This window comes from Dipodomys merriami, unplaced genomic scaffold (genome assembly GCF_024711535.1).
Source record: "Dipodomys merriami isolate MVZ:Mamm:240054 unplaced genomic scaffold, mDipMer1.0.p SCAF_446, whole genome shotgun sequence".
Lineage (NCBI taxonomy): Eukaryota > Metazoa > Chordata > Mammalia > Rodentia > Heteromyidae > Dipodomys > Dipodomys merriami.
In genome coordinates this window covers 690001-893656 of record NW_027206009.1, presented here as the reverse complement: position 1 = coordinate 893656, position 203656 = coordinate 690001, and the positions used below count along the sequence as shown (strand labels likewise).

The 203656-nt window shown below is 56.0% G+C and overlaps 4 protein-coding genes and 1 long non-coding RNA gene across 13 annotated transcripts; 3 read left to right on the top strand and 2 right to left on the bottom strand.

Moving 5' to 3' along the window:
• Window positions 1–2265: 2265 nt before the first annotated feature.
• LOC138808197 (serine/threonine-protein kinase 32B-like) lies at window positions 2266–21018 on the top strand. Its single transcript, XM_069994167.1, has 7 exons — window positions 2266–2416; window positions 3607–3710; window positions 7999–8115; window positions 10464–10589; window positions 14272–14403; window positions 17208–17272; window positions 19314–21018. Exons 1-7 carry the CDS (start codon window positions 2266–2268, stop codon window positions 19450–19452), a joined length of 834 nt encoding a protein of 277 aa, XP_069850268.1. The 3' UTR covers window positions 19453–21018.
• An 11531-nt stretch (window positions 21019–32549) lies between these two features.
• Window positions 32550–87525, bottom strand: LOC138808189 (limbin-like). Of its 3 annotated transcripts, none has more exons than XM_069994156.1 (22): window positions 87479–87525; window positions 85433–85487; window positions 84404–84570; window positions 83556–83624; window positions 82493–82679; window positions 79896–80005; window positions 77832–77885; window positions 70124–70258; window positions 68342–68481; window positions 67072–67396; window positions 62953–63192; window positions 62075–62250; window positions 59321–59480; window positions 57524–57978; window positions 54867–55071; window positions 53855–53971; window positions 42953–43180; window positions 38106–38299; window positions 36552–36639; window positions 35916–36097; window positions 34756–34857; window positions 32550–33187 (listed from the first exon to the last, which is right to left on the bottom strand). In XM_069994156.1, the coding sequence occupies exons 3-22, from the start codon at window positions 84551–84553 to the stop codon at window positions 32911–32913; spliced, it is 3594 nt and encodes a 1197-aa protein (XP_069850257.1). In that variant the 5' UTR covers window positions 84554–84570; window positions 85433–85487; window positions 87479–87525; the 3' UTR covers window positions 32550–32910. The 3 variants fall into 3 exon arrangements, with proteins under 3 accessions (XP_069850257.1, XP_069850258.1, XP_069850255.1); XM_069994157.1 differs by having other exon boundaries at window positions 84404–84567; XM_069994154.1 differs by lacking the exon at window positions 87479–87525 and adding an exon at window positions 86002–86038.
• A 150-nt stretch (window positions 87526–87675) lies between these two features.
• On the top strand, window positions 87676–120805 carry LOC138808190 (evC complex member EVC-like). 5 transcript variants are annotated; one of them, XM_069994161.1, is made up of 21 exons: window positions 87676–87733; window positions 90777–90899; window positions 94803–94886; window positions 95945–96174; window positions 97241–97325; window positions 98903–99001; window positions 100633–100770; window positions 102143–102301; window positions 105226–105442; window positions 105918–106066; window positions 106948–107046; window positions 107968–108180; window positions 108816–108925; window positions 110174–110384; window positions 111372–111578; window positions 114778–114922; window positions 116870–116978; window positions 117521–117647; window positions 118654–118747; window positions 119283–119394; window positions 119773–120805. In XM_069994161.1, exons 1-21 carry the CDS (start codon window positions 87728–87730, stop codon window positions 119852–119854), a joined length of 2799 nt encoding a protein of 932 aa, XP_069850262.1. In that variant the 5' UTR covers window positions 87676–87727; the 3' UTR covers window positions 119855–120805. The 5 variants fall into 5 exon arrangements, with proteins under 5 accessions (XP_069850262.1, XP_069850260.1, XP_069850259.1 ...); XM_069994159.1 differs by lacking the exon at window positions 87676–87733 and adding an exon at window positions 88307–88477 and having other exon boundaries at window positions 107968–108039; XM_069994158.1 differs by lacking the exon at window positions 87676–87733 and adding an exon at window positions 88307–88477.
• A 626-nt stretch (window positions 120806–121431) lies between these two features.
• On the bottom strand, window positions 121432–162711 carry LOC138808188 (dihydropyrimidinase-related protein 1). 2 transcript variants are annotated; one of them, XM_069994152.1, is made up of 14 exons: window positions 162331–162711; window positions 142075–142163; window positions 140711–140895; window positions 138507–138671; window positions 136507–136568; window positions 134521–134601; window positions 131651–131719; window positions 130158–130278; window positions 129026–129182; window positions 128383–128524; window positions 127462–127632; window positions 125332–125511; window positions 123788–123953; window positions 121432–122438 (listed from the first exon to the last, which is right to left on the bottom strand). In XM_069994152.1, the coding sequence occupies exons 1-14, from the start codon at window positions 162709–162711 to the stop codon at window positions 122347–122349; spliced, it is 2061 nt and encodes a 686-aa protein (XP_069850253.1). In that variant the 3' UTR covers window positions 121432–122346. The 2 variants fall into 2 exon arrangements, with proteins under 2 accessions (XP_069850253.1, XP_069850254.1); XM_069994153.1 differs by lacking the exon at window positions 162331–162711 and adding an exon at window positions 159237–159388.
• A 25741-nt stretch (window positions 162712–188452) lies between these two features.
• On the top strand, window positions 188453–194022 carry LOC138808195 (uncharacterized). 2 transcript variants are annotated; one of them, XR_011366437.1, is made up of 3 exons: window positions 188453–188628; window positions 193302–193470; window positions 193731–194022. It is a non-coding gene; the product is annotated as an uncharacterized lncRNA (long non-coding RNA). The 2 variants fall into 2 exon arrangements; XR_011366438.1 differs by having other exon boundaries at window positions 188453–188679.
• Window positions 194023–203656: the final 9634 nt, after the last annotated feature.

Genomic DNA, 203656 nt, shown 5'->3' with positions numbered 1-203656 from the left:
TCGCTCATGTATTTTGATGCTCTGTTGTAAGGCATGAGCGTATTATGGGTTGTTGCGTCTACTTAGTAAGTTGGCTAGTTTATTGTTACCCCACTTATATCTTGTTCTGAAGTTCCTCCATCTGACACAACCATTCCTTGGTATCCACAAAGATCCGCTCAGGTGCCTCCCGTAGTTCCCCACCACTGGGAATACCAAAATCCATGGGTTACCAAATTCCTTGTAGAAAATGGAGCACTACTTACATATGACCTTCACATTTCCTCTTAACCTCTAAGTCATCCTTGTACAATGGAAAGGTTAATGAACTGGGCGCCTGGTGGTTCACGCCTGCAATCCTAGCTACTCAGGAGACAGATATGAGGATCACCGTTCAAAGCCAGCCTGGGAAGGAAAGTCTGTGACACTCTTTATCTCCAATAAACCACTAGAATAGCCAAAGTGGCACTGTGGCTCAAGTGATAGAGTAATCGCCTTGAGCTAAAGAGCTGAGGGACAGTGCCCAGGCCCAGCGTTCAAGCCCCACGACTGACAAAAAAAAAAAAAAAAAGGTTAATGAACTACATGTATCTGGGAAATAGTAGTAAGAAAAGCACCTGTAGATGTTTAATATATGTGCAAAATTATCTTCTGATATTTCCCGCCTGTTAGTTGAATCATGAATGCAGTATTGCTCAGTATAAAAGATGCCATGTGCTAGGTGCCGTGATTCCTGTAATCCTAGCTACTCAGGAGGCTGGGATGTGAGGATCATGGGTCAAAGCCAGTCTGGGCAGGAAAGTCCCCAAGACTCTAATCTCCAGTTAACCACCAGAAAATACAAAGTGGCACCATGGCTCAAAGTGATAGGGCGCTAGCCAAGAGCAAAAGAGTCTCAGCATCCAGGCCCTGAGGTCAAGCCTCATGACTGACTTAAAAAAAAAGTCGTGCACTTCAGGGAAATGGAAATATGTTTATAAAGATCTGCGTGCTGAGGGCAAAAAGCAAAAGGAAGCTGGTTTGACCTAACAAAAAGGAGGGGGAGCTTAAGAAATGGGAGGGGCCAGACCATGCAGGACCTATGTGTCACACCACAGCCTTTGCTTTCTATAGCGAGCTCAGTGGGAGATTTAAACGGTACTGATTGTCTTGGAGAAATAGAGCCTCCAGGACCCTTTAGACTGTAGCCCTGCAGGTGGAACTCCTCTAATCCAAAAACCAGAAGCCCCCAAACCCCCAAAATTGGAGTGCTGATAGATACTACAGATGAAAGATTCTACACCGGACTGGTTTGACAGAATGCAGTCACAACAAGGGCCACTAGAAGTATTGTGTAACATTACCTTTTGCTTGTGTGTCTGTGGTGCACGTGAACTACAAGTGAATTTTGTGTTGAGACTTGGATCCTATCCCCAAGCTGTCTCATTATTTATATGCAAATATTTCAAAGTGAAAACATCCAAAATCCAAAACAGTTCTGGCCCAGAGCCGTTAGGATTGGAGAGCCTCCACTTACATAGAAGTGAACTTCTCAGTCAGCATGAAATGCAATTTTATTTAGCTTCTCACATTAACCGTGTGAAAATATGCCTATTCTATCCCTATGCTTCAAGTTAGAATATTACTAGCCAAGAAAATTTATTTCTCAGTCTACTAGTTGAATCTGACACATTTAACACAAGGCAGTTTTTTGGTACTGGATCATGGTTTATGTCTACACCTTAACAAAGCCTTCCTACTACTCATTAGCCAATTAAACTCCTCCTCTCCTTCCTCTTCCCCGGTATATGATGGAGTCCTGTTGGTCAACACCTGAGACATTTCTTACACTGTAATAAAACCAGTTTTCTGTCCTCTTTCTTCTATTAGAAACCCCAGAAAGGGAGAGATTATTAGACCCAGGCTGTAGTTTAATTTTATCTCAAGTTAATATGTAAGTATGTGACACCTGTGTTTATCAGGCAAGCTAGGAGCCAAAAAAAAAGTAAATTACCCGCAAGGAATCCATGGAGGTGGAAAAGCTGCTACTTATGTCTTCTTTCCACAGCTTCCTGGTTCACTTTAAGGCGGGGAATCGTGGCAGGGCTCTGGGATCATTCGGGTTTGTGTATAACATGTAACATGGCTGGGTTTTCACGCAGGCATTCATTTCATTACTCATTTAATAATGAATTGACGTACACCAGCTCACCTCAGATGAGCACTTGCTTTGTGCTATCAGAACAAAATAGTCACATTTTATCTCATCATGACGAAGGGAGAGGCATCCTGTGGCTGACTCCAGAAATGACGTTCTACCCACGGACAAACAGCCAGCCACGGTATCCGCCTCATTGCCAGTTCAGTGCATTCGGCTGCTCCTTGTGGGCCAGCTTTCTGCTGATCCCGAGGACATGGGACCGGCTTCGTCATGCTCTGCCTCGGAGAGCACAGTCCAGTGAGGAAGACAGGCATAAACTCCTCTTATCAAAGCACAGCGAGAGCATTGCTTCAAGGAAAGATGGGCGCAGGTTTGGAGAGAATCTAGAATATGTTTTCATACAGTGGGTTCCAAGCGGGGAGGGAACCAGTGCGAAGGCAAAAAAGAAAAAGAATAAACTTGATAAATATGGATGAATATTCCTCCAGGAAGAGTGAAAATTACCCTGGGTCTTGAAGTATGTGTGGAAGTGCAGCAAATGCCACCTAATGCATAGGCACACACACACACACACGCACACGCATGCATGCACATGCACGCACACACGCAAGCACGCACACATAGTGAAGGCTGGAGGACGTGCCTTCATTGCTTTTCTGGAAGGCCAATTGTGTGATGCCCTGATGCCTTTTAGAACAAAACTCACTTCCCACTTAAAACCTGCACAGGAATCATTGTTCTGTTGCTCAGTAGCATGGCTAGTGGGAGGAAATGCTGAACTTCCTCCACCAGTGGGCCAGGCTGAAGATTTAGCCAAAGGTTCCATGGTGTTTCTGCCTCTCAGGCAGACATCACCAAGTTACACCAGCTCTCCGGCGTGGGGGAGGAGGTACTTAATGCACCGTTGTGGCCGTTGTGTATGACACTCCACGCAAGGGGAAGATGCATGGTAGTACCGACCCCAGGCAACATCGCCCGCTCATGGTTTCTAGGATAGAGGATGGGTTTGATGTCAAAAATTTTAGAGTCTCTCACCCCAGTTCCACAGGTCTAGTGTGTGACTTGGGCCCCTTGTAGTAGTGTCTGCATCTGGAAAACTAATTTCCATGAACTAAGTAGTTTGGAACAGCGGAGATACATTCCCTCACAGTTCTGAAAGGTGGGCGTCCAGTAGCAAGGTGCAGGCGGGACGGCTGTATTCTTGTAAGCATGGTCCCTCATTTGCATGAGGAGCTGTGCTGTGATTGGTGCAAACCCACTTCTTCATTTGCATGAAAAGCTGCTGTGGGGGGTGCAGGAATCCTTGCCATTTCTCTTTCTATATAGATAGAAGGCTAATCTTCAAATGATTGTACAAGAAGGTTACTATGTAACATGTCCCTGGCTGTGCGGCCCAGAAAGGCTGCATTCATCCTCCTGTGTCCCCTACCTAAGGAGTAGTGGCCATGAGCTGTTTCCAACAATAATGTTCTGTCTTGTTTTCACAGCTCCAGAGGTCTTCCAGGTCTATGTGGATGGAGGTCCTGGCTACTCATACCCGGTCGACTGGTGGTCCCTGGGCATCACAGCCTATGAGCTACTGCGGGGCTGGGTAAGATATGTGGGGACTGGAGAGCCCAAGGAATGAGGCTTCAGCAGTGCCAAGCCGCCGGGGGCTGGGGGGGGGGGGCGTGTAGCAGCAGGGAGCTGGGAAGGAGTAATGGCTGAAGCTCCCGGTACCACCACAAAGGGCCCCCAGAAAGCTGCAGACCAGATGCTCCCTCGCCTAATGGGGAAAGGGATTCGCAGAGCAGAGGAGGCTCACAGTGAAGTGCTCCTGTGGTCAGCACCAGGTCAAATGCAAAGTGCCTTGGCCTACTGGTTTTTCTCTCGACCCTGTTTGAACACCTAGTGCATCAGAACTCAGTTCTCCAGCTCAATTTTGGGTTGTTTCAGTGATGATTGCACGTCTTTATCTTGTTTTGGTTTTCTTTCATAGTTTCCTTAAAAAAATGGCTGAGCTGGATACTGGTGGCTCATGCCTGTAATCCTAGCTACTCAAGAGACTGAGATCTGAGTATCATGGTTCCAAGACAGCCCGGGCAGGAAACTCCATGACACTTTTATCTCCAATAAACTACACACAAAAAAAACCAGAAGTGGCACTGTGGCTAAGAGGTAGAGTGCCTGCCTTGAGCAAAAGCACAGAGACAGCACCCAGGCCCAGAGTTCAAGCCCCAGGACCAGAAAAAAAAAATGGACTGAGACATATTTATATTTAATTTACATGGAATATGTGAAAGTAACTAATGGAACAATTTGGAAACTGATTTTTTAAAAAAACAGATTATTTTGGTAGATAATATGATTGAAAGTAATGTTGAGCCAGGCAGCAGTTGTTCATGCCTCTAATGCTGGCTACTCAAGGGGCTGAGATCTTAGGATCAAGGTTGGAAGCTTGCTCAAGCAGAAAAGTGCATGAGGCACTTAACTCCAATTAACCAGCAAAAGGCCAACAGTAGAGCTGTGGCTCAAGTGGTAGAGTATCAGCCATGAACAAAAAACCACGCAAGAGCACAAGACCTTGAGTTCACACCTAGTACCAGCACACACACACACACACACACACACACACACACACACACACACACACACACACACACACACACACACACACACACACACACACACACACACACACACACACACCACAAATTAGAAAACAAAACCGTTGAGGGGTGTTTCTTCACACAAATGTGGCTGGAAGGTGATGTCCCCTCTGCCCGTTCCGTGCTTTCTCGCTTGCATGGTAGGGAGAGGAACACACTGCAAGTCCATTCTGTGGAGTTAAATTAGAGGTCCCTGTGCTCTGGACTTGTCTTAGGGCCCAGCACAGAGCCCAGTGGGCATCCTGTGCACGCTTCCTGCCGTGTTGACCTTGTGATCCTTTGCATGTGTGATTTTCATGGAAGTAGAAGGTGCTCTCCTTGGGGACAGGCCGGACCTTAATCCTTGTGGGTTCTCTGTTGCATCCTGATAATAGGATAAAAGAATGTTGAGTAAAAATGAATGAATGAATGAACAGTTGCTAAGCTCTGGACGTGCAAATACAAACATCTCTAGTTTAGACAACCGTTCCCTGCTCTTCATTTCACTTATTTCCTTGGAACACCACACCCAGCTCACATGGGAATTTTAGAATGCAAAGAAAATATGAGCTTGTTCGCTTTCTTGGGCACTGAATGGAAGCATGTTGCTGTCAGCTTTTTGGTTCAGCTGCTATGCACCGTCTGAGGAGGAGCGAGGGTCTGAGACCCTGTGTGAGCCTACACAGGTGGCCACCATAGACAGAGGCACCTTCTGAATTGTTCGGGGATTTGGTAGTGTTTCTCAGACCCAGGGCCCTGCAGAAATAATCAGACAGTTGCAGAGAGAAAAGTGTTCTCCGTCTTTGGAATTTTAAACCACCAGAAGAATTGTTCCTCACATTCTTTCTGCTCTGTGTTAGGATTTTGAGTAAAGGGATTTGGGAGGAAACGACAGTGCTGTGAGGCAGAGCCCTTTCCTCTCCACTCGCCCTGTCTCTCAGGAAGCAGGCGTGTTTTGTAGACGGAGTTTCCTGGAATAGAGACACACGTGCACTTCATGCTGAGTACCCAATGTCCTGCTGTAAAAATTACTTTTACCAATGGTACACTCAATTATCCTACCTTCTAAATGCCTCCTGGCTTTGGAGTCAACATGTCCCGAAGCCAATGAGCAAGCATCAGTAGAACCCGTTGCCACCGGAGGAGGGATCAGTAGGTCATTGATGGTTAATAGTTGGCTTTATTCTTGTGAGGGGACTTGGGTCTCCACCACCCAGACAGGTGAGGGCCGAGCCTGGAGCCTGGAGCCTGGAGCCTGAAGATTATCTCCTCATGGTGTTTGGAGTATAATTCCAAATGTATTGAATGCACTGGATTCCAACATGTGTTACTTTTCACAGTTATCACTTTTTTTGCCAGTACTGGGGCTTGAACTCACAGCCCATGCATTGCTCCTTAGCTTTTTCACTAAAGGCTGGCCCTCTACCACTTGAGCCATAGCTTCACATCTGGCTTTCTTGGTAGTTTCTTGAAAATGGGAGTCTCATAGACTCAAACTATGATCCTCAATTCTGAGCCTCCTGAAGAGTTAGGATTGGAGGAGGTGTGAGCCACTGGCATCTGACTCAGTCTTCTCTCTGTTTAGTGCTACCACTCTAGTTCTCTGCAGAAGTGGAGAGAATTAGAGGCAGGAGAAGAGTCAGTCACTCATTGGGAGGTCTGAGAGAAAAACAGAATGACAAGAAAGAAACAGACACTTAAATGCCATTAACAAGAAAAGTCTTTGCATTGATCCTGGCAATAGGCGCTGTTTGGTGGACATGTCAGAGGGCTGTGAAGATGTCTTATGAGCAGGCATCCTCTGCAGGCCCTCAGGTGAAACAGGGGTGCTTCTCTGCTAGGGAACGAGCCCAGCCAGGACTCGGGAGCCTGCGTCCCCTTCGATGGGCGCCGTCACACCTGCGGGGCTCCCGGGCACCGTGAGGCAGAGCTGCTGAGCATGTCGCAGGAATCTGGGCGTCATCGGGCTCAGAGCCGGCGTCCAGGGGCTTCGGTGGGAGGGCGTACTGGTCCCTCCTGTGTCCCGGGGCTTTGCTCAGTGACGGAGGCTGCTTGGATGATGGTGGCCCAGTTCCCCCGTTCTGAAGAGCCCCTGGCGCGGTGGAGGAGCTAGCTGGCAGGCCGCTCGCAGCCCTGTTGATGAGCCGCGTCCACAGCAACTCCATTCCCGAGAATTGCCGATGAATTCAAGCGTCTCCAAGACCAGCTGGCTGCCGCCCCAACTCAGGCTTGGGAAGTGGGTGCCCCCCTCCCCAGGGCCTTTGGCCCCACCAGACCTGAGACTGTCTTGGCGCACAAAGCCAGGTGACCACAGTCCAGAAAGGCTGCTGGTCTGGGGTGTGGCTTAGGACACAAATCTGCTGGAAGGTGGAAGAGAAGAGGAGGCTTCCTGCTGTACCAGGTCCAGCACCAAGCGAGGGCTCAGGCGCAAGGCCCTCTTGCAGGGGCCGGTGGCCGGGACAGGTGGAGGCCAAGCTGCTCCTCCTCCTTCGCTCCACCACCGCAGCCAGGCCGGCTCAAGACCTGATCGGCCAGGACAAAGGGAGACGGTGGCCAAGGTCTCAAAGTGTCCCTGGGCGCCCAGTGGCTGGCCAGCTCCCAGGTGTCCATGCTGCCTCTGCCATGTGTAAGCCAGATGCCTCACAGCCACCCAACCCCTCCTGACCTGCAGCCCCGCCCCACCACGCCCATCCCACACCGTGCCCGGGGCCCAAGCCCCCCCCCCCCCCCCCCCCCGCACAAGACAGGATTCCGTGCTGTGCACTGAAGGGAGGCGGTGCCATCTGCTGTCTGCAGTCTTACGGGGCTGGGAACTGGGGTTTCAACTCAAGTCCTTGCACTTGCTAGGCAAACACTGTACTCCTTGAGCCACGCCTCCAGTCCTTTTTGCTCAGACTATAGTGACTCTGGTCAGAACTTGCTTTATGCCCAGGCAGACCGGGACCACGAGCCTATGTCCTGTGTACCTGAGAAGAAAGGCATGCGTCACTGTGCCCAGCTATTGGTTGAGATGGGGTTTCTCAAGCTTTGTGTCTGGGATAGCCTCAAACTGCAATCCTCCCAGTCTCTGCCTCCTTAGTAGTTAGGATTACAGACGTGAGCCACCGGCTCATTATATAATCAGAAACCATGAGGGTGATGACTTCCTGGTGATTCTCTCACTCTTGTTCTGTCTCTCTGTCTCTGTCTCTCCATCTCTCTCTGTCTCTGTCTCTGTCTCTCACCGCCTTGGGCTGTTGCCCTTTGTTACAGCGGCCCTATGAAATCCACTCGGCCACGCCCATCGATGAAATCCTGAACATGTTCAAAGTGGAGCGCGTCCACTACTCCTCCACCTGGTGCAAGGGCATGGTGGCCCTGCTGAAGAAGGTAAGGGGCTGCCCTGCCCACCAGGGAGCATGCCGGGACACAGGCACACCGCCACCAGGGGGCATGCTGGGACACACACACACACACACACACACACAGGCACACCGCCACCAGGGGGCATGCTGGGACACACACAGGCACACCGCCAGCAGGGGGCATACGGGGACACACACAGGCACACCGCCAGCAGGGGGCATACGGGGACACACACAGGCACACCGCCAGCAGGGGGCATGCTGGGACACACACAGGCACATCGCCACCAGGGGGCATGCCGGGCAGCACGGGTTGGGAACGGAAACGCTTGGCCACCAGACTGGCCAGTCAGCTGGCGTCCAATGCCAGTGATGGCGCTACCAGGGGGCCACATGCAAATCACGAAGCCAGGTGCAAGAGAGTCGGGGGGAGCAGGCTTCAGCTCCTCTCACTCCACTACAAGCTCCACAGATAGAAATAGTCGATGCCCAGCTCCCAGCCCAGGGAGCTGGAAGGAGTCGGACACGTCCTGTGTCTGGTGGAATCAACACTGGTTCCTGCCCGGTAGCAGCATCCCGTTCCCGGGCGACCTCCACCCGGGATCTGCTGAGTCGTGCAGCGGGGTGGGTCCAGCAGCCTGTGTGGCCGTGGTCACCGGGGCTGCCCGCAGCCTGGCACTGCAGGACAGCCGAGGGCTCCCGGAGGCTTGCTCCGAGGGAGGGAGGCAGAGTGGTCACTTACAAGAATGGTCATTCCAGAGCAGCATGGGTTTGAGCTCCAGCTGCCTGGGCCCTGGGTGGTCCTCTGAGAAGGAGGCCAGTCATTCTCTCCACACCAGACATGGGGAAAGCAAAGGCATTCCGCCATGCCTCCTTGCTGTGGAAGGGCAGAGGCAGGGCTAGAACCCACGCCCTGCTAACGGCAGGTCCAGGTTCCAACAACGCCAGAATGATGTGGGGAACGGTAGGCTCTCCACCGCCTGGCTGGGACAAGTCAGTGCTCTGACTGATTGCCACAAGCATCTGGGGGCTGCGGCTGCTGCCGCCTCCCGCTGATTCCCCACGAGTCAGAACGTGTGTCCATTGTGCTCAGTGTGCTTTGAGGACAGCTGTCTTGGCAGTGCTCCCGGACGACACTGAAGGGGGTCTCTCGGAGCCTACACCTGTCACATGGAGGCTCCTCCACCTGAGGAGGTCGCCATAATCGGCAGACACAACTCCTGCCAGGTTGCACCCTGCAGTATACCCTGCGGGATAGGCAGAGCTAACAGCGAAGGGACATGGCCCATGTCGTGCCAGATCCTCGCCAGTCCCTTGATCAGGAGCTGGAAGTGGGGGACAGATGCCCTCACACCTCCTGAACACAGAGCAGCGCTCAGCAGCGACCCATCGCCTGCCTGGGTTCAGATATAGGGGTGAGGCCTCAGCTCCATTGTTAGTGCCACTCATGGTGTGCCTGTAAGGTCCAGCGCTTTGTAAAGAGGATACAAAGGGTTGCTTGCTGGCCCCAACTCTGAAGAGAAGCTTACAAAGGTTCTCTTGGCTACAAATGAGGCCAGACTGCCTCCTGGCTTTCTAGGGGGAACTTCTATTGCACTTCTGATCCTCTGCTGATCAAGTTGGAAGTCTTAAGGCAAAGCCGCCAGTTCCTTCTAATGAATTGGACATCAGGCCGCCTGCAAGAGAAAGGCGCACACAGGCTGAAAAATCTAGTAGAGATTGGAAAGATGGAGGTTTGAGACCAGCCTGGACAAAACAATTAGAGAGAACCTATCTCAACCCGTAGCTGGACGTGGTGGTGAGCAGGTGGCAAGCAGCTACGTGGGTGAGGTGAATAGAGGACCCTCACCCAGGCTGGCCTAGGCAAAGAGTGAGATCCTATTCAAAAAATAACTAAAGCAAAAAGGGCTAGGAGTGTGGCTCAAAAGCAGGAGGCCCTAAGTTCAAACTTCAGTACCACCAAAAAAGTTTTTAAACAAATTAAAAAGCTCAGCCCTCCCTCTCGGCAAGGTTCTACAGCCGGGTGCTGATGGCGGAGTGGCCACACGGGACAGGGGTGCTGATGGCAGAGTGCCCGCACGGGACGGGGTGCTGATGGCAGAGTGCCCGCACGGGACGGGGTGCTGATGGAGTGCCCGCACGGGACGGGGTGCTGATGGAGTGCCCGCATGGGACGGGGTGCTGATGGCAGAGTGCCCGCACGGGATGGGGTGCTGATGGCGGAGTGCCCGCACGGGACGGGGTGCTGATGGAGTGGCCGCACGGGACGGGCGTGGCGTGGACACCTTCACTGTCCCCAGCGAGGCCCCTGCCTTGCTCACTCTGGCTGACCTCAGTGATGCTCATGGAGCTCCTTTTGCCTGCTCGCCGCAGCTCCTGACCAAGGACCCCGAGAGTCGCCTGTCCAGCCTCAGCGACATCCAGAGCTCGCCCTACTTGGCCGACATGAACTGGGATGCTGTGTTCGAGAAGACACTGATGCCGGGTTTCGTGCCCAATGTGAGTCCCGCCGTTTCGGCACTCAGCGTGACCCCGTGACTGCCCGGTGACCGTCCGCCGGCCTCGGTCACGGGAGCAGCCACGGGCTCACTGCGATTCCAGGTGCACTTGGTCTTGACTCCTCAGGTCTGATTTTGCAGGGTTTCCAGGAGGTGCCGAGGCTCCTACCAGTCAGCCCAGGTGCGCCGGGCAGGATGGGAGGCGGGATGGGGAGGGGGGAGTCTCACTGGGGACAATTAAGTGTCCTCGCTGTGTACTGGATTTGCATTTTAGAGGATGCTGGCGGCAGGAGGCTCTTCCAGGGTGCTCAGGAGACAGGTTGGCAGGTGTTGGGGCAGTGTAGTACCTCCTGTAGTCCCTCCCTCTGCGCAGGGGCATGTTTTCCTGAAGGGTGGCACATGGGCCTCTCTGTGACCCGGAGGTGTACCCCCACAAACTGGCCTCAACACAGGGCACATTTGTGAGTCCAGCTTCTCCCATGGCCTGACCTCTGCCCTATAGCACAGCCTGGTGGGCCCCATCTTCTCCTAGCAGCCAGGGGGCTTGACCGACCTACATCCAGTACCACAGAAAGCCTCCTGGACCCTCCCCCTCCCCTGGCCCCAAATGCATGGCAGCTTGTCAACCCTCCACCCGGTATTATTCCTGGATTGTGTGTGAGCAAACATGGCTCTGTGTGAGGGCTGCGGCTGTGTGTGGCTGTGTGGCTCCATCTGTGTGTGGCTGTGTGGCTCCATCTGTGTGTGGCTGTGTGGCTCCGTCTGTGTGTGGCTGTGTGGCTCTGTCTGTGTGTGGCTGTGTGGCTCTGTGTGTGTGGCTGTGTGGCTCTGTCTGTGTGTGGCTGTGTGGCTGTGTGTGTGGCTGTGTGGCTCTGTGTGTGTGTGGCTGTGTGGCTCTGTGTGTGTGGCTGTGTGGCTCTGTGTGTGTGTGGCTGTGTGGCTCTGTGTGTGTGTGGCTCTGTGTGTGTGGCTGTGTGGCTGTGTCTGTGTGTGGCTGTGTGGCTCTGTCTGTGTGTGGCTGTGTGGCTCTGTGTGTGGCTGTGTGGCTCTGTGTGTGGCTGTGTGGCTCTGTGTGTGGCTGTGTGGCTCTGTGTATGTGTGGCTGTGTGGCTCCATCTGTGTGTGGCTGTGTGGCTCTGTGTGTGTGGCTGTGTGGCTCTGTCTGTGTGTGGCTGTGTGGCTCTGTGTGTGGCTGTGTGGCTCTGTGTGTGTGTGGCTGTGTGGCTCCATCTGTGTGTGGCTGTGTGGCTCTGTGTGTGTGGCTGTGTGGCTCTGTGTGTGGCTGTGTGGCTGTGTGTGTGTGGCTGTGTGGCTCCATCTGTGTGTGGCTGTGTGGCTCCATCTGTGTGTGGCTGTGTGGCTCCATCTGTGTGTGGCTGTGTGGCTCTGTGTGTGTGTGGCTGTGTGGCTCTGTGTGTGTGTGGCTGTGTGGCTCTGTGTGTGGCTGTGTGGCTCTGTGTGTGGCTGTGTGGCTCTGTGTGTGTGTGGCTGTGTGGCTCTGTCTGTGTGTGGCTGTGTGGCTCTGTGTGTGGCTGTGTGGCTCTGTGTGTGGCTGTGTGGCTCTGTGTGTGGCTGTGTGGCTCTGTGTGTGTGTAGCTGTGTGGCTCTGTCTGTGTGTGGCTGTGTGGCTCTGTGTGTGTGTAGCTGTGTGGCTCTGTCTGTGTGTGGCTGTGTGGCTCTGTGTGTGTGGCTGTGTGGCTCCATCTGTGTGTGGCTGTGTGGCTCTGTCTGTGTGTGGCTCTGTGTGTGGCTGTGTGGCTCTGTGTGTGGCTGTGTGGCTCTGTGTGTGTGTGGCTGTGTGGCTCTGTGTGTGTGTGGCTGTGTGGCTCTGTGTGTGTGTGGCTGTGTGGCTCTGTGTGTGGCTGTGTGGCTCTGTGTATGTGTGGCTGTGTGGCTCTGTGTGTGTGTGGCTGTGTGGCTGTGTCTGTGTGTGGCTGTGTGGCTCTGTGTGTGTGTGGCTGTGTGGCTCCATCTGTGTGTGGCTGTGTGGCTCTGTGTGTGTGTGGCTGTGTGGCTCTGTGTGTGTGTGGCTGTGTGGCTCTGTGTGTGGCTGTGTGGCTCTGTGTGTAGCTGTGTGGCTCTGTGTGTGTGTGGCTGTGTGGCTCTGTCTGTGTGTGGCTGTGTGGCTCTGTGTGTGGCTGTGTGGCTCTGTGTGTGGCTGTGTGGCTCTGTCTGTGTGTGGCTGTGTGGCTCTGTGTGTGGCTGTGTGGCTCTGTCTGTGTGTGGCTGTGTGGCTCTGTGTGTGGCTGTGTGGCTCTGTCTGTGTGTGGCTGTGTGGCTCTGTGTGTGTGGCTGTGTGGCTCTGTGTGTGTGGCTGTGTGGCTCCATCTGTGTGTGGCTGTGTGGCTATGACAGACAGATGCACTCCAGGGACAAGAATGCTGGCAGGTATGGCAGCTTCAGGGCCACGTCAGCCCCTCTCCGCCACACTCCACTGGCGGGCCAGTGCCAGGTCCAAGCATAGGTGTCACCGTCACCACTGCCCCTGGCACACAGCACACAGGTACCGTGCTGTGCCAGGAGGTGAATGGAGGTGGTGCTGGGAGTCGGGGGCTGGGACGGCAGCAGGGTCTGTATGCCGGCAGCAAGCATTCAGGGCAGGATAAACGTGGGAGGGTCTGACCAGTATCGGGGATGCTTTGAGTCCCTGACTTCTTGAGATGACATTGACACCCCATTATTGTAATGATCAAAAACGCCAAGTGACCCAAGGGACTGAACTGCCCCATTGACAACACCAGGACTGGGGGTCCTGGCTGCTGTGTGGGCCCAAGACTCAGACTGGCTTCGACATCAGTGCTCCTGCATGGCCCTGCACCCCTCCCCCCCCGCCAGGAGGAGGGACAAGCCATGAGGCTCTCAAAGAGCCTGCACATGCCCGAGGAAGTACCCCACACTGACTGAATCCATGAAGACACCACAGGCCCACCCCAGCTCCCAGGGTCCCAGGGTCCCAGGGCTGCCTTTCTTCAGATGCACATTCTAGAAACTCAGTGCACATTCACAGCCTCTGGTCTACAACTGACCAAGCCCAGATGCTCCACGCAGCCTCCCAGACGAACGCACATTCTAACTCAACTTCCTGGGGCCGTGTCTGAGATTCCCTGGGGCTGTGTGCCACGCGCCCTGGAGAATCTAAGGGCCAAGCTGAGGCATGGTGGACGGCCCTGCATGGAGACCGGTGCCTGCCCCGCAGCCTGAGCTGCCAGTCCACAGATGTGGGCTTCACATAGAGAATGGCTCCCGGGGACCTGGGGTCTGAGGCCAGCAGGCAGGGTGGGTAGAACCCCAGCTCTGTAGCAAGGCTGGTGCTGGAGATTACTAGCTCCAACCCACAGGCAGCCAGCACAGAGAGCTGGGTGGACACCGACCAGAATGCTATTTTAAAATTAAATTACTAAAAGTGGTTTTCATAGAAGAAAGTCACGAAAGGGCATTATGATCAAATAATTCGATTGTGTGGGAATGAGAAAGGTAAGGGATAATGAGGGGGCGGGGCCGTGGCTGTCAATCAGTGACATATGCAGGAGAATGTGGTGCTTGCGTCATCTCAGGAAAAGATAGTATCAACCAGTCCCACAGGGTAGTCGATCTTATTGCCTTCGACAAATGACCGAGTGTAGGGAAAGTCAACGACTGGCCGAAGGTAGACAAATGACCTTTTCTTTCCCTCATGCCTTCAGAAAGGGAGATTGAACTGTGATCCCACGTTTGAACTGGAAGAGATGATTCTAGAATCCAAGCCACTTCACAAGAAGAAGAAGAGGCTGGCCAAGCACAGATCCAAAGACAGTACAAAGGAGAGTTGTCCGCTGGTGAGTAGCTCGTGGGAGCTGTGTCCGGGAGGAGAGGAACGAAGCGCTGAGTGAGGCTCCCGTAGACAGCAGGGCGCTCGGTATCTTGGCTGGGCTGTGTGCCCTGGGGTGCCACACTCCAGGGCCCCTCAGCTCCCTTCTACGTAATTGTAATTTCCATGCACACCCATGCACACCCTCTCACACACCTGACATCATCTGCGCATTATTGGCAACACTCTACACAATACAAATTATGCGTACATACCTGTTGCTTAGGGAACAATGACTGGAATCCGTGATAGATGCCTCAGTCCCAGGCCCAACCACAGATACGTGCAGTGGGCGCGAGAAACAATTCCAGCGGGCACTGTGGAGTGGTGTGGCCCTGCGGAGCTTCCTGGATTTTCATTCCTGAATATTCTTGATCCACAGTGGGTGGGGTCAGGGAACATGGAACCCACAGACAGGAAGCGCTGGCAGAAAATGGAGCGCCACCATCATACACACACGGCCTTTCAGCGCACACTCCTGGGCAGGGATGGGCGCGGGAGGCCTGCGCGCCCCTCCTCCGGTGATTGAGGCTCCCCAGCGATAGGCCGCAGGAAGGCTGAGCTGACGTGTCTTATGTGTGGAAGTACCTAACTCTGTGGTCACATAGGGGAAAGGCAGATGAGCTCCTTAGAATTATTTTACTGACACAAACTCTTCATGATATAATTACCCTCCACCAAGTTTTCACACGCTAATTTTTTTTTTTATTTTTGAGTTGAGGTTTTATCATATAAATGGTAGGGAGATATAAACATTCTGAGCATAGTTTGTACTCAAAGTCCTAGCAAATGTTTACTGGCTTACAGTGGGGAGTCATTTAAAATACTGTAAATTGCCATCTCAAAGGATTCAAGATTTGAATTAACTTGTACAACATACCTGACTCTTCATGTAATATATACCTAGAGACTGTGTGAAGCCCTGCCCTCTTTACCAAACTTTAATAAACAAAAGCATTCTTGCCAGTTTTTAAGATGGAATATTTAAGAGAAAGCCTTTTTACTTCATGGCTCAGGATTTTAAGATTCAGTGAATGTTTCCTTTAGAAAAACAAAAACTGTCACAAATGAGCAAGTCATTATTCAAAAGATTAAATGCAGCCATGGGGATTGACTCCCTTTATAGTGTTTCATTTGGGCTGGAGCAAATGAATCAATCCTAATCTCAGTGATTTTTTAAAATGTAAAATTAGTGATTTTTATTTAATACCCTTAAAAATAGCAAATTGGTTTCCTAATAGTAATAAAGTACTAGAAATGAAAACAAAAGAGAAGGAAAAAAGACATAGAAACACACAGAGAACTTGACAGAACAGCTCAATGACAGATAACAAAGAAATGATCTCTTACTAGGCTCAGTCTCCATTTTCACATTCGTTGGCAGCCTCAGCCTCCAGGTGGCAATTCCTCAGAGGGTGGGGACAACAACAACAAAAAACAACAACAACAAAAAACAAGGAAGGTTGAGCTGAGGACCACCAGTGCTGGACCCGTCATCCCGGACCGTCTGTCCTGGAGAGGTCACGCGAAAGGCCAGGACTGCGCTGGGCCTCGCGCAGGCCCCAGTGCCGCGCCTGCTTTCAGCCCTGGGCTAACAGAAAAGTATCGCAGGCTGGGTGGCTTTAATACACATGTATATTTCTCTCACAACTCACAAGTCTGACTTCCAGTTACTGACAGAGCTGTGATGCCCCCAAAGGCAATAGGATTCCAGTGTGTCTGCACTGCCGGAGCCTTATGGATCCGGCTTCAGCTCCGTGGCTCCCATCGCTCCTCCGCCCTCCCCTGCCTCTCACTGGGACTCCATCTTCCTTTGGCCTTCATTAGCTCTAGGGCCCTCGTCAACCCATCGTGGCCTCTTCGTGATTCCACCTGCAAAGACCCTCCTTTGGATGAGCACACATTTATTCACCCTCTGAGCACCAGCACTGAACCCCTTATTAGGATGTGTTAGTTGCATGAAAGAGGTTTCATTAAGATGTCTCCATACATATGCATAATACTTTGGTCAAATTAACCCCTCTACTACTTTCTTACCCATTGTTCAAAGTACTGAAATACTTTGGTACTGATTAGAACTCCCCCCCACCTCATCCCCTCCCACCCCCATCCAGGGACTTAAATTTATCTTGGAGGAGACAATTCAACCCCACACCAGATTCTAAAGTAGATGGAAAAAAATTAAATAGATTAAAAATATTTTTTAATTTCCAGCTGCATTCGTATGAAGGTTAATATTACCTTTGATGTCAAAAGTTCATTGTATTTTTTTCTTAAATTAAAACATCTTCCTAAGTTCTCAAAGCCCCTGGAGCCCAAGCCCCCAAACCCTTGAGTCCTAGCCTGTGTAGTGCAGAAAAACCTGGCCCTGCACCCTGGCCTGTGGATTTGGGGAATACACTTTCTCCCAGCACTAAGCACCCTCTCTGCACAGCCTTCTGGGCCTGTCAGAGGTCATCTGTGGCCCTGCCGGTCCCACGCTGTTTCTCAGGGGACAGATGGTGCAGGATCGTCTTGAATGTTTTCCCGTGCCTGTAAGCAGGCGATGAGCACCTGACTGTTTAGGAAACCAAGCTCAAGAAGGACCCGGGCCCATCCATCCTCGCATGGCTGTCATGTTGGATTCAATGACTTCAGAACTAGACACATCTGTCTCAGCTGCAGGGCCTGTCCCCAGCCCTGGTCCCTGGTTCCCATTTAGATCTGTCGGCCGCCTGCCCTGCTCCTTGGCCTTGCTCAGTCATTTAGACCCCTCTCTGTGCCTCTTGACAGAATGGACACCTGCAGCAGTGTTTGGAGACGGTGCGGAAGGAGTTCATCATCTTCAACAGAGAGAAGTAAGTTCTTCACCTCAGGAAGAGGCTGTCCAGCTCCACCAAGTTCCCCGCCCGGAAGCAGGCCCAGCTCCTCCTTCCCCAGGGAAGCCGCTGGGAGGCTGGGAGGAAGGAGGTCAGGTGCCACTGGATTTGGTCCAGCCTCTGCCCTGTGGCCTCACTTCACCCCTCGGCCTCCCTGCAAATGACCTTGGAGCAGAGAAGCCGGCTCCCAGGGGATGAGGACCGGAGCCCTGGGCTGTGCTTGGCTCTGCCTGGCCACAGGACCCTGAGGCCAGGTGCTTGGCCTTGCTCGACCTCCTGGTCACCACACAAAGTAGAAATCGATTCGTACGGTGCAAAGGTTGTCACAGAGATGCCGATCCTGTGCCCAGTGTGGCAGGATTCTCAGGTGAAAATGTGACTGGTTTTGACCCGGGAAGGGGAGGAGAGGTGCGCAGGCACCCATGTAGCCTGAGCCAGTAGTAAGCAGGACTACCCAGAATCTCTACCAAGGTCTTCTCCAGGCTTAGCCTCTAATCAGCAGAGACAGTGGAGGTCTTTGGCTTGGAGGGTTTGCAGACTTCTGCAGCCTTGGTCCCAGCTGATGCTCTCAAGAAGTTCACAGAGCTGTGGCTGATGTGTCCGGTCTGATGTGTCCCTGTCTGATCTGCTCTGGACTACGCCTTGGGATGCAGGAGCATCAATCGATGGGCTGTATATCGATGGCCCCTTGATTCTACCGAAGTCTGTGTCATTGGTAAACTACCTCAACATCCCTTTTAGCTCTCCAGTAGCCCCGTGGGTAACCAAAGGAGAGAATATGTCCCCCGTGTTTTGCAGGTTGCCTTGTGCAACAGGGAAAGCATTCCACACCCCATTGGAAATAGTGAACGTGAAAACTCCAGGTTTCCAAAATTACAGCCAGCACCTTAGGTTCCCTCCAGTCTTTGGGATTCCGTGGTGCAGCCCACACCTTGACTAGGTAAAGCAAAGCAGGTGAGACCAACTGCACATGCCAGGCTTCGGGAGGCCCTCCTGCAGCCACTGTCCCACTCTGTTCTGCTCGCAGATGTTTTACTTCCTCCTCCTCAGTCAGCGTAACTGAGAAAAACAGGATTCAGATGGCAGCCGTGGCTGGGCTGTGCCACCCAAGCGAGGTGAGGGTGGGCAGTGCCGAGGATATGAGCAGGGTGGGCACGGTGGCTCACGCCTGTCATCCCAGCTACTCAGGAGGCTGAGATCTGAGGATCGCCGTTCAAAGCCCCCAGGCAGGAAAGTCTGTGAGACTCTTATCTACAATAAACCACTAGAAAATCAGAAGTGGCGCTGTGGCTCAAGCGGTAGAGTGCTCGCCTTGAGCTGAAGAGCGCAGGGACAGTGCCCAGGCCGAGTTCAAGCCCCACGACCGACCAAAAAAAACCACAAAAACAAAAAGGAGATGAACAGGTTTCCTGGGACCCCAGCAGCACAAAGCAGGGTGAAGACCTCCCCAAGGCACAGGGAAACGCTGGGGGACTGGCTTCGTGGCAAAAGCAGCAGGAGGAACAGCAGCAGAGCTGAAGGTCAGCTGAAAGGCCGCTTCCAGCTCTGCGCCTCAGTAATTCTGAAGAACTCGAAATCAAGGAATTGCCTGGAAATCAGGACCATGGCACTCGGGCTCAATCAGAGGAAATTGATGCCTGGTGGAGAGACAGACAGATCCTGACATATTCATCCTGGCCAATAAAGGGCTCGGAACACAGCCGAAGCGACAGGACCACGGCGGCGGCTCACTGTCATTTTCTGAGGGCATCAAGAAGCTGTTCTCTGCTGGGCGCTGGGTTGGTGCTTGATATTGATTCCATTTGCTGTGTAGTTAACTCTCTCCTGCCTGGATCCGTAAGCGCGTGCTGACATCCGGATGGAGCGGGCGCCTCGCCTGGGGCCCTGCGAGGGGCTTTGGAGGTTGCGGGTCTCGCATCCGTATTCTCAGTCTCTGTGTCTGCCCCGGTGCCTCGCCCGCGGCCCTGGCTGCACCCGCCCCTCATCGCTAACTAGGTCTGTGCTGTGTGCTTGTTTGCAGGCTCAGGAGGCAGCAGGGGCCGGGCAGCCAAGTCTTGGACCCCGAAGGCCGAGCGGGGAGCCAGGCCCCGAGCAAGCTCCAGGACGGGCACAACAACAACCTCTTCACCCACAGCTGCCCCCGAGGCTGCAGCCACTAAGGCCCGCCCGCAGCCCCCGGCTATGGCTGCGTCCGCGCCCAGCCCACCCAGAGCCCCTCTGTGCCACACACCCGTCTCACCCCTGAAAAGCCGTCAGATGCAGAGCGAGCCGAGGACTCCCGCTGGGAAGCCTGAGTTCTGGTCCCCGCTGCTGACAGGCTGTGTGAACTTGGACCAGTCACACGCTGTCTCTGTGCCTCCGTCTTCTGCATCCATCAAGCTGACTGCCCACCTTACCATTCCAGCGTTGTGAGAACCCACTTGGACAGCACACACGCAAACCCTGCGAATTTAGAAATCGATTATACTTGCAAAAGGGAACTTAACATTGAAGTGCATTGCCATCACCCAAGTCGCAGCCGGGATTGAGCCCAGCCCAGCCGCTGCTTCCACAGTCCTCATGTCAACACTCCTAAGTCCAGAGTTCACCCAAATGTCTCTATCTGTAAACTTCCTGAAAGGTGCAGTGTGCAGATGAGCCTGGTTCCAGGGACACTGGCTCCCAGGGGACCTCTGCATCCCCCGCCCCTCCCCCTCCCCGGGGCTGGGATAGCGGCCTCCTTCCTGTGCAGATGGGCGGGGCATTGGGCACTGGCTTCTCCCACAGATGTTGTCCCAGCCCTAGATGGTCCCTATCAGACTTCCTGGTTTTCCTGTCTGAGAAAGGTGTCACATAGGCTGGCCATCCATTTTGGACAAAGGGTATCTAAAGGTACTGATGGCGGCTTCCTAGTCATACATTAGGAAGGGGGGTGGGTTCCTTAGAAAGTCTGTTCTAGAAGGGAAGTTCACTCAAGAAGCAAACTGCCCTGTGGCCTGGTCAGGGAGAAGCTTTCCCTTGAACTGGAGACACTGAAGCTTAGCTTTGGCTTTGCGCTCAGGTTTGAGGGCAGAATCCAGCTGAGCTGAGCAGCTCGAAGACCTCAGGCCCCTGTGTGCGATTGCTCATGTCTGTTTCCTCAGTTTGAAATAGGAAGACGACCTCTAACCTCTGGGGCTGTCACAGGACAGAGGGCCCGGCCATTGGGCATCCTCACCACCACCATCATCAGACTCCTCTTCCTGCCTGTCGTTATGTGGAGACACTCACCCCTCCCTGTCTCACCAACGGGCACATCTGTCTGCTGCTCATGTTTAGGATTCTCTGGGTTTTCCCTCACGGGGGTATCGATGTCTGGCCGTCCCTGGGGAGTTCAAGTATGTATTTTTTTTTACTTCTCTATTTCCATGTGTCACTGTGGACTTGGTAAGTCAAACCTGGGGGCCATTGGTGTCGTCTCAGATTTCTGAAGAGACATTTTAGCACATGATAAGGTTTTATACTACAAAAAAAAGTCACTTTTCTGCCTTTGAACCAAGGCTGTTTCTAGACTGTGTTGCCTGCGTCAGTCTGTGTGTTCTGTCCCTCCTTGGTCTCCTTTAGTCCCCGTCAGCACTGCCCGGCCCCTCTCACTGTGACTCCGGGCGATTTCTCACCGAGCCCAGCTGATGACTTGGCTTAGGGGATGGGGCCGGCGCTGTCCGAGGGAGACCGGGTTCCCCGCCTCTGTTCAGGTCAGCCTTCCTTGTCCAGAATAAACGGTTTCTTGGCTATGGCTTTGCCTACCTTTGGTCCTCATTCAGGGTTGAGTAGGATTGGCAGTCACATCTCTTTGAGAGAAGGGGGGGTGTCAAACAGAATCAGAAGCACAGAGATGGAGTTTGCCGCTTTCTGACATGATCACAACATACTTGAGACTTGCAAAAAAGTTTTTCTCCTGCCCACAATCAGGCTTTTTTTTTGTTGTTCATGGGGCCTGAACTCAGGGCCTGGGCGCTGTCCCTCAGCTCCAGCTCAAGGCAAGCGTTCTACCCCTTGAGCCACAGCGCCACATCTGGCTTTTTCTGCTTATGTGGCACTGAGGAATCGAACCCATGTCCTCATGCGTGCAAGGCGAGCACTTTACCACTGAGCCACCTTCCACCCCATAACCAGGCTTTTATGCCTGTGTGGAAGCGGTGTGTAATGGCAGGATTTGACCTTGGCTCAGCCAGCCGCATAGCCCATTGGAGAGCCACAACTGGACGTGGGCCAATCAGAAGGGAAATCCTTTCCTTGCGAGAGAAACAGGTGAAGGCTGACGGCAGACAGGCTCCGCCAGGGGAAGTGCACGGGAAACCTTTCTCTGCTAATTACCAAACAGTCAGAGGCCACAGAGGTCCTACTGTCATAAAGACTGAGATCAGGCAAGCGCAGGTTCCCCGCTCCCCTCCCAGCGCGTCCCTGCCCCACACGGCCACCCTCTTTCTCACCTCTGCCCGCCACACCTGTCAACATCAAGAGGAGATGGGTCGGGGCCCAGAGCCTCACACAGGCCCAGACTCTCTGCCTTGCGTTCCTCCACTCCTCCTGGTACTTCCTGGGCACACTAAAGGAAGTGCAGCTTGCACTGAATCCGCTCAGGCGCTGCCTTGGGAGGGTGGGAGCTACAGGGAAATTGATGATCAAAACCGCCATGTGCGGTTGGAGAAAGGAGACCTCGTGGTGGCTCAGGCAGAGGGAGTTTACTAGGAGAAACCATACCCCCACTGCACCAGATGGAGGCGTGCAGAGGGCGGACTTGTGATGGAGAGAGAGTACATAGGGGAGAGAGAGGAGGAGGGGACCTCAAAGCCTGGGACCTCCCACTGCCCCAGGTGAGCCAGTTACCTGGTGACAGCTGCTGGGCGGGGCTACTAGTGCAGGCCCTCCAGTAAACACAAGAACAAACGGAAGGGACCATTCTCCCTGTCCCCAACCCCCCAGCAGGCCTAATAGCTACCACTGCCATCTTGATTTCATGAAGTCAGAAGAGAAGCCATCATTTTCTCTACTCCGTACCTACACTATGCCAGGCACTAAAGGAGGGTGACATAGCTCAGTCCACACACAAACAAAGCAGTGGAGAACTTCCCCTATCCTCTGCCAACGAGGCTTCCTTTTCCTGCGGTTGGGGATGGTGGGACATGCACTCCCCGTGGTGAGTGGCTGAGGAAGGGAGCTCATTCCAGCCATGGTGTTTGGAGCTCGGGCGGGCCTTTAGGAGCTGCTGTGGTTTGGATGAGGTTGTAGACATGCGCATGCACTCCCCCAATCCCCCCTGACAGCCTGGGCCTGCTCCTCTGTTACCCCCGCCCCCCACCTGTGACCTCCACAAATGGAGCCAAAGTCAATCTCTTTTCCTTAAAACTTGCCCAATGTGTAGCGTTGTTCTCAGCAGCAGGAGGCGGATGAACACGCGGTGAGCCTCCCCACCCCCATCTTCTTGCAGGCTTTGTGCTCCTTCCCGGGCGGTGGCCGGTGGGCAGCAGCCCCGGGGTGCGCTCAGCGCCTGGCCTTTGGGTTGGCTCTGGAAACAGAGCGCAGCAGACACCCTGCCTCGCTGGACAGAGCCCCATGCCTACCAACTTCGTCTCAGAAGGGATCCTCTGGGACTCTGCTCTGAATGGGCAGCAGCTCTGGGATTCTGGTGTTTGTGAAGGTTTCTTTTATTTTTCTTTTTAATCTTCCCTGAAAGCAGAAGGGAACGTCAGCGAACGCTGAAGATGACAAGGAAGAAGGCGCCCTCTTCCACAGACAGCTCCCGGCTCCCAGGAACTGATGATGAAGAACAGCACACCAGAGACCAGGGCGGGAGGGGCTCTTGTCCTCCGTGTATGCTTTCCCACTTGGGACTCACGGGCGTGCTGGTGCCTCGCCACATTTCCCGGAGTGCTTGGAAAAGACACAGGACTCAGCCGGAGTCAGTGGTTGGTGCCTATAATCCTACCTACTCAAGAGGCTGAGAGCTGAGGATCACACTTGGAAGCCAGCCTAGGTAGGAAAGTCTGTGAGATTTTGATCTCCAGTTAACCAACAAAAAGAGCTGTGGATCAAGTGGTAGGGCAAAATGACAACAACAAAAAAACCTCAGGGCCAATACACACGCGCACACACACACACACACACAGCACTCATGTAACTTTTCCCATTTAGAGATTAAATCCTGAAATGCAGGGATGTTCAGGGATTTGAGGATGGTCAGGAATGTGTCTGGATTATAGTCTAAGGCATTCTAACTCCTCTGAGCTCGTTGTTGTAACTCAGCTGAGTTCCTCTCTGCGGATTTATAAATACCTCCTGGGTACGATCTCCCACACACTCCACAGCCACTGACCAGGCAAGTCCTAGGAAGGTGGAGAGCTGTACGAAGTAAACACCATAAACAGTGTCAGCTGTTATTCCTCGCTGCTGTTGCCTACTGTGTTGTTGTAGCTCTTTTTGCTGTTGCTACAAAAATATTGTTTATGTTGATGCTGCTCTGGTTACTGCTGTTTTTCAATCATTGGAGAATATGTCATTTCTGTAATCAAATCCACGTAGTTAACCTGGCATATAAATGTGTAAGTAGAAAAAAATTGTTTAACATTTCTAACCTAATATGGCTGTTAATTTCTGTACACCACCAACTCAGCACAGTAAACTAAGATACATTTGCCAAAACTGAAATCACAGCTAAAGTTTCCATAGATTCAAATTATATGCATATACATATGTATGTATGTGTGCATAAAGTTAGTTTCCATAAGTCAGCTAAAGTTTCCATAAACTCAACTTATGTATGCATACATATATATACATGTATGTGGACATATGTTATAGACATTTGTATAAAAAGACCAAAAAACAATATGTCCTTCAATAATGGCTTTCCCAAGTTCTGAACAAAATTTTTCAGACATCCAGAAAACTCTATCCGAAAAGAAAAAGCAAAAAACAGAACTTTATCCAGAAGTTGATGGCTCACACTTGTAATTTCAGCTGCTCAGGAGGTTCAGATCTGAGGACCATGGTTCAGAGCCAGTCCCATGAGACAAATCTTTGAATCTCTTATCTCCTATTAACCAGCAAAAGGCCAGAAGTGGAGGTATGGCTCAAATGGTAGATAGCCAGCCTTATGCAAAAAAGCCAAGCCCCTGAGTTCAAGCCCTAGCCCTGGCAGACACAGAAACAGAAGAGAAAGTAAATAAAGGAAAAAGGAACAGCGAGCAGCAAGGATCGTTAGTGTGTCGCCTTGGAACGATGTGCTCATTAGCTTCTCGGTCACCACCTGGAGAGGAAGTGTTCTAGAGTGACAGCATGGGAACGGCTCTGAATGTAAAGCAGCCGATGTGGGGGGGGTGTCCTGGGGGGCACAGGTGGTTTCTGCCCAGAGGTGTGGACTCTGCTGCCGCAGCTCATTACGCCAGCGCCGCTGATGATGTTCACGCTGCTGGAGGCACTGAGCTATCTTTGCTATCATCATGGCTGCTGCTCTTTTGCTGATTGTTCTTTCTGGGGGTTACAGCGACACTACTGATGATGATGATGATGATGATGATGACACTGTCAGCTTCACTCACTGGCTTCCGGTTTGCAAGCCAAACGTAAAGCCAGGCACAGTTAACTAGCTGCACAACAGAGAATGCAACTCCACGGGGGCTTCTGCAGGGGTGAGTGTCCCCCTGCCCAGCCCCTTCCGGGCTCGCCGCATGGGCCTCCGCCGTCCTTCGGAGCCTGAGCCACTCAGTGCTGCGTCTGCAGGGCACACGGCTGTCTTCCTTCAGCACGGAGGAGGCGGCCACCGCCTGATCTCCTCCTCACCAATGTAAGGACATGAGAGACCCAGGACCCACAAGGCCTGAGTATCTGGTTTGGTGGCCTCTGTGTCCAGGATCAATGTCTGAATATCCTGCTGGTCACCCGCCAGAGACGATGGCCCATTGCCTATTCCCCTGAGAACACTCACCTCAGTTCTACCGTTCCCCCGCTGCCAGGGTGCTGGTCCCCAGCCTCGGCCCTGCCCCTCACTATTGGCAGCCTCTGCAGCCAGCGTCTCTAGAAAGCAAGGTTCCCTGTGCACATGCCTTTCCTCCACACCGAAGCTCTTGGTGTTGCATTGGGGTAGATCCTGTAGGTTGGAACAACAATCCACAGGAGGGAAGGCTCATCTGGGCTCATGGCTTCAGAGGCGTCAGCTCATGGTCATTTGGCTGCTCCGTCTCTGGTGGTGTGAGGCAGAGCATTTCGATGGAGCACCTGGTGGAGCAGAGCGTCTCACCTCATGACAGCCAGGAAGCAGAGAGGGAAAGACGGGAGGGGCCGAGGACAAGCTCTGCCCCAGTGCCCTGCCTCCTCCACCACGCCCCATCTCCTTCGGTTGCTGCCACTGCCAAATAATACCACCAAATTGTGACTTCATCAGTGAATTCATCCATTGATGAGGTCAGAACTCTCGTGAGCCAATCACCTTCCAAGTGCTGCCTTCAGCTGCACTGGAAACCAAGCTCTCAACACCAGTCTTCAGCTCCAAACAGCAACAGCCCTGCTGGGTGTGAAGCCCGCCAGACCTGCCTGGCCTACAAGCCAGTATCACTGGGAAAGCTAGCCACTGACTTCCACTGCCTTGGTCCATTTAGGCCGCTGTCAACCAGACCCACAGAAGTTGGCTGATGTAACAAGCCCTTATTTCTACTGCTCTGAAGACAGGCATCTGGGGTGAGGGTGTGGTTTAGCCAGTCAGGGGCCTTCCCATGGTCAGGTATCCCGGCCTGGTGAGAGCACAGCAGAGATCTTCCGGTTGATTGTCCGCTGTTAAACAGACCACCAATCCATTGTGGGGCTCCCCCTGGCCCTGGCCACCCTATGTGAGCCTAACCACCTCCTGCTGTAGCGTGGATCAGGAATGCCCTCCAAAGCCGCCACTGACACAGGATTGGTCACCAGACTGGTGTCATGGAATATGGCAAGTTTTAGTGGGTGGAGTTAGGGGAGGAAGTTAGGTCACTGGGCGTGCCTCTAGAGGATCATTTGCGGCCTGGCCTTCCTGTTTCTCTCTCTTCTGTTTCCTGGATCCGATGAGGTGAGCAGCCTACTTCTCACAGGCCCAAAAGCAATACGACCAGTAGACCATAGGTTTCAGCCTCCAAATCTGTGAGTCCAAACAGACCTTTCCAGCTTTCTCAGGTGTTCTGTCACAGTAATAGAAAACAGACTTCCCGGTGCCTTCCCATTGGGAGTTAGGGATCTGACATGTAAGTTGTATCTGCATAGCATCAGGAGGGAAACCCCCATGTGTAGAAAGGAGATTCCAAAGACTGGCCAGCCACAGTCATGACAATGCCCACGCCAGCTGCCTCGCACGAGGGCCCTCCACACGATGCTTCTATGTAACAGGTGCTCAGGAACCAGCGGCCTCTCTCCCCTGTAGCCCGACTCCTTATCCCTGTGTTTGTCCACTGTAACCGGAGCTTAAGAGTTCATCATGCAACGTTGAACCTTACACAACCAGTTTCCAGCAGGATGTGTGCAAATATATTTCTAAGCTATTCTTCTCTGAAAGAATATAGGTACTGATAATCTTCCTGTTAGGTCAGTGCCGTGAGCCTGCCATTCAGGGGGTGAGAAGAAGTGCTATGTTGCTTGGTTCCCACCTACCGTGCTCATTTATGCTTTCTAAAAAAATGTATTCAATAATTTAGAAGCAATAAGGGGAAAATTTTTACATAAAATAAAAAACCACTTGTGTGACAAAAACATAAAAATTAACCTGACAAGATGACATTGGGGAAACGTGAAATTTAAATCACAATCATCACAGAGTTATTATCTCTAATACAGAATTTTCCATAGAGTTTCCCAAAATCACAGGAAGAGGCAAAGAGGAAAATGAACTGAGAAACAAATAGATTGTTGGCAGATGAAGCAGAAGTCTTAATGTGACTGGATGAAGTAGCCCTGTGATGAGAGAGGCAAGTAGCAATGACTTTCAGACTCCTAGCCAGGATGCAGCAACATGGACCACATTTACCTTTCCACCTGGAAGACCATTAAAAACAGACAAAGAGTACAAAACATCCGCTTTCTAGACACTGGATATTAGACAGCAAGGGACACTGACAGTGAACACACAACCACACTACCTTCGGCCCTGAGAAACTTCCCAGGTGCTGCTGTGTGGAAGGAACCCAGGAGAGCCCAGTGGGCCACGGTGGGCAGAGATGGGAGGGCACAGCCCTGGAGAGGAAGAATTGTAGAGCGCCGAAGAGGCCAACCACAGCCACTCGGAAGAGATCCATCAGTAACGTGGGGGGAAAGAGAGAAACATTTGAAAGGACTCCAGCGAGGAGTGCTTGCTGCTCACACAGGGCTGGAAGGAGTTACTCCCTAGCTCAGTCTTTATTTCAGTCACTCGACAGAGGTCTCAGATCTAGAGGAATAACAACTGTAGACTAAACATGGCTCCCCCCATTGAATAAATCTTCAAAAGCAAGTTCAAAGTGACCAGTCTTTCCAACTTCTTAACCGTACCTGAGAACAAATCTCATACAATATTCCTTTTGTGTAGGAATATAAAAATATCCCAACAGCAAATAAAATGACTAACATTCAATCAAAGAACCAAGTCCCAGAAATGGTACGGTTACATTTATTGTTTGGTTGGAGTGTAGCTTTGAGTGAGAGTACTTGACCAGCATGTCTCCTGCCTACACTCTGTCCTGTGGAAGAAGTGATATCTGCGAGGGCTGCCTACAGATGACAGAGTATCTTGTTACCCACCTGTGATTCCCCGTACACGTGGGAGGAGAGCTTCAGAACTGAAAACGGCCCTGATGTGGACAACTGACCCTTGACTGGCTCAACCCTCAGTCCACCTACAGCACCAGCCTGTACAGGAGGAACGGCAAGAGACTCTAGCAGTTTTCTTCTAAGTGGTCTGAGGATCTGGCATCATGCCCTGGGCATGTGGGCATGTGGACTGCACCTGCAATCCAGTGATGAGAAACTATATTAACCTCCTCACTCAGTTCCACAGGAAATACTTCAACCAAAAGACTGCAGGTAATTAAGATATCCTGGCCACAGACACACAAATTCCAACATCAAAACAAGAACTAAGATTATGACAGCCTCAAAAGACAAAAATCCATAACAATACACTAATGAAAGTGAAGTGTATAAATCCCAACATTTCAGAAGAATGGTTACAAGAACGATCCACAGAATTAGGGCAACTAACAACTTAGTGACTCTGGATGATAAAAGGAAGGCAATGAGACATATGAAAAAAGAATTGTATGAAGATATAGGAAACCCTGAAAAGAAAATTGAAATTCTGGAAGTGAAAAGCTTAAGTAAAAATTTTGAAAAGCTAAAAGACTGGATCACATAGAAATGAGACTATCAGAGATTGAAGACGATATACCTGAGTTAGAACATTCAAAGAATGATAAGGGGGAAAAAGGAAGTACAAGACCTCTGGAACACTATTAAAAGACCAAACCTATGAATCATGGACATTGAAAAAGGAGAAAATACGCAGGACAAAGAAACAGAAATTTACTATGTAAAATAACAGGAGGCCTTTGTAACACCAAACAACCAGAAGAGAACTTCGTATAGTTAAAATACTAAGTACAATGGGGGCATGGGGAGGGGGAAATGGGAGGGCAGGAATGATAAGGGGAAACAAAAGAGGAGGCAACAATGCTTGATAAGAAATGTACTCTTTACCTTGCTCATGTAATTGTAACTCCTTAGTACACAGAACAATGAAAGACTATTGAACACTAAAGGAGAGAAGCACCAGTCCAATATAAACAAACCTGTCAGTAACAGCAGAGTTCTCAACTAACTATAAAAGCAAGGAAGGCACAGGATAATGGATTTTAAGCTCTAAAAAGAACTGCCAGATTAGTGTACCCAGCAAAGGCATTCTTAAAAATGAGAAGAAATGAAAACATTTCTGATTAACACTAAAGGAATTAATGGTTACCAGACCGACACTGTGAAGACACCTAATAGAATCCTACAAAGAAAAGAGGAAGTAAGCACCAATGAAAGGACAGGAAAAAATAACTTTACTAGATGAATAGATAAGCAAATGAGGATTTAAAAAAATCAAACATTAAAAACAACAAAAATTACGTATCTTTCAACAATAACCCTCAATATAGTCTCAATTCTCCAATCAAAAGACAGTGGTAAATTGGATTAAAAACTAAGACCCAACCATTTGTTACCTACAAGAAACACATTTCACTGGCACAGAAAAAATAAGTTTAACTGGAAGGATAGAAAAGACCTGGGTACCAGTGGCTCATACCTGTAATCCTAGCCACTCAAAAGGCTTGAGAACTGAGGATTGCTCATTGCTCATTGCTCATGCCCAGCCTGGGCATGTAAGTCTATGAGCCTCTTATTTCCAATAAACTACTCAGAAAAATCCAGTAGCAGTGCTGTGGCTCGAGTGGTAGAGTGCTAGCCTTGAACACAAAGAAGCTCAGGGACAGCGCCCAGACCTTCAAACCCAAGGATGGAAAAGTCACTCCAAGTAAATGAAGCCTGAGTGCACAAAGGAATAGCTATACTCATATCTGACCAGATCTCAAGTCAAAATTAGAAGACACAGGTCTCTATAATCAAAAAATTACTATAAACATATATACACAATACCAACAGAATTTCATAAAATAGGCAATAGTGGATGTAAAAAGCAAATAGTATGTGATGTCAGTGCTCCAGCCCTACTGCTAGATAGGTCATACAGGCCAAATATCAAAAAGAGACTTCAGAATTAAATGACAGATCAAATGAACTTAAAAGATCTATAGAATATTCCCCCAACAGCCACGGAACACTCATTCTCAGCAGCTCATGCAACTTTCTCCAAAATAGGTCATATTTTAGGACATGAAGCAAAAACCCCCAAAAAACAAAAACAAAAAAGTGAAACAATTCCATGTGTTATCAGACAAAATGAAATAAAAAATTTTTTTTAAATCAACATCAAGAAAAGCTACAGAAGAATATACAAATACGTGGAGACTGGAAAATACCCTCTTTTGAACAGTGAGCGGAGATCAGAAAATTGCTAGAATCAGGAACACGACAAAGCTTCAGTGACACAGCAAATATAGAGCTGAAATTAAAGCATGAGTTCCAAACAAATAGACCAATGATTCACCTCAAGCTCTTAGAAGAATAAGAACAAGCTAAATTCAAATCACTAGACTGGTTTGTTGAGCCTAGGTGGCCACCTGGGAAACCAAACCATGGCAGACCTCAAAACACATCCAGTTATACCTCCTTGTACCCACCCCTGGTGGTTCCGCATGGAGGCCTGGGGATCATGACGAGAGGTCTGGTGATGAACAAGACATCTGGGGATCTTTTAGCAGGAGCAGATGGAAGAGGACTATCACATGGCTGGCTGGGGTAGGGCCGGCCCAGGGACAGCAGGTTGCTGTGCCCTTAAAGGAGACACCATGATTTGGCTGACATGGGAGAAGGCAAGAGAGGCTCAGATATGGAGGCCGATTCCAGGGAACAATCGGAAGGGTTTGGACACTGGGTTGGGAGCCGAGAAATAGAGCTGCCTACGACCTTGTGAGTGTCACTCAGGAGGGGGAAATTACGTCAGGGTGGGATGTACAGAGGAAGCTGCGGTATTCAGGGCTGAGGCTCCTGTTTTGTACTGTGAGACCCAGGAACTCTAGCCTAGAGACAAGTAAATATCTGGGAGTCCTAAGCATGCAACTGTTCTCAAGTACCCCTGCCACATTCACCCTCATTCCCCGGTTCCCATAGCAAGATTTCCCTGTTGTTTGTCCTGTCCATGTCACAGTTCCTTGTTTTAATTATTGCTATATCTACAGAACTAGCAAGAACTTTCAAAAGACTGAGTACAAAGGCAGTTGCTCCCTGAAGAGGCTTTCTTCAGCTGCTCATGAGTAATGGAGCCCAGACTTGAGCTCCAGTCCTTAGTCCAGCTTCTTCCTGGAGCTAACCTATTGTATACTGGCTACCATGTATGCTAGTTCATTTTTTCATTAACAAAATGCACGAGGCAGGCTCATCTGTAAAGAGAAGAGGTTATTTTGCTCCTGATTCTGGAGGCTCGTAGTGGCCTTGCTGGTACTGGCCCGAGGTGCTGCAGAGCAGCACGTGGTAGGAGACAGCTGGTGGGTGGCCCCAGCAGCCCCTCCTCTTTGGATACCATCCACCAGAACTGAGTCACATGTACCCCACCCCAACAACTACATCTGATCCTAGCCACCTCTCAAAGGTGTCCACCTTCTCAGGACGTGACTTCTCTACCTTCTCAAGAATTTGACTTAGGGGTTAAACAGCTCCATGAGTTTGGGTACAATAACACTAAATACAATGCCTGGGTCAGCCCTCCCTGCAAAGCACCTGCACCCCAGAGGTCCACCGAGATGCAAGAAAACAGCCTCACCCAACTTTGTGGGTATAAAAAAATCTCATCAAATAAGCTTCATTGATTGCATACCCACATTTTACCCAACCTGTATCACACTCATTATTTTCACTCTTCACATCATCGCTGCCTAAAGAATGTACTAGAATACATGATTTACAGAGGAAGAGACTGCCGTCAAGGGGAGGGGGGAGGGAATGACTTGCTCAAAAGTGGTAGAGGCAGGAGCTACCTTGATCTACTCTAAAGATACAGGCATTCCCAACACACTGTGGTGGTGTGTGTGTATGTGTGCACATACATGCATATGTGTTTGTGCATGGATGTGTGTGTGCGATGGGTTTATAAAAGACAGTAGGTAATCTTCCCCAACAAAAGGAGCTATTCTTAGGTTCCAGTCCCAGGTTTTGAACAGCTCAGTCACCTCCCATTGTTCCAGGCTCTTCAGCCTATAGCTGACAATTTTGAGCTATTTTTTTTGAAATCTCGTGTACAATTGGCTTCAACTGTGCACAACTGTAGCGAGACTTTATAAAGTAGGAAATCACCAGGAAGGTCACCAACATGAGTACAGTAGGACAGAGACCTGCAAGGCGACACCACCAACCACTTTACAGTTGTGCAATTGAATTGCATCTTACCAAGGATTCTCATCACCATTTTGTTGCTAGAAAAAAACAAAACCAAAAAATGAGGCCTTAGAAAGGTCAGGTGACTTGCTTAGTGCGAGCACAGCTCTTCTGGTACCTGGTGACAGGAGAACCTCTCAGACATCACAACGGGAAGAGAAAACACAGAAGTAACGCACCACAAATGACGTCCACAGACAGAGAGGGTGAGTTCCATTATGAAGAGCTATGTGCAATATACATTTATTTTTAAAGTTCCCTTTGTAAAAACCATGTGTAACACACATGTCACACACAGACCTGGTGTCACAGAGCAGGGCACTGGGGCATGGTGGGGGCTGGGTCTCCTCAGATCCTTAGTGACGTGGGACACACCCCCGTGTGACACAGAGAAGAGCGGCTTCCAGGAATTCATGAGGCCAGAGGTAATGGCGTCCTTGGGAATGCGTATGTGTGGGCCCCTGTGTCTTCACGTGCAATTCATAGATTCCAAGCAGTTTCAGCATTCACATCCACACACACACATGCACGCACACGCAGGTACTCAGGAGAACATACATATCTTTATCACTTTAGACCCCTCCGGGATGCTCCAAGGCCCTGCTGGCCTTTTTGCTGTTCAAGAAGTTCTTCTTCCTCCTGGTGGGAATGTGCAACGAGAAGTCCGGTTCCTTGGGGTTTCTGAAGAGGAAGAGCTTTTCACCGGTGTTTAATACATCGATGGTTTCGGCCCCCGAGATGGGGATGGGTGCGGGCTCCCCAAGGGGCTCCAGGGGAAGGTGTGGCCAGCTTCCTTTCCCAGAGAACGCCGCCCTCTCTCTGATGGGGAGACACGTCTTCCTCAGTATGCTAAAGACAAGAACAGGAGATCAAGTTCCACACGATGGGCTTATCCTCACCTGCTGTGTCCTGACAGTGAGCCCTTCCTGGCCAGGGCCCATTAGAGGTTGCGTTTCCCCAGCCTGTGGTGGCCAAGCCGCTAGCGTGAGGTCAGCCGTGCCGGGGGCCTAGGCAAAGCTACACCAGGGTCGCAGAGCCTCCGCCCCTCACTGGAAAGAGCTTTTATTTTCTTTTTAAGCATTTGCCAATCTATGACAGTTTTACCCTCACCAGAGCCTCGTGAAACCTGCCATGGAAGTTAGCTAAATGTGTTTGCCATGACAGGTGTGGCAGACTTTGGGAATGTACTGGAACAAGACAGCTGGAATCCCGCCCCTCAGCTGTCCTTGCCTGCCTGGCTGGATGAACCCGGCGGTGGATGCCATCACTGTCTGAGAACCCTGCGCAACTGAAAGACGCGTGTTCTCTCGGCCCAAGCAGTGTAGGACAAGGCTTTGGCCCTAGCGTCCCTCTGGAGGCCCCGGCTCACAGGCGGAAACAGCTTCAAGGCCACCACCACAAAGTCCTGCCTTAGAGCTTGTATGAGCCTGGAAGAGGATGCGGTGCTGTGTGGCACTCCCCACCCGACAGCCACGGTCTCCAGGCAGCTGCAGTGAGCCCGGTGCCCCTCCACATCCATCAGTGCGGCCCAGGCATGTTCTGGGCTTTACCGTTGCACAGCTCCAGTTCAAGTTCCTTTATTTGGGTTGGAATTGGTTTCTTTTGTTCAATAGCCTGGCCTGACTTCTTTGGAGCTGTGTTCCGACATCTGGAACTGGATATGGGGTTGTGCACTGCTGTCAGTGGCTGAGAGCTCTTAATCACGGCCAGTCCATGCAACAACCTCAGTTCCTTGGTGTTAGCACCGAGGAATGACCGAAGGGGCGGGGCTCATGGTCCTTGGACAGCCACTGTTTCCAAAATATGTGGCCCTTATCGGTTTACCTGATGATGGTTTCTTCACCCCCTAAATCTTCTCTGCTAGAGATAATTGGTCAATGGTTTGTAGCAAGCTAAGATCATTGTGACCCTCACTTCCCGCTGGCCTCGGGGTGAGCAAAGATCACAGCCCAAAGAGGCCTGCATCAGAGGGAAATGGGTGGGAAGAGACAGGCCTGGAGGTTCAAGGCAGCCAAGGGGAACTTGGATGGTCCTCGTCTCAGGACCATTTCCACCATTTCCAGCTACACTTGTGCACTTTGAATGTGGCCTCCCCAAGCTTTTGTTTTCTGTCCCCACCTTCTGGAAGGTTCCGTGCAGCAAGAAGTAAAAGGACTTTGGGAACTATCTAGTCAAACAGCCGTAGGGTATTATTCTTTTTGGTAATTATATCCCATTAAAACCCAGCTATTAGCCAAAATAAATACAGTCGTTAAAATGCTATCACCTCCTGATAGCTACAGACTTTTATCTTTACCCTTAAGCCCAAGAAGAAAGGTCCGTGGTCTTCAGGGAAGGGTCATCTATTCCTCTTCATGGTCCCGCCCCCCCACCCCTCCACCAGGCAGCAAGCACCTGGTCCCAGCCCAGTTCCGTACCTCTCCTTCCTCTGGCGGGACCACAGCATCCTTCCCAGGCCTCTGCTCACCAGATCTGCGCGCAGCTTGCGTTCTAAATCCTGCCACCACTCCTGGTGTTTCCTGACAGCAAGAAGAAAGTCTTGTGATTTAAACACGAATAGGCTCTTCCAGTCACTAGGCATCCTAAGACCCCCTACAGGCCAGTCCCTCAGGTGACAAGGGGCTGCCACCAGGAGCCTGGAGGGTGTCACCATGGAGTATCTCGTGGCCCTGCTCGGCAGGGAGTCCTGCTCTCTGCCCTTGTTCCAGGTCGGGGACCACCGGAAGTGACCTGTGATCATCAGAATACTATCTACAGCCGGGAGCCAGCAGCTCACACCTATAATCCTAGGAACGCAGGAGGCAGAGCTCTGAGGGGCTACGGCTCAAAGCAAGCTGGGGCACACAGGTTTCAGAGTCTCTTATTTCCAACTAATGAGCCAAAAGCCAGAAGCGAAGGCAAGGCCAAGTGGTAGAGCACCATGAGGAAGAGTTCAAGCCCACGTGCCAGCACACACAAAAAATACACAAGCTGTGATGTGTACCAGTGAGAGTAAGAAGCGTGATCCTTAAACTGACATGTACAGCAGGAAAGGTGGCCCAAGGGGACAAGAATGGCCCTGGAAGATGGGGAGTTCTCTCATTGCACACACACACACACACACACACACACACACACACCAGATGCACACGTACACCACCATGCACACAGACACACCACGCTCACATATATACCAACCTCACTAACACCACGCACAAAGGCAGCCACAAACCCAGCAGAGAAACACAGTGCAGAGGAAGAAATGCAACCAAATGCCAACAACACCATGGCTGGGTTTGGAACTCCTTTTCCCTTCATGCTTTTTTCCCCAGTGGACATGCTGAACGTATGTAAGGTCCCAGTGAAGCTTTTCTTCCTAAGATCCTAGTTGAAAAATAAACTGGTCACAAAATCAGAGTCTAAAAACAAAAACTCGGCCTCCCAGTCCTGCTTCGTGGGGCCAGCGGAGTGGGATGTGGGACCTGACGACCTGTGAGGGCCCTGGGGTCCCCACAGGAGCTACGCAGGGGCAGTCCCATGACACAGCACTCACCTCCTGCCCAGACTGGCTTCGCTCTCCCCGGCACACGGAACTCACCTCCTCCTGCCCAGATCGGCCTCGTTCTCCACAGTGGGGTCTGAGTGACTCTCGCTGGCCGAGTCCAGCAGGCCCAGCAGCTGCGGCTGGGAGGCGGTGGGCAGCACCAGGCTGAGGAGCCGGCACAGCGTGGCCCCAGGTACCATGGTCATCTTCAAGAGGTAAGATGTCAGTCTCAGCTCCTACAGGAGGGGGACGGGGAGCTCACATCTGCCTCTAGATTTGATAGACGGTCATTTTTTTTTAAATTTATTATATCCTTAGCGCTTCACGTCCTGGGGTGATAAATATTTTATGGGCTCAGCTCAAAAAACATGCTCTGATTCCCAGAGCTGTCAAAAAGACACCTCTGCTTAATACCCTGGCTCCCATAGCTCGCCCTCTCCCTCCAGCCTCCCCGGCTCTCGGTGGTACCCGAGTCACCACCGCAGAAGAGCTCGTCCTTGGAGGGCAGTCCCTTCCTGTCTCCTGCTGTCTCTGTGGGGCCAGGTGACCGCAGGGTCGCAGTCTGCAGAACCTTCCCCTCCCCTCCAGGCTGCGTCTCCCCTCACCACAGCCCGGGAGACGCTGCAGGGCCCGGGAAGCCCAAGTGCCCGCAGGTGGGCACAGACGCAGCAGGGGCCTGCATCCTCTCACCTGGCTGCACAGGGTGGCAAAGGTGTCGTTCTCCATGCTCTCCAGCAAGTCTTCCAGGATGGCACTGTTCTGCTGTTCCTCCCTTACCCTAGAGAAAGGCAAATCCACGCCAGCCCGCGAGCAACTCATTGTTTACGTGGCTCCAGTGTCACAGGTCTAACACACACACACACACACACACACACACACACACACACAAACGGTGGCCTGAGACACTTGCTTTCCTCTCCTAGCCCCACATGGTGTGGCCAAGGGTGACTGCCGGATGAGAAGCCCCGTGGAACCCAAGGAACCTGCTCTTATTATCACCCTGTGGAAGTTCTGCCTTCATCCTCAAGGCCAGGACCAAGACCAACACCTGGGGCCACTTGTCCCCGGTGCAGAGCACTGTCCACGGAGGGCCCTGTTCTGAGCACCAGACCAACACCAACAGGGCCATTCCACAGGAGGCTCCCAGACACCTGGACAGGAAACGGGGCTGGGTTTCGCTCCTCGCTGGCCAATCAAAGCCAGCATCATGGCCCTACCCCCACATTTCATTGGTTCTTTTATAACCCAGTGCTTCTGTGGGAACAACCCCAACCCAAACTCCAGCAGAACACCAGTGAGTATAACACACTCCCCAACTCCCACCGGAATCAAATTAGCACCTTTAAGTATTTCCCCAGGGCCAATGCATTCAATGGAACTGAATTAGACTTTGATGTTGTATTCAGGCAGAAAAGCAAAATCAAACAGATAAAAATCGCCCATAATCTCATCAGCCAGAAATCACACCCATTAAAACTGGGTCTGTTTCCTTCCAATTAATTTGTGAGTGTTTTCAAAAAACGAATCACACTGTGCGCAGCAGACAGTTTCCCGCCCCTCCCTTCCACGTCCCTTTCCACAGTGGGAAACTAGAGAGCTGGAAGAAATTACGTCTTCCCCAGAGTTCTTCATGCCACCACAGCCAAGAGGCTAATTGCGTAAAGTTAATTGTGCGGGAAGGTAAAGAACAAAGAAGGAAGACTGGGGTGTGTCTGTCCCACAATTCTCTAAAAGCAGGATTTTTAATGCTGCACAGTGACTCTGCTCTTCGTTCTGCATGCTAGACTCAACAGTGTTGTGTCAGCCCTGTTTCTTCTGACATATGGTTATATAACACGTGAGCAGGCAGGGAGGCTGGGGGAAGGTGCATGGGACTTCTCTGTGCTATGTTGTGTGTGTGTGTGTGTGTGTGTGTGTGTGTGTGTGTGTGTGTGTGTGTGTGTTGGTATTGGGACCTGAACTCTGGGTTGAAGTGCTGTCCTTTAACTTTTTTGCTCAAGGCTGGCATTTGAGCCCTAACTCCACTTTAGCTTTCTGGTGGTTCGTAAGAGTCTCATGAACTTTCTTGCCTGGGCCGGCTTTGAACCATGATCCCTAGATCTTAGCCTCCTGAGTAGCCAACTTTGATGTTATAATGCAGTGTTGCAAGTACACAAGGTTGTCGGGGAAATGGCCCAGCCCTGGGCTCGACCTGGCAGAGGCGGAAGGGCAGCTGCTGCCCAGGGCGTGGGCCGCCCGGCCTACCTCTGCTGGTGGCGCTCCAGCAGCTTCTGGCCCTTGCTCAGGGCCTGCTGCAGGGTGTCAGCGATCTGCTTTTCAGGCTCCACCTCCCCAGGCTCGCTCAGAAGTCCAGGTCCGTCAGTCCCCCACTGCTGCTGCTGGGCCTCCTCCTGCCTCGCCAGCTGCTCCTCCAGCTTCCTCTCCAGCTCCTGCAGCTCCTGCAGATGTAGGGGTGTGGAGGGGGTGGGGAGAGGTGAGTCCCATTGCTGAGGTCACTGGACTAAAGGACAAAACCTGGCCTTCGCTGGGCGCTTGTAACCCTAGCTACTCAGAAAGCTGAGATCTTAGGACCTCAGTTTAAAGCCAGCCCAGGCAGGAAAGTCTGAGACTCTTATCTCCAATTAACTACCCAAAAACAGAGAAGCAGAGCTATGGCTCAAGTGGTAGAGCACCAACCTTGAGCAAAAAAAGGGATACACACACACACACACACACACACACACACACACACACACTCACACACATACACACACGAAAAGCAAACCAAAAAACCCACACCTGACCTTCATCGTGGTATAGCAGGGAACCTTGCGGCCGCAGGACTAGCCTTACATGGCTCTGTCCAGCTGTTCCAGCCGTGCCTGAGAGCTGTGATGTGCCTCACGCATGCCCACAGGCACGACCCTTGACCTCACGCATGCCCACAGGCACGACCCTTGACCAGCTCTGAGTCTCCTCAGAGTCCGGCTTAGGAAGCTGCTCAGTGCTCACCACACCCTCTAGGCGCCCCTCCTCATGCCAGAGTTAACGCCCACTTTTGATGTTGCTGTCCTCATACAGGATGTGACTGGGGGACATGGGGCCTGGGCCTGTGGCCCACCTCCGGTCATGGTACCCAGAGCTCCCTGCCCTCGCTCAGCACCTGACAGAGGCCTGCCCAGGTATGGTCTGGGCCTGCTGATGCAGTGAGCTCCCAAGGCCAGGGCCAAGTCTCCTGTCAGTGCCATGACTGATGGCTGCCACCTGGCACTGGTGTTCTGTCGGGCATCTGCCTGAATCCGCTGTGCATGGTGCATGCTGGGCTGTAGCAGCTGTGGCCAGGCCCACAGAACCCACGCCACAAGCTCACAGAATTCCTGTACACGGATGGTGCCACGGTGTGCCAGCTCACAGGCTTACTGTACACAGACGGCGCCCACAGTGCACCAACTCATGAGCTTCCTGTACATAGATGGTGCCCACAGTGCGCCAGCTCATGAGCTTCCTGTACACAGATGGAGAAATGCCAGCCCAGTGCTAGCAATTTTGCCAATGAAATGCTGTGGGTTCGGTCAGTCTGGGTGGCACCACGGGTTTAAAGCCGTTCCTGTTGAAATGTGCCCATCCTCGCCACTCCGCTCCCTCACACAATCCCCTGCCCACGCACCAGTCTCCCAAAATGAGTCTCAGTCATTCAAAGAGGGAGGTGCACACGATATCACTTTCTAAGGCATCATTTCTCCCAAAGTAGTTCATTTCACGCTGTATAAAATTCTCCTGAGTGTCTCACAGCTTAAAAGTTCATTTCCAGCAGGAAAGCGGTACGCACAGAATGATCCGGTTACAGAATGAACGTCTACTACACACAGCGAAGCCGGCTGTCTCCCTCCAGAGGCAAAACCAAGGGGAGGGCCACACACCCCTGCCCGGCACTGGCTGAGTAATGGCACCATCCGATTCGCCCCCACTGCCGCCAGTCCAGGACCCAGGGACCCTCCTCTTCCCGACCAAGCACAGATGGCAGGCTTCAGTGTCACTCAAAAGAGCCTTGCAATCCAACGGGGAAGGGAGGATTACATCCCGTTAGGAATCCAAGTCATGGTGGCGTCAGGACACCGGGTGATGGAGGCTGGACCAAGCGTGTGTCTCACATTCCTGGGCTCCTGAGTTTCACTCTGCCTCTGACTCATTTCATGACCTTGGACCTGACCTTCACTCTCAAGGCCTGTGTTCCCCAGAGGGAACTCAGGACAGTAGTCCACCTCCATGCTGACCCCGCAGCCGTGGATTCGGGGAGATTGCGGAGTTGCATGCTGGATGGCATTGCGCTCAACACTTCTTTCTGTAAAGCCCTGGGCTCCCTCCCCTCCCACAGGTTCATCATTTGATGCTGAATGTTAAGGCAACCTTATTGTCTTATAGGCTTCAAGATATTTCTATACTATCTTGGCCATCTTGAGTAATTTCACACTCATTATCCTACATTCTCCTGGTAACTTATGTATGAAAGCCTGTGAAGACCTAATCTGTTATTTTTGTTTCTCCTGGGCCAGTAACTTCCCCGTTCCCCACTGAGAACTCTTATTTGGCTGAATTCAAGCTGTAGAAATCTTGATTTCCCCACTGAGAATACTTATTTTTTCTGGAGAGGATTTGTCCTTTTTTTGGACCAGGACAGTCAATCAACCAACTTGGAACTGTTTTAACTGAACTGATCACCTTTAGCTGAAATGATCATTGAATGGCTGACTCCCATCTAGATTCTTTCTGGGGGGTACCAGAAACGATGGAACCAAATTCACAGGGAGACTTCGTTCCACACTGGGAGCAGGCTGGAGGCAGGCAGGTTCTGCCAGCAGGTGCTGTTCTTGCCTAGGAAAGCAGGTCTGCACATTCATCTCTGGGCCCAGGGCCTGCTGCTCCCCTAACGAGCCAGGGCTCCAGAGCTTCCTTGCTCTGTGAGTTTAGCCCATCGCAGGGCAGCTTTGCTTCCTGGGGAGCTTCAAGATTCAGAAAACCTGAAAGAGCCTGCGTATTTTCATCCATCCATTCCTGGAGGCTTTGCACTAGAATGCCTACCATTCTTATGCAAATTTGTATTGTCTTGTTTTGTTGCAGGTCCTAGACCCTGAACTCAGGGTCTGGGCACTGTCCCTAAGCTTTTGTGCACAGGGCCGGTGCCTTACCACTTGAGCCACAGCTCCACTTCTGGCTCTTTTTGGTAAGTAAATGGAGGTAAGAGTCTCCTGGGCTTTCCTGCCCGGACTGCCTTCAAGCCTCAATCCTCAGATGTCAGCCTCCTGAGTAGCTGGGCTTACAGGTTTGAGTTGTGACCCTGGCCCTACTTGCAGTTTGCAAACAGTTTTCACAGTGCAAGATGTAGAACGTTGATCAAAACCAGCCTCAGATTCTCCAGAGTCTGCTGCCGTTTTTTTAAAGAAAGAACAGGTATCACCCTGATTTTCTGGGTTTAGGGTTTGTATGCATGTATGTGTGTGCACGTGCACATGTGTGCATGCACCAGTCCTGGGGCTTGAACTCAGGTCTGGGCACTGTCACTAAGATTTTGGCTCAAGGCTAGAGATCTACCACTTGAGCCACAGCTCCACTTCCAGCTTTTTTTTTTGGGGGGGGAGGAATCTCATGGGGGGGGAGGTGGGAGGGAAGATATGGCTGGGTGAAAACAAAAGAGGAGGCAACAATGCCCAATAGGAAATGTACTCATTACCTTGTTCATGTAACTGTAACCCCTCTATACAGCATTTTTACAATAAAAAAAAAACTCACACACAAAAAAAGAGCCTTACAAACTTTCCTGCCCAGGCTGGCTTCAAAATGCAATCCTTAGATCTCAGCTTCCTGAGTAGGTGGGATTACAGGCGTGAGCCACCAGCGCCAAGCTGATTTCTGGTTTTGTCATTTATTTTATTTATTTTATTTATTTGTTAGTCGTGGGGCTTGAACTCTGGGTCTGGGCACTGTCCCTCAGTTATTCAGCTCAAGGCAAGCACCCTACCACTTGAGCCACAGCACCACTTCTGGTTTTCTGAGTGGTTTATTGTAGATAAGAGTCTCATGGCCTTTCCTGTCTAGGCAGGCTTTGAACTATGATCCTCAAATCTCAGCCTTCTGAATAGTTAGGATTACAGGTGTGAGCCACCACGCCCGGCTTGGTTTTTGTCATTTATGAGCCATAAAATCTTCACAAAAATGTCTCCTGTCACTCGTTCAAATCTCAATTCGTTCTCCTGGGAGCTGAGTGTAACAGAAACACCTATTTTACAGCACTGCTCGATAATTAACGAGGTGTGACAAAGTGCTTAATTGGAAAGCCACACAAAGTTACAGCTTGTTATTAATCGTGCTTACCTAATAACCTTACAAAGCACGGCTCCGGACTGTGTCAGCAGGGCCAGCTCCTAGATGAGGGCCTGGCCACTCACAGCTTAGGGCCCTCTGCCCACACCAGGGACACACCCGCAACCAACTATTGTAATAACAGAGAAAGTACGTGGCATTGTAAGATCTACACCTAAGGGACCTAAAATAAGTCTCAAACAGTTATTACTATAGCTAGACTGTTCTCAAAAGAACACAACACTTAGGAGCAATGGCAATATTTAGAATTATAAAATGAAATCCAACATGCTTGCATGTAGGATGTGCCTCACTGAAAGATAGTGTGTGTGTGTGTGCGTGTGTGCGTGTGTGTGTGTGTACCTGTACTCAGGGCCTGGACACTGTCCCTTGGCTTTTTCTGCTCAAGACTGGCACTCTACCACTTGAGCTACACCTGCACTTCTGGCTTTTTGATGGAGATGAGAATCTCCTAGACTTTCCTATCCGGGCTGGCTTCAAACCACAATCCTCAGATCTCAGCCTCAGTAGCTAGGATTATAGGCATGAGCCACCATGCCCAGCACCCTGTTGATTTGTGTAACAGCAGGAAAGAGGACACTGCCAATTAAATTATGGCACCCACTGGAAGATGTGCCCTTTGTGGCCATGTGGAAAAGCCCCATGTGGAAAAGCCCCAGGAGCCGCAAGCCAGACTGCACAGTGCCCTCTGTAGGTCCCCTCCCTTGGTCCCCCGCCCTCCGGCCCTCACTCACCAGGCTGTGTGACTCCAGGATCTGGGTGCAGGCTGACTTGGTCAGCGTCTCCGACTCACTCAGCTCTTCCAGCAGCAAGTCCTGGATGCTGAGCAGGGCGGTATAGGCCCACAGGGTCTCGGTGGCCCGTGCTGCTTTCTGGAACTGCAGAGCAACCAGCGATTCCGCGAAGCGAGCTTCCTGGGCCTCCAGCCGCTGCACCCTCTCCCGCAGCAATTCTCCCCGCACCTGCAGGGGGTGGACCCAACCAGACAGCAGGGAGTGAAGCCCCGAAGGAGGGCCAGAGCCTTCCACAATCAGCTCAGGATGCTGCGCGCCAGGTGTGGCTCCGGTGAGCAGAGAGGCCCTGGGACTCCGCAGGGAGCTCCCAAGATGGCGCCTCTCTGGTGTCTGAGGACACCAGGCTTCTGCAGTGAGCTGCATTCATTCCGTCTCCTATCCCGCCCTGTTGCTGTCCTGCTCAAAGCCTTCCTGCCCCACCCCATTCCCTGGGAGATGAAAGGTCCCATCCCCGACCACCCGCCCTGGGACTCCACATGACCACCCGCTGCACTCCCTGCATCATGTCTGCGCCCCCATCCTTGCCTCCCTGGGCCTCCAATTCCCAAGTTGCTGCTTGAAGCCTCCACAGCTCTGTACATCTGTCCCCATGTTCCCAAGCTCCCAGGCCACACCGGCCTCCCTGCCAGCCCTCACGAGACACAGGCTGGCCTGCTGGCAGCATCTTGCAGAGATACTGCTAGCTCAGCCTTTTTTCCAATCTGGAAAACCAGGTGACAGCCCTCCTGACAGGTTCCCATGGTAACTAAAAATAAATGGACGCCAGCCGTGGCATCAGCCTGCAGTCCGCCCTGCGTCCTCCACAGATGAGGGGTAGTCCCATGGGAAGGGGGTGCCAAGAGCCACATCGGATGACTTCTCTACAGGGGCGCTTGGAAGTGGAGCCCCTAACGTGATACACATGTCATACTGTCCCCCAACCAAGACCTCTCCCCATTGTCACTTTTTCACTGCCAATTTACAAAGAGAAATCATAGTTGTATGCTTACAAGCACTAACACATGTAAAGGAACGCAGGATGCACTAAGGGGTAGAGAAGGGAGGAAAGAGGCAGAGGTTCCATGGACCAAACCCTCACAGTGTAACTGAGCAGAAGCAAGAACTCAAGCTCTACTGCCACTAACGAGGGACCCCGGCAGTCACCAAGCCCCCGGACCTGCCCTTCCTCATCTGCAAGTGGTCGATGGCAGCACCGCCAAACACACAGGGCTTGCATCCTGAAGGACAGCTCCCAGGCCTAGGGGAAGTACACAGCCTGCCCCGTGGTGGCCCACACCTGCTGGAAACACACAATGTGCCAAGTTTGGACATTTCTACACATCTGAGCGCCAGGGAGCACCGAGCACCCCCGCGGCAGTCCTAACGCCTGCAGGGTGACCCTCCCAGGCTTCACTCTTCTGGCTTGCACACTGCGGGCACATCTGCACTCTCCAGGAGCTGTCTGGAAATAGAATACCCTGGGATGCACTGGGAGGGTCTGGCTTCTTTTCACTCAGTGCGATTGTTTAATTTTAGGGTCACACTTGGTCATCTTCTGGACTGAGCATTTCCTTCCACTCTCCTTCGCTGGTAGACCAGCTGTCATCTGTGCTGTCACTGCAGAGTTTATACTGAAGCCTGTCTCAGGCTTCCATCACGGACATTACAGCACTGGGCCTGGCTTACTGCCACACCTCCCTTCCTGGTCTTACGTGTTATTCTTGTCATACATTTTAGTTTTTCCATATAAAACTTACCTGCTGTCACGCTTACACTAGTCATTATTGTTTCTGCAGAGCAATCAATTTTTCAAAAATCTGTATTGAGGCGAAATCCACGTGTCATAAAATTACAGCTGTTTTACAGCCAACATTAGTATTCAGACTTGAGAAGCCGAAACTGTCACCACCCCAGGAAATGCACACCCTGTGGAAAACAACCACCTTCTCCCTGTTGCTACAGTTTGACTGATTCTGGATGAGTCACCGGAACTGATGCACTGAATACAACCTCTGGGACCTGATTTTTCTTTTTGACTGAACGTAATGTTTTTTAGTTCAGTCTACTTGTCGTACAACGTAACTGAAATCTTTTTATGGCTGAATAACATCCCTCTGCATGTTCAGTCCATCTGACTTTGAAGAGATTTTTTTTTACAAATAAAATAGTGATGTATTCACTTATGCAATGGCCATTTACAGCCTTCTCTATTGATATAGTTCTGAATTTACATCTGATAAGGGATCTTCTACACAGAAGTTTTTTTATTTTTTTTTCAGTTTGAGTGGAATTCTTACAGCATGGTCTGACAGAACATATCCTACACCTTCATTCTTGAAAGGGACATTTGGGGTGCAGAATTTTAGGAGACAGAACACTCCCAGAGTGAAGACATTTCTCCGCTGTCCTCTCACTGGCATTGTTGTAAACAAGAATGGTGCTGTCCACTTTAGCTGTGTCCCCAATGTATGTCATGTAGTCTCTTCTCTGGTTGAAGACTAAGTTTTTATTTTCACTTCTGTTGTGACAGTAGTGGGGCATGAACTCAAGGTCTGTGCACTGCCACTTAGCTTTTTTGCTCAAGGCTGACACTCTACCACTTGAACCACAGTTCCACTTCCAGCTTTTTGAGGTTAACAGGAGAGAAGAGTCTCACTGACTTTCCTGCCCGGGCTGGCTTTGAACCTTGATCTCAGATCTCAGCCTCCTGAGTGGCTAAGATGACAGGCAAGAACCACCAGTGAGGCCATTTTCTGGGATGTAGTGAAGTTACCTGGACACAAGTCCATCATTTCCGGCCATGTTTTTTTGAGATCCACTAGTTGGAGCTAGAACAGAGTGCAGGGGAGCTCCCTCTTTTGACGCTGAGATGGGGGGTGGGGGTGGGGGGTGTCCCACACTCGGCGGCATTTCCCAGGGCTGCTGGAAGGAGCCTCACTAGCACCATCGTCATCCTGGGCCCTGGGCCTGGGCCGGCTCAGGCACTCACTCCTCTCTCGGTCTCTGGCTGGCCCTGCCTGGCCCCGGGTGGCGGTGTACACGCCTCTCATCCACTTCCCCACCCTCATGAGAACATGGGAGGGAATCCAGCCCATCCGGCCTGGGTTCTCTCTGTAGAGCTCCTTTCATTGCTGTTGTAGTAAGTCCTGGGGCTTGAACTCGGCTCCTGGGCACAGTCCCTGAGCTCTGTCTGCTCAAGGCTAGTGCTCTACCACTTTAAGCCACAGCAACATGAACGGTTTTCTGGTAGTTAATTGTAGATAAGAGTCTCATCGACTTTCCTACCCAGGCTAGCTTCAAACTGTGATCCTCAAGTCTCAGCCTCCTGTGTAGCCAGGACTATAGATGTGAGCCACCGGGACCTGAACAACCTTCTTTACTGGCTCTCTGTCACATGAAGCACCGCTGGCTTAGTTGTCCCGGTCTCTTTGCTCTGTCTCCTCCACTTACACAGTCTGTAGCCTCCTGAGCAGCGCTGCAGATGTAAATGCAAGCCTCCCACTGGGAGGAACCACAAAGCCCTCCGTGTGCGCAGTGAGAACGCAGACAGGAGGATTTTTAGGATCCTCCCAAACCTTTTCTTTACTTCCTTCGGATACTCAATTGGTCAATTCTAACACTGTGAGATGATGTTTCTAGAGAGGGTTTGAATCCTCTAGCTCCTGGGAAATGGCAGGTTTACATTTCTGTGAGGTATTAATGACAAACTTCATTAAAAATTCAAACATCTAAAACAATAAGCGTTCATTTGCTGGAACCACATGCTGCTAAATGCTCTGAACTGGGAAATCCAGACGCCTTGGTTTCTGGTTTTCTCTGAAGCATTTGTTGCCCCAATTTCCTCTAGGCACAGAGATGCCCTCTAAGTTCCCAACAGACACAGCCCTGCCAACCAGCACTCCCAGGACCCCGAGGGGTTCAGAAAATCGCGCCCCTCCTTCTTGCCCAAGTTTGGAAACAAGTATAGCTTAATGCAAGGGACGGAGGGACAGACCTCAAACATCAGCCACACCACCAATGAATCCTGGATTGGAAAATGGGATTCAGACCCACGTCTAAACAAACCAAGTGACGCCACACGGCAGCCTCCCTCCCAGGCCCTCGTGGAACAGAGGAGGCTGCTCCGTCGGCGTCCCGAGAGACAGGAGGGAGCTGAGGTGGACTGAGCTCTTCAGTCTCACCAAGCACCAACACCTTCCTTGGACGGGATGGAGAGAGCCCAGGAGGTCAGAGGTCAGGTCCCTCCACATGGGAAGAAGGGCGGGAGGGGAGAGGGGGCCATGTCACATCAAGAGTTGTGCATCCGCTGGGTGCCGGTGGTTCACGCCTATAATCCTACCTACTCAGGAGGCTGAGATCTGAGGATTGTGGTTCAACACCAGCCCAGGCAGGAAAGTCTGTGAGACTCTAATCTCCAAGTAACCACCAGAAAACCAAAGTGGCACTGTGGCTCAAGCAGAAGAGCGCTCGACATGATCTGAAGAGCGCAGGGACAGTGCCCAGGCCCAGAGTTCAATCCCCACGACCAACCAAAAAAATAAAAATAAAAAGAGAGAGTTGTGCATCATCCAAACACTGGGAGAGAAAGGCCAGCAGGACACACTCTGGGTGTTGGTTCTCATCTGCTGGATGGGTTTAAAGAGTAAGCAGGGCGATGGAGCGTGTGAAGACTCTTCCATCTTTCACGAGGAGAAAGTGGGTGGGTGGAGAAAAAGTGGGCTGGATTAATCCTGGTGAAGAACATGGCTTCAATGGAAACATTTCCCTCCCCTCTTGATAGCCACAGCCTGAAAAATGCCACCTTGCTGCTGACAACACCGAACCATTTCCCCTCACCTCCCTCTCCCTCCCCGCACCACACCCTGCGGCTATAAGAGAGGTAACCTGTGACCTGAGGGCCAGACCCTGACCTGAGGCCTTAAAAATGTCCTTTCCTGAAACTCAAGGTTCCAGCTCTACACAAAAAGCCCCTTCGCCAGCTCCCGTCTGTCCACCCCACCTCTGCCCCCGCTCACTCCTGCTGCCTAGTAAAGAGACCTTAGTATAAGGGAGATGTGCCATTTCTTGTCCAGCTGAACTGAAGAATGACTACCCTTCCAATACACCTGTTGGCCCTTGAGTTCCTCTTTCTGATCTTTTCTTCCTTCAAACTCCTGGTACTTAAAATAATTCGCTACATTTGGTGCTAAAACCTGAAACTCGAAACACAGGACTCAAAATATTTCTTTACAATTGGTTTAAGGAAATAGTTTTGCTAAAGAGACATCATTAGTGCTTCAGTCTTAAAGGCAGGAAATTCGTTTCTATTCTTGGAAAGAGATTACCTCCTACAGTCTCCATAATCCAGTGAAAATACCTCATACAAATGAAGGGCACTGCTTTAGAGTACTCAGCACGGGTTTTGCTGATATACTTTGTTTAAAGTTGGTCTGTTATCTCTTGCATGTGACTTTAAGAACTAGCTGAGTCTCACTTTTTCTTGGAAAAGGGGAACAACAAAACAGCACAGACCACTGAGTACAATGTCCTGCATCTAGACAGCATCTAATAATTAATAACCTGGAGCTGCCTCTATTATTACTTTATTATAATCTTAGTAGTAGCAGTAGTAGTAGTAGTAATTCAATTGAATAACTTTGAATTGCTCAAAAAAAGATTCCCTTCAATGGATGAATGGTTCAAGAAAATGTGGTACATATACACAATGGAATGTTACACATCCATTAGAAGAAAAAACGATTTTTCACCATTTGTAAAGAAATGGAAAGACGGAAAAAATGATATTAAGTGAAGCCAGATTCAGAGAGACAAAGGTTGCAGGGTACCCCTCATCTGGAGTAGCTAGAATGAGCCTATACATCTGCAAGTAAACACACTGGGTGGTATGCAAGTGGTTACACGTGAATTAACTGAAGTAGAATAGAATTCAAACAGTGTGATATTTTTAAAAGACTCCATCAAAGCCTAACAAAATCAGCACCAGGAAATGAGTACATGCAAGGCGGGGGGGGGGGGGGGAGACGTAGGGGAGTGTGGGAGAGCGCCGTTAAGTTCATTGTACATATACCACAAAACTAAGAAAAGTAAGGGAAGGAGCAGGTCAAAGGGGCATTGCTGAAGGGTGACCAGGAAGCATGGTATTCATAAACCGCTTTGTTTAATGGCACCGCCACAGTACAGCTACTTGAGATAATAATTAAAACATAATAATGGGTTGCAACATTGAGTTGTTTTCTCCTGCCTTTTTAAATGGTTGCTTTGTAATCATGTAACATATGCATGCTGTGACAAACATTAACGTGGGCAATTGCTGGTGAAGAGACAGACTGAAAAGAAGCATCTGTTTTCTTTAAGGCCGAAAGAAATGAGGGAGTGAGATGGGAAGCAAAAGTAGTAACAAGCCGGGCGCCGGTGCTCACGCCTGTCATCCCAGCTACCCAGGAGGCTGAGATCTGAGGATCGTGGTTCAAAGCCAGCCTGGGCAGGAAAGTCAATGAGATTTCTTATCACCAACAAAAACCACCGGAAAGGGGCTAGGAAGGTGGCTCAGTGGTAGAGCACTTGCCTTGCATGCATGAGGCCCTGGGTTCGATTCCTCAGCACCACAGAAGCAAAAAGAAAAAAAGCCGGAAGTGGTGCTGTGGCTCAAGTGGTAGAGCGCTAGCCTTGAGCTGAAGAGCTGAGGACAGTGCCCAGGCCCAGAGTTCAGGCCCCATGACCGGACCCAAAAAAAAAAAAAAACCCCACCAGAAAACCAGAGCTGTGGCTCAAGTAGTAGAGTACTCGCCTTGTGCTGGAGCTGAGGGACAGCGTCCACGCTCAGAGTTCAAGCCCCACAACTGACCAAAGAAAAAAAGAAAACAAACAAAAATTTAGCTAAAAAATAAAAACATGAATGAAATATGAGATAAAATGTAGGCTATCTCTCATAAGTAAAGCAAAATGATGGAGGAAAACAGTAAAGAAACAGATATCAACACCTAAGCAACTGCCTTTCTAGAAAGAGAGATTAAAGAAGAGGAGGAATTCTTCACCAAAAACCAGAAAATTTCCTAGTCTGTCAGATGATCTGTCAAGTATGAAGGCAGAAGCAATACATTTCAATCTTAACAAAAGTTCAAAGTATTACTTCTCCCATGTGTCCCTTCCCATCACACAGAAGACGTGGGTTTTTTTAAAAACAAAGAACAAATCCACAGAGAGGGGAGGAAGAGAACCGGCAGCGTGGCTCGATGTCGAGGCAGCGATGGCCACTGGGAACATGCCAGAGGCACAGGCAGCCTCAAAGAGATGGCCAATGGTCTTGCTAGAATTTCTAGTCAACTGTCAAGAAGTGGAATGACATTGGTAAATATAAAGAACATGAACCTTGCAAGAAACTAAAGACAAATGAGAAAGTTGCCGGGCACCAGTGGCTCAGGGCTGTCATCCTAGCTACTCAGAAGGCTGAGACCTGGGGATCACAGTTCGAAGCCAGACCAGGCAGAAAAGTCCTTGTGAGACTCTTATCTCCAACGAACCACTCCCAAACCAGAAGTGGCAATGTGGCTCAAGTGGTAGAGCACTAGTCTTGAGCACAAAGAAGCTCAGGGACAGTATCTAGGTCCTGAGTTCAAGCCCCACAACAGACAAGAAAGAAAAAGAAAGAAAGAAAGAAAAGAAAGAAAAGAAAGAAAGAAAGAAAGAAAGGAAAAAAAAGAGAGAGAAAGGAAGGAAGGAAGGAAGGAGAGAGAGAGAGAAAGAGTGGGAGGAGAGGGAGGGAGAGGGGGAGGGGGAGGGAGAGGGAGGGAAGGGAGGGGAGAGGAAGGGAAGGGAAGGGAGGGGAAGGGGAGGGAAGGAGAGGAAGGGATTTATAAAGATGAAAAGTCACACTTCTTAAATAGATGATATAGGGGAAAAAATTCAAATATAGAAAAGAACTCAAACCATCCAAAGAAACCCAGGTAATCATCTGTGGTTGGAAGGTGGATGTAGGGATTAGAATGAGAAGCCGAGGATCTGCTGGGGATGTGGCTCAGTGGTTAGAGCTCCTGCCCAGCATCAGCAAGGTCCTGGGTTCCATCCCCAGGACAAAAGCAAATAAAGGAATTCTGGGTATTGTTGAGGGAGACGAACAGGCAGAGGCCGCCCCAGGAGATAAGCTAGAGGTACGGCAGGCTTGAGGAGAAGCAGGAGGCTCTCCCTGCCCGCAAGGGGCTTCCCATCCGCCTTCTCTTCCAGCTTTGTTGCAAGGCCAGGCCACCTGCACATGCGCACTTCCTCTCATGCTCCAGTGAGTCAGAGCAGCCTGCGAGCAGCCCCAACCAGTACCAGCCACCGAGCTCATCATGGCGGCGGCTGCGGGAGCACCGCGGGGCGCACGGCTGACAGAGCACAGCCGGAACCAGGGATCCTCCCACGCGGCGGGGTGGCTCGTGAACTCTGCAGGCCCACGCCACAGAAAAGCCGGCAGCCAAGAATGAACAGTGGCTGGGGAGTGGAGATGGGGAGAGGTGTGCTATCCGGACCGAGCAAGATCACTCATACGAGACCAGAAACAATGGCTGCTGGGGGCACACGTGACCCTGTCCTGTTCACCCATCCTCCCGGACTCCTGGAGAATACTGACGAGGAGTTCGTGTGTCGGCTGTCACAACAGCAGGACAAGCGCCAGAAGACGGGCCCATCAAACAGACGTCTGTAGGGCACACAGGCTCGGCCCTGCTGCTTACAGAGACCTGGCCTAGCACGAGCCTGGCCACACTGCTGAGCATCATGAGCTGCCCCACCGCCTCAACACGCAGAGCGGGATTCAGTCTGTGTGAAACATTCAGGTGCTGAAAACAACTGAAATGGTCCCTTCATCCAGGGGGCGTAAATCGCTTCCGGCTACGCATCCTAAGCAGGGCTCTCCTGCCGAGAACAGCAATGAGGGCTGCGCAGAGCGAGGTGGGGAATCTTCAAAAGTGTCGGTGCTAAGAGCAGCAAAAGATGATGAAAGATCGATGATAGATAGATGATAGATGATGACTGATAAGTAGATGATAGATGATTGATAGCTAGATGGGTGGTAGATACATAGATAGATTGATAACCAGATGGGTGGTAAATAATAGATAGACAGATTCACTTCCCAACATGAAAACAGGAGTCACCTCATGTCTGCCTTGTGACTGATGGGCCCAGACACTGAAGCAATGGACTGCCAGTTGGGCACTGCCCTGGAACAGACTCTGTCCTGGGAGAGGGACCCGAGGGGCTGCTCCTTGTGAACCTGCGCCAACAGGGACCTGACCTTCACTTCACAGAAATGAGCCCATTTCTTGATAGGCTTCATGTTTACAAGCAGAAGGAACAGAGATCAAACAAGACACCAGAGCCAGATAGAGAAGATGAGCTACAGTGCCCAGCAGAGGGCCCGACTGGTCCTAAAGGAACACAGCCCCTGGGGTTGTCCACGGGTCTCAGTCCCGCCCACTTTCCCAGAGTTCCTTGAGGCAGCCTCCAGGCTCCTGGTGAGCCAATCAGAAAAGACTTGGCTTTTCTGAAGACAGGCGAGGAACTTGTTAAACTACATAGAAAGTCTCCACAAAGTCCAAAAATGGCCACAATTACTTTTTTCTCCCACTGAGGCAATGAAATTGGAGACCTATGACAAAAGGATAGGTTGTAAGTTTCCATTCCAGGTCACAATGGAGAAAGACAAAGACGGTGTCTCCTGTGCCGGCAGCTCCACCCCAGCTGGAACAGAGTCCAGTGCTTTCAGACATGGAAGACAGACAGCAGGGAACTGGGACGCTCAAGAGAAGGAAGATCCCGGGAGCCCACAGCCAGCTCACTGCAACACAGGGAGGAGGAGCCCAGAACATTCCTCGGGCTCACTGGGCTCACCAACAAAAAGCTGTGTCTTAAGTTCATACAGCAGGGATCTGCACAGAGAGCGCCCGGGCGCAGTGGCGCATGCCTGCAATCCCAGCACTCAGGAGCTGAGCTGCGAGGAGCATGAGTCTGGGTCAGGCCTCAGACGTCTTTAGGGATGGCTTCTTGGAAGAGAGAACACTGGAGGGCAGAGCCGATACTCAGAGGCAGCCGAAGGCCAGGAAGAGAGAGGGACACAGGACGGAGCCCCGAGGGGCATGTGAGGCCCCGACACAACACCGAGCACGAAATGGGGATGAGAAGCAGCGGCTGGCGGCTCACACCGGCCATCCTGACTGACCAGCGGCTGGCGGCTCACACCGGCCATCCTGACTGACCAGGGGGCTGAGAAATGAGGATCTCAGATCACAGCCAGCCTAGGCAGAAAAGTCTGTGAGAGCTCATCTCCTGTTAAGAGGGGAAAAAAAGAGCAGGGGAGCTGTGGCTCAAGTGGTAGATCACCAACCTTGAGTAAAAAAGCTAAGGGAGAAACACTGAGTTCAAAGCCTCAGCATTAGCATGAAAAGAAAAGGAAGGAAAGAAACAGGAAGGAAGGAATGAAGGGAGGGAGGGAGGGAGGGAGGGAGGGAGGGAGGGAGGGAGGGAGGAAGGAAGGAAAGAAGGAAAATAAAGAGGGAGGGACAGAAGGAAGGAAGGAAGGAGGGAAAAAAGGGAGGGAGGGAGAGAGGGCTGCAGAAGTGGTATAGGATGTGCAAGACAGAAAGGGAGCTGGACGGGAGAGGACAGATACAGATGCCTGAGACAGAATCAGGCATGCACATGGCAGCCACCATGGCCCACAGAGGCAGCGCGGGGGGGGGGGGGGGGGGGGGAAGCAGACCTAGGGAGGGGCAGGGGCACAGGGAGAAGGGGGAGTTTCTGGGAGCAGCACGAGGGTGGAGACGGAGCCCAGCCCTGGAGCCAATGGCTGGCAGTCGGCTGAGGCATTGGACACACAGCACTCACCTTCTCTCCCAGGTCTTCGGGGCCCTGCTCCTCAAAGAGGCGGATCTTGTCTTCGATGCATTTCTTCAGAAGGTCTGCCTTGCTTTTGTTCTTAGACCGTGGCTTTCTGGCCTTGGACTGTGGGTAGAGAGGGCAGAGGGCAGGCTGTGTGTGTGAAGAGGGTCACAAGCAATCTGCGCAGCCCAGGGTCTCCCCACCCCCAAGGAAGTGCGCGCATCTCAGACGGCAAAACTGCCTCTGGCCAAGAGGGCAAAAAATGTCTATTTCCCTTGCACAAGCTCAGCTTTGAGGCCTCTCAACAAAGAATGCTGGACGTGGCTTAGAAGAGCACCCAAGGTGGAGCCGAGAGCAGACTAGCAAGCATGTCACAGGGAAGGGGAAAGTTCAAAGCACAGTGTGTGGTGGGAAGAGGAAAGTTCAAAGGCCTCGTCTGCAGTCAGCTTCCCGGGTGACATCTGAGACAGGGCCTGGGATGCTTGGCACTTTGAAGGGCTCCTTGGGCAGCCTGAGGGGAGCAAGGGCAGGGACAGGGCGCAAGGCGGTGGCCTCAGCCAGGGCAGCTGCATGGGGCTGCCTGGGGACAAACTGCACTCTGCCCAGAGGCACACAGCAGGTGCTCAATTAGGCAGTTGTCACTCAGAGCCCCGAGACTCCGTGTGAGACCCCGCGCTTCCCACCCACTTCAGCTGAGACGAGCACCCTTCCTCTCTGCATCACAGGGGCCTGGTATGCCCTGAACGTGCCACTGGCTGTGCCTGCGCCAGTGGGCAGGGGCGGGTGCCGTCTTGGGCACCGTCTCCCCCGTGCTTGGGAAAGAGCGGAGCGTGGTTGTGAGCTGGGGTGGGGCAGCTGTGTTCACATTCCCGACAGCCACTGCGGGAGGTTTGCAGGACACCCAGACGCCAGCATGGCTGGGGGGGGGGGGGAAGCCCAGAGCTGGTGGAGGCTCGGTGCCCCATGGGGCCAGCAGGTGGGGTGGGGGGTCAGCCTGGCCCCCGTGTGTCCCATCTACCTGCAGCTCGGGGGCAGACAGGGCCTGGTCCAGTTTCAGGAACTCTGCTTCTCGCCAGGCTGTCTGAAATCGCTGCTGCAGCACTCGAGCCCGGATTTTGGGCAGGGCCAGGCTTCGATCCATCTGAGCGAAGCTGCTGTGGGCCTCCTGCTGCAGCCTGAACAGCTCCTCCTCGGACACGGCGAAGGCCGCGCCGCGCAGCTTCCTGCCAGGGGAGCGAGAGAAAGCGCCGCGGTGGGCTGGGCCGGTGTGGGCAGGCTGGCCTTCTAAGTCTGTGCAGAAGCAACAGCTCCTCATCCGGGCACTTCGTCCACAAGCATTTCTTGAACACCTAATGTCTGCCACCCTGGGCACAAGCCCACCTTGGAGCTGAGATTTCAGGGCCTGTGTGGTACCCTTCTGGAGAGAGGCTGCCCACCCTCCTGATCTCGACTCTAACCTAGCATCACAGTCTTAGAAAAACACACACGACAACAAAGCCCTGTCCAGCAAAGCCTGATAAATAACATCCTGTGAGCAGGGACCGGCTATGGAGGGCAGAGAATAAGAGCATCACAGTCCTGGCATGTGCTGGCCAGGAAGAGAGACCGTATCTCAAAATTATAGTTTTCTGCTAGCCAGGAGAGGCCCCTTGTTTCCTGCTGGATGGTTCACTCAGCAGTGGCTTTAGAGATGCAGCCGCAAAATGGAGCCAAATGACGGTGAAGAAAACGATCTCACAGTAAGAAACGCCACCAGGCTGCAGCTAAAAGCTGGGAAGAGCCGGCAGCCACTGATGGAGGGGTGCGGCAGGGCTGGACGCAGACCGGGCTCAGCCAAGGCGAACTAGCGGTGGAAGGGGCAGTTCGGATTGGATTTTCACTGGTTCAGGGAGAACTGCTTTGTTTCCCTGGTCACAAAGACTGGGGAAATAAATGAAGCCAGGCTCACAAAAGAGAAAGAAGGGACGGAGCAAGAGGCCACTCAACCCAAATCAAGATGAGGAAGGGACACTGAACCAGCAAGCTGACCACAACCTGCGTAACTTCCCCGAGGAAGGCACCACCCAGCGAACTGAATACACCCCCCCCACCCTGCCCATGAACTTTTTCTTCGTGTTTTGATTCCTCTCATGGTACTGTGTGCTTCCAAAAGCATCCAAAACACCTCAGTTCTGTCATTTGCATTCTACAGGCAAGACAGATGAAGCCCAGAGAGGTTAAGCAACTTCCCTACCCTCAACACAGCAGGCACCACTAGGACTTACACCCGGGCCTTTTGGTCTATGTTGCCTATGTCTCATTCGGCACTGGCTAGTTTCTGAGCTCATGTACTGGCCTCGGTCAAGCAGTGCAAGCCTTGTGGATCTCTGTTGGGTCACTAAGGTCTCTCCTGGGCCAGGCCACTCTGAAGCACGCACTGAAGAACTGGCAGGTATCTGGGAAAGTGACAGGCACCCCTCAGAACAGCCCCACCGCCGTGGCCTCTGGTGTGCCCTGGCATCTTTTCAAAACATCCTGTGCACCAGGTGCCCGTGGCTCATGCTTGTCATCCTGGCTACTCAGGAGGCTGAGATCTGAGGACGGTGGTTCAAAGCCAGCCTGGGCAGGAAAGTCCGTGAGACTCTTACCTCCAATTAACCACCAGAAAACTGTGGCTGTGGCTCAAATGGTAGAGCACTAGCCTTGAGCTGAAGAGCTGAGAAACAGTGCCCAGGCCCAGAGTTCAAGTCCCATGACTCCTCCCCCCCCCCCCCCCCCCGCAAAAACTCCTGTGCAAGCCAAGCACTGTGGCTTACTCCTGCAATCCCAGCTTGTCGAGAGGCTGAGGTTTGGAGGCATGAGGTTCCAGGCCAGCCCAAGCTGAAAAGTCTGCATGACTCCATATCCAATTAACTGGCAAAAAGGAGGGCTAGAGGCATGGCTCGAGTGGTAAAGTGCCATCTGTGAGCCCGGAAGCAAGTGTGAGGCCTCTAAATTCAAGCCCCAGTACACACACACACACACACACACACACACACACACACACACACACGCACACACACACACGTGCACACTCACATGCACACATACACATACGCACACACATGCGCACGCACATGCATACACGCACACATACACATATATACACACTCACGCACATACACACACGCAGATACACACGCGTGCACACACCCACATGCTGCCGCCTGTCCGTTAGTCTCTAGTCAGTGTCGCAGGGTACAGCCAGCAGCATGTGGCCACACGGCTCAGGGTGGGGCCGTGACTAGAGCCAGGGTGACTAGAGTGACGGGGCCAAGCACGGAGAGGCGCACGAGGCCCGTGGGCTGTGCCCTCACCATCTCATGCCTGAACATCAGATGATGTCAGGAGGGCCTGGAACATTCTCCTGCAGGTCCCCTCCCCACGGCTCAGGGTTCGGAGGGGCCAGGCGTATCCCCGGCTCAACCCTGGGCAGCAGGTTCGAGTCCCCGAGAGCTCCGTGTGTTTTCCAGACAAGCAGTGGCAGTGTCCCCAGGTTCCTCACCAGCCGCCTGCCGGGTCGCTGCGATGCTTCCTCGGGGGGCCCTGTGGTGACTGGGAGGCCCTGCTGGCTCTGGGCGCGTGTAACTAAGCCACGCCGCGCCCGGCCGTGCCCCTCTCCCGGCCTCCCTCCTCGGCAGAGGGTGGGCCACTCACGTGAAGACCAAGTGCCCCCAGCGCCGCAGCTCGGCCTGCTCCTGCGTGCAGGCCTCCGGCGTGTCGTGCTGCAGCCTCTGCTTCACGCCCTTCATGCCCTCCTGGCCTCGCTCCCTCTCCTCGGCCTCCAGCTGCGAGGCCCGGGCCTCTGCCTCCCGCCCGTGCTCCTCCAGGATCTGCTGCAGGAAGAGCCAGGGCACGCTGCGCTTGAGCAGCTCCTGCGTCATGGCAGAGCTCTGCAGACGCCGCAGCTCCTCCGTGGCCTTGTCGGACAGCGACAGGGTGAGGGCCTGCAGCTCATCGAGGGCCGCGCGGTCCAGGTGCTCCTGCAGCTCCTCCAGGGCGGCGCCCTGCTCCGCCATCACGCCCCTCCACCTGCGCAGGTACTGGCTGGGGTCCTCCGGGGCTCGGGAGGCCACGCCCAGGCCCATCTGCTCCTTGCGCTGCTCCTTGTGCTGCAGGAGATCGAGAGGGCATTAGTAGTCCCTCAGGGCTCAGCAGGCTCAGCCCCGCGGAAGACACTGGGGGACACAGAAGGAACGGCAGCTCCGATCGCAGCCCTGGCGTCTCTTTCCCCCACAGGAGCCTCAGAGGGAAGGGGAGCCCCTCAGCCTGGCACGCCGCGTGCCCTGGCCGCACTGGTCCAGGCAGCTCCCCTCCAGCTCTGCCCGGCCCTTGTACACTCAGGCCTCGAGGTTTCCCGAGGCTCCCAACCACACAGCACTCCCGGGCCCGAGCGCTCAACCCGAACAAGACACCACTGCCTCGCGGCGTACCGCGGTGTGCACATGGCCTCCGACAGCGTCAAACGCACCCTTGGCCTTTGTCCTCGGGGCTCGCATTGGCTGCAGATGCTCTGCTAAGGCTTCCCGGGCCTCCTCCAGGCCCCCAAAGCGAACTGTGCCTGGTGCCAGGTGACCACGTCTCCTCTGTCAAGGCTGGCAGACAGCGGAGGGGTGTAGAGGAGGATGCAGTTTACTCCCTAAGACAGGTCTGGGCGCCCATTGGAGGTCAGCTGCATACCAGAGATTGCCTTTGACCCGTGTGTGTGTGTGTGTGTGTGTGTGTGTGTGTGTGTGTGTGTGTGTGTGTGTGTGTGTGTGTGTGTGTGTGTGTGTGTGTGTGTGTGTGTGTGTGTGTGTGTGTGTGTGTGTGTGTGTTCCAGTTCTGGGGCTTGAGTTCAAGAGCCAACATGCTGTCCCTTAGCTTTTTCACTCAGGGCTGGCACTCTCCCACTTGAACCAGCACTCCACTTCTGCGTTTTGGGGGGGGAGTGATTTGGGGTTGTTATTTGGAGATAAAAATCTCACAGATTTTCCTGCCTGGGCCAGCTTTAAACTGTGATCTTCAGATCTCAGTCTCCTAAGTATCTATAACTACAGGCGTGGCCACCAGCGCCCAGCTTTCACTGTATTCTTCAGCTCTCTGTGCTTTAGTGCAGTCACTTTTAAATCCAAAAGGAACAAATGATATAATCTCCATAGAGGGCCAGTGAAAAAGCTCAAAGCAGCTAATGCATATACTGCACGCAGTGCTAGTAAGCACTCAGTAAGCGCCAGCATCGTCCTGAGTCACTGGGACCAGACTCCTCTCCTTTGCCCAAGCTGGCGTGAACCGCGACCCTCCGCCGCGTGGAGACAGAGGAGCCCACAGCTCCCCACCAAGTCTCTAGCCGTCAGCCACAGACGCCCCTGGCGATGCCTGCCCCAGTGTCCTCATGTGCTGACAGCAATGGCGGCTGCTGGGCGCCCATGGCCAGGGCCACCGAAGGGGTCACCAGCACAGCGGCCTCCGTACCTTCTGCAACAGCTCTCGCCTTCTCTTAATCATTAACTTTTGGCGGAGCTTTTTCTTTTCCTGCTTCAAGTCATTCTCCAATTTCTGCTTTATAGAAAAGGCTTCTGTCTGGGCCCGTTCCAACAGCAGCTCCATCTGATCGTCATCCAAGTATCCCGCCCTACAGGGAAAAGACACAAAGCGAGTGACCACAGGCTCCACCCACCTCCCAGGTGACTGTGGCCATGCCGAGTATCTCCATATTCGTTCAGTGTGAATCTGAAATCACTTCCTCTTCAGGAGGAGGAGCAACTCAGACATAACTGGAATAGCAGCAAAGTGAGTGGCTGTCTACGGAGATGGACGGAGAAAGCTCAGCCCGGGACAGATGTCTGTCAGGACAAGAGTGCTGAGAGAACGTGACATGGAGAGGGACAGGGAGCAGAGAACTTTCCAAGAGGAGGTGCGGGCTCAGGAGCTGGTGCCAGGAGGAGCGGGCCTGGGAATGGCCCGGTGACAGTCCCGGGGCGTCCTTGACACAGGACATACCCCAACGAGAGAACGTACACAGATGTTCTCCTGCCGGGTCGGCAGGTATCTGAGGAACCCACGCTGACAGGGAACTTCCAGTAAGACTGGCACACCAAATTCAAGAGGTGATCCACGCTGCTGTCAGAGCATGGGAGTTAGAGGGGTGCGTGGCCCTGGAGGGGCGTGGGCCTCTCTTTCCCACTCTGTCGAGTGATTCGATGCCTCCGGACGTGCTTTGATGTGGCAAATGGCTCTCCACAGACACAGCCCCTCACGCTCAAACCACGAGCCAAGTAACCATCCCTAGTTTATCATTTAGCCAGGCTGCCGTGCTGTGCCTCAGCTACGGCAAAGGCCCAAGGTAGCCCAGGGACACAGGCAGCCACCCTAACGCAGCCAGCTCGCTAGGATCCCGAGTAGAACAGAAAGACAGAGGAAGGAGGAGCTGGGCCCTTGCCTCTGGCCTCTCCCATGGGCCCCTGCCCTGGACTGGGATTGGCATCAGGGGTCCCTGGCTTCCCAGGGGAGCTTCTGACTTGGGCTGCTCTGTACCACCGGTTTTCCCAATGGCATAATTCCAGCTCGTGGAGTGCAGACGCTGGGACTTCCAGCCCCTGTGATCACATCATTGCTGGTTTCTCTTGAGTGTCCATATGCCGGCACTGTTGGTTCTGCTTTCCCAGAGTCCTGACTCTCACACGGTGCCGAGTCCCCTCGGTTCCCATCACCACAAGCCCCTGCTCTGTCACCATCCCTGGGCAATGTCCCCAGCCCACACTGCCAGGAGGCTTCCAGAAGGAATAGGTGAAGGAATAGAAACAGGTTCTGGCCAGCCTTTAAAACCAGAATTTTTAAAACAAGAGCACAGCCAATCCTCCCCCGGCAACTGCTCACGGCAGACAGGCAGCTGCTGGCGTCTGCAGGGCAGGGAGCCTTCCTGTGTGTCTGTTCCCTTCGCTTCCGCGCAGGCTAATCAACCTGCAGTGCTGAATTCATTAGCAGCTTGCTTGCTGGCGGGGGGGGGGGGGGGGGGGGGGGGCGGGGGGAGGTGACTGCATAATTTACACCTCACAGAATCCTTCCAGAAGCAACTGTCCTCATAAAATGACCTCCAGCACAGAACTGATTCATACAGCCCCCCGATAGTCTGGCCCGTTCTCTGTAGAGCTCGCAGCCTAAGGAGAACCCAGTTCATCGACTGTAAGTAAGCTGGCTCAGAGAAGGTCAGAGGAGGAACCCGAGCCTCCCTTGGCCCTGCGGTACCCCAGTACTGTGGAGAAAAAACCCAGAGACCTCGACAAGCACCTGTGTTATTTGTACTAAGTGGCAAAGGCAAATGCTAGAGCCAGCGTATGGCAGGGCCATACACCACCCCAGCGTCAGTCCACTGAGCCTCTTTCACGGACTTTTCCACAGAGCATGGCTGGGACCTGGCCGTGGAGTAATCTAGGATAGGCACACACAGGGACACAGCTATCAGCTGAAGACCTGCAGACTGAACCTGGGAGATTAGCAGAGCGCATCTCTGGTGTGTCGTGAGAGGGTGGTTTTCAGAGTGATCACAGCCTATGGGCTCGGAACTGATCCATGCTTCCTCCCTTGAAGGCTCCGGCTTCACAACATGGAGGCATTAATGGGAGGAAATGAAAGGCGGGAGGTATGGCCTGATTGGAGGAAGCAGGTCATTGGGGGTGTGGCCTTGGGGGTCTCCTGTCCTGGCCACTTCCTGGTTCCCCTTCTCTGCTTCCTGACTGTCATGAGTTCAACTGCTCTGCTCCTCCACCATGGTCTGAACCTCTGACCCAAGTAAGTAATTCCTCCCTTTAGGTATGCTTCAGTATGTTGGTCATGGTAATGCGTAAGTAACTCTGGCTGCATACCATCGACAGTTGTCTTGGCTACTGTGTATGGTTTCAAAATCCATACTGCAGAGCTTCTCCACAGCTAGACAATTTATCTTAAGAATGAAGTTCGAGGCAGGCACCCATGCTCACACCTGTAATCCCAGCTACTGGGATCTAAGGATCTAGGTTTAAGGCCAGCCCAGGCGGGAGAATCCATGAGACTCTTATCTCCAATTAACCACCAAAAAGCTGGAGGAGAGCAGTGGCTCAGTGGTAGAGAGACAACCTTGAGCAAAAACCGATAAGGGAAAGCACGCAGCATGCACACACGCAGAGGTCAGCAGCGGTGGTGGGGACGCAGGCAGGGCCGCTCCGCCTCCCGGGGGGGGAGCCTGGTTACCTCTCGTGCCTCTGGATGAGGAGCGTCAGCTGAGCAGCTGCAGCATTCAGGAGGCCTTGCACTCGGGTCTCTGTGGACTGCAGGCTCTGGACCAGGTATTCCCGGTGGCCAAACCTCTTGCTTAGATGGTACCTCTTGGTAGCCTGGAGGAAGTCCATTACCTCCTCTACATTCTCCTATTCAAAAAATTACGTGTTTTTTTAGCCGGGAACTGGTAGCTCACACCTATAATCATACCTATTCAGGAGGCTGAGATCTGAGGATGCCGGTTCAAAGCCAGCCAGGGCTGGAAAATGTGTGATTCTTAGCTCCACTTACTAACCAGAAAAACCAGAAGTGGAGCTGTGGCTCAAAGTGGCAGGGCACAAACCTTGAGCAAAAGTGCTCAGAGACAGCGCCCAGACAGTGTCAGCCCCATGACCACCAATACGTACATACATATATGCATATATATACACACGTATACACACACATTAGGTATCCTTAATTATAATGCCGAGAAATCTTTGTAAATACTTAAAATCCTTTTTCCCTTTTAGAGAGTAGCCCGGAATTAGCCCTGCTCACCTCCACACCACAACGAACACGTCTAAGATGACGAGGTGAACGCCACCACGCCCCTTCACGTCAGAAGAGACTGGGGCTCTGGGAAACCGGGCAATCCGCCCAAGGACCCAGGATGAAGGAGGACATTAGCATCACCCAGGCCCACCTAAGCCCCCGGCCTGTGCTCTGGCCACCCACTGCGCCCCTGTGGAATCCCACCCCCGTATCAGGGGGGAGAGAGTCAGCTCGCTGCTGCCCCACTGAGGTGAGCCACAGTGTGACTGGAGGGAGAGGATTCCCCGAAGCCCGTGGAGAGCCTGAGCGGGACTCACCTGGATTGCAGAATAATCGTGCAGCAGGATTCCAGCCGCCTCTGGCTTCAGTTCCCCTCTGAAAACCGCACTTTTTATCTGGGTGAAGAAGATGCGCTGTAGCTCGTTTCTCTGGAAGACAGCCAGCTGCCTGTGCGCCTGTGCAAAGTCTTCCTCTTGGTCCAGAGCCAGTGACCTCATCAGGTGCTCCTGCTCCAGGCTGTGCAGGCTCCGCAGCAGGCTGCTGCACTCGGCCGCGGACTGTGGAGAGAGCAGGCGGTGTGGGCGACATGCCACACGGAGCACAAAAACGCCTCGCACAGCATGTGTGCAACATGCAGACACGCATGCACACTCAACCCAGGCGTGCACTGCACTGGGCGTGCACATAACACACACACTGTGCAACACACGAGCTCACACACACCCACAAGTGTATGCACACACATGTATGCAGACCCAAAGGCACAGGTGTGTGTGGGTCATGTTTCATACCCAGCCACACAATCACACCTGTGCACATGCACACGCATGCACACGCATGCACGCACACACACACACACACACACCCTCCCACGATTACATGGATGAAGCTGCCTCGCCCTGAGAGATGCTATTGCAGCCTGCCGACCCATCATCTGGTTTTCCAGAATGATCATAATGTGGAAAATTCATAGGGGTGAAATGCTGCAAATCCAACAGCTTTGAAAAAAGCCCCCCTCCCATTTTTTTTTAAAAAAGAAGAAACCTCTTAAGTATGAATGGATTGCACAGATAGGCTCACGGATTATTTCCATCCTCATCTTTGATTCTCAACCTAGCCGAAAAGATAAATAGCAGCATACGCCCTCTAGAGAGCTGACCGTGGCGGTGCAGGTCCAGGGCTGTGTGTGTACCAGGGCCAGGCCAAGCAGTCAGGAAGGTAGAGGGCTGAGCCACAGCGGGCCAGGGCTGGAGAGCCTGCAGGCTACAAGGAAGACTGGAATGTTCCATGTTTTCAGAACAGTGTTGGTCACCAGCTCCCTGCTGCCCAGTTGGCCCAAAATCTGGGCAGGAAAGGGGTGTATTATAATCCAGGGCCTTCCTCCAAGAAATCCAGTAGAGAACACACAGCAGCCCCTACCCTGAGGACAATCAGAGCAGAGCGGGTGAACGAGGCTGGAAGTCAGGGCTTTCTTCCGCCAGCCACCCCGCCAGCTCCATACCCATGTTTAGTTTTCACTGTAACCACCAAGTAAGAACTGGGTCTTTTTAAAAAGCTGGTTCAAGCTGGGTGCCAGTGGCTCACGCCTGCAATTCTAACTACTCAGGAGGATTTTGGTTTCAAAGCCAGCCTGGGCAGGAAGTCCATGAGACTCTTCTCTCAATTAACTACTGGAACTGTGGCTCAAGTGACAGAGCACTAGCCTTGAGCACAAAAGCTCAAGGACAGAGCTCAGGCCCTGAGTTCAAGCCCCAGGACACACACACACACACACACACACACACACACACACACACACACACACGTTAGTCCCAGGCCCAGCTAACCCCTGCCCTCTAGCACTGATAAGACTGAACTCCAGAACATGTGCACACACACTCCAGGCTGCCAGGCACGGAGGTCTTGTGTGAGGGAGGGAAGCCACCAGGCATGAGAAACACTGGGAGTGGTAGGGACTGGGCTAAGGAGGGCAAACCAGTCCTGCCCACATGGGTAACTACAGCCAGCCCACCAAAGGGGGCGCTGTGGAGTACAGCCCCCATGTGGCCACATGGCCGAATCTCCCTGTTCCTTAAGGGAAACGAGAAATCTACATTTTCATGTAGGTTTACATTCTAGCTACTATCAACAAGTACACACTTCTAAAGGAGTACTAAAGTACTGAGTGCTCACCAGCAACTTCCAGCGGAACTTCCCAGTAAAATAGACTTTGGGGGGAAGGAGGGAGTGGTCTGTGGCCAGCTGTCCCAAGCCACGTCATACACCATCAGAAATGTGAAATCCCACTCAGGAAATTATGAGTATGTTAAATTATGTTGCTTGTACTCAATTTAGCAACGGAGGCAGATTGTAAAACCGCCTTACAAAAATAAACCCATCTGAGTGGGTTCAGTGGACGAATTCTCCCGTATAATGAGCCTTTTCCTTTCAGATGCTCATAAGGGAGTCAGGGAGGCTCCAGCAGCCTCCAGGCCTCGCCCAGCCTTCTGTCCTTACAGAGCCCCAAACACTTGGTGCCAACACAGGGCCCACAGGAGAAGCTAGCCTGGGGGTGGCCACAGGAAGCCGGCGGAAGCAAGAGGAGATGGCAGGGCCCTGGGAAAGTCAATGTGTAGATGGAGCAGGGCCTAGATCAATTGAGAGACAACCCCAGAGGTCTGGGGAGCCACAGGAGCTAGATCGAGTGAAGAAGGAGCCGAGGAACGCAGACCTGCCACCATTCTTGATTGGACCTGTGGCCTCCACCAAAGGACACATTTCTGTTACGTGAAGCCACCAGATTCACAGTAATGCATTCTGACAGCCAGAACAAATGCATAAGCGAACACAGAAGTCAAACCTTCCACAGGCCACACGCTACAACAAGAGGGACAGAAGACACGCAAGGCCCCGGCCATGGGGAGCCTCCCTCGTTCTCCCTGCTCAGCTCACGCCTGAGCGAAGTCCCCAGTGCCAACACTGCAACCTAATGCCTATTTGTTCACTGCCAGGGTACCTGCGTGAGCAGCCAAGAGGGACTGGGAAGTGGGATTCAAGATCAAGTTTCCAAGAAGTTGTAGGGCCTCCCCACAACGGCAGGTGCCCCACACGGGTTACACAGGCTCAAGGCCACTGAACAAGCCATTTCTTCCCCAGAGGAAGGCAGCCATGGTGCTACGGGACCCCTGGGGAGACTCTGCTTCTTTCAAGGCAGTGAAGGAGAAGAAACAAGAGCTATTCTAATGTCAGCCAGCCTGCCGAGAGCCTGTGACCAGAGCTCAGAGGGCCACTGTACACCCCTCACGGTGCGCTGTCTGCGGCCCAGGGCCGGTGGCTGCTTTGTCCGCATTGCCCCTCCCAGCCCTTCCTGAGAGGGGGTGTCACTGGACTTAGAAAGGCTAAGGCCACTGGGTGTCAGTGGCTCATGCCTGTAATCCTGGCTACTGAGAGGCTGAGATAGGAGGACTGTGGGTCAAAGTGAACTCAGGCAGGAAAGTGTAAGCCAAAAAAGTGGAACTGTGGCTCAAGTGGTGGAGCACCAGCCTTATGTAAAACAAACAAACAAACAAAAACCCTCAGAGCCCTGAGTTCAAGCCTCAGGACAAGTACCCCCCCAAAAAAAGGCTAAGATTCTGAGGAGCAGATCTAGAGCCCTGCATAGGAATGAACTGTGAGCCCGCAGCTGGCAGCCTGGACAGGAATGCACACACCCTGCCACCACACGCATCTGTGCACCAGCTCCACAAGCAAAGCCTCTCTTCTACTCCCATGACCCGCCCTGCACCACAGACAGAGCTGGGGTACAGCGTGCCTGGCTTCACATGCGTTCAGTGCAGGAGCCTTCAATGATTCAATGTAATTATCCTGAAATGCACTCTGAACTTCTTGAATACCAGAACCATATCTTGTTCAATTCTACCATCAGTGCCCAGACCAGCACTGAGACAGTAAGTAGTCAATAACTGTTCGGTAAATGAATCCTGGATGGATGGATGGATGGATGGATACATGGATACATGGCTAAGATGTATATTTAGGTTTGAAACTGGATGAATATGTGGGTAAATGGGTAGCATGAGTGGATGGATGGAAGGGTAGGTGCGTAGGGTCAGGGGATGGATAAATGATAGACAGGTAAATGGATGTGTGGACAGACAGATAGATGTATGGATAGACTGATGGATGAATGGATGATGGATGGATGGATTTGTGGGCAGGGGGTGATTGGATTTCGGGGTGAGCAGGTAGATGGATGGATGGATGGACAGATAAATGGATGGATGGACAGATAAACGGATGGATGGGTAGATAGGTGGATGGGTGGGTGAATGGATGGATGGGTGGATGGATGGGAGGGATGGACAGATGGATGGATGCATGGACAGACACAGAGGTGGGCGTGTGGATAAAGTATGCCTGAGGCGGGTGAGGTACATGAACCCTTGGAGCTGACTTACCCTCTCACTAACGCGCTTCAGCAGCTCTTCCACCTCCTCCATCGCCACCATCTCCCTCTGATACTGGCTCTCTGTCTTCTTTCTTGCGTCCAGGTCACATTCAGCTGTTAGGGCCAACATCTTCCGATCATACTCCTCCCGAATTTCATTTTCCAGCAGCAGAAACTGTGTTTTGAACGCGGAGCTCAAGGTCCGCTCTGCCTGGGGGCTGAGGTGGCCGCTGCTGGTCAGTGTCTTCAGCAGAAGGACAATGATATCCTTGCTGATTTGGGTTCGGCAAGCCTCCAGGTCTGCATCTGCTCGGTTCAGGGTCGCAATCTCCAATCTGGAGGACACGGGTGAAAAGAACCCCATTACACCGAGCTGCCACCAAACCAAGAGCTCCTTGCGCGTGGACTGTAGGTAAGGACTCCTTCCCTCATCCAGCTTTGCTTCCTTTCCTCCCTCCTTCTCCACCCAGACTCTGAAGGTCAGTCAATGAAACAGTCTGTAAGGTTCCGTGCTAGAACAATAGGGACAAAACACATATAAAGGGGCTGGGAATGTGGCTCAGTGGTAGAGTGCTTGCCTAGCATGCATGAAACCCTAGGTTCAATTCCTCAGGACCATGTAAACAGAAAAAGCTGGAAGTGGTGCTGTGGCTCAAGTGGTAGAGTGCTAGCCTTGAGCCAAAGAAGCTCAAGGATAGTGCCCAGACCTGTGTTCAAGCCCCAGGACTGGACAAAAATAAAAACCACATATAAAACACGATGTTTGCCAAGAAGAAGATGGCCAAGGGGATGTGATTATTTCTGGAGAATTGACTTCATGGTAAATTATCAACCTATGGACATGACAATTAAATAGAACATTGTACCATGGATCAGATCTGGATACAGAAAAAAATCAAATTAAAACAAAAAAAACCCAGGAAATGTGAAAAGGCCTTTACTTAATAGCAACAAATCAACAGTTTGTACAACAACTTACCATACTAACTATGAGATATTAACAATAGGGAGACTTGGTGTGTTGCTGTTCCAATTTTTCTGATAAATCTAAAACTGATCTAAAAGAAAGGTTGACTTGAAAAGCATTTGAAAGAAATTTCACAGGGCCCCAGCATTTCTAACAACTGTGTTAGTGGTGCCATCACCAGACACAGTAACAGCAGCTTGAACTCCAAAACAGATGCATTTGTGGTAGGTGCATTACACTTCTCTAAAGCGAGAAACACATGCACAAGCAAACTGTTTTCCATACAAGTAGGATCCAACTTTAGAAGACTTACTCCTCTAAGGCCTGAAGCATGCTCCCAGGATCCTCAGAGGTCAGGATGTCCACCACCTGGTCATTAAGGGACAGGTCCTCGCTCACACCATCAGCCAAGGCAAACGGCGAGGACTCCATCTTGTTCTCGAGATGCTTATCCTGCAGCAAAGGTGCACAGAGAGAAGGGCCGCGTGGGCTTCACTGGAAACACTATACCCTGGGGACACTTAGGAAAGACAGGCCACCGTACTTCCGAGAGTCACCCATGTCTCATCAAAGAAGGGAATCTAATGCCTTGGCCCTGAACAGGGTGCTATGTGGGTAAAGCAAAGCAGGAGGGAGGAAAAGCCTTTCCTCTCAAGAAGATTCCACTCTGCCACCTTCAGGTAAAGAAAAGCATAACTATCATCCTGGACCTCAGCATCACAGATCTGGCTGGCTTCTAAGCAACATCGCATCACAAAAGAGATGAACAGAAAGCCACTGGAGACAGCCCAGCCCAACTCCGAATGCACACGTGTGATATCCGCTCTGTCCTAAAATCATTCCTTTACCAAAAGGGTGGATCGCTGCGGCTCACGTCCGGGAATTCCTGCCCTCGTGCCAGCTATTGTCTGGGTTCTTTGCTTGTGCCATCTTGAAAGTGTCAAAACAACAGTGCTTTGTGTCCACTTTGGACACAAAGCAGCTGAGGATCAGTGTGCAGAAAGAAGAGCAGAAGAGAGCCGGGCTGGGGCCTGCCCTGGTCGCTGCAGCTGGGCGATGTGTCCCGTTTTACAGGGTACTGCCCCATGGGTGCTTTGTTCTGAGCGCTGTGCACCTCTGCAGGATCTTGAAGCTTGAAATCACTCAAGCTCTGCTCTTCCCCCATAGCTCTGACAGGAAAAGCCTCAGCCTCTGAGGAGTGAATCCCACCCTCTGTCAAAGAAGCAGGGTAGGCCAGGCTCTCCCGATGGCTGGCAGCCTGGGACACTGCACTAGGTCTGAGTGCATGGCCATTTCTCCACCCCTCACATGTGCCTGCCAAGGGGACTGGGCTGACTTCACTTTGAAATGGCAGTGCTCACCAGGCACTGGTAGCTCACGCCTGTCATCCTAGCTACTCAGGAGGCTGAGATCTGAGGATCGGGGTTCAAAGCCAGCCTGGGCAGAAAAGTTTGTGAGACTCTTATCTCCAACAAACCACTGGAAAACTGGAAGTGGAGCTGTGCTCAAAGTGGTAGAGCATTATCCTTGAGCAGATAAACTCAGGGACAGCGCCCAGGTGCTGAGTTCAAGCCCTTTGATCAACCAAAAAAAAAAAAAAAGATGGCAGTGCGCCCCCTCAGGAGTCAGGACAGGCATACAGTGGCTGTCCTCATCCCTCATCTGGAACAGGACCTCCTGCATGTAGACGGAGAGAGGCCCCAGGAGACAGGCCCCAGCCTGGGCTCCGCCCCTCAGCAAGCTGCTCAGGACTCAGTTTCTTCCACACATGGAGAGGGAGGAGGACACAGAGGGCCTTTCCTGGGATTGGGCCTGGGGTGACCCTGAGTCACTGCAATTACAGCCTGCAAATAGCTGAGAGATCTGGAATGTTCCTGACAAGAGAGGAAGGATGAGGGTCTGAGGTGACGGTGTGCTCATGACACTGAAATGTCACACACTGTAGCCCATAACTCGGTATCAGTGTTCTGTGTCCACTGAAATACCATAAATATAATCTACAGAAGAATTATCCAGAAAGAACTAGTGGTAGGGAGGCACCCGGATGAATGCACCGGTCTCTGAACCCTCGGGGTCACCAGGCCGGGAGACTCACCAGGCGCCTGGCCAGCGCGCTTCCCTGCAGACAGCGGCAGCGCACCAGGACAAAGAGCGCAGCCCAGCTCAGCACGAAGGACAGGACGAAGGCGGCCACAAAGCCCGCTGCGTGGAGACCGTGGCTGGGCACAACCTGTGGGGACAACAGCGGGCCGAGGTCACACTGGTCACTCTGCCTGTCCATCCCCGCCCCCAGGGGCAGCAGCAGGCCACGGGCCTCAGCCGGACACACACCATCAGAGACCCATCCCCGTTTGGACCCGGCTCTGCCAGCGACTGTCCGTGTCTGGCTGGCCCTCTCCGAGCCGGGCTTTCCTCTAGTGTCGAAGGAGGAGACGTGTGAAGATCTGCACAGAGCAGAGAAGACAGCAACCGCCGGCACTCCACATCAGAAACGAGCCCGTGCGAGGCAGCCCTGGGCGGTCAAAGCCTGTGCAGGCTCTGTTTCCAGAGAACACGAGGAGATGTGGTGTGGTCTGTGCCCACCCGAGGGGCAGCCGGGATCACGGGGCAGGGGAGGAGGCCGGTGGCAGGGATGTGCGGCTACAGGTGGGTGGCGCCCCTCAGAGCTCCTGAAAGCAAGGACGCGTGCCACCCGGAGCCCCCTGGAGGAAGGACTTACACCCAACTGCAGGCCACCAACCCGGTGATCAGCCAGCAGGTGACAGCCACTCGCTTGCTGTCCCATGACACCCAGTCAGCCGCAGTGGCGGAGCGCTGCAGGACCCTGAGCGCGGCCGTTCGGCCTGGCCAGGGGGAGGGACAGGAGCCCTCGCTGCGCAAACTCCTGCCAGCGGGGCCGAGGCTCTGCAGGCCGCAGCCCAGCCCAGCTTCTCCCACACACTCATCAGGGTCACTGACGGGGTGGGGTCAGAGGTTTGATATCTGGCTGGGCAGTCTCAGCACTGTACTCCTACCCAAGACTGCGATTAACTCTTTTCTGAGCACTGAATACATGAAATCCTCCTTTGTCTCGACAGCTGATTTGGGAGAAGTCAATCTATGTCAACAAGTTCAATAGCAACCACTTCATGTTCAAGGCTGCTAAGGATTCCTATTTCCTGTGCCCCAGGTTAAACCTGCAGGCAGACCAATGAGGCCAGCCCAGCCTTCCAGACTGTCAAGCCGGAGCCTCTGTCTGGATGTTCACTGGAGCCAGGATCAAAGCCAAAAGTCACCTAATACCACACCTCTGCCCAAGCCGCCTCCTGCTGGGAGCCAACGCCTGCTCCACTGCTCACCTCTGGAGTCTTCAATTTTGATTAGCATCAAAAAGAAATACAGATTTCCCTTTCCAGCTGGAAGGAGCCCTGGGAGCCTAGAGCCCTGACTGCACACCTACTGCACAAAAAAAGCGATCAATACACTAGATACATATGATAACGGTGCCTAGAGGTGATTTTAAATACAAGAAAGCAAACAACCACAAAATCTGTTTCTACAGAGAACAAAGGAGGTAGAGGTCAGTGCTGTTTCCACAGTTCTCTCTCCACAAAGGCAACCACTGTTTCCACAGAGTTCTAAAGAGGAATTAAGAGAAATCAATGATTTGACCACCCACAATCTGCCTGTCTATGGCCTGGGTGGCTGTAGTGTGTTGAACTGTCCCCTAAAACATACCCCCAGCCCTTATGACTGTGATCTTATTCAGAATATGGTCTTTTTCGACGACAATCAAGTTACAAGATCTTAGTTCCAGTGATTGTGTCCTCATAAAGAGAGGAAGATGCAAACACTGTAAGACACAGACAAGATGGCCGTGTGAAGGAGGAGAAGTAAAATGAGGCAACCATAGGCCAAAGAAGGCCCAGAAAGCTGGGCAGGGACAGGGAGGTCGGATGATGCTCTAGGTCCTTTGGGGGAACAAGGCCCGCCAACGGGCTGGACCTCCGGCCTCCAGAGCTGTGGGTACATCCACGGCTGGTGTTTTAAGCTTGTGCTACGACCATCACCATCACCATGGTCACCGTCACCACCACCACCAACATTGTCATCACCATTAACTTCATCATCATCACCGCAATCACCGCCATCACCACCATCACTGCCAACACCATCGCCACCACCATCATCATCGTCATCACCATTAACTTCAGCCTCATCAAACCAAGACTGGGTGAGCATTACAGGTGAGCAGAGTACTGTGCTTGGAAAGCAGGAAACGATCTCCTCTCTCCTCCTCCTCTCCATCGCCCCCCACCCCCGTCCCTCCTTCACGCAGGAGAGCAGCACAGCTGTCGGGCCACCGCTCTTTTTTCCCTTCCCACCTCCACCTTCTCTGAATCTCCATCTTGAAAGCTTGCCTTCCATCAGCCAAGCACATGCCCAAGAGAACTGGGAGGGTGGAGGGGCCATGGCAGTCCGTGGGTCAGGATCCGGCTTAACACGTCAACACGGCCACGGGAGGAGGCCGGACTGGTTCTGCAGAGCCCTGCGCCCTCTTCCTTCCTACTCCCACGTTCCTAACGCCAGTGACAGCTGCGTCTAGGCAGAGCTTGGTTCTTGGGATAAGCCCGCCCTGCCCCTACCTCACCTACGGTAGTGTCATGCTAAACCCTTTCCCATTCAAATTTCCCCATGGCCAAAGAAGAATAAGGTCTCGAGGCATCGCTCTCTGGGAAAGACAGCTCCACGGGGTCCCTACCGCTGGTACCATCCTCATCCTCACATTCCCACCAACACCGTCACTGTCGCCATTAGCAACACCATCATCTGCACCCTCTTCATCAGCGTGTCACACCACTATCATCAACATCATCGTCAGCATCACCTGAGCACGGTCAAATTCATCAGAACCACCATCCACACCACCACCATCATTTCCACCACTGACATTAGCATCACCACCACCACCACCATCACCATCATCACCAGCACTAACACCATCGTTACCATTGGCCTCATCAGCACCTTCACCATCACTACCACTATCACCAACATCCTCATGACCACATTGCCATCTCCTCCACCACCACCGTGAACAACACCATGAAGGTCACCGTTATTAGCGATCGCTGCTGTGAACTTCATCACCAACAAAACCACGCCCACCATCCCCGTCATGATCACCGTCCTCTGCCTTGGTCATTAGCCTCGTCACGGTCTCCCTCATCCCAGCACCATCATCTCTACCACAGCCAGCACGAACCGACAGTGAGCACTAGGCGCTGGTCCAAGCGCTCTTCATGGCTTAAACCATTTGAGCCTCACAACAATACAATGAGGAGGAGTCCTGATTCTCTAAATTATAAAGCCAGAGTATTAATTGGCTAAATAAATGGCCTGGATCACAACACAGGTGGTAAGAAGTGGACCAAAGGTTCACACCAGTGGCGTGGGCTGGCTGGTGGCCTTTGTGGCACAGCCAGGGCTTTTCCTCAGGACCTCTGACCCTGCCCTGCCCAAGGATGGAGGGAATCCTGTCATGTCAGCTGGCTCTGCTGCAGGGGACAGCTGGCCTCAGACTGAGTGAGTGAGCCTCCCAGGAGTTTTGAATTCTTTAGTCTCTAGCCAAAAGCCAGTGATACAATCCCTTTAAATAATCCCTAACCATTAACATTTTCATTGAACTTTCCCTTCGGGCCACACTTGAGGCCCCTTTTGATCTTTAAGAGAGCACTTGAAATTCAGAATTCTTGTGTCTGTTTCACATGCATGTAAATGGAAGTCTGCTAGGCTACTACTTGCCTGAAGCTCTCTACTGAACTAAGTCCTGTGACTAGAGGCCTCCAGATCTTTCCCGGTGATTCTCAAACACAGCAATAAGCTTTCCTGACATCCAGCGAGTTCACGAGCCTGCATCTGGGGCTGGAAGGACAGGGGGGCAGACATACTTCAAGGAGCTCAGCATCCCACAAATATAACTATGGTGGTGCCCCTATCCCCCCACTCAGAAAACCAAAGCCAGGACGTACGTGGCCCCTGGCAGGGTAGGATGACATTGGGGCTGACACGGGCAGAGCCTACAGGTACAAGAGAAGCAGCCTAGGCCCCAAAAGACTTTTGAGAGCAAGCCAGGAACTTGTCATGTCTCCTAAGGGCTTGGGAGAATGGCTGTCAGGAGAAAGAAGTGTGGCCGATGAAAAGGACAAGTCTGCTGCCCTGCGACTTCCACCTGGAGACTGGAACTGGGCTCAGGAAGAAGTGACAGGCTGCGGGGCAGGCTGTGCAGCGCAGCAGGAGAGCTGGTCAGAGCTCAGACAACTCCCAGCCAGAGAGGCAGGTTCCTCATCTGCAGAAGGAGGACCGGAATAGTGCCTAGGGTTCCTCGGGAAGTTACAAATCAAAACACCATCCACCCAGAAATCTCTTAGTATGGAACCATCAGTGATTTCTTAGTATGTAATGACTGAAAGCAGGTGTCTTAACCAAAAACCTGTCCCAAGACGTTCCCTCCGCACAATGTAGACCCAAGAAATGGAAAGCAACCAACAAGCTTCCTGAGAAAACAAGCTGTACACCCACACAATGGAATATTACTCAGCCATAAAAAGGAGAGAAACTCTGCCACACGCTACAACGAAGAACTGGAAACCACAGGGCTAAGGGGAAGAAGCGAGGCACAGGGGGACCCCACGCAACCCCGAAAACATGAAATGCCCAGAGACAACAGGCAGGTTAGCGGTCGCCAGGGCTGAGGTGGAAAGGATGGGAGTATTCCTCCTCCTGGGGTGTCCTGGATGAGAATGTTCTGGAACTAGATAAGGGTGCTGGGTGCACAACACAGTGAACACACTCAATGTTAACAATAGATTTTATGTGCAAGTTATCACACACACACACACACACACATCTATGACAGAGGCCTGAAGCACACTGGAATCGTCAGAACACCTGAGCTGGTGGAGGGAAGTGGCATAGAGAACATGGAAGAGACAGCGTCAGCAGATGCAGTGTGTGAGGGCTGGAAGGAGGAGCAAACGATGCCCCTCAAGATGGGAGACTGGAGCTGGTGGAAGCCAACGTAGCACCACAGCCGTCAGACTACACGCTACCGCGCCTGAGAACACCCAGATCAGAGCGGTGAGACCCCGCCGCCCATCACTGTCAGGCCAGAGTCTAATCGGCTCATTGTCTTGGAATTTAAAGAGAGAAAGAGAAGGGTGGCGGAGTGTCTCACCCCCCAGCACCCTCGCTCCCTTCCCTCCCTGCCAGCCTGCCACCCCGCCCCGCCCCGCACGCCGGCTGCAGCAGAGCCTTCGATGAGCTCCAGCCCCACCGTTATGGAGCGCTGCGAGACGAGACAAACACGCCTTTCACAAGGAATGCGTGACACACAGGCCGAGAATCCAACGCCAAGCTACAAAGACATACGAAAAGGCTGTTGGGAGTTTTAACGTCAATTATGTACTAAGTGCGTGCAAAGGCGTGCGCACGAGAAACGAGCTTTGGCAATGGTTCTCTCTCGTGGTGGGAACGCTGTTCCACGGGCAGCTCTGGGGGGGGGGGGCATGGGAAACAGAGCGGGCCAGATATCCAGGGGGCCATTTATTATAATCCTGCCCACCGACTCCCCAAAACACAGAGAAAGTGAGAAGGAAATGCATGACCAGAGACAATGTCCCCTTGGAAGAGACTTTTCATAACTGTGTTGAAATTCTGTGCCTCGAGCTTAAGATGTAAGAAGCAGAGCGTGCAAGGCTTCAGCAAGCCTTTGAGGGGCCGCTGTGAGGTCCCCCAGGGCAGAGCCCTGGACTCAGGGAGTGCTCGGGGTGACCCCAGGCACAGACGACCACAGCTCCTACCACAGCCTGGCAGAGCGTGGATGAGGAACGATTCACGCGGCTCGGTTCCCGACTGCAATGCCCACACCATCAGGACCCTGCCAGTTCCCAGACTGCGCCGGACCTGAGCTACCCAGAGATGAGGGAAGGGGACCAGATCATCTCCAAGCAGAACTCCTCCTCGGAGGTGAGCAAACCTCATGTGTGTCATGGTAACGGGGACTGAGCTGGCCCACCCCACAGAGAACGCTCACTCTCTTCTTGGCCCTCCCTCCCCGTCTCCAATCAGTCCTCAGTGTCCACACGATCTGTATTTCCAGTCACACATTCGGTTCTAAGTATGCACTGTAGTTGGTTTGATTCAGGGGAACGTGGAAATGGTGAGGTTGGGGGACATCTGCATTCCCACCCTGTCTCAAGTCCCATTCCTCAAAATCTCATCCTGGGCGTGAGATCCTAACAGTGCCGCAAGTAGCGACACTGCATCAGGGAGAAGAACCTGACACGATCAACTTCACTGAGCAAAGACGCATGCGGCTCACAGTTTTTGAGCCCTCGGTCCATCACGGCCGGGAGAGCAGGGCAGAAAAGAGTGCACTCTTTCTTCCTATTTCCTGTCCACCGTGAAGTCTCACATCCACATTGGACAGAGCTCCCCAAATGGGTTCCCAGCCCGAGGGTACTGGGCAGGGGCAGCTTGCATGAGACGGGCCTTACTTCCCCCTAAGCCCCGGGAAAGGCCTATGCCATCCACACAGGGGGGCCTGGCACAAAGGAGGGAGGCACAGATATCCACCAGGCGAAGTCCCGCGCCGCTCATTACAATCACGTGCTGACCAGCCACCTCCTCCACAGATGACCATCAGCTCCGTGGAGGGGTGCTCACCAAGGGAGTGTCACCTCAAGGTCAGGCACTGGGAGGGACACAGAACGAACCAGCAGGTCAGTCCTTCCCCTGGAGCTCAGAGAGCCACACACAGATCTGTGCCCTTGTCCCAACCACAGACTTGCTGGAAGCAGCCTCCCGTTCCACGCGGGGTGCCAGGCCTGCGGTCCACCGCAGGGTCTGTGAGCGCAGCCTGGACACAACACTCTGCCACCTTCTTGTTAGGCAGGAAAAGAGGTGACAGACCACAGACACGGCTATCCTGTGATGGCCCACGGTGAGGCTGGGGGCCACAACTGACGCCTGGATCTGAGGTTTCCAGAGCCTTCTGAGACAGGCTGGGTGTTCTCTTTGGATGTCACACAGGCTGAACATCTGCTGTCCTCAAGTCTGGGGCCCTGGTACAGGCCAGGCATTAGGTACCAGAAGGCGGGGGCCCTGTGGGAACCCTGGCTCTTCTCTGAGGAGTTTCTCCATAGACTATCACGGCTCAGGGCCAGGGAATCCATGGGACAGGGTGTTCCCCGGCGAGGGGACTTGGCAGCTTGGGTCTCCACACTCTGCTCATGTCTTTCCACTTTGCTGACTTCACTGGAGTCAATTACAGCTATCATAACCTGCTCCATAAACCCTGTATCTGTATTCTCGCTCTGGAGCACACTGACTGACACACACAGCGGGTGAACCCTCAACGTTATGTGAATGTGTGCATGTGGGCTGTGAACGATCCCACTGAAGAACATGGAAAAGAACTCACGGGCACAGCATAACTCCTGCCTGACCCCCTGATCTGAAGACAACACATCATCACCGACAGCCGCCCCAGACCTGGTGGTAAATGCTGCGGACAGGACGGAGCAAAGAGAGGTGCAGATAGTACTGCGGTGTCCAGGCTACGCATAGCCCATCCAGCCCAGACCGAAGGCCACCTAGGAAACCAGCCAGGCAGCCAGAGAGCCCCCAGGGGCCCGAGACCCTGCAGGGAGCCTCCAGCATCAAGGTCAAGGTAGGTGAGGTCAAGGTAGGTGGCCAACCCCCCACAAGCCGAAGGGAGCATGGCGCGGGAAGGCTGTGTGAGGCAGCAGGGCTTATCTTACCCTTATCTCTTCCTCTGCTATTAGGGTGATGTGGGCTTGGAGCTCTGTTCGGTTCTAGAAAAAGAAAGGAGAAACACTTGAGTCAACCATGGGGTAATATTCTGGCTCCTTCCAAGTCAACGTGGCCGGGCAGGTTGCGAGCCGCTGGCTGAGGTCAGGCGGAGCGTGTGGGGGTCAGGGGGCCGCTTGAAGGCGGGAGGGAGGGGGCAGGCCTGTGGGTGGGACACAAGCGCCAAGTTCCCTGAAGAGTCACGCCGTGAGCCTGCAAGGGACCTGGCTGCTCCCCCCGGCGTGCCAGGCATGTCCCAGCCAGGCACCTGTACTCCGAGCATCTGCCTCCCAGAGGTGTGCAGACTCCCAGGTTCAAGTGCATACTCATTCTGACGCACAGATCCTCGAACCCCAACGCCCCAGGGACTGTTCCCACGCCCTCAATACTGCCCTGCCCAGAAGCACAGGAATGGAAAGCACGAGGGGGGGGCGTGTCACGCTGGTCATGTGGCAGCACCACACGGCATCCACCCCTCTCCCCGGGGAATGCAGCAGCGGAGGAACGGACGGCAGCACAGGGCAGTGGTGGAAGCCAGGCGGCCGGCGTGCACCTGCCCGTCCCTGGTCAGCCTTCTCATGGGGGCCTGGTATAGAACCATCTGGACGCTGGAGCGGGAGGCCCCCTGGTGCACAGACAGCAGGCTGTGCAGCCAGAGCCGTGGTGGGCAGGAGAGCTGGGCTACTCGTTCTAGTTACTACTGGAGGCAGGAGGACTGCCAGGACACAGGTCAGCATCCTTTACCCAAAATGTGTGTGACCAGCAAGCTTCCAGATTTCAGCTTCTTGGAATATTTGCCTATGCCTGTGTGTATCAGCACATAGCTGCAGATGTTTGCATAGATCTTATGGGTGGATGGGACTAAGTCTAAACACCAAATCATTATGACCCTGAGCGTCACTTTATACGGCACTTAAGTGCAACTGCATGCTGACTAGGACTTCTCACACCCAGACAGGTGTGAAACTTTCTACTCATGGTATCATGTTGGTGTCCAACAGATCTCAGAGTCTGCAGCACGGGGGGAGGTCTCGGGCTGGGCTTCCTGTTTGTAGCCTGGTCTTGAAGTCCATGAGCTCAGCAACCTGCCCAACTCCCAAGCCAGTGCTATGACAGATTTCTCCGCCTCCAGTGCTGGTCCGGCTGCTGAGGGAAAGAGGCAAGTCACCTGAAGCAGCAGGCGACCAAAGGAAAGCCTCCACGGACACCAAACTCCTAGGAGTCAAAGTTCAGGAGGGGCAGGCTTTTTGAAGCTGAGTCTTTACGGAGTGGATGACTGTGGAGCAGCCCCTGGGCTTTCTGGCCTGGCATCACGTCTGCTCCGGTGTATTTATGCCCGTGTGTGTCAGAACCTCTGGGATGGCTGCCTGGGGATTAATCCAGGGTCCCATTCTGTGGCATTTTGCGTTGCACAAGTTTATCTAGTGGCTCATCGTACTTGTCATTCTAGCTACTCAGAAGGCTGAGATCTGAGAATCACCATTCAATGCCAGCCTGGGGTAGAAAAGTCCATGAGACTCTGCTCTCCAGTTAATTACCAAAAATCAGAGGTAGAGCTTGGCTCAAGTGGCAGAGCATCAGCCTCAAAAGCTAAGTGACAGTGCCCAGGTCCTGAGTTCAAGCCAATATAGCACTAAGAGAAAAAAACATGTGAAGTCTATCTTCTGAAATAAGGTAACAAGTCACTGAGGCTACTAGCAGGGCAGAGAGGCCATACCCTTATTCCAGTGTGGTATCAGAGAGGGAGGGAGAGGGAGGGAAAGGGAGGAAGAGAAGAAGGAAGAAAGGAAAGAAGGGAGAGAGAAAGGGAAGAAGGGAGGGAGGGAGAAGGGAAGGAGAGAAAGAGGAAAAAAGAAAGAAAAGAGAAAAAATAAGGAAGAAAAAAGGAGGATGTATGGGAAGGAAGGAAGGAGGGAAGAAGGAAAGGAGAGAGGGAAGAAGCAGGGAGGTCAGGACGGCCCTTTGCCCTTACCTCCCTCGGCAGTGACAAGACAAATGAAAGTGGGACTAAATACCGGTGACAGGCTCTGGAAGGTGAGCCATGCAGGAAGACGCAGGCTCTCCCCAGCACCAATGGCTCCTGAGTCCAGTGAGGCGGTGTAGCTGACCAAGTATGAGTCTCCTACTACTCAGAGAGAAACACCGGAGCATTAGGAAAAGGCCCGGCCCCACGCTGATGACCCCACCCCCACGGGACCACGCCCAATCTGACCACGCCCCCACCCAGCCACACCCCATCCCAGCAGTTCACCGAGCACAACCAGGCCTACAGCAAGAAGCCTGGAGATTTCATATACCTGGGTGAGGGGATTCTCGGAGTGGGTAACAGGAGGGTAAGCCACACCTAGCCGCTCCTGGATGCCCAGGCCTGCGCTGGCCCACTACCCCAGACAGGGCTGCCCTCTCCCAGCCCCAACCACCCACAGCGCCCCCCGGGGGGCCCGCCCCCCCCCCCCCCCCCCCCCGCCCCAGGTGGCCTGTAAGCTTGAGGCAGCACAGCAGTCCTGGGATGGGCTGGTTGTTTTAAAAGTCCTGAAATGGTTCACTTAGCTTTGACCAAAGGACAAAAGCGAAGACAAGGAAGGCACGGTGACAAAGAGGTGACGATGGGAATAATCACCGGACCTGCACACACAGCATGGCCACTCCCTGCACTGCAGTACATTAGCTCTCCTGTCCACAAAGAGGAGGAGGGAGGTGGTGGACATGCTTTTCTGTAAGGTACAGGAGGAGAAACTGAGGCCAGGAGAGGTTGACTTACTTAGCAGCCAACTCCTCCCTCTCTGAACCACTATTTTCCTTAAAAGGCCTTGTTTCATATTCGTTTTAACTTTTGGCTGTGGTACTGTGGTTGACGTTCACCTCTGGAGCCTCGTCCCCACCCCTCTGCGCTTTTGTTTTTCAGATAGGCTCTCCTGCTTTTCTCTCAGGCTGACCTACCCTTCCCCCCACCCCCCCCCAGCTCCTGAGTTCCTGGGATTATAACAGGCTTCTACCACCATGACACTGGCTTTAGTGAGAGAAAAGCATCTAATAATAATAGCACCCATGGGAAGTGGCGCTGTAGCTCAAGTGGTAGAGCGCTCGCCTTGAGCTGAAGAGTTGAAGGACAGCGCCCAGGCCCAGAGTTCAAGCCCCACGACCGACCAAAAATAAAAAAAAAAATTAAAAAATAATAGCACCCATGAAGACAAGTTTCTCACCCCCCCCAGTGACTGTTTCCTCATCTGAATGTGAGCTATTGGCCAGGAATAAAGCGAGTCTCCGCCCCTAGCAAAATGGACTGTGTCATGGTAACACCTAGCTCCCAGAATTGGTTCTAATCCCTGCCTAACTAGCCAGTGATGGCTCGCCTCTGGAGGGAACCTGGGCAAGCCAACCCAAGCAGTTTGCAAACCCTCCAGGGTCCAACCAAGGCCCCCAAGACCCATGTGTTCAACGCTTGGGAGGTGGGGGGATACTTAAGGCCCAGACACTGGAGTGAGCCCTCCCAGGGGTCTGTGGGGTCCAGCCCTTTACCTTCCAATTATCTGTTATACACCAAATGGCTTTCTTCCACCACACCTGCTCCAGCCACAATGTGCCACCACCATAGCTCCAGAGCAAAGGAGCCAACCAGTCATAAACTAAAAACATCCACAAAGATAGGCCAAAACGAACCTTTCCTCATAAGTTGATTGCCTCTGGTTTGTTGTTACAGTAACAGAAAGCTGACTAACATACCAGAGAACATGCTTAAACATGGGTGAACACATCTAAACAGCATGTGAGCATGTTTCTTGAGGCTGTCCACCCACTCCTACCTCCGTCCAGTGCAACTCAAAACGAGCTGTCTTTCTTCCCAAGGGATGGGAATTTGAGTCATGAGGTTGGTGGTTGACACCAGGGAAACCCTACCATTCATAAAATAAAAATTGTGCCATGTGCCAGTGGCTCATGCCTATAATCCTAGCTACTCAGGAGGCTGAGATCTGAGGATCGCGGTTCAAAGCCAGCCCAGGCAGAAAAAGTCTGTGAGACTCTTATCTCTAATAAACCACCAGAATACTGGACGTGGCGCTGTGGCTCAAGTGGTAGAGCACCTACCTTGAGCTGAAGAGCTGAGGGACAGCGCCCAGGCCCAGAGTTCAAGCCCCATGACCAACAACAAAAAAGATTGCATCTCTAAGGCAGGAGCCATTGGCTCACATCTGTAATCCCAGCTACCTAGGAGGCTGAGACCTATGATCACCATCCAAAGCCAACCCGGAAAAGAAAAGCCGTGAGACACTTATCTCCAATTAACCAAAAAGCCAGAAGTGGTAGCGTGCTAGCCTTGAGCACAAAAGCTCAGGAACAGCGCCCAAACCTGGGTTCAAGCTCCAGGTCCAACACAAAAGCAAAAAATAAAAACAAAATTTGAATCTACACTTGAAGAAAAACAGAGAGCTCTTTCCTAGAATCTCACTTCTGTCTAAGATAAGAAATAAGATTCTGAGCAGTAACCTGTGAACCGCACTAAGCAGATCCACCATGATGCTTGACCCTGTGACCCTGTGAACAGCTCACACCTCCAGCTCATATCTGAGAACCCCTATTTTTGACATCCCTGATGGGTGAGCGTAGCCGTTACCATGCAGAAACCTCTTCTTGAAAGCCTGGAGTCCATCCCCAGTCTTATTTCCAACTGACTCCCTGATGATGAGACCAGAAATGGAGTCCATGAGTAGCAGATCCGAGAGGTTGGTGGACACAGGTGTCCTGGTGTTGTTCACAATCAGTCGCACATGCAGGGTCTGTGACTCACTGGGCCCCGACACCTAGGACAGGAGGAGAGGGAAGGAGGGCACATTCCCCACGTGAGCACACCGGGTCTCAGAATGCCTGAGATGTTTATCAGGTTCCATCTGAGCTGCAAGCCCTTGGAGGGCCAAGAAGAAACACTGTCGAGAAACTGAGACCCAGACAGCGAATTACTCCTTCAGAAAATCGTGAAGGAAACAAAGATCCCAAGTGCACAACCATAGTCAGGTAGCTCACACCTGTAATCCAGGCTACTCAGAAGGCTGAGATCTGAGGATCACAGTTCAAAGCCAGCCCCAGCAGAAAAGTCTGTAAGATGTTTATCTCCAATCAACTACCAAAAAAAAAAGTCAGAAGTAAAGCTATGACTCAAGTAGTAGAGTGCTGGCCTTGAATGAAAGAGTTAAGGGACAGTGTCCAGGCCCTGAGTTCAAGCCCTAGTAGCAGCAGAAAAAAATAATACTAATAATTCAACTCTTTCCCCCCAAAAGCCCCTAATCCTAGAGTCCCCCAGACATTAGACCTCATTTCTTACACACTTATACACTTGGCAGGAGCAACACAGCCCAAGATTCATCACTATTTTTGTGTGCCAGTCCTGGGGCTTGAACTCAGGGCTGAGCACTGTCTCTGAGCTTGCTTTCTTTTTGTTTTTCCTCAAAACTAACACTCTTCCATTTAAGCCACAGCTCCACTGTTGGACTTTTACTGGTTAGTTGGAGATAAAGAGTTTCACAGACTTTCTTACTGGGTTGGCTTGGGATCTCGATCCTCAGATCTCAGCCTCCTGAGTCACTGGGATTACAGATGTGCGCCGCCCCGCAGACGGGCACATATTCACTCCCATCACTGCTTAATTTCTCTTCAAGTACAGGCCACTCATGGCAACTTACCAGCGCACATTTCTGAAAAGTCACTCCGGTGTCAGAAGGTCCTGGAACCTCACCAGAGGCATGACCATGCTACAGCGAAATACAGAAACCAAGAAAGTGAAACGCGGCATGGTTCACACCTTAATAAGGACACGGTATCAAGTGCTGGGTTACTGTTGTGCTTTGGCGATGCTGGGGGTTGAACTCAAAACTATATGCTTACTCTACCATGTGAGCCACTCCACCAGCTCTCAGTGTTCTGTGGGGGTTTTTTGGTGGGGGAGGCAGTTTGGCTGGTTGTGGGGCTTGAACTCAGAATCTAGACACTGCCCCTGAGCTTTTCTAGCTCAAGGCTAACACTCTTCAACTTGAGCCACATCACCACTTCCAGTTTTCTAGTGGTTAATTGGAGATAAACGTCTGGGCTGGCTTCAAATCACGATCCGAAGCTCTTAGCTCCTAAGCAGCTGGGATTACAGGTATGAGCCACTGGCACCCGGCTGTGTTGGTAATTTTTGATATGGGGTCTCTATCTATGCCCAGGCTGGTCTGGGCTGCCATCCTCCTGTTCCTGCTTCCCAGCATTGCTGGGACGATAGGAGCACACCACTGCCTGAAGCCATCAGTTGAGATAAAGTCTTACAAACACTTATGCCCAGGCTGATATCAAACCACAAGTCTCTACACTGTGTCCCAAGTAGCTGGGACTATAGGCTTGATTCACTCCCTTAAACATGTTTTAAAAGAAAAACTAAGGGACAGTGCTACAAGCAGCACGCACACGCACACACACACACACACGCACACATACACACGCGCGCGCGCGCACACACACACACACACACACACACATACTACTTGTGACTTACCAGGCGCTGGGCTAAAGGAAACTCTCTCTTAACCAAGCTCTTCTGGGGCCACGGCGGCAGGAACACAAAGAAGGAATGGGTCCAGAGCCCAGGGGAGGCGGCAGAAGTCAGGGGTGAGGCGCAGCCTGCAGCTTCCTTGTTGCATTTCATTCTGAGTGGTCCTCCTGCTGCAAGACAGCCAAGCACACACTACGTAATGCAGAAAGGCCCTGAGGCCTGGGGTTAAACTCGAGGCAACACACAGAGCGCACAAGAACCTGGAAATAGTACACTGAGTAAGTGCTTACTCCAACAATGCTTGCATGAATGATGAATGAATGACTTGGTCTCTCTTTGCCAGGAACAAGAGACACTTGTGTGGGTGGGGAAGCCAAGGACTTAGGGGTGTCCCTTGAGGGGGAGCCCTCCTCTGAGTGTGTGCTGGCCACCAATCGACCCACTAGGCATGGGACGTTCCTGGGAATCAGACATTCCGTTCCTGGATCCTACTGGGCCTGCAGCCCACGAATGACAGAGCCAATCAAGTCCCCTTGCTTACAGCTAACGTTTCAGCTCATTTCTGACACCTGGTGTGATGAACAGGGGATGCCTCTAATCACAGAAAAGGTAGAAAAGGTCCAAGTGTGACCTTTTGGAAACAGGAGCTCTGCAGATGTGATTCAACCAGGGGCTGGGTGGGGATTTGGTGGGTGGTCCGGCTGGACGCCGAGTGTCAGGGAGAGACAGACAGGGACAGGACGCTGAAGCTGACTCCAAAGTGGGGGCGGGGCATGACCCGAGCGGTGCAGGGAATACAGCTGGAGACGCTAGAGAGGCCAGGCCACGGCCCTGCCCCGGAGGAGCCCTCCCTGTGGACACCCCGACTCTTGGCCCTGCCCCGGAGGAGCCCACCCTGTGGACACCCCGACCCGGCCTGCAGACTGGAGGGGAACAAATGCGGCTTGTTTAAAGCCAGGAAGTTTGTGAGATTTGTTGCCGCAGCAACAGCACACAAGTGCCCTGGCTGAGGCCCCCAGAAGCAACACTCACCTGCAAACCCCAAACCAGCACCTCCCACGGGCGGCCGGGTCACACAGCACAGGTCCTGGAAGTTCAAGGGCACAAAGAACAGACAACAGAACCCTGAGAAGTGGGCGGCGGCCACTGTCACGGCCAGCTGCCATGGGGACAGCTGCTCCTCTTGCCCAAGCACCCCCACGTAGCCCCAGAAAGTGAGGCACCGAAGCTAACAAAGTCACCCTCAGACACAGAGCTCCTAGGAGGCAGAGCAGAACTCGAACCCTGACCCTGGGCCCAGCTGCCACCACCCCACTGTGCCTGCTCCCCCTGTCCCCAGTCAGATGCGAGCTACAGGCTGCCACATGGTGGGACCCAGCCTCGGGTCCTCCCTCCTCGGTCCTCCTTCCACATCCTCCCTGATCCTCCCTTGTCCTCCCTCCCCGAGCCTCCCTCCTGATGTCCTCCCTCTCCGTCCTCCCTGATCCGGTCCTCCCTCCCCGTCCTCCCTGATCCGGTCCTCCCTCCCCGGCCCGCCGCGCGCACAGCCGGCCCCTTCCCCGCTGCCCCCTCCCGTGGCCCCCGGCCCGCGCCCCGCTCACCCGCGCGCCCCGTCCGGAGGGCGGGTCCGGGGCAGGCGCGGCGCGCTCGGGGGGCGGCTGCGCGCGGCGGGGGCGGCCCGGGCCTTCGCGGGGCCAGCCCGGGGCCCCCAGCGCCAGGGCCGCGGCCAGGACGCCCGCGGCCAGCACCCGCGCGGCGGGGCCGCCGGCGCCCGGGGCGCCCATGGCCCGGGACTCGGCGCTTCCGGACCCGGGCCCGCCCCGCCGCCGCGCATGCTCCGTGCGCGCCGCCGCCCAAAGTTTGCCCAACTCGGAGGCCTGGAGCGGGCGGGGCCCGGGCGCCCCGACGGGCGCGGGGCCGAGGAGGACCCGCGTGGAGGCTCGGGGACGGAGGCCCGACCCAGACTGCACGGGACTCCCTAGATCCCAACTCACCTCCCCCCACCCAGACACTCCCTGGTTCCAGGCGCTGGACCCCAGGTCTTCCCCTTGGGAAAGCGATTAGCAGGGCAGATGTGCGGGACAGGACAGCATGGGGCGGGGGTGAGGGGGCGACAGGAGGGGCGCACAGAAGACGGGCGCGGGGACTCAATTCCTGTTGGGGTTCAACGCCACCCAGGCCCGGCCCAGCAAGGCCGGCCCTAGATTGTGGGGTAACCCTGCGTTCCTGGGGAGCAGCAGAGCCGGCTGTCCTCCTAAACCCGCGGGGCCTGGAGCCCGGGAGGACACCTGCTGCCTCCCCCTCTCCCCATCCCTGCCCCGGCCTCCTTCCTGAGCCCGCTGGGAAGAGGGGTCCGCTCCGTCTCCCAGCGCAGCCTGGCAGCCCTGCTCCCCTCAGGACAGATTTTTCCTGGCCTCAGACTCAATAGTGTCTGAGGGTCAGAGAATCTATCAGCCAATGCCCCCCCCCAGGGGAGGAGCTGCTGCCCCCCGTCCAGGTGTCCTGGGGTCTCGGAGAGCTCCGAGCCCGCCTCACCCGCAGGTTCTCTGCAAAGGCCCCTGAGACCACAGGGAGAGAACGCACTGATTAGACGTCCGAATTCCCCCTGCCGAAAGGGCCTGGGATGTGGGGGTTTCCCACAGGTGATCGCAGGAAGTGCTCAGACCCCACAGACTAACGCTGATTCTCACTACGGAGCCAAGCCGCTCTCCATCTGTGAAAAGCGTTCCTAACAGACACTGAAGCTGCTTCTGCCTGCCATCTCTGCCTCCACATGTCTGCCATTGTTCTGAGCCTTCTCTCCAGTTACTTTTGCAATCACCACAGGGTCCAGGAAGGACAGATGGACCTGTAACATTTTCACGACAAAGGACTAACACCGACCCCGAAGGAACAGCAGAGCCCTGCAGGACAGATTATTCACAAGTGAGGATAATTAGCAGTCATGATCAGGCTGCACCCTGGAACCAGAAGAATCATCTTCTGGGCACCTGACTGCACCCCTCAAGGTGATGCTAGGGGCTTCTCCGGGACCTAGAAGAACCAGAGCTGAGCTAATGACCACTTGCCAGGCCTCACCTGTAACTGGGGCTCTTCAACCACGCCACGCTGCACCCGACCCGAATTCCTCCTCTCCTTAGATCTAATGCTCACGGCCTGTACTCGGGAGACGGGTTAGAGACTGCTGAAGATGTAGTAAAGCCGTCTTCCCCCGGCATAGCCGCATCCCGAACTGCACGGTTCTCGGCCTATTTCCTATTATATTTCTGATCACTTTTACACCACTTTTTTGTCTTGCCTGAATTCTTTGCCTGGAGAGCTGCAAGGATGGAGGTGGGTGGACTTCAGCTTCTTAGCCTCTGGGTGTGAGGCTGGCTCTCCCGGAGCAGCCCGGACACTGCCAGGATGGAGACAAAGATAACAAAGATCACAAGGGAACAAGTTCAGAGGCAAAAGATCTCTGGGCAGGGCTGGGGGGGGGGGGGGCTGGCCGCGGGGCTGGGCACTTCAGGGAGCTTCTTCCTGAAGTGAGGGCCATTTGCATCCTCCACCCACCGCACCCCCGGCCTGGGGAGACAGGGAGTGAGAACTCAAGGTGTCCCCCCGCATCGCCCCCAGAGGCCCCAGGCCAGGCTTACACCGGGACCCCTGGCCTGGAGCCGCCCCTGGAAGGCGCGTCCGGCCGGGCATGCTCAGTGCGCGCAGAGCGGGCCGGGGAGCGGAAGGGGGGCCGCAAAGTTTGGGGCGGGCGGCGCTGGCTCCTCCCTCGGCTCCGGGAGGAGGGAAGGGCCCGGGGGGCGGGGGAGGGCGGGAAGACGACCGCCAGGACCGGAAGGTCGGGAGCGCACGGCCCGGGGCCCCCGGGGCTCGGCGCGGTGGGGCGCGGGTCCGCGGCCGGGCGCCCCGATGGCCCGCGGCGCGGCGGCCTGCGCGGCCGAGGCGCGGCTGCGGCTGGGCCGGGACGCCGTGCGGCCGCTGCCCGCGCTGCTGGTCCCCGCGCTGCTGCTGGGCGCCGCGCTCGGCCTGGGCCTGGGGCTCTGGCTCGGCGGCCGCGCCCGCCGCCCGCGCCCGCGCCAGGTGGGTCCCCGGGCGGGCGGCGTGAACGGGGCGCGCGGGGCGCCCTCCTCTTCCTCCGCGGGGGCCCTGCGCCCCGTGCCCCCGGGGGCGATGGCCTGCCTGGCGCGCGGCCGCCCCGGCCTCCCGGGAGAGTCACGGGCAGAGCCTCGGGGGCTCCGGCCTGGGGCCTCGCACAGGTGTCTGCTGAATGCTACCCTGCCCGCTGATCTTGACACCCCTCCCCGGGCCTCAGTTTCCCCGTCTGCAGGACCAAGTTTGGGTACAGTGCTAGCAGAGGCGCCCGGGCTCCCAGGAGTGGGCAGAGGGGGGCTGCCCAGGAGCCCAGCCCTGCCTCGGATTTTTCCACTCACCAAACCAACTTTTGTTGGGAGCAGGGGCTGGATGGCGTCTGGGTGGGCGGGGGGGTGGGGGGGAGCAGGGGCTGGATGGTGTCTGGGTGGGCAGGGGGAGATCTGGCCGCTGCCAGTTGAAGGAGTCGCAGGGTGAAGCAAAAATTAAAAAGGCCTGAGATGGAGAAAGCCTTTATCCGCCACAGGGCACTGAAGCAACCCCACCCATGTGCCCATTTCGCATACAAGGAAACTGAGGCACGGAATCCAAACAACAGATGTGGATCCCCAAACCACTGTGTTCTGTGAGGACCAGGGTTCTGGGTGGCCCTAGCTCAGGTCAGCCCGGCCTAGTCTGTTCTACGCAGCCGCCCTGTGGGTCGCGGGCGTGCGGGATCCTGGCCGCTCTCACTCTTCAGCGCAGGACGGCGGAGGCTCTGGGGTCCCATCGAGGCAGGACCCCCCACCCCTGTGTGTCTGAACCCTAACACCAGAGCTTGAGTTGGCCATACCTGGCGGAGTGGTCTGCAGAAATCCCATATGGTAGAAGTCAGCCTAGGCTAGCCCCTGAACCAGCCGGTGTGGCTTGGTCACCCCAGTTGGACAGAAATTCAAGTTGGAAAACACTTTCCCTAGAATTTAAAAGGCATTTAAAGAAAACTTTCCTTCTGACTTCCAAAGCTGGTGTTGAGCAATTTGATTCATTCTGAAGCTTGGTGCTCTGCACAGTTTCTTTTCCTTTTGTCCTTCTGGAGCTCCCCCTCCCTCCTTTTGTGGGTCAGTACTGGGGCTTGAACTCAGAGCCTTGACACTCGACTATTTTGAGCTACACTTGCACTTCTGGCTTTTTGGTGGTTAGCTGCAGATGAGAGTCTTATGAACTTTCCTGCCCAAGCCGGCATCAAATTTCAATCCTCAGATCGCAGTCTTCTGAGTAGCTAGGCCTGCAGGTCTGAGCCTCCAGGGTTCTTAAAGACTCTTCTCTCTATCCTTAGTGAGGGACAGCACATCAAGGTGCGTCTTGGTGGCCCTGCTGTTTGTCACTGTGCTGGACGCTGACCAGATCTTTCAGCCTGGGAACTTGTTTGCTTGGTTTCTTAGAGGATTGTTTTATATGTTCTCTTGTTTCTTCCTTTCTCTTTATTTCTTACCATGTTAAGGTTGGTTTGGGCCTCTGAGGGAGGATGGGGAATCAGTTGTGAGGCGTGATCTCGGGGCCTGGGCACTGTCCCTGAGCTCTTTTGCTCAAGGCTTGTGCTCTACCACTTTGAACCACAGCTTCACTTCTAGTTTTCTGGTGGTTCATTGGAGATAAGAGTCTCACAGACTTTCCTGCCTGGGCTGGCTTTGAACACTGATCCTCAGATCTCAGCCTCTTGAGTAGCTATGATGACAGGTGTGAGCCACTTGCACCTGGCTCTGAGGGTTGTATTTTCTTTCCAGTATTCCATCTGTTTTCTTTGTTGTTGATACTACTATCTGGAAGACTTTTCTCAACTTTATACTTGTAAGTGTTTTTTGTTTTTTATTTTATTTTAAATAACAGTGTTCAATTGTGTTCAAGAGTTCTTGCTCCGGAATCCTGTCTGGTTATAACTGCCCTGCTGTTCTTGCTTTGTGAATAGAGGACGTGATAATTGTTGATCGCTTGTTTTACGTCTTCCCTGTTCATGTCTGCTTGCTTGCCTGCCTTTTCCTTCAGTTTGCTTTGCGTTTTGCTCTTTTATGTTAGAATCTGTCCTTGTGTGACTGGTGATTCCTGACCCCACTTGGAAGTGGGGCACATTGCAGGGCAGCTTCTCGGGAAAGTGATCCTGGCCATCTTGAAGAACACATTTCAGACCCCCAGATGGCTGCGGAGGCCAGAGAGGCAGGCCGGGGTGGCCGCTGGCTGGGCCAGTCGTCCGGCGGACTCTTGGAGGGACTCGGGCTGCTGGGCTTCAGGTCCCGTGTCTCCTTTTGTGCTTCAGAAGGACAATGCGCAACGGCTGCTCAAGGACTTGGAGCCGGACGTGCCGAGCCCGCTGGAAGCGAGCACCCCACCCAGGAGACGCAGGAGAGAGGCGCCCTCGCTGAGGATGGAGGGGGCTCTGGTAAGCCTGTGTCTGTGTGTCTTTGGGGCGTGTGTCAGGCATCCCACTGGTGACCCGCGTGTTATGTCTCCAGACCAACACGTTTGTTTCCCCCATAGGCCTGCCAGGTGTTGTTCACATGCAAGCAAATGCACGTGTTCAGCTTCAGGCTGGTGAGTGCGCCAGGTGCACACATCCTGTCAGAGGTGACCCCAGGTCCGGTCATCACCCCGGGCTGGTTTTGAACACGGGATCCTGTGCCTGCGAGAGCGGTGCGGGGAGCCTCTGCTGTTGCCCAGCTGTGGGGCTGTTCATCACCCGCTCTCTGCGGTGCAGATGCACTGCGTGATCGCTCACTGTGTGATCACTTACTGCATGATGGCTCACCGCGTGATCGTGTAGAAACCCAGGTGGCCATTGGCTGACCAAGGGCGAGGGAGATGCAGCATGTCTACACAAAGGAATATTACTTGGGCATAAAAAGAAACAAAGCTAATACACACTGATTATATGCGGATCCTCGGCACTGCCGTTTGAGTTCTGTATAGATGAGTAGATATGCTAAGTATGAGTTCCGTCTGGATGAGTAGTTGTGCTAAGTGATGAATTCTGTGTGGGTAAGTACTTATGCTACGTGATGAACTCTGTAGGGGTGGGTGGTTAACGCTAGGTGAGGAACCTTCTATTACAGGGAATGTTTCGTGGGAGGGTTCCACGGGAAGCATTCCAAACTGGAAAGTTTATGTGGACAGAAAACAGATTCACGGTTGGTGGTCAGGGGTTGGGGTGGGAAAGAGAAGGCAGGTGATTTCTGAAGGCTTTCTTTCCCTCTCTGCCATAATAAGAGTTCTAACTCGGGGCCTTGCAGTAGGTGGCCGCCTCTCTATCACTTGAGCCACACCCCAGTCCTTTTCTCTTTAGTTATTTTGGGGGGCAGGGTCTTGTGTTTTTTGGCCTCAGACTAGAATCTTCCTACCTGTGGTCTCCTGAGCGGCTTGGATGGCAGGCAGGCGCCACCACACCCAGCTTAGTTGCTGAGGTGGGAATCTCACTAACCTTTCCTTCAGACTGGCTTTAAATTAAGATTCCCCCATCTCAGCCTCCAAGGAGCTGAGATTATAGGCATGAGCTAGCACAGCTGGCACAGGGGTTTCTCTTGAATACAACAAAAACGTGTAAAATCCACCCCTGTGAAGGGATTAGAAAACGGTGTGCCAGCCCCAGGCACTGCTATAGGAATTCTGTCCCAACAGAAGTAGTCGGAAGAAAAACAGGAATGCAGTGGCACAGGCCGGGAAGAACTCTGGCCTTGGCATCAGCATCAAAGCCAGGCCTGCTCACGCACGTGTGCTGTCACAGCTCCTTGTCTTTGTGAGCTGTGGTCATGGCTTCCTTCAGTGTTAGCAAGTTGTGTCCCTCCCGGGGGGTCCTCCGTTCCCAAAGTCCCGGAGACTCTGCCAGCATGGCTGACTCCCAACCCCGGGGTTACCAATTCTCAGCTCACCCCGAGCCTCTCCTTGCCTGGTAATGTTTCACCTGCGGCTGCTTCACTCCATCGAGCAAAGGCCTGTCCACAAGCTAATGATTGGCCAGAGGTTAAGGAGCTGCCTGTGTGGGGCTAGCCCCCGCCTTCTGCAGATGCCCTGTGCTCCCCACTGTTTGGGGGTGAGTCCAGCCATGACCCACCCGTCCTCCGGCATGGAAGAGGAGCCCTGGGCTGAGCCCCCGAGGCCTGACTGACTAGGCTGAGCTCTGCTTGAGGAATATGGTTCTGTGGTGAAAACCCACAGGAAGTCCCGAGAGCTCTGAGGGCTGTGGTCAGGGACTCCAGTCTGCAGACCTGCCGGGGTGGGGTTCTGAACCCCATGGAGGCCTTCCTGTCTCTCTGAGAGACACCCCTAGACACACACACACTCTTACACAGCCACCGGTCTTCTGAAGACTGGCGTTGCTTCGGCTGAGGCTTTACCTTGTAAACCCACTCTGTGGTCAGTTTTCTGAATAGCTGTGTTGCCCAGGAAAGGGGCGGGGGAGCAGGATGGGACAGGGAAGATGGTGGTAGTCAGTGGGTCTTGCCAGACAGTGACAGATGTCACTGCCTCCTGTGGTCCTTCATCTCCAGCCTCAGGCCTGTGGCCTGCAAGAGGTCAGGGTGGAAGGGAGACGCGCCCACGGGTGGTGCCCCGCCCAGGCAGGACAGTCCAGCCCCCCTCCCAGGTTCTGTCTCCCCAGTGCTGTCTCCACAGGTCTAAGAGGCTGCACTCACCTTGTCTTAGACTTCCCACAAGGTTACTTTGCTTCCTTTGCTTCCTGTGGGCCTCTAAACCATAGTGGTTTCATTCCCAAGTGCCCTCATTTGCATTTTGACTGACAGGTGGTGCAGCCAATCCTGAAGCGGCCTCCTTCAGTCTTCCTGCTGCTCTTCATCTAGGTCCCTTTGAACCAGAAGCACTTCAGGAGGAAGCTGTGGGTAGAGGGGGAGGGGAGAAGGTGTGTGGGGTGCCCTCAGGTCCCAGGGAAGCCCAGAAGGGGTAAAGATGAGCCATAGAGGAAGCTGCAAGCTGGAACCACTCTCTTCTTCACTGAGCCTCAGTTTCCCCTCTGTGAAATGGGCATGCTCCGGATGAGCATTCCCGGAGAATGAGATCCCATAGGCAAATCTGAGGGCCGAGGCCCCTTGGGGGGTGGGAGGGGAACCACCCTGCCGTTGACCAGGCCTGGGAGGTCAGGTTAGTGGCACTGGGGACTCGGTGGTGATGAGATCCCTCGTGTCTGCCTTGCGTGAGACACAGCAAAGCGACACCCCAGCTTCCCTCCTGAGCACCCCTTCCCTCTGCCTTGCATGGCTCTTATTCTGGTTCTTATTCACTATTGTCATGAAGCAGCCATTCTGGTGTCAACTTCGGCAGACAAACCTGCAGCCAGAAAATCCCAAGTTCAAGGCCCAGTTCCGCTTTGACTAGTGGTGTGGCCTCAGGTGCCCAGCTTGGCCTGTCTGGGAAGCAGAGATTATTGTTCCTGTGGTCAGGTCCTTGGAAGCTCAGCCCACTGCTGGTCTTCCTGCATTCTTGTCATCTAAGACTGGTTTTGTGGTAGAGAGCAGACAAGAACTCATGGTTCCTATTCATGCATTAATTCATCCATTCCTCCATCCGTCCATCCATCCGTCCATCTGTCCAGCCATCTGTCTGTCCATCCATCCATCTCTCCATCCATCTGGACACCTATTCATCTATCAATCTAGCTATTCACTTACTTGTCCATCTGTGTATCTACCCACCTGTCCACCCATTTATCCATCTAGCTATCAGGGTCAATAGGAATGGAGACTAGACTAAAAGATGGCTCAACAACAGCACAGATTTATTCCAGAGAGAACCGGGGGGAGGGGAGGGGTGGCTCCGGCCAAAGCTGTTGGCTCAGGGCTAGGGCACTATAGTGGGTAGAGCTGTCTGTCTAGTGGAGGGTTTACGAAAGTAAATGATAGTGAGGCAGATAGCATGTGAAACGCATCCCACGTGGAGAAAGGTAGGGAGGAGGGTGGGAGTGTCTGTTCAAAGCTCTGCTCCGTTCAAAAGGCAGCCGTAATCCCTGTTGGCCTGCACCAGCCAGGGTTTACACCAGAGAGAGCAAGGCAGGTGTGTTCAGAAAGCCAGGCATCGGTCTGGGGCCTCAAGATAAGGACCCCTGGCTATCTGGACCTGACACCATCCACCCATTTGTTTCTACCTATTCAGGCACTTGATTCACATCTGAATCTGTCCATCCATCTGTCCATCCCTTCAGCCAGGCTCTAATGAGCCTATCACAGCCCCTTCCTGCAGCTGCTCTTCTCCCATTGAAATCTACCCTTTGGAAACTCCTGGCAGTTTGTCCTTCATTTTTCTGAAAGCCTGTCTGCCATTTCTTCTCTGTCCCCTGCAGGAGCAGGAGCTGCCTTTCAACAGCAATATCACCGAGTTTGCGCTGAGGGCCAGAGTGGTGTACCCCATCAATCAGAAGTTCCGGGTGAGAGTTTTCAGTGTATCTTAGAGCTATGATGAATTTGGCAGCGTGTTAGAGATTCACGTGGGAGTGGGGGGACGTGGGGGGATTCGATGTGCCATTTGGGGGCCATTTGAGCGTTCTATGTCAGATCATTTTCTCAGGGGTTACCTCGGGGGTGTGGAATGGAGCAGATTGGGAAAGCCACTCTGTTCTGTGCTGTTGGGGCAGATCTGACTCATGACAGAGCACAAACTAAGAAAGAAGTAGGCCTTTGGGAGGCTGATGGCTCATGCCCATAACCCTAGCTACTCAGTAGGCTGAAGATCACGGTGCAAAGCCAGCCTGGGCAGGAATCGTAGCCTATGAGATGCTTATCTCCAATTAACCATCAAAAAGCTGGAAGTGGATCCGTGGTGCATGTGGTAGAGCACTAACCTTGAACAAAAAAGCTCAGGGACAGTGCCCGTGCCCTGAGTTCAAGCCCCAGGACCAGCACAAAAAGAGCCAGGTGCTGGTGGCTCACGCTTGTACTCCTAGCTGCTCAGGAGGCTGAGGTCTAAGGATTGCAGTTCAAAGCCAGCCTGGGTAGGAAAATCCGTGACACTCTTACCTTCAGTTAACTACCAGAAAACTGGAGGTAGTGCTGTGGCTCAAGTGGTAGAGTGCTAGCCTTGAGCTGAAGAGCTCAGGGACAGCGCCCAGGTCCAGAGTTCAAGCCCCACGACTGCCAAAAAAAGGAAAAAGAAAAAGGAAGGCGGTGGGGAGACTAGACTAGGCTAGACGCGGGCGGCACTGATGCTGGGGTTCTCCATGCAGGGAGCAGCTCCCCGTGCTCCACCCCCATGTGGGCGGAGCTCCTTGTAGGTGCTAGGACCAGTGGGATGTACGGAGGGCTGCCTGGAGGGGGAGGCAGAGGGTCTAGCCTCCTGGGGGCAAGTGCAGGGACTGTGGAGTGGACTGGGGCGTGGCCGTGGTCTTGGGGCGGCGGCTCACGCCCTCAGCGCGCTGTGGTAGAATCACCAGGATGCTGGGCAAGGAGTCCCCGCCCTGAGCCCTGACTGTGCCGCTCTGGGCCTCAGCCTCTGGCCGACGGCTCCTCCAAGCCTTCCCTGCACCAGACCCTGAAGCAGGCGGCGTTACCGCACCAGCCCGCGGAGGCCTCCCCGGCCAGCAGCCTGGGCAGCCTGAGCCAGGCGGAGAAGGGTGACGGCAGCTCCTCGTCTCTGCACTCGGTCACCAGCGATGACAGGGTGCTCAGCCGCGCCCTGCTCCGCGTGGGCAGCTTCCCTGAGGTGCTGGCCAGCGAGAGGTGAGGCGTGCCGCGGGAGGGCGGGGCTCCCACGCTCAGAGCCACCCGTGTTTGAAGGCCGGAACAGAGAAGTTAAGTGACCCAGGAGCAGACAGACAGCAGCCCAGCATCAGAGCTGGAGCAGCAAGCCGTTGGTTGCTCACTGAGCATTGCTGATCACCCTTGACGTTACAGAGTCAGACCAGAGCCCTAAGACGAGGCGATCAGGGACCTCGTGCAACCACTGCCAGGCCTGTGTGCAAGGTCACAGCACTGTGCAGGTGCTGGTGGCAGAGTACTGGGAAGACTCCTCAGTGCTGTGCTGGGTTACTTCCCAAAGCCGGGAGATCCAGCCAGGTTCCCGGAGCACCACTATGCCCCTGGCACCCAGCAGGGGGAGCCTGGCCAGTTTGGTGATCAACAAATACTGATCAGTGAATGAATGAATCCCTGGGGCTATTAGCTTCCTTGGGAGCCAATTCTGCTGTCTCTCCCGTTTCACCAACAAGAAATGGAGACCCAGAGTGGCTGAGTGACTTTCCCAAGCTCACGCAGCCAGTGAGTGATGGAGCCACCTAGCACCACCAAAACCCCTTTTCCCAATAACCAGATTCCCATCCAGAGCACCGCTGAGCCCACAGCAGCGCTAGAGAGAGGGCCTGGCCCCGGCGGCCTCACAGTCCAGGAGTCCAAGGGGTGCTTGACCCAGGGGCTCCGGAGTGGGGAAGGGCCAGGCCTTAAGCCTTGGGCTTGGCAGCCTGAAGGCCAAGCCCTGCCTGGGTGGGGCTGGGCTGGCCCTGGTTTTCAGCCAGGTCGCTGGTCAAGGAAGCGGAGGTTGGCTAGGACATCACCCAGGAAAGACAGGCCCATGGGGGGCTGGGAAGGGCAGGCTCTCCCCCTCCCTGTCTGATGCGGTCCATCTTCACACCCCCCCAGCTGTGTCCCCCACTCACGGCGGGTCCCCGGCATCTCTCTCGTCCCTGGTGGGTATGGGCAATGGGGCAGTGGACACGTAGAAAGCCCACGTGGGGCCTGAGGGGTGTGGCCGTGTTCTGATGTCTCCTGATTGCCTCTCTCCACGGCGCAGCGCGGACACGGACCTGTGTGTCCACAGCCTTCACTTACAGGACTTGATGCGTGTGGACGCGGCGCTGAGGCGGGAGAAGCACGCGGTAGGTGGGGAGGATCGCTTTCCGGTCCTGGTGACCCTGAGATGCCTGGACACAGGCCTGGGTGATGGGGGGGGTGCAGGGCTGTGGGGGAGCGTGGAGGGAGCATGGGGGAGTCCAAGCATGGCGCTCGGGCCGCAGGTCCTGAGGGAGACCAAGTGCAGCCTGAATCCTCTTCGGAGGATTGGCGGCTGGCCTGATGATTATGCCCACTGCTTTTATTGAGTGCCTACTAAGTGCTAGGGGTGTGTGTGTGTGTGTGTGTGTGTGTGTGTGTGTGTGTGTGTGTGTGTGTGTGTGTGTGTGTATTGAGTGCCTACTAAGTGCTAGGGGTGTGTGTGTGCGTGTGTGTGTGTGTATTGAGTGCCTACTAAGTGCTAGGTGTGTGTGTGTGTGTGCGTGTGCATGTGTGTGTGTGTGCATGTGTGTGTGCGTGCGTGTGTGTGTGTGTGTGTGTGTGTGTGTGTGGTGATTCTGGGACTTGGACTCTGGGCGTCACACTCCCTTGGCTTTTTTCACCCAAGGCTGTCACTCTACTACTTGAGCCACTTCTGGCTTTTTGCTAATTAATTAGAGATAAGAATTGTCTGGACTGTTCTGCCTAGGCTAGATTCGAACCTCAATCCTCAGATCTCAGCCTCCTGAGTAGCTACGATTTTAGGCATGATCCACCAGCGCCCAGCTGCTGTGGATAGGAAGTGGACGGTTACAGTTAGTCTTCACCATGATTACCCCTACTTTATGGAGGAGAAGCCGGTGCCCCAAGCTTCACCCCCCGAGAAGACTGAGTGAGCGAGCAGTCTGCTCCCCCTGGTGCACAGTCTGTGACGGTCAGAGAGGAGTAGGGACAGGAAACGGAGGGAAAGAGAGTGACACAGACAGGCAGGCAGACAGATGACCAGAAGGACACCGGACACCGTGGTGATAAACTGCCGGAGAGGCAGACCTGGGGTCGCCTGACCAAGTTCGGCTCAGAACAAGCGCTGCGCTAGATGCCCTCGCTCATGCTGGGATCTGAGACACAGATCTGAGACGCTTCCTCTACCAGCACCCGGCCCAGAGCCACCATACAGGCTGCTGTCCCTGGGGCAGAGTGGGGCTGTTCTCCCAGAGCCCTGTGCTCCCCCAGGGGGGAGGGGGAGGGACCCCAGCCTCCATTCTCAGGTCCTCCCTGCTGGTGAGCAGAATGATCCTGGCTGACTCCACAGAGCAGCCTTTTCTTAGTTCATTTTCCAGGTAGGGTGTTTCACTCATGCCCAGGATGATAGAGAATCAAGATCCTTCCAACTCTCCCGTTCAGCTGGGAATACAGGTATATACCACCACACCTAGCCTGTATGAAGCTTGCCTGGCAAGTACAAGGCCTTGAGTTCAAAACCCTAATAGAGAAAGAGAGTGGGAGAGAGAAAGAGAGGAAGGACGGACGGACAGATGGACGGAAGGAAGGAAATGCAATACATGGTAGGCCACTATCATGATACATGATATGAGGTCTTTTCTTGTAGCAAAAAGTATTTGGGGGGTGGGGTGGACAGACCGTTGGTTACACCTTTCTTTGTTAACTTCCCTTCTGAAAATAGATGTTTATCCAGATTTTAAAAATGTGCCTCGTAGACCTCCTTCCTAAGAAGAAGTTTGATGATGAACTGTGCCAGACGATTCTTTCAAAGCAAGAACGTGTGAGTGTGTAACCTCCCAAGGCAACTTGGAAACAGTTCAATGCAAAAAAGTACGATGTGGCAGCATTTATGTTACAATGAGGTGTAGAAGTATATGTATGTATAAGTGAGTGTAAGAAGAAAATTTGAAGGAAAAAACACAGGCTATTAGGACTCACAGCTACTACATAGTCACAACCCGAGGGTGTTACTCAGTGCAAGGAGCAAGGCTATTTGAAAGGTAAAATGTGTTCAGTGATTGTCACTCACCATCTTGCATTACTTGGACTTGACTCTTTCCAGTGTGGAAAGAACTAGAAAACGGCTCTGGAGAGAACCGCTTCCCACTCTCCCTGTTGGTGTTTGGAGAAGCCTCTCATAGGACCCCAGGTTCCTTCCTGAGTTCCAGACGAGTCCATTGATAGCGTGAAAGAGACAGATGTAGCAATTCCGCTCGCTCCGTTACGGCCGAGGTCGTCTGGAAGGATGTGGCCTAGAGGTGCAGTGGTCACCAATAGCTTTCTTTTTTGTGTTTTCTGTTGTTGTTCAAGGCTAGCGCTCTACCCCTTGAGCCACACCTCTGCTTCCAGCTGGTTAACTGAAGAGAAGAGTCTCTTAAAATTCCCTATCCCAGCCAGCTTCAAACCACAGTCCTCAGATTTCAGCCCCGAGAAGTTAGGATTACGGGAGCCTCCAGCCCCCAGCACCGTTGGCTTTCCAGTACTGAATGCCGGCATTAGCCCAATTCCCTGTGTGGACACCAGCCAGGCTTCCCACATGAACAGGGCCTTTGCTGCCCACACTGCTCTGAGACCACAACAGAGCAATGGCCTTCTGAGAGGGCTGCATCCAGAGATGAAGGGGCGGGGAAACTGTCACCACAGCCACTTCCTGTGCTTGAGCCCACCAACCAAATACATTCTTCCCTCCCTGGTGTGTAGTGTGTATTGTTTCCCTACAGAAACCAGATGAGTAGGGAAGAAACTCGCTCCCAAGCCCACCCCTCACGTGATGATATTTTCCAGGTCTTTACAAGGGTTGAAATACATGATTTGGTTTTCTGTGTTTTTTGTTTGTCTGGTTGGCTGGTTTTGGGTTTGTTTGGGTTTGTTTTGTTTTGTTTTGCCAGTATTGAGGCTTGAACTTAAGAGTTTCCCTCTATGCCTTAACCTTTTTCTCAAGGCTGGTGACCTTACCACTTAAGCCACAGCTCCACTTTTTAGCTTTTATGGTGGTTAATTGGAAAGAAGATTCTCAGGGACTTTCCTGCCCAGGCTGGCTTTGAACTGTGATCCTCAGATCTCAGCCTCCTGAGTAGCTAGGATGACAGGCGTAAGCCACCGCCACCACCAGTTTCACTTTTAATTTCTTTTGAAAGTATATCTATACTGTTTTGGCAGAGGGGATCTATGTTTAATAAGGAAAATAGGATTTTAACATTAAGCTTTAAGCAGGACAATCCTCGCAGCTTTAATTATTGTTAGGAACCAGTTAGTCATATAAAGTGTTTTTCATTTAAAGTACTTGTTCAAAGGGCACTTCAACTAATAATAGTTTTTTATAAAGAAACAGCTGTCTTTTTCTAAAATTTAAGGTACAGTTGAGTTTTTCATTGTTTGCTTCCTTATGTGTGCATGGTCTTTTGTTTTTAGGATTTGGAGGAATTAGAAAAGGGACTTCAGGTCAGCCTGCTGCACACGGGAATGCTGGGTGCTGGGGACTCGGTCTACATCACCCTGGCGGACGTGGAGAAGGAGGAGAGCGAGCGCTCTGAACAGCTCCTGAACAACGTGGGTGCTGGGCTCCTGGCCCCTCCCCAAGAAGGAGCTGGTTCTTGGGCGGGGTTAATGGGATCCCATCATGCCCCGAGCAAGCTTGGGATCCAGAGCCTGAAGGTTAACAGACAGAAAGTGTAGTTGCAGGCTAGGATTCCCAGAGGACTTTTTCCCCCATTTAAACTTTAGATTGCTTTAAAAAGAAAAATGGTTTCTGCTGGTCCTGGGGCTTGCTCTCAGGGCCTGGGCCTGTCCCTGAGCTGCTTCTGCTCAAAAATAGTGCTCTATCACTTGAGCCACAGCCCTACTTCTTCTTCTTTTTTTTTTTTTTTTTTTTGGTGGATAATTGGAGAGAAGAGTCACAGGGACTTTCCTGCCCGGGCTAGCTTTGAACCACAATCCTCAGATCTCAGCTTCCCCAGGCTACTCAAGATTAAGATTAGAACGAACAGGCGTAGTCCTGGCCCACAAATGATGTGAACCAAGTGACAGTTTCTGAAGTGAAAAGGAACATCTCCCCTAGAGGCCCGAGGGCCGCCGGCCTGAGTGTGCGGCCGAGCGTCCCCAGGTCCAGGTCCTGCGCATCTTCATGAGAAGCAGCGTGTGTTCATAGCCGTGCAGACTGCGTAGTGACGGGAGGGCCTCACCAGAGCTAGGAAATGGGGCGTCCGAGGGGCTGAGGGGGCAGCCGAGGGGATGTGGGAGCGTGAAGCCGCGGTTCTCGTGAGAGGAAGGCCGGGCCTCGGCTCACCGCGGCAGCTGGGAGGGTCCGGAGGACTGTGGAGACGCCGCTTCAGAGCGGAGTCAGATGCTGCAGGGCGTGGTGGAGAGGCGCGCTGGGTAAAACGTCCCGGGTGCAGGGTGTGGCTGTGCCTGGCTGTGGGTGAGCAGCGGTGGGGCCGGGGAAGGCTGTGGGCTGAGAGGGCAGAGACAGGCAGAGAGTGGGCTGTGTTCACCTCCTGTCAAGAAGGAAGGTGGCTCCATGGTAGAGCGCCTGCCTCGCATGCATGAGGCCCTGGGTTCAATTCCTCAGCACCACTTAAGCAGAAAAAAAAGCCAGAAGTGGCGCTGTGGCTCAAGTGGTAGAGCACTAGCCTTGAGCTGAAGAGCTGAGGGACAGCGCCCAGGCCCAGAGTTCAGGCCCCACAACCAAATAAAAGAGATCAGGTTCCGGGGTGCTCTGCACAGTTTTCTGGAAAGCCCTCTCTAAACTGATGCCACCACAGAGCGTGGTCGGGCCCAAGATAAACTGGCTGGAGCTGCAGCTGCAGGGTGGTTCAGAAACGGTTCGCACTAGGAAGTGGATCTCAAATCTCAAGTGCACGCGGTGTCGTTTGCTTTAATGAGCGTTCTCCTCTGTCCCTTGCCTCTCGTGTTCATTTCACAGATGGAAGCTTTCTGGAAACAGATGGAAGACATCCAGCACTTTCTTGTGGACCAGTTGAAATGCTCCGGCTCCAAGGCGCGGCAGCTCCTGGCCTCCCTGAGGGAGAGGATGATGACGGCTGAAGGCTTGCTGCGGGACGCCCAGGACCTGCAGGCTCTGGTAAGGCGGGCGGGCGGGAGAGATGGGGGCGTCCTGAGGCCCAGGGTATCAAGACACTCAGGTCACACTCTTCATGTTGTGGATAGGGGTACAGTGCCCCCCAGAAAGCAGTGAATCTGTCATCCACGCATGGGTGGAGGCGCTGGCCCAGAGGGTTCTCAAAGCTGTGCACTGTCATGGGGGGAGCTCTAGAAAGTTCTGATGAGGTGTTGGTGGGCCTCCACCCGGAGGTCAGGCTCAAGCAGGCGGGGATGCAGCCTGGATGCTGAGGCTGTTTTGCTCACAGCGATGGTGAGCAGTGCAGGCGCTGCCCCCTGCCACAGAGAGAGGATTGGTTGGCTCCTCCCACTGCCCTGGGCGTCCCCTGGGGAGATTTTAAAAGGTACCTGTGCCCAGGCACACAGCCCCGCCCTGATTCTGAACTGCCCGCTCCAGTCCTGCTCTCAATGGAGGCCTATAGAATCATTTCGTATGTGAAGGCCCAGACACGTATGCCTTTGGTAGGCTTGACAGCTGCCCTGGGCCTTCTGCCTGTAGCGGTGATTTTATATGACCCACGCACGATGTTAGCGCTACACAAATGGCCCGTGCCTGGCTTGTAAAACTTTGCAGATGGTTCTGATGGGAGCCACAGATGCATCTCTCTGGTGGACAGAAATCTACTTGTGTAACCTTGGGTGTGGGCTCAGCTCAGCTGCTTGGAGCCGGGTGATTCTTAATACCCACAAGTTGCCACAAATGGGCCTGGTAGGTGCTGTAATTCTCCACATTCTTGATAAACCCTGGGGACTGCAGATTCTCCAGGCAGAGGTTCTGGTCTGGACAAGTGGATCTAGAATGATCTAGAATGTATCCAGTAGTATCAGTACCACCCAGGAAAATCCCCAAGATGGGGCCCGAACCCATCAGATCCCATGTCTTCAAACCAAAAGAAAGAGGATGCTGAGAGATGTGGGAATCACTCCTGACGGTTATGGAGCACTGCCCTGGCTCTTAGTCAGTATGCTTGGCATAGGCTCTTAACCCTCATCACCTCTGACCTTCAGGTCAGGTGAGGAAACCCAGGCCCAGCGGCTCTGGTTAGGAACTTGGAAGATACTCACCTGTACTCAGGTGAGATGGCTCCTCGGCCCCTGCACGTCTTTGACCTTCCATCCTTTCCCGGAACCTTCCAGAGCCCTGACAGCCACACCTGTTCTGAGCACCCGTAGGACCAGCATGGCCTTCCCACCATCTTCCTGGTCCTCTGCTTATCCTCTTGCGCCCTCTAGCGGCGGGCGGCTGTCGGGGCTGTAGAACCGGAGGGAGCCAGGCAGGGGCCCACAGCTGTGCGCTCCGGTGGGACTTCCCTGGGGCACTGTCCATCCTCCCCGTTCCCTGCGGCTGGAGCGGAGGCCACACAGCTCAGCAGCAGGGAGGCCCATGGCTGGGCCGGCAACCGCGGTGCAGCCCAGGGCTGCTTCAAGGGCTCTGGAGATTGGACCTTGAGACAAGAGCTTAGGGACAGTGGGGCACAGAGGCCCAGGGACACAGGAACCAGGACTTGGGGGCAAAGCCCAGGAGGGGCTAGGGGTGACAGAGCCCTGTGGGACAAAGTCCCTACATCAGCTGTGCAGACAAGGGGCCAAGAGGACGGGGACAGCAGGAGTGGCAGTGGCCTGGGACAGAGACAGCGGGGGGGGGGAGGCGGGGGAGGGGTGCAGAACTGAGATGAGAGCCCCCCCAGAGGCATTCAGATAATCCCCAGGGAGCTCTGCGCTCCACGGCATCGGGGACCTGTGCCTGTGCCCACCTCCGGTCAGCCTGTCCCGCAGCCCCTCACCTGGTCAGCCTGTCCTGCAGCCTCTCACCCCCCCCCCCCCCCCGCCCATGAGGTCGAGAGGCCATGGAGACATGAGATCTCAACTCCCAGTAGAGGGTGTCACTGTTTTCAGTACTGGGGGATTTAAACTGGAGACCTTGCGTTTGCTAGGCAGGTGCTCTACCACTTGAGTCATGGCTCTAGCTCCTTTTTGCTGGTCCTGGGGCTTGAACTCCACCTGGGCACTGTCCCTGTGTGTCTTTTGCTCAAGGTGAACGTAATACCACTTGAGCCACAGCATCACTTCTGGCTTTTTTGTCTTTTTGGGTAGTTTACTGGAGATAAGAGTCTCAAGGAGTTTCCTGCCCAGGCTGGCTTCAGACCGTGATCCTCAGATCTCAGCCTCCTGAGTAGCTAGGATGACAGGCGTGAGCCACCAGTGCCCTACTCTCCAGCTTCTTTTCGTTTTGTTTTTGAGGTAGAATCTTGTGTTTTACCCAGAGCAGCCTGTGCTGTGACCTCCTGGGGGGTAGGGGGCTTCTTCGTGTCACTGGGGATGCAGGGCCTAGCCTTGGGGCTTCCTAGTATTCGGGATAACAGGCGTGTGCAGCCATTAGTTGAAATGAAGTCTGTGAACTTTTATGCTCACCTCCTGAGTAGCTAGGATTACAGACTTGAACCACCACACCCAGCCTGGGAGTCACTATTCATCCCATTTTCACTCTTGGAAAAAAAGAATCTCTGACATCCCAGGCCTCGGATTCGCTGGGATGGGAAGAGCTGCGACGACCATTGTTGCTCTTGTGTGTTTTCCAGGACTGTGGTGGCCTGGGGGAGGGGCGACGGAGGAGGGGGCAAGCACCTCTCAGTCACGTGCTTCCTGGGCTCCTGTCCCTAAGAGCAGCCTTCCAGGGAGCCCACAGGGGTGCCGAGCACACGGGCTACACCATCCCGCGGGGGGGGGGGGGGGGGAGGCGGTGTTTCTTGTTCCTGACCAGCTGGATAACAGGCACGGAGGCTCGGGCTCCTGGGCTGCGCTCCAAGCGTGGTGTTGGAGCCCAGGGTCTCCCTGAGCCACATGGTCTGTTGATGACCCCAGGCCATGGTTCTGTCTTTCCCTCAGGACATTCTGGAGAGAACGATGGGGCGGGCATACATGGCAAAAATGATGGAGTTCCTGAGGCTGCAGGTCCAGGAGGAGACCAGATGCCGGCTGGCGGCCATCTCCCGCGGCCTGGAGCTGCTGACCGCCCAGGGGAAGCTGTCCGCGGGGCAGAAGGAGGAGCTGCTGGCTCAGCAGCACAAGGCCTTCTGGGAGGAGGCCGGGCGCTTCAGCAGGGGTGAGCTTGCCCTCCCTGGGCCCCAGGCAGAGGGGGGGAGGGGGAGGACCACAGGTGACATGGCGTCACAGGCCAGGACACGGGGTCTTGAGTAGCCAGCCTTCTCCAGGTCAGGATGACTCCAGGGAGCCAGGCTCACCCGGAATTCCGAGGGGACAGAGGAGCAAGGACAGTCCCTGCAGTGCCTAGCCATGAGCCCCCAGCCCCGCGCCCTGCCCACGTGGCACGGCCCTGCCCAGCTGTAGGGCGGTCAAGGGAGAGGCAGGGTCGTCGCGGACAGGGGAGTCACACCTGTCCCCGGGCCCACCCCAAAGGGGGCGGGGCTCCAGTCTGAGAAGGCCCCGCGGCGGGAGCTGGAGAGGAGACAGGCCGCTGGCGTCAGCTGCGCGCGCAGCGCTGGCTTCCTCGCCGGGCACAGCAGGCGCCGTCGGGTCTGCTAGAGTGGCCTCTGCCCTTTGGCTCTTTCCAATCCCAGAGTTCATCCAGCGAGGCAAAGACCTGGCCCAGGCGGCCCAGGCTCGGCAGGCAGAGGAGACGGCAAGACTCACGCAGGCCCAGGAGGACGAACAGAGAAGCTTCCTGGCCAGTGCCCAGCCGACCTCAGACCCAAAGGCGTTCCTCAAGGTGACCGGGCGCCTACTCCACCCCAGGCCGTGGGTGCCGTCAAAACTGACTCCCGCCTTCCCATTGCAGCTGAGGTCCCCACCCAAGCCCGCCTGCCTCTTCTGGGAGCCAGTGCTGACTGGACTTCTGAGGCGGGGAAATCCTAGAGCATGGCGGAGTGCTGCAGCCCCAGGGAAGAGTCATGGGGAGGAAGGGGGGAACATGTCCCTGGTGTCAGGGACAGACCAGCCCTCACCTCACGCCCAGCGCCCAGCCCTTCAAAGAGTACCTGCAGTCCAGGGAGGTGGTGCAGCCAGTGAGTGTCCTGGGCCTTTAGTGGGAGAACAGGGCCCCCTGTGGGTGTGGGTGCCTTGCCAGCGCTTAGGGTCTATTCCTGGGTTCTTTGGGTGCAATGTCCAAAGTCCCAGGTGTGTCCCAAAGCCTGGCACTGGTCCTCTTGGCTCTTTGCGGTCTAGCGCCCCTAGTGGAAGGTCGTAGAGTGGCAACCAGGCAGAGGTCACCACACCCTTTGCTGCCCCGGAGGGAGGCCAGAGCATCGTGGAGGGTCTGGGTACTCTCAGGTCCCTGGTCCACTCCCTGGCCCGCGGTGACCCTGCTGCCCCTCAGCTGGGTCTTCCCAGGCCTGGGTGGGGTCTACAGCCATCTAAGTCAGCGGTGGAGGACTGGTGTCGGGGCCAGGACAGGGAGGCCAAGGCTGGCTGGTGGACCTGTGTGTAACGAAGAAAACCACCTATCCTGCTGCCAGCTTCTGGCTGCAGAAGCCACGGGACGGTTCTGTGCCTCAGTTTCCTCACATACAGGCTAGGGTGACATCTGCACGCGTGAGCAGCCAGGGTGGAGTGGGCTGCGTCTCTCCTGACCCGGTGTCTGTTCTACCGCAGGCGTTTCACGAGGTCCTGGAGAGGCAGCGGCTGAGGCTCAGCGACCTGCAGGAGGAAGAGGACGTCAGGGCCACGGAGGCCATGACTGAGCTCTGCCAGGTACGGGGCCCCCGCTGGGCCCGGAGGCAGGCCTGGCCCCCTGCACCACATCTTAGCTGCAGGTCGCTTCTGTCCATGTGGAAACTGTCAGGTCGGTGTATCCTGTGCCCTTCCAGTCTTACAGATGGCTCGGGGCAGGGGGTGCAGGGGAGCACGCCAGGCCTCCCAGGGCCAGAGCCACTGGAGTGCGGGTGGTGAGCAGGCCACAGGCCTGCCCGTGGCCGTGTGCAGAGCTGCGTGAAAGGGACAGATGGGGACACACAGCGCCTTTTGGCACGGGTTACTTTTAAGGTGAGGCCTCCCTTGGTCCCTGGGCCACGCTGGCTGTGGTCTTCCCGTGCCGCTGAGGGAGGCAGGTGCACCGCGCACTGCTGCGGGGCTTCTCCCACGGCTGGGTGACAGGCGTGCACCATTGCATACAGCCTTCGGGTGAGACAGAATCTAGTGAACGTTCTTTTTGGCCTGGGCTGGCCTTCAAACACGATCCTCCTGATCTCTGCCTCCCAAGTAACTAGGATTACAGGTTTGTGCCACCTCACTCATCCATTTTTCATAATTTAAAGCAGCACATTTTAAGAAAGGGCCTGGGGTGAGGATGCAGGCAACACGATGTTGGGACAGGAGAATAGCAGGGTAGAGCCAGGAGGGCCTGAAGCCTCACTGAGTAATCCCACCAGGATGGGATGTGTTTGCACACGTGTGTGCAGTGCCAGCATGTGCACCTGTGTCTCCATGTGTGTCTGTGTGCATGCTTTGTATCTGTATGTGTGCGCAGGTCAGTGTGTGCTAGCTCATCTGTGTGTGCGCACCTTGTCACTGGAGAGGCCTGTCCCGGCATCTCGTGTGGCGGGAGGGCAGCGGGAAGCCCGGGCCGTGCAGGGTGGGCGGTGACGGGAAGAAGCCACGTGGCTCTCGCTGCAGGAGCTGTACCACGGCATCATGCAAGTCTTCGGGCGGTTTGTGGACGCGCTGTTCCTGCAGACCCTCCCGGAGGTGAGCGGCCTCCCCCGGGCAGAGTGCGAGGCCCTCCAGCAGCAGGTGCGGGAGCAGGCGGCGCGGCAGCTGGGGCAGTCCGACCGACTCCGCCGCCGGCAGTGGGACGTCCTGCGGGGCCTCCTGGAGCAGGACCGGCAGGTGGGGCGCCTCGAGCTGGCCGGGGCCGGGGTGCTGGGAATCTGGGGGGAACCACGGGCCCCATGGAGTGTTGAGATCCCCAGTGCCTCTCCTGGACACCTCCCCCACGTTGTCACTGTCCCAGGGAGAGCCTGGGCCGGGGCGGAGGCAGGGCCAGGACAGCAGTCCAGTGTGCCTCACCCTGAGTCAGGAGAGGCCTCAGAATGGCTGGGGCGACATCTGTCCTGGTGATACAGGACCGCGGGGGAGGGGGCCCCACAGGGAGCAGAAGAGATTGTAACAGAACCAGTTTTTGTTTGCCAGTCCTGGGGCTTGAACTCAAGGCCTGGCTCTGTCCTTGAACCTCTCTGTGCTCAAGGCTAGTGTCTACCATTTGAGCCACAGCACCACTTCCAGTTTTTTCTGTGTATGTGGTACTGAGGAATCGAACCCAGGGCTTCATGCATGCTAGGCGAGCACTCTACCATCAAGCCACATTCCCAGCCCCAGGGAGAAGGTCTCTTCACCAAGAAGGAAAAATGGCACTCACAGAGCAGGCTGGAGAGAACCGCTGCAGGCTGCGCATGTGCCTGCGTCCCTCTCCCGCTGCAGCCTAAGCATGCGTCCACGGCCTCTGTCCCCCTGTCCCGGAGCAGGTGTGGCTGGAGGAGTGCGCGCTGTCCACCGTGCTGCAGGCCCAGCTGCAGGACCACCACGAGAGCACCATCCACGAGGTCCTCCGGCGGCTGGGCGGCCTGTCTGAAGAGTGAGTACCTCATCCCACAGGGAGGAGCTCCGCCCCGTGTGGTGCTCACACTCACCAGCCCGGTGTCCTCAGGAGGTGCCTGGTCCTGCCTCCCTGCAGACCTCACCTACGACAGTTCATCCATTCTCTCCTGTATAAAATGGAGCTGATGACACCTACTCGGTGGACTTGTGTTTCTGGGAAATGTGTGTATGCACACGTGTGTCCGTGTGTGTGTGGGTGTACACGTGTGTGTATTCATTTGTATGTGCATGCATGCCTGTTCACATGCCAGGCCTGGGGCTTGAACTCAGGACCTGGGCACTGTCCATGAACATTTTTGCTTAAGGCTGATGCGCTACTACTTGAGCCACAGCTCCACTTTCAGCTTTTTGCTGGTTAATCGAGAAGAGTCTCATAGACTTTCCTGCCCAGGCTGGCTTTGATTCACGATCCTTAGATGTCAGTCTGCTCAGGCATGAGGCACTAGCACTGGCTCCTCTGTTGAGCTCTGTGTGTCAGTTATTGTGTGCCGAGTTCTAGAACTTTCATTCTTTTGCAGTGTTTCCAGTCATCTGGTGAAATTCCTCATCTTTTCATTTAACTCCTTCAACATGTACACGTATGATCTTAAAAGTTTTTGATTATTCCAGTCCCTGGTACCTTGTGGCTATTTTTTTGTTGCCTCTTTTTTCACTTTACTGATGGTGATGTCCTTGTATCTGTCTGTGTGTCTGGCTGTTTTTATTGACTGTGCGGGATGCCACTGATGAAGAGTTGTAGCGATAGTGTACAACTTTGACGGATGTGGTCCTCCAGTCAGAGTTTATTTTGCTTCCAGCAGGAATGCAGGTTGTGATTAACTCCAGCCACTTGGGAGTGATTTGGGGAGGGCCGATTCCTTATTGCTAGGCCGGAGCCTTGGCCAACTCTCCCCATCTCGGTATCCTGACTACACAGCTCTGTGCAGCCCTCAGCCTTAAGCAAACCGTTTATGTGATGAAACCAGGCGTGGTCCCCTCTGGTTGAGCCAGGGTTTCTCTGCATCACTCACTGCGATGGAAACTCAGGAAGAGCTGGCAATTCTAGTTGGGGATGTATTTGTTCTGCAAGTTACACCTGCAGTTCACGTGGCTGCCCACTGCAGGCGCTGCGTCTGTGCATCTGAACTTGGGCGGGTGTAGCGGGGTGTCACCCAGGCTCTTTGGGGGTGTCTTCCTAGCTCAGTGCAGCGCTGACCCCAGGCCCCTTCCCGCTGACCCCCCCCAGGTCGACACAGAGCATCCTGCAGAGCCACGAGCTGCTGCTGCACTCGGCCCTCCGGCGGCTGGCTCTCCGCAGCTGCGCAGTCGCCACCCTGACGCAGATGAGGCTGTCCGGGAAGAAGAGGCTCCTCCAGGAGCTGCGGGAGCAGCTGGCACTGGAGCAGGGCCTGTCCCAGTGTCTAGACGAGCAGCAGTGGCAGCTGCTCAAAGCCCTGGTAAGGGGTCCACCCACCTATCCCGGCAGGAGTGCCCGCAGCGGGTCTGGCTCCGGCCAAGGTGCTCACAGCCTGTCCGGCTCTGTGGGGCTGTGCGGCCTTTCGGGCTGCGGCGCAAACCACGCAGGCTGTGCTCAGGGCCACCCGGCTTTGAGCTAATGAGCTCTTCAAAGGCCCCGTCTCCAAGCAGTCACGGGGGAAAGTCCCGGGGCTTCAGTGTGTGGATTACGGGGAGACATGACATAGCCCATAACAAATGGGGACCACAGCAGCCCCCATGGGGGTGCACTGTGTAGAAGGGTGTCAATCTGGTGTAGGTGACATACTAAGAAGCATGACAGGAAGTGGAAGGCAAGCTATCGGGACATGGCAGAAAGGCCCTGCTTTCTCTGATGGCTTCACGGGGGCGGGGGGGGGGGCGGGGGGGGATGAGAGGTCGAGTGGGATTTGAACCCATGTGGTCTGGGCCTGTGTCTCATACTTGGAGCCCAGGGCCAGGGGAGCAGCGGTGGCTTCTCATGCCCCCGGGGAGACCCGGCTCGCAGTCTCCTAGCTTTGCCCAGGACCCTGCCCAAGCTCTCCAGCTCCGCCTCCCCTCGCGTTCTACCCCGGGGCCTGTGTCCCTGCCACAGCTTCTGCCGTGTCCCCAGACGGCTCCCAGGTGCAGAGCTGACCTTGAAATCTGGCTCCACTGTGAGTCCTTCAGAAAGTTACTCAAATGCTCTGAGCCTGTATGACCTCATTGATGCTGGGGTTCAAGCCTCGTAGGCCCCACTTTGTGAGCACGGATGGCACTAAGCACACAGTAGGTGCTTAAGACATGTATTTGGGAGGGGGGCGAACAACAGACACCTCAGTTCCTCCCCTGCAGTACTGCTCCTGTTGCCAGACATGCCCAGAGGCCCCGTCCCCCCCCACTTTTCCCTCCCCCCCCAGCCTGGGCTGGCCGGAGCCGCCCTCACTGGGCAGTGTGGCCTTCCACTGCAGGAGGCCCGTGTGCTGGAGGAGGCCACCAGGCTGGAGGACGAGGCCCAGCAGACCCGGCTGCGGCTCCAGCAGCAGCTGCTGACCGAGGCGCAGGAGGCCGGGCAGCTCCTGCAGCAGCACATGCAGCGGGCCATTGGGCAGGCACTGCTGACACATGCGCGGAACGCGGCCAGCAGGAGTCGGGCCAGGGCCAGGGCCGACTGCAAGGTATGTGCACGGACGTGTCCTCCGGGGTGGGCGGGAGGGAGGGAGGGAGGCAGGGACGGATCACCTGGTCCCCAGAGCCGGTGGGGCCCTTCAGGGCCTGTGAGACGGACTCGCCGTGGGTGTCCCAGCCGGCCGCCAGCCTCCGTGGGTCGGCCCTCAGCACACGGCCGCACGTGGCCACGTGCACACCTCCTGTTGGCTGGTGATTCATCACTGTGGTGATGTGGCACGGCGTTGGGTCCAGGGTCACCTGCCCCCTCACAGCCCCTGAGGGAGCGCCTCCCTCCACCCTCTGCACAGATGGGTAAACCGAGCCTTCTGATGCCTGGAGCCAGGTCTTCTGTGCAGCACCCACTGGGGCAGTGCCCAGCCCTAGGGCAGCGAGGCCCACCCCACCCCACGACAGAACTGGAGGAGCAGCCCACGAGGCTGGCACTCCTGGCTGCCTTACAGTCCTGTGGCCAGCAGGCAGCCTGGCGCTCGGGGCCTTTCAGTGCATCCTTGCCTTTAAGTAAACTGAGTCACCTTGCTCATCTGCTCATCTGCACAGCTGAGGCAGGGCACAAGCCTCCTCCTAAATGTCTGACATGTATCTCGGGCCACGCAGTCCCAGGGCCAGGCCTGGTTGGTGACTTGGGAAGGTCTCCTCTGTTCCAGAAATCCCCCCGATCCCACCTGATGTAAATGCTCACAGCAAGAACTCACCAGAGAGAAGCCCCGTGGGTGTAGGCAGTGTAGGAAGACCTCCGTGGCCTCCCCTGACCTCTGGTGACCTTCAAAGGCAGGACAAACACACACATAGAGACACCTAGAAGGGACAAGCGTGTGTGGGAAAGCCTTCGCTCAACCAGACCACCTTGCATATGAAAGAACTCACGCTGGACTGAACAGCTATGGACGCAAGCAATGTGGCCAGAGGGTAGGCCATCTGTCTAGCAATCAGAGACCCTGAACTCCAGCTCCATTACTATTCAAAAGGGTAAAACCTATGGACTATATATTTCTAATTTTTACCCTGATTTTTTTTTTGTGGATTCACTTCCAGTTTTCTGGTGGTTCATTAGAGATAAGTCTCATGGATGTTCCTGCCCTGGCTGGCTTTGAACCACAATCCTCAGATCTCAGCCTCCTGAGTAGTTAGGATGACAGGCGTGAGCCACCAGCACCTGACTCCATGAAAGAAATCTTAAAGCTTGGTGGACCGTGCTGAGAGTCAGCCTTTGTGGGAAGCTGAGGCAGATGGCTACTGCCCATAACTTGACAATCAGCAAGAGTCTGTTTCAAGCAATAGCTCAATAACTGAATCAAAGTGCAAAATGATGCTCATTGCACGAAGGATGATGTATTACACCTCTGAGGCTTCGAGCAGGGGTTGGAGAGTGAATGTTCTCCAGCCACCACACACACAGGCTCTGCCAAGAGCGGCCATATTGTGGCCTCTTATCGTGTGGCCTGGACACCACATGTGAGTGTGGACAGGTGGGCAGCGTGGTGCCCTCATGCAGCCCAGCCAGGAGTCCAGAGGGAGGGAAGAGCAGGAGGAAGAAGGCCTAACACCGGACATTTGCTGAAAGAGATACAAGATGGGCTGTAGGAAAGATGGGAGCCCCATAGCAATGTTTTGGGGTGTGTGTGTCTCCCAGTACTGGAGACAGAACTCAAGAGGCTTGCACTCCTATTAGCTTTTTTGCTCAAGGCTGGTGCTCTACCACATGAGCCGCAGCTCCACCTCTGAATTTTTGCAGGTTAGTTAGAGGTAAGAGTCTCTCAGAGTTTTCTGCCTGGACTGGCTTCGAACTGTGATCCTCAGAGTTTAGCCCCAAGTAGCTAGGATTACAGGCAGGTACCAGTTGCCCAGCACAAACGTATTAATTGATGAGACACCACACCAGCCAATCAGAAACAGGATGCCACCAAGGCTGTGGTCAAGGAAGAGGGCTGTGCAGTGGACATACCCACTTGGGCGATGGACTGCTGAGAAGAGGAAGGACTTCCTGTCCCTGGCAGGGCAAAGGGGAGCTGCTGGCGGGAGTGTGGGGTGGAGTCTGGAGCCCTCCCTGAGGCACAGGGGGAGGATCTGCTGAGATGGCCTGAGGACGCACAGCACCGTTACTGCAGCTTGGCCGCCTGGCGAGGAAGGAAGTTCTTCAGCTCTCAGCGTGGGATACCGAGAGGCCCAGACCGAGGCCTCCACTGGCCCGTCACCTGAGCGCCACCTGTGCAGGGGCGCAGCTGCCCTGGTCCTGACCCCGTGTCACCTGTGCAGGGGCGCAGCCGCCCTGGTCCTGACCCCGTGTCACCTGTGCAGGGGCGCAGCCGGCCTCGTCCTGACCCCGTGTCACCTGTGCAGGGGCGCAGCCGCCCTGGTCCTGACCCCGTGTCACCTGTGCAGGGGCGCAGCCGGCCTCGTCCTGACCCCGTGTCACCTGTGCAGGGGCGCAGCCGGCCTCGTCCTGACCCCGTGTCACCTGTGCAGGGGCGCAGCCGGCCTCGTCCTGACCCCGTGTCACCTGTGCAGGGGCGCAGCCGCCCTGGTCCTGACCCCGTGTCACCTGAGCGTCACCTGTGCAGGGGCGCAGCCGGCCTCGTCCTGACCCCGTGTCACCTGTGCAGGGGCGCAGCCGGCCTCGTCCTGACCCCGTGTCACGTGGGCGGGGGCGCAGCCGGCCTCGTCCTGACCCCGTGTCACGTGGGCAGGGGCGCAGCCGGCCTCGTCCCGACCCGTGTCACGTGGGCAGGGGCGCAGCCGCCCTGGTCCTGACCCCGTGTCACCTGTGCAGGGGCGCAGCCGGCCTCGTCCTGACCCCGTGTCACGTGGGCGGGGGCGCAGCCGCCCTGGTCCTGACCCGTGTCACGTGGGCAGGGGCGCAGCCGCCCTGGTCCTGACCCCGTGTCACCTGTGCAGGGGCGCAGCCGGCCTCGTCCTGACCCCGTGTCACGTGGGCGGGGGCGCAGCCGCCCTGGTCCTGACCCCGTGTCACGTGGGCGGGGGCACAGCCGGCCTCGTCCTGACCCCGTGTCACGTGGGCAGGGGCGCAGCCGGCCTCGTCCTGACCCCGTGTCACGTGGGCAGGGGCGCAGCCGGCCTCGTCCCGACCCGTGTCACGTGGGCGGGGGCGCAGCTGCATCGCAAGGGCGGGGCGCGGCGGCCCCTCACCTGGCCGGGTGGCCTCACCTGGACTCCGGTCGTCCTCCGCAGAGCGCGCTGGCCGAGGCGGTGGCGGAGAGCGTCTACGTGACCGGCGCCGGCGTCGGCCGCCTGGTGCAGGCGCACGAGCAGCGGATCCGGAGGGTCGTGCGGGACCACGAGGAGGGCGTGCTGCAGCGCCTCAAGACCCTGCAAGGTACTGCGCCTGCGCAGAGCGGGGGGGGTGGGGTGGGGGGGGTGCGCCTGCGCAGAGCGGGGGGTGGGGGTGCGCCTGCGCAGAGGTGCGCGGGGGGGGGGGGGGGTCGGTGCGCCTGCGCTAATGCGGGGTCCTGCTGTGGGGGTTCGGTGCGCCTGCGCAGAGCCAGGTTCCAGCCGCAGGCATCAGTGCGCATGCGCGTGTGCAGGCAGGTTCACCTTGGAGAACCTAGTTTGCCTGTTTATTCACCCGCTCTTCCGGGCAAGAAGGGTTTTTGTACGTGGTACGAGGCACGTACCAGACCACACGCACACAGCACGACGGGACTCGGGGGAGACCAGCAGCGGGCCGACAGGGGAGGGTCAGGAAAGGTCATCATCTGAGACCAGGGCCAGCAGGCGACCGCCTGACCCCAGGACAGGTATCCAGTGCCCTGGGGAGGGGAGCACGCATGCCCGTGTCCTCGTTCTTGTGCACGTTCACACCTATGTTCACAGCCATATCTACACACACCCATGACCACAGCCTTGTCTATACACACCCATGAACACAGCCACATCTACACACACCCATGAACACAGCCACGGCTACACACACCCATGAACACAGCCACGGCTACACACACCCATGACCACAGCCACATCTACAGACACCCATGAACACAGCCTTATCTATACACACCCATGAACACAGCCATATCTACACATACCCATGAACACAGCCACAGCTACACACACCCATGAACACAGCCACAGCTACACACACCCATGTTCACAGCCTTGTCTACACACACCCATGATCACAGCCACGGCTACACACACCCATGATCACAGCCACGGCTACACACACCCATGAACACAGCCACATCTACACACACCCATGATCACAGCCTTGTCTACACACACCCATGAACACAGCCACATCTACACACACCCATGATCACAGCCATATCTACACACACCCATGATCACAGCCACGGCTACACACACCCATGATCACAGCCACGGCTACACACATCCATGATCACAGCCACGGCTACACACACCCATGATCACAGCCACGGCTACACACACCCATGACCACAGCCTTGTCTATACACACCCATGAACACAGCCACATCTACACACACCCATGATCACAGCCACGTCTACACACACCCATGAACACACACAGCCTTGTCTACACACACCCATGATCACAGCCACGGCTACACACACCCATGACCACACACAGCCTTGTCTATACACACCCATGACCACAGCCTTGTCTACACACACCCATGACCAAACAGCCTTGTCTACACACACCCATGATCACAGCCACGGCTACACACACCCATGACCAAACAGCCTTGTCTACACACACCCATGACCACACACAGCCTTGTCTACACACACCCATGATCACAGCCTTGTCTACACACACCCATGACCAAACACAGCCTTGTCTGCACACACCCATGACCAAACACAGCCTTGTCTACACACACCCAGGACCACGTCCATGAACACAGCCTTGTCTACACATACCCAGGAACACAGCCTTATCTATAGTACACACCCATGACCATGTCCACACCCATGAACACAGCCTTGCTTACACATACCCATGAACACAGCCTTGTCTACTCATACCCATGACCACACTCACACCCATGCCCACATCCACTTCCACGCCCATGTCCACATCCACATTCACAGCCATGTCCATGTCCACACCAGTGCCCCATCCACACCCATGCACTGGCCGCACCCATGCCCATGTCCATGCCAGCACTTGCCGCCTCTCCGTGCCCTGCATCTCTGTGCGGGCCCCCTTCCTCCCAGGCCACGTGTCTTGGGGAGGCCCGAGTCCCCCTGCCGCCTGCACGGTGTCCCCGCCCCGCCCCAGGCTGACGGCCATTCTCCCACATAAACCGTGACTGCCCTGCTTCTCGGGTCCACGCAGGTGCGCGGCTAGACGGTTACGAGCTGCGGAAGCAGGACGCGGGCGCGCCCCAGGCGGGGAGCTGTGGGGCAGGTGGCGCCCCTGGGGTCTCCCAGACCGTGCAGCAGAGGTAAGCCTCCGCGCCGGGGGCCCTTCTGGGAGCCCTTCTGGGAGCCGATCCTGAACGCTGGGCGGGAGGCGGGTGGGGCAGAGGTGGAGACGGGGTGGATGGGTTTGGATGGTCTATCTGCTGAGCTCCAGAGTGGCTAGGGAAGGGAAAGCGAGTAAGAGAGAGGACAGAGCCCAGGGACAGCACCAGGGCTTGAGTTCAAGCCCAGTGCGCGCGCACACACACGCACACACACACACACACCACACCACACGATACCACTGTGTGCGCAGACACTGCTGCTGAGTCTCCACATAGCCCACTTCTCAGCCTACCCCTCCCCCACTTCCCTGCCCCACGGAAGGTTCGCTGAGCTCCCCCGCCCGCCATGTTTCAGGGTGGGGCAGCCTCGGGCCGGGGCTCGGCTGTGCCCTGTGCACACGCGGCTGCGGTACCCTGCAGTGTGGCCGCAGTCCTCTGAGTGTTCAGCGTGTCCCACCAGCACTCCCCTCCACCCAGCAAGCCCAGGCCCTGGGCCCCCAGCCGTCCCCTCCCCCCTCCAGGATGCTGAGGCGGCAGAAGGCGTTCCTGGCCCAGTTCACGGTGTCCCCGCACAGCCGCCTGGACGCGCAGAGGCGCAAGGCCAGCGCCCTGGACCTTCTGGAAGCCCAGCTGGAGACCCAGCTGCAGGTGCCGCCGTAGCTACCCGGGTGGAAACAGAGGGCGTACTCGTGTTCACGGCCCCCGGGAGGGCCCTGTGTGCCTCCCCGACCCGCAGCCCTGCACTCCCCTGTCCCTGCGAGCTCCTCGGGCTGCGTGTCCGTTGATGCCGCAGCAGCTGCGCCCTTCCCAGAGGCCTGGGGTGTCAGGGCTGTCCTCGCTGGTGGGATCGAGCCTGGCACCTCACCTGCAGCACACAGGAGACTCGGATCTCCTCTGTGTGAGAGCGGATGATGTGGGCAGGCACCGTAGTGCAGGTCTGTAATCCCAGCCATTCAGAAGGTAGAAGTTGGAGGATCCCTGTTCAAGACTAGGCTGAGCGAAGTCAGGGTGAGACTGGATCTGAAAAACAAGCCGTGGAGCAAAAGGGCTGGGGTGTGGGTCGGTTCACAGAGCACTTGCCTAGCAGGCTCCCGAAGCCCTGAGCTCAACCCCTGGCCCTGAGAAAGCCAAACTATGGCTCTAATACAGAGTGGCTTCCCCAGAACAAAAGATGACTCCAGAACAGAGGTGTGAGAGAGCAGGGTGTTATCCTTCACCTTTGACCTTTGACCCTGTGGGGGTGGCACCACACTGTGGTGGCCTTCGGCACTCCCTGTCTGCAGGTTGATTGCAGACAAGTTGCTGAACTGACCAGCAACCAATGGGAAGTTACAGGTGGGGAAACTGAGGCTTGTAGAGGTGACATTATGCCCCCCCCCATCCCACAGTAGGAAGTCTGGGACCCCAGGCCTGTCTGGATAGACTAATAAACGGCAGCCACGTGTTCAGCCCTGTGGAAGTAGGAGGGCCCTGGTCTGGGCCGGGGGCCAGGCCTCCTGCTCAGTTTCTCACGTGTAGACAGGGCTGTTGGCCAGTGAGGGGACCACGGTTCCCCGGCAGCTGCTTTCCCCTGTGCCTCCTGACAGCGTCCACCGAGCCCTGGAGGGGCTCACGGGATGCGAACCCGCAGTTGATCCTGTCATTCACTCACCAGGAAGCAGAGCAGATCTTCACCTCCGAGCTGGCGGCCTTGGCCCGCGTGCCCCTGGCTGAGCACAGGCCGCTCAACAGTAAGCGCGGGGTGCCAGGTGAGTCTCGGCCCGGGTGCCGCAGCGGGAGGCGCTCTGCACGGAGCGCCACAGGTTCGAACCCCAGGCCCACTTCTAACGAGCCGTGTGGCCTTAGGGATTGTCCTGAGCCTCTCTGGGCTGCCCTGCGCTGCCCTTTGGGGAGGTGGGCAGGCTCAGGCAGGACGCTGGGCCCCGGCTCCGCGGCTCTCACCCCAGTTGTAGTCCTGTGTCTGCGGAGACGGGCGGTGTGTCCTCCTCCTCTGCCGGTGGCCCTGTCACTGCACAGGGGCCCCCGCTGGCAGAAGGGAATGATGGGGGATGGGCAGGAGGGCGAGGAGGGGCTGCAGATCTTTGAAGCTGAGATGGATGGTGTCTGGGCTCTGCCTCAGTTTCCCAGGGTCCTGTGTGTTGCTGCCTCAGACACACAGAGACTCCTGACCCGCGAGCGCGTCCTCTCGGGGCCTGTGTCCTCCTCGGTGAGGGGGGCAGAGTCGCAGTGAGGCTGAGCCATTGCCTCAACTCAGCCATGCCCGCACCCGCCTGTCATCCCCAGAGAAGCCGGGGAGGACCAAAAGGAGGAAGACCCCGCCCCAGGAGAGAGGGGACCCGGGGCCGCCCAGCGATGGAGGCCCCGCCTCGGGGGACCGCGCCTCAGCTTCACTCAGGTACAAGGACCCCCCCCCACATACACACACCAACTCCTGACCCACACCGTGCCCACCTTGGGCAGGAGACGGACTCCCGCACCACCAGCTGCTTGCAGCCTGGATGGGCGGTGCACCGCGCGGTCTCCACAGGGGCCGCGTGGCTGTCCCGGTCCAAGTCCCATCAGTAACCCGAGGGTTATTGGCTGTGGTCTCCTGGCTGGGGGCCGGCGGGTCCTCGGTGCCTCCCGCCCCGGTGCCCGCCCGTCCCCTCCCAGCAGAGGGACATGGGCGTTTGCTTCATGACCTTGTTCTGGTGTCCTGTTGCTGCCGGGTCACCCCACGGCCTCCACGGCCCAGCTCTAACCCCTGCCTTTCTTTCTTCTATGTCTTATGCAGCACAAGGCCGGGTCTGCAAGAAGGTGAAGCAGGGGCCAGGGAGGACGCAGGGAAGTTGTTGAAGAAGAGAAGCAACCTGTAGCTCAAGGCCCGGGCCGCGCCCGTCTGCCGTGCGCAGCGCCCCTTGTGGCGGCCTGCGGAGCTGCTCCCGGAGGCGGCCGGTGGTGCCGGGGACTGGGAACGGAGTCAGCAGCCAGCTGCCAGGGACCGGTGCTGGGGCTACCGGGTGCTGCTTCCCCAGGTCTCGTCCTTCCTCCTGAGTGTCCCTTCCCTGGCCCACCCGTGCCCCTGCTGCCAGACCTCGCTGTCCCCAGCTGGAGGTCTCTGGGAACGGCCCTGAGCCCTCTGCTCCTCGCTCCCGGCGGGGACGTGGCACCGCTGGGGTCTCCCCTCACAGGTCCCCCCCTCTCCCCGTGCCCTGGCACCCGTGTCACAGTGCTCCCAGCACGGCCGGCCTGCCAGCACTCAGACCCCATTGGGTGACCTGAGTCCTCTCCCCAGGGGACTTGGGGACACAACACCCAGCCTTTGGGTGTCCCTGGGGACCAGAGCCTTTCCCATGGCCCCAGCCCTACCCCAGAGCCGGCCCAGAGAGCCTTTCCTGATGAAGGATGCGAACATCTAGAAGCTTCCACAGCAGCCCCATGCGGCCCAGCTAAGGCAGGCTTTCCCTGCAGGGGCCCACACCAGGGCCCTCGGCCCCAGCACTGTCACGAGGGAGATGCATGGCTGGTTTGGGATGTAAAACCGCCCACAACGAGATGGGAGTATCTTTTGCATCAGACCAATAGAGCCAGGGGACAGGGACGGGGAGACAGCGTGAGAGCCGTGCGTGGTACAGACTGGCAGCTCGGAGCTCAGGGTGTGTGGCGGTGTGGACGCCTCACCAGCGACACCGTGCGCTCCCTGTGGCTCAGGGACTAGGTTCAAAGGGCACATGGTTCCGTGACCCCTGAAGGCTCCTGGAACCCACCCGTGATCTGGGATGACAGATCACCACACACTCCTGAATAAACCCGTTACTTTGGAGTCACCTCGTGTGGTCCTAGCTACTCTGCATCACAAGGCACTCTGCTTTGCTCAGCAGTGTTGCTCCATCCTGCCCAAGGCCAGGTCTCTGCCGTTACCCAGTGCCCATCAGGGGCATCTTCCACGGACCGCAGTGAGCCTGTGCCCTTTCCAGGCAAAGCCAGAAGCCCAATGCAACGTCAAGTAGACACTGCCAGCACTCTCACAAAACCTCCTTGTGGGCCTGCAGGGCTATGTCCCAGGGCTGGCCCTCAGCGCCCTCTGTGGGCCACTTGGAGCATTTCACATGTCTGTGGCCTCCCATGGAAGTCCGGCTTTATACAGAACTCTGGGAACATGGCCTGTGTGGAGGTCCCTGCGTGGTGGCCTGAGCCCTCTGTGGGTGGCGGGTGTGGTGTAAATGTACAACATGTCCTCCCCCCAGCCACCAGGATTGGCCAGGTCACCCAATACTAGCCTCTCTCCCAAAAACCCACTGGCATCCCCCCTTCATCTTGCCCCCTGTGGGTCTCTGAGTCTGGCCTTGACCTTCCTGGGCTCAGGAGCCTGCCTCTGGTCTTCTGGCTGGGTTGTCGCAGGCTGGGGAAGCGTTTGGCCTTCCCGATGAAAGCACAGTCAGGTGAGCGGGCAGTTTCTTTCTTTTATTTTTTTCACAAGCTTTTGAGTTCAGAAATAAGAGCCACAAACAAATCAGTCATTAAGTAAAAATGGGGTGATTACAAAGGCGAACTGTACAAAACGTTAAAAACCTGGCTGTCCTCCTCGGAGGGGCCAGGACTCCGGTGGCCTGCAGCAGCCGTCAGCCCACCGTCCACAGCCCTAAGTGGGGATGGAAGGAGACCCCCTTTCTGTGTGGGTCTAGGACACACACACACACACAACACGGGAAAGACATCATGGTGAAGTTTCTAGTGCCACAGAGCCCGGGTGTCTGACCCAGGACGCAGATGGCGGCCGTCTGCGGCCCCGTCCAGCGCCTCCCTGCCCTCCTGAGTACTCCCAGCTGGCGGTGGGGAGGGGTGCGGTGGAGGGGGCCTCTTTCTAGTGAAGATGGAGTGGGGCGGGCGGGGTAAACATGGGACTGCTAGTGTGGAAACGGTCCCCAGGGGCTTGAGGTGTTGGCATCGTGTCTTGGCCGTGGGCAGTGTCCTCGGACGCGCGCGGACTCACACACATAACTTAGGGGCATGCATCTCGTACTCTATAACACCTACGGTGCCAAGGAACCACCGCTCAGAGGATCATGGAGCCACTGGAGGCAGAGGTGGAGGGGACAGGAAGGACGGTGTGAAACCCGTGGTTCACAGGGGAATGGAGACACCATGCTCTGAGGTGGAGTTGGCGTGAGCACACACAACGGGCAAAGGACTTCCAAGCAAACACACCACACTAGTACCACTTCTTCCTAAGCAGAAAAGGAGGGGGCATCATTCAACCCCCCTCCCCCATCAGTACCAACTAAAACCGTGGCTTTCAAAAACACAGGAAAAAGGAATGGACATTATTCCCAGAATCCTTCACTCAGTGCATCCGTTCAACCCATGGTCAACCGAGGCTGGTGATGTTGGAGCGGCCACCAGGGGGCGCCACGATGCGATGGCCGGTGCGCCTGGGGTTGTTGTCATCTATCTGGGCACCTGGAGGAGAAGATGCTGCTGCTCATTTGTGGATGTGGTGCCGGCACCATCCTCCAATGCCCACAATGCATCTTCCTCACCATGGTTCCCGGGTTCACCCAGAAAGCCTGCCTGCCCCCCCAGGGACCCCCACTTTCCAGTGTCCCTCAGCCCACGGGGTCTGCTTCCTGCAGCTTTGTGCATAACTTGGCGTTCTCTGTGTGTGTGTGTTGTGTGTGTGTGTGTGTGTGTGTGTGTCTGTGTGTGTGTGTGTGCGTGCACCTGCGCACCAGTCCTGCTTGAACTGGGGGCCTGGGTGCTGTCTCTGAGCTGCTTTTGCTCAAAGCTAGTGCTCGACCAGTTGGGCCACAGAGCCACTTCTGACTTTTTGCAGGTTAATCGGAGATAAGAAAAGGTCTCACAGACTTTTCCTGCCCATGATGGCTTTGAACTGTGATCTTCAGATCCCAGACTCTTGAATAAGAAGGATTACAGGCGTGAGCCACCAGTGCCCAGCCCGCTCTTCGGTGGTAAGTCCCCTAACCTGAGTCCCATCTGCAAACTCCTGAGTGGCCAGCCTGCTCCCCATTCCCCACCCCACCCCTGGTAGCTTTTCTCAGCACAGAACCCAGACTGCTCCATTGGCAGAGAACCCCCAGTTCAAACCAATGAACACATCCTGGCTCTCTGTGCCTTTCCCCACACCACCCAGGACGTCACCTTTCCCGACGGGAACTGGTGAGCGGTGACCTGCTGGCCAACACTGGCCCAGTGCCTTACTGTGTACGGGCTCAGGACAGTTTCACCTTATTTAAAATGATGGCATTTTGAGGCTGTACCAGCCTAGACTCTGCCCTGTGGCTCACAAAGCCCAACTATTCACCATCTATCTATCTGTCCCTCAAGAACATCTGTCCTGCTCTAAGGGCGCATGCCTGCCCTCAGGTGGCCATCTGAGGCATTGCAGGCATGAGACTCGAGCCTTATGGGATTTTGGCTGACACCAAATTTCATGGTTCCTTCCTTGGCTTCCAGTCTAGGGCAATAACCCCACAGTACACAGGTAGGGGAGGCTAAATCAAAATCCATATGACAGAAGTGCTTCGGCCACCAGGGCCTCCGCCGATGACCCGGAAGAATGTTTGCCAGCAAATGGCAGTGGTCCCTGCCTGGTGCTCAGGTCCAGCTCAGCTTCAGGGACACAGGGGTGCAGACCTGCAAGCCGCCGTTAGGAATCAACACGCAGGACTCTGTACTGTGACCCCCGACACGTAGCTGGGACGGGCTCCCTGGGCGCCTCGCCCTCACCCCCTCTGTCTTCTCGGGCCTGAGCGGGGCCTGGGGTGCGGCCCGAGGCGCCTCCCGCCTACCTGATAAGCTGAAGTTGGACTGGTGGAGGTTCCTGATGGGCGGGGGCTGGTGTTTGGAAGGCGAGGATTTGGCAGAAGGGGCGGGCGTTGCGTATTTGGGCGTAGCTGGCACCTCATACACAGGACCGTCATACATGCCCCTGGAAACCCCGTGCAATCCAGAAACCTAGACAGAGGGAGGAAGGGGGTGATCCGTGCTGTGTGTGCACACGCGTGTGCATGGGTGTGCTTCCCAGCAAAGCTATGGATAAGGGGGTGTGGAGGTCTCCTGCACACATGGAAGCATGCAATCCACACACAAGACCTATCACACACACAAACCACTCCTGCACACACTCATAATATGTGCACTGATACATGCACGCACGCATGTGTGCACACACACACAGCTTCTTGAAGGACCCAAATCCAGTCCCTAGTCCAGTGGCTGCACAGGTGCCCTGTCCTCTTCTCCACGTTCTCGCAGAGGACACAGACTTTGGGGTGGTGGAGGTGCTGGAGAGGAACGCTGACTGGGCCTGCAGGCAGAGGCCTCAGGACGCCGCCCGGGCTGGAGCGCAGGCTCCGCCAGGCCGAGGGGGTCAGGCCGGTGCGCTGTCTGTCATCTGCGCTCTCCTCAGCGCCAGGCTCCAGAACCCAGCACCTCCGCCCAGCGTTCCCCTTCTTCCTGTGCACAGCCTGCTCCCCCACCCGTGTCCTCACCACCCACCACCCTGCTTCCGGCTTTCGGCCAAACCCCTTCCCTTGCCCCCAAGCTCAAGCTGACCCGAGGTGGACCTGGCCGGCCTCTCCCTGCCCGGCCTGCTTGCTGTGTGTGTGTGGGGGGTGTCGGCTCTGCTCCTCACAGCCTGAGCCCTGCGCGAGCCGGCGTCAGGCCCGGGCCGGCTGACCCGGTGAAGCCTGCCCAGGGGGAGCCAGTGCCTCTTGGTGGGCGGGGCCCCCTCAAGTCCCACCCCACCCCCACTGCACCTCAGCCCAGGCCTGCGCCCCTTCCAACCCGAGATGGGAAGCTTTGCGCCCCACTGGGTGTCTGACCTGGAGCTGCCGGCCGGGCAGGGGTCTGGACGCGTCTGCATCAGTGGTGTGAACAGCGTGAACACACACAATGGACACACGCAGCCAGGCCTGTGCCCGCCTCTGCCAGGACCTCCCGAGCCAGGGCGGCCATCTCAGAGCAGAAGACAGGGCGGAGCAGGGCCAGGAGCTGGGCAGGCGCCCGTCCACCAGAGGACCGGGGCCAGGGCACCCATCTAGCCCGCCGGCCGGGCCTGAGGGGCCCGAGCAGGTGTGGCCGAGTCTGCCCCGGCTCTGAGCGGGAGGAGACCCCGTGCCCCGGCGTGGGGCAGAGGGGCTCCAGCCAGCCCAGGGCGGCTCGCTGACCACCCTCCACGGCCCTCCTGTGCCCACCGCCATCCAGGTCCCGCAGCCAGCAGCCCGCAGGCCTGTCCCGACACATCTGACCTCTTGGCCAATGAATGGGGGCAGGCAGCTGGGCAGACCCCGAGTCTCTGAGAAAGGGTGCGGGACCCCGCGGCCCCACTCACCTTGTTCCTGATCTTGACGCGCTGGTAAAGGAACTCGGGGAAAGGCTTGCGCGGGATGAAGCGGCCGGCGCCCTTGCTGACGCTGATGTTCCCGTCCTCGAAGACGACCTTGCCCTGGCTGATGACGGCTAGCGGTGAGCCGTGGCACTCCATGCCCTCAAAGATGTTGTACTCCACGGCCTGCGGGCCACGAACCCGGCTTTACTCCACTCAATCCTCGCTCTCCCCGGCACACGCCACGCTGCGCGCAGCGGGCACGCCTGTGCTTGGCCCGAGCGGGTGCTGGGTTTTCTCCTCTGAAAGCTTCCTTTTAAGGACTGGGTAGTATTCCACTGAGTGTTGTAAGGAGCGCCTGTCTCCCTGCGGGCCATCTCCGTGGATACACATGCTACTGCTGTCCCCCGGTACCACCCTCCAATGCTGCGGGTGCTTGATTTACCAGTCCCACCACACTGCCCAACTTCCGCCGAAGACAGGCTGCCTTCGCAAGTCTACAGCGGTCACCTTACCACCCCAGCCGGCCACACCCGCTCTGACCTGGCTGTGGCTAGGCACCATTTGCTTTTCTGGGAGACAGTGACCCAACATGAGGGTCAGATGGCACGATGACTTAACAATTGACTTACAGGAATGCGGAACTGAGAGCTCATTGGTACTGAGCTGCCTAGTGCACAGGGGATTACAGATGATAGTGATATGCAATATGCAACTGCGTGCACACTTCACATAGTTCACATAACATCATTTGGTCAAGCCCCTAACATACAGGGATTGGTTTTTCCTTCTGTGCCGGCACTGGGGCTTGTGCTCAGGGTCCTGGGCTCTCACTTGGCTTTTGTGCTCATGGCTGGTGCTCCACCACTGGAATCACACCTTCACTTCTGGCTTTGTGCTGGTTAATTGGAGTTAAGAGTCTCCTACATTTGGATAACTTCAAATATTGATCCTCAGATCTCAGCCTCCTGAGTAGCTAGGGCTACAGATGTGAGCCACTGGTGTCTGTGTTTGGATTTTCCTTTGGTATGTACTTATCTACACTATACATGGCAAAACTCAGTGTGGTAAATCCACCAATGAGTCGAGACTGCTCTGGGTATCTGCCACAAGAACAGTGTGTCAGCTGGGACATTTTTGTGTCTTCTCTCCTCTTTTTTGGGGAACAGCTTTCTAAGGTCAAAGGCCGGGTCAGAGGTCATGGCCTTCCTCAAAGCACTGCAGCACACCAGAGAACTATTTTCCCAGACGTTCAGACCAGTTGCCTCCCGGGCAGAAGGGAGGAGAGCCATGCCGTACCTATGCTCTCCAGCAGGGGGCAGTGCCCTGGGTTACTGCTGATGCTAACATGAGGAACAACAGGGCACAAAGGCACAGTAGATGGCTGCCAGTCTCATAAAAAGATGCTCCCCAGACCCCTGCAGTGCCCACAGCGCCTGCAGTCCCAGCCACTCAGGAAGCTGGCATCTGAGGATCACGATTCAAACCCAACCCAGGCAGACAAATCATCAAGACTCATCTCCAATTAACCACCAAAGAGCCCGAGGTGGAGCTGTGGCTCAACTGGCCGAGCACCGGCCTTGAGCAAAAAAGCTAAGGGTCAGCACTCAAGCCCTGATTTCAAGCCCCAGTATGGACCCATGGACACACACAGACACGGAGACGCAGACACACACACCAAACTCCCAGTGAATCCCATCCAGTGTGGTAGTGAAAGCAGGCTCTCCGGGGAGCGTCAGGTGGCTAGGAAGGAAGGCGCGGCGGCACACGGGTGGCTGGTGAGCTGCCAGAGCCCTTCACATCTCGGTGTCACAATGCCTGCCTCAGGCCAGACTGCAGCGGCGGAAACCCACCAGCCGTTTTACCCACAAGCCTCTAAAATGATGGCGAAGATGCCGAGAACAGAACCATGAAGGCTGCTGAGACTGCTTCAGGAGGAGAGGCGTGAGGGAGAGCACGGAGGGGCGAGTGTGCCCAGGACACGTCATACGTACGCACACGTCCATATGCACACACGGTGGAGGTGTGCCATGACCCCTGCCTGCCCCAGGTAACTACAGATGCTAACAGCAGGAGAGACAGAAAGACGCGACAAAGCAATCGGGAAGGAAGCTGCGCGTGCAACTGGGGACTCACCGACTTGTGACTCTTGGCCGTTATGGTCTTCACCCGGTCAGGGTCCCAGATGACCACGTCAGCGTCGGAGCCTACCGCAATCCGGCCTTTCCTTGGGTACAGGTTAAAGATCTTGGCTGCGTTGGTGCTGGTGACGGCTACAAACTGGTTCTCATCCATTTTGCCTGTGGCCTGAGGGCAAAGCCAGAGTTTGGGAGGGCACCAGGGCCAGAGCGGGCTGGGGAGAGGCGGGGGGGGGGGCAGGAGGGTTCTGCGCATCCTCCCCTCTCCTGGCTGCACAGGGTAAAGGAACCGCAGCTGGTGATGTTGGCACAAGCCAGGTTCACCGGCCCAAGCTTCACAGGAAGGAAAACCTCCAGCTTAAGCCAGGCGCTGGTGGCTCACGCCTGTAATGTAATCCCAGCTACTCAGGAGGCTGAGATCTGAGGACCATGGTTCAAAGCCAACGTGGGCAGGAAAGTCTGTGAAACTCCAATAAACCACCCAAAAAACCCCCAAAACACCCCAACAACAATAAACCTAGAAGTAGCACTGTGGCTCAAGTGGTAGGGTGTTAGCCTTGAGCAAAAGAAGCCCAGGGACAGTGCTCAGGCCCTAAGTCCAAGCCCCTCCCCACAAAAATCCCTCCAGCTTGAGGTCAGCCGTCACAATGATGTGGAGTTCTCTCAGTCTACCTCACACCTCAGCTGCGAAATGCTCACACACACAGCCATCTCCACAGGAATTAAAACACGGTTCCCAGAGAATGAAGAGCCTGGCACACCGAGGCCCGTGGCACACGCTGCGGCTGCCCTCTCCTGAGAATCCACCTCCGCCGCCAGTAACGAAGACTGAAGAGTCCCGAGTGCAAAATCCACTGGCCGTGATGGGCCAGGAGGGATGTTTCTAGAATGTTCTAGAAAAGAGGCAGGACCAACTCACCACCGCCTTGTCCCAGACGACGGTCATCCGCTCCTCCACGCCGTTGACGCCCTCAGGGATCAGGGTGAAGTTGTCCTTGCCCACGGCCTTCTGTGCAGTGCTGTAGGGACAGTGGCCGCTGCCTGTGACCTGCAGGTCTCCACTGAAAGGGACAAAGACAAGGCGGGCTCAGTGCTGAGGACAGAGAATGCACACCAGGACTTCAGCCAGCAGCCCGGGCGGGGCTGTGTGCCCAGCATGGGGCGGCTTGGAAGCTGGACTCCCCTGGCTCAGGAACCTGCTCTTGACCGCAGGGTCCAGCCGGGCACCGGCCTCCACTCCCAGAACCCCCTCTCGGGCAAAGCCTTCCTCCCTCCGCCTGGCCACTGGGAGGAAGGGACTGAAGCGGCCAGGTGCCAGCCAGCGTCTGCTCCTGGGATGGTTTCCTACGCCCAGCTCACACCAGACACCTTCTGCCCTCTGCAGACTGCGAGGGGCACTGAGAAGGGGCTGTGAGAAGCTGAGGGGGACAGGCCGGGACAGGGGTGGGCGGTGGGGCAGCCAGGATTGGGTCCCAGCTTCTCACCCCCAATCCTGCGTGTGCCAGCCCACCTCCAGCCTCATCATCCCCCCCACCCCCCACCCCCTGTCCTACGGCGCTCACCAGGCCAGCAGGGAGGTCAGGTGATCCGGTGTGGTGGGGTCTGGGCTCAGAGGAGGGGAGGTGATGAACGCCGCCGCCTTGGCCCAGTTCTTGCTCCAGTAGTGCGTGCCGTCCGTCCCCAGGCTGGCCGCAATGGGCTCCCCCAAAACGAGGGGCCCTGGGGAGACAAAGGGCCAGCATGCTTAGCCAGCTGCAGGCAGGACTTTGCTCTGTGGCTACAGCTTCACTGTGGTGTGCCCACCATGATTCAATGCCCCCATGACAGCACTGACCCTGTCCTGACTCCACCCCATGACAGCACTGACCCTGTCCTGACTCCACCCCCCTGCACTGACCCTGTCCTGACTCCACCCCCATGACAGCACTGACCCTGTCCTGACTCCACCCCATGACAGCACTGACCCTGTCCTGACTCCACCCCCCTGCACTGACCCTGTCCTGACTCCACCCCCATGACAGCACTGACCCTGTCCTGACTCCACCCCCATGACAGCACTGACCCTGTCCTGACTCCACCCCCATGACAGCACTGACCCTGTCCTGACTCCACCCCATGACAGCACTGACCCTGTCCTGACTCCACCCCCATGTGACAGCACTGGGCCTGTCCTGACTCCACCCCCATGTGACAGCACTGACCCTGTCCTGACTCCACCCCCATGACAGCACTGACCCTGTCCTGACTCCACCCCATGACAGCACTGACCCTGTCCTGACTCCACCCCCATGTGACAGCACTGACCCTGTCCTGACTCCACCCCCCTGCACTGACCCTGTCCTGACTCCACCCCCATGTGACAGCACTGGGCCTGGCGCTGCTCATAGGCCATCAGCCTGGGTTGAAACCTGGGAGAGGCTCCCAAGCCCACAGAGCTCGTCAGACCACACAGCCTCCACCAAGGCCTCCAGGAAGCCGAGGCTGGGGCTGCACGACAGTGCCTCCTGGCCTCCAACCCAGAGCTGACCCTGCATGGCGCTCTGACCCACGCCACCTGCTCTCCAGCCCGCCAGGCACCGGCCCCAGCCCCTCCCACGCCTCCGCACTGAGTGGGCAGAGACCCCGACTGCTGGAGGCCCATGACCCTAGCCTTTAACCCGAGTGGTTAGAGGCTGGAGCCCAGGGCACCCATACCCTTCTTCCTGGCCAGGGCGATGATGTCTGCTGCACTCTTGCTCATCACCTTGGTGATGTACACAGGGCAGTTGATGCGGCCTGCGATGGTGATCGCCCGGAACACGGCCTCAGCCTCCAGCTGGGGACACAGGAGATGCCAGGTCACAGGGCACGCACAGGGAGGGAAGCCCCACACTCCGAGGCTCCCCTGAACCGCAAACTTCCCTTAACTAAATGCTCCAAAGTGAAATCTACCATAAAGCAGGGAAGTACTGTAAATCTACACTTTAAAAGATAAGCCAGGCACCAGTGGCTACACCTGCAATCCTAGCTACTCAGGAAGCTGAGATCCAAGGATCGAGGTTCAAAGCCAGCCCGGGATGGAAGTCCATGAGACTCTTACTATCTCCAGTTAGCCACCAAAAAGCCAGAAGTGGAGCTGTGTTTTTGTAGAGCACCTGGAGCAAAAAAGCTAAGGGCTCAGGCCCTGAGTTCAAGCCCTAGGACCACACAAAAAGAAAAAGTAAGTGAATCTGATTAAAGGGCTAGGAGACAGAAGTATTCTGCTAGAACATTCCACTGGCCTCCGTGGATGGACTAGGCAGAATACAGGTGGAAGGCTTGTAGGACAGGTGGTCCAGATGTACAAACACCTGCCACACACACACACACACAGCCTGGCGAGCCGCCACGCACCACCTGAGCGGCCTGCTGCCTCCCCTCCGCCCTCCGCCAGCAGGACCCCTGAGGACAGGGGTTTTTGTTGAGCAGACATTCTGGAGTGGTCCTACTGCCTGAGTGACACCAGGTGACAGGGCCCGTGCCCTGGGTCACACAGCATGGTCCCAGCTGACAGACTGACTCCCCACATGGCACAGCACCCCTATCTGGGGTCCAGTGACAGCCGGGCACCAGCCCAGGCCACGGGTCCACGGGGCTCAGTGACTTGTTGGGAAGGAAAGACAGGCATCAACTGGAGGGACAGTGGCTATGGCGTTCATCCTGTTCCACGTCCAGCCAGCCTGCCTTCTTCTGCCCAATACCCTCCCCCCCAAAACACACACCATGCTCCAGGGCTGCCATCCATGTTGAATCCATAAGCACAGAGGCAGGGCTGGCTGGGTCCCGGGCGGGGCTCTCTCCCATCGCCCATGCCCAGACTCCTCGGTGCCAAGGCTTGCCTAGCTTGGACACTGTAGTGTGCACAGGCCTTCCTTGATGTGAGCTTCCTGAACCTTCCACACCCCTGACTCACGGCCGCTAGGGCTGCTGGGAAAGGAGCAGAGTAGCGGCAGGACTGGGGTGGGGCACTGTTCCAAGTGGTAGTGTGCACACTACACAATCCTGGGGTGCTGTGTGTATCAGGGTGCATACTACACAATCCTGGGGTGCTGTGTGTATCAGGGTGCATACTACACAATCCTGGGGTGCTGTGTGCATCGGGGTGCACACCACACAGTCCTGGGGTGCTGTGTGTATTGGGGCACACTGAACAGTACCAGGGTGCTCACCTCTTCGGGTCTGCTCAGGGCGTGGCCCTCCGGGCCCGTGATGCCCATCTCTAGAATCCGCTTTTGCTCCTACAAGACAAGAATGGGGGAGCTGGATGTTACAGGCGGAGATCGGGAAGTCCCCCCACCCTTGCTTAAGAGGTGGGTGATTGAGGCCCAACGATGGGCTGGGCAGAGCAGGGCTCCCCACCCCCCTCCACCTGTCCTTCCGCTCAGCAACCCCACGCGCATGCCACGCGAGCTCACGGCCACCAAGCTCATGCTGAGACTTCCCTCCAAGAACAGTGCGCAATGCCCTGGGATTTTGCCTGGCTGGTGTTGGCCTGTGTTGATGGTCTCACCAGGCTGGCCTGTAACTTGAGTGTATCCTCCTGAGTGCTAGGATTACAGGCAGACAGCACCACACCTGGCTGTGGTGGGTCTCTAAGATAGACAACAAGGTCGCTCAAAAACTCCCTCCTCTTGGGAGATCTCTCTCTCTGGGGACAGGATGGATTCGTTCCAGAGCAGGGTGGAGAGAGCTAGGCAGCTCTCCCTTGGTCTTGCTCCCGTATCTGCTACTTCTGTACATGCAAAGTGAACCTCTTTTCTTCATAGGTCACCCAGCCCCAGGAACCCTGTCATAGCCTCGGAGGATGGACTGCGACACAGGGTTCTAATGAAAAGCTTCAAGGGCCGCCAGCCCCCCTCTGGTCTCTGGGGTGCCCCAGAGGGTGTCTGCGGACTGAGTGCTGAGTGGAGTCAGCCGCCCTCTCGGGCCCGCTGTCTTCTCCCCACGGGGCTCACAGTGAGGCAAGCAGGCGGTCCCCGCGGCGCAGCGATCCGGGGAAGACGTCCCTGAGTCTCCGGCGATGTCCCTGCCCTGCCATCTGCCTTTTCTCTCTTTTAGGCAGAAAAACCACCATCTCAACTGTATTTGACAATGGAAGTGTTTCCCAAAGCTCATGGCCCAGAGTCAAACCATTTGTTCCGAGCTTTCTTCGCCCCGGGAATGCTTTAATTTCCTTCCTTTCTTCTCCTCTGTGTGTGCGCGCTTTCCTGCATCGCCAGCTGTGCCACTGCTCGTTTGACCATCCAGTTTCTGAGTCATCGTTCTCAAATGCATCTCTACCAGGAGGCCCCAGCCCCGACACGCATGAAAGACACCCACTCCAGCTGTGAGCCTGCAGCTCCTCGGCCCACGGGAAGCGAGTCCCAAGGCCAATAGCTGGGTGGATTCACGGGCGCTGGGAGGATTGCAGTGCTGAAGATGGCTGTGTGTACAGCTTGTCTGGTCATGGTTCACGAAAGCTCCCAGGGGAGAAAGGGTCTGCGCAGAGCTGGTCAAATGTCAGGAACTATTTCTCATTTCTGCAAGGGGAGGAGGGACGGCCTGACCCCCAGGAATTATTTTAAGATACTACGCTAAGAGCTAAGGTAACGTTCATGGAGTCACAGCCGGCGAATACGGACCTGAGTGCCAAAAAGCAGTGTTGCCACCAGTTGGCAACCTAAAGAAATGCAGGCGTGGCCCTGGAGGCAGACAGGAAAGAGAGGCTGTGGAACTCAAAGAGCGTGCCCAGCCGCCTTCACCGACTGTCAGCAGAAAGGGACGGGAGGGCGTGAAAGCAAGCCCAGCAACAGGGAGTGAGTGGCGGCAGTGGCCACTGGAGATGATTCCTGACACAGACAGGTAATCTCGGAAGCAGCATCCGTTACAGTGACAGCCAGCAGCACGGAGTCACAGAAAGCTCAGCCACACTGTTCTCCTAGGGGAGAGCCGCACACAGCCTGATCTCCGCACGACCCGCCAAGGAATCGCGAGCTCGGCGGCAAGCTGCTGAAGCACGGCATGGCTTCTCGCTGCCTGTGTCAGACATAGCGGGGAGGAGGCTGCCGAGGTCCACAGGAAGGAAGCGGGGACAGGATGGCTTGAGAATTCTTTGCTTCCCCAGAAAGCAAAGGAGAGAAAATTCAGACATGACTTTGGGGCAGATCTTAAAGCCGGGACCCTGCTGGACAAAGGGGCAGTCTGTTACAAAGCAGGGTGCGACCCAAATCCTGTCAGGAACTGAGACGACAAGGCTCAGCCCTGGGACTGCAGCGGGCAGGGCAGCAGCGGTGCTCTGTGCAGGGCGGAGGACCTGTGCGGAAGCCATCAGTGCAGCCTTTTGTCTGATCAGTGAACCCCAGTGAGAGTCGCAGGGAGCCCCTAGTTTTAAAGTGTGACTGCTGGTGGCTGGACGGACTTGAACACGGCACACAGATGCAAGCGGCCGCTGGAGGAGACGATCGGGCTGCAAACACACCTGCTCTCCTCGAGGGCAAGGAGGGAGGACTTCAAGGATGGAGCGGGGGCGGGGGAGGGCCAGGTGTCACTGTCACCAACCCAGGGCTCTGCACCAAGGCCCAGAGGCGCTGACTCCCGCCTCCTCGTCTCTTCACCCCCTCCACCTGTCGCCTCTTCATCTCCCATGAGACCGGTCGTGTGGCTCTCCTGTGCCGTCCGGGCCGAGCCCCTTCCCCCAGTCCCATGGCCGGAGACACAGGCTGGGCGGGGCACTGCCTTCTACCCTCCAAGGCTGCGTGTGCACAGCCCCGTGCCCCTGCCCGCGGACGTTTCTGTTCAGCTCCTGCGCGTCCCTCACACACGCCCTGCAAGTGGGGGAAGGGCAGGGAGGGCAGGATTGGTGTCCCCACTGTTCAGGGGGAAAGACAGGCGCAAGAACGCTGGCCAGCCCGGGCCACACGGCAGACAGCACTGGAGCGCTGGTCTTGGTGTCTGACGTGACATCGGGTCCCACCTACCTAAGCGAGGCCGCTGTCCCCCCAGGGTCCCCTTCACAAGGTTAAGCGGGGCCGAGGGTGGGGAGCAGGCGCACACCGCTCACCTGAGCTATCAAGTCTCCGTTTTCCGCATGGACCAGGATCACAGCGCCCAGCCCCTTGAGGAGGGTGAAGGCTTCGTAGAGCTGAGGAGGACAAACAAGGCTGGTGAGGAAGGCAGGCAGCCAGGCCCGGAGGTGTGCAGAGGTGGGGGCTCTGCTCCCTCCACGGGGGCGTCCACGCCTCCCCAGCCGCCAGGGGCCGCGCCTTTGTGACGTCTGTGGACGTGGAAGGTGGCGGCCATCTTTCATTTTACTGACATTGTAAAAGCCTTCCCAGCCCGAGTGACAGCCTCCCCTGGGCCCCGGGGGGCGCTGTGTTCACCTAGGTGGGTGGGTAGAGCTGGGCAGGAGCATGGAGATGTCCCAGGCCACAAGGGTTCATTCAAAGTCCCCACATGGCCACCCCCTGGGCCAACCCAGGGTGATGAGGCTTCCGCCTTCCTAGGCCGCCCTAGGAGGGTGTGTGGCCATGACCCGCCACCGGGGGGCGCTAGCCAGGAAGGGCAGAGGACACAGGACAAGCACCTGCTCCCGGTCTCCACATGGGACACCTGCACCCCGGCAGCCACCGTGCCGTCAGACCAGCTGGGAGAGGCCACAGGAGCGGGCCTCAGTTTCTCCCAGCCTCCAACCTCCACCCTATGGGAGAGTAAGACGCCAAGCTGCGAGAGCTTCACCATGGCCAGCTCCTGGCAGAACCACCTGCCTTGGGTCTGCGACCGACTCACAGACTGCCATCTTCCTCCTGTGTGGCGCTTTGGCTGAGCCCGTGACGTGTCCTGCACCCAAACTGACGAGCATTTGGGACACACTGGTACCACACAGGCTCTGGCACTTCGGAGGGCCCGGCGGGAAGGGGCTAGACTCTCCAGTGACCGGCATCCAGTGACACAGGCATCCCGAGCACCGTCCCGCCGGGCAGGGCCGCCCCGCCCCCACCCGGCATCTTCTCCACCTGAATCTGCACCCAGCACTGGCCCTGGCGAGGAGGAGACCAACCTCCCTCTCAGGGGACCTGAACCCCAACTCTGCCCTGCAGACAATGCCCCAGGGCGAGCCGGCAGCTGTGGGCAGCCGGAGGCGGGCGGGCGGGAGCCCCCTCTGGAAGCCCCCCCCCAGAAGCCCGGAGCCACTGGATTCCACCCACACCCAGGCAGGAGCTCGGCAGAGCTGTCGTGATGGGCTCCGCGCCCGAGACACCGAGCCGACTTTCGGCTCCAGAGCGCCCTCAACCAGAGGCTCCACAGGCCTGCAGAAGGCCCTGCCACTTCCCTCCAGCCCCGAAGCAATAACCAATCCCAATCCCAGCTCCCCTGCCCTGTGACCCCAGGGTGTCGACGTAGTCTGTATGAACGCACTCCGTCCTCCGGCAGCCTCGGGACATCAGGTGCTATGGTGAGGTGAAAGCCCAGAGAAGTTGGGAACGTCTCCCCAGGCTGCACAGCAAGCAGCAGGGACAGCCAGGGCTTCTTCACCACTAACACTCTGAGTCTAGGGACTGGGGAGCCCAGGATGACAAGTCCTAAGCCCACACCTGGGGAGCCTGTCAGCAGAACTTCCTATGGCTCCTGTCACCCAGAGAGCTCTGTGACGCGGGCAGAGCCTCGCACTCTGCAGTGACCTCTGGATGGGAAAACAGTGAAGAAAGGCCCGGGCTGGCTTGCTGCAGCCGGGCCATGGTCAGGCCGGAGCTCTCCTCCGACAGAGCCAACGCAATGGCCCCCTCACTTGCCACACCCCAGAACCTACCTGAGCCCAACCCATAAGACACCCACGTCTGTAGCGTGCTCCCAACACCTGTGCGTGTGTGCTCCTGGACCATGCTGGGGCCTGCTCTGGAGATCCCATCCTACATGATGGAAAGGAGTGGGGGCCCAGGAGAGCCGGGCCTGCCCCATGGGCCCGTGTGCTGGGCACCCTGAGATCAGGGCTCTCCCTTCTGGGCCATGGTGTCCCCTCCCGGTGCAGCTGGGACAAGAGAGGACCCACCTGGCTGTCGGACATTTGATACAGATCCTTGTAGGCCATGTAGACTTGGAAGGAATTGACACCTGTTTCAGGATAAAACAGAGAACAAGGTGTTTGAAAATCAACAGAGTACAAGCATCCAGTAATAAATCAATGATCAGAGTGCACCGTGCCAGCCACCAGAAGAGGGCGCCATCGAGCCTCACCCTGACGAAGCCTGGGGTGTGCGCAGAGGAGGCGGAGGGGCTGGGACGCGGCTGCAGAGTGAGAGCCCTACCTAGCAAGCCCAAGGCCCAGGTCAACGCCCAGTGCCACCAACACCAACAAGACAAAACAAAGCGCCATTCAGTGGGTAGGTGTTACAGACAGAGGTGCCCAGGATTGCTGGGCTGGAACACAGAGCTGCCTCTCAAAGTAAGACCATCCTCTTGATTTAAACAAAACAAAACAGAAAGGCTATTACATCAAGGACGTACTTGTCACTCTTTAAGAGCACAGAAGGAGCTGGGGTGCTACCCAAGAAACTGCTTCAGTGGGTCAGAGGGTTTCTGAACCTCCAACTCTTCAGAGATGCCGGGATCTGAAGGACCCGGGTCAAAAGCCCCACGGTGTAGACTGGGCTGACCCACTGCAAACACGCGGTGTGGCGGCGATGCCTCCCGAGGCTGCCGTGAAAATAGATGCAACGGATATGCACACGGGAAAAGCACGCGTGATCGGTGATCAGCGAACTGCAATAAAGGCCACCACAACGTGGTACACCGTGACACCACGTCTGAGCAGGCTGGGACCAGGGACCCTCACATGGCACTAGCTGCGCCCGTGGGTGCCTCGGCAGAAATCTGCTCAACCACCATCATCTGCACCCTGGAGGCAATTCAAACCTCTGGCGCTGTGATTTCCATTCTAAAAAAAAATCTAAGGAAATAATTAGAAATGCAAACCAAGGTTTTTATGTTCACAGTAATGTAATTTGTAATAGCACAAGTAGGACACCTAAATGCCCCGTAAAAAAAAGACACCAGCTCAGCAAATTGGCCACTGCATTTCACATTATGAGCCACTAGCAAACTACTGATGAGGAATAATGTAACTCGTGAGCCGGTGAGTGATGAAGCCCGGCAGCAGCCCCGTGCGTCCATCCCAGGAAAAGCCAGGGGGGTGGAGCTGGGGGCAGAACCAGCACAGAAACGCCTTCCCTCCCTCGGTCTTTATGGACTAGGAAGGGTGACACTTCATCAGGAGAAAGTGCAGCTGTGTGTTTTCAAACCCCAAAGCGCCCCAGCACGTCTCAAAGGCCCCGGTGGAGCGTCTCCTGGTCAGGCATGGTCCTGGGGGGGCCACGTGCCTGTTCCTTCTGGTCCTGTCTCTTCAGCCCGCAGACCAAATGCAACGCACATCACAGGGCAGCCGCCTGGTGCGTGAGCGCGGGCACAGGAGGCGGGGGACACTGAGGCACAGGCACAGAGAACCCTCTCAGCACTCCACGTTGGACCGGAAAGCGCCACCCAAACAACCAACGGCCCCAACTCCAGGAGAGAGGCAGGACTGGCTCTGGACACTGAGGAAATGAGGGCGTTCTGATGGGAAGGTGGCGGGGGGTATGGCAGGTGGAGAAGGGGCTCCCTGCGCAGACAGGCAGCGGGATGGCAGGGGTCGGAGCGCTGCCCGGGGCCGAGCACAAAGCCTCGCACGCCAGGCTCCAGAGCCGGGGCCTCCTCTATGGATAAGGGGCTCCCAGGAAGGGGAGCCCCGCTTCCACTGTGGAGACAGTGACACCCAGCTGTGTGCATTCCCAGGACGAGCGGACCCGACCCAGGGCTCAAGGCCCATGCCACGGACCAGACCCAGGGCTGCAAGCCACGGACCAGACTCCAGGCTGCATGCCGTGGACCCGACCCTGGGCTACATGCCGCAGACCAGACCCCGGGCTGCACGCTGCGGACCCACCCCCAGGGCTGCACGCCACAGACCCGACCCAGGGCTCAAGGCCCAGGCCGCGGACCGGGGCTCCGGCCCACCTTTGTCCTGCACCAGCACCTCCAGCTCCTCGCGCACGACCTCGTTCCAGCTCGTGATGTCCACGTGCAGGGAGTAATCACAGCAGGACTTTGTGTCCGCAGCTTCGTGCCACTTCTCGAAGGAAGTCAGCAGGCTGGACCCAGGCTCAGGAACAACGTGGTCAACTGCAATGACAAAGACGCTCTATGACACTGGGGACCCAGGGTGCTCAGTGCATGACCACACTTGTACCCCACCACCAACACCACCACCATCACCATTACCACCACCATCACCACCATCATCACCACCATCACCATCATCATCACCACCACCACCATCACCACCATCATCATCATCATCACCACCATCATCACCACCACCACCACCACCATCACCACCATCATCATCATCACCACCACCACCACCATCATCATCACCACCACCATCACTACCATCATCACCACCATCAATATAACCACCATCACCATCACTACCATCACCACCACCACCACCATCACCATCATCATCACCACCACCATCACCACCATCATCACCACTACCACCACCACCACCACCATCACCACCATCATCATCACCACCACCACCATCATCATCACCACCATCAACACCACCATCATCACCACCACCACCACCACCATCACCACCATCATCACCACCATCACCACCACCATCACCATCATCATCATCACCACCACCACCACCACCACCATCACCACCACCATCATCATTATCACCACCACCACCACCATCACCACCATCATCATCACCACCACCACCACCACCACCACCACCATCACCTCCATCACTATCCATTTCTTGTTTGGTGGTACCAGAGATCTGGTGAACTCAAGAACTTGCTAGGCAAGTGTGCACCCAACTTCTCAGCCCTTTTACTTTTTAGGTGTTTTGTTGTTGTTGTTGTTGTTTGCCAGTCCTGAGGCTTGAACTCAGGCCCTAGGCACTGTCCCTGAGCCTCTTTGTGCTCAAGACTAGCACTCTAGCGCTTGAGCCACAGCGCCAGCTCTTTCTGAGTAGTTTTATTATGAGTCTATGGGGACTTTCCTGCCTGGGCTGGCTTTGAACCATGATCCTCAGATCTCAGCTCCTAAGTAGCTAGGATTACAGGTGTGAGCCACGGGCGCCCGGCGTTTAGTTCATTTTTTTTTTTCAGACAAGGTCTTACACTAACTTCTCCCAGGCTAGCCTCAAGCTGAAATCCTCCTGCCTCTACCTCCCTAGCAGCTGAGATTACAGGCAAGAACCAGCACACCCTGCCCGCCACCGCCGGTTTCTACACCCCTCCCACCGTGCTACGGTCAGTGTCACCAGCCTGGCGCCGTAGCCACCGTCACAGCCATAATTACTAGAACCAGTAGCCATGGGAGTCCTGTCCTCAGCGCGGCCCTTCTGGGAGGTGGTGGGAGCCAGCAGGGGTGAGGCCAAGGGGGAGGGAGGTGGTTAGGTCCGAGGCTGTGAACCCATGGATGCTAATGTCTCAGAGAGCCTGCTGGCTGCAAGGCAGGGGACTGTGAGCAAGGCCGAGGCTGGCTCTCCCCTCTCTGGCTCCTCTCTCTCCATGCTACCTCACATGGTGCCCAGCAGGGGCCATGTGCCATGCTGGGGGTCAGTGCTGGAGGCTCTCACCCGACCATGAAGGGATCGCAGGCTTTCCATAGCCAAAGATGTAAGCTAAACAATCCTCTTCTTTATAACGGTCCCAGCCTCGGGTGTTTTGTTATAGCAATGGGAGACAAACCAATACAGGGACTGTCTGTCCTGTAGCATTGTCACAGCGTTACTACGGCCATTCTGATGCACAAAAAGGCATAATGGTACCTATGTTGTTGCTTTAAAACTTTAGCCATCTTCACACTTTTTTTTGGCCTGTCTCCCTGCAATCCACATGGTTCTTCCTATACTTGTGAAATGTATTCCTTTTGTAAGAACCTGAATGTTAACTTCAATCTCGTCCAGCATTACCGCTCCTCGATAGAACAACTGAACAAACTGTTAAGGAGAGCAGGGCCAATGAGCCTCTAACGTGCCGAGCGCTCCACCAGCTGCACCCGGGTGACACGCTTTGTGAAATACGTGCTCCACGGCGGGCTGTGTGACAAAGACGTTAGCGGCAGATGCAGGCTGAGCTCCCGAGGGGCGTGGATGGCACTGAGGGTGCCCGTGGCGGGGGCGGAGCACTCACTGATCATCGTGGTCCCGCCGGCCAGCGCCGCCCGGGTCCCCTGGAAGAAGTCGTCGGCCGCGGTCATCCCCTGGGCGGGCTTCTGCAGGGAGGTGTTGACGTCCACCCCGCCGGGCATGACCATCCGCCCATTGGCCTCGATGGTCTTTACACCGCCCGGAACAATTAGGTTCTCTCCTATTTGTCTGAAGACAAAGAGAGAAGGCCTGAGTGGGAAGTCCGCCACGCCACATGAGCCCCCTGAGCACACTGCTGAGCCCCGAGACAGAAGGACTGGCCGGTGCCGGGCCCGGGAGGGCCCGTTGCCAGCATCCATGGACCAGGCTCCCGAAGGACTCGGGAGCTGAGGGGAGCTGTTACCCAGCCAGGTCCTGCAGGAAGGCTTCCGGGCACGGAGGCGGCAGGGCTGCACGCAGTCACCTCCCGTCGGGTCCGAGCCGCAGTTCAGACACCAGCCCTGGCTGGCAGCCAGCCGGGGCGCCTGGGGGGCCGCTCTCACTCTTTAACACCTCTCTGTTCTCCCCCCAGTACTCCCACGCCACCTACAGCCCCCTCCCTGGCCGAGCGCAGATCCACGGCGCTCCATGCAGCCAAGAGGCCCGGGAGAGGCCGTCCCCCGCGCGGTGACCCGAGCGGGCGCCTCAAACGCCCGCCGAACACCCCACGTGTGACTGTGCGTGGACACTAAGCCTTCGGGGGTGTGAGGGAGGTTAGATAACGGGGTGGCAGGGTCTTGAAGCCAGCGGGACCCGCAAGGCAGAGCAAAGAGAGGTCATCTGTGGTCACAGGGAGAAGGCCGCCACCCCGGGGGGACTCCAGCCCGGGTGGAACCCTGACCCAGGACCGCAGCTTCCGCGGCGTGGGGGGAGACTTTCTGTGGGTTAAACCATCCGGCCTGTGGCGCTGTGCTACAGCAGCCAGCCTGAACAGACTCCACCCCGGGCAGCCGTGAGCAGGGCTGAAGCCGGAGACAGACCCCGCAGACAGTGAGCCGCGGTGCCCTGCCCGTCCCAGGACCAGGCTCAGGATGGAGACAGAGCTGGGGGCCGCGGTGCTGTGGGTGGAACGGGGCCCTGTCTCCCTGACTCTCTCTGGGCCCCGGGGCGGCCCTGAACCTCGCCGGCTGCAGCTTCCCGCGCACAAAGGCAGGGAGCCTGGCACCTCACAGCCAGCACCGACACGTGGCAGGTCGCAGGGTCATGAGGCCTCAGGAAACGCCCATCACCCCACCCGCTGTGTGGCCCCCTCCCACTCTGAGCCCCTCAAACACAGCAACACAGCACCGTCACCCCAGGGCAGAGCACCAGCCTCCCGCGCCCGGAAAGGCCAGGCAGCCCAGAGACGCTGAGTTCAAGTTCACCCACTTTATGAGGCCATCTTCCAGGTAGACGTCGGCGTAGAAGGACTGGTCATCGTTGACGATGCGCCCGCCTTTGATGAGGAGCCGGTCACTCTGAAAGGTGAAGCAGAGGGGCCGGGTCAGCGGAGGGAAGCACGGAGGGGCGGCTGTCATCTTCAATACCAAGAATGTCCAAAACTCTTTAAAGCAAGGTAGGGGCACTGAGGGCTGGGTGTGGTACCTGGAACCCCAGCTACTCTGGAGGTAGAGATTGGGGGGATCATGGTTCAAGGCTAGACCAGGGAAAAATTGCAGGAAAAAAACATCAGTAAGACTCCATCTCAACCAACAAACCTGCTGTGGTCAACTATACCTGCAATCCCAGCTATACAGGAAGTTGCAGGAAGACCAGAGGGAGGCCCGCCCCCAGGCCATGTTCAAGACCCTAACCCCCAAATCACTAAAACAAAACAGGCCTGAAGTGTGGCTCAAGTGGCAGAGCAACGCCTCCTTTCTCCCTTTCAAATGCCTTTTGGTTTTGCTGAGTTATTTTTAAAACAAATCCCAGTGTACCATCCCACCTATACGCTGTTCAGGGCACATCTGTAACCACGGAGGGCTGTGTCCATAAACAGCAACTGTGCAGATCAGAGCAGAGTCACCAAGAGCCTAAACACACTGTGCAGATCAGCGCAGAGTCGCCAAGAGTCTAAACACACTGTGCAGATCAGCGCAGAGTCACCAAGAGCCTAAACATACTGTGCAGATCAGTGCAGAGTCACCAAGAGCCTAAACACACTGTGCAGATCAGTGCAGAGTCACCAAGAGCCTAACTAAACACACTGTGCAGATCAGCGCAGAGTCACCAAGAGCCAAACATACTGTGCAGATCAGCGCAGAGTCGCCAAGAGCCTAAACACACTGTGCAGATCAGCGCAGAGTCGCCAAGAGCCTAAACACACTGTGCAGGTCAGCGCAGAGTCGCCAAGAGCCTAAACACACTGTGCAGATCAGCGCAGAGTCGCCAAGAGCCTAAACACACTATGCAGATCAGCGCAGAGTCGCCAAGAGCCTAAACACACTGTGCAGATCAGCGCAGAGTCACCAAGAGCCTAACTAAACACACTGTGCAGGTCAGCGCAGAGTCACCAAGAGCCTAAACACACTGTGCAGGTCAGTGCAGAGTCGCCAAGAGCCTAAACACACTGTGCCAGTCAGTGCAGAGTTGCCAAGAGCCTAAACACACTGTGCAGGTCAGTGCAGAGTCACCAAGAGCCTAAACACACTGTGCAGATCAGTGCAGAGTCACCAAGAGCCTAAACACACTGTGCAGGTCAGTGCAGAGTCACCAAGAGCCTAAACACACTGTGCAGATCAGCGCAGAGTCACCAAGAGCCTAACTAAACACACTGTGCAGGTCAGTGCAGAGTCGCCAAGAGCCTAAACACACTGTGCAGATCAGCGCAGAGTCACCAAGAGCCTAACTAAACACACTGTGCAGATCAGCGCAGAGTCACCAAGAGCCTAAACACACTGTGCAGATCAGCGCAGAGTCGCCAAGAGCCTAAACACACTGTGCAGATCAGCGCAGAGTCGCCAAGAGCCTAAACACACTGTGCAGGTCAGCGCAGAGTCGCCAAGAGCCTAAACACACTGTGCAGATCAGCGCAGAGTCGCCAAGAGCCTAAACACACTGTGCAGATCAGCGCAGAGTCGCCAAGAGCCTAAACACACTGTGCAGATCAGCGCAGAGTCACCAAGAGCCTAACTAAACACACTGTGCAGGTCAGCGCAGAGTCACCAAGAGCCTAAACACACTGTGCAGGTCAGTGCAGAGTCGCCAAGAGCCTAAACACACTGTGCCAGTCAGTGCAGAGTTGCCAAGAGCCTAAACACACTGTGCAGGTCAGTGCAGAGTCACCAAGAGCCTAAACACACTGTGCAGATCAGTGCAGAGTCACCAAGAGCCTAAACACACTGTGCAGGTCAGTGCAGAGTCACCAAGAGCCTAAACACACTGTGCAGATCAGCGCAGAGTCACCAAGAGCCTAACTAAACACACTGTGCAGGTCAGTGCAGAGTTGCCAAGAGCCTAAACACACTGTGCAGATCAGCGCAGAGTCACCAAGAGCCTAACTAAACACACTGTGCAGATCAGCGCAGAGTCACCAAGAGCCTAAACACAGATCTACCACAGAGTCCTGCTGTGTCCCCGGCAGGCATCCAAAGGAATGCATGAACATGCAAGTGAGAGCCGGACACCCAGGCTGATGGCGGCACATGAACAATACCAAGACAGAGAAGCCGCCGAGGGACCCCAACCGAAGACTAGAGAAAGAGAACGTGATACACTCATGCAACGGAGTATTATTCAGCCATAAAGAATGAAAGCGTGTCATTTGCAGGAAAATGGATGGATCTGGAGATCACTGTGTAAAGCAGGAGAAGCCAGACTCAGATGCTTTTTCACTCAGATGTAGAATCCAGACTTAAAAAAAATTACCCTGAGGCATGTTTGTAAATGGGGGTCTGTCTATGTGGGGGCACTGGTAGGGGCTGGGAGAAGAGAGGTGTGAATACCAGAAAAATACAGGACTGTATATGTATGTATGAAAGCAACAATAAAGCCCCAGCAAAGAATATTGAGAAGCCAGGCACCAGTGGCTCACGCCTGTCATCCTAGCTACTCAGGAGGCTGAGATCTGAGGATCGCGGTTTGAAGCCAGCCTGGGCAGGAAAGTCCGTGAGACTCTCAGCTCCAATTAACCAACTGTGGCTCAACTGGCAGAGCCTGGTAGAGCACTGCTAGCCTGGAGAGAAAAAGCTAAGTGAGAGCACAGACACCAAGATCAAGGCCCAGTACTGAGGCAGCAGGGTAGAGAAGGGAGGGAGGGAGGGAGGGCGGAGGGAGGGAGGGAGACTTCCCAGCTCAGTCCCAGCGACATTTCGACATTTCGTGTCGCTGTGACTCCAGGGCTGCCACCTCTCCAGCCTCTTCTCACATTGCCCGGCCTTGGCTGAGAAACGACTCGGCTCCAACCCAGCCTGGGTCAGGAGATATCAGAGTCGTTGCTTTGCTCTCTTGAGACTCTCAGAAGTTTGACACGTCGTGGGGGGGGGGGGCAGGTAATGGGGACTGGGGGAGGTGAAGAGGCTGAACCATGTTTGGGTGGGTAGGGATAGCTCAGACCTAGAGAGTAAGTGAACACAAGCAGACCAAAGGGTCGCAAGGGGAATCAGCCAGGGGGGCGAATGGCAGGAGGCTCGCAGGGGACAGCAGGGACGAGGCAGGCATGGAGCCAGTCACGGGTCCCCTGGACCGGCCCCCACTGCGCAGCTGGAGGAGGACCCCATCACTGGGCCGCCAGAGGATCCCAGGGAAGTAGAAAAGCACTGCAGAGGGTCCTGGGCCACGGTGCCACGCCTCCACTGTGAGAGGCAGACAAGCAGGAGCAGGCAAGGGTAAGCCAAGCAAGGAACTGGAAACATCCTGAGCCAAAATGGACAATGCCGTGCAGCTCAGCCCCCGGTGAGGTCTGGCATCAGGACCGTTGCCTGCAGAGTGAAGCCAAGGCCAGCCAAAGCCCCACTCTCATGGCAGAGTACATGCCCTCGCTTCCTGCAGTTCTACTCAGTGTCTGTCCTCTGAGCCCCGCATGGAGGCCACGTCCGTCACCTGCAGGAGATCCGTGCTGCACCCCTTGCAGTACAGCCCACAGACCGTGTAGTCACAGCTCTCCCATGATTCCAAGCTCTCACTGGCTCACAAGGCATACCTCCCCTCGGACCAACAGCACACTGAATGCAGTGGTGGCCCCAGAGTCTGACCTGCAGCGTTCTTGGTCAACGTCAGCTCCACAGCAGCAGGACTTGGTTTTTCTGATGCTGTGTCTTAGGCCCTGGAAATAGCCTGATGGGGAGGTGGATGGATGGACGGGCAGATGGACACTATGGGTGGATGACTGGATGGCAGGATGGATATATTTGAAAATGGATGGAGACCACATATATGTGCATAACAGAGGGAAACCAGGAGGACAACACAGAACTAGAGGGAATCAGGGAAAAACATACAACAGCAGGACCCATCAGCTGCACTGGACATTGACCAAAATGAACTAAGCAACTCAATGGCAGCGATGGGAGGGAGGGAACGAGTGGGAAACAGGGAACAGCTGACGCTATGCAAAACAAAACAAATGTACATACCACCCAATGTGGAAGAAATAACTATTGCAAAGCTCATAGAACTCACAAATGTTATAGACCACGATAGACAATTTGCTCCATGAAAGTCAGAATGTGTCTGTGACTTTAACTAAGCATCACTATCCCACAATACTGTAAAAGTTGGGAAATTATGTAACCACTTAATCACAATAAAGAATTTGAAAAAAAAAAAAAGAAAATGGATGAAGAGATGGATAAATTGATGGATGGCATGCAGGATGGACGGATGGCAGGATGGATAGATGGATGATGGGTGGCAGGATGGATGGATGGGTGGCAGGATGAATGGATAAATGGGTGGCAGGCTGGATGGACAGATGATAGCAAGATGGCTAGATGGGCAGATGGACACCATAGGTGGTAGATTGATGGATGGATGATGGGTGGATGGCAAGATGGATGGATGGATGGATGAATAGCAGGCAGGCAAGCAGGCAGGATGAAAGAATGGATGGATGGATGGACCGACGGACGGACAGACGGATAGATGACAGAACATAATGGAAGATGGATAGATGGCAAGTAGGAAGGTTGGCTGGGTAGAGTAAGGGAGGAATGAGTGGATGGTGAGTGAGTACATGAATGAATGTGTGGACAAATAGTCTGAATAGACAAGACCATCAGTGTGGATGGACAGATGGATGGATGAGTGGCTGACCTGGTTCCTGGAAGATGGATGGAGTGAGTGAACAGGGAGACACATGACCAGCACACCCTGGCAGAAGGGTCTCTGGACTAGTCACTCACAGGCCCAACAACCTGCCCCACAGCCCCGCCACAGAAGCCAGCAGGGATCTTGCGCATTTCAGGAAGAGACCGCCCGAGCCCGCAGGGTTGCAGGACCGGGGAAGTGAGAGGCTCTGTACATCTGTGAAGCAGGGACAACCAGGAAGGCAAGCTTCCCTGGTACCAGAAAGCAGGAAAACGTGCATCAAGGCAGCTGGTGCATGGCTCCCAACCCAGCTCCATGGCAGCAGTTAATAGCAGGTTTGCCACACCCAGCCTGCCAGGGTGTTCTGAAGCCCTGTGTTCAGGAAGCCAGCCCCAGCCTGCTGAGCACTTCTGGAGTCCAACAGAGGAGCTGGGCTGGTTTCCGGCCCCTCCCGGCTGCCAGGCTCTGTGCAGGGCCACAGAGCACTCAAACTCTGGGTGTCTCGGGTGCCAATCCATTTCTGAGAAAATAAGCCCATACTTGGGCACAGGCTGATGCGACTTCCTCTTTATGTATTTACTTGGGGGGCCACCACTGGGATTTGAGTCAGGGCCTTGCCCTTGCTAGACAGATATTCCACCACTGAGCCAAGCCTCCAGGCATTTTTGGGCTGCTTAGTGTTTTAGATAGGGTCTGTTTTATGCCCCAGGCCAGCCTGGACTGTGATCCTCCTATTTGTGTGCTTCCCTGCATGACTGGAATGATAGGCACATGCCATCAACACCAAACTAAGATGGGGGTCTTGTCCACTTTTTACTCTTGCCCAGGCTGGCCTCAAACCATAATCCTTTGATCTCCCCCCAACCTTGGATCGTCCTAGTAATTTTTGGGGCACACTTGGAATTAAATCCAGGGCCTCACACGTACTAGGTAAGCACTCTACCAGTAGAGCCACACCATGAGGAACGATGCAGGGCTTGGAAGGTAAGGAGGTAAGTGGGCAGGGAAGCTGGAAGCAGTTCCTTTTTAGTTTTTATCTTCATGTTGGATAACTCTGCTCAGGCTGGTCTTGACCTTGAGAGCCTCCTGCCTCTACCTCCCAAGTAGCAGAATTACAGGCGTGCCTCTTTTAGTTTTCACAAAATAAAGTAACTACTCTTATTGAAATCTTATTTTCTTATTTTTACAGTGCTGGGAATCAAAGCCAGGGCCAAGACACACTAGGCAAACATTCTACATTTCTGAGCTACAACTCCAGCCCCAAGTTCATACATCGAAAAGAAAAGATCAAGTCAGAACCAGTGGCTCACACCTGTAATCCAGCTACTCAGGAGGCTGAGATGTGAGGATCACAGTCAAATCCAGCCTGAGCATGAAACTCTGTGAGACTCTTACCTCCAAATAACCACCAGAAAACTGGCAGTGGAGCTGTGGCTCAAAGCGGCAGAGCACCAGCCTTGAGCAAAAAGCTCAAAAAGCCTGGGCTAGTGCCCAGGGCCTGAGTTCAAGCCCCAAAATCAGAAAGAAAAAGAAAAGAAAAGCACACCCGCCACTGTCCTCTCACAGGACAGCTGAGAGAGGAGCAAACAGCTAGCGAATGCAACCCATGTGGCTGGGCTCTGGACACACATCACTATTTGTCTGCCTCAAAGCAATGAAAACGGCTCATGAAAAGCTCAAAAAAAAAAGTAAAGGCTAATTTAATAACAGGCCAGAGACTGCCAGCCAGCTCATTTCATGATGACAGCAACAACAGGAGGAGAATTATCCACAGCCTGGCTGTGTCTTCACATCAGTGTGGCAAAGAGACAATGTCCAGACGCAGAGAGGGCCCGGCCCTGGTCTTATTCTACTCATCCCGGGTGACTGGCTTTCCCACACCTGCCTGTCACCCAATGCAATGTAGACAGTTGTCACATTGTATCACTTAGGGAGTAATGAATGAGAAGAAGAAAACATCTGCACATTCGCTGGCCACGGTCAGTTGAATCTGGGTGTTGAACTCACACAGAGCGACCAACTCTAGGGCCTTGGAGAGGGAAACCAGAAGGGACCCACGGGTATCAGCCCTGGACATAGAGGCGTCTGGGCTCCGAGAGATGGTCACGGAGGGGCTTGGTGCGTAGAAAACTCAGAAAGGCTTTCTTTATGTACTGGGGTCTGAAATTAGGGCCTTGTGCTTGCCAGGCAGGCTCTCCACCACAGATGGGTCTGCCCTGAGGCCCGCACAGGAGCTCTGGAGCCGGAAGGTAACCACAGTCATGTTCTCCTCAAAGCTGGGATTTGTTAGCAAAAATAAGTAAAGGTGGGCACGGGGTGGGGGTGGGGGGTCCACACCTGTAATTCTCACTACTCTACAGACTGGGATCTAAGAATCACAGTTTGAAGCCAGCCTGGGAAGACAAATCCATGAGACTCTTACCTCCAGAGAGTCAGCAAAAAGCCAGAAGCGGAGCTGTGCCTCAAGTGATAGAACATCAGCCTTTTGTGAAAAAATCCAAGGAAGCATGATAGATCCTGAGTTCAAGTCCTAATACTACTATGCATGTCCACATGCGCGCGTGCACGCGCGCGCGCGCGCACACACACACACACACACACACAGAGGAGAATAAAGCTGTGTTCAAGTTCACAAAATGCATCCCGAAACTTTACATATGTATCCTCTGAACCAGAAATTTAATGCTGGGACTTTCTTCTCAGGAAAAATGTCCCCCAACAAGTGCAAAACTTGCATACAAGGATGTGATTCAGAATCAACTATGGTGGTACAGTCACACCGCCGACCACCACACCGCTGACCGATTGCAGGTCCTTTGGCTATTCAAACATCGTCTAGGAAGTACTAAAGACAAACCGCAGGAGAAAATTGCCATGCCACGCCCTCCTCCCGGGAAGAACTCAAAGGGAGGTGATGCTGCTGACCGTCACCGGCCACCCCACCAGAGCCAAAGGGACGCTGGGGCCCAGAGCTGTCCCCTAGCCCTCCCCCTGCCTCCCCCAAGCAGAGGACCCTCGTGGCCACAGCCCTGTGTGTTCTGCGTCTGCCAGAACAGGGAGCCAGCCAGGGAAGCCACGGCGGCGACTCACGTGTGCTGAGCAGATGGAGGGGCAAGGGAAGAGAGCGGAAGAAATGGAAGTTTGGAAACACGGAGGGGATGAGGAGCAGAGAGGAAGCGAGATGGCTATGATCATCAGAGAAGGAAAAGCAGACAAGGGAAGAGAGGAAGGGAATGAAGGAGGGAGGAGGCAGCAAGGTGGAAGGGCAGACAGGAGTAGACCCGGCCCCGCTCTCCCTGCCAGCCACAACTGGGAGGAGGCGCCCTGCCAGGATGTCTTGGCTCTTCCCATGGGCTTTACAGGAGTTTGGGGGCTGTGCTTACAAAAAGACTCTTCGAGGCTTCAGGCACTCCCAACCACACATCAGCAGCAGGAAGAACATTCACCTCCTGCTGGGGGGACGAGGGGAGGTGGGGGTGTGGCCTGGGGAAAGACTTCCGGTGGGCTTCCTGTCTACACTTGGGGACCGGTGAGGGGCCCGAGGTAGCCCTCCCTCTGCGTGGCAGGAATGAAACTGTCTGTCCTCCCCGCACAGCAGGGAGACCAGAAGGCCACTGCGGTCCGGTCCGAGGGTCCTCAGAGGTAAACAGGAGATGATGTCCTTACCAAACCTACACTTAGCCAAACCACTGGCCAAGAGCCCAGCTATCAAGAAAACACCAGACACACAGAGCTGTCATTAGACCAGAGAGGCTGTGGCCATGCTGTCAAAGAAAATTCTAAAAATAAGAGCAGGAACGCCACAAAGCTGAAAAACAGGGAGAACTTTCAGCAAAATGAACCACATCTCCCCAGACAAGGTGCTGGGAGCCCAGTGCAGCTGGCGGGACCCAGCAGACCTCCGACTGCTCTGGGGCTGCCTGGTCAAAAGCCAACCCAGATGCTTTGATCAGGATTTTTTTTCCCAGCTGCAGGCACTGACATTGGACATCCCCGGAGAGTTCTGTATAAGTGCTCGCAGCTCTTCCCGCCTCCCACCCCTGCCGCCGCCCAAGGTGGGGGCCGTGCAGGTTCCCTTATAGAAAGCCCACTCTTGCGACCCCGCGTCCAGTGCGTGGTGACAATCCCACCTCCCAGTGCTGCTCTATGGGTTAAGCTCCAACGGGTGAAGTGCAGGGACAGTCCCGAAACATCAACACCTCAGGTCCAGAGCTTTCCCACGTCTTCTACGTGTTCTGACGATGTGGTCCTCACCGCCTCCCCTGTGCCGGCCCCAGGCTGGCCCCCACACCTGTCTCCCTGCTGTCTATCTTGTCTCCGCCACAGGACAAGCCAGAGTGACCCCTCTGAGACAAACCGATCATGTCTCAACTCTTCTGAAAACCCTTCACTGCTGTCCCCTCCCGGGCCCCTCCAGGCCTGACCAGCCCTCCCTTGGCCTTGGTCTTCCACCTCTGTCCACTCCCCCTCCGGCTCCCAGGGCTGTACAGCTGTGCCAGCGGCCTCCCTGCGGCCTGGGTCACCTGCCAGCCGGCTCTGCCCTCAGACCCCACCTGCCTACCACAGGCAGCATCCTCACTCCAACCCAGGGGCTCCTTAGAGATCCCACAGCAGCACCAGCACTGCGTGTGGGCCAGCAGCTGGCCAGCTCCCGGGAGACTGCGGATCCTTCCCTTGATGCCAGCACCGCCACTCATCTCCACGCAACTCCTTGGCTCGGTAGCTTCTAGTGAGATCCGCCATCTCTGTAGAGATCCCTTGGCCTGTGGGTGGAGCTAGTCAGAGTGGCAGCCTCGCAGGAGTGCTTGGGCACATGTGCACACATTCCATATGACATCCCACATTGTAGCCTGGGGTGGTGCCACACACGGCATGCCACTGCATGGAGAACACAGGTAGGAGGACCATGGTCAGAGGACAGATTTGGGCAAAATGGGAGCCCCGGTCTGAAGAATAAAGTAAAACGGGCTGGGGTGCAGACAAGTGGTAGAGCACTGCTTAGCAAGTGCAAGGCCCTGAGTTCAAACCCTAGCACAATTAAAACAAAGAATCCAACCAGGCCCTGGGCTCACGCCTGAAATCCTAGCTGGGATCTGAGGACTGCAGTTCAGACAGCAAGGGCTGGGAGACTCATCTCTAATCAGTAACACACAGCAAAAGCTGGAAGTAGAGCTGCGGCTCACATGATCGACTGCTAGCCTTGAGCACAAAGAAGCTCAGGGACAGCGCCCAGGCCCTGAGTTCAAGCCCCAGGCCTGGCACCAAAAAAAATTTAAAAATCCGATATTCTATGTCCCATATCTGTGATCAGACCTTCAAAAAACCAGTGGAGAGAAATTCCATTGCTTTTTATCGTCTTCTCAAAGAAGTCTAAACCAGTTTAAAGACCAGCACCCAATCGTTCAGATTGTATTTCCTATTGTTCTTGTTCTATATGTTCAAAAAAGGAAGGAAGAGAAGGAAGAAGGGAAAAGAGGAAGGAGGAAGGGAAAGAAGGCAAGTCAAATCCAGACACAGAAATTGTGCTTGACTAGAAACGGAGGCCGGGGGCCATCTGGAAAATGAAGGGCTCAAAGAGCAGCTACTGAGGAAGCTCAGGGGGAGGAGCACTCTGCATGAAGACGCGCCAAGAACAGAGCTGCCCCAGAGCCGTGCGCTCCCAGTCTCCAGAGAGCGAGAGGGTGTTTGGAATTCCCATACCAATGAGAAAGGGGACCCGGGGAAAGAGGCACGGACACGTGCCTCCTGAAATGCAAAACATGAAATAAAAATCAAAGATGCAGAAAACTTTTACAAAATGTCCCAAGGTCCTTTCCACTTTGAGAAGACAGGGATCAAACATTTGCTGAGATTTTAAGTGCGTAAGCCCTGAGGGCTTGTGAATCGCTTGACAAACCACGCATGGCAGCATACTTTGGGGACAGAAGCCATTTCTTCCGAGGACAACCTGCTTGCTCCATGTGATTCTGCACCAAATCTTTCCGAGGAATGGATCCCAAGCTCTGCCCTCCGTCTTCCTTTGGTTACGCATGGTGACCCAGCTTGCTGGTGGAAAGTGTGTCTGAAATGTTTCTTTTCAGTGTGCGATACAGTGGAGCCCATAAATAAAGCAGATCCGCCCTCTCCTTGCGGCCAAAGCACCACTTTAGAAGCCCTTCATCTTCTTTTTTTTGCTTTGTGCTCCAAAAGCCCTTCATGCCTCCCTCCAGCCCCTCCTGAATGAGAAGTATACGACGTTGTGCACAGGCAGGGAGCTCGAGAAGGCAGGTGGAAGGCAGGCAGGGCTAAAGCCTCACTCTCCCAAGAAGGGGGGAAAGGCCCTCCTGAACTGGACAGACCCTGCCCTGGGCCTCCTGTGCCCACCACCCAGTGGGAGCAGACAGGAGAGATGAAGAAGGATACTGTGTGGGAAAAGTCACCGCCTCCAGCCCTGGGAGGAATAACTCAGAGGTTGAGTGGAGAACCTGGTCCAGAAAAACACTCCAGTGCCCGGAGCACGAGCCTGGGGAGGGGGTGGGGATGCAACCACACTGCCATCACCTCCTCCTCTCACCCCCGGGAAGCAGCCCAGCTCAGATCACCAGTGCCAATTTAGAGTTGTCTCTTCCCAGAGCAAAGCTGTGGCTAATCACGGTATCTCTCCAGGCCAATCTGAGTCTTGTTCTTTCTGTGCTCAGGAAATACTTTCAGAGAGCAGAGAATTCTGCAGTATTGAAGGTATTAAACGCGGAACTCCACTGCCTCAGCAACCAAGACTATGCAATCCCCACCACGGCTCCTTGTGGAGAATACCTCTCAATCCTACTGGTTTGGCCTTCAGCACCATGGTGCTGTCCACTGTGCTGACCGGTTCTAGCCTATGGAAGAGAGGACAAGGGCCTGGGAAGGTTCCTTTCTGTGGGCGGGACTTCTGCCCAGTGATAGACGCTTCCTGCTCCTGAGCGTGAGTATACCACCTGACAGACAAGCTGTAGATTTGGTTGTAGCATAAATGAGCGTTGCATGCTGGTCCAAAATTAGCAGCACAGCTGCACCAGCTCCCAGCACATGGGCTGAGAGAGCCGCGGGCTGCAGATAGCTTTTGCTGACCCAGTTTCTATACGACCCTTTGTCCTCGGTTCTCTATACCCAGCTGTTCTGTATTTCCAGCCCATGATTCTCTATCTCTCTCTCTATTGCTAACGGTCCATCGACACACCTCAGTTCAAGGCTCACTCACAATTCCCTTGCAACTTTTTCTCCCTCTCAACCCCTATACTTCTGACTGCGTGGGCTTCGGCTTGGCCAGTGATTACCAGCATCTCTCACATGCCAGATCTCTCCCATTTACCCCTCATATCTCCCGACCAGGACAGATTGGGCTTTGGAGCTTGGTCACATGACTTGCTTTGGCTGGGAGACGAGGAGCAGATTTGAAACCCTCCGCGTTCAAGGGAAGGCATCCAGGTTGGTGCCCTGCTGTTCCTTCGGCCTGGGTCTCCGTGTGAGGAGCCACACAGAGCAGCTCACCAGCCACGTGGCTGAGACTGGAAGGTGTGTGCCAAGGCCCAGAGCTGACTGATGCCCCACCCCAAGGTTAACAATGGCATCCTGAGTTCTTACCAGGCGCAGGCTCTGTGCGCTTGTCAGTCCCATTTCACACAGAGCCACAGACAGATGCAGGGAATCCAAGCAGCTTACCCACACCGCACACCAGGCATATGAATCCAAGCCCAGCTGGTCTGATCTCAGAATCTTTCTTACCTGTCTCTTCCAGCACACCATCTCCTTTACGAACTTCCAGCAGCTTCCAGTTGCCCACAGAAAGAATTCCAGCAACTTGTAACAGACTCACAGGAGCCAACTCTGGCTATAAAGGAACCTGAGGCTCAGGAAGAGGGACTGGCCCCAGATCAGAGGCAGGCAGGAAAGCCCTGAGAAGCCCTGTGTCTTCCTGTGGCCTCGAAGCTGTGGCTCTCTTCCAAAGCCCTGCAGAGCCCACGCCCGCATCCACCCACGCAAATTTCTCAAGTGCCTGGCCTTCATGCGCTCTGGGTCACGTCTGCCCTCCTCCCCACCCCACCCCACCCCCCGGCCCTGGTCTCATCCAGCCTTCCCATCTGCTCTGGGTGCTCTTCCCTTCCCTCCAGCTGCCAGCCCCAACCAGGCTGCCTCCAGGCTCACACTTCCAGCCAACGCCGAGTCCTCTCCAGAGATCTCTGGACGCCTGTGCCCACATCCACGCGCCTGCACCTGGCCACTTGCAGGGCATTCCACTGCCCTGAATGCGGCCAGTCTGTAGCTAATACCTTCTAGCTAGCCAAAACTAGCTCCCTTTCCTCACAAAGAGCCTGCGCTTGAAGAAAGGAACTACAACCAGGCACGCACGTGTGTCATCCTGCATGTGAATAAGCCTTGACCAGGTTCATCCTGGGAAGCCTGGGTTCAGGACCAGCTGTGCTGTGGAAGATGTTGTGGCTCAGGACCACTTCGTGTCCCCTCTGAAACTCTGAATCCTAGTCTCATTGACATCAAGTGCTTTTCTTATTAGAGTATGCCTCCCCTGCGCTTCTGTGAGCGTCTGGCCCGGAGGGCAGAAGCTCAGCACCCGCACGCCTCCTAGCCTCTGCCCCACCCAGCACTGAGCCACAGGCACGTTCGTTCTCGGCTCTGCCTAGATCCTCAGCTCCCTCCCATCCGCAGTTGACTTCCAGCTGATGTCACAACACACATGGTGAATCGTGCCACCGTGGGCGTCTCAGATCCTTTGTGTAAAGCAAGGAATCACTGAACATCTCCACCAGACGCAGCGTCACCCGTGGGAGAAGCTCCGTGTGGGGAGGGCTGTGGGTTTGCACATCAGCACAATTCAGCCCCATGTCTCTCACCTGACGCTTTCTTCCCCCAACTACTTCCACTGTTTGAACACACACATATGTATCATACACTCACACACAGTACCCTACACTCACATCACAATACAAACACACACACACACACACAAACACACACACACGGTCACCCCCGCTTCCCTCCCCCGACAAGCATAGTGATTTCCTCAGCAGACAGAGCAGCCCACGTGCTCTCCGTACTCCAACAGAAACTTGAACACGAACCCTTCATCTACGGTCGAGTGAGAGAACCCTGGCACGCTGCCAAACACCTGTGAACCTCAGTTTACTCTTTAGGGCTGCCTTGCTGCAGTGCTGGTCTGAGGATCAAGTGGGACGTAAAGGAAGCCATGCTGAATGCCAGGACCAGAGCAAAGGCACACACACACAATCCCACTCACAAGGGTTTATTTTAATAATAACCACACAACCACGGTGGTGGGCGCCTTGACTGCCCCCCATACACACATGCACCAATGAGCAAGCAGGTTTTATGGGGAACAGAACCTTCTACAGGGCTAGGAGCCCAGGCCTTTGTTTGCTCGGAGCCACACCCAAGATGCTGCATTGGCTTCATATACACTAGGCCCTTAGAAACAGCAGAATTACTCCTGGGCTGCACCGTTCATTAAAAACCACACATGAAAGAGACCGCCATCAATACTTTAAACAGTCCTCAGGGGCAGAGCTAAGTGATTGCACATTTCCCCTGTTCTCTCTCCACCACGCTCACCCTTGAGATCGGTGACGGGGCTGAGACGGAGAGAAGAAAAGACGCCAACATCGTGAGCACTGCAGGCAGCACGCACTCCCCATCCAGCCCTCCCGGCTCTGTCCACGCGGTGCCCATGTGGTGCCCTGCCAGATGCCCGTCCCCCTGCTCTGGTTCTCTGGTCTCCACCCCCCAGGGGTGTAGCAGGAGTGACTCCACACCCACCGGGCAGGACCTGGGGCTGCAGGGGAGAGCTGCGCCCCTTCCCCTCTGCACGGCCCTTCTCCAGAGCCTGGGTCTGACCCAGGCAGCCAGAAACACAACCAGCATCTCCAGAGTTTGTTCTGACAGCACAGAGAGGCCACATGCCACACCCCTTTTCCACAGCACCCCCCCCCCCAGGACCAGGCTGAGAGTCCCTGTTTGGGTCTCCTCTTATGTTACCCACCACCCTTGGTGGCTCAGATATCAGCCTCAGCTAAACCTGCACCTCCTTCTCACCTCCTGCCTCCCCTGCAGCCCACTGCTCCCAGAGAGGACCAGGTGCTAATTACGGAGGCGTGGCAGCGGTGGGACACATCAGGGTGGCTTGTGAAGCCACCATGGCACTTCAGGGCAGGATCTGGTCCCTGTCACAACATGTGCCCTGTGTGGCTGAAGGGTCCTGGAAGAAAGCCCACGCCCCAGCTCCGTCATCTCTGGCTTGTTCTTTCTGGCTGGTGTGAGCAAACTGGGCCAAATGAGCACAAATGCCTGGAGGTCCTTCCGGAGGTGAAGGGTCGTGTCAGCCTCCCTGCTCTCAGGCCCACCGCAGCCCTGCCCGCAGCTTCCCTGCCCCTCCACCACCCTGTGCTCTGCATGCAGGACCAAGGCAGTGGGCCCTGGTGAGCCTTCCCGAGCCCAGGGTGGTACCCAGCATCCCTCCACGCTCTGCCAGGCTGGCCAAGGGAGCTCAGAGCTCTGGAGGAGACCCAGGGTCGTATCCCAGCCTTGGGCTCAAAGACACCAGAGCAGCGTGCACACCCAGGCCACGTGGTATAAAAGGCTGGGCAGGGAGCTGTGGTGCCAGCCACGGCCCGGTAAAGCCCCCGGGACACTGGTGTCCTGAGCGCAGGGACCCATGCTGGGGCCCTGGCCTCAATGACCTGGTCACGCACAGACCCCTGCGCCACCACCACCTGCCCAGTGCTTCAGGAGAGCAGATTTGGGGGATCAAGACAAGGACCTGACCAAGCACCTCACCTTCCTTCCCCCAGTGCCTAGCCTGAAGCCACCACACGCCTTCCACAGACCCCCCTTAGCTGGCCAGTGTGGCCTCTGGGTGTCGGAAGGCAGAGTGTGAAGATGGCCTGGGCTCCTTTCCACCCCCAAGGGCCACGCCTGGTGTGAGAACTGCGTGCAGGTGTGAGCGCTGAGCGCAGGGCGCCCAGGGCCCCGGGCCCCACCCCTGGGCCCCACTCCCAGGCCCCACCCCCGGGCCAGCACAGCCTCTGGGGGCCATATGTCCAGTGTCTCCCTCAAGGGACCATGGCTGAGAGCGGTAAAACAAGGCAGCCCCACACAGGGCAGGTGTGCACACAGGGCAGGTGTGCACACAGGGCAGGTGTGCACGCCATCGGTGCCCCCTGCAGGTGAGCGGGCTGTCCCAGGCCCAGCCCAGACTCAGGAGGCGCCTACGCTGCACTCCTGGGGACCAGCCTGGGGGTCCGCGGGCTCTGACCTGTGGGGGACGGCCTCCGAGCCCACACAAAGCCCAGACGGGGCTCCTTTGTTTGCGGCCCAGCCCGGGCCTCGGAGCCCGCAGGCTGCGGTGGGGCCCCCACGGGGCTGGGGCGGTCCACCCATCCACCCATCCTGGGAGCGGGCGGGGCCTCCATCATGGCGCTGACTCTCCTGACTCCAGACTCCGCCGGTCCAGGAGCAGCGCCGCCCTTCATTCCCCGCCTCCCTCCCTCCCTCCCTCCCTCCAGCTGCCAGGTGCCCCACCGAGCCGGGCCGCCCACCAGGCGGGAGGGACGGCTGGACCAGGCCCTCCCTCTTTTGTTTAGCCTGCGTCCTCGGGGGCCCATCCCGAGGGGGAGGGGGCCGCACGGACCCCCCCACACCGCACACCCCGAGGGGGAGGGTCCGCACGGACCCCACACTGCACACCCCAGGGGGAGGGGGCCGCACGGACCCCCCCACCGCACACCCCGAGGGGAGGGGGCCGCACGGACTCCCCCACACCGCACACCCCAGGGGGAGGGGGCCGCACGGACCCCCCCCCACCGCACACCCCAGGGGGAGGGGGCCGCACGGACCCCCCCACCGCACACCCCGAGGGGGAGGGTCCGCACGGACCCCACACTGCACACCCCAGGGGGAGGGTCCGCACGGACCCCCCCACCGCACACCCCAGGGGGAGGGTCCGCACGGACCCCACACTGCACACCCCAGGGGGAGGGGGCCGCACGGACCCCCCCACACCGTACACCCCAGGGGGAGGGGGCCGCACGGACCCCCCCACCGTACACGCCCGCGGGGAGACGCCCGAGCCGGCCCCGCCCCGCCGAGCGCCCGCATTGTCCGGGAGGCTGGGGGAGGGCGCGGGGCGCGGCCGGCCCCGCCCCGCCCGCGGCGACGCAGGCAGCCGCCCGCGGCGCCCCCACCCCGGGATCCGGCCGGGACGGCGACCACCGCCCGCCACAAAGGGCCGCGGCGGCGGCGGGGCGGGGCGGGCTCACCGTGATGTGCGGGATGCTCTTCTTGCCCTGGTAGGACATGGCTCCGCCGGCGCCGCCGCCCCGGCTCGCGCGGGCTCTGTCGGGGCCGCTCGGGCTCGCTGCTCTCCCCGGCCGCGGAGGGCGGACGGACGGACGAACGGAGGGACGCGGGGACGCACGGGAGGAGGGTGGGGATCGGCGCCCGCAGCTCCCCACGCGCGCGGCCGCCCGGCTGCTCGGCTGCGACGCCGCCCGGCGGGGAGGGGGCGGGCGGAGGGGAGGGGCGGGCGGAGGGGAGGGGCGGGCGGAGGGGGAGGGTCTGCCCGCCGACGGCTCCTCCCGGCCTCGGCGGCGGCGGCGCCCGATTCGCCCCTCGCGGCCCGAACCTGGAAGCGCTGCCCTCCGACCGCAGCCCGCGCGCGCCCGCGCCCGGTCGGGCCTCCTTCCCGGGAAGTGGGGGGGGGGGTTAACGGGAGGAGAGAGGGTCTGGTTTTCGGGAAGCTTCTGAAAGGAAGAGACCCGCCCGGCACCGGGGCGCCCCGCCCTCCGCGCCCCCATTGGCCGGCCCCCACCCCGCCCCGGCGGCCCGGCACCCCCGCCCCACACCTCACTCACGCGCACTCACACCGCCACCGCTCCCGAGGTTCCAGCCCAGACAAAAGGTGGCCCAGGTCCCCAAACCCAGCCCCGAGGCCTCGTCCTCCCTCTCCCCCACGCGAGCGGGGCCCCGCGCCCGGCCGGCGCCGCACAGTGGCCAGGCGCGGTGACCTGGGAGCAGCGCAGGTCCTGCGTGCGGACCGTGAGTGCTTGGCCAGGCCGTGACACCAAGACAGGCGGGGGCCTGGCAGGGCAGGGGTCCCGCCTCAGCCCAGGGGCCCGTGATCTGGGTGTTTCTCCGGGGACACAGCTCGATGAACTGCCCCGGGGGAGAACAAGGCGAGCGCCCCGGTGCGCGCCGCCGGCACCGGGCAGGTGCGGCCCCGCCCGGCCACGCGGCCGGCCACGCAAGCACCCTGGAGCTCCCCGCCGTCCGGACAGGTCAAGCCCGGAGTCGGGTCCCCCGCGCGCAGGAGAGCGCGGAGACCGGGCTCGCCCCTGGGGACGGCTGCACCCCCTCGGGGATGCTCGGGACTCCAGGAACATCCGGCCAGCATTTTCCCTTTTCTTTTCAGAAGGAAATGCAGGCTTCTCGGAGGTAACCCGTGCCCCTGCTGCCAAAGGCATTAGCTCTGGCTAGCGGCGTCTGGAAGCCAGGTTTCTGCCCAGTTGGTGCCAGTGTCACTACACTCATTCATTCATTCGTTCGTTCGTTCGGGTCGGCCCCTGCCCTGAGTCCTAAGCCACCGTTTACAGCCGGAAGCTGCAGGTGGGGCCCGGCTCCCACCCGACGCCCAGGTTCCCTTCCTGGGATCTAAGTCCTAGGCGCCAGCACCCTGGCGTCCCCCGGGGTCGGCGGGGGCGGGACCGCGTGCGAGCCGGAGGGAGGAGCCCAGCGGAGCGCGGCTCCCCGGCCGGCGTCCCGGGTACAAAGCGCCGCAGCGGCTCGGCGTCCGGCCGCGGTGAGCGAGCATCGCGCATGCCCGGCAGAAACCCCTCCTCCCTCCCAGGAAGGAGCCCCGCGGGCTGGGGAGGGGCGCGAGCGCCGGGCCCGCCCCGGAACCCCAGCCCTCCGCGGCCCGCGCCGGGCCCGCGGTGTCGGCGGAGGAGGCGGCCCCTCCGAGGGGAAGGCGCCCCTTGGGTTCCCCGGGCTCCAAGCACCGCCCTTTGTCCAGCCTCTGAGAAGCCAGGGGGAAGGACAGAAGGACCGGCCAGGGGAAGGGGCCTGGCGCTGAAGGCAAAGCGACCCCCCCCGCCACGGCGCCACGCGCCACGGCCCGGAGCCCGCGTGGGGCGCGCTGCCCGGCAGACTCGGCCTCGGGACGGCCCCGGGCCCGGCACAAAGCGCTCCCGGCCTCCCTGACAAGGCGCCTGTCCCGGAGAGGCCGCGGAGGCGCGGGGGGTTCGGCAGGCGATTCCCCGCGCAGGCCTGGGATTTGGGGGGGGGGGACTGCGATCGACTGGTGGGGGGAGGCCGAGCCACCAAGAAAGAGGGCTGGGAGGAGGACGGCGCAGGACCCCCGGCCGCCCCGGCCCCGCCCGCAGCTCGGCCCGCGCTCGGGCCCGGATTCAGGACCTCGGAGAGCTCCGCGGCGCAGCCCGGCGCCCCCTCCGGGAAGCCCTCCCGGATGTCCATCCCCACCGAGCTCGGTCTCCCTCCGAGTTCGCTGGGTTTCTTTGCCGTCTCTGAGAGCGTTTAGGCCGGGGCCCACTAAGCGGATATGGTACGAGGGCTCCACGGCCAACCTGCGTGAACGCGCCCGCCCTACCGGTATTCGCCGACAGTTCCCACGGTGAATCGGGGCCGGAGGGGCACTCGTGGAGGGCGGGGCCGGTGGCTCCGCCGGGGCCGGGCAGGGCTGGGGCCGCGGCTCCGGCCCAGGCGGCTCCTCGGTGGTCCTGCGGCGCTCCGACTTCCGTCCCCGGACACCTGGCTCTGACCTCAACCCCCCCTGCACCCCTCTTCCCCGCCGGCCCCCAGCTCGGAGGGTCCAAGCCCCCGCCGCTGAGCTCCTCGGGTGGCCCCCACCCCCACTTTGAGGAGAAACAAAACCTTCGGGCCAAGGACGCTACGGAGACCCAGGTTCGAATCCCGGCCGTCCCCCCAACTTGCACGGCGGCGTCTTGCCGCGCGACTCTCGCGGGTAACCCTTGAAGATCCTACGAGGCGCGTGGACGGAGGGGCTCTAACCGCGCTCTAGGCCGAGTCCTTCCCGGCCGGAGGCGGGCAGGGTGGCTGCCCTGCGGCTACGGAGCGCGTCGGACCGGGGACCCCAGGTGAGGGCCCCGGGCTCACTCCTCCCGGGGGGGGGGCCCTGGGCGTCCTAAGGCCCCCCGGCCAACTTACTCCCCCGCTCACACCCTCGCCCTCCCTCCCGCAGAGGCTCTCCGGGCCCGGAAGGGTCTGGGCCGTGCACAACTCTGCTGGGCAGCCCGGCCCGGGCGCCCGACCTCTCTGAACCCCTCGATGGGGCCCCGCCCCTCCCGCGTGCGGCCCACGCGCGCGCCCCGAGGGTACCTGGCCATTGTCCCGGCCGAGGGGCAGGTCGCGGGGCGCCGGGCAGCGGAGGTGCAGCGCGGGCGGGCGGTCCTCGCGCTCGCCGGGCGAGCTGACGGCCGAGCCCGAGGGCTCGCTCACGTCGCTGGCCGTGTCGTCGCTGCCGCCGGGCCCGGGCAGGCCCGAGGCGTCGGGCCGGCCGGCGCCGCGCGGCGTGCGCGCCGAGCCGCGGCGGCCCACGCTGTACGCGTCGAAGTCGATGGTCTTGTTCTCGTAGGCGCCCTCCACCGCGGCGAACATGCCGCCGTACTTCTGCCGCGGGGTCTGCGCCGCGCTCCCCGGCCGCGCCAGGTACACGGGCAGGTCGTCCTCCGTGTTCCACGCGCGCCGCCGGTCCGCCATGCCCGTCCGAGGCCGGCCGCCGCCGCCGCCGCCGCCGCGCGCCGAGCTCCGCGCCTGAGTGCGGGGCCCGCGGCGGCCCAGGCGCGACTGCGGCCTGGGGAGGGAGGAGAGAGGGGCGGGCCGGAGGGAGGCGTCGAGGGGCGGGGCCTGGGCTCCGGGGGCGGGGCCGGGGCGGGGGCGGGGCCTCCCGGTCAGCACCTCGCCTGCTACAAAGGACGGCGGGGCGGGGCGGGGCCGCGCTGGGGCGGGGCGGGGCCGCGCTGGGGCGGGGCGGGGCCGCGCTGGGGCGGGGCGCGGAGGACGGTGACGTCGGCGCGGAGCCGCAGCGCCGAGGGCGGGCAGCCGAACCGCAGTGCCCCGGACGCACCCCTCCTCCCCGCCCCCAGGACGCGCGCGGAGCGGGTGGTGGGAGCGGCGTGCATGACCACACACGCACACACACGACTGGCTCACACCCGCACCGTAGACAATTACAACCGGCCCGCCGGTGCACCACGCACGCGCCAATGACGCACGCTCCCCCGGGACACCGGCTCCTTTTCGCACCGCATTGCACACCCGTAGAGATTTGTGCGCGGCGCTGCAAGCCGCACACGCACACGCACACCCGAGGCCAGGCCTTCTCATTGTCCCGACCCGACCTCTAGCTGCACAGCCCGGGGAGGCAGCTTGCTTGGGCACGCCGCGCACTCGCTGCGCCCTGCTGAGGCCTGGCACCCGCACCGAGGTTGGGGACGGGGCCACGGGCCCAACAGCCCCAGGTCTGGGGAGCCAGGCTGTACGGAGGAGGCCCGGGCCTGAGGGATGTGACCTGCAGGGCTCGAGGCCAGAGGTCAGCAGCAGGACGGAGCGGGCGCTAGGCCAGCCACGCACACTTCAGAGACGGTTCACGACAGACTAAACACACACAGAGCTAGAGGGCCACGCACGTGCGGCGGGCCAGGGCCCGACCGACAAGTGTCCCCATCCTGTCCCTAGAGCCTGCAGCCTGGGTGCCCCGGGAGGCTGCGGGGCTGCGGAATGCGCTCTGCCGTGTGCATCTGGTGAACTCAGTCCCTCGTTCCCCATGGATTTCCAGCCCAGGATCCTGAGAGTTCCCGGGGGATGCCAAGTCCCAGCTGCGTCTTTCTTGGTCTGGAGAATCGCCAGCTGCCCAGCCTCCCTGGGCGCCGTGGAGATGGGGGAGGAGGGATGGGGCGGGAGCGCCGGTGCCCCGCCCCGCGGCCCCTCCTCCTTTCGCCTCCCCCCCCCCCCCGCCTCCCGGGGCTGGGAGCTGTCCCTTCAGCACCGAGGCCTGGGAAGGGGAGGGGGCGGGGGAGAAGCAAAGCCACAGCCTGAGACCAGGGGCTCAGGGCTGCACAGCCAAGCTGGGTCCAGGCTCATCTACTCACTGGACGTTTAGGAAGGCTTTTTTTTTTTTGTCTCCTCCTGTGTTGGAGAGAGGCAAATGCTGGGGAAATGGATGTGCATGTATTTAGAAGGTCCCGTCTGCAAGAAGGCTAGACTACATGAAGCAAAGGAGAGCACAATGATGTCCCATCCTGAGACCCAGTTATGCACCACCTTTCCTTTTTCTTTCCTTGTTTCCTTTTTCTTTTCCTTCCTTCCTTTTCTTTTTTCTTTTCTTTTCTTTTCTTTCTTTTTTTTTTGTGCTGCACTGGGGCTTGAATTGAGGGCCTTGCACTCTCCCTTGGCTTTTCCACTCAAAGCTGGCGCTCTACCACGTGAGCCACAGCTCCACTTCTGACTTTTTTTGCTGGCTAGAAAGGAGTCTCATGGATTTTTTTTTGCCCAGGCAAAAAAATCACACTATGATCCTCAGATCTCAGCCACCAGCACCTGGCTATGTTTCAAATTTTCTTTGGAAATACTCTGTCTTGTGAACTGTAATTCCCAGCACACCCTAGGCAGGGAAAGTTCATGTTGAAGTCACGAGAAACTTCCTCGAGGAACTCATAAATACAGTGCTAACTCCACAGCGAACCCCAGATCCTGTGTTTAGACAGAACTCTGCTTTAACTCTGCCCTCAACATCTTGGGAAGCGTCTCTTGTGCTTCCCCAGGGGTAATGGGGACCTGACAGCCACGCAGCCCCTGTCACAGACTAAGTCACTCCTCATCGTCATCTGGCCCCTGAAGAGGAAGCAGTGTGACCCTCACTGGGTGCTGCAGGTACTGCGGGCTTTGCACACGGCTCATGGTTCACTGATTGGCTCCTTCCGCTGCCCATGTGGCAGATGACAGCACCACCGCCTTCAGACTGGTGTGCTGACTATCTCAGACCTCCAGCCCTCTGTCTGTCAACCCCAGGAGCGACCCCAGCAGGTTTGTTGGAGTCCTTTCCTTAACACCTCCCTTCACACACCAGATATGGGGAGGCAGCAGAGGCTGGGCGTAGGGTAGGAAATGCAGCCACCAATTTGCAGAGAGACCAAGAGTAGCAAGCTGGCAGGGGCCCACACAGGAGGCCCAGGACACCTGAGCACCACCATGCTGGTGGTGGCTGTGACCTCTCCAACCCCATCCCCTCAGTCCTCCGGGGATGCAGTTAGCATAAATGAATTGTACTGTGACATTGGATGAGGCCCAACCTTGAGCTCATCCTCTCAGTCTGTGACGCCCTCAGGGTAATGTCCGAGGACAGAGAGGGACACGGACACATCAGATGGTGGCAGGGAGCAGATGCGAGGGACCAGCTCAGCTCTAGTGGACATTTGCTTGTGCAAACAAAAAGCTGGAGGCTTTTAAGGAGAGAAAAAGCCAACAAAATATAAAAAGAATATTTTCAGAAATTCAATAGACTTGTGGTTTTCTGTCAGGAATATACAACCCCTAGAGCAAGTTTTGTTTTGTTTTGTTTTGTTCCAAGCAGGTTATGAATTCTTGTGCTCATTTTATCTATAAAGAAAGAAAGAAGCTCTAAGGAAGGAAGCAAGTAGAGTAAAATTACATGGCCAGCCAGTGACAGAAATCCAGGCCAGTTGGAGTCTAAAATACCTGCTTTTTCTTCTGTCCTTAATCAGGACACAGAGGTGGTGGTAGCAGAATAGCAATTCTCAATGATTTCCCTGTAATTCCTGGATATTGTGTGTGTTGTCACATGACGTGAGGCTTTTTAAGTATTTTTAACCATCCCCCCCCCCCACCATCTGTGTCTGCTTGTGGGGATTAATGTCTGGATAGGGCCAATGCAATGAGAGTCCTTTAACATGAAGGAGAGAGGCCGGGGTACAGGACAGAGCGAGAAGTGACAAAAGAATCAGATTCAGGGTGAGAAAGATTTGAAGATGCTACAACACTGACTTTAAGAATGGCGGGAGGGGCCATGAGCCAAAGAATGTAGGCAGCCACTACCATGGGAAAAGACACTGAAGCAGATTCTCCTTTGATGCCTCCAGAAGAAATGCAGCACTGCCCAAACCAAGGTCTGTAGCCCCAGTGAGACCCATTTCCGGTTTCCATGCTCCATAACTGTCAGATTAGCGCATGAGTGCTGCTGGGAGCCGCCCAGCTCAGGAAAACCTGTCAGAGCGACCACGGGAAGGCCACACTGGATTAGTAAGGGTCGCTCCACTATTTGAGCAAAGTGGACTTGACTAATGAAAAAGTAATTTTATTCCCAGCCCCAAACAAGAGAGTTTTAGCCAGGCATCGGTGGCTCATGTATCCTGTAATCCCAGCTTTGAGGGGAAAAAGCAGTCAGGTATGGCCCTGAGTTCAAGTTCCACAGATGAGGGGGCGGGAGAGAGAGAAAGTGTGTGTATCTTGGATTCAGTGACTTTTTGCCTTGTGGGAGGACTTCAAAACTAATGGGAAAACAAGTCAACATTCAAAAGGGAGAGATAAACTTCTGATTATGGAAAAAAGCGTACGTTTTTAATGTACAAAATTACACAAAGTATACATTTAACTAACATAGAAAAATATATCTTGGTAACAGAAAATCGTGGCTTAGGGCGGCACCAGCGTCCATCAATGGAGACGCGCAGGAGCGCTCCAGGTTCAGTCAGTGTCACTTTATGTGCACTTGGGAGAGAGGAGAAAGGACGATTTCCAAGCAGAAGCTGTGTGTCCCAGCTGTTCTGGGACCACTGCCCGGGACGGTGCCCGGAAGGAGTGAGGAGCACAGAGCTTGGGTAGCAATGACCTGGCTGGCCGTGTCTGTGGCCTGTGTAGGTGGCACCGCGTCCCTCCCCGTCCAGCCATCACACGCTGGTCAGGCAAGTCTGAGCATCAGGCGATGGGCTGTCGGTGGTGGCACCGGCTGCAGCGCTCCTGGGAGGTGGGTCTGCACAGAGCCCCTCCTCGGGGGAGGGCGGGGAGAAGCACACACTGCCTACGCCTTGCCCCGTCTTCCCACAGAGGGTTGGAGACGGAAGTGGCCCACCCCGGTGTGCATGGCTGTGAGCTCTGCAGCGGTTCGGGTCTCTGTGTGCTTCTGGCCCGCCACCCACCCTCCTCCCTCTGCTACGGGCAGGTCTCACACTTGTACACTCAAGAGCCAAGCGAAGCGTGCAGATTCCACTCACTCTCGCGTCCCGCCGCCGATGCTGCAATATGTTACTTTACAAGGAAAATATGAACAGAGTTGCAACCAAGATGGCATCTGTGCTCCGCAAGTCTCCTTCCTCGTTCTCTTCCCACTTTCTGCCTTCATGTGACGGCACCATTCCTCCACTTTGTCCCAGCTCAGGGTTCTCTGAGCCAAAAGGAGTGGGGAGGGGAGACTTACTTTTATGGATTCAGTTCTCTTTTTTTGGTTTTGGGTTTTTTGTTGGTGGTGGTGGTCGTGGGGCTTGAACTCTGGGCCTGGGCGCTGTCCCTTGGCTCTTCAGCTCAAGGTGAGCGCTCTACCACTTGAGCCACAGCACCACTTCCGGGTTTTTTTTCTGGTGGTTCATTGGAGATAAAAAGTCTCACGGACTTTCCTGCTCAGGCTGGCTTTGAACTGTGATCCTCAGATCTCAGCCTCCGGTGTAGCTAGGATGACAGGCGTGAGCACTCGTGCCCGGCTTTTGCATTCAGTTCTTGCTCTAGTCTTTCTGCGACTCTGTGCATCACCTTTACACTAGAGCCACACTGGTGGAAGGCAGAGCAGGACCGAGGGAAGACCTCACGCTATGAAGAAAACCCAGTCCTTCCATCCTAAGTCTACCGACTTCCTGGAAGTAGTTTTAGGTCCCACGTATGAATGATCTTTTTCTAGAAATTCTCATTACAAAGGGTTGAGGACTAAATATAGCCACGGGTCCCAGTGGAGTTTCCTTCTCTGCTTCCTGGAGGCACCAGAGATGGTTAAAGAATGTGTGTCAACACCAAACGGCCACTGGCACAAAGGGAGGAAGGAAGTCTGCTTTGGTAAATTTCTCTCCCCCCCTGAAGTTTGGGGTGCAAGCAATAGTGTGCAAAAGATCCATGCACCCAGTACTTCATCTCAACTTTCTGTGACCTTCCATAACTAGCCACCAAGGGCTCAGCTTCCAGACCAGACGCTGGAGAGGCTGGGATAATCAATCACAATCAAATGTCACATATTTCATTTCTCTAAGTCTCACCCACCGCTTACAAAGGGGGTGGGGCTACGGGGTAGACTCCTGATCAGAAATGTTTCAAAGAGGAGAGCCTTGTCCGCCAACTCGGAATACATTTTTTTTTTTTTTTTTAGAAAGAAGTAAAATGTATGTAATGGAATCCACAGTGGCATCTTGGAGTTTAATCAGCACTGGGAGTAAGGGAATTGAGAGGAACCATGGGACTGTGGCTGGACGGCTCTGGCCTATCTGCTGTTGGAGTCTCTGGGGGAGGGGTGCTTTGCACCCCCACACCTGAGTAAAGTGGCGCGGAAGGGGCCTAGACACCCATGATGTTGTTGTTGTTGTTGTTGTTTCCGCCGGTACTTGGGCCTGGGTGCTGTCCCTTAGCTTTCTCATTCAAGGCCGGCACTCTACTATTTGATCCACAGCCCCACTTCTGGCTTTTTGCTAGATATGAGTCTCATGGCCTTTCCTGCCCAGGCTGGCTTTTGAACCACAATCCTCAGATCCTAGCCTCCTGACTAGCTAGGATCACAGGTCCGAGTAACTGGTGTTTTAGGAAGCTCTGCAGGTGAGTCTAGCACGCCAACATGGGGTGGTCACTGCTTTTGGGTGACATCTTCACGCTCCACAAATGGCCTGCAGGGGAGGAGCTGCAGAGCCTGTGACCCCACCCCCTCCCCCCCCACGCCGGGCCTGCTGACAGCCCTCCCTCACACACCACACCATCCCGACAGATTTTCTTTAAAAAACAAAACACAGTGTCTAAAAGATGTCAGAAGTGTCTGGCACCCTATTCTCAGAAGTTGATTGAGTTATCAAAAAGAAAGAAAGAAAAAAGTCACTTTCCAGACCTGGGACTTCAGCCTGGGATCAAATGGAGCTGTGAATTTCTCTTGAAAGCAGCTCAGAGCCCAAGGAGATAAGACGGCCCACACTGAGAAAGCTCGGCAAGAAAGTGAGGACTGAGACACACAGAAACACTTTTTCCCGAGGATCCGGGTCACGGGTCCCAGGCGGTCACCGGCTTCTCTCCAGGCTGTGAAAGCTGTGTCGAGTGACTGAGCGCCTGCCACCTTCTCACTGAAAAGCGAGTCATAAATTCCCATGCGCTTGGTGGTTTGACTTGCTCGAAGCAGGCAGGAAGGGGGTGGAGGCAGAGATTCAAGCGGCACTCACCTACATCTACTTACCAGCTCGGGGGGAGGGGGTCCGAGATGGCATGGGTTCCACATAAAGGAAAGAAGTCCTTGAACTCAGACAGGTGCAAAAGGATAGGAGGGAGATAGATGGTCACCCACAGGAAATGAAGAAAGAAGGGGGGCCTGGAACGCTCAGGGCCTGCCCAGAGGCTCTGTGGGGCCGTTTACCATAGAAGACAACCAACTTGGTCCAATCCTGGCTGTCATCGAGCAGCTGGTCCGCTGAACCCCTCTCCGGGCTCCGTTTCACCATCTGTAACGGGTGGGTGGAAGGGGGCTGGAGGGAAGGGTGAGCCCCTCTCTTGGCCTGCTGGGGGGGGGGGCTGCCCGAGCCCAGGCCTTCTCAGCCCACAGGGCCTCCGGCCGCCGCTGTGCGTCTGGGCGGCCTCCCTCACCGCTGGCACACCTATTTTAAGCACCCGGCCTAGCAGTTCGTGGGGAAGCGTTGCCATGCCAACTCGCTGGCGGTTGCTAATCATAATCTATGGAAGCGTAGTACAACCATCTGACAGGCAATTCTTTTCTTCCTTAGCCTGGGGACTTTCCCCCAATTGTCCTAAAACAGATCACCTCTCATTCCCACAGGCACACAGTAGGTCCGCAGTAAACACACAGTAGGTCATGACCCGAATACAGACACTACCCAGTGCTTCCCTGCCCAGTGTCTCCGTCAGCGGCGGGGCGGGCGCTGCATTATCCCACTGCCAGGTGAGGAAGCCAAGGAGAGGAAGCACTCTGTCTGGCCCCAGAGTTACGGGAGCTGCAGAACTTGGTCCCTTATGCCAGGCGGTCACTGTGTTCCCTCCAGGATAGGAAAGTCTCAAAACCCCAACCCTGTTCGCTTGTGCAGAATGCAAGAATGCGTTTCCATCCGCGCTCCCATTTCACTGCGAGTCCCAGGTAAGGAAAGAGGCAGGCTCCGCACCCCTGCAAGCAACCCCCATGGGGACAGGAATGAAGGGTTCACTCCAGGGACGTTTGGTTGGCCCTGGGTGACTCAGAGGCCTCCCTCAGGGAGTCTAGAAAGGACACAGGGACAGCAGAAGCATGAGGGGATGGAAAGACCAGTGCTAGCTGACGGTCAGGCGCCAGGGCAAGCAGGTGATATGGGTGGGCGGCTCCGGTCCAGCCCCAGCAGAGCCTGGCTATTTATTATGAATTTGCAGCTAGCCATGGGGGTGCGGTGGCACTGACCACGTGCACACAGCTGACTGACCGGCGGGCAGGCTGCACACTCCATGAGTGTGTGTGGGGGGTGCAAGGTTTTCTCTTGTGCAGTGTCTGGCACTGAGTGGACAACGTTGGTTGAATGAGTGGAGGAAATTTGATGAGCCGCAAGTCATAACTCCAAACACCTCTGAGCTGTGGCGGGAGCCAGCGGGGCGTGGGGGGCGGGGGAGGGAGTGGGGAGCTGGCAGCTCCATCTCCTTCCTTCTTTCCCCGAGAAAATATGGCAACCTTCTCCATCAGAGGCACACAGAGAAAGGGAACCAGACTTTACTGAGCATCTACTATGTGCCAAGCCCCTTCCAGCTCTCGCTGCGCCTGGTGGCGGGAGGGCAGGGCTAGGCTTCCCATCACCATTGCCCAGTGGAGCACCCTGCGGAGGGGCGCACGGCTGGACTGTCCGGAGGAGGGTGGCTTCCGAAATCAGCCTGACAGACCGAAGTTAATGCTCCGACAACGACGGCGGCAGGGAAGGCGATCAGAGACCTTGGGGTAAACATCACTGCACTTGTTCAAGAGCATTCGGGGAGCACATATTCTCTGTTGGGTGCTCTCCCTGCCTGGCCTCAGTTATCCTCAGAACGGCCCCAGGGGGAGGCCCCATGCTGAGTCACTTGACCCCCTGTGCCGCCATTACTAGAGCTTCCCACGGTCGATCTCCGCCCGGGACACGGGCCAGGGCCGCCTGGCCCTTTCTGGGTCCCTCCATCGTTAGCACGTTGTGTCGTTGTGTCGCGGAGTCACGGCTGGCGGAGGCCAGGCAGCGTGCGTGCTGGGTGGCACCGATGCGGGGAGCTGTGAGGCCCACGGCACTGGGTGCCTGCCAGTGGGGGAGGGGAGGGGAGCCTCAGGCAGCAACCACAACCGTCAGGAAAACCAGGTCCAAAGTTGCCAGATGCACCGATTTTTCGAAGACAAGGCAGCTCCAGAGTGCATATAAGAAATCTCTTGGTTACAAAATATCACTTGGTGATTCCAGTATCTAAAACATCCAGCAGAGGTGTTTTACACAATAGCTGCCCATCTTCCTGACGCCAAGGAGGGGGAACGTCCTGATTCAACAATGTTGGGCGAGTGGACAAACAAAATGTGGGAAAGACATCTGCTTAACACGGGAGGGGCCTGAGCACACAAGCTCCAACGGGAGGGCCGTGGAAACATCGTGCTAAGTCAAATAAACCCATCACAAAAGAACAGGATTGTATGGTTTCCCGTAAATGGGATCATAGGAATGAAGTCCCTGAAGTAGTGACATTCAGTGGGTGTCAGGAGCTGGGGACGGTGCTTAAACACTGCGTAATGGGACAGTTTCAGTAGCAGAAGATGAAGGATGGATGGATGGATGGATGGATGGATGGGTGGATGGGTGGATGGATGGCTCAACATGTGAATGGACTTATGCCTCTGAACTGGATGCTTAAGATGGTTAAAATGGAAAGTTTTGTGTTAAAGAACTCAAAAGATATAAACCAAACAAGACACTCCTTGGAGCCAAGTCCAGCTCCAGGCTGGCCAGTGTGCCTGCTGAGGACTAGAGTTCTTCGTCTGGGTCATGACGCGTGTCTGCCCCTCACCCCTTCCACAGGCAACGCCCAGCTCTGCTGTGCCGGCCCCGCCCACCCGGCTGCTGTCTCAGGCAGGCATGGCGCAGGCTGGATGGTTTGGTGGTGAACTGATGGCCCGTTGGGCCCGTGGGAAGGGAGGCCGGCCGGGGTCATGACATGGCAGAGCTGGAGGTCACCAGCAGAGCTGGGGATCTGGGGTCCCTAACAGTCTTTCTCGCTAGGTCACTGGAATGTCTAGATTTCAGATCCCTGGCCATCTCTCCAGTGGGTGGCCTGCCCAGGTGGGACTTGCACTCAGCCTGAGCCCACGTAGGAGTTGTGTGATTTCCTGCCGGCTAGGTTGCCGCCTGCTGCCCCCAGCCCTTGCTGTGTGTGGAACTCCGTAGAGGGCTTCAGGTGCAGCGTGCTCCGGACTGGTGTCTGGGGTGAACAGGAGACAGATTCACATTCTCAAACATGGTGCTGGCCCGCCATGTGTGGGGCATTCTCCCAGCGTCCAGCCCATTGGCCAGCAGTCACGACCCTCAAGTCAGTGGGAGGGTCCTGGGGAGATGCAGTGCAGCGGGTGCTGCTGAGGACAGAAAGCGATGGTGTGCATCCCAGACCCCAGGACCCTGCCACCAGCAGGTGCCAACCACTGCTGGCTTCTCAGGGGCAGCAGTCACCTCTGACCTCCAGCGGGGTCTTGGGTTAGGAGGAGGGACATTCGGTGTGTCGCTCGGCTCTCTGAAGGGATCCTGAGTCACAGGGCCTCCTCTGCCCCGACGGCCGCTAGGGAGGGATGGAAATCTTCTCCGGCATGACTGGCCTGCCCAGACTGTCTTGTCTCCTGCAACAAAGAAGACGGGAAGATGAGATTTCAGGGGAGTCAGGCGGAGATTTCAGGGGAGTCAGGCGGTGTTTCAGGTGGTGTTTCAGGGATTTCAGGTGGTGTTCGTGCGGCGCCGGCCCCACGCCCGGCCTCCTGGGCTGCGAGGCCTGTGTCTCGGGAGTCTATGCCATGGAGCTCCCACTGCAGACTTTGCCCGGCCCGTGCGTGTGCACAATCCCTGCACGCGGTGTGCATGCTCGTGAGGCGTCGTGCACACCGGGCAGACAGGGGCTCCTTCACGGAGGTCAATGCCAAAAAAGGAAGAGAGAAACCGAGGGCCCAGGATTGCGTCAAACCTTCATCCACCAGCGCTACCAGACACCTGCTCCCAGCGGGCGGGCAGCGGACTCGGGGCGGGCTTGTCCCCTGGGGCTCCATGAGGACAAGCAGATAGAAGGTTGTGTAGGAACCACAGGAAACATGCCCTCGAAGGAGGGGCAGAGTGAGATGACTCCAGGGGTCAACAAGGAGCAGTGGAGGGGAGGAGAGCAGGGAGGAGCCCGCACGGCGGGCAGCCTGTGCAAAGGCCCTGTGGAGAGAGGGGAGTGTGCGCAGCCCATGCGGAAAGAATACAGAACCCCGAGGGGCTGTGCGGTGGGAGGGGGGGAGCTGCGGCACAGAGCTGGGACCGGACAAGGACACAGAGATGATTCTGGAAGGATGAAAGGGAGGTAGGAACGCAGGCATGGGCAGGGTACTGGAGACGATGAAGGGTTTCCTGGGCAGAGAACACAGCTGGGCAGATGCCAATGGGCCGGAGACAGCGCAGGCCGGGAGAGGCTGCTCTGTTGGCCGAGCGGAGCCGACGCAGAGGCTGCCAGCTTCGTAAGCACATCGGGCAGCTCATCAGCGAAGGGGGGCCAGAAGGGGAGGCCCGCGGAGCGCAGCACCCTTGTTCAGCTCCCTGGCTGTGTCACCCTGGCAAGCCCCGCTGGAACGCTGTGGCTGCACAGCGAGACGGAGATGCCCGGCCCGGCCCAGGCCTCGGGCGGGCCCAGGCCTCGGGCAGGCCCAGGCCTCGGGCGGGCTGGCTCACTGAAACCCCTTGCTGCTTCCTGTGGAGGTGTTCACAGTCTGCTCTGCCAAGTGTATTTATATCTCTCTGCTTGTGCATTGTGCATTCCGAGAGGAGGGGAGAAAAAGACAAAAATAAAGGCGAAAACAGACTCGATCCAAATCATCCAACCTCACGAGACCATCGCTACCCTGGCTTCACTTAAGCACTTGGAACCCTTTCTGAGAAATCAGATCCCCAGGCAGATCTAGATTCAAGGACTCTGAGACAGGTCCCAGAGGCTCCAGGCTGCTTTGAGAGGGGTGGAGGTGTGTATATATGTTACACTCATCCAATAAACACATGCATGTTGGTGGAGGGGAGTGTCATTGAACCGAGGGCCCCAAAGTTGCTGTCGCTACAAGTAGACAGTGACATCAAACACAAGAGAGTGCCTCCCCCGCCTTGCCCACATCACACAGTTGACAAGGTTCACAGGAGAATGTGTCCATCCGTCTCACCAGGAATGAACCTACATGCTATTCTAGGACCAAAGAATGCCAGAGGTCCATCTCCAAAATCCAAGTGGGACACACACAGGTAATTATTTCTGGAAAAAGTCATGTTTAAAAGATTACAACAGACAGACACCAGTGGCTCACATCTGTCACCCTAGCTACTCAGGAGGCTGAGATCTGAGGATCATAGCTCAAAGCCAGCCCAGGCAGGAAAGTCTGTGAGACTCTTATCTCCAATGAACCACCTGAAAACTAGAAGTGGCGCTGTGGTTCAAGTGGTAGAGTGCTCACCTTGAGCTGAAGAGCTGAGGGACAGCGCCCAGGCCCAGAGTTCAAGACCCATGACCGACCAAAAAAAGAAAAAATAACAGGCTGGGCATCATCCCAGCTTTATGGGAAATGTACATAGGAGGACTGTAGTTCAACTGGGCACAGACATAAATCTGAGTTGCTATTTATACCTAACGCAAAAAGCGTTGGGGACATAGCTCAAGTGGCAGAGCACCAACCTAGCCAGAAGGAGAACTTGAGTCTAAAACAAAATATTGCATTAGTCACAGAGATACATTTTAGCAGATGGTCAGCAGATGTGAAATATTAAGAGGAAATGACTTCAAAGGGGTATGTGGAATAGGGATTCTAGAAAAGATGTTAAAGTAAGAATGCTCACTACATTTACACATATACGCACTTACTCTATGGGTAAGAAATAAGGTCACTTGTATTTGAATTCTCCAGGTTTAACAACAGACTAGACACAGGTGAAGAGAGCTTCAGTGGACTGGAAGGCAGTCCTGAGGAAATCCACGGAGATGAGAGAAGTGGAATAAGAAGCATTCAGGAGTGGGTGCGTGGTGACGGCCCCTGAGCCGACATCGGAGTCTAGAGCCAGTGACAGGGAGATCCAGCCACGGAGAGGAGAGCAGCGGGCCCGGGGTCACAGGGGTCAGAGGCGGGAGCGGGCACGAGGCCGGAGCGGGTACACAGCCGGAGCAGGCTGGCATGTCTGGAGGAGAGGAAGCAGCCCTGCAGCCCTACCGTGTGTGAAGAAGATGGTGTTCGATAGCTCAGAAGCAGGGCTGGCGGGAGAAGCAGGCCTCCTGAGGGCCAAGGAGACTAACGGCGAGAGCTGACCCTTTGCTCACCCTCCCTCAGTCACTCACTCCTCAAGAAGTACCTCCCGTGCGCCAGGCCCGGTGCTCAAGGCCACAGGAAAGGCCTGGAGGTGAAGAAAGCCCAGATGCCTTTTCCCTGCAGAGCCGCTGGGGAGGAAGCGGTCGCGGCGGGCTGTGAGGTGCGGAGTCAGAGAACAGCTGCCATGAGCAAACCCAACCCGGAGATCAGGATGGACTTCTGGGAGGAGGCAGGAGGAGCAGAGCAGCATGGCTGCCAGACAGGACACCTGTGCTCTAGACACCAGCGGCCTTTCGGGTCCCTGCCAGCCCTGGGAGGAGACCATTTCATCCACACAGGTCAGGCATCCTTGAGCTGGGGGGGGGGGGTGGGTGGAGGAGAAGGGGAAGAGGAGGAGGAGGGGGAGGAGAGGAAAAGAATGGGAAAGGGGAAGAGAAGGGACAGGAGGAGAGAAGGGGAGGAGGGGAAGAGAAGGGAGAGGAAGGGAGAAAGGGGAGGAAGATGAGGAGGGGGAAGAGAAGGAAGGGGAGGAGGGGAGGGAGGAGGAGGAGGGAGAGGAGGGAGAGGAGGGGGAGGAAGGAGGAGGGCACCAGGCTTCAGCCCCACATCACGTCCTAGTCTGAGGCTCCAGGCAGGGAGGCAGCCACAGGAGGGGGAGGAAGAAGCCCTGGGGCACCAGGAAATGAGGCCAAAAATGGGGACACGAGTCCATGCCCTACTTAGTTCCAGCCCTGAGTGAAGGGTACCGCGTCTGCACGCAGCCCGGGAGGGGACTGGCGGGTGCCGCTGCCCTTGACACCATCTGCCCCGGTAACCCCCAAATTCCCGGGGCCCCGCGGGGAGGTACAGCGGGGCCACATCCCCGCAGAGCCACCCTGGCCTGCTCCACAGACTCCCCCAGGGCTCAACCCACCCTGCACTGCCTGGGCCGAGCCAGATTCCTAGCAGCCTTCCCTCTCGGCAGGCAGCCCCATCCCATTCACACCGCCGCCAGACATCGCTAGAAAGATCACCGGCCTCCAGCCATGGTGCGTCTGTCTCTGATCTTGGAGGGCAGAGATGCAGAGGACACCATGCATGCGCGGCCTGGCCTCAGGGTCACTCGGGGTCACACGCGTGGACACGCCACAGCAGGCTGGCCGCCCTCGGTGGGTGGAGGGCCGCAGGGCAGGGGCACAGGCCAGCGGTCGCGGGCTCCGTGTGCCCAGCCTCCCAGCCGCTCCTCACCTTCATGTCCAGAGCTTAGGCCTTCCCATTTCCACTGCTACTAAATCAGCTCACTCTGATCCTCTTCTGAAGGTGAGCTCCACTACACCTGGGCGCGGCCCCTCGTGGCCAGAGGCCGTGAGGGCTGGAGTCAGCCAACCCCTGTGGAGCTGCACTCCCAGCCCTCCACAGTGACAGGTGACGGGGGATGGCGGGAGGGAGCGTGTGGAAGGATATATGGCGTCTGTGCCAAGAATCCTGACATGGAGTTGCACCAGTGTCCCAAGGGGAGGACCACCAGGGACAAAGCTCCATGACCCAGGAATGGTACCCAAGATGATGGCAGCCCCGGGTTGGTCCACTGCCCTGAGCCCTGGGCGGGTGCCCTGGGCATGCAAGAATCCCGTAGCTCCCCATGGTGCCTGTCAATCACTCTACCCTTCACAGACAGGCCGGGCGAGATTTGCTGAGAAAGAGCCCCAAGGTCGTGCAGATAGAAGTGGGAATGCAAAAGAGATCCAGTAGATCCCAGGTCCCACGCCCTCCCCAAACAAGACACAGAGACACACACAGGGAGGGCACCAAGCAGACCGGAAACACACAGGGAACAGCCCGAGCGCACCAGAAAAGTGTGCATGGGAAGCTGTGAGCAGGCAGGTCCTGACCCAGGACAGCTGGACTTAATTTTGATTTAATCTAAGTCCCGAGACAGAATGCAGCCTCATCCACAGATCTCCCCAGCACTCACCTGCGTTTGGGCAGGTAAAGGATCAAGTGGAAAACTCAGGATTCTTTTATTTTTTTCCAAACCAAAAGGCTTCCAAACTTAAGAGTCTATGCCATCTGGTCACTAACTTAATATTTCAAATGTGGTCTGTGTTTATGGTCCATGCGCTACTAGAAACAGGTTCAGTGTGAATCTCAGTGTTTTAATTAACATCCTAGTTTTTCGTAAGGAGCCTTCTAGAATACAGCCTTTTATAATTAGTTGAAGAAATGGAGGTCCCCCTCCCTCCCCACGGAAATCTTCAGCATGGAATCACTTCCTGATGTTCCAGCCAACATCCTCTACCCCATGCTGGCTGGCATTCTAGAAAGTTCCACATAGCCAGCCTCAGGAAATAAGCTCTTTGGGGATTCCTGGAGAGAGAAGGTATAGACTTTTCCCCCTGAGCTGTTCTTGTTTGGTGCCTCACCACTGAACTTGAAAGCACTGGGGATGTGTCCCCGTTTCTCTCTGGGGGGCCTCTGACCCCGCTCTGCGCTGCTCACTTGCAAGGCTGGCTGGCTCCTCCCCGCGGTAGCCCGCGTGGGGCACACGCAGCAGCTCTCCTCGGGTGAGGCTCGGGTGGGCACGGGGAGGGCTGCCCGTGGTCAGAGGGCAGGTGATCATGTCAGGCACTCTTCCGATTTTAGGAACTTCACCCATGAGCGGAGATAGAACAAGATGGGCCGGGATGTGCGGGCCGTCCTAGAAGGAATCTCTCCCAGCCACGCGGGCCCATCTCTCCTGACACACTGAGCTCCTGGCTGGCCCGCCGTCCCTCTGAAAACAACAGCGCAGGAGGAAGCCGGCACGGTCCTCCTCTGTGTCCCCGGGGAAAAGAGGAAGGGGTGACGGCCACCCCCAGGCCCTGCCACGGCACAGAACAGAGACGGCGGTGGGAGCTGGCGGACGCCTAATGGATGCCCAAACCAGCGGATTCTGGGCCCTGCCAAGATCCCCCGGCTGGCGTCTGTCACCGCAGAGGTGGTAAGAGTGCGCAGGCAGGCGCCAGCATCCGTGCTTGTACGTGTGTCCATGTGTGGATGTGCGTGTAAAGGGCGTGCGTGGAAGAGAATGAGAGAATGTGTGGATCAACAGGAGAAGGACAGGAGGAGCGGGGCCAGAAACGACTGGAATGAGCCAAATGTTGCATAACTGCTATGGAAACAACTCAAGGAACCTAATCGGGGTGGGTATAAAAGGTGCACGCGCACGCGCGTGTGTGTGTGTGTGCGCGCGCGCACGCGTGCACATGCATGCACGCTCGCGCTCTGGTACTGAACTCTTACCTAGCTTTTTTGACCAAGGCTGGTACTTCCCCTAACTACTTGAGTCACAGCTCCGTGTACAGCATTTTTCTGGATAACTGGAAATAAAAGGAGTCTCACAGACTTTCCTGCCCAGGCTGACTTTGAACCACAACCCTCAGGTCTCCACCCCTGGAGTAGCTAGGACGAGAAGCATGAGCCACCAGCATCCATCTCAAAGGCACCTCTTCCTTTTAGAATTCTTCGAGGACGTGTGTGTCCTTACACCAGGGACAGGCCGGGAAAGCACACCAGCGATCTGTCCCATGCCTGGGAGCTGGCCTCGGTCAGCTTCAGTACCATGGCAGATAGAGACGGCCACTGGGAGGGACACCGGTCACTGCGGATGCCCAGAGGAGGCTGCCCTGCAGAGCCTGGAGCCTCAGGAAAGCACTGCCCAGGGCTTTCGTCTGCAGGAAGCAGTGTGTAAGGCTGGGCAGGCAGGTAGACCAGGGCCGGGACTGGACAGACTATATGATACAGGGCTTCAGCAACGTCTCTGTCTGTCCCGGGTAGAGTGGGATGGGGTGCTGAGCTGGTGTGAGTTAGATAAGGAGCTGTGGGTGTGTGCTCTGGGTTGTTTGCAATGCATATGAGATGGGCTCCACCATCTTTCCCATCAACCAGCCCTGCGGGGGGGGGGGGGCTACCAGCAAGGCTCCTCCATGCCCAAACATCACCAAATACAAATCACCGGAATCAGACAAATACCAACCCCAGAACTATGCCCACCGGACCTCTGGCGTTTTTGCCCTGTCTGTTCAGCTGTGAAACAAGAATCCACCCAACGGGCAGTAGACAAAGCTGATACTCAGGGGGGTTTGCAAAAGGTCGAGCTGGTAGCTGAGGCTGAGCGTGACAGACACAGGGTGACAGTCCCCCAGGGACGTGCTGGCCCCTGCGGCTGGCCTGCTTGGCTCTGGGAGCCAGGCAGACCCAGGCAGCGGCTATTCCTGGAATAGATTCAGAGTGCGGGTGGTGGAGTCAGCATGCTGGTGTGTAGTGGGAGCGAGCGTGTGCTGGGGAACAGGCACCATCAAAATTCCAGGAGCTTCCAGAGGGCCCAGGGCCCAGGGCCCAGGACAGAGAGAAAGATAAATGCCCGAACCCATGTTTCCACATCAAGATTCCTGGGGGCTGTTCTCACTTTCCTGCTCGTCACCCTCTCGTGTAATTGATGGATTTGTTCAGGAATCGGGGGCCTCTGAATCTCATCACTCCCGGGCTCCCGGGCGTATTGATCCTATTTAAAAATGAGGCAATAAATTGTCTGCCGCAGACATTAGGATCAAATCTCCCCGCACGTTGCTGTGAGGGAAGAAATGGAGAGCAAGCCTTGCGCACCGCAGTGTCTGTTCATAAGTCAGCTTTTATCCTAAGTTTACATTTTTTTGGGGGGGGGGGTCGGTCGTGGGGCCTGAACTCTGGGCCTGGGCGCTGTCCCTCAGCTCTTCAGCTCAAGGCTTGCGCTCTACCACTTGAGCCACAGCGCCACTTCCGGCTTTTTTCTTTTTGCTTATGTGGCGCTGAGGAATCGAACCCAGGGCCTCAGGCATGCAAGGCAAGCACTCTACCACTGAGTTTACATTTTGAACCAGCAATAGATAGCTGTGGTTTTGAGAACATTTATTTCCTTTGAGATAGTAATTTCATTCCTGATCATCAATCTCCCAGAAAGAGTCTGTTAAGAGGTCGAAGGTTTATATATAATTATAACTAGTAGGTTATTTATTGCAGCAAAAAATAAAAACAGAGGTAGTCCAGATGCTTAAGAACAGACATCAGGTAAGCTGTGTGCTATATAGCTATGAGTTGTAACATCTATGAAGAAAGTTCCTACAAAAGGAGATTTGATGCAATTGTACTTGGGCACCAGTGGCTAATGCCTGTAATCCTGAAGGGTCTCAGTTTGAAGCCACCTCAGACTGAAAACTCTATGAGACTTCAATTAGCCAGCAAAATGCTGGTTATGAGGTATGGCTCAAGTGGTAGAGTGCCACCCATGAGCAAGTTTCAAGGAGCTTGACTCCTAACTTCAAGACCTGGAACCAGCACAAATAACAAAACTGCAGTACAGGCTGGTCCAGTGGCTCACATTTGTAATCCCAGATACTCAGGAGGCAGAGACTGGCAGGATTATGGTTTGAGAACAGCCAGGGCGAAGGCGAGCAAGACTCCATTTCAGCTGACAGCTAGTGGTGCTGTGGCTCAAGCGGTAGAGCACTCGCCTTGGGCTGAAGAGTGCAAGGACAGCGCCCAAGTCCAGAGTTCAAGTCCCACAACTGACCAAACAAACAAACAAACAAAAAACAGCTGACAGCTGTCATGGAGGTACACAGTTGTCATCCCAGGGTGACTTGGACACTATCCCCAAAGTAACTAATGCAAGAAATGCTTTGGAAGTACAGAGCCTGCCTAACTAGGACTTCACCCTTACCACCACAAAGATCAGTATATAAAGTTGTATATTAATGATGATCCCTGCATGGGAATAAAACCTCATTTTTATTTTAGTGTCATCTTAACTATTTTTCTCTAATTTCTTTATTCTGTAATGAGCACACGTCACTCTAGCTTCTATAACCTGAATTTCTCAAGGGCAGCCATGGCCTGCCTAACAAGGGCAGACCTATTTGAAGAACATGTACACTGGTACTTACCACAGTTTTTCTTTTGGCAGTACTACAGTTTGAACTCAGGCCCTCAGACTTGCTAAACAGGTAGCGTCCTACTGTTGAACCATGCCTCCAGACCTGTTTTTCCCTGGTTATCTTCAGGATAACATCTCATTTCTGCCCAGGCTAGGGCCTGTCACTAATGCCTCACAGCCTGAGGATTGCTTATGCACACAGAAATGCAAATGAAAGCCACACCGACCAAGTGGAAGGTCAGATCTAGGGACATCTCCTAGGCCGTTTCCTTCTGCTCCTGCACTTCAGTTTAGCCTCAATGTGTGTCCATCGCTTCCTTGACAGAGTTACCCTTTCCTACCGGGACACAGATGTGAAGCCCGAGCCTGTGGGAGCCACCTTGAGACCATGTGGCAACAACCACATGCCAACAAGCCGAAGGGAGAGGATGAGCAGGATGGAGAGCTGGCCGCCTGGCTCAGCTGCCCAGCAACTCCAAGCAGCTCCCGCAGCATATTCCTGCTTGTGACTTTATGACCTTTCCTTCCTTACCCTGCCCTGGCTTTGCAGGGCCCTGGGTGCGGCTGTGTGGCCAGCAGTTTCTGCATCACAGACCATGGGAGAGAGCTGATTGGCTTGGCTGGGAGGGTGGTGTCAGATGTCTGTCAACCAATCAGAGATGAGGGGGCAGAGCCATGCTGCCATTTAGGGCAGCTAGAATCAGAACAGCAGAGCTGTCAGAGAGAGGCAGAGCCAGGGACAGAGCTGACTGGGGGGGGGCAGGGGAGGGGGGGAGGGAAGGGGCTGCACCCGCAGGGGCTGCACCCCACATCCTGCCTCCCTTCCCAGCACACAGCCAGCTTTCAGGAGTGACTGGCCCAGAGGTGAAGCTAGCATCCTCCCACTGTATAAAAGTGCTGGTCCTGGCCAGGGACCTAGCAGAGCCTGCTGTTAGACACAGGTGCACACGGAGCCGGAGCGGTAGGGGGAGGGGATTGTGTGGGTCCAGGAACAGCAGCATGACCCAAGGGATCTCTGGGAGGCCACCGAAGGCCACGGGGGTGTTAGGGGAGGGGCACCCATGTCTGAGTGCTCGGGCTTGCTGGCAGCAGGCCCAGGGTAGAGGCCAACTCTGGAAGGCAGCACTGCACCCCAAAGTCCTGCTACACAGGCTGAGAAGGTGCAACCCCAAAGCTGGCTTATTCTTAGAAGCAAGAAAGGCCCCAGGTTGCATATAAAATTAGCCTGACCCCAGGATCGGCCAAATAGAATAGGACCCATTGTCCCTGTGTGTGTGTGTGTGTGTGTGTGTGAGAGAAAGAGAGAGAGAGAGAGAGAGAGAGAGAGAGAGAGAGAGAGAGAGAGGGAGAGAGAGAGAGAGAGAGGGAGGGAGGGAGAGAACCACATGCCAATATGGGGATGGGACTTGAACCCAGTGCCTGGGCACTGTCCATTACCTTTTCTGCTAAAGGCTGGAGCTCTACCACTTGATCCACATCTCTACGTCTGTCTTTCTGGAGGTTACTTGGAGATTAAAAAAAAGTCTGACAGACTTTCTTTCCTGGGCTAGCTTCAAATCTCAGCCCTCACATCTTAGCCTTCTGAGTAGCCAGAATTACAGGCATGGACCACTGTGCCTTGCATTTTTCCTCTGATTCTCAAAGTCCATAATCATTACATTCTTTTCCCCTTGATATAGATAAAGAAACTGAAGGCCAACCCATCCAGCTGGGAACTCACAGAGCAGCATGAGAACCCCAATCTGTCTTGTTTCGCAGCCTGGGCACCGCCCCCTGACCCCCACCCTCCTGGGTACCACACTGTCCCCAGACAGGGACTCTCAGCTGCAAGGGAAAGCAAGGTTACATCCTGCCCTCCGGAGCAGCAGAGGGGTGGTCTCCATCACAAACCCACGCCCAGCCAGCCTGTGTTTGCAAGAGCTACACATTCTCACCAGGCAAAGGCAGCCGTGAGCTGGAGCACACAAGAAAGCCTAACCGCAAAATGTGAGGGATCCTTCTAGAAAGACCGAATTCCACCCAATAATGGGGGTGAGTGCAAGGAAGCCTCTCTCTGTGGAGAGCTATGGTGCCCGGCCCCAGCAGGCGTTTAATTACAGAGCACTCTGGTGCTCTGCCTGCCCAGCCCAGGTCTTGATTTGCACAGGTCACGGGAGTCACCCAGCTCCGACTGCCATAAATCATCGCAGGCCGGGCAGAGGCCCAGGCACAGTCCAACAGACTCAGTGAGATGCAACGGGCCTTTGTCAGCCGGCCGGGACCGGATGGCCACAGATGATGACTGAGGAAAATGACTGGACGGCTCCCGGGGGAGGAAAGACCAATGCGCCAAAAAGCAGCCACTTTGTCCCATCTGCAGTCAGAGGGCTCTGCCAGCCACGAAGACCCCCTCACCCCTCGACCAGGGGCAAGGCCGCTGACAGGGTTACCGCACCCGCTGCAGGGCTCTTGGGAGGGGAGAGGAGAAATACTGCATCTGGTTCTCAGCCTCAAGTACCGGGATGGTAGAGCAGAAATAAACGACCAGAGTCATCAGCAGTGGCCACGTAGGGGGGCATGGTCAGTCCCGCAGCGACGGATCCCCAGTCCCAACCCCACTGAGTGTGAGCCTGCGTGGTCCAGTGGAGCCCGCAGGAGCTCACCAAGGCCGATGTCCGCCGCCTCCTGCAGAGCTCTGGTCACACTCGGGACTTCCTGTGTGGTGACCTGAGACCATGAGGCTGGGCGCACACAGGGTCAGGGACCAGGGGGCCAGCAGGGCCAGGCCACGTCTGGCGGGGCTCCGGCCTCTGTCCATTCTGCCCGGCAGGGGCAGGGAGGAGGCTCCCAGGAGGTGGCATGTTCTCGAAGTGGGGAATATCACGCGGCCTGCCCCAAAGCCAGCTGTCAGGCATACATGTATCCAGCACCTTCTAGGAGCCGCGCTGTGCTGGCTGTGGTGATACCCAGGGGCCTATGACAGAGTCCTTGGCCCCTAGGGGTCTGGGGCGGGGGGAGCAGGGCAGAAGGGACTCACAGATCAGGGCGACTCACGGCATCTCTGGGATCTAAGAGACCTCCAGAAGAAGGCACACAGCTCCTCAGCCCACACCCCGCCATTCTCCCGGCTGCCCTAAATTTTAATGGGTAATAATCATCATAAGCATTTTATGGCACTTCAGCACTCGCAAACCACTCTGCAAGCATGATCTTCCTGAGATGACAGGCCGGGGACGCTGTCCACGCACAACCCCACACACACACACATGTGCTGGCCCTTTTCCATGGCACAAGACTGGACAGTCGGAGGCTCAGGGTCTCAGACACAAGTCTCAGGCCTCCTGGTGGCCTCCTGTGTCCCCGACCACCACTGGGATCCTGGGTCCTCCGGGAGCGACCTCTGCCATGCTTCCTCTGTGCGCTGACTGCTCCCCGCTCCCAGCTCTCCGCCTGTCTCCCATCGAGCCCCATCCAGCCTTCCAGGCTCAGCTTGGGTGTGGTTTCCTCCTCCAGCACCGTCCTCTGCTGCCCTGACTCCCCGAGAGCCTCCACGGGGCCGCACTGGCCTCCCCGGACGCCCAGAGCCGGCTGTGCATCCCTGATGGAGGCCCCACCGAAGCAGGACGCGCACCTCTCACCTCCCAACCCCAGCACAGCTCCGGCAGGCACCAAGCTGAGACTGCTCCGGGAAACGTGGAATATTAAGGGATGCCAGCTTTCTCGTCTTCCACAAGCGACGATCGCTCATCAGAGACACCATCACTTAACTCAGGCAGAGATCGTTAAGTCAAAAATAAAAATGAAAAACCCTGGCAGGACACTTCCCGGGGACCCCGCTCACTTCCCATCCGCCGGGTACCGCGCCCTAGGGCAGACGCACAGGGCTGTCCCCTACAGCAAGTCAGCACACAGAGTCCTTTGGGGACCCCGCTGGCCTGTCGGGGTCCCTGTCCTGACCAGCTCCGAGTGCCCGGGCGCCTGGGGTGGGGAGGAAAGCTCTGGCTGGTCTCAGAGCAGCATCCGGAGCTAGTGGCAGGCCTGTGCTCTCGCCGGATGGCCAGCTCCTCACGCGTTGCCCTGGGTACACAGTAGGCACTCACTAAATGTGTGCTGCAGGCCTGGGAAGTAGTCGGTATCATCGAGTGGCTATAGCATCACTTGCTGAATACAATTCTAATGCCTTGCTGTTGTAAGTTATGCCATAATACATTGTGTAGTTAGCTACATCCGTGCCCCACCAAACAAGAACACTCCCAGAGGGGAGATGTGTGTGTGTGTGTGTGTGTGTGTGTGTGTGTGTGTGTGTGTGTGTGTGTGTTTGAATTCAGGGCCTAGGTGCTGTCCCTGAGCTTTGGTGTTCAAGGCTAGCACTCTATCACTTGAGCCACAGCTCCACTCCCAGCTTTTTATTTTTCTGGTTAATTGGAGATAAGAGTCTCACATATTTTCCTGCTTAGGCTTTGAACTGCTATCATCAGATCTCAGCCTCCTGAGTAGTTAGGATGACAGGTGTGAGCCACTGGTGCCCACCCCAAAGGAGTTCTTAAACACAAAAGGGAGTGTCCCAGGCCCTGAATATCTACCAACAGACATTTTTTTCAAGTCAATATCTGCATCATTTCAAGGGTCAGATGAGAGGTAAACACTCCTATATCCAACCCCAACAATGAAGTGGGTAGAATTTCCATTTGGTCTTTCAAAAGTGCATGCGTGCACGTGCACACACACAGACACACACACATAGACACACACACACACACACAGAGACACACACACAGACACACGCACACACGCACCCACACACAGACACAGACACACACACCACGTGCACACACACACGGGCACACACGGGTGTCTAAAGGAATAGATTATATTTTCCTGGCTTGGATGCCACATATAAAACATATAAACCAAGCAATAAACAGGCAAAAGAGCTAAATAGAGACTTCTTGGGAAAAGTAAGCATGGCTAATAAACACACGAGGAAATGCTCAACATCCCTGGCCATAAAAGAAATGCAAATCAAAACAACACTGAGATTCCAGCTCACCCCAGTTGGCCAACATCAAGACTTCACACAACAAATGCTGGCGGGGACGTGGGGGGAAGGAGCCCACACTGTTGGCTGTTGGTGGGAATGTAAAGTAGTACAACCGCTCTGGAAGAGAGTTTGGAGCTTCCTCAAAAAAACCTAACACAGAACTTCCCTGGGACCCAGCCGTACCACCCTTGAGCATCTACCCAGAGCATTACAAGTCAGGATATGTAAAGACTGTGCGTCCATGTTCATTACTGTGCTATTCACAACAGCCAACTTATAGAAACAGCCCCGATGCTCTACAACAGATAAGTGGATTCATAAAATGAGCACCTACACACAACGGAGAGACATAAGAATGAATAAGAATAGTAAATAAGAAATTAGATAAGATTATGTCCCGTTGGGAAACGGACGGACCTACAACAAATCGTGTGATGAGAGGTAAGCCAGGCTCAGAGAGAGAAATGATGCGTGCTTTCACACATCCAAAACAGAACTGAGCTGAGCACGGGACACTCTGCAGAGAGCGTGGAGCGCTCGGGCCGCCACCCCCAAGCGGGGCGCTCCTTGCAGTGCCTCTTCTCCCCGCGGCCTGGGCTCTCCGTCCCCAGCTGCACGGCAGGTGTCACCTAGCAACACACCAGGTATTCACCGTGGCCAGCTGGCAGGCGACGCAGCCCGTGGTGCCTGGCTGGACGCACGAAGGACAGACACGTGGGTCATTTCCACTCAGGCGCGGCCTTTCCCGGGCCACAGGAGGAGACACAGCAGCTGCTTTGAGGAATCCGGCCAGATGAGAAATGGAGGCGGGCTGGCACCTGGGAGCTGTCCCAGTCCCTGGGCCGGAAGTGACGTGAGACACTGCCGCCAGCCTGTGGTGGGGGCGGTCCCATGGTTAAAGACAGAGAGAGCGGGGCTGCAGGACCCTGAGCTGGTGTGGATCTCCCGGGACAGGTGACGCGGTGTGAGCGCTGTACACAGGAGGCGCTCCCCACGCGGCCGTGCCGCCTCCCGGCCGCAGTGCGCACGGGCTCCCCACGCGGCCGTGCCCGCCTCCCGGCCGCAGTGCGCACGGGCTCCCCACGCGGCCGTGCCGCCTCCCGGCCGCAGTGCGCACGGGCTCCGGCCACAGTGCGCACGGGCTCCCCACGCGGCCGTGCCGCCTCCCGGCCGCAGTGTGCACGGGCTCCGCGCGGCCGTGCCCGCCTCCCGGCCGCAGTGCGCACGGGCTCCCCACGCGGCCGTGCCGCCTCCCGGCCGCAGTGCGCACGGGCTCCCCGCAGTGCGCACGGGCTCCCCACGCGGCCGTGCCGCCTCCCGGCCGCAGTGCGCACGGGCTCCCCACGCGGCCGTGCCGCCTCCCGGCCGCAGTGCGCACGGGCTCCCCACGCGGCCGTGCCGCCTCCCGGCCGCAGTGTGCACGGGCTCCGCGCGGCCGTACCCGCCTCCCGGCCGCAGTGCGCACGGGCTCCCCACGCGGCCGTGCCGCCTCCCGGCCGCAGTGTGCACGGGCTCCGCGCGGCCGTACCCGCCTCCCGGCCGCAGTGCGCACGGGCTCCCCGCAGTGCGCACGGGCTCCCCACGCGGCCGTGCCGCCTCCCGGCCGCAGTGCGCACGGGCTCCCCACGCGGCCGTGCCGCCTCCCGGCCGCAGTGCGCACGGGCTCCGGCCACAGTGCGCACGGGCTCCCCACGCGGCCATGCCGCCTCCCGGCCGCAGTGCGCACGGGCTTCACGCCGCAGAAGCAACGGCTCCAGTTCCGCCGCCCAGCGTCCGACGGCAGCAGCCGCGGGTGACCGCCGCCTCTCGCAGACGCAGGAGGACAGCGCCGATGGACGACACGCGTGAAAACACTGGGCAAAGCCGGGTGTGGCAGGCATGCCTGAGCTCCGAGTACTTGAGGGACTACGGCAGGATGGAAAGGTTTGGGGGAGCCATCTAGCAAGACCCTGTCTCGAAAACTGAAAGACAAAAGTGGGTACTGGTGGCTCACACTTGTAATTCTAGCTACTAGGAGGCGGATGACTGGAGGATCATGACTGGAGGATCATGACTGGAAGCCAGCGGGGGCAGGGCAGTTCCTGAGGCCCCCTTGTCCACCCCGGGCAGGGAGCAGCCGCGCTGCCCCGTGGACAGCCTGGCATGGTGGTCGGGATTCCCGCTGCCCCGCGGCGATCCAGAGCCCACACCAGTCAGTGGTGGAGCTTGGTGCCTGGCCCTTGGTGGCAGCTCCCGTCGGGGCTCCCCACCCCCACACTCTCCACCTGCCTCCTGGGGGGCGTGCACTCTCTGTGCTCCCCTGCACACAACGCTTCTGAGCGCCGTGGCTCACAGCAGGGTCTGCGCCTCTGGGGCTGGTGCCTGGCAACTCCCTGTGTCCCCAGCCCGGGCCTGGGCCGCCAGGGGGCGCTCTGTGGGACAGGCTCAGGACTGAAGCATGGAGGGGTGAGTTCACCCAGCTCGTGCCAATGTCCGGGGTTCCTCGGTGCTGGACACACATAACAAACATGGTTCTTGAGGTGGCACTGCATGGAGGGGTAACATCTCACCTCTGAAAGCAGAAAGAGCCCCTAGCCCTGAGGCCCTGGGAACAAGAAGGTTAAGAATGTCAGAAGAAGGGAACGGGGGAACAGAGAGCGGAGGAAAGGAGTGCAGAGGCCACAGAGAGTAGAGGCCGAGAGTGGAATTCCACTGTCCCTGAGCCCCCGGCGGCCTCCTTCCCCTGTGCCTCTGTTTCCTCGTCTCTGTGGAAGGGGCTTGAGTGTGGGGGGTCCAAGAGACACCCCCGAGAGAGCGAGGAAGCTAGAGGGGTGTGCCCTGGGACGGGGCGGCCAGCCAGACTCCACCAGCCTCAGGTACAACCACCCCGACGTGTCTGCAAGATCCTTACCACTGGAGAGAGCGCCGGTGTTCCCATTCTGCATTTGAGACAGGGTCTTGCTGACCTCGTTAGGCTGCGCTTGACTTTGCTGTCCTCCTGCCTCTGCGTCCTACGGATCCTTGAGTCCCTTTCTGGGATTATAGGCATGCGCCACCATGCTCAGATGACAGTTTAGTGAATAGGTATTTTTTTATTTACAAAAGCATTTAGCTGTATTATTTTTAAAGAAATAAGTTTATAATGATACATGTGAGACCCTATAATCCTAGCTACTTGGGGGCTGAGCTTGGGAGGATTGTCATTTGAGGACAGCCCAGAGAGTCAGATCACTTCTCAACCAATAGTGGGCACCGTGGTGTGAGGCTGTCATCGTGGTTACAAGGGAGGCTGAGATCCAGAGGATCACAGCTCTAGTGAGAGGAGGTCATAGACTCCCGCTCCGTGGAAAGGCGCTAGGAGTGACAGCACGTGCCTGTCACCCTACCACAAAGGGAGGCACCGTGGGAAGCTCACGATCCAGGCTGGCCTGGCCAAACCGAAGTCCAGTCTCAGAAGCAACTACAGGAAAAGGGCTGGAGGTGTGGCCCAAGCATTAGAGCCCCTGCCTAGCAAGGGTGAAGTCCTGAGCTCAAACCTCAACTGCCCAAAAAGCCAAACAAAATCCCCGTACTCCCAAAGACAGGGGAGAGAGGAAGCCAGGACCTAAAAATACGACATGGCAACGATGTCAACAGAGGGTTTCCCGGGAGAGGGCGGCGCCAAGGGAAGCCTACTGCCGCAAGAGGACACAGGGACGTTCTAGATTTATATCCAGAAAGCCATCCCGCAACGGTGAAAGCAAAAGGCATCCTCAGGCAAAGATTCGGATGGTTTACTCTGAAGCGCCTTGAGAAAGCACTCCTCCAGGGAGGACTAAAGCGAACCAAAAGGAAAAGAAAATAAACCAAAGTAAAATCAGAACAAAGGGCAAAGAACTGGAAAACCAAAGTAAATACTGACTGTCTAAAATGACAATAGTGACTGATTTTAGCAAGATGAAACAGAAGAGCTGTACTTGTGGGTGATATGAATGACACTAAAATCAAAGCCTTCTGGGATCTCATGGGTAGGAAGAGGGTACAGAGAGTAAGCCAAGTGTGCATATCAGAGGTTGAAGGGGTAGGAGCTAAAAGAAAAGAAATATAATGTATGCCTAGAAAGATGAAATATGGAAAACCATTTTATAGAAGACAAGAAAAGAGAAAATAAAAAGCATAGCAAAGGTAGCTACTGGGGGCAAGATGGTAGAAATAAATGTATCAGTTATCACAAAAATTATACATGGACCAATCTCTCTATCAAAAAGGCAGAGATCAGCCAGGCACCCCAATCCTATTTTAACAGGAAAAAAGTTCAAGAGACCCCATCTGACCAATGAAAGCTGGGTATGGTGATGTGCGCCTGTCATCCCAGCTACATGAGAATAAGACGATGGAGCTCCAGGCCAGGACACAAGTCCATTTTTGGAAAATAATGAACGCAAAAATGGCTGAGATATGGCTCCAGTAGTAAGAGCCCTGAGTTCAAATGCCAGTATTGTAAACTAAAAAGGTCAGCCCACTGGATTTTCAAAATAAAAATGCAGCTATATACTGCTAATATGTACCCACCCAAAACATAAGGACAGAGAAAGATTGACTAAAAGAACACGAATCATTGTACCGAGAAAATACTAATTAAAATAAACTGTATCGCATGGTAACATTAAACCCAATATACTTGAGAGCAGAAAACCTTAAGGTAAAGAATGCCACTGAGCTGTGAAATGCTCACTGCGTGACACATAAATAGCAAATCTATACGCACTGAATGATATAGTATGAAAATACACAACGCAGAATTTAAGAAGAAATCAGAAATGTAGAGAAATTGCTAAATCTACCGTCGTTGATACAGAGATATAAATCACACACATCGCTATTTAATGACTACAACATTCTCAGAACTTCACTGATCAAGCACACAAAAAATACCAGTAAGGATAAAGAAAACTTAGAGATCACAAAAGACTTACTTTAACTGTATTTTTTTTTGTCTTTTCTTTTTTGGTACTGGGGATCGAGCCCAGGATGTCGCCCTTGCTAGGCAAGCGCTTTGCCACTGAGCTACATCCCAGCCCAAGATTTATTTTATAAAATAAGTACACACAGGATTTTGAAACTAAGAGTGGCCAAATCTATAGCGTTTTCAAATATGCCCAGGATATTTGAAAAATATGTCCAAATAACCTTGGAAACAGAGAAAGTCTCTTCAAGTCAAAAGACTGAAATCACACAGACTATCTTCTTTGATTATAATTAAAATATAGATAATACCTAAGAAAAAAATCACACATTCGGGTTTTGTACATAGGCTGGGCATTGTGGCCACCCCTGTAATCCCAGATACTGGGCAGGTAGAGAGTGAAAAGATCAACTCGCAAGCCAGACGTGATGGAGCTTGTCTGTGATCCCAGCTAGGAGAGAGGCAAGAATGGGGACATCAAAGTAGAAGGCCAGTCCTAAGTGGGGACAACCAGCCGCCCAAGTCCTTGTCCTGTTATCCGCCCAACAAGCGAAGGCTTGCTGTGTGCTCAGTGGAGAAGGAAGGTGACCCAGGCCTGGGAAAAGACATTTCCAGCCCCAGATCATAAGCTGGTCTTATCATCAAGTTCTTGGATCCCTTGAACAAAACATTTTTTTTTGTCTTAGGGCCTCAGTTTCCCCAACGAGACAGGGGGTGGATTCATCCTCAAGATCACTCAGATAACTGCTCTATTTTCCCCACTTAATTGGAATCCACTCTCATTTCACTTCTGCCTGACATCACACTGATGAGACAAATTCCCTCTCCGGCTGCAACAACCTGTCACCACCTTTCATAATAGAATGTCAGTTTCCCTACTCTTTTACCATGGAAGACGAACGATGCCTCCCATCCGCCTTCCTCCATGATCGTCTTCCAAGTTTGCTGCCAAGACAGATGGTGCCTTCGTCAAGGAGTGCCTTCCTCTGTCTGCCCTGTCCATCTGCTTCTCCCATGGATGGAAGAAACAGAACAAATCCATCTCCAGCCCCGGCCTTCCTGCACCAGCGATGTCCTCCCTGGCTGCACCCTTCTGACTCCAGTCCTTCCTCCCCACTGAACCCCAAAGTCCCCTAGCCCCACGAAGATGGCGGCCAAGGGGTCCTGAGCTCAGAATCTGCAGGTGGCAGGTGTGGGCCCTGGCGGCCACAGCACTCCTGCCCCCGACTGAACCAGGGTCCACCTTTGAGCCTCAGCACCTGCTGTTCGGAGTCCTCATTCCGCCATTTTCCTTCCCCCCGCCCCACCAGCTGTGAAATCTGGCCAAGGTCTGTCTGGGGAGGGGCCAGCCAGGCGAGGGAAGATCCCCCAGCACCCCCCTGAGGTCTCCAGCAGCAGTTCTAGGAGTATGTCTGACTGAATGTGTCCGTTGGTTTTCTGTCACTGTGACAAAATACATGAGGGAATCACCATGGAAAGAAGGAAGCTGCTTTTGGCTCATGGGTTCCAGCGTCTCACTCAGCCTGTGTCGCTCTGAGGGGCCCCTAGGCCAGGCACACCACAGCATGCAGACTGGGAAGGAAAGAGACACAGGAGGGGGCGGGGCCTCTGTCCCTTCAAGGGTGACCTCACTTCCTCCCACTAAGCCCCATCCTCTCCCCCTGTACCACAGGCTAGACCACACCTCCAACGCATGGACCATTGGAGAACATTCCAGATCCAAACTGTAGCTCCAGGCCTGAACTTTCAACCTGTGCCCAAGTCCACATAGCTGAAGAACCCAGGATATCAACTCTCCCCTCCCAGAGACGGTGTCTACTGCCCTCGGAGAATTTAACTGGGTAATTTTTGTATTTAATGTAAAATTGTCTGTTTCCCTACTTTTCACAACTCCATCTCAGAACTACACATTCTGTGTGTGTGTGTGTGTGTGTGTGTGTGTGTGTGTGTGTGTGTGTGTGTGTGTGTGTATGTTCTTGGGGCCTGGGAGCTGTCCCTTAGCTTTTTCAGTCAAGGCTGGTGCTCTACCACTTGACACAGCTCCACTCCCAGCTTTTGAGTAGTTAATTGGAGATCAGAGTCTCATAGACTTTCCTGCCAGGGCTGGCTTCGAACTGTGAGACAAACAGAAAACCACCCTGCAAAGCCACGTCCCACCATGAACGCTTGTTTCTACCCAGTAACGCAGAACCAGCACCCCTTCCTCTGTACCCTGCCGTGGTGGTGACCCACTTAACTGGGTGACCCTGTGCCCGGCTCTCTGAAGAGCTCATTCAAAGCTTCAACACAACCCATGTGGTAGTGCACACCTGTAACCCCAGCACCCGGGAGGCCAAGGCAGAAAGATCAAGAGCTAGAGACGAGCCTGGCCTGAACAGCAACAAGAAAAGAAAAAGGAGCAAGCAAAACAGAAGGAACAAGGAACACTTGCTTAAACACATGTTCGGCCCTTGGCCACCATACAATCTTTATGAGTTAATCATTTTATCAATCACTGTTTGCTAGTGAGGAAACCGAAACCCCCAAATAAGTGATTTGCTGTGGGTTGCCGAGCTAGCTCACAGGGGGCTGGGTCCTGGCTGGCGCTTGACACGCGGCGGCCATCCTAAGCCAACCCCGTGGGTGCCCAGGGTGCCAGTGGTCAGTACCCCAGCCCCTTGTGGAGCCCTAGGACCCCGACTCCAAGAACAGGCCTTACTCTGGCACTGGCTTAGATAATCCAGGCTCATTCTAGCTTACATGAAACCGTTTTTGTCCTGATCCACATGCACGCCCCTTCTTCTGACCCGCCGCTGGGGTCATCTGACCTTGCTGCCACCCAGGGCTGTGTCCCCGTCCTGGAAACTGCGCTCTGTGGTCTGGATGTGTGTTCTTACAGGACCGGGCTGGAAATGAGGCCGTGGTGTGCACTTGCACGTTCTACCACCAGCTCTGAGTCTCGCAGCGCTGGGACCCGCTGGTCCTCGAGCCCTGGGACCAGGTCACTCCCCAGTGTGACCGCGCGGGCTCTGGTTCCTGTGCCCATCGTCCAGGGCTTCTCCCCACCATCACGTCCTCTCCCCTGCCTGCCTCTCCCTCCCTGTACCCTGTCACCGCGCCCGAGTGGAGCCCACGAGCACAGACTGGCTGGGTAACCTCCCCCGGTGGAAGCACTCGCGGCCTCGCCACACCCCTGCCGTGGGTCAGAGACCCAGCCGCAGTCACAGAGCGGCGCGAGGGCTGGCTGGAGGCTGGAGGGAGGCGCGCCCCAGTTTTCCACAAGGCGCCTCTCCCCCTACTTCTGGTCTACAGGAGACCCAAGTCTCCTCCAAAATAAAGCCCCGAGGACACTCGTCCGGCCCCGAGGGCACTCCTGAGTCAACGGTGGCCGTGACGGCTCTTGGCCCGATTATGTGCCTGCTTCTAGAGAGCCAGCAGCTGCCCGGGAGCAGCTGGCTCCGGGGTCCCTCCACCCCAGCTGCAGAGGGATGCTTCGGGGAGCGGTGGCAGCTGGTCTGGAGTAATTGGGGTCAGGGGCAGGCTGAAATGACCTGTCAGGGCCCTGGGAAGCAGCCGGCCGCCAGGCCACATTGACGGCAGCACCAGGGCGCCGTTTCCCGTGTCCCCCCCCATCTCCTGCACCCCCAAACCCACCAACATCTCATTCCCCGGAACAACTCACGGTTGGTGTTGGCTGAAAGTCACATTGGGGGGCCAAACTGGGGGCTCACAAGGTACCGTGTCGACAGCACACACCCCGTGTTGGCACGGGAGGTCTGTGTGTGGGAGTGTGTGTGTGTCCACACCCCCGTGCACACGTGCACCACACTGCGACCGGACAGGCCCCGCCCCGGGCCTTTTGCCCTCCCATGACAAGCGGTGCCCTGACCTGCGCTCCAGGCCGCGAGGCGCGGCTCTCTAGGATCAATCTTTCTTCGATCTCCTCAGCCCTCAGCGGGCCGCCCACAACTCCCTCTGTGCCGATGGAGTCTATACCAACCCGAGCGCATCCAGCAGGCCCAGGGACCAGTCATCCTTCACAGTTCAGTGAGAAAGAGTTAATCCGGCCAACAAGCCAGTAAGGCCCCGCTCCGAGGGAGCAGAGGGGGAGGCCACAGGAGCAGGAAGTCAGGGAAACTGAGGCTGAGAGCATACCACCTCACATCGTGGAGCTACTTAGAGGCAGACGCGGGGTCTGGCTCCAGGAGGCCCCCTTTTGAGTCACTGACAGCCCTGCAAAGCAGCCGGTCCCCCTGGAGAGCTAACCTTTGCGGCCTGAGGTTCACAATGGCTGGGGAAAGATGCCGCCCCATCTGTGCCCTGAAAAAACGGACACTTCTAGGAACCAGGGCGCAGACGGGATGTCTGGGTCGCCATAGACTCCAATCCTTCCGGAGAGAGGGAGAGCAATCCACGGGCCTCCTTCCCCTCTCCTCCTGCGTCCGGCCTCCTCTCCATCAGCCTCACACCTCCACCCTCAGCCAGCCTTCCCAGCCCTGCCCACGCCTCCACCCTCAGCCTGCCTTCCCAGCCCTGCCCACGCCTCCACCCTCAGCCTGCCTTCCCAGCTCTCCCCACACCTCCACCCTCAGCCTGCCTTCCCAGCTCTGCCCATCCCAGCACCCTCAGCCAGCCTTCCCAGCTCTCCCCACACCTCCACCCTCAGCCTGCCTTCCCAGCCCTGCCCATCCCAGCACCCCTGCCTCTCATCACAGAGGGGAGGAACCACGAACACCGTACCACGAAAGGAGCCCCCTCTCCCCTCTCCTCTCGGACCCATTTCTGGGGGAGCGGTGGCAGCTGGTCTGAAGTAATTGGGGTCAGGGGTGGGCTGGTTCTCACCCAAAGGAATTTCCTATAGAGGGAAGCACAGACAACACACAGAGACAGCAGTGTGCATGGATGATGGCTACCATGAGACCAGCCGTGAAGCCACACACTGGGTCCACAGCCCCAGCTGCCCTGGTCCTGGGTGCCGGGGACAGGCCACAGATACACCAGCTTTAGGGGGGCAAGGGGAGCCGGACCCCACTCTGAAGTAGAAATGGAGAGGCTTGCTGATGATCCAAAGAGATCTATCCAAGAGCCAGGTACCAGTGGCCACACCTGTAATCCTAACTACTCAGGAGGCTGAGATCACAAGTTTGAAGCCAGCCCGGGCAGGAAAGTCTATGAGACTTATCTCCAATGAACGAGCAAAAAGTCAGAAGTAAAGTTCTGGCTCAAGTGATAGAGTGCCAGCCTTGAGCAAAATAAATAAAGGGACAGAGCCCAGGCCCTGAGCTCAAGCCCCAGGACCAGCACGCACATGCGCGCGCACACACACACACACACACACACACACACACACACACACACATACACACACAAGATCTATCAAGGGAGAGAAGAGAAGGGTGGAGGAGGAGAAGGAGGGGAGGAGGAGGGGGAGGATCCCTGCTTGGCAAGTTCCCGCATCCTGCCTGTTACCACCGGGCCATAGTCTGCACACTGTCCACCCAGAGAGGAGCCCGTGTGAGCCTCCCGAGACCCAGCCTGCCCTTCGCCTGCCCTGGAGATTTGCGGAGCATCTGGTGAGCCGCAGCCTTGCCTCTGCCACCACAGCCAAGTGCCCAGAGCCGAGTGGGAAGATGGAGGAGGCCCCAGGGACCGAAATCCACCCTTCACACCGGCCTGGCTGCGGGCCATCCCCCATTTGATCTGCCTGAAGGCTGGGGGGGCGGGGAGGGGGCCCTCCATTGTGGCTCGCTGACAGCCCAGATGACAAACTGCTCCCCCTCCAGCTACGCAGGGCTGGCCCAGCTGGCCGCTCTCCAGAGGTCTCGGGTCATCAAGCGTTAGCCGTGTGCTGGTGTGCGGCGTGACCCCAACCCGCTCCTGCGATGCAGGCCAATGCACTGGCCGCCAGCCCCCCAGCATCCTGCCTGGCTCCTCTCTGTGGGAGCAGGTCTGTGTCCAGCCCTGGGGCATCTGACAAACATCCAGCCTGCCCGGTGGGCAGCTGGTCTACCAAACATCCTACTGAGGGCTGGACTCCACAGAAGTGGAGGGGGGTCCCCCAGACACTAGCAGGCCCCACGCACAGCCATGTGAGCCACCGGGTGAAGCCACGCAGATTTCTCCCATGGCAGACCTTCCCAGTCCCCACTGTGGAGCATCCGGGGGCCAGAGACGGAACAGGCTCTGCCCCTCGCTGCTCTGCATCTGCCTTCACGGTCCACATCCCCCTCCATCCCTTCCCAGTCAGATGCTCTGAGCCAGGGCTCCAACACCCAGCCCCTCCTCCTCACCAGGTGTGCGCTCGGTGGACCCAGAGACTCTGCTCTACGCTGGCAGCGCAGACAGCGGCCTCTGTCCCCGTGGCGCGTGGCACGGGGGACCACTCACTGCCTGGCAGCTGATCACACGGGAGCCCTGTGAAGTTCCCCACGCTCCACTTGGTGCCTGGCAAGGTCAGCTGCAAATACTTCTGCAACGGGGACAATGAGAAAGTTCTGAGCATTTTTGTTCTTGTTGTTGTTGGTCGTGGGGCTTGAACTCTGGGCCTGGGCGCTATCCCTGAGCTCTTCAGCTCAAGGTGAATGCTCTACCACTTGAGCCACAGCGCCACTTCCAGGTTTTGGTGGTTAAATGGAGGTAAGAGTCTCACGGACGTTCCTGCCCAGGCTGGCTTTAAACTGTGATCCTCAGATCTCAGCCTCCTGAGTAGCTAGGATGACAGGCACCCGGCTTCTGATCATTTTTAATGCTTTGAAATGTAAAAGTACGGAATGACTGAAATTAGGCAAAATAGTTTTAAGACAAAGGGAGAGGACTCCTGGGGCGGGAAAAGAAAACTGGCCTCTCTTGCTATTGATGTAAGAGCTGCTAGGCCAGCTCTGGGTTCTGTTGGGCACCAACACAGTTGAGCTGCACGACTCTTCATTCTGTGTCCTCCAGGACAGCTGTGTGTCCCTGCCGTGTCCACCCTGCCAGCAGCTCCAGCTGCAGTGAGCACACCTCTCAGACATTTTGCCCTCAGGAACAAAGCTGTGCCCAGCTGAAAGCCAATGGACCAGTGCTTCTAAAGCACCAGGCACCGTAAATGTTTCTTGTATGCTGGCCTTGTTCCAAGCCAGCCTGAATTCGCAAGGCCCTGTCTCCATCTGCCAGGCTCTGAGAGCGGACCCAAGTCCCCAACCACAGACAAACCACTTGCGCTTAAACGAGCCTTTGATTGCCACCGGTTTCTTCAAGCATTCTCTGCAGGCCCTGCGTCAAATATTTATGGAGCCTCGGAAGCGGCCCTGGAGGGTGAGGGCAGCTGTGGAGGCCGCAGCTCCAGCAGTGATTTATTGCCCAGTGCTGGTGCAGGCGTGCTTTCTGAGCTATGGTGCCGAGCCAGGGTCCGCGCGGGCTCAGGGGCTCGGGGGCGACCCAGGGCGATCGGCCTGGAAGACAGCACCAGGCTCCCCACTCTACCTCTCACAACCAGAGTCCCGGTCCCCACCACCACCACCGGGCACCGACCGGGACAGTGCGGGCCCGGACCCGGAGGGCAGGGACAGCAGCAAGAAAAGCTGCCCGTGCCCACGGGGAACAGAGCCCCCGAGCTCCCGCTGACCAGATGGCTCGTGCCCAGCCCCAAATGCCCACCACTCACCGGCTCCCTCCCTCCCACGACAGTCCCAGGACACAGCCACCCAACTACGGCTGTGGTGGGGAGACGTGTGCGCCCCACCGTGGGGCCTGAGCACAGGCGCGGGGCGGGGGGAGTCCCTGCAAGACACCCGATGGTGTCAGGACGCCGATCCCCCAGCACCCCACCCGCTTGCCCGAATCCTTCTCTGACTGCCCTGAGGCCTGCCCCAGTGGGAGACGGCACCCACTGAGACCAGACTGGGAGGTGGCGACTTGGGGCCCGCTGGCTCCCCGTCCTCCATCAGCCATTGCTGTGGAGCTCCCCCTCCATCCATCCCCAAGCCCGCCCCTTCCCGGGAGGACCGCAAGCTCACCCGCATGGCGGCGGTGGCGTGACCCTGCCTCATCGCCGCTCCCTGCCCCCACTCACCAGCCAGAATGGCGCAGTCTTCACCCACCTGGCAGGGAGGGGCCCCCGCGGTGCCCTCAAGACCCTGGGCCGACAGCAGAGAAAGACACGGGCTGCAGAGGGGAGGGGGCGCTGGCAGTGGCAGGCGCCCCCCTCCCCGCAGCCGGCCGGGCCCATCCCAGAGAGCCACGGGGCAGAGGAGCGCGCAGAGGACCCGGAGGACCGGCAGGATCGTGCAGGTGCCAGCGATGCCAGCTGCGCCCGGGGGGAGCAGGTGGCGCCCGGCGGAGCGGGCACAGTCCCCAGAGAAGTCGCGACCTCAGGAGTGTGGACTGCCTTGGTCTCACGGTGATGACAGCAGGCCACAGGACGCCATGCCCGCAGGAAGGTTCCCGCCACCCTGGCATCTCCTGCGCTTCACCCCCACCCCCACGGGCGCAGTTACATCACGGGAAGAGCGCCACCCCAAATCCTGCCGTGGGATAGGAAGGACCCCACGCCCAGAGAGGTTCAGGGACTTTCCCCGAGCCGCGCCGAGACTAGCACCAGACCCCGCAGACCCCCTGTTCCGCAGCACCGCCCACTGCCGAAGCCGGGGACCCCGTGGAGGGTCCCTGTTCCGCACCGCCCACTGCCGAAGCCGGGGACCCCGTGGAGGGTCCCCGGTGGGGGAGCGAAGGGTGAGGCTTGTCCCGGAGAGGCCGGCAGCGCCTCAGTTCCTGCTTCCCTACTCAGCACCCGACACGGGAACCACGAGCGCGGCCATTGCAGCTACGGCCCCAAGGCCCACACCCAGCACGGCGCCCGGCTTGTGCACACGCTGTCCACACGACGCGCACACGGCTGTCCACACGACACACACACGGCTGTCCACACGACACACACGGCTGTTCACACGACACACACACGGCTGTCCACACGACACACACGGCTGTCCACACGACGCGCACACGGCTGTTCACACGATGCACACACGGCTGTCCACACGACGCGCACACGGCTGTCCACACGACACACACACGGCTGTCCACACGACACACACGGCTGTCTACACGACGCGCACACGGCTGTCCACACGACGCACACACGGCTGTCCACACGACACGCACACACGGCTGTCCACATGACACGCACACGGCTGTCCACACGACACACACGGCTGTCCACACGACACACACACGGCTGTCCACACGACGCACACACAGCTGTCCACACGACATGCAGACAACACACTGCTGTCCACACGACACACACGGCTGTTCACACGACACACACACGGCTGTCCACACGACGCACATGGCTGTCCACACGACTCACACACGGCTGTCCACACGACGCGCACGGCTCTCCACACGACGCACACACGGCTGTCCACACGACGCGCACGGCTGTCCACACGACACACACACGGCTGTCCACACGACGCACACGGCTGTCCACACAACGCACACACATGGCTGTCCACACGACGCACACACGGCTGTCCACATGATGCACACGGCTGTCCACACGACACGCACAGCTGTCCACATGATGCACATGGCTGTCCACATGACGCACACACAGCTGTCCACACGACGTGCAGACAACACACACGGCTGTCCACACGACACACACGGCTGTCCACACGACACACACACGGCTGTCCACACGACGTGCAGACAACACACACGGCTGTCCACACGACGCGCACGGCTGTCCACACGACACGCACATGGCTGTCCATATGACATGCACAGCACACGGCTGTCCACACGACGCACACATGGCTGTCCACATGACACACATGGCTGTCCACACAACACACACACGGCTGTCCACATGACACACATGGCTGTCCACACAACACACACACGGCTGTCCACACGACACGCACATGGCTGTCCACAGGACACACACAGCTGTCCACACGACGCACACATGGCTGTTCACATGATGCACACGGCTGTCCACATGACGCACACACGGCTGTCCACACGATGCACACAGCTGTCCACACAACGTGCACACAGCTGTCCACACGACATGCACACGGCTGTCCACACGACGTGCACACAGCTGTCCACATGACACGCACACGGCTGTCCACACGACACACACGGCTGTCCACACAACGTGCACACAGCTGTCCACATGACATGCACACGGCTGTCCACACTATGCGCACATGGCTGTCCACACAACACACACGGCTGTCCACACGACACACACACGGCTGTCCACACAACGCACACGGCTGTCTACACGACACACACGGCTGTCCACATGACACGCACACAGCTGTCCACACGACACGCACATGGCTGTCCACACGACGCACACACAGCTGTCCACACGACGTGCACACGGCTGTCCACACGACACACACACGGCTGTCCACACGACGTGCACACGGCTGTCCACACAACACACACGGCTGTCCACACGACACACACAGCTGTCCACACGACACGCACACGGCTGTCCACACGACACACACGGCTGTCCACACGACACACACGGCTGTCCACACGACACACACGGCTGTCCACACGACACTTACATGGCTGTCCACACGACACTCACATGGCTGTCCACACGACACTTACATGGCTGTCCACGCGACACTCACATGGCTGTCCACACGACACTTACATGGCTGTCCACACGACACACACACGGCTGTCCACACGACACACACACGGCTGTTCACACGACACGCACACTGCTGTCCACAGGACACACACGGCTGTCCACATGACGCACTCACACCCCTTCCCAGATGTGGCTCACAGTCTCTCCAGCAGGACAAGAGCTCCATCCTCAGATGCCTACACCTGTCTCCAACTGAGACTTCCAGGCAGACACACGACTCTGGAAGCAGATGAGACGAGGTACCGGTGACCTTCTGGAAAGCGAGTTCACTGTCCTGACGCAGATCACGCATATCTCACAAGGGCCCAGGCCCGCTGTGGCTGTCTGCATACCACTGTCAATGCTTTCCAGGCACGAATGTCTCAACAACCCGCGACATCATACTGCTGGGCCCACCATCCCATGAGGAATGAGCGTAAGCATGGAGGCAGAGAGGCCACACAGAAAAAATACAATGGAAACCGTACTAGTAGGTTAGGATGAGACCTGTCCCCCCCCCCCCACCCCCGGGCAATGGCAGCCTTTTTGTGCTTGAGCATCTGCCATGTTCCAGGACCCCCGGCCCCGGCTTCCCAGCCCTCAGCCTCAGTGTCCCTGTTTTACAGGTGTGAGTGTTATGTGAAGACAGTGCCTAATATCACACAGCCTTTAAGAAGGGGCAGGATTTGGACTCAGGTTGGCCAGGTCCTCAGAACTCCCGAGTGAATTAAGTTCCGGTGGGAGTCCAGCCCGCGGGTGCTCTCCCCGCAACGGCTGGCGATATTTAAAACATGAGCTATAGTAACAAACGACAAAGTAACGGCTGGAAACAACCGCAAGTGCCCAAGGCTGTGAGGAGGTCTAAGACTAAAACTGACAGCAGGGAGAAACGGGGGGGGGGGAGAGGGAGGGGGGAGAGGGAGAGGGGGGAGAGAGGGAGAGAGGGAAGGAGAGAGAGAGAGGGAGAAAGAGAGAGGGAGGGAGGGAGAGAGGGAGGGAGGGAGGGAGAGAGAGGGAGGGAGGGAGAGGGGGAGAAAGGGGGGAAGAGAGGGGGTAGAGAGGGAGAGAGAGAGAGAGGGAGAGGGAGAGAGGGGGGGAGAGAGAGGGAGGGAGGGAGAGAGAGAAGGAGAGAGAGGGGGGAGAGAGGGAGAGGGAGAGGGAGGGGACGCAGGCCTGAGGCCATCTCACTGCCAAGGTCGGGACAGAGCCTACGATGGAGACACGGCCTTGGGGTGGAGGGTGGCCTGATCGATGGGTCTCTTGCAGCCGGAGAGGATCATGAAGCTCACTATCAGAAATGAGCCAGCAGAGCTCTCAGGGCTCCATCGGGTGGCGCGAAGAGTTCCCTAGAAGACCCCTGTGACAGAGCCTGGACGGAGGCTCCTAGCTCTCACGCACGACGTCCA

Bases quoted from the DNA above. Each gene is read 5' to 3' on its own strand.
- LOC138808190 (XM_069994158.1), top strand. From the start codon at position 88,307: ATGGCCCGCGGCGCGGCGGCCTGCGCGGCCGAGGCGCGGCTGCGGCTG. The intron at 97,326-98,902 runs GTAGGTGGGGAG...TTCTGAAAATAG, and splicing joins TGAGGCGGGAGAAGCACGCG to ATGTTTATCCAGATTTTAAA. The intron at 116,979-117,520 runs GTAAGCCTCCGC...TCCCCCCTCCAG, and splicing joins TCCCAGACCGTGCAGCAGAG to GATGCTGAGGCGGCAGAAGG.
- LOC138808197 (XM_069994167.1), top strand. From the start codon at position 2,266: ATGACGTTCTACCCACGGACAAACAGCCAGCCACGGTATCCGCCTCAT. The intron at 8,116-10,463 runs GTAAGGGGCTGC...TGCTCGCCGCAG, and splicing joins TGGTGGCCCTGCTGAAGAAG to CTCCTGACCAAGGACCCCGA. The intron at 17,273-19,313 runs GTAAGTTCTTCA...GCTTGTTTGCAG, and splicing joins ATCATCTTCAACAGAGAGAA to GCTCAGGAGGCAGCAGGGGC.
- LOC138808189 (XM_069994156.1), bottom strand. From the start codon at position 84,553: ATGAAATGCAACAAGGAAGCTGCAGGCTGCGCCTCACCCCTGACTTCT. The intron at 80,006-82,492 runs GTAACGGCTACG...CTCTCTGAGTAG, and splicing joins CAAGAAGAGGTTTCTGCATG to TAGGAGACTCATACTTGGTC. The intron at 70,259-77,831 runs GTAAGATAAGCC...TTGTCCCCACAG, and splicing joins TAGCAGAGGAAGAGATAAGG to GTTGTGCCCAGCCACGGTCT.
- LOC138808188 (XM_069994152.1), bottom strand. From the start codon at position 162,711: ATGGCGGACCGGCGGCGCGCGTGGAACACGGAGGACGACCTGCCCGTG. The intron at 134,602-136,506 runs GTGGGTCCTCTC...TGTCCTCCTCAG, and splicing joins ATCAAATGTCCGACAGCCAG to CTCTACGAAGCCTTCACCCT. The intron at 122,439-123,787 runs GTAGGCGGGAGG...CTTCTCCTCCAG, and splicing joins GTCCAACTTCAGCTTATCAG to GTGCCCAGATAGATGACAAC.